Source organism: Marmota monax, unplaced genomic scaffold (genome assembly GCF_021218885.2).
Source record: "Marmota monax isolate L192 unplaced genomic scaffold, Marmota_monax_Labrador192_F-V1.1 WCK01_AAM20220418_F8-fsc00196, whole genome shotgun sequence".
In the NCBI taxonomy this organism is placed as follows: Eukaryota; Metazoa; Chordata; class Mammalia; order Rodentia; family Sciuridae; genus Marmota; species Marmota monax.
The window spans coordinates 2,147,971-2,436,328 of record NW_026694390.1 but is presented as its reverse complement, the minus strand read 5'-3'; the positions used below and the strand labels follow the sequence as shown (position 1 = coordinate 2,436,328).

The window sequence follows — 288,358 nt, the reverse complement described above, 5'->3', positions numbered from 1 at the left end:
AAAAAGGCAAGGTCATAAAAACATAAGCCATGACATTTTTTGATCCAGAAGAGTGCAAGTTTATAGTGACCGCCTAGGATGCAGGAGACACAAATCAAAGCCTAGGTCTCACTCATGTAAGATGAGCCCATGAAGGGCTTTGCCCTCAGACTGAAATAAACTAGTCCTGTTGTGGACCTGCAGCTGATCTTCAAGCAACCTGGGAGTTTAAGTAATCTCAAGTTTGAATTAACTGGTAGTACCTTCAAAGCTCAGCAAAAGCAAATGAAAATCCTCTCTCAAAGAACTATTCTTGAAATAACTGTTTAACATTAATGACTAGCCCACAGTCAAAAATAACCAGGCACAGAGCTAAATAAGACATCACGAACCAAGCAAGTGAAACAGATTCACAACACTGCAGATAAGAGAATTCTTTTACAGTCTATAAAACAATTATGTATATAATATGTAAACAAATAACTAAAATGGAAAGTACCCATAGGAACAAGTGCTATAAGAAGTAAAGGATTAATAGGAGTTACAAAGGAAAAGGAAATAGACAGGAGATGTAGTGTAATAGAGCAAAATGGGAATTTTAGCCGTTTAAGACCTCCATGTGGTAGCTCTGCTTACTGACATTTATCCATAGAGGCTTGCAGTAGTAACAGCTACCTTACAGATAACCACAGTGGCATAAGCAGGAAACAAAGCAACAGGGACAAACAATCCCCCTTTAGGCTTAGTGCAGTAAGAGTCCCTAAGCCTTATGAGCTAAGAGTCCCTAGATTGTTGACAAGCTTATACCCATATAAGGAACGAAGAGTACAACCTCCAGTAGAATTGCACCAACTCCCTTGCCTTGATGTACCTAAAACTTATGTGTAAAATGAGCCCTGCTGTGTTCAGGGCTCAGAGTGTGGGAGCTGTCCCTCTGGGCTGTGGCACCACTAATCAAGTTTTACTTCCAGATCTTGATGTTCTGACCCTCATTTCCCTTTAGAGTGGAAGAGGCAAAGGATTCAATAAACTCCATATTCTTTATCACCACAAGACCTCTATATGTCAGCTATTTTGCAAAAGGTCACCACAGAGCAAGTGCTTATCTTGCAGTGTTGTGAATCTGCTTCACTTGTTTGGTTCGCGATGTCTTATTTACCTGTGTGCCTGGTTATTTTTGAAAACAAATAGGTTGGAGTCTCGTGGCATGGTGTGGCAATAAAGAACCAAAACGAATAGAGGCTGAACTCCATTACATATTCTGGTGTCTACCCTAAGAAACTGAAAGTTACCACTGAAAAAGACCTGAAAGATTTTAAACCAGAGTTGAGCTACACAAATTTGACTTTTAGATCATTTTAGTCTTCTGCTCAGCTCTGAAAGAACCTTTTCTCCCTTGTCCTCGCACAATAATCCAAGGTGCACAATGAGCTGACGCGATTGCCCCTGCTGAGTAGATGGTAACACTGAGACCCTGAGAGGGCAGCAGCCTGTCCTAAGGGCTCTGTTGAGTAACTTAAGTCTGTTTGGGCTCATTTAATCTGGGGATGCAGCACAGAAATAAAAGTAGGCGAGGAAGTCTCTGTTGTCACTGTTACCTAGAGGGTTCCATCACCTGAGGCCTGTTAGGCTTCAACATTCCCCTCCTGGAGACAGAGACTCCCAGCACCACAACCTTGGGCAATCTGAGCTCCCAACTGACATGAGTCATGAGGCCTCAGTGGGCAAGGCAGCCTGTGTGTGCCAGCACATATATGTAGAAAGAGGGGTGGGGCAGGGCCCAAGAAAGAGGCCAAGGTTTTCATCCCAGCGTGTACCTGAGCTTGGCAGTACAGTGTGGCTATGGTTTCAGGTGAACCCTTGCAACCCCCACAGAGTGGGCCACGTCTCATGGGAGGGCAAGCATATCTCCCAGCAGCTCATGAAGTTCCTCCCACCTTATGCTGGGTGGGACAGACTCCGGACACATCACCCAGTAGGGCCCAGCCACTCACACCTGCATGGCATTCATCACCCTGGGGCTGCCAGGCCTTTGTCCCTGCATGCCATGGAGCTGCCAGCCTGGCCCTCACCCTACAGCAGCCTCCCAGAGGATCATGGTCAGGCCGTGACCCCATCAAGAGCCAATATCCACCCCAACCCTTGCTCTGAGCCCTCAGGGGAGCCCCAGGGGGGCAGCAGGCAGACCACCATCAGCCTGCCTCCCCTGGCAATGGTGAGGCCTTTAAGGGGAAAGTTCGTTTTGTCAATCAGCCTATTGTTGGCCTGCCAAGCGCAGGTTCGTCCTCCCCCGGTGTGTCACTGGGTGCTGTTGACACAGATGTCAACTGTCAAGGGTGCCCTCCGCCCTCCCCCTCCCTCCTGGGGCATCCTGCAGGCCCAGCACAAGGGCCTCTGTCGCAATGCTCCCCACTGGCCCCTTGCGAGAACCAAGATTGCCACACCTTCGGAATTGCCAAAACTTGACTGGATACTTCATCATGTGGATTGGCCGTGAAGGCTGCAGCTGACACGGACAGGTATGGCAGATACTTGACTGTTTGCCAGATGACAAATCCCAACTGAGTGAAACCTGCAGACTTCACAGTATCTGCAGCACAAGCCTCCTCCCGCCCTCCCAACAGAAGTGGCAGGTGCCTGCTTCCTGGGGCCCATTTCCAGGATGGGAAGAAAGAGGCCCCATCTCCACAATTTGTGCATATGTAGACCAAGTCAGCAGGCTAAAAATAGCATCAGCTGAGCTACCCATGTCCCCTTTAAGTCCACCCCAAATCTGCCCAAGGAGCAGCAGACACAATGGGAATCTATGCAATGGGTCCCCATTGATACCTGTCCTTTACTAGTCTCAGTGTACCTCAGGGTAGATGATGGCTACACCATAGCAACCCATAAGAAAAAAGATCACACGTATCAGAGCAGGAGAAAAATTTCCAAGTTCACTTAATTCTGGGTCCCAATTCTTGAGTCTGTTAGGATTCAAGGAAAAAAAATCCATGGAATACCTTACTCCGTAAACCACCATGATTCTGTTGAGTTGTCTGTCATATTTTGATCTCCTAAAATGTCCACAGACCATGGCCAGAGTTTCAGGAGAGTTAGGAAGAAAACAGTTGGACTCTCAGTCTAGGTGGGAAAAATACACGCACGCACGCATACACCATGGATTGTGGCACAAGGTAGGATGTATGCCCATTCAACAGGTCAGTGGAAATCCTAAGGCAGGCAAAGCTCTGAATGCCAGAGTACACAAGGCAGGCAGGCTTCCCAGTGAAGTGGGATTTGTTCCAGTTTTGCCAGGTGCAATCTAGGAAGAGCAGTGACTTACAAAATTGGGGAGAAAGTGAGAAGAAACATAGGAAATTGAGCTGGAACCACAGACTGGCTGCATGAGGAAATTGAGCCGGAACCACAGACTGGCTGAGGCTTCTTGCCCGTAGCCCACCATCACCACTATTGTTCAGGTAGCAAACCAAGGTCTGCAGGGAAAGGGACTTTTCCAAGATCAGCCAAGTAAGGACAGTGCTCCAGGATTGGTTCTGAGGCTCGTGCCCCTGCCGCCATATGAGATGCTGTACAGGGCAGAGGATGATGTCCTGGGCCCCATGCTGTCATTGACAGCGAACAATTCCTTCCCCAAACCAGAGGCAAGATTCTGTACCTGGAGGCCAATCCCACAGAGTTATAGCAAGAGGTAAGGGCCAGAGGACAGGGGTAAGGACCCAGGCCAGGATAGGTTGACAGGATAGGGTTTTGGGTCTTTCAGTTTTGAAATATCTGTGAAATAACTATTTTGAAATCTTGCTCAAGTTTGAAATTCTTCAAGATAAAACCAAATCTGGTTTTGATGGGTTGATACCTTGAGCATTGGCCTAGTATGTGGCAAACAATCTCCCCTGTCCTCATGACCCTGGGGGCCAGTTCCACTACCCCTATTCTGTAGCCTGTCAGCAGGACAGGAATTGGCACAGCAAGGGCTTTACCCTGGGAAAATACTGCTGGCAAGAGGCAGCGCGTGTGGCGTAAGAGCCAAGGCACATCAGCTTCCTCTTCAGAGCTCCAGCCTTCGGTCCCTGTGTCCAATGAGGCATCTGGCACATCAGAGAATCCAGTGAAGATGTGTTGCCCTTGGAGTCCCGACTCTATAGTTCTAAGAAATCATCAAGTGCCTAGTGCCACAGTTTACCTATCAAAGGAAGTCTGCCCATGATTTCCTCCTGAAAATCTCCACCAGATGAACAAAGACATTCCTAGGCAAGACCTCTCAGCTCCTCAGACCACAGCCTTGACCTACAACCCAGGTCTACATGTGTAAAACAAGTCTGTGAGGGGACCTGGGCCCAAAGAAGCTAAGGGGATTTTTGTTCACTGTAGGGAGCACACAGTCTCTCAGTTCCACCAGCAAAACACAGTCAGAGGGAGTATAAAGAAAGCTATAGAGCTCAGGCCACTGATTCTTTCATCTAGAAGGTTCTTCAGAGAGCACATCTCCCCACCCCACCCCCTATCATACCTTGACTATCAAGCTGACACCAAGAACAGTTCCCAGGGTAGGGCAGCAATTGCAGTGAAGAACATTCTAGAAGGCCAACTTATCTTCTAAGTCAGAATTTGTTCTTTAGGACAGAGGGATCAAGAAAGGCAAGATGCTAGTGCAGATGGGCGAAGTGGGCCAGATCGTTTAGGGACAGTACAGTTTACTTGAATTAGCAGTGGTAAGTCCCACCATAAGATGCCTCATTGAAAGTTCTTCGTCTGTATTTTCTAACTTGATGGAAACATTATCACTTTACACTGCAGCAGAATATACCACTCTACATTCTCTACAGTGTAAGTCAGGATTCAAGTTCTATGTACACTGGGCAGTTTGATCATGTTTGAGAAATATCTCCAAACACTGTTCACTTGTTCAGTAAACTCCTGAGCATCAGTCACAGAACTAGGGAAGCCCCAGGCCAGTGGGGACAGGTGGTCACCTTTCCACTGGGGAAGAGTCAATGTGTATGTCTCCCTCCAGTCCTACAGTGCCACTCTCCATTATGGCCACAACCTTCTCTGAGGCCAACCTGAAGAAGACCTTGACTCAGCTATTCCATCTCTATGATGGAGATTGGTGGGGATAAAAGGAGTTGTCCTGGGATAATAGGAGGGGAGCCTAAATACCAGTGTCATGAACATTATTTTTCAGTTGCTCTTGCAGAGGGTCAGGGGACAGAAATAAGAGGATCTTTTCCTTAGAAAAAGTTCTTAAATCTGTCCTTATGTCCTGACCACAGCCATCTAAACAGGTCTCCTGGCTGGCCACTACCCTCCCCTCACCAGAGCTGTGCCACAGCCCAAACCAAAAGCCAATCACCCCTTCTGCCCCAGGCAGAGTCAGGAGGATGACACAACTCAACACCCTCATTAATCCCGCTCAACTTCAGAGCTCTCTCAGAGCTGGGGAAGCAAGTAGGTCTTCACTGTGACTCACCTACAAACAAGGTCACTGCCCACAAGACCAGGGCAGATCTGACCTGGCGGTAACCCCGAGAGTTTGAAGGATGCAACTCTCCTCTCTCCACCTTAAAAATTCTCTCCAATACCTGCCATGGCTTCAATTCTCATCATCAGAGTGAATTTCTGTGGATGCTAGAGACTTTCAGAATCTCAATTCTTAAAAAGAGACCATCCAATTTCTAACTAGATTTTTAACATCAATCCAATTATAAAAATGGATCCTACCACCAGAATCAGTTCTGAAATTCTCTTCTTTAAGCAATTCCCAGCTCACACTTGAGCTAATTTAATTCCTAAGGAGTCTTCTAATTTGGAGGATGAGACATAAGGGAGGTTGCCAAGAAGAACTTGGAAGACTTCAGTATCCATTGAACTCAGGACCTTGGAAACCAAGGGTCTCCTTCTTCCCTAACACCACCCCGCCCCCGCCCCACAATAAAAAGAACATGATCATAAGGTCCAGGGATGTAACTGGTAAATTGAGGAGCCAACTCCTCCTGCCCATCCCACCAACACACACTCTCCATGCTAGCTCAGCCTCCGTAGTGGACTCAGATGCATAACCTGGGAGTGGTCTTTGGACCCTGGTCCAGCACACACACCCTTATACCACAGCATCCTGAAACATCCACCTGGGAGCCATGAGCCCAGGATCATTGCCAGACTGTCTCAGCAGCTGAGTCCTGTGGCACTTTGCCTCTCTTCTCTGTGCTACAAGCACCTCATCTGTAAAGGAAGCAAGCATTTGGGGGGTCTGCAGCCATTTCACTCTGTCCTATACTGTCCCCACTGACCACAAGCTCCTAGAGAGCAGAGTCTTACTCATCTCTGACTCCCTGGAGAGGAACATCTGCTGGGCAAACATGTATGGCTAGGCTGCACACAGTCACCTCTAGAAACTGGCCCTGAGTGAAGGAGACACAGAGGGACTGGAGCCAGGGGTACTTGGAGCCAAGTGCTCAAGATCCACTTTGAAGGGCAGCAGATTGGCAATGTCCTCAGACTCATATTTCATGTCCATCACTGTCAACAACTGCCTCTGTCCCCAAGAGGATCCTCATCTGAGTCTGGGTGCACTCTGTGGTCATGGCTGTGGTGTACCCTGATCTGTTTTTCCCTTTCCTGGGACAGGATAACTGCATAGGACAGGAGCAAGATCAGACCAAGGAAATGCAGTCAAGATATCCTCTGGTGTCCCAGTCTGCTGGGGGCACAGAGAATCCTGGAGCCTCGTGGGCAGCTTCTAGGAAAGTTCACACACAGCTAGGTAGGTAACTGAGCCTCCTCTCCTCATTCCCTTGCCGGACCCTCCTTCTACCCAGGAAGCTGCCACAAACCTCTCGGCCAGGAACCGCTGAGGAATGGTCAAGTTCCTTCATGCTTTCCTATCTCAGACTGCCCACTCCAGGAAGGAGGCACCAAAACCTGAGGAGACACGTGACACAGGTGGCTGACTGGTAACTACAAAGGAAACAGACATAGATGTTTTGATGGCTTGATGGCCACAATATGGCCTAACCAGAGCAGGCTATTCCAAAACCAACATCACTTCCACATGCCTCAGTCACTTCCTCCACCACGGGCCCCATCAGCAGGCCCATCTCTAACCCCAAGGGGCATCGACACAATCCTGACAAGGCTGCTGCATTGCACAAGATCCGGAGCTCGGGTTTGGTTTGAAATCAAGAAATGCCATGTCGGAAGAACAACATCCCTTTAGGAAGGTGAGCCCTCCCACCCCACCTCTGCTCCAGTGCCCCCAGGAAATCACCTGGACCTTACCTGACTGAAGCTATGAAAGGGGTCGGTTCAGTGACTGAGGGTCTTGGGTCAGACCCAACAGGTACCTGCACCATTCCTGTCCTCAAAGTGAAGCGGCAGCAGCCAAGTAGCAAAACAGGCCTAGCTGCCCCCAGAGAAGCCACTTGGTCCCCATCTCCCCACCACACACACACACCTGCCACATCTCCAGGCAACCCATGTTGCCCTCAGATGACACCCAGGAAGAGATGCTCAAGGCCAGGTGAGGCAGGGAGCACACCTCAGCACTGCACTCAGCTGGCCGAGTGCTCAGCTCCACCTGCCCTCCCCAGGTAACCAGGGCTCCAAGGAGGCTTCACCACCCCCCACCACCCCACTGGGCACCTTGCTCAAACCCTGCACTGGCAATTACTCCTAATTACACGATGTGACAAGGAGCTGGGGCCGGAGCACTTAACTAGGGGCCTGCATTATGCAACGTTTTTAATCCTCTTACTTAAGGTGGAAAACTGATATGGTGCTCTGAGTTCACGTGAATGACTAGAAAAATAATTCTAAGAAATAAAAACATCACCATCAATATCACCTTACAGACTCCCTGAAAGGATTAAAAGGATGCATACCTTGAATTGTCAAATGCCCTCTGCTGAACTCTCCTTGCGCCTTGTTGATATGAAGGCTTCTCAGAGGGAGAGGGACCAAGTGGGGACTCCCTGGAGAAGAGGACTCTCCTCGGTGGATCAGGGGTGAGCTCCATCAGCTGCAATCCTGGGGCCCTCCAACCTTCGCCTGTGCTCCCTTAAAGGACCAGGGCACCCAGGTCGGTGCTCCCTATCTTCACAGAGCCCATGCCATCTTCATTCCTGAGGTGGGTCCTACCTCACAAGGCCAAGAATGATATTCCACAGCCCTGACCCCAGCACACCCAGCCTTCAGGACACAATCACGGGTCCCACAGCTCCCAGAGATAAACCCACAACAAGGACTGAGATGTGGTGAGCAGCTCAGCCCCTGAGAAAGTGAGGAGACTCCTCTGCCCCATTAGCAGGTCCTCAACACACAACCATCTCCCCATTTTCTCCATGATGATCCCTGCCATCAGCCCTTGCCAGGCTGCCTGGCCACAGTGCACTCACCTAAGGCCCTGGACACTCCAGTTGCCACCCAGCATAGGTAGGCAGGTGGGCAGGTGGGGAGCAAGAGGACCTGTGCTCCCACACCCCAGCCCAGGCCCAGCCTTTGGGTGGGAGGGAGCAGCCTGACACCAGCAGGTACAATTACAGTGGCTGGGCCCATTAAACCTTGGGAATAAAGAGCTGGCCTGGTAATTGCCCCTAATCCCCTTCAGCCTTTGTCTGTTAGCAGCACTGCCATAAGCCTAATGGTGTGAGGTAAGTAGCCAGACTCCCCAGCCCTCCCCAGAGCCGCCTCAGGCAGTCTAGGGTGGGGGCACTCAGTCAGCACAAGCCCACCAGGATGCCATTGCTAAAAGGATCCTTTGACAGGACCCTCCACGAAGAGACAGTCCCCCCACCACCCACCACCACCACAATGAGGTCCCTAGGGCTATAAGATGGTGACAACACTAGAGGTAGAGGAGGTGGAAGATTCCAGACCCCAGAGGGACCTGGGCAAGCAAGGCTCATACCACCTGGACCCAATAGCCATTCCCATAACCAGGTCTGGTCACATTCAAGCATAATTCCTAAACTCAAGGGGCAGTGCACTGGCGGGTCACAGTGGTACACACCTGTCATTACAGCTATTCAGGAGACTAAGGCAGGAGGATCACAAATTTGAGGACAGCCTGGGCAACTTAGGGAGAGCCAGTCTCAAAATAAAATTTAAAAGGGGGCTGGGGGCAAGATGAGCTGGGGTTGTGGCTCAGAGGCAGAATGCTTGCCTCACATATATGAGGCACTGGGTTCCATCCTCATCACCACATAAAAATAAACAAACAAAATAAAAATACTGTGCGGGGTGGGGGGGCAAGAATGGGAACTTATACTCTGTGTATGTATAATATGTCAAAATACACTCTAGGTCACATATATCTAAAAAGAACAAATAAAAAATTTTTTTTAAAAGGCTCGGGGTGTAGCTCAGTGGTAGAGCACTTGCCTCGCATGCGTGAGGCCCTGGATTCTATCCCTGGCGCCACAAAAAAAGAAAGGAAAATAGGAACTGGGCACTGGATGAGACTTGTGGTATAGAACGATTCATCAGTACACTGCCTGGCCCTCAAAGCTTTGAGGACTGAACGGCCTATCTGTTGCCAGTTTCCATAGAAGGTAGGTGGCCCCTCATTTTTGGGGTGAGTGTGTGTGTGTGTGTGTGTGTGTATACACCAAAGATTGAACCCAGAGCACTTAACCACTGAGCCACATCACCAACCCTTTTTTATTTTGTTTTTATTTTGAGACAGGGTCTCACAAAGTTGCTTAGGGCCTTACTAAGTTGCTGAGGCTAGCTTTGAACTTGTGATCCTCCTGTCTCAGCCTCCTGAACCACTGGGATTACAGATGTGCACCACAACACCTTGCCCCTCTGTTCTCTATAACAACCCCAAGACATATGAAATGCCCCTTGTCTTCTGGACCCCATGATCCACAATTCAGCACTTGGATCTGGAAAGACAGGGGTCTCAACCCAGAACTCCTGGACCCAATGGCAACATCCAGAAACAAAACCAGCCCAAGTGTACTTCCCCTCCCAACAGGAAAAGACAGTCCTGTATGTATAGTGGCCCATTTCCTTTAAAACAGACAGGTCTCCACCGTATTCTCTTTCAATAGAGATACAGTCCACTCCCACTTAAACAGGGTAGCTCCTGGTGATCTGCTGACAAACCTATGTCTCTAGAGAAGTCAGAAATCCAAATTTTTAGGTAAAATCTTCCAACATTTAAACAAGCTATTAATTCTAATAATTTAAAATACTGAATGGGTCTAACAGATGTGTGCACAGGTCCTCGGTTTACAAACTCTGCTGATCTGAATTTGTGGCCCTCCTCCCCTCACCTCAGACCAAGTCCTTCAAAAGCAAAAACCACATCGTGTTCACCTCTGCAGTCCTGGCACCTACCATGGGGTCTGGCACACAGCGGGGACTCATGACCCACTGAGTAAGTGAGTAATAGTGAGTGAGTGGATGATAGCAAAAGGAGAGCAGAAAGGTTGGACCACCTGTGCCAGGTGACCCAGCTGGTGGGTACAGAGCAGAAAGGAGCAGCCCATCCTGGATTCTGGCCCAGTACACCTGCCACAGTACCATGTCACCTCCCTCCACCCCAGTCCACAATATTCCTGGAAAGAACTCTCCTTTCATTCTATAATTCTTTCTTAGCCACTATCTGAGTTTAAATTCTAATGTTTCAAGTTAAGTTTTGCAAAGCATCCCCCAATTCACCCTGCAAATGATAGCCGGGCTACTGACCCTTGCAAATGTGACAACTGGGGATGCATAATCCATGAGTGGAACACAAAAGTTTAAAGACCTCAGTGACCCCTCAGTGAAGATGACTCCCTTTTTATCCAGTCTTCCAAATTCTGTAACCAAAAGAAGAAATGTAAAGGGAAGCTTTACACAACAGAATCCCGACCCGGAGCTCCTGTGGCATAGTCCACCGGGGTGGATACACCACTTTACATGGCTTCCAGCCTAAGAGGCCAAAGCACAGGGGCTAAACTTTAAGTCAGTCATCCTTTGATGCCTAATAATATCAACCACAATCTTGGCAGCTTCAAATAATATACACTTATTATCTCACAGTTTTTAAGGATCAGGAGTCTGGGTTTTACTGAGTCCTCTGCTTCCGGGTCTCATGTGAAAGCTACACAAAAGCTGTCAGCCAGGCTGTGACCTCATCTGAAGTCTCAAAATGGGGAAAGACTGAACTCTTCCAGTCTCCTGTGGTTGTTGGCATAATTAGGCTCCTTGTAGCCAGTTGGACTGGGGGTTTCTTGTTGACTTCCTCTAGAGGCCACCCTCTGATCCTAGCTGGTGGCTGGCTGGAGACTGCCCTCAGCTCTTTGACACGTGGCCTCTCCTATCGCTCACTGCCTGATTCATTCAAGCCAGCAAGAGAGTCCCCCAGTAAGGACGGTATCGTAGTCCTGTGTAATGTTATCACAGAAACAACATTCTGTTGCCATTGTCAATTTCTATTGGCTAGAAAGAAATCACAGGTCCTGCCCCCACACGAGGGCATAAGCACCCAGAGGTGTTCATGGGGGTCATCTTAGGGTGTCCACTGCACTGTCAAAGGCAAAGAATCTGTTCACTGCGCAAATCCAAAAGCACCAAGAGAAAGGAAAAGCAGACAACAGTAGGTTAAAGATGTCAATGTTATTTTGGAAGTAAAATTAAGTAAATGGATGAGAGATACTGACTTATCTTCCAGCACTCAGCAGCCTGTGAAGCCTGCACTGGGCCAAACCTTCAAGAAGCAAGCTGCTCTGTGCGGAGAACCTTGGGAGGCGACAGGATGACAGGTAACAGTCCCTCTATAGGCAGATGTGCAACTGGAGCATAAAACAGACTGGTTAAGAGTAGTTAGATCCCCAGAGAGGGTTCCCTGATTCCCAGCAGCCAGGTAACCATTTCTCTCTCAAACTTGCAGGAGACAGCAGGTTTCTCCTTCAGACCCAGGGATTCAAAGCCAAACTGAGGAATGTGGTGAGAGGCCATTCTTAAAACAGGATTCCATGAAAATTAGCATCCAGTACACTGTCTGGACCTCAAAGCTTTGAGGACTGAACAGCCTATCTGTTGCCAGTTTCCATAGAGGGTAGGTGGCCCTTCTGTTCCTTTTTTTTTTTTTTTTTTTTTTTTTTGTACCAAAGAAAACCCAGTGAGAGCACTTAACCACTGAACAGCAAAATCCTGCAACTACCATTTTTCTCATTTTGGCTCTAAGAGTTATACATGTCAGGCAGAAGAATGGATGACTTCTCTTTGAAACTAACCAGTCCATAAAAAACTCCTAAAAGGTACTATTATTTGTGTGTTTTCCCTATCTGATCGTATTATATAGTAAAGCCCACAGGCCTTCCAACAGGCATTTTGGTGACTTTTCTCAAACATGAACAAAGAATCACCAGACATGAGAAGAGTCCAACACCAAAACACAGAACTAAAACCAAGAGGAAATAAAAAGAATCCAAAGAAAAGATATCTATACAGGAGGAGCAGCGGCACACGCCTGTAATCCCAGTGACTCAGGAGGCTAAGGCAAGAAGGTCGCAAGTTCAAGATCAGCCTTAGCAACTTAGCGAGGCCCCAAGCAACTTAGTGAGACCCTGTCTCAAACTAAATAAAAGGGGCTGGGGATGTGGCTCAGTGGTGAAGCACCCCTGGGTTCAATGCCCAGTACAGAAAGAAAGAGAGAGAGAGAGAGAGAGAGAGAGAGAGAGAGAGAGAGAGAAAGAAAGAAAGAAAATATACACATAGGGAACAAAGGAAGCAAAGGAAGACTGGACAAAATGATCATTAATATCTTTAGAAAAGTAAGAAAACAAACATAAAGCAATTATAAAATGAGTATTGAAAGTTACAAAGAACAAAAAAGAAAGAACTCTAAAAATTAAAAAAATATGAGAACAGACATGAAAGAAATGTAAAAGAAGTTTGCACAAATGGAAAACAGTATAGAACAAATTCCAAGAGGGGGTCTCCTCAGACCCCTAAAGAGCCCCAAAACCCTTTCAGAAGGTCCATTTATTCAAAATTAAGTCCATATCAACAGTGGGGGGCAACTGCCTCTCACTGCACTGGCGTTTGCAGGGTGGTGCAGAGTTATTGGGTTAAAACTACTGGATCCTTAACAGAAATCAAGGCAATGGCAGCAAACCGTACGGCAGTCACATGTCCTCACTACCACACTCAGTAAAGCTGAGTCACGTTGAATGATGTACTTGATGAACCAGTCGAAGTCATCAATTCTACTAAATCTCCAACTTTGAGTACATGTCTTTTTGCCACTTTATGTGACAAAATAGGAAGTATATATACAGCTGATGTATGTACAAGGCAGATCAAAATACAATCAGTGACTGCCTCAACCGAAAACATAGGTGTGACTGGCTAAGTTGCAAGATAACCAGCGATTTTGGTCACAGAATGCCATTTTCTACCAGAGAAAACAACCCATAGTCGAATTATGGTTACTTAGACTTGGTAATTTGGCAAATAATTTTCTCAAAGATGAACAGTATAAGCTGGTCAATTCAAGGAACATAACTGATAGTATTTGTTACTAAAGATAAAATTCAAGATCCCAAGTAAAATTAGTGTTTTGGGAAACTTATCTACCACTATAAGCTTGAAAGCTTTCAAATGTGTACTCTTCTGTTGAGATCAGTGGCAGTATTTACAAATCTGATTGTTTGATACCATATAGAGTGATGTGTCAACATTTGAAAGACCTGTGTAAGTCAATGAACCAATATTTTCCAAATGGTGAATGGTATTAACATAGTCACAGGCAAAATTCAACATGACAACTAACCTTTGAAAAAACGTGCCATTGTAGAATTCTGAAGGACATCCACAATTACCTGAAAAGCTGTTCCCTTTCCAACCACGCATGTGAATGAAACCAGACTTCAAATACTTCAGGTCAAAATGACATATCATAACAGACCGTACTCAGAGAGAACTGAGAACACATCTCTTTAGAAAGAACTGTAAAATTATAAAATTTCTTTTCATAAAATGTTTTTATTTGGGAAAGTACATTTATATTTTCATAAAACTGTATTATGCTAACATGTACTTAGCTTATTTTAAATTAATAGATATTTTAAATATTCTCAGTATTAATTTCTGATATGGCAAATCTCAATGGACAGACTCCACATAAACATAAATTCATTGGGATTTTTGATGGTTTGTATGAGTATAAAGAAGTCTCAAGACAAAGGGGGACCTGAAACCAAAAGATTTGAGAACTGCTAGCATGGAAAGTAAAATGACAAAAACATGAAATTAAGAGAAAAGTCTAATTGTCTCCCACGTACCTTTTTGTGTATTTTGGAAGACACCTAAGGCTGTGCTCCTTGAAGTAAGGGAGCACAAGGAGAAAGAGGGCAGCACTGAACTCAGGAAGTGATGACCAGCAGGGTGGTAAAGCAAGGGCTCAGGAGATCAGCTACTTCCCAGAGAGCAATCTCTCCATAGAAGGGAAAGGGGAACAATTATCAGATGCCATTGAACACATTTGGGAAAATCTTCTGGTCTAGTCAGCATTGGAGAATAAAAAGGTTAAAAACAAACAAACAAGCAAATAAGATGCCAAAGACATGCATGAGAGAAAGGACAGTCTCTTCAACAAATGGTGCTGGGAAAACTGGATACCCACATGCAGAAGAATGAACCTCTACCTCTCACTTTATACAAAAATCAGCTTGCAATCTACATAACTCAGGGGGCTGACGCATGAGGATTGCAAGTTCAAGGCCAGCCTCTGCAACTTTTGAGAGCCCCTGATCAAAATGTTAAAATAAAGAGGTAGCTTAGTGGTACAGTTTCACTGGGTTCAAGCACCAGTACTACAGAAAAAGAAATCAGCTGAAAATCAATCAAGTATCAAACTGTAAGAATAAAAACAATGAGACTACTAGAAGAAAACACAGGGGAAACCCTTCAAGACATTGGGATAGGCAGACTTTTTGGATAAGCCCTAAAAGCACAGGCAACAAAAGCAAAACTAGACCAATGGGATGCAACCAAACTAAGAAGCCTCTGCTTAGCAAGGGAAGCAATCAACAGAGTGGAGACCCAACCACAGAATGGGAGAAACTTTTTGCAAACTATTCATCTGACAGAGGGGCTACTCTCCAGAATATATAAGGAACTAAAACAATCCAACAATAAGTAAATAAATAACCCAATTTTTAAATGGGCGAATAATCTGAACAGACATTTCTCAAAAGAAAATACACAAGTGGCCAATAAGTATGAAGAAAAAATATGTCCAACAGCACTGATCATCAGGGAAATGGGAATCAAAACCACAGTGAAGTATCATTTCACCCCAGTTAGAAGGGCTACTATCAAAAAGATAATTATAAATTCTGATGAGGATGCATAAAAAGGGGAACATGTATACACTGTCAGAGGGACTGTAAATTAACACATCCATTATGGAAAACAGTATGGAGGCTTCTCAAAAAACTGAAAACAGAATCACCATATGATCCAACAACTCCACTGTGGGGTATATATCCAAGGGAAATGAGACCATCATATCAAAGACATGCCTGCATACCCATGTTTATTGCAGCAGTATCCATGACAGCTAAAACATGGAATCAACCAAGATGCTTCTCAGTAGATGAGTAGATTTTTTAAAATGTGATAGATACACACACAGGACTATTATTCAGCCATAAAAATTGAGATCCTGAGATCCTTCCATTTGTAACAACATGGATGGGACTGGAGGGGACTGTGTTAAGCCAGGTACAGACAGACAAATATTGCATGTTCTCACTCAATTGTGGAAGCTGAAAAAATAAATCACATAGAAATACAAAGTAGAATAGAGGCCACTGGAAGTTAGGAAGGGGAGAAGGAAGGGATGGTGAAAGTGTGGATAATGAGCACCAAAACATAGAGGAGACAAGTTTTAATGCTTTATGGCACAGTAGGGCAACTGTAGTCTATAACAATTAATTATAGATTTCAAATTAACTACAAAAGAGTTTAATAATTCCCATCACATAGAAACAATAATATTTGAGGAGACAGAAATGCTAATTACCTGATTTGATCATTGCACAATTGTATTCATGTATTAAATTATATTACTAGGTCCCATAAATATGTACCAATATTATGTCAATTTCTAAAAAAATATTTAAACCAATTCAAGAATATAGACACACACAAAGTGAAAAGGCAAGTCAGGTGCTATATGTGTAATTCAAAAAAAAAAGTCTATAAGGAAAAAATAAATAAAACTCATGATTCTAGTACACTACATGGCTCTCCTGTGGATATCTGCAAAGCAATACAGTGGATAGTCCTTCCTTGCTTTGGAAGGACTGGGAAAGGGCAAATGTACGGCCATCTCACTGATCAGAAGAAAACTGGTATAGGAAAACTCACTCCCTATTTCCACAAGTAAAAGTCAATAGATAATAATTAAAATGAAAAATCAAGAAAAAAGACATATGCCAATTAAGAATGAGGTAAATACCAAAAGAAACCACTGAAAGAAATAAAAACAATCACCTCTAGAAAGCAGAAGCCCGGGAGAGGCACAGGGAGATGATTAAGCTTGTTGCTATAAGCTGAATGCTGCTTGGCTATGAATATGTATTCCTTTGATAAAAATATAAACTAAGTTAAAAACCACCAAGGCACAAGGAAAGCTAAACTCCCCTCCTCACAACCCAGCCCTGATTCATTCTCTAGATTTTTACCCACCTCCACCCCATAACCATAGGGCCAGCAGTTCTGAGTAGGAAGCATGGCATGATTGGAAGTTCAGGAAGTCCAGGTCCCTCATCTACATGTGCTGCCACCTGTGACAGACATTTGAAGCTCCTTGAATAAGCACTGTCGTCAGCAGCACCATTTACTAACTGTTAAGAGGGTGCGCGTTAAGTACCTGTGAGCATTGTCACCCAGTGAGCTAAGCACCATGTTTGTCTTCCTTTTCCAGGTGAGACCCATGCTCAGGGAGGTGAACAGCATGGCCTACTCCCAGGTTGGTGAGTTTGCAGAGTGGGTATCTGAATGTGTGCTCAGTCTGTCTCTCAAATCCCAAGCTCCACTGTAGAGCTAAACTCGCCCCTCCCCTATGAGGCTCTCACCTCCTTCCTCCAAGGCCACCTCAGCACAGTTCCCAGGTGCTGCTCCTCTTCCAAATACCCTCAATAATTTATATGTGGTTAGGGAGAAATTTGAGGACAAGGTCCCACTGGAGCCTCTGCAATGTAGGGAAAGGGGGGGGGAGCATGACAGGCATCATCATACGTCATTTGACAGAGGAAGAAGATGAGATCAGAGAGAAGAAGGAACTTGTCTGAAACCACACAGCAGGAACCTAGGTGGCCTGACTCACCCCAGGTAGGCCCCCTCCCAGCCCTCACATAAGCTGTGGGGTTAGTCTACTTCTACAGAAGAGGAACCACCAGCAGGTTCTCAAAGTCCAGCTTTGAGTTGCTCTTCGGTGAAAATGATGGCAATGAGATATGCGCAGGGGTAGGCTCCTTTAGGACTTGTCCCCAGTGGATAGGGCTAAAGTCCAGTGGCCAAGACATCCAGCCTAGGGATTCTGCTGTGATTCACAACCTTCAAGGAAAGCACCTGGCGTCCCGGAGGGGTTTGGAGCTGTTCCTGGGAACTGAAGTGGGGCCAGGGGCCTGGCACAGGCAGAGATGACCAGTATCCCCATAGCAAGTATGACATCATTTCTCCTTTCCCAAGCCCCCATTCTGCTGCCACCAGTAAGCGTCCCCATCATTTGTTAGATTAAGTGGTACTGGAACCATTGTGCCTGAGAGTCTTTCCTGATGCTGAGAAATGTCATGCCCAGGGCAGGGCACAGAGTAGACCCTGGAATGCCTGATAAATGAATCTGTGAACCACAAAGCCAGTCATCATTCTGTGTGGCAGAAAGCTGGCTCTGCCCATATCATAGGAGGCTCTGTAGTCTTTCTCAAAACAAGGAAGTGATTCCATGGACACCCAGGAATCTTCCTTCATTCCACCAAAGGCATGAATGGTAAGTTTTCAGACCAAGAAAGTTCTGGATCACTCATCAAGCTCCCACACTTCTCTCTCTAGATCAGTAAGTGGTCTTCAAAGGGTGGTCCTTGGACCAACAGCAGCAGTGTCAACTGAGAATTTGTGAGAAATGCAAACCTAATGAATCAGAAACTCCAAAGGTGGGTGGGGACCAGCAATCTGTTTTAACATGCCCTGCAGATGAGTCTAATGCAAATTCTAGCTTGAAAACCACTGCTCTGAATAAAATTCCCCAAAATAACACCCCTGGTACAAAGCAGGTTTCTTCCTCCAAACCAGAAAAAAAAAAAAAATAGCTAATGTCACAAATTACTCATCATTAACATCCAACCAAATTCCCCTATCAGGCATCCTGTTCCACATAAATCTACATCTACCTACACAAGTGAATGTAGATGAAATACAATAAAGGGAGGGAAAGTAAGTTAGTCCACAAATTATTACAATCACATGTGCATGCCTGTGTTTGTGTTTTGCCCCACCAACTCCCTAGACCTCATACACTCCCTAAGCAGGAGACTCAGTCAGCCTCCCACCCACCTCCAGGGACCCTGCATGGAGGGTATTTCTGCCCACTCGAGGGAGCTAAGCCGGTCCGCATCCCAGCTGCATTCACAACCAGCCCCTATCCTGGGGTACACTCCAAGCCTCCTCTGAAAACGCCCCCAGAGAACAGAAGGATACACAATTCTTCTCTCCTTCTCTCCTGGACACCTCTGGCTGCAATGTTTTTCCCTTCTCCTGCTCAATAAGAGTCATATCTTGCACCTGTGAAATTCCAGCTCGTCCTTCTCTTCCGACTTTCATGCATCCGCAGCTTCTGATTGGGCCTCCGGGTCTGGCTCCTCCCCCTTATTTCCCTGACCAACCCTCTGCCATCAGCGTCAAGATGCTGGTCGTCCAGGGTGCTTCTCTACTCCAGGGTGCCACGTTGTGTTTCTTTGTCCCCCGGGTGTTACACCAACCCCTGCGGGTACGTGGGAACACGAGGAAGCCACCCTGCCCATGTCTTCCACGGGGGCCCCTCGGGAGCCCGCCACAGGCTACCCCAGCTGGAGACCTGGGCCTGCACCACGGACCCCTCTGAAAGCCTCATGAAAGCATTCCAGGATGTAATAAACCCGTCAGGCCCTGGCTAATTTATATCTAAGCGGATGATTTCCCATTTTTTAGAATGTAAATGTTTAGATTGCAGCATTCCCCTGCCCCGGCATCCGGGGTCCTGGCACGTCAGTGATGGAATCGGCCGCTTTTCCTCAAGGATCCTTAGATGGAAGAGCCCCAGTGCCAGCATCCACTGCCGGGAAGAGTCCTGCTCTCAGCCGGCACGTGTACAAACCCCCGCACTGAAGGCAGGACACCAGCATTTGCTTAATGTCAAGAAGCCTCATCTGGCTTTACAGAGAATGAGAGGAGAAGTGGAGCTTCCAAAGGCAGGGCCTCAGAGTAGAAAGAGCAACTCAGATTAGCTAGGTATTCCAAGATCTCTTCCCTTTTATACTTCTTTCCAAAAACGTTCCTCATTTGTTCTGGCCTCCAATGCGTTTTATTAGATCTTTGCATTGTATAAACAGGCAAAAGGAGTAGATTAGTGGAAATAAATATCACACAACAATCCAAGAAAATAGTCCAATTTGGTTAACTAAGCCCTAAGCACCCTACTACCCAATGTGTCCAGAGCTGCGTGAGAATGGCGACTCTGCCATCCACCCTGGGTGGTCCATCAGGGAGAGCAATTCCCCAGAAAAGAGAGTTTCCACTGTGGGAGCCATGAGTCTAAGGAACCATTAAGGTCTCCTTGGGTTTCAGACACTGGACAACCAGCTTCTGCAGAGCAGGGGTAGAGCCCCTGTGATAAACCACTGGCAACTAAAATGCACTCGTCATTCTGGCGCCATTTTCTATAGACAATTACCCATTAGGGCACAGTGTGAGTCCTATAAGCCACTTGGCCTTTTCATATTCTTACTGGTCATGTGAAGCTAAGAATGTCTGATCTTCTCCTTCTCCAAAGAATGATGTGAGAAGTTGAGAAATGCTGCAGAGAGAGGTTTAGAAGGGAGGCTGCTTCTTCACCCATCTAAGAAGGCAGCAGGATGTAGCACCTTGGAAATCTGGTTCTGAAGTGAGTTACTGCCCAGGGTCCAGTCTACCACCTCCAGGCTCGGTGTCCTTGAGCAAGTCACCTTACCTCTCTGAGCCTCTGTTCCTTTATTGAGAAGATGAAGGTGATATGGCATCAGTCTTCTAGGTTGTTAACAGTAATTAACATCTACTGAATATTTATCATTCTAATCTGAGGGGTAGCCAAGTAGGATCACCAGAGACTGGATTGCCTACCCTGCCAAATGATCCTCTCCCATGGATGCACACTGACTAGATGGTGGCACTCAGTGCTTAGGTAGCATTGAAGCACCTGAGTTCCAACATGAGAGGCTGCTGTGCACAACTGGGCTGGGAGGAGGGCAGAAGTGAGCCAGAGCCATTCCCATGCTCAAGTAAAGGGCTCTGACCCACTGGCAGGCCAGGCCACTCAGACTGTGTGGCTGTCAGCTCCAGGGCTTCACCACTCCTTCTGCCAGGAGTATGAGCAAGGGATGGTTGTACTGACCAAGGTACCCCATGCCTGTCCTCGGGACTCATGATGGAAACAGGAGCCAGGCCCGTTCACAGTCATGGCTCCTGAGCTTCACCAAGTCATCTGAGGATAAGGCTTTCAGGCAAATGCTCAGAAGTGAGTCCTTCAAGTTCCATCTCAGCTTTTCCCCAGGTCTAATGCTCACTTGCAGCCCAAAGCTCCATATTTACTCCTGCAGAAGGTCAAAGCCAACATTCCCGTCAGTCCTGGAAGCTGACCAGGGCACCAGAGGGGCCTCTTTCTGTCTCAAGTCTCTGCAGACTAGGCCTTGTAGCTTCTGGCTCAACACATTTCCCTTTCTTTTCTGGGCCAAGGGAGGTAAGCAGTGGAATTAGCAAGGACCCCCTCCCCCAGTCCTGGCCCATTCATCTGCAGACTGACTGCCCCAAACACTTCCTGGCCAATCCTGACCATGAGGAAAAGCCCACTCTGCCCCACCAATGGGCAGCAAAGCTAGAAGTTTTATTCTATTAATTTTCATCCTGATAATTGGAAGCAGCTCTCCTCCTGGCTTCTGTGGGGTTTAATGAGCTACATAACGTCACATTTCCCACTGAGGCTGCTAAAACCTGCATTTCACCCCAGGGATGCTGCCACCCCATCCTGCCCTATCCCAAGCTGCTCTAGGTCTTGCCTACAGCCAATACTTCCTCCTCCCTGGGGTCTTACCTCCTCAGAACCAGGCTTAGAGCTCCAACCTCCATGGGGGCCTCCAACAAACCTCTTGGTAGAAAGAAGAATTGAATCCTCTTTGGACCCATGTCCACATTATGGGTAATAAAGGCCTTTATGTGCCTATAAAGCAAAATTCCTGCAAAGCCTTTCCATCTCAACATGCCACATGCAATAAAATGACTACAGCTCACATATGGCTCTTGCACGTGCCAAGGTCTCCCCACACGCACTGCAACCAGGTGACACTGTACCCACCTGACATATGTAGACCTGGTGATTTCATTCCCAGCCCTGGCATCTACCAGCCTTCTCATCTTGTTGAGCCCTATTTTCCTTCTCTGGATCACAAGATAACACCACTACCTAATTTACCAGACCATAGGGAGACTCCACTTTGCATTTTTGTCATTCATTCAATTGTTGAACAAACAAATGAGATATAACCTTGACAAGACCCATTCCCTCTCTGTGCTTCCATTCTAGCAGGGAGAAAGCAGACAAGAAACAGGTAATAAATGAGAAAACTTACATTTCATATAAACATGAGCACAGTGAAGACAGGAGCCATGGTAATGCCGGGAGGGCTGCATCCAACTGAGGGTGGGACAAGTCCCCGTAAGTGAGCACAACAGAACTAGAAAAGAGAACTGCTGTGATAGGATATTCACATGTGTATGAAGAGAGATTAGCCTGCATCCCTGCAGAGCTGGGCTTCAATAGGACCCCAAAGCTGGGGCAGTTTCATGGGAGCTATTGGAATCTAGGGCTTTGTTGCTGCCACTTTATAACCTGAGGTGATTTCTGGGGGGCTCAGTTATTCCCACCCCATTTCTACTGCTGCTACCCAAGTCCTTCTGCCCCTCCTCAGGGTGAGTCTGCATGACCCCCATGTGTCTAGCCCATCCCAAACCCAGGTGATCCAAGAAGGCCAGGCCCATGTCTGTCTTGCACCACTGTGGGCCATTCAGCACACAGTAGGTGTTCTGAATGAGTGAGAGAACTAGCAGGACTCAGGAGATGCTGCAAGTGTATCCCAGACCTGTTCCCTAAAGACAGCCACCCAAATACAGGAGCAAAAGGAAAGAAGTGCCATTTTGTCCAGATTAACACCAAAGCCCAGACTGGACAAGAGACTCCTGCCTTGTCCCTTCAGCCTCCCCCTTCAATAAACCACGTTGCTTCTGACAAGTGCCACCTCCCCTCACCCCACCAACGACCATGCCTCCCTATTTTCTGCTCTGTTAGAACTGTGTCACCCACCTCAACACAGCTCACTACACACCACGCCCAGCAACCAGGTCAGTGGGCCAGACCCACTGACCCTAATCAAGCAGCTGATGCAACGGAGGGAGAGCCATGTCACTGAGGGGTCACAGCCATGTACAGTGTGTCCCAAGGGAGAAGGCTTGGCCCATTGTATTTCACTTCCTGCATGGCCAGGCTGGTCCCTCTAGGACCAAGGGTACTGACTGGCCTTCCACTGCACTTTTTTCCCTAGGCTGAGTAGCAAAACTGGTGTGGGGACAAAGCAGCACTGCCTCTGCCACTGGAGGGTTGGGGAGAGATGGTAACTTGTGCCTTCATTCTGCAAATGTCTGTAGCACAAATCCCAGATCAAGATCACACAGTCCCCCTCTGCAAGGAGTCAAGCAAGGCAAGGGTTTGCAGCAAGCAGGCTTCAAGAAAGCAAGACCCTGCAGGTGGATAAAAGGCTGGGGGAGAAGTAGCCAGGGTTAAAGCAGGTGATAGACCACTAACACTCATGGGGACTGAGCTGGGTACAGAGGGCCAAGATGCAGCATTTGACAGCTAACTAGAGGGAACCCAGTGAGAGGTCTGGGCCTTTCCTGAAGCCATCGGCAGATGAGTTGTGTCCCAAGAATCAAGAATAGCAGCCTTCTCATGGACCCTGGGGCATGTGGCTTGTGGAGACATTGAACCAAAAGAATGCCATTATGTACCCAAAAACTGCCATTTTGGGGTGCCTTTTCCTCCTTCTGTCTAGGAACCACTCAGAAGCCCAGAGCCAGGTATATGACTAAAGAAGGGGTCATCTATTTCCCTGGGGAACCTGGAGTTTTGGGAGAACAGGGTGGCCCTTTCCACAGGAAGCCCCACCAGGGCACAGGATAGTGGAGAGTCCCAAAGACACAGGGCCAGGGCATGGCATGGCCCTGCCTATTGCCCTACCTGCTGTAGAGGACAGGGAAAAAATGTTATTGCTCAGCAGGTGTTGGGTACCCTTCTCCAATCTCCAGGGCTCTAGGCAGTTTGACAAAATTGCACTATCCCAACTTTCAATGTGGGCTGGGTCAGGGCATGGGCACCCCTGAAGGCTGGGACCCTTGGACCACACCTTGTCTTCTGCAAACACCTGAAGCCTACCATTTACACCCTTGGAAGCTAGTTTTTGTGAGTTTCTCCAGGCCCCAGTCTCCAAAACCCTTTCACAGGGAGCTGGAAAATCTAAGGCTTCAACTCCATTCTGGAATGGAAGGGGTGTGGGGACCGTGCTACCTCTGCTCACACCCCTCAGAGATGGAAGGTAGTCTCAAGGGACAGCCCTAGCAGTCTTCCTATTCCAGCTGAGAGCCCTTTAGCTCCTTGGAGAAGATGCCATAGCCCTGTCCCACTCCAAAATCACTGATAGAGGCCACAGGCTGGGCGGTGAGTAAGGAAAAAAGAAGAAGGTAGATAAGGGGCCTGTCTGACAGGCTGGTAGGACTGTGCAAGGACATAACTTGGGTCAGCCAGATAAGCACTCCCACAGACAGTGACCAAGGACTGCAGGACCAGAGGAGGGTGCTCCTGACTTTCAGGGATCAAAGGTGGGGTCAGGGGAGGTCATGCTCAGATGGGCCTGAAGTAAGAGGAGCAAGTCACCATGTGGCAGAGGGAAGAGCAGGTGTCCTGCAGGGACAGGGATGGTGAGTTCTGAGAAGGACAGACCAGGGCCAGACAAGAGGCCTGGGAGCCTCTTCCTCCCTCCTGACACCATCGCCTCCACACCACAAGACACCTGCTCTGGTCCTCTGGCCTTTCTCCAGGGCTTCTGGCTTCCACAGTCTCCTGGTCAGCAAAGGACCCTCCTGGGCTGGAGAGCTCATCCTGGTCCTGCCCAGCATTCATCCCTCACTCACTCGTCCACTTTCTCGCTCATCCACTCATACACAGGCAAACCCCACGCGAGGTGGGTCTGTCTCACCTGATGGAGCTCTCTCGCAGGCCTCGTGCCTGGCCACCAGGGAGGTCTGCCCAGCCTGGCATGCTCTCCCAGCTCTCTGCACCCTGGGGCCAGGTGACTTGGGATAGGGTAGCAGGGGATGGCCCAAGCCACCAAGCTGGCACCTCTCTTGAATATACAAAGTTGATTGGCAGCAGAGAGAAGTCAGAGGTACCATGGTGCCCACCTTGGGGAGCTCCTGGTCTCCTCCCAGATACTGAAATGGTACCACCACCCCTCCCTGCCAGAGCTTGTTCACTCAAACATTTATTAAATTCCTACTCCGTTGTCAGCACCGAACAAGCATATTTAGGTTTCCATCATGCCATACAGTCTCCCTGTGCCAATCCATGTACTCAGTGAATATTTATGGGCCTCCCATCACCGGCCAGCACTACTGGACACACTGGTTATGCTGATTGGCCATCACAGAGCTAACTTTCTAAAGGAGAGAGGGACAATAAATAAGTACACAAACATAAATATAAGTAAAATATGGTAATGCAATAGAGAAATAGTGGGGCAGGGTACACTTTAGATTGGGTATTTAGGATCAGGTTCTCTGAAAAGTGACATTTTAGCTGACACCTGAATGACAGGAAGGAGTTTGTCACACAAATATCTGAGGGAAGAGTGCTACAGTTAGAGGAAGTACAAAGGACCTGAGACAGGAGCAAGTATATTTTCTTCAAGAAACAGAAAGACCAGCACAGTTGGTGCTCTGTAAATGAGAAGGCTCTATGGAAAAGCCACTAGCCGCCTCTATAAGTTCTCAGGCTTTGGCTCGAGGCCAGGCATGGGGATGATCCCATATGTTCCTCTTCTAGCACCATCAGGATGGGCTAGGTTTTGCTGCAATAGCAATCAACCCCAAAACCTCATTGGCCTATATGCCCTACTTTGTCCTCACTCTGATAAGGATCACAGCCACAATCTAGAACATTATGTCAAGCAAAAAGAAAGAAGGAAACTAATCATACACTGGATTTTAAACTTCTACCTGGAAACCCCACATATTATGTCTGCTCACATTTTGTTGGCCTAAATTTGTTGGCTTAAACATACTTAAGTTCAAGGGGACAGAAAAGTGAATCCCTACCTCATGGCCAGGAGGAAACCAGTCACATTTGGTAGCCAGGACACCACAGAAATGCATGTTTGCTGGTGGCCTCATGGGGTGAGGAATGGTGAGGTGGGCTGTGACTTGTAGATGTGTCCTCAGCCTCTGATGAAAGCAAAGACTTCCCCCAGCCATGGCAGTTGTAGGTGGATTCTACACCACGCAGCTCTGCTCTCTTCCCACTGCAAGCACATCCCTTACACAGTCCTTTACTATGCTATGCACCCAGTCATGAACACCCCACCAACAGGGCCCCACGCGCATCTAACTTGGGTTCTCCAGCCTCTCTCCCTTGCCTGGACTGGCCTCCAAATGACTATCTAAATTCTCTCTTGCATGGGATCAGAACAGTGTCCCATTTTTCTCCATCCTTCCTCAAACACAGGATTTGCTCCCTCAGCTCTTCTCTCCCTCCACATGGGCCACCAAGGAGAGGACCTCAAACTCTGATGCAACCATAGCTCCTCTGGGCGAGGCCAAGAAACTTCCCAAACCATAAAGATGTCCAAACATTGGCCCAGCTTCCTCCAAACAGACATAAACCGCCTCACTCACATCCGGGCCCACCACACCCCTCCCCTGGGCTTCAGGCACCATCTGGCACCTCCACCCTGGGGCAGCCCACAGCCACATGGTGGTGGGAAGCAGGCCCTGGAGAGAGGGCTGCTGCCTCGCCTTGCCCAGCCTGCCTCGGCCCAGGGGCAGGGCCTTTGATGGTGCCTACCCTCACCCATGGGCTGAGCAGTGACAGCCTGCTCACGGGACTTAGTGCCAAGCCGCCCTAAATCCAGTTATTTTTAGTCTGTTTGTGTATCCCATTTCAAGCTAACTCTGTGTCACCACTTGCTATCATAACAGAGAGCACCTGGAAGCGTCTCAGAAAAGCAACAAATAAGCCTTGGAGAGCGCCGGGGGTTGCCGGCAGCACCAACTGTGTTTCCAGCCTGGCGCCCAGGCGCAACAAAGCAGATTCCTTCCTTCCCTTCACACGAAAAGCTTAATCCAGATAAGCCAGCCAACAATGGCTGCCTGGCCTCCCAAGACCTTCCTTTCCCTGGTGACAGGACTCACACCCCGTGACATCAGCTTGGCATGGTCCTTAGTACAGGGCCTGGCCAAACACCAGGTTCTAAGACGGCCTTCACACTCGACCTGCCAGCTTTGCCCTCCTCCCCCTCGCGCCAACAGCCAGGGCGGCTGGCCATCGGGACAGGCTTGAGGGGCAGGTAAGTCAGTGGCACAGTCACATATTTGGACAGGCTGGGAGGGCACAGAATAATCATCCTGACCATGTCCCGCCAACCCCTTCCACTCATAGGCTAAAGTAACAGCAGCAGAGCTGGCCTTCTGCTGACATGCAGAGGTGTGCTCTGCGGGACTAGAAGAGGTGTCCTCAGAGGTGACCTGTCTGGAGCATCATCAGCTCTCTGATCTGACACCTGCTGGGTTCTGAGTCATAAGTCTTCTCTCAGCATGACTCCTACCATCCTCATCACAAGGGTCAATCTGTTTACAGGTGACCCTCATGGTAACCCTCATCTTCATCATATGAACAGGCTGAACAACTTGCCGTGGGTACCATCTGGAGCACCCAGGCTGCTCCGCCTCCATATCTTGCTCTGCCTGCGTCTCGTCTGTGGTTGGAAAGAGGGAAGAGGGGCAAAGAACCCATTGGGCATGGCTTTCCACCCAGTTTACAATAGGATTCCAGAGCCCAAATCCCATTCTGAGCCAGCCCCTCTCCCATGAACACCTACTGTGTGCTGGCCTGGGCAAGGTGTTTAGAGGAGATGTACTAGCAGGAATCCACAGTCTCTGCTCTCAAAAGAGCCCAGACAGTGGGCAGATGTGTGTGTACCTGCAACAGAGACAGAGAGCCCCAGGAAGCATCAGAGTGGTCCCCTCCTCCAGCAAGGTCATGTCCCCTCCTCATGCCCAGTCCCTCCTGACTCATGGCAGGTGACTCCTTAAAGGTGTCACCCTCTTGCTCCAAAGCCCTCATCATTATCCCCTCCTCCACAGACTCAGTAGTCACTGAGTGCCCACAAGATGCTGCTGCCCTGGCAGCCTCACAGACAAAGCTCATGAGCTGGGTGGAGAGGCAAGTTTTGCACTCCTCTGGAAGCTTAGATCTTCTACTGCTAGTCACTGGAACCTGGACCTTCACCCCAGGGTGACCCTTGGGCAAAGAGAGTAAATCCATATGATGAGAACAGCTCCTTGGCTGTGCCTTGACCTCAATCTTAAATGACATGATTGCTGAAAAAAAGGAAGAAGGAGAGTGGGTTGAACCAAGGCCAAAGGCAGAGTCAACCTGGGGGAGGGGGAGCAGGCCGACTTGGATGGAGACTGAATTTGGAGACCAGAGCAGGAGTCAGGGGCCAGTCACAAAAGTGACTCTCACTGGCTTTTGGTCTTCATTCATGGAGGCTTCCAGGCAGGAGGCACAATACCCAGAGCTGTGATAGAGGAGCACAGAATGAGCAAAGGCAGCCACAGTGATCAAGATAGATGATCTGGGAGACTCAGTCAGGGAGGTCAGAAGGGAGGCTTGGGTGATGTGCTGGGAGGCTGCCCTGGCATTGGGGGTGGGGGAAGGAAGGGAGCTAGAACATGAAGACAGGCCTTAATGCTCACAAGGCATCAAGACTGACCCTGAGAGGCCCACTGCCTTGGAGGGCCCCAGCACTGAAAGCTCTGGGCTGCAAGGATATCCGGCCTGTGAGGCCATCCTCACAGCCACGGCCTCCCCAGCACTTCAGTCAGCACCACCCCTCTCCTGGCACTTGGCCTCCTCTGTCCCTTCTTGCTCATCTGGGATGTATAACCTGGGGTGCACCAGAGTGAGTCCCCCAAGAGGGCTCACCTGTCTTGAAGGGAAGGCCAGGCCTGCCACTCAACACCATGCTCCTTCTGAATGCTCCTCAGGAAGCCATATGGCTCTGCCAGACAGAGAAGCACTTCACCACGCACAACAGAATCAAAGCAAAACAAAACCACAATGAGATGCCATTTTTCACCTATCAGATTGGCGAAGATCAACAAGTTTGATAGTGTTTTGTGTAGGTAGTTTATATGGGGAATTGAGTCATCTTGTTGGGGAGAAAGGAAATTGGTCCAACAACCCCAACAAGACAATAAAACAGAATCAATCAAATTTAAAAACATATATACACTGTGATCTGCATTTCTACTTCTAGAGATTTCTCCTAGGTTCACTACAACATTCACTGCAACAGCATTGCCTATTATAGAAAAAGATAGAAAGCAACTGCAAAGCCCATCAATAGGGCACTGGTCAAAAGATGTAACGGGAGAAGAGGCAGCTACTAAAAAGAATGAGATGCCTCTGTAGGAGCCGATGTAGCACGAGTGCCAAGACATGCCAAGGGTTACCAAGGAAAAGCAGTGAGACCGCTCAGCAGGTAGAATTCACTGCCATTCATTCATGCAAACAAAGTCTAGGCGTAGCAGGTACACACACAAGCACTCACCGCTATGCACTTGAACAGCACCTCTCTGGGAGGATGCACTGGTAACAAGTGAAAGGACTCCATTGTCCTGGTCCACCTTCTGTACTAGTCTTCCTGTGACAGTTCCACCATATGTCTGTATTTCCTAGAGGAGATCAAGTGAACCCCCTCATGGCAGGCTCTTTCCACCCCTCAGATCCCTGACAACTCTGCCCTTGTGCCATTTTCCCTGAATCCTCACATGGTGCTAGCACCTCAGGTAAAGGGGCTGGTAGGGAGGGGCCGACACTTCAGTCCAAGGGTCTCCATTCTCCCCAGCAAGCTGGGCAGAGGCCAGAGCTTGCTGCCCCACCCCCAGAGTCCATGAGCAAAGACCACAGGGCAGTGGACCAACTATATTCTCTACCATGAGCAGCAAATGTCCCTGAAAGCCAGGGCTCTATGTCTAGAAAGATGCTCAGAGCAGGTGTGGTGCCGATGCAGTGCCCACGGTGGCTGCCTATGGTCCTAGGAATGGCCTCTGTTAACTAAATTCTGTACATAATTACATCCAGGATAGGTCCACAGTCAAGGCGGATAGGACTTCTCACAGGCTGGACCCAAAAAGCTATTGAAAGGGCTGAGAAGGCAGAGCACAGAGTGCCGTAGCTACTGAGGGCCCTGGGTGGGCGCCCTTGGATCAGGCCACCTCCTACTGCACAGGCTTCTGTGAGAATCCCCAAGCCTTTCGGTCAGCCACGTGGGGTGTGGAAGGGGCCCTGCTCTCAGCAGCACTGCTGGGTAGCCCCTCGATCCCTCAAGGGCCTCTGCTCCATCAGCTGGACTGGGTCGGTCCACTCCCTGAATCTTCCTAACCACCCTCCTAGGGCAGCCACTGATTACACAATGCCGCCATTTATAAACCCCATGTCCCACTCAGTGGCAGTGGATGCAGGGGCTGACCCTTCCCACTCTGCCAGGCATCTGCCTGAGCACGCAGGCTTTCTCAGCCGCTCAGCTCCCACCCCACACATACTGTCTGGGTGACCTGACGCCAGTACTGGCATTTCTGCTACCTCAGCTTCCTTTTCTGTAAAGTAGGCCCCTGACTCCTCTTCCTCAGGGTTGCTGTGAGGATGGGTGGGATCATGAACTTGGAATACTCTAAGGGTCCAATAGCTGCCATCTGAATCATCATCATCAAAGGCCACCCATTCTGCCTCCCAGGGTCAGGAGGGGTAAGTAAGGTCCAAGGAAAGGCTGCTCCTGCCTGGCCTTGGTGCTCTGCAAAGACCAGTAGCAGCACCTCCATCCGCACCTTTGTTTGCTCTCCATCTCCTCTCCCGGGCGTGGGCCTTCCTATCCCCTGCCCCTGCCCCTGCTCCTGCCCCTGCTCCTGCAGCGGCAGCAAATCCTTGTCAGCAAACAGCGCATTAATTGCTTCTTGGCCACATTTCAAATGATATCACAGAATTGGGCTGCTCAATTTGAGCGAATGGAAAGGAGGAAAGGGGGGGCACCTGGCAATTCGTGCAAGAGCCAGGGATGATGGGTAGCTCCAGTTACTAATTAATTGACTGCTCAGATGGAACAAATCTGAAACCCTAACAGGTCGGGTGAGCGAGCCCTGGGCTCCCTGCCAGCCCTTTTCATCAGAGGATAGCAGAGCTCTGGTCCTGACCACCTTTGGGAAGGGGGAGCCCTGGAGTTCTGCTGCCCACTCCCGAGAGGAGCCAACAAAGGCTGAGGGCCAGGGGCATGTCCTGACCCTGAGGCCTCCTGGCCCATGCATGGAATCACCATCACTCATTCCATCAGATTGTGTGGAGCTCCCCAGATATGCCCTAGAGTCAGTTCCAGGAGAACAGGGATACAGCTGTAGGGCTCCTGCTATATCCAGGCCCAGCACAGGGCCCACGGAAGACAAAAACAGAAGGTTCTCGATAAACATGCACCAAGGAAAGTATGAACAAAACAATGAGTACCGAGCATAGCTGTAGGCCTGAGGATACTGTACCAAACCAACCCAACACCAGCTCTGGCCTCAGGGTGCCTACACACTAGAGCAGGGATTGGTGTTAGCCAAATGACCAAACTTTGAAAGCAATACCACACCATGATCAATACCATAAAGAGGGGGCCCACGAGGCAAGAGTGACCGCAGTGGGCACCTCCCTGATGGGGGAGGCCAGGGACCCAGAAACTGAGTGGAGATTGCCCCCACCCCAGCTGGTCCAATTCCATGTCCCTGGACTCCCACACCCTCACCACAGAAGACCACCTTGTGGTCTTGTTGGCCTCACAGCCCACCAGGTGGGGAAGGGTGTGGCCTGGGGAATGTAAGCATAGGGTTGTCTGGAGAATATTTCCTGGAGATATTGGGCCTCTGGGGCCCTGCCCTGCTGCAGTGGGGCCACAGGCATGAGAGACACACAGGGCCCAGCAACAACCAAACCATACAGGACCTCAGATCATCAGGTGCTTTCCTTATAGCCAGGTCCGGGTAACATTCTGAGAACACCAGGGTCACCATTCCCAGCTGAGGTCTCTGGAGCTATAGATGGGACACCCAGCCACTTGCCAGGCACTCCCAGAAATAGGAGTGTTTCCAAAAGAATGAATTTGGAGAGGGTGGAACACAGGTCTGGATTTATCTCAGCTCCATTCCTTCCCAGAGTGAGACCTGGAAGAAATTATTTAGCTGTCCCTTTTTGTAATATGGCAGTAAAATGGTCATCTGTGGAGCAGTGACCATGTTACATATACAAAAAAATCAAGGCACACACAAAACTTTAAGACTCTCCACTGATGGCTTCCATTCCCTTGGCTTCCTTTGTAATTATTATTGGGCTAGGTTTGGGTCCCATTCTGGGTCCCAATTTCTGCCACTTCCTATAGATCTTCCCACCAGGGCCACCTTTTACAGCCCGGGTGTGTGTGAGATTAGATCCTACCTGTCTCCTCCCTGAACCCAGAATAACAGATCCTGCATTCAGGGTCATTCCCACTCAGAGCTGCCTAACATTTGGAAAGTGGTAAATTATTTTGAAATGTTATTATCTCTACCAATATTAATGAATGATGGCTGCATAATTTCTACAAACACGCTTGAAGGTAGCCATCTGCTTAAAATGGGACTAAGAAAACATGGAATGAACCAAGGTGTCCATCAATGGATGGATGGGTAAAGAAAAGGGCATTTATATACGAAATATCATTAAGCCAAAACAATGAGTGAAACCCTGTCATCTGTGGCAACATGGGTGGAACCAGAAGGCATTACGTTAAGCGAAATACACCAGACACAGAAAGATGTTCTCACTCATTTGTGGTCATTTAAAAAGTTGATCTCATGGAAGAGAGTGGAACACTGGTTCCTAGAGGCTGGGAAGGGCATGGGAGGACAGAGAGGAGGAGTTATTGGGTACCAAAACACAGATAGGAGAAATAAGGCCTAGTTCTATGGCACAATAGGGTGACGACAGTCTACAGTCTGTGATTTATGATATATTTCAAAATAACTGGAAAAGTCTGAAGGTTCTCAACACATAGAAATGATAAATGTTGAAGGAGATGAAAATGCCAGTGACCATGATTTTGATCATTACATATTGTTTCTACATCATTGAATTATTATGTTGTACCCTCTAAATATAGACAAATATTACGTGTCAATTAAAAATCAAAAAATAAAAAGATGCCAAGGAAATAAAGGAGACTAGGAGCCTGTATGGAAGCTGCATTTGCATAGAGAACACATTGTTTTGGCAAGGATACATTTATTTGGGATATCTTTAGGATAATAATCAGAGCAACAACCACCTCTGCTAATTGTACCAAGCACCTTGCCAAGGACTTTACATGCATAGTCTCATAATTCTTATTAACCAATGATTATTCTCTCCATTTTACAGATAAGCAAACTGAGGTTCAGAGAGGCTAAGTAACTTGCCCAAGATTCTGTAGCTGGCTTCAGACAACCAAAACTAGCACCCAGGTCCATCAGATGCCACCTCCATTGCTGTTATTAAATACAACAGCTGCCCCCCCTCCCTGCTGCCCCATGCTCCACTCTCCTTCCATCCAGGGACACCCGCCCCACCCGCCCGACCACCCAGGCCGCCAGCCTGCAGCTGGAGGGCTTCAAACTTCAAACTTCCCACAAATGGATTTCTGCGTAAGATCTTTTTTTTCCCCCTGGCGGGAGGCTGAAAGACTGCTCCTCTTGGTAACTGCTGTCTCAGGCTTTTGAAAACATTAGGGAGGCTTAGACCAACTTAGGAGGCCCATGGTGCCCACTAAGGTTGGAGCCCCTCACTTAGGGACCTCCCCCAATTGGAGAAAGCACATGGGCCTCTCTAAATTCCCCTGTGGGGAGTATGCTGGATGCTCCCCTCCCTGCCACACCTGACATGTTCTCCACAGGGACCAGCCCAGCCCCAGGCTGTGCTGCACAATGAGCCCCCACCTGCAAAGAATGTCTGTAAATCCTGGGGCTCTGCGCAGGGCAGCAGGATTGCAGGGAACGACAGCAAATCCCAGGATAAAAGCAGAAGCCATCCTGTTGACAATTCATTCGTGTTTCTCCCCCAAATCCATCCACAACAGAACTGTTAAGCTCATGTTTCCTCTCCTGTTGCAAACAATTGTAAAAATGATTGGTATCTGCCCTCAGTGTAGAGCCCGTCTGCTTCATCCCCAGGCTCAATCTTTCTGGAAGGGCTGCATGTGTGAAAAAAATGTGCATTCCCAAGAAGTGCAGATAATGGTTTCTCTTAGAGACCCTAATCACTCAGCTCAGGGAAGAGAAATGCCCAGGCTGGTCAACATAACCACAGACTTTCTGAGAGGCCTGCCTCAGACTGTGGGCGGGGCACCAGGGCAGGATGGCTCAGGGTTGCATCTGCAGACTAGATTGTCCCACGTGATGTCATTCTGCTGGCTAGAGCTCCCATGAGTCCTCTAGCCTCCTGCATGGGTCTCTCTGTCTTTGTTTATGGCTCTAAGTCTCTTCTCAAAGAAGAAATGGCACCAGGGAATGGGGAAAATGTAAGAACGAGAGCTCAGGCAGCAGCCAGGACATGTTTCTGGTTCCAGCTCTGACACCTACTGTCTGTACCTTCAGGGAGCTGCTTTATGTCCCTGGGCTTTGGTTTCCTCCTCTAGACATTTGGAATGAATGACCTCTTAGCATGAATGACCTCCAGTCAGTTGACATCCCATGAGTGCCACATGGAGATACAGAGATGTTTAAGCCAGAGAGTAACGCACAGCCCAGTGACAACAGGTGCCAGCTGGCTTGACTGGGCTGCAGCTAGCTACATACTGTGTGAGGCTGCACAGGTGGACTGCAGGAGCCCTGCAGACAACTGAAGAAGGGAAAAAAAAAGTCTTTCCAGTCTGAAGAACCCAGAACCACTACTGATGCACAGACATTTTAAAACATAAGTTGCTAAGTATGACTAATATATCTTATATTTTTCCCATATACATCTCTACTTCTTCCAGCAATAGCTCTTAATTTTGCTGGAGAATCCATCCATTCCTCCCATACTCTCCATCCATGTAGGATGGACACAAGACCCACATCTAAGCAATCAGCACATGGCATTCCCCTAGCCAAGCAATTAGTTCAGAAGAGGGCATGTGATGAAAATCAGGCCAGTCAGAATGGGCCACAGGATCTTTGCTAGGAATATGGGAATGGAGAGTCTCAATCTACCCCCACTGGACCAAGTAAGATAAGATGTAGGGATGAATCTGCTACAGCCATCTTTCAACCATGCAGAAAGGTTGTAAGGAAGGGAGTAAGAATAGAACTGTGCTTAAAAGGAACCAAGGGCCAAGCATGGTGGCGCACGCCTGTAATCCCAGCAGTTCAAGAGGCTGAGGTTCAAAACCAGCCTCAGCAACTTAGTGAGGCCCTAAGCAACTTAGCAAGACCCTATCTCAAAATAAAAAAATAAAAACGGCTGGGGATGTGGCTCACCCCATTCCTGGGTTCAAGCCCAGGTACCAAAGCAGGGAGACCAAGGGATAAGGAAAAAGCTTGGGTGCTGGATCTTGCCACACCTGATCCCATGCACTATTCAAATAAAGAACATTAAAGAAACATCACATCTGATCCTCACTTTAAAGGAGACCTTCATTCACTGATGGTCAGAACAGACCCACTAGCACATCCAGCTAATTCTCTGGGCTGGAGATGGATTCTTCCAACCATCTATCAATTCAACAAGTATTTACATGAGTATCTAGCTCATGCTGTCAGGGCTGATCAAGGCTCTCAGAGTAGGGAGACAAACTCATATATTGGCAGTTTTGTGGCAGTGTAATGACAACTGTAACAGTATGGGGGGTGCCAAGGACACACAGCTTCAACCCAGTAAGGAAGGGGATCAAGAAGGTCTTGAAAGGCAAGAACGATGCCTCCTAGATTTAGCTCTGACAAACCTTTCACCTACTCATCTCAGCAGGCCGCAAAGTAACCCTGTAGGAGAGGCCCCACACTGATTGCCATCCCTGCTCTACGGACAAAGGCAGAGACCCAAGAGTCCAAGCTCACATAGCAAAATGGGGCTAAGGTGCAGCTTAATGGGACAGTGCTTGCCTAGCCTATTCAAGGCCTTGGGTTCTATCTCTGGCACAACCAAAAAAAAAGGGGGTGGGGCTAAGCAGGAAAGGAGGGGAAGCAATTCCCACAAATGTCACCCTATCCCATCTCATCACAACCCCCTTTCAGACCTGATGACTATCCAGGACCCAAAGGTGGCATCAAAAAGACCAAGACCAGCTACCTGTCCCCAGATGTCTGGATTGCTCAGGGAGGTACGACAGGGAGTCAGAGGCAGTCCACACTCCCACTGGCCTGAGACAGGAGCCCCTGTGCCCACCACCACCACAGCAGCCCTTTAGGACGCATCACAGGCCCAGGCCAGGCTCCCAGGTGGGGCTTCATCTCTGCTTTTCCCTGCATCACTGGGAAAAGGGGAAGAGGGTGGGGGAGGAACACCCAAGCATAATCCTCACTCTGAGGGAAAGAGGACCAGGAGATGGCTGGGTGAGACCCCATCAGACATTTTTGTACCATGGTACGATGAAAAAGCAGAGAAAATAAAAGCACTTTAAAATGATTAAGAACATGGACTCAGACAGGACTGGTCTCAATGCATTCACTAAGCATATAACACACACCTTTAAATAATAGTAACAATGACAAATGAGAATAGCCACTCAGGGCTTCCAAAACTCATTTTCACATCCGTAAAATAGACATAATACCCACCTCCTAGGGCTTGCAGGGAGCTCAGAGAGGCACGGAGTGAATGTTGAGTTAGTAATAGAGGGGGTAAATAAATAGCAATATCTTTTGATTATTGCTACTATTCTGACATAGAGATGGCCACTCCCCGCCTATTCCTAGCCACAGTCACAGAATAAACTGAGGACCCACTAAAGATGAGAGCAAGAGCCTGGGGTCTAGAACGATGCTCTCCCACAAAAGCAAAATATGAAGGCAAAAAGTGTAACTGTACAAAAGCAGCCTCAGCCTGCCCCACCCTTCTAGAGCCCCTAACTGACCATACACAGCCAAGTGAGGACCACTCTTGCCAAGAGCCACACAGCAAGAGCTCAAAACCCCTAATCTTTTCTGCTTGTGAGCAGGCTCCAGACCCCCTTTGGGGGGCCTCATAACACTCTCAGAACATCAGAGCCTCATGCCCCACAGCCACAGGATACCATGATAAAGCTCAAATGTCCCTCAAATGTTTCCAAACCTGCAACCCACCCTCCACCATGTCACAGACTCCGTGGGTTTCCCACATAAACCTTCAGAAAGCACTTCTTTCTTTGGTCTTCTCAAAAGCAGGCCTGGCTGCCATGGTGCCAGCCTCACAGGGCCCTCCTCTGGAGGGCTGTCACAGCCAGGTGACTCCACTGGCTGGAGGAGGGAAGGCTCAGGTCAGCCTGGTTCCCTCTGGGAACAAAGAGCTCAGCTGTGGGAAGAGAGCAGGCTCTGCAGTCATTAACCTCAACTTAAGGCACCTGTCACTGGACCCTGAGGGCAGGTCAGAGAGTTGGTGGCCCAGTAAGGCCTCAGATACCCACACTGCCTCCTATTTTCTCACACTTTCTCAGAACAGTTGCTCTTCCCACCCTTCTCCTGGGCCTACCTCAGGGGTCTCTCCTAAGGCAACCTAAGCTCCTTGGGCAGGAGCCCTCAACTCCCTTTTACCTCACCGAAAGGTCTCTGTTCCTTGCAGGGATGGGTTCCAGCTCAGAACAGGTCTCTGTTGAGTCTGTTTAGCATCTCCATGCTGAGCACAGCCAGCACCATAGGATGACCTGTGGCCCAGGCCCTTCTTGCAGCTTATAGCAGCACTAACAATGCCAATAGCATCACATAGCTGCCACCAAGGCCTCCTATGTGCCAGTCACTGTGCTGGTGGGGTCTCATTTTTTAACCTTGCAACTGCACAAGGTAAGCCTTACACTCCTCATGAAATAGATGAATAAACAGAGGAGTCAGCTAAGATATCGTCCCCAAGAATAGATAGACGGCAAGTGGCAGAGCTGATATATGAATCCGGGATTGTTTATGCAGGAAGAACAGTGGCTTTGGGATTAGCCGTTTGCACTATTGTTTGTTCAACATTTTTTCTTTAAATACTTTTAACGACTGTAATAATAACAGCTAATACCAATGGAGCATTACTACATGCCAAGTACTTTCTAAATGCTTCCCGTGCATTAACTCACTTAATTCTTAAAAGAACCCTAGGAGGTAGGCTCTATTATCCTCAAATTAGACAGGAAGAATAAGCAACAAGACCAAGGTCTCACAATTCAGGGTGGCAGAGCCAACATTTGAACCAGCAGTCTGGCACCAGAACCCTGCTCTTGGTGGCAGGCTCTGCTGCCACACAGCACAGGGTCTCATGTTCACACGGGTCTCTCATGTTCATTCATATCTTCTAACGCACATAAAATATGCCATGACTATTAACTTCAAAAAAGGTTGCCCGGTTTCAGGCATTCACTGGGGGTTAAAAAAATAACTCCCCAAGGGGGCCTCCCAGGGCCCCTGTGGGAGCCTACTCCAGGAAGTCCTGTGTTGGGAAGAAAGGCCCAGTAAGAAAAGGAGGCTCTGAGGAGCCATTACAGCCCTCGTCACCCTGGCACCGGGTGGCCGACAGCCTGAGGCTTGGGTATCCAGGGCAGCTTGGAAGAGGGCAAAGAAGTGAGGAGCAGAGACAATGAAGGCTTGGCCCAGCAGCTCAGCAGAGCAAGAACTGTGGGCTCCAGCTCCACATGCAGCCAGGTTTGACCTATGCTGGGCCCTGGGGGAGGTTAGCCATGCAGAAGCCCAGTCCAGGAAAGAGAGAGAGGAGACAGAGGCTACAGGACCACCCCTGCCCTACCTCCCTTGGAGGAGGTCTTTCCACCACACGCCTCCCCTCCTGCCACTTCCCCCTCCCTCTGGCTGTCTCCATGGCAACAACAGGAAAGGATTCTACCGGTAAATCAAAAACTGTTTTTCTTTCTCTCAAAGGTCACCTAAAATGAGCCACCCCTGCCTGTCTTTTTGTCCTGGTAGTTTTCAAACCTTGAAGGCCAGTCACCCAGTTACCCAAGAAGATGTGTCCACCTCCACAGCTGAGAGAAGTGAGCATCGCCTCACACACCAGAGGCCCCCCGCTGGGTCCAGCACCAACAGGGCAACACCCGTGGCTCCGTTTCATGGAAGCAAGAAATGAGACTTCACCAAATGCCCTGCTTTTTTTTTTTCCCTCCTCCACTGTTTTCTGGCTCTGAAGTCATACCAAGAGGCCCCTCGAGACATTCCTTGTGTGGCAGATTACTCTCAGGCACATGACACATAGCTAGGCTGTCCCTGGAGAAGACCAAAACCCTGCTACAAAGTGGAAGATACACTTAAGTTGGGATTTAGAAGGAGGAGGAGGAGGAGGAGGAGGAGGAGGAGGAGGAACTGCTGCTTGTAGAGGCAGAGATATCACATACACATAAAGCTCTACGTGTCTTGTCATTCCCAGACATACCAATGTCCCTGTGTGTTGCTTTATTCTTGAGATTCAACAACTGCTTTGTCTCCCTGTGCTGTTATTATTACAGGGATAGGGGCTCTCCATGCCACAGTTCTCTGGAAGACTCTGTCTGTACCCCAACAACTCTTCCAGCAGCTTCAGACTCCAGATTGAATGTTATCCAACTACTTATCTAGGGGAAGAATCTATCTGCTTTGGTCAAATATACCCAAACCAACTCTTTCTAAAGATCTGGAGATTTTCTGGGTGATGTCTCAAGTTAGAAAATGCTCAAAAATGGTGTCTTATCCCAATCTCCCCCATACCACAACTTTCTCCTCATGCCGCTCTGCAGCCTGCTATTCCTCACTGGTAATGCACCACACATTGGGTCACAACCCTAGCATGGCCGAAAGACTTCCAACCAGCTGCATCGCAGGCACAAGTCAGCCAAAGTGGTGTCTGCTTACGAGACAAGAATATACGATACCAGTCAGGCATGGGGTGCAAGTTAAGAACCTGGCATGGTTTGAATGCCTACCTCGGGGAAGCAGATTCAGCAGGCTGAGGAGAATATGCTGTCTACTTCCTGGTGAGGGACCCTAGAAGAGCCAGGAGGACTGGCTTAGAGTGACGATTCAGCTGCTTCTCTCTTGCTCTGGCTTTACCTGCCATCTAGGGATAGGGCTCCTAGCTTTGTCAGGGAGAAGTCAACATTACATTTTTCTCAGATGTTCTGTACCCCAGCTTTGGCCTGAGAGGAAGGTCTGCTCAGCCCTGGATTTGGACAGTGGGAAGTCATGTTCTGATTTGGTCTCCTCTCACCACCAAAACCCAGAAGGAAAATGTCCATGGTAGATTCTTCAGCAAATCCCTAATCTCTGGGGAAAAGACTACAAAAGAAATAGGTCCAACATCGGTGCCCACTTCTTTACACTGATGTAGACCCATGCCCTGAAGCTGGATTGCCTGGGGTCCCAACCAACCCCACCACCCTGCCTGGACAAGATGCAATTACCTGTACCTCATGCTTTAACCCTTGTGAGGGTTGAACGAGTTAATATTGTAAAGTACCCGAAACAGTTTGTCCTATTTATACACACTATGTTAACTTTAGAGTTTAATTTTCATGTGAATTATTATTGCCACTAGTCCCTAAAGAAGAGCTTATAACACAACAGTCTCTTAATTTCCTAACTTCCATCCTCTTAGGAACCACAGCTGACCTGACTTCCCCTCTCTCTGCCCTGCCCATCCTATCGCCTTCCTCTTGCCTCCATGACAGCCCTTCAACACAGCTCTGTGCACTCAACTGATGCCAGTCAGTGTTTGCTGAATTAAACCAATGAGAGTCCTGCCCTGCCCCATCCCCAAACCCAAGAACTTCCTGGGTAGGTGTTGCTTTATCTCTGTCCCCTAGAAAATGGAGCACCAGGTTTATATGGTTCCCCTATTTCAGAACACCTCAGAAATACTAAACAGAGTCAATGAGGAAATAAAATTTTGAGAAATAGGATGGTGGTCATGGAAAGAGCCATGGGGACAAATCTAAAGTATCTTTTCTTCACTTAGAAAAGTCACGAGGGCTGTCTCCTTGAACGAGAGACATATTTAGGAAGTAAAACCAAAGCACCAGCCTGCAGCATCATTCAACCCCTCCCCCTCTACAGACCTATCACCTGACAAATCATGCCAGGGGCATGGAGCTATGGGCTATGCAGGGGCCTTCCCAAGAATGGCTGCCCCAATCAGAGACACACAGGCTGGAGAATGCCAGGAGGAACTGCGAGTGCCCACATGTCCACACCCTGCAGTAGTAACAGCCTGTCAGTGTCGAGGCCCCACATTTGTACAGGCAGGCACCTGAGTGTTTACACAAGGCCTGCGAGCTTCTTACGTGATGCAAGATGCAATACCAGCCCAGGTTTCCATTGCATAGGAATTTCTAGGACTAGACCACAGGGGCCCATGTCTCTCCTCTCTAACGGGTGCTCCAGGGAGTGACACAGTCTTTGAGCTGGATACTGCCCTTAACAAGGGGCCTCTTTCTCCTTCCCATGTGCCTTCATAAGGGCTTCTGCCACTCGTAAGTATTCAAATGGCAGCAAATATGGAGAAAGAGAGAAAGGAACTACATCAAACTCCCCAGAGCCACAGACAGCTTCTAGATCAGTGACAGCCGAGCATACCAGGAAAGTAAAAGCATGGTTCAGACTCTAAGAGGCATCCTCGAACTTGACCTTACCCTTGCGGAACTCTCTGACCACATGATACTGCTCTGCTTATACCCAGCTAAATAAGTGCCAGTTAAATATGTTAAACTGAGAAACTACAACTAGTAGAACCCAAGTCTTTGCCATTTTATTCAAAAATGTTTACTTCATGTTTCCCTATTAAATATAAGCAACTTCCCCCTTGTATATATTTGCACCATATTCACACAATGTGTTCCCCATCAACATTTGAATTATGGGCACAAGCCCTGAAATGTTAGTTTTGTGCTAAAATAAATATTGGAATAATATTCACTCCGCTTTTTTGAAGTAGTCAACATCACAATTTGTGATTGAAGAGCTAAGGCACCATTTGCTTTGTTAAATAACAAAAGGATAACCAAGCAACCCCTTTGGGGGAAACAGATCGAAATGGCCTCCCAGAACACTTTCACTACTTTGTCATTGCTTTATCTGCAAACAAAAGTCTAGACACAGCTTCTGGCCCTGTGAAGATGGCAGTGACCCCTGAGTGCCCAGCACCTGGCACCACTAACCCCAACGAGGTACAATTGAAGCCCCAGCAGCATCACCAAACCCAGTGTGGGTTTCCTGGTGACTTTTCAGGGAGCTCTAGAAAGAGAAAGGAAGAAAGAGAGGAAGGGTTTATCAAAGATCCGGGGGATAAATCCCCTCTCCCATCCCTATTTGTGGCACATTGGCTAGAAAAGTGTTGGTTTTCTTCTTTACACTCCTATGCGTCCCTCTCACAGGTGGCTCACCCAAAGCACACCTCGCAGGGCAGCCTCACAAATGCAGGAACTGCCAGGGAGCAGCTCAGAGACACAACACATTCTGATCTGCCACACACGATCCATGTGATGGCCATGTATCTGGGGAAAGCCCCAGGGCTCAACCCAGGCCACCCCAGTCAGCAGTCCACCCCGTTCTGGAAATTCTGATCAGCCTGGTCATTTTGAGGAGTTCAAAATGCTGCCAGAGTTGAGCCAAGTGGCTTCCCTCACAGGTGAGAAACTCTGGGGTGACAATTCAGACAACAAGTAGCACTCTACTTATCCAGGGGTAAGGACTCTATGGGGGTGTCACCAACTGAGTCTGTACGGGAGACAGGGCAGGTATAAGGATCCCCATTTCACAGAAGTGAAAACTAAGGCTTAGAGAGGCTTCCCCAGGATCAGGTGCCTGGTGACCTGAAAGGTCTCCTCATGGCCCCCTGCAAATCTGGGTCTATGAACTGCATCACCAGAACCTTCTCTGTGCTCTGGGAAGTCTGAAAAACTGAATCCAGGGTCTGTCATGAGCAGCATATCACATGGCTTCTTAGGAGCTCAGTCCCCTCAACTGTAAACAAAGAGGGCTGCCCTAATTATCACCACTGTCACTATTATCAAAGTATTGGCACTTCTTGATCCCTTCCAGCTTAGCTTTTGCTCCTACTCTGATCATTCTTTTAAAATACAAAGCACCATACCCAGGTGAAAGCTAGGGCACCAGCTGCCCTGGCCCCCTTCTTCTCAGAGCCCCTTAGTGCCCGAGCCTCGTGGCCTGCACCACCGAAAGTCAACCAACAAGAGTGTGCAAGGCCGGCGACTTCTCTCCACCCTGAGAGCACACTCACTTTCCCGTAGGAAAAAATGTGACGCAGTTGGATCTGACTTAGGGAGCAATAGGTTATGATAATTTGAGCTCTGTTCAATTATTCCTATTAAACGCATGAGCAGAATCCTGTAGCTGGTGGGCCGGATTCTTGTTAAGGAAAATAAGTGGGTTTCTATTTCAAACTGGAAGACATCTCTAACCAAAGGAACCAAATGAATGAAGTAACTTTAGACCTTTTCCTCTTGGGCCGAGCTTTGCTCAGAGGACAAATATGCCTGGTTCACCAGAATTTCTGGTGATCTGCTCTGCTTATACCCAGCTAATTAAATTAAGTCACCACCACCTCACTCCTAACTGAGTGAGAGGGAGCCCATAAATTACACTGCCCTGAGCTCCCCACAAATTGCCTCTCCCCAAAGAGGGCTTCACCATTTCAGAAAATGCATCCAAACGCAATGTGAGGCGGGGAGGCCTGGTAATTGGCCCTCCCACTTGTCTGCCAGTGGAGAAATAATGAGCGGCCAGAGCTTGAGGAGGTTCCGCAAACAGGCAGAGGAGAGGGCTTGGGCTTCAGAACTCAGGCCAGCAGGCTGGTCAGGCCTGCCCCTGCAAGCCCGAAGTGCCATGGAGCCCCAGGAGCCTGGGAGGAGAGCCTTCTGGGTGTGGCCTCACCGCTTCATTTGGGACCTACTCCTCATGACCCACAAGCCACACTAGCAGGTGGCAACTTGGACAGGGGACAGTCAGCATGTCTTATAGATACTTCCCCAAAGCCCAGCCTGCTCCACAGGACTGCACACATACCCACCCAGGGGTGCCACCTGTGAACGGTGGCCCCAGAGTCGTCTGGTAGGAAAACCCTGCCCTCTGAGCCCCAGAGTGGTGATTCCAACTCTCCTCATCAACTCACACATGGCCACAAAGCAAACCAGGTAGGACTTCCTGGAGGGAAAAAAAGGAACAGGAGTGGCCCTTGGGAATCCCACCCAGTTACCTAGAAGGACGCCGCCCACCCAGACGCCTTCACACAGCAATCCACAGTCCTTCCCAAAGCACCCAGGGAGAAAGAGCAGGGTGTGGGGGTGGCGGGGTTGTTCCGTATAATATCTCTGACTCTCTGTGTTCCCAGCAGAAGTTACTATTTTCCTGCCAAAGCAAAGAAAAAACCTCTCCATCATTTTAGCAATGGGAGTGGCCCCCATTATGTGCAGGGAAATCCCCGGGGTGTGTCGGGGGAGAAGATCAGCAAGAACTGTGCAGCCAGGAAAGTAAAAATGCAGGCAGGCCTGGGATGGGAAGTTTGCAGAGCGCTAATCCCCCCGCACCAAGGGACTGATTTTAACAAGGCTGGCTGTTTGCGAGGCGATGCGGGTTGACTCACATGTGCTGTTGTGGCAGGCTCTTCTGCTTTGTTCTGTGTTCAGAATTTTCTCGTTTCAGGCTTTCTTATCCAAATATGACTGTGCTGCAAAAACCAGCTCTACTGTGGACAGCCCTCGACTTAAGGGACACTTTTCAAATGTCAGTTCTCTGCAGCACACTGCCACTCAAAAAGGCAGGGTGGAGAGGGTGGTTTGGGGCTAACTCCCCATCCTCGTGTGCCTCTGCGTCCAGCTGAGCTGGGAGAGCACCCTGGGGAAGAGCTGAGCTCCTCCGCTGAGGAGCAGCCAGGTAATTGGGCTCTGCAGCTATAAAAACCTGAAGGCCACAGGGGAGTCCGGGAAGGTCCCTCCCCACACTGCTTTCTAGAAGTGGTCTCCCAGGATTTGGACAATAGCTATAATAGCAGACATTATCGAGCACCATGCGCCAGGCGCCGTGCCAGGCACTTTACATGCACCATTTCATTTAATCCTCACAGCAACTCTGAGGTGGGCACCATTATCCCCTCTTACAGACAAAGAAACTGAGGCTTAGAGGAGCTCAGGAAGTTGGCCACGGTCCCATAGCTGACCGCTGTTGGAGCTGAGTTTCAGCAGAAGGTTGACTCCCAAATGCCTATCCCTCAGGTTGCCTGCTTCTGCCCCACTCAGTGGCTGGGCTTGGGGAAGGGGCAAGTACAGGATGCTGGGCTGGATAGAACCAGTGAGCACAGAGAAAGAAGCTAAGGCTAGCCTCCCTGCTTCCTGATAAGCCAGTCCCAGCATGTTGCTGGGAGAGCCAATTCCCAGGATTCCTACATATGCCTTGGACAGAACGGCCATGGTGCATCAGAAGTCCCCAAGTTGGAGACTTGTGCACTCAAGGCCCTCCATGGAGCCCGAGGGGGCAGCATCTGGCTCAGAGCCAGAAGCAGCGGGGACATCAGAAAGCTGCTCCCTCTGTACCACTTCACCAGGTCTACCAGAGTGCCAGAGGCAGCCGGCTAGGCCACTTTCTGAGTCACAGAGGGGTGTGGGTGACGCCAGGAAGCTGAGCTGAAAATTGACCTTCTCCCTGAGGTCACTGCCAATACAGCTCTGGACACGTGACAGGCATTCACCAATGGTTTAGCCCACTGCTGAGCGGGTCAGGGCAACTGGGCCAGCATGTGATATGATCAGCACTAGAAAATCCACCAGTGCCTTCTCCCTGCAAAGGGGGACTACCACACAATGTTCTGGCAAAGCCAATGCCACACAAAAGAGGCCAAACCCAAGTGTGGGCACCCAGTCCAATCAGTCACCAGCATACCAGGGGTGCTGTGGCCACACCTTCCCCCAGTGGACATTACCTCTCTCAACCCCCCTCAACACACTAACTGGCACTCACTTTGAAATCTGAATCTCAGACATGGAAACCCAGGGTTGTAAGCAATCAGACCTGGTTAATTTTGTCAGGCATCACCCACAGGACCAAGCAGGGCTCTCAGGGTGTGGCCACCATCAGCCAAGCAACCACATCTGCTTGCATTTCATCACCAACGTGGTAAAGTTTGACTTTCATCTGACCTTGAAATTCACAAACTCCAGCAGGGGAGGGGGTGGAAGTGGGGGATAGGAGCCAAGTGAAAGCCGCTAAAAGGAAGCAGAAATAAAACAAGCTGGGGCTGCCCTGTGCCCCCCAAAATTAAAACCAAATGAACATATCAAAGGGCACTTTTCCCAGCTATTTAGGTTCCAACACTCCTCAGCTTTAATCAAGTCCATGGGAGAGCAAAGTCTCAAGTGCCTGTAATTCCCTACCTGCCTTCACCTGCAAAGCTCAGGCCTAAATCTGGGAGTCATTTGGTCTGGCTTTCCCCAAGTGCACAAGCCCTTCCGTGATGTTCTCTCCCCAAGCCAAGCCTGGCTCCCGGGGCCCTGACAGCGCATCTGGCACCTGAGCTGTCTGGCCCTGAAGATAGCAGCCAGCATTCACATTTCCCTCCAGGGAGGCTAGAAGATTCCAAAGAGGACCTCCATACAGGCCCCAGCTCAGTCAAACCAGGTCCTTCAGGTAGGACATAGTCACCATTGGCAAGGGACATTGAAACTTGGGGTGCCGGTTAACAGCTGTGGGTCCACCTTTGCATTCTACGTCATGGTGCTTCCAGGGCAGAGGCAGAGAGAATGCTAGGGTAAAGTCCCCAGAAGCCTGCCTCTCAACCCACGCCCTGTCTCTCTCCTGCCCTTGCTGTGGGACAACAGGCCAGCCCCATCCCTTTCTGCTGAGGAGGCTCCCTCAGAACAAGACTAGAAAGATAATAATTGGTGCAGCATTTCCTCACACAGTGGTACCTATTAATAGATAAATAGGCGCAGTTTTTCACTTTACAAAGACTCTTCATTTCAACCTTACAAGAGGAAGAAACTGTTGAGGGCTCAGTCAGAGAGGGGAGGTGGGCTTCCCAAAGCCACGCAGCTGGCAGGCAGCAGAGCTGGGACTCAGGCCTGTCCGGCTCACAGGTCTATGCCTATCCCATGGTGCCACACTGTCTCTGGGGCCTTCAGCTCTGGCATTCGCACATCAGTTATAAAATTTCCATGGTGTTTGCTCCTGGGGATTGTTCCCCAGAGAAATTACAGAGCCTTTGTTCTAGACTCAGCCCCAGAGCAGAGGGAAGGCAGGTGAGAGAGAGAGGAAGCCAGGGCAAGCAAGAGGCATCATGAGAGGGCAAGGCTCCCGCTCCTCCAACCTCATGTTCAGAAAGGACTGCCAGCGCTTCCCGAGTGCTCACTGCACACCGGGTACTTGCCACCTTCATCCCAGGCAATGCCCCGCAGGCCTCTAGGATAGGAACTACACGTGGAGCATCCCTAATCTAAAAATCTGAAATTCAAAATGCTTCAAAATTCAGAACTTCTTGAGTGCTGCCATAATATCAGAAATGGAAAATTTCACACCTGACCTTGTGTCACAGTCAAAACGCAGGTGCATTAAAAACGTTGTAGAAAATTACCTTCGGGCTATGTGTATAAAGTATATATAAAATTTAAATGAACTTCATGTATAAACCTTGGCTTCCTTCTGCAATATATCTTTATTATGTATATGTGAGTATTCAAAAAAAAATTCTGAAATACAAAGCACGTCTAATCCCAGGCATTTTGGATAAGGGATGATCTATATTATAATTCTCATTTTACAGATTGCTTCTTTATTCATTTAATGAATGTTGTTTAAATGTATTAACCATGGAGGAGAAAACTGGGGCTCAGAGAGAATCAGAGACTTACCCACAGCCGCACTTCAAGTCAAGGTACAACCCTAAGCATGCCAATGTCATTTTGGGGTGAGGCTGCACAAATATTTTATTGGCCGTTTCTGGGCTTGTCATTGCTCACCCTAAGTGCTGTCTTTGATGCTGTGCTCCATGGAGAATGGACTGTCTCTGCAAGGAACTCAGGGTAGATGCTTGTGGGCTCTCTCTCCCACCTCCCATTTGGTTGCTTCTGGGCTGGCAGTGGAGATGGCAACCCACCACGGAGTGCAGAGGGGCCTGTCAGGTTTGCCTCTGAAAGATCCTGATGCAGAATCCCTGCAGGGCATCTCACAGCAGTGGCTGGTGGCTCCATGGGTCAGCTCATGGCCACAGCCTGGGGCCCTATAAGTGGGTGAGCTTGGCATAGCACAGAACAGCACAGCCTTCCTACAGGTCCAGGCCAAAGGGGTAAGCCCAGCACCATCACTATGGGGCTTCTACATCTGCTCTGTGAATTTTATCCCGCCTCCACCCGCTGCCACAAAGCCTTGATCTGTGCATCACATGGGGCATTGGATGCTCCTCACAAAGGAGTCAACACCCAGAATAACCAAGTGATGAGGACTCCTAAGGTTAATCACACCCTTCCAGTTTATAGATTCCTCGCCTCTAATCCTCAACATACAGCCCTGCCAGGGGAAGAACCCAGAGTTTGAGATCAGACTGCCTGGGTTCAAATCCTGCTCTGACCTTAGCCTCTCTGCAGCCAGAGACCTCATCTGTAAAGTGGAGATATGAACAAGGGACAGGTGGGCAACCAGGCAGCCTCAGGAAGAGTAAGTGGGAAATAACGTCTGCTCAGCCCTGACCCCCAGGCTGCAGCACAAGGTCCTGAGGAAGAAAACCAGGACATCTGAGAAGGAAACAGGCCAGGCGTGTGCAGAGCTGGAACTGCCCAATAAGGCCCAGCGTCTGGACATACTCAGCACCCCAACCATGTTGGTAGGTGTCGAAGAGGCACCCCAAGGGGTGAAAATGAATGACCCCAGGGAAGAGAAAGGCACAGGGCAGTCTAGCAAGCATTAATTGAGCACCTACCAAAACCATGGTTCAGTAAAAAGACTGGGCAGAAACCAAATTTCCCAAGAACAACAGGCAGCCCTGGGATCCTCCCAGCTCAGTGGGGCCAAAGACAGATGCCAGCCTACCCTAAGGGGCCTTTAACCCACTCCGGGGTCATTTCTTTGCCTCCAAGGCATTGTCCGGATACGAGTTAAGGAAGGCCCTGAACTAGGCTCGTTCCTCACATGGCTCTGCCATGTTGGGCTCAGCCCTGACCCCCCAGGCTGCAGCACAAGGTCCAACAGGTTCTAGGATCACTTTTGCCTAGTTTCATGTCAAACCCCTGCCACACTCCCAGAATACTTCTGTACACTGCAGATCCTGGCCAGGGATCTCCATCTCAAGGAAGCAAGTGGAGGGGGCTCTAGGTAGAGGTGCAGACACGGTGGGGAACAGGGAACTTATCAGTCATGAGAACTTAGGGACTACAGAAGCCCCACATGCATGCCCAACCAAGACTACCTTCCTACAGCCAGGACTCACCACCTCCAGAGTGGTTGGACAGGCCTTGAGCCCAAATGGATGTGGCATTGTGACTGCCCCAGAGTAGGTAAAAGCTAGATCTCCCTCCCCTGTGAACCCTCTGCAAAGTGGGACCACACAGAAAACAGGAAAAACCTGTCTTAGATTTGAGTTCAAAGTAAGTCAGACACTTAGGCAGCTTCCCTGGACCTTGACATCCTCAATGGAAGTTGGAGGCCTCAGGTTTCTGCAAAGCACAGAGAAAATCAAGAGATTGTTCAGTGGGTGCATTAAGACTCTTCTCCTTGTGCTGCAGATCTTCCAATTCCCGAGCCTTCCTGGCAGCAGCAGGTCATTGCACCCAGAATACCAGAAAGAATGGCCCCAGATCCCCAGGGGTAAGAAAGGTGTAAGAGTTGAACCAAAGTCCCTCCAGCAGGGTCCCTAATGGTAGTAGACACCAAGTGTGGGAGATTCCTGGGCAGGAAGCAGGCCTCTGCAGCTGTCTAGGACTAGGGCCCCCAGGACAGGGTTCTTGCTTGGATTCAATTCCCTCCACAGAAAGAGGAAACAACCCCTCTGCCCTGAGCCCACAGCAAGCAAGACTGCATCCGCAGGACCAACTTCCACACGCTGCAAACCAGGGCGCTCTGGTGCGGGCCCAAGTGGCCTCTGCAGCCGGACGGCTTCTTGACAGTTATTGGCAGGGCCTCACTACCAGCAATGAGAGGGGGAAGGGGAGAAGGAAGAAAAAGCCAATTTTGTTTCCCAGGGAGAAACGATTGCTGACAGCTGTCCATAGGAAAGCGGAGGCGCGTGCCCACGTAATCTAAACTCGAGCAGCCCAGGTCTCCCCTCAACCCAGAAATGAGCTTGTTAGAAGAGCCTGGATCCCAGCCGTTTCCCTTGACAGCTTCCTTCCCCTAATACAAGCAGCAAATTGGCAACCTGTCCTCGGGCATTTGCATCCGGCGTCCCTGGAGGGAGATATCTCTATTATTCTGTTTTGGATAAAGGAGGCTGTTTGAGATGACAGGTAGCAAACCCCTCTTTAATAAACCACACAAGCAGCAGGAGAGAGCAAGGCTGTGGAGAGGGACTTGACAAATAGGTAGATTTGCAACCCGGGAGCATTAGCAGGGCCGGCTAGAGCAGTGAGCAAGGGAATGTTGGGGCTGCGAGATAAATCACCCCCTTGTTATTCTGGTTTAACCATCTCCCTGCTGGAGTTGCTATCAGCCTACCACCACCAACCCCCACCATGAGGCAGACTCAGGAAATGGACTCACATGGCTTTCTGGCCTAGGACTTGCAAGCTGCAACTTGATTCTCTGAGCTCATTGCCTGCCATTGTGCAGCAAAACTTCCACGTCAGTTTGCAGATCTTTGAAGACTGGTCCCTGCGCTTCCCAGTGTCTGCTGCTGCTAAATCTGCTGCTGTTCTCTCAATAATCCCAATTTTAAGACAAATAAACATTTACTCAGCACTAACCATGTTCCTCCCCTGTATCGCCCCAAGTCACAGCAGCTCATTCCCTGCTCTTGTTTCATTTCCCTTGATGCGAATATTTACTTCATTGTACAAACAGCTTCTCATTCAGTTTTCTCTCCCTGGGCTCCATCTTCTCCCCCTCTCCTTAATCCAAAGGAGCTGGGCCTAGTGTGTTGGGTTCTGTCCAGGGGAGCACGCTCAATGTTTAACAGCCAGATTTCAGAGAACATAAATAAAAACCTGACTTGTAATGTCTGCCAATTTCTATGGTGTAAATACTCCCACGATGGCTCCTTTCAAGCTTCCAAGGAGTTGTCATTGAACTCCAGAACTGGGAGCAAATGTGCACAACCTGCTCAGGGGTTAAATGGAATCCAACACAACCACCTCTTTGGTCCCATCTCTTTCCCCTCCAAGCCCAAGGAAAAGCGCTTTCCACCCTAGAATGCAGTGTGTGCACACACAAAAAACCTCTACCCACACACTTCTCCTGCCCTTGAGAATGGCACAACTCTTCACCTCGGACAACCTGGATTCAAATCATGCCCCATAACTTAAGAACCCCGTATGACTTTGGGTACACTCTGCTACCGCTCTGCCTTAGTTTCCATATCTATAAATGGTAATCCTATCATGGGGGAAGGTGAGAATTAACTGAGGCAATGAATGTGTTATGCAACACCTGGTACACAGTAGGTGTTTAATAATGTGGGCAAACCCCCCCCATCACTCATATGACCGTGCATTTCTCACTAAACACAGCAGCATGCTGCCACTTCCTTGCCCAGTGGTCTTGCTACGCTGCTGGCTGCACTGATATTCCTGCCCCACCCCCACTTCCTCCAGCACCAGAACTCCTGGCGCTGCACAGTAACAGCTGCTCTCCACCATGTTATGCTTAGAATCACCCAGAGATGATAGGTTCCCCATCTCCCCATCCTGACTGAGTAGGTCTGGGTTGCTGTCTGAGCATTAGTAGTTTTCTAATCTCTCCAGGTGAATCTACTATTCAGTAGAGGCTGAGAACCATGTGAAGTCTGATAAATAGAACTACTCAAAGTAGCAGGTGCACATTAGTGTCAGAGGATAGCTTTTGTTGCCAGAAGATTCTGGCCTGAGGCCAGTACTGAATGCATCCTTCCTGATACCCCAAGCCTCGGGCCAGCAAATCCCCAGAGCTGGAGTAACTCACAGAGGCCATGTTACAGAGGGAATTCCAACAACCAGTGTGTCCCAGGACTGGCATTCTAGAAGGGCTCCTGACCAGGAATGCTGAGGCACCAGACAACCCTCCAGGTGTCTACCTAGAGTACCTGGACGCTTTTCTGCTCTAAGAACCAAGGCAGGGCTGGAGACATATGAGAAACACTCCTGGAGGTTGTGTACACACAGCCCATGTCCCTCTACACAGAGGCCCCAACCAGGGACAGCAAAAAAAACACAGGGACCCAGGAGCTCATTTTCTAACCTCAATTGGGAGCAGTCTTCTAGAATCCTCTTGCTAGTTGTATGTATGTTCATCAGGAATAGGGGAAGGGCAGGCTTAGATTCAAACACACTTGAAGGAAGTTACATTAGGTGAAGCTGAATAGGTTTCTTTACTGCAGGACTTCTCAGAGCCTTTGGTATTATAGCATGCATGAGGAACCTTCGAGAGAGGAGAGAAGACACAGTATTTCCCAAATTTATTAGACCCACATAGTATCTCCAGGGCCAACCATCCACAAAGTGTGTCAGCAAAGCCTCAGGAAGATCACATGGCTAAACAGGTGTTGCAGCTGCCTGTCCTCATCCCCACCAAAGGATGGTCACCAAGAGGAGAAGCAGCTCTGGAAGCATAGACGAAGACTCTAAGCCCCGGATCTACTCCAGATTCCACAAATGGGCTTCAACAGGCTTGGGCTAAACATGGATTATGTAAATACGTATTTAGGGACTTTTTAAACACAGATTATTCACCCAATTAACTCTAATGGCCCCTCGGAGCTGAGAGAGACCATTGTGTAAACATGTGGGGCCGAATGTGGCCTCAGCCCCAAGATTTCCTCAAAAGACGGGGTTTACGAGTCCCCCATAAGGGTTCCCTCTGGGCCCCAACTTGGCAGATAAGTTCATTGCCCGGAAGCGAATTCTTGCCTAAATTCTGGAAAGGGTAAGAAGAAAAAGAAGGATCCAGTCCCTTTTAAGCAAGCAGGGAGCTCTCTGGGTACAGATTTTATATATTTTTTCATTTGCCATAAAACATACATTATATGACACAGAACACCTGGTAGCCTCTGGTAGCCTAGTTCTTTCCCGATAATGGAAGAAATTGTAGAGGTCTCTCCAGCAGCCACTTGCATGCACATATTCCAAATGTTTCCCACTGGATACAACACAGCCGGGAGGGAGGCCCGCCCCTCTCCCACATCTCCTTGGCCTGCCTCAGTGAAGTGGTGGGAGCCCCACACCCAGCCTCCAGCACACCAGCCCCTGCATGGGGTTCCGAGGAGAAGAGAGGCCCCACAGTTGATAGAGTGAGGCCCATGCCCCAAATGAAGAGCCTTGGAATCCAAAGATACTAGTCTCCCAGCATCCTCTCTGGCCCTGCTCTGCCCACTGTTCACTTTTCTAAAGGCAAATGTGATCTTGTCCACGTTGACCCAGAACCCTTCCTATGGATCACAGGGAGAGACCTCAACCCAGCTCATGGCAGATTGAGTGCCTCACCCACACTGCCACTGGCTCTGCCTAGAACTCTCTTCTCTCCTATTTTTTCAAGTGACTGCCCACTCATCCTCCAGAGCTTGGCTCAAACGTTGCTCCTTCCAGAATCCTTCCCTGACCCTCAGCTACCGAGCTGTTTCGTCATCACGGCTCTGGCAAGCACCCTGCTCCTCCACAGTTCCTCAGTGGCAGACTCCAAATACAATGACTCCCAGGGCCCAGCACCTGGCACGCAGGAAGTGTTCAACAAATGCTTGTTGGATGAAAGGGTTCCACCAAGAAAAAGGGACAAGGCATCCATGGGCCCGGAACAAAGAATGATGGTAAGAGCTAAAAAGGGAGAAAAGTCACAGCACATATGTCCTGGGCATTTGGTGCACGTGAGCCCCTCGATTTAGCCCAACAGTATCATGAGATCCTCGCTGTTAAAGGTCTTATAACCCAGTGGTGAAGCAGGATTTGAACCTCTATCTAGCTGACCCTAAAGCCCATGCTCTTCCTCCTACAGGAGGCTACAGGAGTCTGAGGACAAATAGGACCAAGTCATGCTGACAGATGGAGGAGACATGAAAGGTCCAAGCAGAGGACTCGGCATGAGCAAAAGGATGGCTAGTCGGGGACAGCCAGTGTGGGGGGGAAATGCAGGCTCAGTAGGGCTGGAGAAGCTCCAGAGAACACAGAGCCAAGAGTTCAGAGAGCCTGCAGAGCCTGGGGATGCGGGGTCACTACACCCTAGCCTTAGGATTCGGAGCATTGTCCTGATTACAGAGAGCCACGAACTTAAACCTGTCTGTGCTTGGTGACAGTCTCCTTTGCTTCAGCATTGTAAGTAGCTGAACCCCACTTAGACCTTTTAGCAGATCAGCATCATATCACCAGGCCCAGCAAAGAATGGCCAAACAAGCAAATGCATGATGTGCACAAGACACTTCTCAAAAACAGACACTGGATTAGCAATGAGCATCCTTTTAGGATCTAAGGAAGACATACATCCTGCTCCCAATGGCTCTCAGAATTGGAAAGGAAGAAGATTCGGGTCCTTAAGAATGAACTGCATTTCATTGGCTAACCCAAATTCCTCAGCCCTCCTCCAGGAACCTCTAGGGGAAGAGAGCAGTCCAGTTCTCTGCCACACCTGCAGGTGCCCCCCACAGCCCTCTCCTCTCACTTACTTCCTGTGTTTCCTCACAGCAGAAGTAAGTGCTGCCAGACTCTTAACACCAGTTCCCTGTTGCCCTGGAAATTCCCAGTGCTCAGAGTTTCTCCCTGGCCCAACATCACCGTGGCTTCTCCTGGATGATAACCTCCTACAGGGCTGAGACAGGCCCACAGTACTCTGGGAGTGACAGCCAGCAGGTGCAGGCCATCACCTAAGGCCCCTTTGACCTGAAAGCATTTCAGATTGTGTGTGTATATATATATATATATTGGCTAACTCCAAACCTAGTGGGCAAACAGTTCCCGGAGGGCCTACTATGCACCAGACAGTGATAATAACATAAAATGGTGGTGAATCTGAGTTCACCGCCTCATTGGATCCATAAGATCTCATCTCCTGAAACATCATAACAATACACTCTGTAAGGAAGGTTCCAGAGAAGGGGTGTGGGAAGGCAGTGTGAGCTTTGGTACCGTGTGAATGGCACAAAAGGAAGCTGTCGGTCTTCAGAAGAGGGAGAGCGCCAGAGCTTCCCACTGGGCTGGAGGAGGAGACCTCACACAGGAGCCAGAGGAGGACTTGAGCTGAGCCTTAAAGACCAGCCAGGATATTGATATGTGGAGTAAAAAGGGAGATCTCAATACACCTGGCCAGGAGAGCCCAGGCAAGAGCACTGAAGGGAGGACCATGATGAAGGGTGACTAGGAAGGAAAATTTTGCCCACAGACTCCAGCCAAGGGAATCTGTGATTGGCCCAAACAGCGCCATGGTTCCCAATGGCTCCCAGCTCTGTACCCATGAGTGTGCACCCACGTGTACATGTGCACGTACACACACGCACACACACTGCATCACTGACCAAGGTGATTATGCAGATTTGAGGCTGGGCCACTTGGCTCATGGGAATCAGCCAGCCAGCAACACTTGGGGCTCAGGAAGTGCAACCAGAAGGTGCCAATCTCAACAGCGATGCTTATCTTGTTCTTGGAAAACATCCATGGTGTCAACCATTAAGACCATTGGAAGAGGGAAGGCCCAGATAAGGAGCCACAGAACACCACCCTAGCAACACCTTCCTATAGGTGTTTAGCAAGGCCTGTCCTCAGGGTTGTCCCAGCGTTCCAGGAGATTAGGCTGTGGTTCTACCTAACACCTCTGTACCACTGTCCCTGGCAGCCAGGAGCTGTTCCAGCTGCGGTACTTACACAAGAGGCCTTATTACAGGGTGTGGATTTTACAGTGTGCCCAAGCTCACCACAGCATCTAGGAAAGTTGACATTGCTGTCCACATGGCAGAGGACTTGGGGAAAATTCTGTCCCCTCTCTAGGCTTCTTCATCCAAATATGAGAGAGTTGGGCTCCATGATCTTTAAGAACCAAGGCATTCTATACGTCTAAGACTCAAAGGAATCACACAATTCCCATCTGCTCAGCACTGGGGCCAGAGTTCACCTGGGCACCAGCCTGACTTGCTTATTTCTACAGGGAGACCGCCAGCCAGCCATGTCCATAGTGGTAACTGTAATTGTGTAATAGCTCTGAGGCTGGGCACACATAATCCCACATCATGCCAACAGGTCAGCTCTGTTTTGACACTGGTTTCAGGAGGCAAGGTCCGTGAGTTGAATCCCAGACTTGATCCTTGTTATGGTTTGGACCTTAAATACCTCCAAAGGCTCATGTGTTTAAGACTTGGTCCCCAGTGCTCCAGGGTTCAGAGGGTGGGGTCTTTGGGATAGCGACTGGGCCATGAGAGCTCTGACTTCATGAATGGATTAATCTATTTATGGATTCATAGCTTAATGAGTTTGGAGGGAGGGGCTTTGTTGCAAAAGCGAGCTCCCTCGCTGCTTCCTTGCCACCCAAGGTAAATAGCTTTGCTCCACTGCACACTCCTACCATGATGTTCTGCCTCTCAACAGGGCCAGAAAAATGCAGCCAAGTGACCATGAACTAAAATTTCTGAAACCATGAGCCACAATAATTTTTTTTTCTTCCTTTAAGTTGATTTTCTCCAGTATTTTGTCACAATGATAGAAAGCAGACTGACACAGGGATCCTCTAACCATGCCGTGGTTCAGGTCAAGGTTCGACTCCTCATGGTCTCAATTTTCAACAGTGTGAAGTGAAGGCTGGTTACCATCCATCTGGTATTCTGCAAACTCCCTCTCCCTCATGCCCCAGGAAGTAGGGAGAGGAGTCACTCCAGATCAGTACAGAGCTCACAGCCTGGAAAAGGACATGAACATGTCTTTCCCAAAGTAAGAAATTCAAAATAGCTACCAAAAATCAAATAAATATAAACAAACCCAATAGTATGATCTTCTACTACAATAGACCCTCTGTTAGCTTGTTTCACTTTCCACAGTTTCACTTATTTATAGTCAGCTGAAGTCTGAAAATATTAAGTAGAAATTTTCAGAAATAAACAATTTGCAAGTTTTAAATGTGTGCCATTCTGGGTAACATGATGAAACCTCATGTTATCCTGCTCCATTGCACCTGGGACATGAATCATCCCTTTGTCCAGAGTATCCACTCTGTACACACTGCCCACCTGTTAGTCACTTAGTGGCTATTTCTTAGTATCAGATCAACTTTCCCATTATCATGGTGCTTGTATTTTACTTAATAATTTCCCCCAAAGCACTGGAGTAGTGATGCTGGAAAATCTGATATGCTAAAGAGAAGCCATTGAAGTGTTCCCATTAAGTGAAAAGGTGAATGTCCAAAAATATATTTGGAAAGCAAGAGAAATCACATTCCCATAATTTTTTGTCAGCGGGGGCGGGGGGTATCAGGGATTGAACTCAGGGGCACTCAACCACTGAGCCACATCCCCAGCCCTATTTTGTATTTTATTTAGAGACAGGGTCTCACTGAGTTGCTCAGGGCCTCACTTTTTCCTGAGACTGGCTTTGAATTGAGATCCTCCTGCCTCAGCCTCCTGAGCTGCTGGGATTACAGGTATGTGCCACTGTGCTTGGCGATGGCTAAACCTTTTATAGGGAGTGTGCCCTACCTCTGTAAGCAGAAAAAAGATGTTCCCAGTATAAAATATCTATTAAAACATGATCTTAATGAATATAGAAAATTCTCACATACAGAGTATAAGGAAGAAAAGCAAATTATAAACAGCATGTTACACTCACCTAAAAGTTCATGTTCATATGGTGTTCATCAAAACGTCAACATTTAGGTAGTAGGATTTTCATTTTGTTTAACTCTCTTGGGTTTTCTTCTTCTTCTTCTTTTTATTTCCTTTGTACTTTTATATATATATTTCTAGGAAATTTTAAGTGAGCATGTGTCATATTAAAAAACCTCTTTCTAGCTACTCCAACACCTGGAGACTAAATAATATGCTACTGAATGAACAATGGGTTGCAGAAGACATCAAGGAGGAGATTAAAAAATTCTTAGAGGTGAATGAGAACAAAGATACAACATATCGAAATCTCTGGAACACTATGAAGGCAGTTCTAAGAGGAAAGTTCATTGAAGGAGTTCATTCCTTAAAAGAAGAAAAAAATCAATAAATGACTTAACATTACATATCAAAGCCCTAGAAAAAGAACAAATCAACACCAAAAGCAGCAGAAAACAGGAAATAATTAAAATCAGAGCTGAAATCAATGAAATTGAAACAAAAGGAACAATTTTTAAAAATTGACAAAACAAAAAGTTGGTTCTTTGAAAAATTAAATAAAATTGACAGAACCATAGCCATGCTAATAAAGAGAAGGAGAGAGAAAACTCAAATTACTAACATACGTGATGAAAATGGAAATACCACAACAGACACAACAGAAATACAGAAGATAATTAGAAATTATTTTGAAAACTTGTATTCCAATAAAATGGAAAATATCAAAGGCATTGACAAACTGATTTGATTTGCCCAAATTGAATCAGGATGATATAAACAATTTAAACACATCAATTTCAAGCGATGAAATAGAAGACCCCATCAGAAGCCTACCAACCAAGAAAAGTCCAGGACCAGATGGATACACAGCCTAGTTCTACAAGACCTTTAAAGAAGAACTATACCAATACTTTTCCATTTATTTCAGGAAATAGAAAAGGAAGAAGCACTTCCAAACTCATTCTATGAGGCCAATATTACCCTGATTCCAAAACCAGGCAAAGACACATCAAAGAAATAAAACTTCACACCAATATCTCTAATGGACATAGATGCAAAAATTCTCAATAAAATTCTGGCAAATCAAATACAGAAACATATCAAAAAATAGTGCCCCATGATCAAGTGGGATTCATCCCAGGGATGCAAGATTGGTTCAACATACGGAAATCAATAAATGTAATTCATCACATCAATAGACTCAAAGATAAGAATCATATGATCATCTCAATGGATGCAGAAAAAGTATTTGACAAAATATAGCACCACTTTCTGTTCAAAACACTAGAAAAACTAGGGATAACAGGAACATACCTCAACATCATAAAAGCTATCTATGCTAAGCCCCAGGCCAACATCATGCTAAATTGAGAAAAACTGAAAGCATTCCCTCTAAAAACTGGAATAAGACAGGATGCCCTCTTTCACCACTTCTATTTAATATAGTTTTTGAAACACTGGCCAAAGCAATTAGACAGATGAAAGAAATTAAAGAGATACAGATAGGTAAAGAAGAACTCAAATTAGCACTATTTGCCATCAATATGATTCTATACCTAAAAGACCCCAAAAATTCCACCAGAAAACTTCTAGAATTAATAAACGAATTCAGCAAAGTAGCAGGTTACAAAATCAACACTCATAAATCAAAGGCATTTCTGTATATCAGTGATAAATCCTCTGAGAAGGAAACAGGAAAACTACCCCATTTACAATAGCCTCAAAAAAATAAAATAAAATACTTGGGAATCAACGAAAGAGGTGAAAGACCTCTACAACAAAAACTACAGAACTCTAAAGAAAGAAATTAAAGAAGACCTTAGAAGATGGAAAGTTCTACCTTGTTCTTGGATAAGCAGAATTAATATTGTCAAAATGACCATACTGTCAAAAGCACTATACAGAGTTAATGCAATTCCAATCAAAATCCCAACAACATTTCTCATAGAAATAGAAAAAGCAGTCATGAAACTCATCTGGAAAAATAAGAGACCCAGAATAGCTAAAGCAATCCTCAGCAAGAAGAGTGAAGCAGGTGGCATCACTATACCAGAGCTTTAATTTTTAATTACTATAGAGCAATAGTAACAAAAACAGCATGGTATTGGCATTGTAGACCAATGGTACAGAATAGAAGACACAGAGACTAACCCACATAATTACAGTTATCTTATATTAAACAAAGGTGCCAAAAATGTACATTGGAGAAAAATGATAGCCTCTCCAACAAATGGTGCTGGGAAAACTGGAAATCCAAATGCAACAAAATGAAATTAAACCCCTATCTCTCACTATGCACAAAACCCAACTCAAAGTGTATCCAGAACCTAGGAATTAAACCAGAGACACTGTGTCTATTAGAAGAAAAAATAGGCTCAAATCTTCATCATGTCAAATTAGGCCCCAACTTCCTTAATATGACTCCTTATAGCACAAGAATTAATATCAAGAATCAATAAATAGGATGGATTCAAACTAAAAAGCTTCTTCTCAGCAAAAGAAACTATCAGTGAGGTGAATAAAGAGCTTACAATTTGGGAACAAATTTTTACCACACTCACATCAGATAGAGCACTAATCTCTAGGATATAAAGAACTCAAAAATCTTAACACCAAAAAAAATGAATAATCCAATGGGCCAAGGAATTGAATAGATGCTTCTCAGAAGATATACAGTCAATCAATAGATATATGAAAAAAAAATGTTCAGCATCTCTAGCAATTAGAGAAATGCAATGATTTTGCAATGATTTGCACTACTCTAAGATTTCCTCTCACTCCAGTCAGAATGGCAGCTATTAAGAATACAAACAACAATAAGTGTTGGCGAGGATGTGGGCAAAAAGACACACTCATATATTGCTGGTGGGACTGCAAATTGGTGCAGCTAGTATGGAAAGCAGTATGGAGAATCCTTGGAAAACTGGGAATAGAACTGCCATTTGACCCAGCTATCCCTCTCCTAAGTCTATACCCCAAAGGACTTAAAAACAGCACACTACAGGGACACAGCCACATCAATGTTTATAGCAGCACAATTCACAATAGCTAAACTGTGGAACCAACCTAGACGCCCTTCAGTAGATGAATAGATAAAGAAAATGTGGTGTATATACACAATGGAATATTATTCAGCATTAAAAGAGAATAAATCCATGGCATTTGCAGGTAAATGGATGCAGTTGGAGAATATAATGCTAAGTGAAGTTAGCCAATCCAAAAAAAACAAATGTCAGATGTTTTTTCTGATTTAAGGATGCTGATTCATAATGTGGTAGGAGGGGTGTATGAGAGGATTAGGTGAACTCTAGATAGGGCAAAGGGGAGGGAGGGGAGGGAGGGGGCATGGGGGTAGGAAAGATGGTGGAATGAGATAGACATCATTACCCTAAGTACATGTATAAAGGCAGAAATGGTGTGACTCAACTTTATGTACAACCAGAGATATGAAATTTGTGCCCTACATGTGTAATATGAATTGTAATGCATTCTGCTATCATATATAACAAATTAAAATTAAAAAATGAAAAAGAAGCTTTCTTTGAAGAAATAATTTCAAGACTGAGATGAAAAAAAAACAATAAAACAACTCTCACTTTACTGCCCCGACTCAAGAAAGACCTATAACAAGCCATGAGCACCCATTGGTTGTATCTTTTTGTTGACCATTTCACCATCAGAGCTGGCACAGTGACTGGTATACAGTAGGTTCAAAACATGGTATTATTTGATGGCTCAAGAATACAGGGCAGCTCTGGTTCTCACATTTCTGGGGAGACTCCCCCCTCTCAGTTGTTCTGCCAGCTGATGTGGCAAAAGCCTGCACTGTCCAGGTGTGTCCAAACACCAGGATCTCTGTCACCCAGGCCCCTCCTATCGGGCCTCTCTGATCACTCCTGAAACCCACCACCACCTTGCACCACTAGGACATTCTGATCCTGGCTCCCAGAAGGAAACTGCTCCCTCTTACCAGCTCGGAACACAGAAGAGGCAGCCCAGGTGGCAGGCACACAGGGGAGGTAAGCTGGTACCAGGGAACCACCATCTCTGTCATCACTCCAGTTGCCTATTATGTCCACTTGGTGCCAGGCACACAGTACTTTCCATGCACATTTGCCAGTCAAAGAAAGATAAGGAAACAAACTGTAAGAAGATAGACTTTCTGCCCAGGTTCACACAACTGGGGGAATTGGGATTTAAATTCAGATTCTACAACTCCAAAACTCATGCTTCTCAGCCACTGCTGTCTAAGAGGGCAGAGAACTAGGAACTGGATGCCGGGGACCAATCCAGAGAACAGGCTGCCCTGTCCCAGAAGGGTCCAACTTCCAGGCTTTGGAATGGAAGGGGGAGTTGTGATTCACACCCCGGTTACCTGCCTTCCCAGGGCAGGAAGGAAAGGGGGGGGGGGTCTTACTGTGATTTTGCCTCCAAATTTCAGTTCAGAAGACCCTCCTCCAACGCATGCCAGGTTAACAGATAGGCACTGAGGGAGGGCTCAGCATTCGGGTGGAGATACAGCCCCTGGGTGGGACCTACACTTAGACACTGACGCAAGCAAGGTCCTCCTGCCGGACTGACCACACCTGAGATCTCTAGACTCTGACTTGGGACCCACCACTGACAGCAGAAGACGTGGATCACCAGGCCCACCGGAGGCTATAGTGCAGGGCAGGAGGAAGGCCAGAAGGAGCCCAGCACAAAGGATCATGGAGATTAGAGACCAGACTGACTAGCCAGGGGTCCTCAGTTTGCTAAGAAGGTCTTAGCAACAGATACCCCTGTTCAAACAGAAGTTCAAATGAAGCCCCAGGAGCCAGTCACATGGGCAGGGCACCTGGAAGGCTGAGGGCCTGCTTTGTACTGGCTCTGAGCGGGCTCTCCTGAGAAGAGACTGAGGAGGCAGAGACCTGCCTGCAGAAGCCTGGCAGTGGGGAAAGACCCCTGATGAGCCGGGGAGAGCAGCCAGTCCTCACTTTGGCCTTCAGATGACTGGAATTGGGTGGCCCTCCCAGCCGGGGGTTGAAGATAGATTCATCTGGGAAGCAGGCACAGTCAACTTGGGCATGCAGGAAGAAACCACCATAGGAAAAGTCCAAGAAGAATCTCTGCCAGGGAGTGGTGGAGCCCATTGTGGCTAAAGCAGAAACCATGACAATACAGGATGTCAGAGGCAGTGGGGACCAGTCCTTAAAAACCCAAAGAAGTCAGGAGATCATCACTTACTGACCTGGTTGGACCAGGGAAACCCAGAGGTGGATGGTGCTGGATTCAGGGGCTGAGAGCCCTCAGCCCTACTCTCCCGCAGTGGCCTATGCACTGGCAGCCACCATCCAGCTGAGCAGCGCTGGGTTGCTCTAGGACACCACAGAGCTGGTCTTGCAGCAAATATGAGAGAAGCAAAATCAACACTCACCGAGCTGGTGTTTTGGACCACAGTGACATAGGACAGCCAGAGGACAGACTCCACAGTGGTTCTCAGTGACTCCCATCCCAGGAGACTGAGGCTATTTGCAAACTGCAGAGGAAGACCAGGATGCAGGACCCATCACAGAAAACCCTGGAGGCAGCATTAGAAACCTCTGTGGAGCTTTACAGAGGCTCAGCCTGGCTGTGGCAGGTAAGGGCACAGAATGGGGGACACCATTGTGGCAGGGTGCACTCAGACCTTTATCTCTCTCCCATGACTTTGAGCTAAATGACCCCCAAGAGGAAGCTTCCCCTGGGAGCCCAGCAGACCTGGAGCACATGGGGCAGAACAGGCACACGGTACTTGTACACATGTGTTCACACATCTCACAACCTGGACTGTGTCTCCCCAGTGCCATGTCCCGAGCTGAGTGCTAATTCCATGACAGCACATGGCAGGCACTTGCCTGAACGGACCAAATGAATAAAGGTTGCCCGGGGTCAACTGGAAGTCTTGTCTGTGGTTTTCTGAGCGCTGACCTGCTGCTGGGCATTGTTCTAAATGAACTCAATCCATCCCCATCACCACCTGGCAGGTAAGCACTGTTAATCATCCCCGATTTACATAAAAGGAAACTGACTCACTGAGGTTAGCCCACTTACTTAAGGTCTCATAGCTAGGACATGGTAGGGCCAGGACTGGACCCAGGCAGAACGGCCATTCTTAGTTACTATGCAATGGAAATTGAGACCAAAAATGCAGAGAGATCAAAAAAAAAAAAAAGGACCAAGGACAGAGCCCAGAACAAAAGCCAGGAGCAAGGAGCAGCCCAAAGAGGAGGGAGGCAGGCAGAGGAGCCAGAGGGATCAGAAGGCGGCCTCACACAGTGAACGCTCAGCATGTGTTTGAATTAGTCAATGAACAAATGAGCAAGTGAATGAGAGCGATCCAGACATCACCAAGCAGATGGCTGCAGGAGGAAGGGTGTGTGGTCAGCGGTGCCTCACTGTGCAGAGACAAGAGGGCACCATGTTAGTTGCCAGCTCAGCCTGTCCCAGCCTGCTGGGCCTGGTGCTCAGCCTGGGACCGGCGCCTGGGTGAACAGGGCCTCCATCCACCCCACACAACTGCAAAGCAGTCGCTGTCTCTCCATCCACCAGACCCTTCCTCTATGCCAAATTCTTTCAAGCACTGAAAGGATTTGCTCCCCAAACAGTTCACAGCTATTTCAAAAGCTCACACTGTAAGATGTTGCCTGTTTATAACCAGAAACTCCCCCAGAACCAAACTGGACAAGGAACAGTGGCAACTCCATGTTGTCTTTGATTTTGTTTTGAATAAGAAGAGCTCAGAATCGCGTCCTTGACTGATCCAAGTAACTCCTTTTCCCCATATATGGCCAGATCCACTGCTGGCCAGGACAGGCTGTGTTTTCCTTATTAAGCAATACACAAAGTTAGCAAACAGAGATCGCTCACTGTCCCACATCCCAAGCCCAGCGGTTATAGCTGGAGCAAGGGCCTGACCAGGCCACAGTGTACTGGAGAGCCCAGGGGCAGTGGGGCACAGATCAAGCCCTGAACTGGAAGTCAGGAGCCTGTCCCAAGCTGGCCCACACTGATGCAAGGACAGCCCTGGGCATGAGCAGCAGCAGCACCTGCAGGGTGCCAGGTTCTGAGAAAAGTCAGGTGAAATCCTCAAAAGTGCCCAAAGGTGTGAGAAATATTTCACAGATGAGCAGAGAAGCCACGTAATCTTTTCAGGGTCATCTGGCTGGGAGGGCAGAGGTGGAGAGGGACCACTTCTGTGTGACCATTCAACACATCTTCTCACTTCTCCATGGGGCTTTTTTTTTTTTTTTCTTGCTGGGCTTTGGTTTAATCATCTGTAAACTGAGGGGGGTTGGGAAACTTCCTCAAGCCCCTCCGACTCTCACATCAGCACTTGATCTGTTACAGGGTATCAGACCCACTGGGCCCGTTGGTTGAGGTCTGGGGTGGGTGAAGGGTCACAGGTGTGTGGAGACAGACCCTCTCCACTCCGAAGCAGGTTCCCAAAGCAGCTGCGTGGAGCAGCACAGCACCGTCTGGCTCCTTCCTGCTCAGTGCCCCTTGGCTCACTGGCCTTTCCCAAACCTCCATGGCCTTCCCTTTACGAGGCCTTTAACCCTATACATCCTATACCACATCCGCGGTCTGCATAACGAGGCTGCCTTGGATTCCTGGGCCTCTGGTGTTTGACACGGAGGACATATATGGTGCTCCCACATGTCTTCCCGAGTGCTTGGATCTAGTGTGGCCCTGAAACAGACAGGACCTATGCCCCACTGAGAGGATCTGGAAAACGCAAGAGAAGCCTGACTTCTCCTCAAGACCACCCCAGGCTGGATCAACCTGTGGGCTATGGGCTTCCGGCCTGGGCTTCGGGATGGGAACCTCTGGAGTGGATCCTAAACCTGCCCACTGAAGCAACACCCGGGATTTTACAGTGATTTTATAGAGGCCCGACAGCACGTAGGACAATGCATGCTGGCTTCTCCCCCATCCCTCCCACCTTACATCTTTATTCTCACCTCCTACCTCCTCCTCTCCTATATACGTGAACCCCAACATTCAGCTGTAGGAGCCCCACAAAATGCCACATGCCCATGACTTGCCTTTATAAGTTGCATTTTAAGTGTTTTTCACATTAATCTGACAATAATAAACACAGTGAATCTGTACTTCAAGCTGCTTTTTTATATCCCCCAAGAACTATAGCATCTTAATCCACATGGGGTGAAAACCATACTCTTTCTAATTCCCATCCTCTCAGCAACCCACCTCCTGTGCATCGTCTTTGTCTGAGTGTTCTGCAGAGGAGCATAGCAACAGATATTAGTGTGATGAATACGTGAATGAATAAATAACCTTTAAGCAAGCCAGTCTCAAGCAGTTGATTTATTTCACATTGGTAAAATTTTAAAAGATTAGCAAATGTTCCAAGACATGACTTCTCCCCTTGGATCACAGAAGAGTTTTAATCCGCGATGACAGTTTGTCTTGTATCATAACTTCACGTACCTTTTCCAACCAGGCGTTGACTGGGTGCCTCTGTTTTTGTGTCATGCTGCAACCAGATCCTGCAACCCCCACAATTCAGAACCATTCCTTGGAGCTCAGCCCCAGGCCGCCAATCACCCTCTAGGTTACATCTGACACCCTGTGTTTACTGATTCGTTTGTTTAGAATTAGGACAAAATGTTTATCATTTTAATGAGTAGCATATTCTTTGTAAAAATTCCAAATAATAGAAAAGTGTATAAAGTAAATGGTGAAATCTCTGCACCAGTGTAAGCACAGAGCGCAGAGGAGGTGGCAACCTCTGATCTTCTCAGAAGACCCTCATGTCCCCAAAACTCTCATTGGAAGTCACTGAGGACTTAGCAGCTGAAATACTAGTTCAGTTTCAATTATGATACCCAAGTGTCACCAGGTGCTGGGTGGCCCTCAGTAACACTCTCCTAGATACCAGGACATCTCTGCCTGGCTCCCCATGGCCAGCTCTCTGCACCCTAAACTACCGTACTTATGGTGCCTGATGACACTTCTTGGTTTTGTTGTTGGTGGGGTTTGTTGTTGGGGTGTGTGTATATGTGTGTGTGTGTGGTACTGGGGATTGAACCCAGAGGCTCTCAATCACTGAGCTACATCCCTAGTCCTTTTCATTTTTTTAGTTTGAGACAGGGTCTTTTGAAGTTGCACAGGCTGGCCTCAAACTTGCCATCCTCCTGCCTCAGCCTCCCACATACCTGGGAATATAGGTGTGCAGCACTGCACCTGGCCTGATGACCCTTCTTTGATTTTTATGTTGTTTATCAAAACTAGCACCAAGCCTCACTGTGCCATAGCAGGTAAGAATTCTCCAGCACAGAGCGGATCCTTTAAGACCTAGCACCTAATTACTTTTCCAGACTCAGTTTTTTACCTTCCCTCATCATCAGAACCTCCCACTGTCCTTACTGAAAACCCCGCTTTCCTTCCTCTTAAAGAGGCTCAAAACATACCACCGGAAGTCTTCTCTACCCAACATCCCTTCCTCACATGCCAAGACTCAGCCCATAGGCTGTCTCCTCCATGAAGCCTTGCCCGATGCTCCCAGCTAGAAACAGTGAAAACAACAGTCCCTCTTCTGACCTGTAAAATACCACGCAGTCATTTCTGTCATGCCTGACCCTCAGGTAGACCCCAATTTCCATGGGGACAGAGAACACATCTCAGGCACCTGATGCCTCCTTAGACCCTGGCAGCAAAAATCTTACAGCTGACATAAAAATAAACAATTCAGCATACTGTAGTGATGCAGCCACATCAATGTTTATAGCAGCTCAATTCACAATAGCCAAGCTATGGAACCAACCTAGGTGCCTTTCAACAGATGAATAGATAAAGAAAATATGGTACATAATCGCAATGGAATATTACTCAGCCATAAAGAAGAATGAAATTATGGCATTTGCTTGTAAATGGATGGAACTACAGAATATCATGCTAAGTGAAATAAGCCAATCCCAAAAAACAAAGGCTGAATGTTCTCTCTGAATGAAGATGCTAACACAATAAGGGAAGGGGGGGCGGAATAGAAGTTCACTGGATTAGACAAAGGGGAATGAGGGGAAGGGAGGGGAGGTGGGAACAGCAAAAACAGTAGAATGAATCAGATATAACTTTCCTATGCTCGCACATGAATACTCCACATCATGCTCAACCACAAGAACAGGAAGTAATACTCCATGTATGTATGATATGTCAAAGTACATTCTGCTGCCACGTATATCTAAAAGGAACAAATAAAAATAATAAAAGAAACAATTCAAGGACATGTGTGACTAGATAGAGCATGAAGTCACTTGAACTATGAAGAGACAGCAGGTTGCTGAAAATTCTCACTTTTGCTAAAAGGTAAAAAAGCTCAGGCTTGCAAAAAGCATGTCCCAAGAACCCCAGCCAAGTCTTGGAAATACAAAATAATAGAACATGGAACAAGAACAAGGCAAGAACATGTTCAGAGGAGCCTAAGCCCAGGAAAGAAGTTCAAAATCAGACTACAGATAACACAGAGTTACGGATCTGATTTCTCCATCTCTGAGTGAAGAAAAATAGATCTCACCTCATCTCCCATCAGCCCAAGACTTTCTCTCTGCCTAAAGTGACTTTTCTTACTCATCCGTTCAGGACACATCCTTCCTTGGCTCCAGGGTTCATGCAAAAACCACCTGCTCCATGAAATCAGGAACTGACTACTAAGACACTTTTAAAATCTGAGAAAAATAAAAATACCTCCCTCAAAAAGTGAAGAGAAGATTAAGAAAGTTTCACCCATTTTCCTAAGTATGGAAAGCTCCTGCTACTCAATTCAAAATCGACAATATTTGCTGACATAGCAGGTGACAGATGCTGGTCCCCAACGACGGAGGATGCACAATTGTGATGAACATGTAAGAGAACAGGTAAATTAAGAAGAGGAGCAAGAGGCAGCTTATTTATGAAATGACAATGAGCTGAGATCCAAAGGATACATTTAACGTTTATTTACATTTATTCATTTGAGAAACATGAATACCTACTGTGTGCTGAGCAATGGAGGCTTAGAAATTGGCCTCGTAAAGGGGAGTAAGGAGGAGGAGTGGGAACATTCTAGGCAAACAAAACAGAATCTGCAAAGAGGTCAAAGATAAGAGCCTCGGAATCAGGAGGCTGCCCTGGCTGCCCAGGTGGGTCAGATCATCCGAAAAGACAGGAGTGAGGTACTGGGTGGTGAACTAGAGGGAAGCCGTGGCTCATGTTTAGAGAAGTGGACGCCTTTGAGGATGAGTCTACAGAGCTGGTATGGAAGCAGAGAGGGAAGCCTAGACCCTCAGCAAACCTGGCCTTGCAGCGAGACTCCTGAGATATGCTCTACTGCCTGGCCTCCCACTCTACCCCGTTTGAAGCCAAGGTCAAGCTGGTACTCCAGCATAAGCCTCCTGTCCAAGACCACTGATCCCTCTCTGGATTCCTCTACAGGTGGATTCTCACTGTCAGAGTAGACTCTCCCAGCCAGGCACTGCTGGGAGAAAACGTGAAATGTGTGTTAAATCTTGGTCCAGAGCCCATCTCAGGGGCTTTCCAGGCATCTCGGTAGAGCTAAGTCCAGATGGTCCACAACAGTAAAGGAGCAGGGGCTAGAGGGGAGACAGCTAAACTGGCACACATCCCACGGGGGTCTAGAACACCATCCACACCTAAACAGCTTACATTGGATTTGGCATGGACTGAACTGCAGCTTGTATTCCACAGTTCTAGTCCCTAGAGGAACACTGGTGTAATTAAGCAAACCATGGGATTATGCTCAGAATATAACCCCTGAGAATAACATGACTGTCACACAAACAAACCAGGATTCAGAGTTTAGGGGCTGGGACGACTCCTTTCCCATTAGCCAATGCCAGGTCAGCAAGGTGAGCCTAACTTTACACAGCAAAATTCATCTTTCTGGGGCAGGTCCCACCTTGTGCCCTTGCTGGTTCCTCCCTCCTCTCATCTCCATCTCCCTCCTATCGAACTTTGGGTCAGAAGAATGCCAAAGCCCCCATAATATATATGTACACACAGCCGTGTGCACACAACCCGCACATGGACACAGACGGGTTGTGCCTGTCTCCTGGTCAGGACCACCTTCTGCCCAGGCCAGGTTGGTCCAGAGTAAGTGCAGAGCAATCATTTCAGGGAAAGAGCCAGAACTAAGCAGGTACACAAGGGGCTGGTGATTCCCAGTGTCCCCTAAGCTCCATCCAAAGGCCCACTCCACACCTTCTACTGGATGACCTGCAGGAACCTCCATCACAGCTCACCCAAACAGAGCTCACCTGTTTCCCACCCACACCTGCTCCTCCCCCACCCTCCCTCAGCTCCAGGATGGGTCCCCATCACCTATGCCCTCTTTGGCCCATTCCTCAGCATCCAGTCCTTGGCAATCCCACCCCGTCCTACCCCCAGTTCTTCCCATCCCACTGCCAGTCCTCCCAGGATAACTGCAAGAGCATCCAAACAGGCCCCACCTTCCAGCCCTTCCCCTCCACACAGCAGCCGTGGGAACCTTCTGAAGATGCGCGTCTGACACACTGCACATCTCTCAGGTGTCCCACCTGCTCTCACTCTCCTCCTCGCACTCTCCCCCTCACATTCTCCTCCAGCCATGATGCCTGTCTGGGCCCCTCCTCAGAGTAAAGAGCACACAGTTCTTGTCTCCCCTCAGCTGTTCATGTCCATGTCCAATCCACAAGCAAAATCCACCAAACCCGGTGGTCCTCCTCCAAACCTTCCTGGGGAGAAGGAGGCTGTGCCCCCAATCAGGCTGGGGCAGGGGGACCAAGCTCTGCCATGGGGGTGAATGCCTTGCAGTCAGCCCCAAATCCCAAGCCAACCTGACCTGGCCTCTATATCTGCTCCAGAATGTCACACCGTGGATTTCTAGGCATCCCCTAGTTTCCTTGGGTCCCATCCAAATTCTTTCCATCTGAATGTTCCCTGGTCTGCTGGGACACAGTCAGGGAAGTGGGTCTGAGAGGTCAATCTCAAGCCACAGACTCAAAGCCCCACTCCTGTACTGGACTCCAGCACCCACCCAAGAACAGACACACCTGAGTGCTGCTCCCACAGCTGAGGGACACCCCTCTCCAGCCCAGAGACCCGGGTGGGCTCGAGGAAAACATTCAGCCCTACAGTCCAGGGGCAGAGTGCCAGCACCACTTGCCACATTATTATTAAAAGTCAAGAGTTGCCCAGGGTAGTAGTTATGTGGTATTTGCCTTCAATAATTTGCTAAACTGAACATTTTCTATGTGTATATTTCATGATTTTAAGAAAGCTTTAAAAAAAAGGCAACTATATTCGTGGAATGTAAATCCCTGTGAATGCCAAAACCCATTTGGGTGCCAGAATCACCAGCCAGGACCCAGACTCTGACGGGCCATGCGCCAGGCCACCCTGAGGGCCCCTCTGGCCCTGGGGACCTATCAGCTGCAAGCCTGTGCTGATAGGGGAGAAGGTTGTGCTTGCCCCAGTTAAGTGACTTTGTGCAGGAACAGCAGAGAAATCCAGAAGGGTGCACACTGCTCTCTGTGCTAGCCCCTCCTCATGCCACATCTCTCTCGATGGTCCAGGCAGCCTGCCTGGCCCCTGGGAAAGGCTCAACCTTACTATTAGAAGAAATGCATATCAAAGCAGATAACTGTGTTTGCCCAACCAATTGGCAACAGCTAAGAAGAATAATTAGAACAAGAGCCAGGTGAAGAGAAAAGCCCTCTCCTATACCAATGAGTAGAGCAAGAGTTGGTACTTCTCTTTGGAAGGCAATCTGACTGTCCACCAGTGTCTTAACCACGAGTGCCCATCCCGCAGTCCCACTGCAGTGAAACAGCTAAGAAAACGACAGGTCTGAAAACATGTAGGTACTGTGATATTCAGAGTGGTGATCTTTACAGTAACAAAAATTGGAAACACCCTAAATGTCATTAATAAGAGATGGGGCAATAAGTTATGGTATAATGGAACACGACCCAGCTTATTAGAAAGCATAGCTCAGTAGTAGAGCCCTTGCCTAGCATTTGCAAGGCCTTGGATTTGATCCCCAGCACCAGAAAAAAAGAAAAAGAAAAATCAAGTTCAGCTCTATTAGCCAGGTCTATCCCAACAGCTTGGGAGGCTGAGGCAAGGCAGGAGGATCTCAAGTTCAAAGTCAGCCTCAGGCCCTAAGTAACTCAGCGGGACTCTGTCTCTAAATAAAATACAAAAAAGGGCAGGGGATGTAGCTCAGTGGTTGAGCACCCCTGGATTCACTCCCCAGTACAAAAGAGAAAAAAAAAGCAAGCAGTAGCTCACTGTGTATGATTAAAAGAGTAAAATTTAGTGTTGGGGGAATAGAGTGGTTCCAGAGTAGGATCACACAGTACGATGATCTCACTCATATTTGCAGAGTTTGTGTGTTTATATATGTTCGTATTTGCTTCAGTGCCCACGTGCATATAATTCACAAAAGCAAAACTATCGGGGAGGAAGGCTACTGAAGAGGAGATATGGAGGAGGTGCGTTATGAAAGAGGTTCCCTTGCTGTGGGTTGTTTTAATATTTCATAATGATCATGTGCCATTAAAGAAGTGAAAAAGACATCCCGTGAAAATACTATGTAAGAAAAAAATTGCCCATAAATCCCTGAGGATAGGAAGAACAAGAGAGGAAACAATAGCAACAAAATTTTGGAACTGGAAAGTAGGTGGCTGAGAGGAACTGACTTAGCAAACCTAAGTAAACTAAATCCTAAGTCAGCACTGAAGAAAGCCAAAAAGCCACCTGATGTTCACCATAGAATTATACAAAGCCCTGAGAATTAGAGGAACCAGGGACCTGTGGAAAAGGTGGGGCTGTGGGCAGGAGGGCAGCTGGAAGCCCTTGTGCTCAGCCTTTAGGGTTCACATGCCCCTCAAACTCTCTGCAGCCAAGCAACAGCCCCTCAGCCCACTAAGGAGGATGCAAGATTATTTTCTGGGAAGCATTAAATAGAGGAACTCTGGCTTAGGGGACACTAGACACATCTCAGAGCATAGGCACCACACGGAGGAAGAAGGCAATCAGGGGCAAGTTTACACTCTGAATGTCAAGACCCCTCTGCTGCTTCCCCCAGCAGATTCTCAGAAAGCTGGAAGCCAGGAGAACATCCTCAAATCTCTGCATCATCTGGCCATCCCTAGAGAAAAGTCTGAAGTCCTCTCCACTGAAGATTGCTGTTCTGTGGAACACACGCATGTACATGTTCACACACACACACACACACACACACACACACCCCTCCCAAGCAGATTTTCAGTGAATGTAAATGGACAGACAAGGAATATCAGGAATTAGAGGAAATTTCCTAATATAAAAGATAGAGGACCAAAGTAACCAAATAAAAATACCACTTGGAGTAAAGAGACAATGCAAGGAAAGGAAAAACTTAGGAGAGAAAAATAATAGTTAATGCAATAAGAAATTATATTGGTGGCGAAGAGTGGGATAGGACTGTAGCTCAGTGGTAGAGCATGAGGTTAGCATGCATAAGACCCTGGGCCAATCCCCAGCACAAGAATGAAGAAGAGAGAGATAGGAGAAGGGAAGGAAGGGAGGGAGGGAGGAAAGAAGGGAGGAAGGAAGGGGGGAAGGATAGATGGAGGGAGGGAAGGAAGAAAGAGAGGGAGGAAGGAAGAGAGAGGCAAGCAGGCAGGCTATTGCTTCCATGAAAAAAAAAAAGAATAGAATGCTATAAAGCAACAATGACATGTACAGAATCAAAACTGGTTTTTGGAAATTAAAAACAGAATAGCAGAAGTGAAAAACTCAGCAGAAGGGATAAAAGATAGTATTGAAAGACTTTTCCAGAAAAAAACAGTAAGAAGAAAATTCAAGAACTATGCTAAGAGGTCCAACAACCAAATAATCAGATATATCATCTATTGATACAACATTTCTGAACAAATCTCAGTGCCATACAACAGCAATTATTTATTATTCATGAATCTGGGTTTGGCCTAGGGTTAGCTCTGCTCCACCTGTCTCTCCTCTACTTTAGAACTAGTGGACCAACCTGGACCTGGTCTCACGGCAGTGGTGGCAGGCAAGGGTAAGAAAGGTCAATCACACAAATGGTCTTTAGTCCTCTACTTGTGTCATGATTCCCAACATCCTATTGGCTCAAGGCAAGACATATTGCTAAACCTGGAATCAGCATAGAAGGGGACTTAAAGTTACATGGCCAAGGACATGGAAACAAGGATCAGACTGATTTTGTAATCTACCACATAAGAATTCAAAAAGGGATAAAAGAAATAGAAAGGATAGGAGGTCAAATGGTTGTAGTAGATTTCCTAAAAATAAAGGACATGAGTTTACATGTTAAGTAACCCACTCAGTGCCTAGCAAATAAAATTAAATCAAATAATACCAAGTAACAATTTCAGAACACTGAGAACAAAAAGTTGCTGGAAGCCTCTACAGAGAAAATAAAAGATTTCACACACACACACACACACACACATAAAGAATTAAAAGTAGCATCAGAATTTTCAATAAGCACATTAAAAGATAGAAGGCAATGAACAAAGCCTTCATAATGCATAAGGAAAATTATTTCCAAATTAGAATTCAATACCCAGCCAAACTATCAAAGTAAGTATGGTGGGGAAATAAAAAGTATATAAGAGGAACAAATTTTTTTTAATTACCTCCAAAGTACCCTTTTTCTGGTATCCCCAGAGAATGTGCTCCAACAAATGAGAGAGTAAACCAAGGAGAAGGAAGACATAGAATTCAGGAAAACAGGAACTACTACTTGGGAGAGAAGTGAAACTAATTCCCAGGATAACTGTGAAGGAAAATCTCAGGAATACACCAGGCATAAAAAGCAACCAGTTCAGACCAGAACAAGTCAGAATGTTCCAGAAGACTTTCTCAGGAACATGAACCTGATAAACATTTGATATATTTGAATATATGAAGAGATTTACACAACTGGGTGATAGTGTGGAAACAAAATAGTAATAGAAACAATTTTTAATTTGGGAGTTAACAAAAAGTTGTATAACCAAAAGAAAGTGTTCATAGTTGAATATGACATAGCCCAAGAACTGTGAACACTGAATATTGATTTATTAAAATATATGCTGTACTATAACTCCTCTGAGAGTATGGGGGACTATTATGAGAACATATACAAGGAGGAAATGGGTGAGAAATGTAAAACAAAGTGGATGCTTCTCCACATGGAGAAGTGAATAGGGAATGCCAAAAAAATGATAAAATTTGTAAATCTGAAAAGTTGCGATATGAACACGTTTGCTAGAATTATGGAAGTAAATACTTTTAAAAGCAGATAAAAGGGGTTGGATTTGCTTGTCTTTGAAAAGTATAAAATGGGGATATATGAGTGTATAGGGGGAAGGGGACTTTCTTGTTCATAAGTGTTATATGAATACTTTATTCTTTACATTTGTAAAAAAATTTGGTAACAAAAACTAAACATAAAAAGCAAAATCAAAAGCCCTCTGGAAAGAAACAAGAAATGATCAAGGAAACAGTCTGCTAGCCCACATTAAGAGCTCAGAAACTAGCAGATAAGAAATTCATTCATACCAGGGACAAGCAGAGGGTAAAGGAACAGGTGGCAGGCAGTGGGACCCAGGAGAAAGGGATTTAACTCTGAGTGTCTAGATCAGCAAGGCTTCCCCAAAGCAGGTGATCCATCATTTCCAGCAGGGAGTTAATGTGCTCCAGAATTTTCCTGTCCATCTCACATAGGCCTTTCAAACTATTCTGCTATTTGTAATATTGTTTGAAAAATTGGAAACATCCAATGTTCATCAATAAAAACCTCGTTAAATAAATTGTAGAACATCCATACAATGGAACCTAAAGCAGATGTTTGAAAGGAAGTGGAGCTCTGTGTGCCCAAGACACATTGTTAAGTAAATTCAGAGCAATGCGTGTCCTGAGTGCATTTTTGTGGGGGAAAAAATACACAACACACACACACACACACACATACACACGTCTAGAAAAAAAGTGGTGAAAGTTTACTCAGCCAACTATTGACAGAGGTTGTTTCTGGGAGGCAGACCAAAGGAACTTACACTTTATATATTATACTCATTTGTTCTTCAAATATTTATGGAGCACTTCAATGTATTATGCACTGTATTATTCAGAGTTTTCACAGCAAGTGTCAGCAGAAAAGAAATAAATATTTACAAATAAGAAAAATTAGTGCTAAAATAACCAATCCAAATATGTTTTCATTTAGAAAAATAAAATGTCATCTAGAGGATACATAAGGATGTATGTGGCCCCATCCGCCCAAAAAGGGGCTAGAAGACTGTGAGTGGGTCCCTCAGCCTGCTCCCTGACCTAGGAAACTTGGCCACACTTGTGACCCTGAAGGGTCCCTCCGCCTATAGGAAGCAGAATACGATATGAATGTTCCCCAGCGGCTCATTGTGATCACTTATCTAGGGACCTAGCTGGCTTGGACCTAGTAAGACTGGGATGATGTCACCATGGTTGTTAAATGGGGATGCTCTGCACCTGGAAGGTCTCTTGCAACCTACATGAATCCCCAGCGCCCTTCCAATCTCGAGTTACAGAGCTTCTCTGGGGGTGGGTTTCCAGATTCCTGCCAGTTATAACCTGAGGACCTGTCTATTTCAGCAATATGAAACAGTGGAAAGAGCACAGGCCTTAGTGTCGGTCATCTCTGGACTCTGCCAGCCACTGGCCTTGTGGATCTGGGAAAGCCCCTCAACCACTCTGAACCTCTCTGAGCTGGGATCTTACTGCCCTCATTCCAGACCCATGGGGGGATCGATCAGTGTCCTATCTCAAGTAGCCATTAAGATACCTGGTACATGGGAAGGTGCTCTACGAATCCCTATCCACGTCTGACAGGAAGGTCCTAGGACACCTTCTGGCAGGGTGGCTCACGTTTCTCATCTCCTTCAAAACCATTCAGAGCTCAGGTTATCTTGTGACCCCAAGCACTGGAGGATGGAGAATTCAGGAAGGTGCGGGCTGAGTGAAGGAGCAGACAGAGCCAAGTAAAAATATGACACCAGAAGGTCCCTTATCAGAAAGTCAGAGGGCTTGTCCCCGACTGGCATTCCAAAACCCAGGCAGACCACAGATGTACAATCAGAAGTAGGGACACTTCCTTGGACTTCACATGGCAACCTCCCAATGGAGACAAGGCTGGTCAGAAAGCTGGGGACAGAGCATGCCACATCTGTTTGCCGGATGCACCATCTCAATGGTGGGGAGGGCCTCCTGCTAACAGCAGGCCATACAGATGGATGTACAAACACCAAACAATTTTTTAACATAATGAATAAACACACACACAACAGACACACACACACACACATACATATATATTTTTTCTTTTGAGGAATATGAACTAAAAATTTGTTTGCTCATTTCTTGCATTTGAAATTCTCTTCGATGATACCCTTGGCCTGAGATTCTTTGCCATAGTCCTTACCACTACACAACTGCAACCAAGCACTTTTTGGGGTTTGCCCTCTCAGTCACGTTTGCAGAGGCCTACCCATTCTCCTACTTTCTTATTGTCGTTGACCTTAATTTGGTTGATTTGGTGCTCGGCACAAAGGGCTTCCACCACTTTGACATACAGTTGGATGCAAGCGCACAAAGCTGGACCTGGTGCTTGTCTGAGGTGTCGGCAGCTTCACGAATTCCGCGTGCAAGGCCACCATGGATGAGGGCAGTCTTCATGACTTCTTGTAAAGCAGCGTTGATGTCCTTGACACCTCCAGCAGCCATGCTGTGCACTGGGTGACCAGTGAGGCCGAATCTTAAGCAAACGCAACTTCTGCCTCCGAGCAACTCAGCAGTGGCAGGGAAAGAGCATGAATTTCTAAATTCATGATCCATGATGTTAGTGAATAAAACTAGGAAATGGACACTCTCCCATCCTGCTACTCTGTTGGTAAAGGTGTAAACAGACCCAGCCCTTCTGTAAAATAATTAGCCAATAAATACATGTGACAATTTAAAACATGCACACTGATTTAGCAATAGCTGTAAAAATGGCAAAGGGACCTAACACTTCAGCTCAACAATTTCACTTCCAGCATTTTTTCAGTTATGTTTGTACAGCTTCACCAAGACATAAAGATGCTCATTTTAGAATTTATTCGTAATTTTTTTTTTGGTACCAGAGATTGAACTCAGGGGCATTCAACCCCTAAATCACATCCCCAGCCCTATTTTGTATTTTATTTAGAGACAGGGTCTCACTGAGTTGTTTAGCACCTCGTCTTTGCTGAGGCTGGCTTTGAACTATCAATCCTCCTGTCTCAGCCTCCCTAGCTGCTGGGATTATAGGCATGCACCACCACACCCAGCTTGATTTGTAATTTTTTACAAGAAGAGTTGATCAGAGACTGATACAGGTATGACACGAAGCCATCATGCTGATGTGGGAAGTTGCCTAGGATACATTAAGTAGGAAAATCACTGTTTATATTGTTATGAAGGCTATGAATCGATTTATATTAGAAAGGTACACATACACACAACTTCTGGAAGGATAGTCCAGAAACTGATTGCTTTAGAGAGCAGAGGTTGGGAGAGTCTGAGTTTTCACTCTGTTACTTCCTGTGCGATTGGAACTTTTTACCCTGAATGTGGTCATTTTAAAAACAAGCCCAGTTCAGTGGCATACACCTATAACCGCAGCAAGTGGGGAGTCTGAGGCAGGAGGATCACAAGTTCAAGGCCAACCTTGGCAACTTAGCAAGACTCTCAAAAAAAAAAAAAAGCAAGACAATTTATAGGCTGTATCTCAATGTTAAGAGTGTTTGCCTAGAATATGCATAGCCCTGGATTCAATCTCCAGAACTATAAGACACACACACACACACACACACAAACAAACAAACAAACAAACACACAAACACACAAAATTTAGCCCAGCAAATCCACTTGTAGCAATTTATTCCGAGGAAAATGAAGGAAAACATGCTCAATAAATACTTGTTAAATAATAAACACAAACAGAGATTTGGCTATTGGGCCATTCATGTTGAGAAAAGAAGAAAGCTAAAAGCAGCCTATATATTCATTCCCAAAGCACAAAGATTTGAGTGACAGAAAGATCCACAACCTAGGGATGATGACGGCAATGACAGTCACAGGCATCCACAGCAAAATAAAAGGGAAAATTCAAATTACAAAAATGTTACATAGCATGACCCCATTGTTTCACATACAAAGTATTTTCTTGAATAAGGAAAAAATCCTTTTTCTTATTAACAAGTGATAAATCTAGAGCAAAGCCTCAGATGAGATGCTTGCCCTCTGTGTAAAACCAACGGTCTCCATAATCTTGGGAGCGATCAAAAGGATCAATCAATCAGTCGTGGAATGTAATCAGATCTGGCTCGCTGCCAGCATGTTCCATGGCCCCAAAGGATAAGTGATGGGTGCCCTGGCTTTGACAGTGGGGTGTGGCCCACACCTGGATGTGGTCTCAAAACAGAGACTCCTCACCTCAGCAGTACCTGTGTGCCTGCCACTTGAGCCTCTGGGAGGACGGAGCTCAAGGCCAGGCGAGGGGCCGTCTTTGACTCTCTCCCATCTCACACCTGATGATAACCCCGGCCCTGCATGCCCAGAAGCAGGGATGATGGAAGGAGCCAATGAGTGGATGTGAGGTCATTCATTGTCCATTCCATGGCCAATTCTCACCGAGCCAGAACGGACACCTGGAGATGGCCCAGGAATGTGCTGAGGGGCGTTTCCAGCCACCCCCCTTTCCTGGCCCTGCACCATCCCCACCTCCCCCACCTCCCCTCCAGCTCTTAGAGGACCCAACCACACACACCTGCCGCTCCCTCCCTGCCACATCTTTCAAGGAAGTCAGAGTCCCAAAGAAAAGCAAACCCCTTGGGCGGCTGCTGGAAGCAACAGTAGCCCTACTGTCCCAGTTGTGAGGATCCCTCTGCAAAGAAAGTCTTCACAAAGAGAAAGGCCAAGAGTAAGGGGGGTTGTGACAACAGAAGGGCAGAGCAAACCATTTCAAGTCCTGACACAGGCAAACTGGTTCTGAAAGTCACCTGTTCCTGAGCAGGAACGCAAAGCTCTGTCCTGTCATGCCGCACAGCTGGGCCACTGTGCACTGCCAACTGACTTATGTAAGCTTGTGAAAAAACCCCATTCGTTTGAGTTCCCTGTTTGTGCAAATAGTGTCAGGGGCACATCCGAGCGCCCTGGGCATCCATCAGCACCAGTGCATTTCCCAGGCTGGTGATGACTCACCTCAGGCCGAACCCGCATGGTGTCTTCGACAGGCAGCTTCTGTCACCACCAGGCCTCGCGGCCTCTGGATGCTTCTTTCCCACTTATCAGTCCCACAATAGCTGTATTAGTGACGATGAAACCCTGGGCGCTCAGGGGGAGGGGAAGAGGGCCAGGTGACTAAGGGAGGGTGGGTGTGTTTATTTTCATCTTTAGCCCAGGCAGAGAGAGGAGGTTCAGAAACAACCCCTCTGGTCGCACATCTGCCTGAAAGAGAAGCCAGCCGTGGGTCTTGGGATACTCTCACAGGGAGCGCTCATACTGGCCCAGAGAAAGACTGGTGAAGAGACCAGGGAATCCTAACATTGGCTCCTGCTTTCTGACCCTGAGTTGTCCCAGACAGGTCAGATGGCAGCCAATGACTTATCTGAATGTCTTGCCATCAAGCTGCAGGAAACTCTGAACATCAGGTCACCTACCCTGAATCCAGGGAGACCTTGATCTAGAGAGTTCTGAGTTCCTATGGATGCCCTCGAGAAAGTCATACCAGCATTAAAACTGTTTTTTAGAAAAACAGATCACCAGATAAAGAGAACTCATTCTGTGGGATCTACTTGAGGAATCCACAGTATGTTCCCACAAGGGAACAAGGAAGAAGTGCCAGGCTTTCCTGGGGACAGACTACAGGGGTGGATCTGGTCTGGCAGAAGCCAAGGGAGACTCTAAAAAGGGACAGCTCTGCAGAGCCCAAGGACAGAACTCAGCCATTTCTACAAAGATGGGGGAAGAGACCCCCTTCTGACAGGTGCAGACCGAGGACAGAAAAGAAGAGGGCAGAGTTGCAACTGTCCCTTGCTAACTCTGACTGAAATCTAGCCTGAGCTCCTCACCTGCCTGCCTTCTGAGGGAACATTGCTGCTCACTGAGAGAAGGGAGCCTCCTGCTCCTCCAGCACCCTGGGCTCATCAGGTGGAGGTGGAGCTTCCCCAGTCTCCCTCCTCCACCCCCTCCCGCCCTCCCCCCTCCACTGGAGATTGAAGAAGGGCCTCATACATGCTAAGCAAGTTCTCTGCCCTTTCATCTTTTAATCATTCTCTGGTTCAGTTTCCAAGAACCCAGGAACAGGAGGTCTAGCTGAGCATGCTCAGAACAGGGGATAATGTGTTTTCTAACCAGAAAACATATCTCAGCTAGTTACCACCTCATTCATCTGTCCAGAGTGGTTATAATTATAGTATTCGTTTCATAATTGCTGCCTATTTGCAAATACAAAATCCCTGAATCTTAAAATAAATTACAGTTCCCTTCTCCACTTAATAGCCATTGTGCTGCTAGTTTACAAAGAGTCGATACCTCTGATTATTATTTTAATAACAAGCCTAAGGTGAGCAAGATTTGAGTTTTCAGAAGGTGCCGTCAGTTATTAGCATGAAAGAGAATTATTGAGAATACTTCTATTGACCAGCTTCTTTGTGGATTTCTCAATCCTGGGCTCAAGGATGAATGAGAGCAAGCTTCAATCTGCTCTTTCTCCTTCTGTGCGAATGAAAAGAAAATCCAAACTCGCTGTGGCCAATGTCCCTTACGGAGCATTTGGTATCACTGACTTAACCCGGTAACTCTAAGTATTCAAATCCTATTTTAAAAGGGCTCTGGGACCTTTCTGGAGATGAGTGTGCAACACAAGGTGTTATTCTGCTGTCAAGAAACCTATGACGAGCTGGACCTTGGATGTTGGCATTAAGGCTAGCAGAGGACAGCCGTGCAGCTGGGCCAAGGCAGCGGGACCCTGCCAGGCAGGAAGGCAGCAGGCAACAGGTTTGAACCTTATTTTCAACTTGCCTTTTGCTTCTGAGACCAGCAGCTGACACAGCTGTCAGAGCCCAAAGGAGAATGTTCAGAAGACTCCGTGCTGCTATGCAGAGAGGAGGGACTGACAGTCACTCCCAGCCCGGGAGATGTTTGAGGCAGGTGTGCCCAACAAAAGGCCACACCACTGCGCTCTACCACCTACAGAGCTCATGTTTGCTCACCATGGGCAGATGGGAGGGGCCTCCAGGCCTAGAAGAGCTCACTCTCTGCTGCTGCAGAGAAAACAAAGCCTTAACTTCTGTGACACTCACCTCCTTTCCCTCTGGGGGCTGCACAGAAGTGTCAGCCCTGGAACCTCGCAGGTGTTCCCAGACTGCACTGCTCTCAGACCCGGGTGAGCTCAGGGCCCCTGTGAGAGAGGTGAAATCAGCACCTCCCTGCAGCCCCCACGGAGCTGCGGCAGAAGCCCAGAGCATGGAGTTGGGGTCTTCCCTCTGCCTCACACTGCTACCCTTGACCACCTTCTTCAGGAACCTCCACAGCCACCAACCCAACACCTCTTTGCAGGAACTCCTGTTGTGCGAGGCCACATCCCAGTGCTGGGTTTGGGTGTGGGTGTCACAGGGGGTAGAAAACTCACAGAATGTCATTCATGGAGATAAGCGCCTTCTGTGCCCCAGCCTCCAAGCTGAAGGCAAGGAGCTATGTGGCTGTGTCCCCTCGATGTTCATGCCAGTCATCACCTTCTCCAAGCCCCTCACCCTTTAGCCTTAGCCATTGTCTAAAGAGGGAGACAAAAATATTTTGTCAAATGACTAGATACTAATCAAGCACTTCCAGATGCCACCCATTAAGAGCAGCCCCGACAGCAGGCTGCCTGGGTTGAGCTCCCAGCTCCACCGGTTGCTAGCTGCGTCAGCAGGGCAAGCCAGACCCTTTAAGCCTGTTGCTATGTGCAAATGGCCAAAAGAAGAGTAACTGGGGCTGGGGACGTAGCTCAGTGGTAGCGTGCTTGCCCAGCACACACAAAGCCCTCGGTTCAGCTCACAGCACTTTACAGAAAGAATAGCTGCCCCACAGGGCTGGGGTGAGAGGGGAATAAATGAGCAACTACAAAATGCTGAGAGCAGCCCCTGATATAAGCCTGTGTTTACTGAGTGCTTGTTATCCATATTGTCATTCATTATCATCATCACAGAACAAGCTGGGGTATGACAGTGACGACAAGACAACCCCTGTCACCGAGGGCCGTGAGACTAACTGCTTGCTTGTTTTAAATGGCGTGATTATAACTGATGTGATTCTGCAATCTGTGTATGGGGGGAAGGTGGGAGTTCATAACCCACTTGAATCAAAGTGTGGAATATGATATGTCAAGAAATTTGTAATGTTTTGAACAACCAACAATAAAAAATTTTTTAAAAAAATAAATAAATAAATGGCGTGATTATGGGTTCCTTGGGAGCCAGTGGAGGCGCCCCTCACCAGACTTGGTGGGTGGATCAGAGACAACCCCCAAAGCGGGGACAGCCCAGTTGAGAGCTGAAGACAGGGTGGGGGTAAGGCAAGCAGGGCCCAGGGGTAGGGGTGGGGAAGCAGTCCCTGCAGAGGCAAGTGCAGAGGCTCAGAGAACAGGGAGGGGTGGTGAGGGCAGTGGGAGGTGGAGCTCTCACAGGCTGGCGAGGGGATGACAGGTCTGTCCACCAGCAGGAGCCTACCACTGAAAGCTCAGTCACTAGGCAAATGCAGGGATTGGCTACAGGTTGTTTTCCATGAAGCTCCAAAAGAAGCATCCAGAGGCCCCAAGGCAGCCCTGGGCTGGGCCCTGAGGGGCAGATGACCTGAATAAAACCCTATGCGTAGCTCAGGGATCCCAGGGTCCTCACCCAGACCCCAGAGCTCAGGCAGAGCCTACCCACTTCAGCCAAGATGCTCACAGATGTGAGACCCAGTGCCCACGGGGTGCCCTCTGTCTGGGGCTCCTTTCTGAGGCACATACAATAGCTCACTGTGCAGCTGACGGTTCCCATAACCCCATGACACCTGACATCAGTGTCATCTGGCATGCACTCCATGAACAGGATACCTGCTGCACACCATCGGGGCCTAACTGCTTTTGGTTGGCTTGAGGTTTGGGGTTCATGTTTTTAATACAGAGTTAGTTTATATACTAAAGGCTTTCTCACACCTGATTTTGCAAGGGGCAGGTAGCCAGGGGACAGGGAAGGAAGCCTGGACCTGGTGGGATCGCAAGGTAGAAGTAGAGGTAGGCATCTGCTTAGGCCTTCTTCACTGGCCACCAACACTCATCCTGGTAAACATGACCAGAATGTGACCCTGAGCCACTCCCTGTGTGGCTCTGGGTAACCAAGATAAACCAGGTGAGAATCTGTGGAGACAGAGGAGGATCTGGTAGCTGACAGCTCATTTCCCCATCCTGGAAGTCTCAGATCATCATGTCTGAGATCATCACTCCTTGCTGTGTGATCTGAGACATGTCACTTACCTTCTCTGTACCTCAGTCACCTCACCTACAAGTAGGTCTCCTAATAGTCCCTACCTCGAGAAGTTTTCTGAGGATTGGAATAATGTGCATCAAAGGCCCAGGAGGGCCTGGCAGAGTCTGGCTTTTAGTATTCTTGGCTATTATTTACTCTAGTTCTTTTCTGGAGGAGAAATCCCAACAGAGAAGCTGTCATTGGGCATCTCCAGGCAGCATCTGCTATCCCCCTCTCCTCGAGGCACACTCAGGGAAACAGAAAGGACCCTGAAGACTTCCTGTTTACTGGGGGCAACTCTGAGAAAAAAAAATATTTTTTTTATTAAATTTTTTATGGAAACTTTTTTTTCCTTTTTCCACATTTTTTATTGGTGCCACATTATAGTTGTACATATTGATGGGTTTGTTGTTCTGTATTTGCACACGCACACAACATGACAATAGAATTTGGCCAGTGTCACTCCCCAGCATTTATCCCTTTCCTTTCTTCCCTCTGGTCGCTTTCCTCTACTGATCTCTTTTTTATTTTTAAGAGACCCACCCCACCTTTATTTACCTTCTTCCTCTCTAGCTTTCATATATGGGAGAAAACATATGACCTTAACCTTCTGAGTTTGACTTATTTCATTTAACATGATAGTTTCTAGTTCCATCCATTTTTTAACATGATAACTTATAACATTTTAACATGATAGTTTCTAGTTCCATCCATTTTTTCCTGCAAATGTCATAATTTCATGTTTCTTCATGGCTGAATAAAACTCCACTGTGTATAGACCACATTGAGTAGAAGCTGAGAATTTTTGAACTAAAAAAAAAAAAAATTGAGCAAAATAATCTACTCCCTCAAATCTATTCTAAAATCTAAGGCCAGATAAATAGTAGGCAATGTAGTTCAATTCTTATGATGATTTTCTTTTTTTTGTTTTGTTTTGTTTTGTTTTGTTTTGTTTCATTTTGTTTGTCTAGTACCAGAGATTGAATCCAAGGGCACTTAAACCACTGAGCCACATCCCCAGTCCTTTTTGTGTTTTATTTTGAGACAGGGTCTCACTAAGTTGCATAGGGCATCACTAAGTTGCTGAGGCTGGCCTTAAACTTTCAATCCTCCTGCCTTAGCCTCCCAAACTGCTAGAATTACAGGCATGCACCACCACACCCAGTGCTTATGATGATTAACACCAATTTGGAACAAAATCTGGGGCCCAACAGAACTGTTCTTGGTGCAGTGTGGACACTCACATTACTGGGCCCCTGTGTCTGATGCAGACAGAGCATGCACCCATCTATGGACCTGGGGCTCCCCACTTTACTACTGGAGCTCACTCTGATAGGAGCTTGGGCTTGGTGGGCTCCTCATCCATGACCTGGGAGTTGTCAATCACAGGGACAATATTCTGCCTCCTTCACATCTGCCTCTAGGGAACAGCTGAGTCTCCTCAAGGGGAGGGGACCAGAACCACAAAGTTCCAACAGAGAGGCTCAGCCGGATGTGTCAGGAAGGGCTCGGCAACATGACCAGGAACCATGATCCATGCCTGCAGGTGCTGGATGGCCTTGTGGGAGCCCTGTCCTTGACCCCTCTCTTCCCTCTTCACCAGTTGCTACAGGCCAGCCCAAGCTGATATCACATGGGAGAATTCAGACATCCCATATGCTCGCATGTCCCTCTCCCAGGGCAATGCCCAAAGGGGCCCTCTGAGCTCCCAGGTTACAATGAGGCTGCCCCCAGGATCCCCTCCAGCACGGCCAGCACAGAGCTCAGCAACAGGTACCACTCAGCTAGACAAGCTGGGGCCCCTGAGCCACCGCAGAACCCTGTGCCTTGTAATTAGCCCATGGGCCCAGGCAGAGGACAATGGCCTGGAAAAGCCAACAAATGGGATCCGTGCATTATAACCGGTCTCCGTGCCAAGCATGCGACTTAATTACATAGCCAGGTACTCTCTTCCCCCGTGAACTCTAACCCCAGCCAGTGATGACACAAAGGAGAGATTAGAGACTGCCTGCCAGGCCAGTGAGGCAGGCCTGCCCCCTCCAAATCCATCAGCTGCTGCAAGCAACTCCCAGAGCCCAGAGGAGCAGCCCTCAGAGGCCCCCACAAGAGAAGAAACAGGTGGGCAGGGAGCAGCAGCCCTGACCCGCACCAAATCCTGGGTCGACTTTTGCAACACTTTGCAATGACAACCTCTGGTATAGAGATGTGGGCTGGCACCTGTCTCCTTCTTGCCAAGAGCAGGCCTTCTCTGCATGGTGGCCATGGCCCCATGATGGTAGAGCCACCCACTCTACCATCATCTCTGCAGGCAAGGCCATATCACTGGGGCAGAGGAAGCCACCATCTTTGACCTGGAAACCTCCATGTTGCAGGGTCACAGTCGGATCCAGCATCCTCTATGACGCAGGTATAATATTTTTTCCTGAGGGTCACTGTTTCAGAAGAAAATAGTCACGATCTCCATGGGGCAGGGAATACAGTCAGAAAGTCCCCTGCCGAGAGCTGAGGTCCCTTCCAGCCTGCCAAGGTCCACGAATGGCTGTGAGATAATACTTCCCTCCCCTGGCAGCCTGAGCAGAGGGAGGCAGAGAGAGCCACCCAAAGAGGCTAGCTGTCACCCTAAGCCCATCCCCTGCACTCCTCAACCCTCTATCTCAGGAGGGTCATCGGCCTCCGGAAACACATCTAAAGATGTTTGACAGCAAGCTGCAGAGAGACTCAGCTAGTCAACATGGTCAGTACACCCATGGCCGTGGGTAAAGCTGGCGTTTACACTGTAACTCACTGTGAAAGGGTACCTGTCCCAGGGTCCCTCTGCTGAGATATGCTGACCCTGGAGTGGAAAAGGCCCTGTTACTGTGTTCCATTTGAGCCACTCAGTGCATCATGTACCCCAATCCTACCCCACGTGTCCCAGGGAAAGTCAGGGATCCCAACCTTCAAGGACACGGCCTGGTTTGCTCACAGAAGTAGAAGCACAATTTTTCATACCAAGGCAGATTGTTCCAAAGCCATGTGGTGGCAGAAGGCAGAGAGTGAATCAAGCTGGGTGAGTCAGAGGAGGGTCTACAGAGGGCAGGGTCTTCTTTTCCAGCCCTGCCACGAAGCAGCAGCTGGCTGGGAGGTCAGGAAGGTGTGGGGTCAGCCAGGCATCCTACTCCTCCCTGCAGTCCACGAACCTGGCAGGCTGCCCCCCTGCCCACTTCAGGGAGGAGCAGAAAGAGAAGATGGAGAGCAGGTGTGGGGGAGAAGGAAGAACCCCATATTAAGGGAACTTGGACACCTCAGCCCCTAAGCCTTACTGGATGCCCTCACCCAGTCTGCCAACCTGGCAGCCTTGAGCCCCTGCATAGCCCCAGGTCTTCCGAGGTCCAGCAGTGTCCCCATGCTGTCTCTCACAGTGGCCACGGCCTGGTGGGCATCCCCAGTCCAATCCTTCCTGGGCTACAGTGGACACACCAAACCATGAGACAGGGACTTGCTGGGGATACACAGCCAGCACTTCTCACCACCTCAAACTCCAACATCCATGCCACCAGCCATGCTAGAAGACACCACCCTGCCCCTGACAGGGAGGGGAGCCATCTGGGAACCACTCTGAGAGCCAAGGCAGCTCCAGCGCCACCAAGTGAACTCCAGTCACAGGTGATCATAGCATTCCCTCTTTGTGACCTTAGCAATAAAAGAACCTCCCCACTGCCTGTCCTGTTCCTGTGGGAACCCTACCTCCCAGTGAAGAGAAGTGGCCCTGCCGTAGAGCACCCTGCTCAAAACATGCCTTTTAACTTTCTCTCTGGGTTCACTTTTCCTTAATAGGCTCTGATTCTAGTATATGTGTCTCTAGTCTATGACTAAACTTAAGTACCCAAATTTGGAATAATTTACCACTTCTGTGGATTTCCCCATATTCCTTCCACGTCTGACTTTCCAATTTGCATCCCTTGGTGGCAAGAATGAAGTAGGGCATCCAGGAAGGAGGGATGGTGGGAGGTCTGGTCACACCCAGGGAAGATGGAGCATGTGGGGGCTGCCAGGGACAGAGCAGCCTCCACCTCACAGGAGGCCAGCAGGGTGGCCAGTCGTAAGGAGTCCAGTCTGCGCTCGGACCACCCCAGTCTGCATTTCCAGTCCCACCCCCCTTCTCTGCCATGTCACACTGGAAAGTTGCTAGGCCACCCTGACCTCAGTGTTCTCGTCTCAAAATGGGAATCACAACAGCACCTGCCTCCTGGGGCTGTGTGTGGAGAGGCCGGAGCACAGGGCCTCGTTCATAGGCAGGTGAACACTGGCTGGGACTTGGGCCTCCTCACCACCACAAGGGCCTGCGCTGGGGCAGCTGTCTCCTCCACATGACTATAGAAGGCTGGCATTCTGCAGGACACCCCCACCCACCCCAGGCCACAGCCACATCCCCCACCCACCGCAGCCTTGTTCTCATCCTTACCAGGCCTACGTGGGATCTTTAAAGGTCAAGATGGAAGAGACAGGGAAGCCAGAGAGCAGGGATGAAATCAACCAGGTGTGAGATCCCTAGAATTGTCCCCCTCCAAATGGTGGCAGGCTCGGGGACCTGAGGGACTCCAACAGAAGAAGCCAATGCCTGTGAGAGAAGGGTCTAGAGTCCCAAAAGGTATCAGTGGGGGCAAAGTAGGCATCCTAAGTGAGAGCAGCCTCAAAACAATTGTGTGAGATAGGATTTTACAAAGGAGGAGTCTGAGGCACAGAAAGGGCAAGTCATCTACCCAAGGTCACACAGAAAAGTGACAGAGGTGCCACTAGAACCTAGGCAGCCTGACCCCAGAGCCCTTGCTCCAAATCACTGTACTGCAATATCTTTTCAACATCACGCTTCCTTCCTGCCCCCTTGGCCACACCTCAAACTGCCCAGCTAGGGCAGAAAGTGCCAGAACAGCTCCCACCTGCTCCCTTCCTCCCTCCCCGGGTCCCCAGACCTCCACAGCTCCGCCTGAGACCCGGCCCCGACTCGGGCCCATTCTTACCCCTGCCACCTGGGCCAGCTGGCAAGCTCAGCCTGGGAGGAGCGGCTCCCATCACAGGCTGGAAAAGGAGCTGCTGAAGCCCAGGCCGGTGCCCCCGGCCACAAGTGGGGAGCCAGCCACCTCCTGGTCCTGCTGCCAGCCAACAGGCTTAGAGCAATGCCACACAGAATTCGGCAGCGGGCAGGGCAGGGTGAAATCCCTCTTTATAGAGTTATTTTTGCTGTGGAATTTTCACTGGCCTGTAAAATATTTTTATATTTATTACACATTTAACGGGAGCTCCTAGAACCAACAGGGTGTAAATAATGAAAACTAGGGCAGTAAAGGCCCCAATAAACCTCGCACCAGCCCTTTGATGCTCCCCGTGAGCTCCAGTTTCTCCTTCCTCCCGAGACCTTGTCCCTTTGCCCTGGAGCAAGCCCACAAGGCCAGGGGACCTTCCGGAAGTCCACCTTGGGCTCCCAGAAATTAGGATCCGCTGTGGCAACCTGGGCTGTACCATCAGCAGAGACTACTGAATGAACTGACCAAGAAACAGCCTACTGTGTGCTCAGCCAATGCCAGAGTTCATGGGAGCTGGACCGAGGGAAGACCTCCATGAGGGCCTCCACCTCCGCTAGCTCTGCAACCTCAGGAGGCTCCCATGCTCCCGGGCCCCAGCACCACCCCCAACAGTACTGACATGCACACCCCTGAGGTCTCACTGGGGAACCAGAAGTCTTAGGGGGAAATGCTCCATCCATAAACACTGACTCCACAGGCTCTGCAGCACCCTGACGCAGTGTGCCTGTGTCCTATACTGCATCCTATACCCTCAGGCGTCACCCAGAGCCCCCCTCTGCACCCCACTCCACATGCCTCCTGGATGCCATCCACAGGACAAACCACAGGGGAAGCAAGACCTAAGATCCTATCCCAGACAGGAACACACAGGTACAGAGAGGGGAAGAGACCTACCCAGAGGGCAGGTGCCAGCTGATAAGAGAGCCAGGACTCGCCTCCGAGGTGGAGACCTTTATACCCAGGGAAATAGGTCCAGCCTGAGCCCCTACTCAGGCAGGAATTTTCTCTCCACATATCTTCAACAACTACTCTTCCTCTGCCTGCCAGGGACTCAGATGACTATGGATTCAGTGCCTGAAAAACCAACCCTCTCCATTCAGGTCATCTGATGGTCAGCAGCTGAACCCAAACCTTCCTCCCCAGAGCCGAGCCCAGCCCTCTGTTGCCTCCTCTTCACCTGTGCCCCCAGGTGGGTGTCCCTTCCCAGAACACCACCAGATCCCACACGACGAAGTACCAGCTCCCCACAGCTCCAGACTGTCTGTGCCTCACAATGAGGACCCACTTCCAGGAAAGAGAGCACCCTGCCCCCTCACCCCACAAGACACTTAAAATCAGTCATGCATTTGGAGATGGCCTCCCTAGAAACTCGTTAAGCATCTAAAGATGTACCACGTGACCACTGACTCCCAACTTTGTAGCCAAAATTCTTACTGTTGAATCTGGTCTGTTCCAACATGGACTCAATCAAGAAGATGAATTTCCTGAACCTGCGTGCAAGACCCTGCATTTGTCCTGAGCAAAGACCCCTGGCTGGCTGTGGCCACCCCTGCAACCCCACCTTGGCACCCACACAGGACAGGCGGAGCCGAGCGGCAGCCTCAGCACGTAAGCGAGACCACACAGGCTGCCTGCCCTTCCTCTCTGGCCCTGGCGAGCAGCACCACTCCATACCAATAGCATCCACATCTCTGCCCCACCAAGAAGGCCACTCAGCCCCAGCCGAGGCAAATGTCAGGGTGAAGGGCCTGAACCCCCGGCGGCTCTTCAGACACGAGGCAGACTGGAGCAGCTCCTCTCTGGGGACAGATCAGGCGGCAGCTCCTGCCTGCAGCTGCTACAGCACCAGGAGATTCTTGTCTCTCAACTCCCGATAATTATAGTCCCTGGTGCTCGGTTAACACCCGTGTCATTGCAGGGTGTTGGAACAAGGCGAAGCCTGAGAGAAGAAAACCAAACAGTGGCATTTGACAAGTGGCCCATCCTCTGTGGCACCAGGCTGAGCCAGGCCAAAGGGGACAGTGGCTACATCTCCTGGCCCACCCCAGAGCAGCCGACACCTCAGGGGAAGCAAGAGGTTCCTAATAAGTAGAGACAGAAAAGGGGTGGGGACAAGCCTCCCAGAGAGGCTGAACAGGCCCAAGGCTTCAAGAGGAGCCACCTGGACATTTCTCCCTGGAGACTTGCTTAACCAGAAAGGGACAGCCACCAAGGCAGATCCAGGAAGGGCAGGAAGGCCCCTGAGGGCAGGCAGGAAGGTCCCCATCAAAGGTGTCTTGCCTCCCTCAGAGGCCTATTCAGGGCCTGAGCAGGGGGAAACCCAGCCTGGTGAGACAGCAAACATCTTCCAGCTCCCTCACCCTTCTGTGCACCCTCTTAAGGCAGCAGGCCAGGGAGAGATGGGGCTTGGGGGAACGGTGCCAGGCCCTCCCTCCTCAGCCCCACGGTTTCAACCTGACTCTGCTTTCCCATCTGGGCCCACAACTTTAGGAGCTGCACCTCAAGATGTCAGGGCTAAGCCCCCACATGCAACCACCAGTTCTTTACCCATGCCACCAAGTCCCCAGAGGGCTTCAACACCAAGCACTCAACCTCCATTCCCTGCCCCATGAAATCTCCTGGGTCCGGCAGTCAAACAACAAAGAGTGATGGGTGCCAGTCTCACTAGGGAAACCAGTAGCAGATCAAAAGTCTGTGGAATCCTTCCCCAGACCCTGCGCTAGTGCTGGCCACCCACAGAGGTCTGCTCCTCGCGGTCTTTTTCCACAGTACCAAATCCAGAGACAGGGCCAGCTGAGCCCGAATGCCAGCAGGGCTAACCATTTGCACCCACTCCAATAGTAGCTGCAACCTCCCACTTTATAAGTGACAAAACAGGTGGCTCAGGGGCTCAGTGGCTTGTCCAAAGTGACAGACCTAGGACTGAAACCCAAATCTGACCATCGCTGAATCCCAGAGGACATCTGAGGACAGCCCAAGCTTTTTACAAAGGGTCGTTCAGGGAGCCCCTCCAGACAAGTCCCCTGTGCCCCTGTTTCCAGAACAGACCCCACTCCTTGTGCACCCTCCTCCTGCCCCTGCAGCTGCAGGGGGAGTCTGGATCCCCCAAATCCCGCCCAAATAGAGGCGCTGAGCAGACTTCAGCTTCCCGGCACCCGCAGTGAGGCAAAACACATGTTTTTCGTGTTCCCTTCCCCCTCAGGCTCCCCAAACACACTGGAGATATTATTATTATTTATTATTTGCTGAGTGCTGACAGCATGCTGAGCATCAGGCCCAGGAGCCCAGGAGCTGCCAACACTGCTTACAGTCAGCCAGCCAGCACGACACGCTCCCCGGCAACCCAGATGCACACCCAGCTGTTGGGGCTGGCTGCTGGGGACCCCGGCCTCCAAGAGCCTCTTCTCCTGTCCTCAGCCCCAGCGGCCCATGGCCCTTAGGCTGCCCCCCCACCAACACTGGCGTCTCCTGCCTGGGAAGCTCAAGGGCAGAACCTCTGACTCCAGGAGGAAAGGAAGACACGAAGAGCTAAACCGAGCAGGCAAAGGGAAAGACTCAGCCGTCAGGGTCTCCTCAGCTCAGCGCACACTCATGCCTATAGACAGCTGAGGCAAGTCCTCAGAAAAATCCAAGATGGCCACGTTACCAGCCCTTCCTGCCCTGCACAGCCAACTCATTCTGGCCTTCCTCCTCTAGAGAAAGGACTAGAAGCTAGAAGTAGCTCCTGGGCAGGGAGAATCCTCTGGTCTATCCTGGGAAGCAGGGGCAGGCCTAGGGTGAGCAAGTGAAGCACAAAAGTTAAGCAGTTAAAAAAAAAAAAACTTCAGGAATCAAGAGAAACAATATTTTCATGCAATAGTTTTAAACATCAGGATGAATACAAAAATCTATGTGTGTTAGTCAGCTTTCCATCACTATGACAAAACACCTGACAGATACAATTTTTTAAAAGGTTTATTTTGGCCCACAGCTACAGAGGTTTCAGCCTGTAGTCACTTGTCTCTTGTTCTGGGGTCCATGGTAAGGCAGAGCATTATGGCAGAGAGGGTGTGGCAAGAGCAAAGCTGCTTACCTCATGGCAGCCAAGAAGCAAGGGAGAGAAGAAGGGGCCAGAGACAAAACATAACCTTCCAGAGCATATCCCACAGGCTTGCTTCCTCTGAGTAGGCCCCACCTCCTAAGTTTCCACCACCTCCCAACAACCCATTAAATTGTCAATAAATCAATGGATTAGTCAGGGCCTTCATGCTCCAATCACCCTTCAAAAACCCCTCCTCTGAACACTGATGCCTTTGGGGATCAAACCTTCAACACAAGAGACTTGGGGAGGGGGCACCAGGGATTGAACCCAGGGGCACTCGACCACTGAACCATATCCCCAGCCCTATTTTGTATTTTATTTAGAGACAGGGTCTCAGTTCCTTAGCACCTCCTCATTGCTGAGGCTGGCTTTGAACTCGCAATCCTCCTGCCTCAGCCTCCCTAGCTGCTGGGATTACAGGCGTGCACCACCGTGCCCAGCAACACAGAGATTTTTGTGGGGCATTTTACATCCAAACCATAACACCGTAATTTAATGCCAAAAGTTTAAATAAAGACAGAATCGGTCTTACTTAGCTTTCCTTTGCCTCAAGCCGCAATGTGGCTCAACAGGGCATTGCAGGGAAGGCCGCCTGGACCGGCGTACTCCCTCAGGGCCTGTCCTCTGGACTGGAAGAGCGTCCACAGCTGCATAGCAATGTCATGGATCAATACCCCCAACTCCCGGAGTGAGGACTCCTGGCTGAGGTCACTGCCTACCCTGGGGAGCCCTCCTGAGAAGGGAGCACAGGGAGGTCAATGGGAGCCTGCCTGCCAACATGTAGGGGTGGGGCAGGAACAGGGTGTACCTTGGGGTGCTCAGGCAGCCCAGATGCTCAGGCTCCACCCCTCTCTCAGAAATGGGTCTCTACCTGGGCGACCAGAAGCCACTGTTCCCTGCTGAGGATGCTCTGTGTGTCCCTATATCATCTCCGCTCCCTCACCTACGATTGTTCCCCAGAACCTTGGGGCCACTGGGGACTTGGGAGTTAGTCTAAAGAGCATGTGAAAGGGGACCCAGAATGTCCCAGCTGTCCTGCTGTCCTACAAGCCACCCCTCACACCTCTTTCCCCAGCAGCATCAGGACCCTTGTGTCTGTGGTGTGTTGTTGGCTCCCTGTGTCAGTTTTGGAACCCCAGAGACAAACATGTTGAAAGGCACTTTATCTTTTTTTTTAAGAGAGAGAGAGAGAGAGAATTTTTTAATATTCATTTTTTTCAGTTTTCAGTGGACACAACATCTTTATTTTATTTTTATGTGGTGCTGAGGATCAAACCCAGCACCCCACATATGCCAGGCGAGTGCGTTACCACTTGAGCCACTTCCCCAGCCAGGCACTTTATTATTTCATTGTTTATTTTGTATCAGAAATTGAACCCAGGGGCGCTTAACCACTGAGCCACATCCTCAGCCCTTTTTTTATCTTATTTAGAGACAGGGTCTCACTGAGTTGCTTTCAGCTTTACTAAGTTGCTGAGGCTGGCTTTGAACTCAAGATCCTCCTGCCTCAGCCTCCTGAGCTGCTGGGATTACAGGCGTGTGCCACCGTGCCCCACTATGACTGGCACTTTTGAATGAATAAATGAATGAATCTATGAGTGAACAAATTAGAAAATACCCCTTCTACCTGCCCACACCACACACACACACACACACACACACACACACACAGTCCCAAAACACCTCCCCAGCCCCTTGGCACAGTGCCTATAGGAAACGCTGTACCTTCTGGGGCCCCTCAACACTGTAAGAGTTCCAGGGAAAAGTGGAGTACAGAGAGTGCTCAGGAGCCTCCATTCTCAGGTCAGCCCAGCTCAGGGCTGGACCTGTCCGAGGTGCTAGCAACACCCCCCAGGCCTGGCTATCAGGGCTCTAGAGTAGGTGAGCCCACCTTGACTTCCTCTGCTCATCGATGCCCGTGTCCTCACGCAGCCCACAGGTCTAGCAGAGGTAGGTGATCCACATGTACTTGCACAAGTGTGAGCCCTGTGTGTTTATATCAGAAAGGTCAAGTCTAGCTGGGCGTGCAGCTCCGTGATGGAGCACTCATCTTATACATACATGAGGGCTGGGTTCTACCCCAACACCAAAAATATAAATAAAAACGCCTTTCCAGAAAGATCAAGTCTCCCTAGAGAGCCCACATACACCAACCACACCCCAGCAGAGGACCTCCATGAGCTGGGAGCTGTCAGAGCCCTCCAAGCATGCTAAGGAATGAAGGAGCATGAGGAACACTGTGGGGGGCAGGCTGGGGGTGCTCCTGCGTGGCTGGGTCTAAGCACCCAAGGCTCCTCCCCCAGCTTTTCAGGCTTCCACTCCATAGACATTTACCAAACACCTATTAGGTCCCAGGTACTGTCAGCCAGCTCCTGGCGGGGTGTCTGCACACAGCAGGCACTCAACTCTGCTGCCTTTTGCAGCAGCCGCTCCCTAGGAAACTTCCCTGGGCCAGGAAGCTGCATCCACCATCCTCACAACCTGCTCAACTCAAACCCTCACACACGTGTGCATCTTCATGTGCCAGCAACAGGCTCCGAGGGCCTGGGAGATACCATCAGGGAGACACTGGGATCTGTGTAGCGCACAGTGATTCACAGCCCAAGACATCCCTCCCGAGGCTACTGCCGATTTATCAGCCCCACCATCTTCAATTACGAGACTTGTCACTCATCTCCAGCCATCAGAAGGAAGTGAGTGAGGAGATTAATGTCTTTTTAAAAACTGCTTTCATCCCTTAAAAGGATTCCTTTGCAGATGCTATTTGCATTTCTAAAAAGAAAGGCAAAGGAGAGGCAGCGCTGCTGCCCCAGGCCCTCGGCCATCTCACTCATCCCAAGCCCATGATGGGAAATGCCACCAACCCGGGCTGGGGAAGGCTCAGGACCAAAGCCTCCTTGTGCCTACCCTATTTGGAATTAGGGTCACTGCAGATATAACTCATTAAGATGAGATCATACTGGAGTAGTGGGTGTATGGCTGGTGTCCTTATGAGAAAAGGGAAGTCTGGACACAGACATATGGAAAATGTCACATGAAGATGAAAACAGCCTAGCAAGATGTGTCTGCAAGCCATGAGTTGCCAGTCACTGCCAGAGATAGGAAAGAAACATGGAACATTCTCACCCAGAGTCACCAGAAAGGAGCTAACCCTGCTGACACCACCCTGATTCGGGACTTCTGGTATCCAGAACTATGAGCAAGCCAATTTCTACTGTTGTAAGCGCCCCCCCCCCCAGTTAATAGTCCTTTGCCATGGCAGACCCAGCAAACTAGTACCCAGCCCTGGCTCACCCAAACTCCTTCAACAAGGTATCTCTCCTCTGGCCCAAGGAGGAAGGGGATACTGCAAACTGAGCACAGAGGAGCTCAGTGGGGGTCTCAAAAACCAGGCTGTTCCCACCCCTCACTGATAACTCACTATGAGAATCACTGCTTCCAGTTTGAACCTCCACCATGGCATTCAAATATGTTCTCCCAAGAGTGAATGTTGAGTGTGCCACCAAGCCAAAAGTCTGACCTCCTGGTCCATCTGTCTAGACCCCAAACAACAGAGCCCTGGACAGAAGGAAGGGAAGGAAAGAATGGGGTCCCCAGATATGCCCCAGTTCACACCAGGGCCCAAGATAAGTACAAGCAGGGGCAGCGATGGGCATCACCTGGGATCTAGGCCAGGCCTTGACATGAGAACCACATTGGTCCTCCAAACCATGCTCCACTGGAGCAGGGACTTCTACATTCCCCATGCCTAGCACAGGACTGGCAGGAAGATAATAGCACTTCATCAGTGTATGTAAATAAATATGTGGCTCTGGAAGAGAAGCAAAGAACATACTCCCCACCACTGTATGGCACACAGTGGGGGCGGGGCAAAGAGACACAGAAATATGCCCAACTGCATCTCTAGGATAGGTCCAGGGAAGCCCTCTACCCTCTGAGGAGTTCCTACCACCTCCACCAGCCAGGCATCCATACCAGTTTGCCCCGCCATTATCTCCAGGATCCAACAGGAACAGGGACAAACATCATGGTGCCTGGTAGGAAAGGAATCAGAGTGTAAGCTAGAGTGCCTGGCCATGTAGATTCAAATCCCAGCTCAACTGCCTTCTGGATGTATGAGCCTGATCAAGGGATGTACCATTCCTGTGCCTCAGTTTCTTCACCTATAAAAGGAAGGGGAACTGTACATGCATCTTGGGTTATGAAGGACTCATGGGTTAATACATGGAAAGCACTCAAGACAGTGCCTGGCTCACGGGAAGTGCTTCGTAAGTGTAAGCTGACACTATTTGCTATCATTATCCCATGTCCTTACAACTCCAGAGACTAGATCCTCCCACTTGTTTTGTCGGCATTCATTAATGGCTCTTCTCCGTATGACGGCACCCAACAGCTATTTACAGAGAACTGTGTCTTATGCCAGGGACACAGAGGAAAGTTACCAAGGCCCAGTGGGAAAAGCAGACATGACACTCTGAGAATGAGGCACAAGACATCATCAATGGAGAAAGAGTACCTGGAAGGTCATGCTGGTGAAAGCATGTCAGATCCAAAGGCACTCAGGTTTTGAGGGTTGAATAGGAGTTTACCGGGCAAGTCTTGCCCAGTTCATTGCGGGTGTTCCATAAATAGTGACTAAAGGAGGCTTTAGAAGAGGAACATTCCAGTCTAAAGGAGCTGAGCACTTGTGGTATGTTCAAGGACAAAGAAGAGAAAGGATGTGGTTGAGGCTGAGCAAGAAGCACATGAGTGGAAAGTAAGTTGAGACCACAGTGGGAATGGTCTTGAATGCTCTCCTCAGGGCGGGTGGCTTTATTCACAGAGCCAAGTGAGATGGAAAGTGACAAAAAAGATCTGGATTGAGAAAGAGCCTGACTTGTAAAGCAGATGATAGGAGGCTGAAGGAGACCAGGAAGGAGGCCTATCCTCCCTTGTCACCTGAGCCCTGCTCTCTATTTGCCCTTGAATTTTCTTCCCAGTAGAGATGTTCTCAAGTTCACACCCCTGGAGACCCCACGCCTCCAGCTATTCTGATTTAGGACGTGGTGCCCACTAATGCCTGCTATCAGAAGAGGCCATCAGCCAAGACCTTTTTGGGGAAATGTTCATGTTTCCATCCAAGTCCCCAACTGACAGATGGGTTCAGCCCGAGAGACAAGTTCAAGCTATAAATTGGAAACCCCTGAGGGCAGGCTGGCTTCAGGAATTCCAGCGTGCTGAAATTTCAGCACTTCCAGTCCATGGCCCTTTCTTCTCCCTCATTCCCCAAGGGTCCCCCCTTCACCTCCACTCCGTCCTGGATCCTGACTAGTAAATTTCTTGCCAAACACAGGGTGTGATGTTCTGTATCACAGACACTTGAGAATCCCCCTGTGGCTCTGTGACTTAGCCAGCCAGGTCCCAAGCTGTTCTCTGACTTCAGCAACCTGGCAGAGACGCTGCCAGCACCACCCTGACTGTCTGCCCAGCAGCTGGGCCAGCAGGCACTAAAATTAGGTGACCTATCAGACCCAGGACACAGTGATCATGGGCAGGTTGCCATCACTGCCCCAAGGGTCATTCTTGCTAGCCTAGAACTTGAGCCCAGGCAAAATAAGAGCAGCCCAGCATCCCCTCTTATGCCCAGAGATACTGAGACCTGGAGAAGTTGGATTTCTGTTTGTTTATTTATTTAATAATTATTCCTGGAGGATGAAAAGTAGTACATACCTCTAGTAGAAATTTAAAATATATTCCATGAAGAGAATTTTAAAACATTCAAAAATATAATTTATATAAAAAATACAAATACGTGTATATAAAATGCATACCACAAAAAAGTAAGAGAATTAAAATATCCCAACCCCACCACCTGAGCTAGTGTCCACTTATATTGTGGTCTTTCCCTCCTTCATAGATTGTTTTACACAACAGAAAACACACTTTACAGTTTATAAAATGTTCTTCCCCCCTACTCGGAATCATTTTGACAAATCACTAAAGAGTCTTCATATACATTGATTTGAATCAATATGCAATATTCTGTTTAATTAACATGTCATAATTAATAGAATAAAAATTCCCCCATTGTTGAGCATTAAGTTGCTTTCTTTTTTGTGTGTGTGTGCTATTATAAATAATGCTACAGTGAACATCTAGGTGCATGAATCTCTGTCCACATCTATAATGATTTCCTTAGGGTGGACTCCAGGCAGTGCAATTGAATGGGTCATGACAGAAACACATTGCAAAGCCCCTGATATGCACGGTGTGCCTGCTCCTCTCCAGGTCCAGACCAGAGGCCAGGCTTTGGTAGTCACCCCAACTACCTCTGTCACTGCTGATCATGGCCCCTTACCACCACAGCTCATTTCTGGGACAATTTCTCTCCAAGGGAGTTTAGTATCTTTAAAACCTGCCTGTCCAGCACTGCAGCCACATGCCTCTCTTCAGGGCATGGAACCCACGGTTCCTTTTCCCTAAACTAGCCACAGAATCCAGGAGACACAGGCAATAAGCAAGTCCCAGGACCCAATGGCTCAGAGTTGCCTCCACTCCAGAGTATGTGAGTCTTAAGTTAGGGTCAAAGTGAAACACATTGATCAGGTCCTGCAAACATCCCCAAGGACCCCTCCTTGCTCTCCCCAGCCCACTTTGCTACACCCCCAGGAAACGACCGCTTTCAATGGTGCTATCCATCCCTAGCAAGGTTAACCGATGACCCAAATTATGACACCAGACCTAAGCCAGCATCCCATAAACCAACTTGGCCAAGAATTGAATTGCCTTTGCATTTCCCAGCAGAGAAACTAAACTCCTGGCTCAGTGTAAATAGGCTGTCTCTGGTCCTACGTCAGCCTTGCTCACTGGCTAGTTATGGATGGCACTGCCGTATCACCCATCATAAATACAGCCCCTCTGCTAAACAAAGCGACAGCTTTGTGCCAATAACCTTTGAACCACTCAAGCCCGGTGTCAATTGTATTTGTCTTCAAGCTGAGGTTTACTCTAGACTGTTTGCTAAATCAGGGCTCATCTGTGGAGATAATTCAAATAAATTACAGGCACCAGGCAGGCAGGAGGGCCTCCCCCGCACGGCCTCTGGAGGGTCTCAGCCACAGCAGCCGGCACATCCCCTAACCGCTCAGCAAGTTAAACCTAGAGAGAACAAGAAATAAGGGGCAAAAAAGAGACACTGTGGCCAGGATGCTAACCACGGCTCAGCCACCAGCTCTCTATGCCGGCCAGCTAAGTCTGAAGACCATGCAGTACCTCTTTTCTCTTGAGTAAAGATAGAACTCATGATCCTGAAACATGGAGAAACTATTTGTGGAGAGTTGTTCACATATCAAATCAGGCTACATGAAGGAATCACCTTTGGAAAGTGTTAACTCAGGAAATACAGAAATGCAGACTGAGCTTGCACCCTGTGCAAGACCAAGAGGTGCATAGCGAGACCAGCAGAGTGCCACCATGCATGCCTGTCTTCCCAGCCACTCAGGAGGCTAAAGCAGGAGGATCACAATTTTAAAGGCAGCCTAGGCAATTCAGCAAGACTCTATCTAAAAATAAAATAAAATAAAATTTTCAAAGGTGGATGAACAAGAGAAAAACCTCCAAGCCTCCAAGACCTGCTGGGGGGAGGGGCAACCAAGGTGGAAACACTTCTGCATGACTGGGGGGAGGGGTCATTTCCAAATCAATATGATAAAATACTTAGATACCTTTTAACAAAAGGAGATATAACAAAGAGGAAGTCACTCTGTGGTCAAGGCAGGTGCATTTGCCTCTCTACTACAGGGGAGTGGACTAAATTGTGCCATTTGCATTTCCTGAGTGTACAGTTAGTGCCAAACACTGGGCTGCTGCCAGGGAGCCATGGAACTCAGGCAAATTTCTGCTCCTGCAGCCAGCGCTCCTCCCACACGTACTCTGACTACCCCGCCACTCACTTTCCAAATCTGGGACCCTCTCAGCCATGGCCCAGAGTCCCCAGTGCCTCTCACCACTTAGGGGTTTGTCCTATGCAGCCACAAGCCTCCCACCTGGCAGGAACCCAAACAACCCCCACCCCAGGAAGTGGGACAGAGGCCAGAGGAAGTACCTCACTCTGCTTTATCTCATGATTATGAAGCTTGGGCTTGACAGGTGGGGAGGTTCAGGCGGGTGGACTAGGGTATTGAGGGCTGTGTTTAGATTATGTCCCACGACCCTCTTTGAAAATGAATGAGATGAAACTCATAAGGAAAATCCTGTGAAGAATGGAAGGGGCAAGGAGTGAACACAGCTGTTTTGTGGTCAGCAGAAGCCCCTGACAAGCTGCATGACCCCAAGCATCCAGCACCTATGAGTACTGTTCTCTTTATCTGTAAAATGGGAATAATTCACTTTGCACAAAGAGCCGCTGCAAAGATCAGATACAATGGGAACCATTACAGCCTTTTGAATCCTGAAACATGCTCCACAAACAGAAGGGATTATTGTTGTTATGTTTATAAGGGTGCGCTTCTTCCACCCAGTAGGGAAGCAAGAAGTCCCAATTTCTGCTCCTGGTTCCACTTCTACTTCACTCTGAGACCTCTCAGAAGTGCTCCCTGCCACCCCTGGGGCATCACTGGAATAATGCAAGACTTGAACAAAGCAATCTCTCTGAAGTCCCTTCAGTTATGATGCCCTGAGATGGATTCTGTGGCATAGGTTGACTACCAAGGACAGGCCACAGGGAAGCATGCTCTCCCCAGAGTCAGCTCAACCTCCTTCCCCTACCCCGACAAACCACGGGAGTTGGGAGGATGCAGGCAGGACCAGGGTCAAAGAGATCAACGTCACTCACCTTTGAGAGCCTCATCCCTACCTGGGGATACAGGACACCCCCCTTGCTTCCACTTCTCCTCCCTGCTGGCACCCAGGAGAAGGGAGACAAAGGTCACCCTGCTGAATGTCTGGACCATCTCTTTACCATCCCTGTACCTGGAGGAAGCGAAAGAGCAAAGCAGCAGCGCCTGTGCTGGAAGGAGAGGCAGAAGACATTTATAAATGACCCTCTTAGCTGTTTACGAGACACCTTCTGAGAGAAAGCAGAGGAGGAGAAATAAACTTGAAGTAGGGAGCCCTGGCGGGCATCCGCGATGCACTTTGATAAGCCAGCTGCACCAGCATTTCTTCTCCAGTTTTTATGGCCAACTTTACGGCCCTATGTTTGGGGCTCTTTATCAGAGGCCGGAAGGAGAGAGTGAGCAAGATCCAAGGCAAAGAGCCTTCCCCAGCAACTGTGTGAGCAGATACCACCTCATCTGGAGATCAAGATAACCTGAGTCCCTCCCAGTGCAGGCAGCCATTTCCCAGACACCCAGATCTGGAGCGGACAAGACATTCCTGAGCTCGGCAGTAAATGTGCAGTTCCAGGCCCTTTGGAGACCCTAACCCAGCTGCAGCCACGTGAAAATAAAAGCAGGGCTGGGGCTGGGACTGAGGCGCTCCTGAGACCAGTCAGCAGCCCCCATCAGGACACTCTGGATCCCTTGTCCCAAAACCCACTGAAAGGCTCCCCCAGCAGAGCCACGTTCTCCTTCTTGGGCCTGGGATGGCATCCAGGTTGCAGCTGCGGCTCTGCCATCCTGGATTGGCCAGTATGGTGTCGTGGTTAAAAAACACGATGAGGAGGTCTCATCAAGCAACCTAGGTGTGAATCCCAGCTCGTCCCCTTGCTGCCTGATGCAGTAACTCCCTGAATCCTCCCTTTTCTGTAAAATGACTCAGGAAGAATGGGGCACACAGAAGGAGTTCAACAAACAGGAGCAAGCTTCTTACTGGGTGACTGGGCAAAAATAGCTAAGATGCCAGAATTCACTGCTTGTTTTTCCAGACTGGCTGTGTCCTTTCAGATCAGTCTTACCTGAATGATGGTGGCCCTAACCCCTGCCCTATATGTGTGACAAACCTTATTGGGCTTCTTACATTGGCTACCATGCTGGGAGGGAGGAGTCACATTGAAGAAGGGCATAGTCCTGACCCCCAAAGAGCCCAGTGTGTGGCCAAAAATGATGCAGGAATCCACTCAGTGCAAAACTCTGGATTGGACCAACAGAGCATAAGAGTAGATAGGATTGTGGTTAGGGGAGGGATGCTAGAGAAGGTTTCCCAGAAGAGGTTTCCCAAGCTGAGCTTGGAAAAGGAGTAAAAGCATGCACAAAGGAGCAAAAAGAAGTTATGCCCTGCAGAGTCTGATGCAGAGTCCGTGAGTGAGCCCAGTGGTGGGAGGCACAGATGGCTGGGCAGGGCAGCAGAGGGCAAGCATGGATGCTTCTCCCTGGCAACCAAGAGGCCAGAGCCAGGCACCCTGGTGGCTCCACAGGTCTCCAGTAGCACAGCTGGAGGAACAGGGTGCAGGTGCCTACCACCGGGCAACCCAAAGGGAGAGGCTGAAGGAAACAGCAGCACACCAGTGCTGTGCCGCCCTCAGCGCCTCTGACACCCTGGTCGTCCTCATGTGGCTCAGAAGACCTAGAGACAAATGCTACATTCTTCTCCCTCCCTCCCAGGCACAGCGGCCCTGCTACCCCATTCTTCCTTGGGATGAGCCTGTGTCAGCCAGCCGTTGGTCTGTGTGTCCCACAGGAGGCAGCCCCAGACTGGCTCAGGGCAACTCGCATCTGCTGCATGGGCACAGCAGCCCTTCATCTCTGCCTCCCACAAGGAGGCTCGCACCCTGCTTCCTTCCCAGGGGTTCCCACAGCAGCTTCTGTTGTGCTATGCAGACATGCCCTTTACCTCCTAAGCAGAACCCAAAACTGTTGGGGGGTTTTTGTTTATTTATTTTAGGGGTTTTTTTTTAATCTTTTTACTTTCAAATAATATAAGTTCACAGAAGCTTCCAAGAGAGCAGACATGGGTTCACCCACCCTACCCGCTGTATCCTTCACCCAATTTCCCCCAGTGGTTACATGGGTTATTAGCACACTATCAAAACTAGCAAGTTGACATTGGCTTCAAGTGTGCCTACAGTTCTGTGTCGTCACATGTGTGAGCTCATGAAATGGAGAATGAACTGGTCCATTGACACAAAAATCTCCTTCCCATGACCCTTAAAGTCACACCAACCACCTTTCCTCCCTACCATACCTAACTCTTGGCAACCACTAACCAGCTTCCCACATATAAATTTTTGTCATTTTGCTAAGGGTGTAGTTTGATGGCAGAACATGTGCTTAGCACATTCAAGACCCTGAATTGGATCCCAGAGCAAAGGAAAATCTTTTTTGTGTGTGTGTCATTTTGAGGATGTTATATAAATAGATTCATTCAGTATGTGATCTTTTGAGATTGACTTTTTTCATTCAACATAATGCCCTCAAGATTCAGCCAGAAAGAATCAAAAGGGCCATTCCTTTTTATTGCTGAATAGTGTCCCATGAACCTGTGGATGAACCAGTTTTTCACTATTCACCTGTTATAACAGGATACTTTAGTAGTTTCCAGACTTTTGCTATTCCAAGAAAAGCTGCTACAAAAATTCATGTACATATTGAGAATCCAAGAACTTGCCCCTTTTTAAATTGAACGTTCAACACAGCTCTTCAAAATGCCCTTTTTAAAGTTGTTCGTGTTTAGGATATAATCATATTTACTTGTGCATACCCACTTCCTCCCAAAGGGTCTTGAAACAGGCTTTGTTGTTGTTGTTGCTGCTGCTGTTGTTTTTAAGTCCACACAATAAATTTTTTTTAAAATCATATCAGGATTGACCATCAGGCAGGTGTGGCATGGCACTCAAGAGGCTAAGGCAGGAGGATTACAAGTTTGAGGCCAGTCTTAGCAACTTACTGAGACCCTGTCTCAAATAAAAAGAAAAAAAATGGCTCAGTAGTCAAGCATCCCTGAGTTCAGTCCCTAGTATGGGGGGGGGGGGCGGGGTTTAGGATCAGACCTGCTAGTCAACCAGCCACATCTGTGCAAAGAAGTGGGCAGGAGTAATGGGAATTTCACTTCCCTCTTTTTATCCCCCTGTCAGAAGACCCCATCCCAGGCCCCCCAGGGAGTAAAGACAGAACAGAAATGTGAGTAGGAAGCAGAGAACCCAGAAATGCAGACCCACAACCCAGCAGGAAGCTCCCCAAAGGCCAAGGCGTGGATTCCTCTAGCCCCCAGGACAGAGGAGAAGTCACTAATTTTCCCATGAAACAGTTCCCCACACACTTGTGGCCCAGCTACCCCCAAATCCCTTCTTCCCCTCCTACAGGATGGGGTGTGGATAGCTGAAGGGGACTCCCCTATGCCACACCAGAGACCAAGATGGAACTCTGGCCGGGTGGGGGCCCTCTGAGGTTGCTGAATGAAAGAAAGTGTATGACCTTGGCTTAGTCCTTGCCCTCTTAAGGCACTGAGATCCTCAGCCCACCTCTGAAGTGAGTCACACAGCCAGAGCATCTGGTGACTGTCCCACATAACACCAGGTGGGCCTGCGACAGAGCTCAGGATGGGAGAGAGCACTGCGACTTCCTCTACCAGGTCTCCTGGCCTCCTCTCCCCTTCCTGAGGGCCTGTGGAGTGGACTCCTTGAAGCAGATTAGGCACCGGGGATACAGTATCTCTGAGCAAGGCCCTGGCAGCACAGACATCCTCCCTGATGTAGATCCCAGGATCCAGAGTTTGGGCTCTAGGTGACTCTACTCGGGGCAGGGTGAGACCCCAACCCTGCTAAGTAGGCCAGGAGTAAAGACAGAGATTGGGCCTTCCCTATTCCCTGCCAGGGGACCTCCTTTTCCAGTCCAGAGGAGAAAGCCAGGGGCCCTCCCTAGAACTCCACCAGCCCTCACCTGATCTGCTCAGCTCCCTCTTGCCCTGTCCCCCTTCAGAAGGGAGCATCCTCAATGGCTCCCTGTTGCCTGGAAGATTCTTGTCCTGGCATTCTGAGCTCACTGATCTTTCAGTCTAACTCCCATTACACTCCCATGAGCACTCTAGGCTCTGTCCACTGAACTAGGTCTCCAACCCTCCCACGTCCTCACCTCTATGAGTTGCCTCTCTTACGCTCTCTGCTAAACACCATTCCTGTCTGCTCTAAGCAAAGCTCCTCTCAGACACCCTCTCTGATCCCCAGGTCCACCATGCCTCCCTGAGGCTCACAATAATCCCTTCTTTGGGGTGGGGGGTTCTGGCCAAGTCTGAGAAGCCCATATTATGGTGGAAAAAACCGAGGCCCAAGTGGGAAGTAGCTTGCCTTGCCACCCTCCAACTATTCTGTCCTGCCCTCCTTTGAAGAAGTGGGTGGCCATATTTGTCTGCACTATAGGCAGAGAAAAAGAGAAGTCATCCCTGCCCAGTTTGGATGGGGAGGTATTGGGGCTCCTCTCAGCCTGGGCATATCCAGGTATCACAAGCTCCTGAGCCTCAGTGCCAGATCAGCTCTGCCTCTTGGAAGCTTTGCCAGTGTTGGCTTTAATCGAACTTCCTGGTTCCTAAAGGAAGAGAGATCTTGGGATGGACAGGTCACCCTGACATTCCAAGTTATCCACACCCACTCAGATTGACCCAGGGGCTCCCAGGGAGATACAACTCAGAGGACAGAAAAGTTGCCACCAGCATGGTCCAGGTTCTGGCCAGCTGGCCCAGAGCACACAGGACAGAATAGTGGCAGGCTTCAACAGAGGCTAGCCTGGGGACAAGGTCCCATGGAGCCTTCAGGCCCAGGCCACTCCTCCTTCCTCTCTATTTATGGCCCCTTGGAGGCTGCTTTCCCCTTTGTTCTGCCAAACAAGCTCACTCCTGACTCCAAAGTCAGCCAGAGACTTGGCAAACATTTGTCAAGACTCGTCCCCTTACCTTGTGTTTGTCTACTCAGCAGAGATCTGGGCTCTGTGCACAGACAAGCTTCACCCCTACGGCTCAACAGAAGCCCCCATCCTCAGTGGCCCCAGGCCCCAGGTATAACAGGTGGAAGCCTCTTTACCCACCAGAAGTCCAGCTTCCCTCCACCCTGCCCAAACACCACCATTGTCCCTCGGGATCAGGCACCTCCCCCAGGACAAGAATTACGTCCATGCTGTCTTACATCCATTCAGTCACTCCTATGTGGCACTGAGTTTAAGCATATTTTGGAGGGGGGAAGAGGGCCTGTAAAGACTCCAGGCCTGTGGGGGCTGAGTAGGAGCTAGACCCCCAACAGGACAGGAAAGGGAGGCAAGAGCACCCCACTACTGAATTACTCCCCAGCTCCACCATCCAGTGGAGGGGCTGACCCTACCCTGTGGTCTGGGCTCTCTGGGATGGTCCCACCCAGCCAGTCAGGTCAATGTGCCCTGGTCTTTGCTGCTAGGCAGGCATCCAGCCCCCAGAAAGGCAGGTACTCTGAGAAGATGACAGACCCTGATTTCATAATCAGCACCAGGGAGGAGACAGACAGAGAAGCCTATGCATATGGAGGCCCCAGAGGGTAGAGAAGTTCTGAGGGGGGCTGGTCTGGATCTCAGTTCCCTGAGTCAGTAGGGGGAACACAGTGGGGAGCCTGCTCACCTGCAGGCCATCCTGTGGCTAGCTCCAAATTCACAGCCCAAGGCAGGAAGGAGGGGACAGCTGGGACACAGAGCCCAGGGGTCCAGGGCTTCTCAACTGCTTGATCCTTAAAATCAAAACACCCCTGGTTCAATACATTTGCTTTGAGAACTTAAGGAGCAGACACACAGGAAGATGTCAGCCAAGGCCTGACACTCGGGTGCTCAATCTATGGGAGCTGGTATTATTATTACTATCATTTGAGATCTTGGTCCAGTTACTGGGCCTCTCAAAGTTTGAGTTTCTTATCTGGAAAATGGGCTCACCATTGGTTCTGATGAGGAAGTGGCCTGATATAAAGAGCCCAGCATAGATTACCATACAGCTGGCATTCAAAAATATCAGCCCCTCTGCATACCTCCAGTAGGTATTCAACAGATGCTGACCAACCTGAATCACAAATGACTAACGGAGTTTAAAGAGGCAAGGACCACCAGACCCATGCTCTCTGAGCAGGTTGTGAGATCAGGCAGTCATGCAGGTGCTAGCCACCAGTTTCCTCTGCCATGGTAGAGTCCCACCCCTAGGAGTATCTGGAGTGGGTATCTGGAGTCCCTTACCAAGAACCCCAGGGCACCTCACCCATCAGAGGTGCCTGCCAGGCCAGCACACACCCTCCCAGCATGAATATTTATTTAGGATTTGCAGAGAAGGGAAAAACACAGAGTACTTCAAAATACTCTGCAGAGGAAAAGGATGCACAAAACCCTAGCCTTGGCACACCACATAATCTACAAAGCGCTGCTCCTGAGGAGCATGTGAGCCTATGGCTGAGGGTCAGTCCTCCACATCTGGTCATCCCCATATCTCACAGCCCTGCAAGGCAAGAACTCAGCATCCCACATTGACCGGCTGAGAAAACAAGGCTCACAATGCTAAGGGGGCAGATCCGGAATTCACACCTAGTCTGATTGACAGTGAGCCTTCAGTACCAGGAAGAATCTGGACCAGACATGAACATATAGAGCACCACCAGTCCCCAAGTTCTGTCCCATGCAGAACTGGACTCCACGTTCTGCACCTTCAAGCACCTTCCGTACCAGCCTAGGGCTGCCCAGCCTGCATTCAGGACCTTTGCTAATTGGATTCCAGTCCATGTTCCTGCTCGCCCTCTGCTGCCCTGCCCAGCCATCTGTGCCTCTCACCACTGGGCTCACTAACGGACTCTGGACCAGACTCTGCAGGGCATAACTTCATTTTGCTCCTTTGTGCACACTTTTACTCCTTTTCCAAGCTCAGCCTGGGAAACCTCTTCTGGGAAACCTTCTCTAGTAAAGCCGCTGTGCTGATGTGCAGAGTCAGGGCAGGTCCCCAAACCAATCTCACAGCTCTGCACAAAAACACATCCCATCTGTCCACAGGGGCATCAGCCCATGGACCCCCAGGAACAACAACAGTCACTTGGAAGCCACCAGCCCTATGCCTCCAGGATTTTCAAGCTGAAGGGGAACAGCCCCATAACACTGAGGAAACATAAATATTTCATGGGTAGCTCCCTCCCAGTAGGTCTCCAATCATGTTTTCAATTGTCATGAAACAATTCAGAATTTCCAACTCAGGGCTAATAGGCTGCCGTCAGCCAGTCAGCCAGTGTAGGGAGGACTAATTATTTTAAAAGCTTCCGAAAGGACTGTTCACCCTTACGAGCTCCCCAAATTGTCTGCCTGCAGTAGTGGCTGTGCCCCTTCAAGTCCCAAGCACCCATGCAGTACACAGACACCTGGAAAGCTACCGAGGCACTGGCCACAGAGCCAGATGGGTAAAACAAGGTCCTCCAAGAGGCAGCCCCAGAAACGTGGAGCCCTCTTAACTTCTCACCTTCATAATTCCATGTCAAGCTCTGGCCTCCTGTACTCATGGTGGATGAATGGACAGGCAGATGGACCAGTGGAGAAACGGAAGGACAGATGGAGCGGCAAAGTGAATGACATTGCAATAATCTGCTCCCATTTCACATCTTCAAGTCCATCCTGTATTCTCGAGGCAGTATAATCTTTCTAAAATATAAATCTGACCAGATCTCTCGCTGTTTCAATCCTCCCTCTATTCTTCTTTGCCTTCGGGATAACACCCCCCACCCCCGCACCAAGGATTATGAAGCTCTGTGGCATCTGTTTTCCACTTAATTCTCCAACTTCCTCTTCCCCCTTGCTCTGCTTTGCCACCTGTCCCCAGTAGTCAAGTGGCTATTACGTAGCCATGTTGACTATCTTTTAGATTGTCACGTGAACCACAGTGTCTCTCACCTCAGAGAAGTGCATAATCACTGAGTTACATCTCTAGCCCTTCTTTCTTATTTATTTATTTGTTTGTTTATTTATTTATTTATTTATTCATTCATTCATTCATTCATACCAGGGATTGAACTCAGGGGCACTTGACCTCTGAGCCCTATCCCCAGCTCCATTTTGTATTGTATTTAGAGACAAGGTCTCACTGAGTTGCTTAGCACCACACTTTTGTTCAGGCTTTCTTTGAACTCCCGATCCTCCTGTCTCAGCCTCCCCAGCCACTAGGATTACAGGCATGCATCACTCTATCTGACTTTATTTTTTATTTTGAGACAGGGTCTCACTAAGTTATGTAGGACCTTGCTAAATTGCTGAGGCTGACTTTGAACTCACCAGGATCCTCCTGCCTCAGCCTCCCAAGCTGTAGGGACTATAGGCATGCAACACCACCCCCAGTGCACATGCTATTTTTTAGGGAGGGGAGCCCAGGGGGGTGGACAAACTTTCCATGAAACTCCTTAGAATATCACTCAGCACCCTGCAATACCAGGCTGCAGATTTGTTCTCCAGCACTGTACTCCAAAAACAGTTGGTTTGTGGGTCAGCTTCCTCTGCTCAACGTAAATGAGCAGGAACCATCCACCTCTGCAATCTCAGGCATAAAATATATTCTTTCTAAATTTTTGCTGACCTGAGAGAGGCCAGTCTAGGAGAGTTCAAGACCAGGGCTCCTTCCTCCATTTTATGCAAAATACTCACAGGACTGCAATTTTTTAAAATGCCTAAATGAACCTCTTTTTGCTTTGGCTGCCAGAAATCTCAGAGTGCAATAGATTAATGATCAAACACATTAATATCTTACCTTATCCTAAAGATTCTCCTCCAATCTTAGAGCTTCCAACTCACTCCTTCTCATGGATGAAAAAGGGAGTACAAATAGGTTTCCCATCCTTGCTCTGTGGACCCAACCCTATAGGTAGTCACCAGACTCTGATCCTTCTGAGACTATCTGGTAACCTTCCATCTCTTCCCACAGATGAGTGCAGGAATAATTCTGATGGGCTTCCCATACCTACCCAGACCATCAGCAGTCTTCTGAGTACCTCCACAGAGCAGGAGCTTCTTTGAAAACCATCTCCTTCCCTGCCACCAGCTCAGAGAACTTGTTCCAAGTAGCCACTAGGATTCTTGGAGGAAGGTGGCAAGTATTCATTCCAATAGGGAACTCCCCACACCTTTGTCATGGGAGGAGTCTGTGACCTTGGCCAACCACATCACTGAGCCACTCTTCCCCCATAAAGTGATTGGTTCAAGAGTGGGCATGTAACCTGCACCCAGCCAAGCAACTTCACCAAATCCTCTTGCCTGTTGTAAGGAGGGTCTTATAGTTGGCAAGAAAGGATAGACCATGCTCTCAAGGCAGTCACAGCTGGTAGAAGCAACAGATTTTAATCAATCATTACACAAATATTAATTTCAATACTATTATAATAAGAGCTATGAAGGAAAAAGACACTCCCTACTTTTATCAAGTATTGAGATAAATATTGCTTGAAGAATTGGTATAGCTTTCTACATAACTGTGGCTGAAGACATTTTGCCTGTTATATTTAATGGTTGAAGCAATATTTATTTAGTGTGAACCATGTAACAAATTCATCTCAGAATTGTATACTAGGAGAAAAACTTCTTTCAGAGGTATCGTGCCAATTTGGAAGAAGAGACAAAGTAAATGTGTCAGCTAATTCTATTGACCCTTTCTTAGGCACCTGCAAGTTCAAAGCTAAATTGATACTCAGGAAGGGGGACTGTTACTGCTGTTAACTGTCTCTAAATAAAATCTGCTCCCAATTCACATCTTCAAATCCATCCTGATAGATACAGCCCAACCTTCCTCTCTCTGTTCCCCATCCTTCTGCCTTCATAGGAGAAATGTATGTACCCCAAAATGTCAAAACCTAAAGGGCAATTATAAACCCTTCCTTTTTGAAGAAAGAAAAATACAATCATAAAAGGTATGTTTGGGCCCAACCCAGTTCACCAAGAACTTCCGGGCTTCTAGGCTCTGGTCAAGCCCCACCCCTCCAGCCTGCTCAGTCCAACACTTCTTAGTGGCTAAACACAGGGTAGGGGCAGGTCTACTAAATCAGAAAAGGGTCTGCTTTTGCCTGACTCAACCTGCTTGACTATGCTGGGAAAGGAGAAACAAAAATAAGAGCACAGCAACCTGGCAAATGTCATTGTTAGCATTCAGTCCAGCTGCACAGGGACTCAGGGCCAAGCCTCTCGCCTTCATCATCTCATTTATCTCTCAGGAAGTGGGAGCTATTATTCTCCCATTTCACAGGTGGGGAAGCTGAGGCTGAGAGAGGTTCCATGGCTTAACCAAAGCCACATAACTAAGGGGAAAAAAAAAAAAAAACAAGATTCCAACTCTGGCCACCCAGTGACAGAGGCAGCATTTTGGGGACCATAGGCACTGCCTGGGAACAAGGGTATACAGAGAATCTCACACACTGCCCAGTTACCCCCTGAAAACAAAACCTGGAAATTGGCTAGTAGGCAGGAGTAGGAAGGTACAACTTCCTGCCACAGACACCAAAGTGAATGCCACCCCAGTTAGATGTCTGTGACTCCATAGTAAGGCTGCATTTATGGCTGAAGATGTTGGGCACTTGTGGTGGGGGGAGACGGCAGAAGACAGGATCAGAAGCCTCTGAGCTTAGCAACTCTGGAGGGTAAACCTGCCAACAGGCCATTTTCACACATAAAACAGCCAAAGGAGATGTGGGGGAGGGGAGGGCTAGAATCCTTACAGCGCAGGCTCCAAGTCAAAAGATGGCTTTTCATCCAGGCGACTGGTCTGCAATAGATCCAGTCCAGGTCTGCAAGCAGCGGCTTTGGAGACTATTCTCTTAGCCCTCAAGAACCCGTAAGCACGTAGCTCCACACACCCACCAGAGAGGGGATCCTGCTGCTGAGGGTCGAGGAGATGATTGTGGAGAACCCCCTTCCCCACCAACAGCACGACAGGGCGCAGGAGCCGCTCCGCAGGGCCTGAACATTAAGACCCCAACGAGCTTAGGTCGGCCTAGCCAGGCTTTGGAGGTTGGGGCAGGAGTCCCAGGTCTCTGCGTTCCGAGCCAGACGGCCCTGGAGACGCCATTCAGCAGGGCGCCTGGGCGGGCGCAGGGCTTCGGCCTAGCCCGCAGCAGCTGTGGGTGAGAACCAGGCAGGTAGGCGCCGCCTGGAACTACACCTCATGAAACATTAATGCCGGTTCGCCGCGCTGCCATCTCCCGGCACCTTATACCTAAGCGGCTGCCCTGGAGCCCACGGCCGTCGGCGGGCAGGCCACAGCCCGATGTGCGTTCCCAACCCACTGTCCCCAACAGCTGCAGTCTCATTCTGGGCACTTGGGGAAGCAGGAATAGGTTCAGCCAATTGGTTTCCCCTACTAGGCTTCAAGCGCAAGGTTATCCGGCCATGGAGCACTGCCGGGGCACACTGTGGGATGCGGCTGTGTGAAGGGCAAACTCCCAGTTCCCCTCAATTCTGTCCACCTCCCTATAGCCGCCATCCAGGAACAGGCTTGCGGGGCCGCGGGGCCACATGGGTCAAGGCCTCCCACTTTTTCAGCCTGGAGCAGGATGACTATTGGAGCGTGTTAAGGCGTTGAGGCTGGACAAGGGGGTACGCAAAAGTGTCTATGTGGTGGGGTCGGTCTCCCCTTCCCTCCTCAGTCCAGCGTTTGAGGAGAGAGAAGGAAGGAATCCCCCAAGCAGGGAAAGTCGGGCGGTTGCTCCTCCCTAGCACACCCCACCCCTACACAGAGAAACCCTGGGGCCGATCCTCTGTCCTCCGTGGCTGCCAGGTTCTGCGCAGCGGACTCTGCCTACCAACAAGCAAGACCAGCTCCCACCCGCCGACTGAGCAGAAAGGAAGAAAGGTAGACTCTCAAAACCCCGGCTGATGGTCACCTGGCAAGAACCGGGGAAACGCCGGCCAGATCCCGACTAAACGGAAATCAGGCTCGGCCCCTCATGTGCAAGGTGGGAAACTGAGCCCAGAGAGAGAAAGCGTGCTGGGCCAGGCTGGGACCCGCAGCGGCTTCGTCTGCCTACGGCGTGGGCCCTGCACACGCAGTCCCGGGAGCGCTCCCGGGACTTGGGCTGGCCTCCAGTTGCGCGGACCTTAGCCTGCGCCCGGAGGGAGGCCAGGGCCCCTAGCCCGTGGGACTGCACGCCGCCCCCTCCCAGCCGGTTCAGGCGAGCGCCTCGCTTCCCCTCCCCCCTTTCCCGCCTCCCCGGCCCGTGTCCCCGCCTTCCCCGCGGGCGACGGGCGGCGGCAGCGGGAGGAGCGGATCGAACCGAGGCAACCTCGACCTTGCGCGCTGGGATGTAGCGAACCAGCGGGGATCGAAGCAGCTCACTGAGCAAGAGTCAGGGGCCCCGGCCGGAGCCGAAACCTGAGCCAGAGTCCGCGGCGGGCGAGCCCGGAGCCGACGAGCAGCAGACGCTGTGCTGCCCGGTGGGGTAAGAGACTCTGGGTTCGGGGCGTGGGGTCTCCGCGGTGGAGGGGCGCCGGGAGTAGCAGCCAAGTCCTGAGCTGTTTGCTCCCGGCGTGTGTGGGGTCCAGCCTGCGGCGCCGGACAGCGCAACGCGTGTAAGGTCAGGCGCCATCGAGGCAGAGCGAGGACTCGTTCCTGCGCCCAGGGCATGCCGTCACTGGGTGCTATCTCATCTATCTTGTGGGCCTACCCTGTGCCTTGACCCCAGGCACCCCAGGCACCCCAGGAAGGCAGCAGCCTCGGGGGCGCGGGTTCTGGCCCCGTGAAGGTACAGCCCTGGAAGTTCTTCGCAGCCCCTCGCGGCAGCGCGGGACGCTGGGGGCTTCCGGAAGAAAGCGGCAGGCGAGAGGGCCGCCCGCGGCTACCGGTCGCGCCCAGAGATGGGGGCCCCACCACCAGTGGAAACGTTGGCCCCTCTGGACGGCCCGGGACTTTGGCCGTAGCTTCGCGTCAAGAGGGTATTTTTTCTAAACGAAACCGCTTCATTCGTTCGTTCGTTCGTTTGGCCAGCAATGCCGCAAAAAAGCAGCAGACATCGGCCAGAGCCCCAGCTCTCTTCGCCCGGGACCTCAATGTCCGGCCGCCTCATTCCGAGGTGCCCCCAACCTATTGCGGCTTGCCCTCGCTGGCACAAGCTAAGCTTTTTCCTTCCGCTGAGAGAAAACCCAAGCGCTCTTCGCAAAGTCCAATAAAGATGTTTCCGTGGCTATCTCCCGGGTTTGGTTGGTGTAAGGGTACCTGAGCACCCAGTCGCTTCTCTAGAACCGGGTCTCCAATTTTTGAAATTAGCTAGTCTCAAATTTGGAGATGATTATGTTGTGGCAAGGCCAGGACCCCAAGGCCCAGATTGCAGAAATGGGCTGAAATTCGGGTTCCAAGATTTTCCTACCTCAGGAATTCCCTGAATCTAAAAGATACTTGAGCCCACTTTTCAGAGAAAGTAAGAATTGGATATTCTCTTGGCATCTCAGTGACCTCAGAGTCACCAGGGCCAGAGGGAGGAAACTCCAGGTTGCTGTCCACTTCGTGGAGGATGCAGGTCTAGAGTTACTCCCAGGTCTAGGGTAAGGGCCAAAGCTACAAGCAGCCGGGAGAGCATGGGAGAGGACTAGGTTGCCCCTGCCCTTTCTCCAGGTTGCTTTCCTGCCAAGGAAAAAGTGAAGGGGCTCACTCAGGCTTAGAGACCAGGCTGCCCAGACTCTAGGATACGGAGGGGAGAGCTCCAGGAGAGGCTCAGAGTGCCCTTTTCCCAGGAAGCAGCTGCTGGGAAGAGAAGGCTGTGAGACAGCAAAATCTGGCTCTTTGCTCCCCGGTTATGTGACTAGCCACTGCCACTTTCAAAGCCTTCCCTTCCCCTCAGCTCAGCCATTCTCTACAACTAGACAACATTCCGTGGACAGGAGAGCCATGGGCACTACCAACAGGGAAAGTTCCTCTATTTCCTTCATTTCGTTGTGCCCTTCTGGCAGCCATCCTACCAAATACATCCCAGCTCTCACCCAGAACAGCTGGGGAACCCCATTTGACAGGAAGCTTCAGAACTGGTCCTAAGAAGCCTAAAGAATCCCAAGGAAGTGTTCTGGACTCTACCAGAGTACTCCCCATTCCTCTTACCCAGAAATTGCTTGTGTTTAAAAAAAAAAAAAGCTTTTATTGGGACGGTGGTATTAGATCAGGCCAAAGGAGGTAGGTGGTCCCCACTGCACTCCAAAACTGGGTTTTCTAGTTTGAACTTCTCCTCGGAAGCCTAAGAGGCTTAGGACTGGAATGTCCCAGAGAGTCAGGGATGGCCCTGGGGGCAAGCCATGGCACATTCTTTCCTTTTTCCTAAAATCTCTTGATTCTGTGAGCAAGGATTACAGCAAGGTACCCCTGTGAGCGGGTGGGAGGATATCCCCCATGAGGGTCCTCCAACCAACCTTCCCAAATTAAGTTGTTAAACAATTCTAGTGCCCAGAATCTGTTTTGAGTCAGTCTAGCTTTAGAAAGGGTCCCCATGGTGACTACTTCAAATTCCTACAACAGCCCAGACTCCTTTGCTCAACCCATCCAGGACCCTAATCCCCACATTTTTTTTAAAATCACAGAATCACTGAGTTTTATGTAGCTAAAGAGAAATGGGGAATAGGGCACATGGTCCCAGCTCCTCTCCTCATGTCCATCCCATGATCAAGTGAGCTGGAGGCTGAAGAAGTGAGCAGAGTCTCATAAGGCACGGTGCAGCAAGCCATGCCTAAAGTCAGAGCAAAGGGGTGGGTGGGAGGGGAGGCATGGATCCTCATTTCCAAAAGATTGTTGCCTCCTTGGGTGGGGGGGCGGGGAGGTGGTCTGTGAATGTGCCAGAAGCCCCTACACAGAGTAGGACAGTGAGTAGTGGGAGACTGTAGCTGGGGGAAAAACGAAAGCTTGTCTCAGTCCCTTCTTTAGCTAATGCCCAGACAGGCCACAGCTTTCTCTCAACCAGTCCCTTCCCCTCCTTGAATGCTGCACACCCTGGCAGATCCTCAGCTTCTCTTTGGGGCTAAGGGTCAGCTATGCATTTAGATTTAGGCATCACCCAAAAGGGTCTGAGAGCATTTCCATCCACACAGGGGGCATCAAAATCTTCAAATAAAGGGATTTTAGTGCCTGCCTGGAGCACTTCCAAGGGCCTGGGTCCGGAAGGGCATGCCGCTGGTGCTCAATAACTTCATTAAAGGCATCAGTAGTGAAGGTTGCACATCCTCAGACTGAACAGTTGTAGTTGCAGAGTCACAAAATAGTCCACACCCATAGAGGGCCTCATAGTCCCCATAGACAGACCATTCATTTCTATGTCCCTACCCAGAGATTCACTGTGCTTCCTACCTAGGCCCATTCTGTGGGCTTAGAATATACCTATCGGAGAGCAGCCAGCCATGCCAAAGAGCACATAGTGTGTGCATCCATGTGTACACAGCATACCCTACGTGGAAGTGAAGTAGGGACGTACATGTGCATGCTCCCATGCCTGTGTTCATCCAGGTTGCCCTACAGGGTAAGGCAGACACATGGAGGAGTGTGTGTAAAGGGGCACTCTCTAGCATGCTGCAGCACCTATATGTCTCCTGCACAGTTGCAGGAGACTCAAACAAGAAATGTCTTATAAGACAGAGCTGAGGACGACTGCTCTGCAGTTATCCTTCTCATGTCCTTCTCCCTCTGACCAAGTCTAATTTCATCCTGGGGGTCTTATAAGAAGAAGGCCAGAGCCAATAGGTCTCCCCCTCCTCCTGGAAAGTATCCTCCCTCTCTACCCAGCCTCAGACTCTGCTCCCTGTGTCAGACACCCAATGAGAATGGGCCAGGCCCTAAGGAAGGGATCTTGGGCTGAGGTTAAGGGAGTGGGAGGCAGGCCTGACTCTACCCTGAGAACCTGTCCTTGCCCCCACAATCTTCACCAAGGAACTCAGTCTGGGTGCCTCCCTCTGATGGGGGAAGGGTGAAGGCTCAAAGGTAGAGCCTGTGGAGAACCCTGATGCTGACATCTGGACAGTCAGTCCAATAAGAAACCCAAGGAGGTCAGGATGTTCTGGGTTCTGGGATGAGGGTGCTGGGCCTGGAGAGTAGAGAATTGCTTCTCTCCCAGGTGGCTCTCCTCTCTAGCACACTGTCCTCTCCAGTTGCTGAGTCTAATGGAACCGGTGGGCAGGTGAGGGGCAGAAGTATCCTGGGGTCTGGCTGTGGCCAGAGAAGCAGGTCAGGGCCATGCCCTGCTGTCCCAGCTGCAGCCTGTTTGCTCAAGATGCTGAGGTCTCAGGGCCAGTTAACAATTGTTGAGCAAAATCCTTCAACAAACTTCATTTAAGTGGGAGGACTAAAGGAGGGGGTCACCCTTGGGAGCTGTGAGGGGAGTGTCTTTGCCTGTGTCAGCAAGGGCCCCCTGGAGCCACAGTTTGGCTACCACTGTGTGGGAGAGAATCTAGAAGACAGAAGTCCTGCGTGCCCTCCCAGCTTTGGAAGACAGCAGTCACCTGGTCTACCAGGCCTGTGCCTGAAGTCCTGGGAAGCCAAAGCACAGGCCCCAAGCGCCAGGGCAAAGCTACCCTGAAGGATGGCAGAGGCTGCCAAGGCCAACCCCCTGGCTGCCAAGGCCAGGGCTTGGCCGTTGAAGGTGCAAAATAAGGGGAGAGGTAGAAAAGGCAATGGAGCCTGGCTGGGCTCTTGGGGTCTCCCGCTGCACTCGCCAGCGGCCTAGAGCCAACAGAAACGTTTCGTCTGATTAGAAGCCATCATTTCTATCCCAATCCCGGAAAATTGACTGCGGTGCAGAGAGGGAGGCCTGAGAAGCAGCCTTAGGGGAGAGGGTCCAAGCTAATTAGGAGGCAGCATCCGGGGGCCCATTAGAGCGCAAGCGGCTGTCACTCAGCCGGGCAGAGTTCCCTGGAGTAGAGGCCGGGGAAGGAGGGGCCGGCGGCCCCTCGACGAGGACACCGCAGGGAGCTGCCGGAACGGGCCCCGGGCTCTGCCCCCGCCCTGGCGCTGGCTCCAAGGCGCCCGCTCTGCGCGATCCTGCTCCTCGAACATTCACTCATCCTGGGCAGTTCCCGCCAGCGGTCGGGGACTTCGAGGCGGCCCAGACAGGAGTTGGCTCTGAGCAAAACAAGTCATTTGGGGCCTGAGGTGGGCACGAGCCGCGCGGGACTTGCAGACCAGATGCGTTTCTTTTGTAAGGCCGAGGGAGAACTCGGTGTGTCACCGGGGAAGGAGGGAGAGGCGCGGCGAGGCCGCGGGGGGCGGGGAGGCGGCGGGAAGGTGGCTGCGGAGGGGGAGGGCGCGGGCGAGGCAGGGAGGGAGGGAGGGCGGCAGAGAGGGCGCGGCGGCGCGGGCGGCTCAGGGCTGGATTCCGCCCGCGCTCCCTCGCTAGCTTGTTCGCCTGCTCCCTCCCTCCCCAGCCCCCTCCCACCCAGGCCCACCCCACCCACCACCCCTGGCGCAGGGACTGCTGGAACCTGGCGGTGCGCACTGTCGCTTTAAGACTGACTCTGCCGGCGAGGTCCCGAGCCTTAGAAACCGGCCCCGGATCGGGAGCCGGAGCCGGGGCCGGGCGGGCGGCTGAGGCCCGAGCGGCCGGAGCAGAGTGCGGAGCGCAGAGTTAGGCGCTCGGTCGCGAAAATCCGCCGCTGCCCGCCCGGCCCCGCAGTCCCGGGCAGTCCATGGAGCGGGCGCGGCGTCGCTGCCTGCGCGGGCAGCCCTGGGGGGCAACCGCTTAGGCGCCGCGCTCTTATCCTCGCAGGTCGCAGCCAGGGCAGCCGGGCGCGCCCAGCCCCGGCTCCTGGAGCGCCCGCCGCGGTCCCCACCTCCATGGACGCCTTCAAGGGGGGCATGAGCCTGGAACGGCTGCCGGAGGGGCTCCGGCCGCCGCCGCCGCCGCCGCATGACATGGGGCCCGCCTTCCACCTGGCCCGCGCCGCCGACCCCCGCGAGCCGCTCGAGAACTCAGCCAGCGAGTCGTCTGACACAGAGCTGCCAGGTAAGCGCGGTTCCCCGCGCCGCGCGCACGGAACCTACCCCTGCGCGGGGAGCAAGGCCTGGCTCCCGCGCGGCGCAGCCAGATTCCCTCTCCGCCCCAGGAGGGTCAGGAGCTTTCTTTTTCCTAGTCTTGACCTGACGGTGAAGGTGTAAATTTACACACACACACACACACACACACACACGAAGGCATTTCCACGCGGTTCCCACGCGCCAAGAGATGGGCAGATGCACGAGCCTATAACTAGGAGGTTGGAGTGACAACCCCTGTTGATCATAGGCAAATAGAACAGGGAGAGAAAAAGTTGGGTTTGCGCAAGTGGGCGCTGAAATGTCGCTGGGACGAAGGAAGAGAAGCAGATCGAAGGGAATGGGACTGACGGGCGAGAGAAATTGCCCATAGAGACCGAGAGAGGGGCAGACACCCTGACAGGCAGGGTGATGCAGATGAGTGGGACAACCCAAGAGAAGGGGCGGGCGAACCGAACAAACTGAGAGGAGGAGGCAACATCAAGTAAAAGGAAGAGACAGAGGACTGAGAAGACCAGCCGGCCAAGGGGCGCGGCCAGACCCCCGGCAGGGTCGACCAGACCCGAATAGAGGGATCCTGGCCCACATGCGCGGCCAGAGCTCGGAGCCACCAGGCAGTCCAGCCAGGCTCCCTTCTCAGCTCGGGCATTTATCCCACTGGGCTGTCCATTTGTCCGAGAGCTTGAGCTTTTCCCCCAGACGCGATCTGACCGCGAGTGGGTGGCACGCAGCAAATCCCCGGGCCAGTCCCGGCCGCCGGGCTCTCGGAGCTACTCCCGCGCTCGTGAATCTAACTCCGCGTCGCCGCTGTGCTCCCGGCTCCCCACTCCCCAGGCTGTGGGTGACTCTTCTGCCTTCATTTCTTAATCCACCGCTAAGTGTTTCTCTTCGCGTTTTAAATCTCTATTTGTTTCTGTTTTGCATCTCTAAGTAACTTTCCCTGAGCGGTTCTGTTTGGTTGGTTAAAAAACAACGCTGTACTGTACTTTTGTTTTCGAAAGTTTAAAGCGCGGTGTTTGGTTGCTTTTTATTTTAAAATTCATAGAACTATAGATTGATATTTAAAAAGCAAATCTATGAAGATGAATTAACAATTTCAACAATTTTTATTTTGAAAATTTTAATATACTCGTTGTCTCTCTGGAATTTAAAATATCTACATGCAACATTATTCTTGGAGAGGTTTTAAAAAGCCAAACCAAAATGGCGCATTTCTCCGAGATTTTCTCTAAATGCATATGCAGTATGTTATTTGGGGAATTTAAATTATCTAACTATAATGTGTTTCTCTGGGATTTAAAATTTATGTCTACGAGGATGTTTATGAGAAGGGGTTCAAAATTTAACTACAATAATGCATGGATTTTTTAAATGCCAGAGAAATAAATGTATGAATCTATACACATACAGCTTTGTATTTAGTTAGAGGTGTGTTTGGACAATGCTTTCTGATTCTTAATTTACCCTTGCTGTGTGTTTCTACCTGCCTATTTTTGAGATTTTTTGATGACCCTTTCTGTGGTTTTAGGCAGAGAGCTATAAGCTTTTCTGAACTTCTGTGTTTTGTTTTTAAATTCTTTTTCTTTACGTTTCAACTTTTCTGTGATTGCATGTGTTTTATGTAGATCTAAAGAAAGAGACTAAAGCCTGAGGTCACCTAGATACAGGGGTTTTTCAGGCCTTGGGACCGCAGGCCTACAAGTAAGGCCGAGTGTATTGGAACTCCACTCAGCCTTGGGGAGGAAAAAAATGGAGGGGTTTTAGGCCACCACCTGGTTCATGCCCCACCAATACGCTAGTTTCAGTCTGGAAGATTTGGTCCTAGTTCAGAAAAGCAGAGACTCCCTCAGATTTAGACCCCCAAGCACCCGGCAAAAACAGCGTGTATTTGCCGGTGACAGCTGCAGCAGGGCCCAGCCTGAGCCGAGCTGCAGGAGCAGGCCCTGCCAGCCAGGAACCCAGGCCCACAGCTCTGGCTCCTGGGTAGTTCTCGGCACGCCAGACCAGAGGTGCAGACCAGCTCCCGGAAGGCTCTTGCCAACGGGGACAATTCCCCGGGCCCCTGGCGGGAGGGAGGTCTGACAGCCGGCTCTTCGGTGGAACCGGGACAGGGCGCAACAGGCTTAAGCCCGAGGTGACCCGCGCCCGTTCCTGCCTGCTGCAGAGAAGGAGCGCGGCGGGGAACCTAAGGGGCCGGAGGACAGTGGCGCAGGCGGCACGGGCTGCGGCGGCGCGGAGGACCCAGCCAAAAAGAAGAAGCAGAGGCGGCAACGTACGCACTTCACAAGTCAGCAGTTGCAAGAGCTGGAGGCCACGTTCCAGAGAAACCGCTACCCCGACATGAGCATGAGGGAGGAGATCGCCGTGTGGACCAACCTCACCGAGCCGCGCGTGCGGGTGAGCGCAGCGCCCATGTTTAAGGGTACTGGTTCAGAGGGCTCCTGCCTGCCTCAGCCAGAGCCTTAGACCTGCACTCACACTTTCACTCAGTCCTGCTCCCTGCTCTTCCACCTATGACCTCCCCCCCAACCTCGGGCCCTAGTTACTGGCAACTGCTAGGCTCCTAGGCCACTAGCTGCTCTGACTGCTGCCGCTGCTTTCCAACTCTTTATCTGACCCTCCGGCTCTAGGAAGCCCCAGCCCAAAGACCTGTGGCCCCAAGAGGAGAGACTATTCCACACTGAGGGCCTAGGATTCAGTTCAGTGTTAAGGGATATCCAGGGCCAGAGATTAAGCAGAGGATTCCCTAAGGCTGGGATATCAGGAGCTGCAGGGGCCTTCCTCTGAAACCGAAAGGGAAAGGCAAGTCCTGCCTGGCTGCCTCCAAGAGGCCTGAAAGGTGCCTGAGTTTGGGATTCAAAACTTCTTGGAATAGTAGTCTCATCCCACACTTAGTTTCTCCAAAATCTCAGGATAGTCTCCACCTTCCCTGGCCATTTACCAGGCCCGTAGCTGGACCCTTGACTTAATGCCCATTCCTATTGTGGGTCTGGGGTCAGATGCGGATGGCATGGCCCTCCCAGTCCTTTTAGGGATGTAAGGTCTTGGACCCAAACCTGACTCGATGCTTCCATGTCTCACTGTTTGGTTCCCAGTAAACTCAAGGTTTTCTGGCCAGAGCAGCAAGAGTATCATTTCTTACCCCAGTGGGCAAATATTTAAAGATATTGGGAACACCTACCTCCCAAGCCAGGCCAAAGTCCCACCCAACACACTGAGTCCCTGCTATAAACCCCAATCCTCACCCCTCCCCAGTCAGGCTGGCTAGGCCAGCGGGACTCTGGGTGAAGACACAGCACCCAGTAATCCTGAATTTACTAATCCTGCCCAAGTTTCTGGTGGTGAGGACTGGAATAGAATCAGGTAGTGTTGATTCTGGAACCTGGGGAAAGCTGAGATGCAGGGTCCCCCAGCCAGGGATCTCTAGAAACTCAGCCCAGGGACTGAAAAAGAGTCAAGAAGGACAGGGTATATTCATTGGGCAGTCGAATAAGTGAAGCTCCTGAAGGACCTGAGAGTTGGGAAATAAGGTCCTTACCAAATTTTGCAGGATAAAGTGGAGGGGGAGATTAGAGAGAAACTAGTAAGCTAAAGGAAATTAAATATTTGTGGAGAAACATATTTGGCATATATTTAGGCAGCAGGAAAGGAATTAAATATTTAAGGGAGAAGCAAAAGGATCAAGTATTTAGGAAAAGAAAGAATCATCTATTTAGAAGAAATAGTGAAGGTCAGATATTTGGAAAGAGGAAAAAAACTAAATATTTGGAGAAGAATCAAAAGTAAAAAAAAAAAAATGGGTGATGAAGAAGAAAACAGACTGAGGGAGAGGAAAGAGGTTCAGATAATGGGGTGACCTGAACAAAAATAAAATTGGGGACAGAAATGAAAATTCAAATATTGCAAATAAAGATGAAAACAGACTATTTGAGTGACGAAAACAGACCAAAAAATTGAAGATGGCGAGTCATGTCTCAGGGAAGAAAAATACCTTTTGTATTTGAGGGAGAAGGAAAAGATGGAAATATTTAGATAGGGACCCGTTTGGGGAAGAATGCAAAAGGTGGACCGGTTGAAAGGATGGAAACGAATGTTTGTTCACAGAGTGTATTTGAAGAGTTTCAATTGGGGAAGAGGATTAAGATCAGAAAAGGTAAAAAAAAAAAAAAAAATAGTATTTTCTGGGGACAGGAAAGGAGCCATTACGGAGAGGGCGAAAAGAAACGATATTCCATATTCGGAAAGAAACGGGCGGACAGCTTCGGGTGGCAGGGGTAGGGGTATGGGGCTTTCCTGCCCTCGACAGCCCTGACCCTTCTCCGGCCCCCTTCTCCAGGTCTGGTTCAAGAACCGGCGGGCCAAGTGGCGGAAGCGCGAGCGTAACCAGCAGCTGGACCTGTGCAAGGGCGGCTACGTGCCGCAATTCAGCGGCTTAGTGCAGCCCTACGAGGACGTGTACGCCGCCGGCTACTCCTACAACAACTGGGCCGCCAAGAGCCTAGCGCCAGCGCCGCTGTCCACCAAGAGCTTCACCTTCTTCAACTCCATGAGCCCGCTGTCGTCTCAGTCCATGTTCTCGGCACCCAGCTCCATCTCCTCCATGACCATGCCGTCCAGCATGGGCCCGGGCGCCGTGCCCGGCATGCCCAATTCGGGTCTCAACAACATCAACAACCTCACCGGCTCCTCGCTTAACTCGGCCATGTCACCGGGCGCCTGCCCGTACGGCACACCCGCCTCGCCCTACAGCGTCTATCGGGACACGTGCAACTCGAGCTTAGCCAGCCTGAGGCTCAAGTCTAAGCAGCACTCATCTTTCGGCTACGGCGGCCTGCAGGGCCCGGCCTCGGGCCTCAATGCGTGCCAGTACAACAGCTGACCGCCCAGCCTGGCCACGCGGGCCGGCGGCCGACAGGCGAGGCGCGGGGGCAGGCACGGAGGGCGCACGCGGGCCCACAACTCGCCGCGCCGCAGACCTCGCGCCTGCGCAGCCCCCTTGTCCCCATCTCCCCACCTCCAGGTTTGGTTTTGTGTTTGCTTTTCCGGACCCCACTCCGCCCTCTACAAAACAAAACAAAAACAAAAGACATCGGAGAAAAGTGCCGCGGAAAAAAAAAAAAAAAAAAAGAAAAATGGATGAGTTGCAATTTCCCTCGGGATGGCGCCGGTGGTGTGTGTTGGTTCCCACGGGCCCCAGCGGCCCACTCCGCGGAGGGGACGCGGCGCCAGTGAGATCCGAGGGCCGGCCGCAGCAGAGGACGCCCTCATAGCCCGCATCCCCGCCTGAGCAGCTGCGCCTGCAAACTGATTGTGCGGAGCCCGGACAGGCCGGGGATCCTCAGGCCCGGTGCGAACCAAAATGCCCACTCCTAGCTGGGTCCGGCCGAGCGTAATTTAACTCAAGCCGAATCCGAGTTGGAGGGAGCGTTGGGTTGGGAACGGTACCCAGCCCGGGATCCGGCACTCACCGTGGATTCGCACTAGCCCGGTTGCGCCCCCCAAGCCCTCGCCTGCCCGCGCTCCGGAGCCCTTTATTAAGGCCAAGGAGCCACAGCTGGCCGTGCGGACAAGACAGGGGTTGGGGTGGCTCGTCTCAGAGCACCCCTGCCCCAGCTTAGTCGCAGGATCAGGCCCTCTGCTCCGTTCCCGGTCCAGGAGGTGGCCCCCTGTCCCGGAGAACAACCCCCCTCCTTACCGCCCGCCGTGCAAGAGTCGAGCCGGAAGAGCGCGGGGCGCGGCCCCAGGGCCCTGCGCCCACTTTGCACACCCGCTCTCCGGCCCGCGCCCCTGTTTACAGCGTCCCTGTGTATGTCGGACTGACTGTATAGAATTATAAATCTGTCTATATCGACTTGTCCATGTACGTCTATTAAAACCATAGTCCGAGCGTGCTAAGCACTGCCGAGCCCTGACTGCTTCATTCGGCCGAAGAGGGAGGCAAACAGAAAGGGAACCGCACCACCCCGGGACCCAGGGGTGGGAGGGAAAAAACCGAGGCAACCCTCACCGGGAGTAGGGGAGGTATGGGAGTGGGACACTACCCCCATTTCCCCACCACCGTTCCTGACTGCTCTGCCAGGTGTTCTGGGTCCCCTCTACTCGCTGCCCTGAGCACAGCTTAGTCTCTAGGCACAGCGCAGCCAGGCAGCCCCTCCCTCCCTGGGCGCGAAATTGGGCAAGCTCTTCTCAAAATGTCTTTGGTTGCCCTCCAGGCCCCTAGAGTGTTATGGGGCCCTTGCCTACCCACCACGTCCTGGTAGGGGTCTCGGAGAGCCTCTTTAGGGCTAGGGTTGCCTTTTCTCCTTTGGGCCATTCCTGGCTTCTCATACTTGGAGCTGGACCCTAGGTGTTCAGGGAGGCTGAGGAGACTGGATTGGCCAGAGTCTAGCCAGGGCCTCCTCTCCCTTTCCCCCTAGCTCCCTAATACACCTAGATCCCACCCAGGGGTGCTCAGTTGAGCAGGAAAGGGTTGGGCACTCAGGACTCACTTCTCACTTCCCTTCCATCCCAACTTAGGGGGGCTGCTGCCTGCCTCAACCCTCCTCTGGCTTGTGGAAACTACTGAACAAGTCCAGCCTGTAAACTGCCTGTAAAATTCTGCTTCCCTTAAGTAAGTCACTTCTAATGGCAAAACAAAATGTTTGCAGCTGCAGTGGGGGAAGAAGGAGGGGTTGATAGTCTGCTTCAGAATCACCTTGCGATGGGGATTGGCACTGCCCCAGAGCTGGACTGAGGCAAGCCCTAGCTGGGATGGGGCACACCACAGGCTTAGTCATGAGCTAAGAGCAAGAGAGCCCTATGCACACATTCTCAAACCAGGTCAACACTGACCTGAGGTCAAGAGTGTTATCCCTCTTACACATGGAACTGGGGTTCCATGAGGCTTTATAACCCAGCCAAGGTCACACGGAGCCAACAGGCCTTGAGAGTCCAAAACCAGATGTCTTTCCACTGCTCTTCTCACCTTCAGATGAGCGATGGAGAGAGGATCTTCCTGGAGGATGGCCCAACCTGATGCTGAGGGACTTAGAGTATGGGTTCTGTGATGGACAGACAGGGCCAGAGACACAGGCTGGAGGAGGAAGGTGGGGGAGGGAAGGCTGAGGCAGGGGGCTGCAGCCTGACCCTCCCCCAACAGCTCCAGTCCAGAACTCCGACCCTCACTCTCTGCAAACATAAACACAGTCACATCTGGACTTGCAGTGCCTCCCCCAGCCCCACACATCTGCCAAGTCCTGGGGGCCCTGGTTTTAGATGAGGGCAGGAGGCAGGGGAGACCTAGAAGGAGGTAGAACTGGAAGAAAGTAGAAGGTGGAAAGGAAACCTCTTCTGAAAGCCAGGCCCAGCTCCAGGTGAGAGGAAGCCATGCAGGGCTCTGGTGGAGTGGTATGGCTGTGGAGGCGCTGGCCAGGGAGCTATGGACAGTGGAGGGCAGAAGTAGCCCTTAGAATGACCCCATCATCCCTCATGGACCATGGCTATTCAGGTGAGTGTAAGTAAGGCCCTGCCTTGGCCCCAGCCAGTTGTTCTCTCAGGCTGCTCTATGGCTGGCACAGACAGAGCATCCAGCCCTTCCAGGCTGCAGTGGCTCTGGAGGGAGTAGAGGAGACGGGGCTCTGTAGGCCATGTCTTCTAGGAAAATAAAGGCTGCTCTGCCTGAAGGAGACTGGGGAGGGGCTGTCTGTCATTCACTCACTCAACATTGACTGTTCTGCTCTTGATACCAATGATCAGGCAGTGGAAAACAGACATGGTCCCTGGACTAGTAAACAAACACAGTATACTGTAATTACAAACTGGGCTGAAGAAATAACAGTGCAGTGAGCAAGAATAAATGGGAATCCTGCCTTCAACAGGGTGGTCAGGCAAAGCTGGGCCAGGCCCCTGTGCTAAGTGCACACACCTCACCAATGAGTCTCTTTGCCTGCAAAAAAAAAAAAAAAAAAAAAAAAAAAACCCTGTGAGGAAGGGTCCTCATTATCCCCTTTCCCTGATGTGACCGAGGCTTGAAGCTGTCAGGTTATTTGCCCAAGGTCACATAGCTGGAATCCAATAACAAGTAATTCAAACCCAGCCAGTGCCCACCCTCTGCCCTCTGCACTGGGATGCTCCATGCCAACCACCATGGGCAACAGGGGCTGGTTTCTAACCTTGAAAAAAAAAATCCTTACAGGATCTCTTGGTGTGGGGCAAGAAGCAGTCAAGCAGATTTTTTCTATCTGGTCCTGACACAGAGAGCCCTGAAAAGGTAGCTACAGATTTAGAGAGGCCATAAACTGGCCCCAGGCACTGTGGGCACCAAAGGAAAACAAGATCAGCCACTAAGCACAACCCCGGGAGCACTGCATCACTGAGGAAAAAGAATCAAGTGGCCTCCCCTGGATTTATGCCCCAGTCAGGCCGCAGATCTCCTGGAGCCCAGTTGCCAGGGTTGTCCAGGGGAAGATCTGTTCTGGAGAGGGTATCACCCAGAAGGACCAGGCCCTAGCGCTAGCTCTGTGTTGCCCTTCAGTGTCGTGGCTGAGCCTGCTGCCCACCCCCCTCCCCATCCCAGAGACCGAAGCCCAGGGGACTGAATCACCAAGGGGGCCAGTTTGGGAAATGAGGTTGGAGTATTTTGACACCACTAGCCCTCCCTGTTTTCTGAACCAATCACTGGACCCTGGCATCCACAGGAACTTTGGTTATTGTCTTCGAATGCAAGAGTTTGAGATTGCCCCAGCTCTGAGTTGCCTCATTAATATCTCTGAGCCTCTCTTTTCCTTTTCCACAAAAGCAAATAGCAATCACCTCACTGTTGTTTAAAGAATGAATTGAAATGACAGGTTTTAGTGGTAGTGCTGGCATGTAGAAAGCACTAATAAATTGTTATTTTAAAAAATTATTTTTAGTTGTAGATGGACACAATATCTTTGTTTTATTTATTTATTTATTTATTTATTTATTTATTTATTTATTTATGTGGTGCTGCAGATTGAACCCAGTGTCCCACAATGCGAGGCAAGTGTTCAACCACTGAGCTACAACCCCAGCCCCCAAATTGTTATTTTTGATAGTATTATTATTCTTGTTATTATTAAAGTGAAATGTCCTAGTACTTCTCTGGAGGACCCCCTTTCTACATTAATAGAGATTCTCTGTGAAAGTTTCTCAAACAGGGTCATTTCTAAAAATATCATTTCAGGCTCAACTGGATTTTTCTTCCTCCAGCTTCACTGGGTGGCATGTGAGTTATGACTGACAGTCCTGCTGACCAACCCCACCCTACCTTCTCCCACCCAACCCCAGGAGCCATCCTAGTCTTGGGCTCTCAGAAACCTAGCCAGTTGTCCTGGGATCCTGTTTCCCGCCATCCTCCATGGGCCAGCCCCTGGGAGAGTCAGAGGAACCAGGCCCAATTCCCGCAGTCCTCTGGGCCTCCAGGAACAGGCTGATCAGCCCAGTCAGTATTCAGAGATGAGTTACTGAAGTACTGGTGCTCACTCGTCCCAGAATGCTCCTCTAAGGGCTCCTGGTCACTGGGCTGAAGACACCTGAACACTTCTTTCTGTTTGCGTATCATGTTATCAATTGCTAACATCAAGCCCTTACAGAGCACCCGGCTCCAAGCAAGCACTTTACAAGAATTATAGCACCCATTCCCCACAGCAACCTCACAAGGGAGGGGCTCACCATCCTTATTTTTCACAGGAAGAAACTGAAGCTCACAGAGAATCAATAACTTGCCCATGATGGCCCAGCTAATGAGGGGTAGAGTCAGAACTTGAACTGAGGCCCCGGATGAGGGCCTGAGCTCCTACCCGCTGCACTATACACTAACTACCCTGATGGGAGTCGCATTTCTATTCAGGCAGGAAAGGAAATTAAAAATTTTAATTCACTACAAGAGGGTGCGCTCAACTGTGCTCCAAGAGAGAGAAAGAAGAGGCCCAGGCCCCGGGATTTGCCCTCCCAAGCTTAGGGCTGTGTGAGACAGCAGAGAGCATGAGGAAGTTCTGGTGAATGAAGGGCCCTGGAATATCACCCAGAGTTCCCAACCCAGCTCAGTCAGTGTTACAGCTTCTCATTTCCTAGATGGATATTTGTATTTGCTGCCTCCTGGGAAAGGAAGCCCTCCCAGGCCTCCTCCCTGCGCCTGTGGGCCCGCCCCCTTGCCCCTCCCATCATGGGAGCCGGGCTCCTCACAGCCCTGCACTGCCTTGCAGGCTCCTGACGGCTGGCATGGCCCAGCGGTGACTGCAGAGCACCCAGGAGACATGGCTTCCCAAACCTAGTCAGTTGAAGAGTCTATGAATCAGACTGCTACAGGGGAGCAGGTCAGGGTGCAGGAAGCTGCATTTGGAGCAAGGTGGAGGGAGAGGGCAGGACAGTCTTCATGGAGGCACAGGTCCCTATGCTGTCCCCTGATCTGGACTTTACACATTTTATTTTTCTTACCAGCCTCATTTTACAGATGGGGAAGGTGAGGCTCAGGGAGGTCCTGTAAACGGTCCAAAAATGACATGTGAGCACACATGTCATTTTTAAAGGACTCAAACTCTAGCCCCTCTGACCACAGAAGCTGTAGAATGAAGTACCCCCCAGCACTGCCTCCTGGAGGTTGGCACTGGCAGCTGGGCAGGGTCGCTGCTGTCATGGAGAGCCAGCAAGGAGAACTGAGTCAAACAGGTGAGGACTGGAGCACCGGAGAAATGTCGGCACACAGTAGGTGCTCAATAAATATTAGCTCAATAGAAGAACTGAGGGCTGCCTTCCCTCTCCTCTGTGCTCCACAAAACATCTCTCAGCCCTTTCTCCCTCACCCTGCTCCATTTGCTCTTCCCCTCTGCTTCTCTCTTCTTCCATTCACTTTCCCCTCTCCTCCCTCAGCAGAGGCAGCCCTTGGCGTTGCTTTTCAAAGTGTATCTGAACAATGAAAAATTACTACCCAATTGAAAAATGGGTAAAGGACTTGTACAGACATTTCTCCAAAGAAGATAAACAAGTGGCTTATAAACACATGAAAAGATGCTCAGCGTCACTCATTATCAGAGAAGTGCCAATCAAGACCACCATGAGATAGCACCTCACACTCAGCCGTCCTCCACAAGGATGGCTATTATCAAAAGGGGAAAACAGTGGAAAGTAATAAATATTGATGAAAATGTGGAGAAAGTGGAATCCTGGTGCATTGTGGATGGAAATGCAGGCTGCCAGGGAAAACAGAATAATGATTCCTCAAAAATTGAACACAGGATTGTCATACGACCCAGCAATCTGACTTCTAGGTGTATAGTTACATGAAAGCAGGGATTTGAAGAGAGAATTGTGCACCCATGCTCACAGCAGGACCTAAAACATGTTCTTCACAATAGAAAAAGTAGAAGCAACCCAAGTGTCCATTAACAGGTGAATGGATAAACAAAATGTGGTAGATGCACACAATGGAATATTATTCAGCCTGGAAAAGGAAGGAAATTCTGACACATGGTAAGGTTACATTAGCCAGACATAAAAGAATAAATACTATGGTACCACTTATATGAGATATCTAGAATAAGCAAATTCATGCAGCAGATTGGTGGCTGCCAGGGACTGAGGAAAGGGGAATAGGGGATGACAGTTTCATAGGTACAGAGTTTCAGCTGGGAAAAATGAAAAAGTTCTGGAGATGGATAGTGGCGAATGTGGCACAAAATGTGAATATACTTAATGCCACTAAACTGTGCACATTGAAAAGGTTCAAATGGTAAGTTTTATGTTTTGTATATAATACTACAATTTTTTTTTTCAAAAAGCATCTCTCTGTTTATACACCTATCTCATTCAGAGAGGCATCTGAGACTGGTACCCAGGACTCCCAGGGTTGGGTCCACTGCCAGAGCTGGCCCCCTGCTTGTTGGCAAACCTTTCCCAAAAGCTGTCCTACTGACAGCCCTTTAAAAGCCCCAGCAAAGCTGACATCTGCAGGGCCCTCCCTCTACTTCTCCATCCCCCACCCTCACTCCAGTGCTGGGGATGGAATCCAGGGGCACTCTATCACCAAGCCACATCTCCAACCCTTTTTATCTTTTGAGACAGGGTCTCACTAAGTTTCTTAGGGCCTCACTGAGTTGCTGAGTGTGACCTTGAACTTTCAATCCTCTTGCCTCAGCCTCCCGAGTTGCTGGAATTACAGACGTGCGTGCGCCATCCGGAGGCTTCAGTCTCCATCTGTTTAAGGTAGAGTAGTAGCACTGGGAAGCCATTAAAAACACTTCTTATACTGAGTTTCGATTCAGGATGTATGACTTTTCTCTGAGTTTAGCATATAAGTAAGAGCTTTGCTATTGCATTTTTAAATGAGCTGCTCTGTGAGCTACAAAATAGTCTAGAAGCACAGAATCATTTAAATATACACATCATGTATATATACACAGAAATTTCTGAGTGTGTACAAAACATTAATACCAGCTACCTTTGGGAGGAGAGAAATGAGGCTGTTTTTTTCACTTTCCCAAGTTTATGCACTGAGCATGCATTACATTGCAATGAAATATAATTTTCATTAAAACCATAATTTTATTCAAAATATAATAACCTGTGATCCATAGGACAGGAAGGGATCTTCTGCCCAGAGTGTCCCTGTCTTCATCCCAAGGTGTCAGTTATTACCCACTCTGGATGCATCTACTCTCCCAGGAAAGGCTGACACAATGTGACAGATGTCAAGTAAACCTACATAGGTTTTTGCAGAAATGAAATTTTTGTTTGCAAATACATTCTTCTCTAAGTAGATGTCAAACTAGGAGGTGCCAAGAAGAACATTCAGAGAGAAGCATAATTTATAATAATCTGATTACTAAGCAAAGGGAGCTCAGCCTTTGAAAAGGGTTCTCTCTTAAGAGGGAGTCCATCCCTCTCCCCTTTGTCCCTTAGCACACGCCCCCATCCCCACCATCCCCCCTCCAAGTCAGCAACTCCTACCTGGCCTTCACACACACACACACACACACACACACACAATGTGCCTGCCAGCCAGCATGATCATGGAATCTTTATTAAAGAGGTCCAAATTACCAAGGTTTTACTACACTACTAAAAATAGTCATGCTTACTTAGCCTGTTTAATAAGCACACCATTTCTAATTTTTCTGCCTGAGTAAACTGAAACATCATTCCAGAAATACATTTTTACTGAAACTAGAAGGCTTGCTTTTTTCCTCTTACCCCCCTCCCACCTCGCTTCCTCTATCCGTCTGTCCCCTGTGTCCCCCTCCACTCCCTACCCCTACCTTTTTTTCTGTTTCAAACATAAAGGGGAAAGTAATAGGAATTTCAACTTGGCTTTCACGCAAAATGGCCCAATTTTTTTAAGTGTTGGTAATTTGTCCTGAAAATGGATATAGGGGGTTGGACTGGAACAGCTTTGAAGAATGGGGTTTTATGAGTGGAAAATGGGGCCTGAGTGTGGGGCATGTGTGCGGCACCTCCCCTCCGTGCCCGGGACGGTGCGGCACGCATGATAATCACAGCTAATGGCACCATTATTGCCATTATCACATTATATTATTATTAGTCATCAAAATCAGACAAAGCTTATTAACCCATTTAATTAAACCAAGAGTTTAATGTCCCAGTGACTTCACGGAAAGTGCCTGGCAAACTCTCCAAGACACCACAGCCACAGCGCGGCTGGCCACTTCACCGCCTGGGACCAGCAAGGCTTTCCCCAGACTGTTCCCGCCTGTGGCCTATGGGGGAACATTCCAGGACACCCTGGGATGGATACTCATCCCCACCTGAACTCCAGCCTTCTCATGCACACCCATGCTCGCATGGACACGCACACACACGGTTTAATACAGGCTATTTTACACAAAAGACCCCACACCGTATGGCCAAGGATCCCTCCTCCCTCCCCCAGGATGGCATTTCCATTGAGTCATCAGGGCTGCTGTGAATGCAGACAGACACAATTCACCATGAACCCCAGACTGCTCCTGAGCTTGGTGTCACCAAAGCTTCTCCACTCTCCCACATCTGGAGCCCAGAGTCCGCTGATAAAGCCCACCAGGCCCCCTCAGCTCCACCTCCAGATCCAGCAGCCCCTCGGGGCAGGAATGCCCACTGAGCCAAGGCTGGTGGAGGGGCCTGGAAGAGGGCCAGGCCTCTGGGGGGTCATGAGACCCAGATTCCAGTCCCGAAGGTGGGCTCTGCCCCATGGCGAGACTTTCCCTCACAGAGCCTGAGACTCCGTTGTTAAATGGGCACTGGACTCTCCTCCCCCCGCCTGTTTCTTGGGGTTTGCCTCAGGGTTTGAAGGTACCCTGGGTGTGATCAGTACGTGTGGCTTTCAAGGGGCTGTTGATTCAGATGTACAAAATTTTCTCCCTCGTCTCCCTGACCTTCTGCTTCTGGAAAATTTCTGAGGACGCTCTTTCTTGGTCAACATGTCCAGCCTCCCTCCCCTGCAGATGTATCATGGTGCCACTCCTCCTAGGGAAGTATCTCATTCTATTTCCTTGGGGACAGTGGCACTCCTAAGGCCTCAGCAGGGACATTGCATTATCCCAGGACCTTCCATGGAGTCAAGAGCTACCATTTGGGTGAGATGGAATCACCTCCCCTCCCTCAAGTCACCTGAGTCCTGCACTTCCACTAGCCGCTGCATTGCCACTTGGCCCTGGACAGCAAGGCACAGGAAGGTCCTGCCTTGGCCCCACCCAGCCATCCCCGGTGGGCAAGGGCCAGAGACAGCGAGATCGCAGGTGTTAAGAGCTTGAACTTTGCAGGCAATCGGAGCCTGGGTTCAACTCACAGCACCACCACTTATTCACTGCCGTATAACCTCTCTGTAAAATAGGAATAAATGTGGAAAAGTATGCTGGTGTTTGGCACCCTGCCTGTGACACAGAAGCTCCAAATAAGCTCTGGAGATCTTTGCTGCCCATGTTCTCCCTCCCTACATTGGGACTCGAAAGCTGGCATGTCCCAGGCAGGCTGGTCACTGGCATCCAGCTACTAGGGTATGACCTCTCAGTCCACAGCTTTCTCCAACTGATGCAGGAAGAAGAAATATCTATGGATAGAGGAATTAAAGTCTGCTTTAAGGTAAGGTGGGAAAGGTGAAATGAGAGAGGCAAATGGGAGCAATCTGGGACTAAAGACTTGACAGACAAGCAGGATTGGGATGGGTGCAAAAGCATAGAGGTGAGACTGAGCCAGACAAGGGGGAGCCCTGGGAGATATGGGAGCACAGGAGAGCCTTAAATGCGACGTGAGACCCGGGTGCAGTGGCACATGCCCATAATCCCAGTGGCTTGGGAGGCTGAGGCAGAAGGATCGTGAGTTCCAAGCCAGCCTCAGCAACTTAGTGAGACCCTGTCTCTAAATAAAAAATTAAAAAGGACTGGGGATGTGGTCCAGTGGTTAAGTGCCCCTGGGTTCAATTCTCAGTACAAAAAAAAAAATTAAAAACTAAGTGCTATGTGAGGGGGAATCAAACCTGGCCAGGTCACCACCCTGCTGACAGCCCTTCCCATTCCTTAAAATTCAAACCCCCCAGCTGAGCACTCAAGGTCCTGCTCCAATCTCCCCCTCCCTGCAACCTCACTGCAAGCTGCGGCCTCACCAACCTCCCAGCACTCCCTAAACCCTCTGCAGGGCCCTGACGTCCTTCCATTGTGCAAATGGTTTCTTCCACCTGAATGCCCTTCCACCTGCCACGGGTCCATAGGTACATGCACGTGCATGCACACACGCATTGCTTCACATTTTTTAGATGCATTGTTTTTCCTGATCATAAGAGACATATTTATTGTTAAAATTCAAAAGTTTCAGTGAAATGTGAGGTCAAAAGTTAAGATCACTCAAATCACAATTAATATTTCCATAATTAACCTTCCGGGCGTCCCTCTGTATAGACACACGCGCGAGCACATCCTGTATGCTTGTTCACGGTATCAGAGATGTCATGTCATAGGTTGCTCTAGAAGCCTTTTTTTTTCAGCCAATAAAATATCAATACTATTTCTTCTTATCAACAAACCATTGCTTCTGATGGCCACATGTGTGGATTTGTAATAATTCAACCTATTTTCTCACCAATGAGCATTTAGGTAATTTCCTGTTTTCTTTTGTCTTGTTTCTGGTATAACCAGCCACAGTAAACACCGGGTACTTCCGTGCATTTCTCATTTGGGCTCCTTAGGATAATTTCAAGAATTAGAACTGCTGAGCCCTTGAAGTGCATATGTAAAATCTAACCCATGTGGCTTTATGACAAGGCCACACCTATCCGCATTGCCAAATGTGGACAAGCGTGCCCATTCTCCAGGCCTGGGCAGCACTGGGATTTATCTATTATGATTAGAGTCAGATGCATTTGTCATCTGAAAGGAGGAAAAAAAAAAAAAACTCACTGCTACTTTGTGTGTGTAGTTTATTTATTTCTCCCTTTTGTTTTCTTTTTAATACAGATGGTGTCATATATGTACAGCTCTGCAACTGGCTATCCCCACCTGACAATTCTTTGCGTTCTTTTCAACTTGCTCTTTCAAGGGTCAGGTTAAAAAAAAACAACAACAACAACTACCTGGCCAACAGCCTCAGATACTCCCTCCAAGTGCCCCATCATTCACCCTGCCAAGGACTTATCAGTGGGTGCTGAGCTGGCTCTCCAGGAGGCTGAGCTGCCCACGCCTGCTCAGCATGTCCCTCCATGTGGGCCTGCAGTGAGGCCCAGAGAAAGGCCAGTCTCAGCCAAACCCTCTCTCTGCCCAGGCTGTAATTTCCTGATTAGGTGCCGCAGTCACCACCCTCTCTGCACACACTGATTGCTTCCTGCCATCCTCTCGATCTCTAAGGCTCCCAGGACTTCCAGGCCCAGCAGACTTCAGAGCCTTGACCAGGCAGCAACAAGGTGCCAAGGAGCGGGCCAAACCAAGGCCCTCTGAGCAGCTGCCTCCCTCCTCCCACAGACAGACTCTGCTCAGAGAGAATCATGGCTTGATTCTTTAAAGTTCAAGAAATAGCTTTAGGAGCCGGGGCTGGGGCTCAGTGGTGGAGTGCTCGCCCAGCATACACGAGGCACTGGGTTCGATCCTCAGCACCACATAAATCTAAAATAAAGATATTGTGTCCTCCTAAAGCTTAAGAATAAATATTTTTAAAAAAAAAAAGAAAGAAAGAAAGAAATAGCTTTAAGAAGAAAGAAAAAGGTTGCTATGAGCCAGGAGAGCAGAAAGGTATGTGTGTGGCCTGCATTCAAATACTGTCTCTGCCCTTTCATGCTGATCTTGGCCTCGTGAGTTTCTCTGAGGGCCAGCTTGCCCACTATAAAACAGGAATAAGGATTCCTCAGGAGATAGTCGCACAGCCTTATAGAAGAGTGATTAGAGTCAGATGCATTTCGTTGGGAATCCTGGTTCTTACCCCTTAGTTGTGCAGCCTTGGGTACATTACATCACCTCTTTTGCCACCTCTTTACTGAGAATAAGGGTAATAAATACCTAAGTGTTGTTATGCGATTGAAATCCCATGTGTGAATTTATCTGATAAACAGAAATGCTGGCAAATCAAAAGGTAGTATTTCCACAGTCAATGCAGAGAACAGAACCAGGCATGGTGGTGCACACCTGTAATCCCAACTACTTGGAGGCTGAAGCAGGAGGACCGAAAGTTCAAAGCCAACCTGGGCAACTTAGTGAGACCCTTTCTCAAAATAAAAATTTAAAAAGGGGTTGGGGGTGTAGATGGGCTGTAGAACACCTACCTAGCATATGCAAGCCCCGAGTTTAATCCCTAGCACTACACCAAAAAAAAAAAATTAAGAGGCTGTACCTTTGTAGTGCTAGCCTGACCTCTGTTTGGGTTCTGCCTTCTCTAGCCCAGCATCAAGTTTTGAGAGATCTTTTATCTTTTGCCCCAATCCCAGGCATCGAAGTTTCCCTGGGGAGGGAGGGATCCAGGAGCAGTGGCCTTCCCTGGGGAGGGAGGGATCCAGGAGCAGTGGCCTTCTCAGGATGACAGCCTGGCGGGCACCTCTGCTGTGAGAACCCCACCATCCTGTCAGAAGTCTATCCAGGCTGCAGTCAATCCCAAATTTCTCAGAGTTTTATCACTTTTAGCTCTCTCGTCCCCCTCTGGCCTCTTCCACACTCTCCTTTTGAGACTTCAATTTCACTTTGCAAGAAGCCAGTTCCACTCTCTTCTAGATACTTCACTTTAGAGGACACTGGTACAGGGGCTCAGTGCATGGTTTGTAAAACCCTCTTTTTTTTTAATATTTATTTTTTAGTTTTCGGCGGACACAACATCTTTGTTTGTATGTGGTGCTGAGGATCGAACCCGGGCCGCATGCATGGCAGGCGAGCGCGCTACCGCTTGAGCCACATCCCCAGCCCTGTAAAACCCTCTTAACATTTCCCGGTGTTAGCCTCAGAGAGCTCTGTTATAAAAGGGCTCCCCCCCACCCAACCCCCGACCCTAGAGCTGGGGATGAAACCCAGGGCCTCACGCATGCTCAACAAGTGCTCTACCACTGAGCTCTTGCTCCAGCCCTCAAGGTGATTTTGTATATAAACCAAATATAATCCAGACTCCATATGATCTACTCTGTTATTCGTGGGATTCCATTTTTTTAAATGTATGACAACTAAAAGTTAATTTTTAATTCCAATCATTACTTGCCTCTCGCAGAGAATATCAACAGGGGTCCAATTCTTAGCCTAAAAGGACACTGAAGGACCCTCTTTCTCCTCTGGGTCTCTCATGCCAGTTGTGTCAAAGTTCCCAGACTCTGAGCCCTCAGCTTTTGCCTCCTTTTCCCCTCCACTATCCCAGCTTCTCAACGGGCACATTCATCAGGCCTGGTGGTCCATCAGATTCCTTTCTACTGGGCTGGCTATCCTGATTCTCCACCATGGAGGAGAACCCAGGAGCTAGCCAAGGAAGCAAGAACAACCCATTTTCCTTCCACCCCAGTCTTGTGAAACAGAGTTTGCAGAAGGGTGGCCCAAGCCCGAGCAGGCAAAGAGAAAATTCTCTGCAGGAAAGAGTAATGACATTCGTGGGTTTTTTTGTTTGTTTGTTTGTTTGTTTGGTTTGTTTGTTTGTTTTGCTTTTTTATTTATTTATTTATTTTAAATCTTTTATTGTTGGTTGTTCAAAACATTACATAGTTCTTGACATATCATATTTCACACTTTGATTCAAGTGGGTGACATTCATGTATTGATGAATCCTGCTTCATCATATTTATCACCTTACCCTGGCCTGTTTTCTGACCTCGTGACTAAAATCAGCCACCACAACCTCTCCTTTTTGAGAATCCTGATTAGGAATTCAAAATCATCTCTTTCAAAACCCTGCAGGAGCCCTGCGCCGTGGGGCACACCTGTAATCCCAGCAGCTTGGGAGGCCAAGGCAGGAGGATCACAAGTTTAAAACCAGCCCCAGCAACTTGGGAAGGCCCTAAACAACTTAGTGAGATCCTGCCTCTAAACAACAACCAAAGAAAAAGGACTAGTGATGTGGCACAGTGGTTAAGCACCCCTGGATTTAATCCCCAGTACAAAAGAAAGAAGGATAGAAAGAAGAGAGGGAGGGAGGGAGAAAGAAAAAGAAAGAATAAGGGAGCAAGCCCATTTGGGGCCAGGACAGAGCCTAAAACAGGTGGAGACCCCATTGAGAGCAAGACCTGACTTGTTGAAGGCCAGTTTGGCCTAGCAGGCATCCTGTCTCACCCACATTTGAAGACAACATCAAGGTGTGAAGTTTCCAGTGTCTCTTTAACAGATTTCTAGGGACTGTTGGAATAAACAGGAGAATTTATATTCTCAGTCACTCCCTGGATTGCCACACTATAGAGACTGTTCTCTGCTGATGGGATCAACAAGCAGCTAAAAAAAAAAAAAAAAAAAGCCACACACACACAACCTGCCCACTCTCCAAACACCTCCAGTCTTGGATTCCAGATCATTCCCTCAAGAGCTGAGAAAAGGCCTGGGCAACATCAAGAGCTTAAACCCAGACCTTTGCACCTCTCCAAACCCCAACTGGCAGTCTGGAGATGAGCTGGGGACAGCTTGCTGGATTCCAGGGCTGGGAGCTAAAGAAGAGGGCCCTGCTTCCCATAGCCAGGCCAGGGCGAGCACAGCACTTCTGCCCAAAGCAAATCAATCAAAGGCCTTGGCCAAGCTTGTTTGAGTTGGTGAGAGCCCAAGTGGGAATTCCAATCTGCCAGTGTTTGCTCTGCAGGCCAATAGAGCCAAACAGAAATGCAGCTTTGGGACTTTGTGCCAAATATCCATCAGTTTGTTCTGCCAGCCCTGTGCACGTCATCCACTCCCGGCTCTCTGCTCTCTGAAAGTCTTCTTTTTGTGCCCTTACAGGTGGCTTGCCCTTTTCTGACCCACAAGCCAGTGGCCCATTCCCAGGGCCACCTTTCTAGACCAGGTCTCCCGATCGGACATGAAGCCTGCCCATTCTGAACCAGCTCCATCTGGAAATCCACTCACACCCCCTCTGTGGGTCTCTGACCTCCACTCTGCTTTCTGCTCCATCTTTTCCTCTCTGACACTTTACTGTTGTTCCCTCAGCCAACAGCTGCTGTCCCCAGCAGAGTTGGAGGGAGCAGAAGCAGAGGGTTGATGCCAGGAAGCCCCAGTCATGAGTGGGCAACACCACCTTAGCTCACATTTTCACGTCTGTTTTATTATTTGATCCCTGTAGCTGGTCAGTTTTATCTTCCCGTTTCTCAGAGGAAATATCTGAGGCTTCGAAAGACCAGACATCTTGCCCAAGTCAGCTGATTAAAGAAGCCAGGTCTCCTGACTCTAAAACCATGGTACTTTCTACCTTACCCCTCTGAGGCAATTTTTTAAATCTCTTATTCACTCCCAGATGCCTAGGGCAATTCCCAAGGATCCTGATGAGAGTGAGTGCTGCATATATTTTATTGTTCCCTGAGCAGTGCTGCCAAACCCAATGTGAGCAAATGACAATATCTGCCTGCCTACCTTCTGATGGTGCTCTTTCCAGAGCACCCTTGGAAGTTCTTAACCTTGGAGTCATCCCCAAATGGTGGAATCCCAAGCCTCTCCCCCACCTACCTCAGGCCCACCTCTCAGGTATTATCACAAAGTCATCCCACCAAGGCAGCATCCCCTGCCTGAGACGCAACGTGGCCACCCCCAACAGCAATTCCTCTTGGCAATTTTCACTGTGACCCTGGGAGTGTGAACATTTGCAAATGGAAATGATCTGGGTATTTTAGAAGGCAGGTGCTCTCTGCATTGGAACAATTCTTGTCACCTCCTCAGGAAAATCAGCATGCAACCAAGAGCGTCAAAGAGGGCCAGGGCTGGCTGGGGGTGGTGGTGCATCTCTCTAATTGAAGCAGCTTAGGAGAGTCATAAGTTCAAGGCCATCATTGGCACCTTAACAAGACCCTGTCTCAAAATTAAAAATATAAAAAGGGCTGGGGATGTGGATTAATAGTAAAGAATCTTAGGTTCAATCCCAAAACCAAAAAAAAAAAGGGGGGGGGGCAGGGTGGGACTACAGATTCCTTGTCACTGAATCTCAGTACCCAGCACAGCTCAGCAAACAGTAGTTGATCAGCCACAAGGACAAGATCCTTCTACCTGCCTTTGTCCTGTGGACTCAGGGTGCCATCCCCCAGGCCAGGAACCCACAGGCCCCACCGTAGGACCCTATTGTCCAGCCACACTCTTTCCACCCCAGGAATTTTCTAGTGACCTGACTTCCCAGTGTGTGTCTGGGACCTTTTTGTACCTAACTGTAGGTGCCAATCTCTCACCCCCAACTCTACCCCAAGCCTGCCTCCCCACTCTGTCCCAGGTGACATGGCCAAGGTGACAGGCTTCAGGAAAACTCTCTCACAATGGAAGCAGAGTAGGCACCACCGGGGCTCTGTGATGGCCCATTTGGAGCAGGGGGTGCCAACTTTTCTGTCCCTCTAGGGCCCACAGATGGCTCTGTCACATCTGGGCCAGAGTGGTACAAAGACCTTGGCAGTTCTGGCATTCATATGGCCAGGAATGATGCAGTAAAGAGTCCTAACTAACCACAGCAGGAAAGTAGTCCAAAGTACTGCTACTGCCATTGCTCTGGGCCATGGTATGTGGTGCTCTGTCCTTGCCAGTGGGCTGTTCCCCATGCTGAGCTCCCTGGCTGCTTCCCATGCCCACACAGCAGAACCGAGCCACTGACTGTGGTGCCCCTTGCAAGGAGCCAAAGAGCAAATCAGAGCAGACTTCCAAAGGCAGGTCTCCACAATAGTGGGTCCACAGAGTGGCAGCCATGCCAGGCAAGGGGTCCCACATAGATCAGCCCTCAGAGGATCCAACATCAGCAGGGCCACATGCTTTATGGGGCTGCTGGGGACCCTCCTTAGTCTTCTCCCTCCAGGAGCCCAGGGGATCCTTGCTGCTGGGTCTAGGGAGACTAGAGCCACTGTGGGCCTAGATGTGGCCTCTAGCCGGGGTGAGTCTTCCTCTCCGTAGATACGCTGTGTCATGGAGGCCTGGGGAATCAGACTTCAGGAGCACCTCTCCAGCCCAACCCACAAAGGCAGGGAAACATCAGAGCAGTTGGAGTCCAGCTCCGAAAGCCATGTTTAATGAGGTCTCTCCCGGTTGGCAAGACCCCCAGAGCACCAGCTACTTCTCCTCCAGCCGTTGCAAGGACTGGGACTTCTCCTTGGGCAAGTCCTCGAGCATCAGGCACAGCACGTTGACGATCTCGTAGTACAGCTCCTGAAGTCTAAAAGATACCACGGGAGGGGAGGGAACCTGAGGACAGGGTGGGCTCCCTGCCGCCCAGACCCCACCCACCAATGCTGGCTCGGGTGCATTCACCACTTCTGGCAGATCAGTGGGGTCAGTGAAGAGCAAGGACTTCAGAGAGCCACATCAGGTGGTTGGCATCCTAGGTCCACTACTCTGCCTCTGGCCCCCTGGAGTGATTGATTTCACTCACACGTCGAGCGTGAAGAGCAGGAACTGTACTGTGGTGTCCAGACGGTGCCTGAACCACTTTTGAGCCCCAAGTGAACATTCCCTGGTCCCTCCTTTTAAGTTTGTCCAGTCTCAGAAGCCCTCTAGAGGATTTTCAATGAGAAACCAAGCTAATTATGTCTATCCTTACTCAAGATCCCACTGTGGCTCCCCAGTGCCCAAAGCCAGGATTTTATATCCTTCCTGCTCAGCTATGGCCAGTCAGTATGGCCAGCTAGCTTACAAGCCCTGGGCCAGGCCTAGCTCAGAGCTTCACATACATTTTTTTAAATATTATTTTAGTGGTAGATGGACACAATACCTTTATTTATTTTTATGTGGTGCTGAGGATTGAACCCAGTGCCTCACGTGTGCAAGATGCACACTCTACCACTGAGCCACAACCCCAGACCTCACACATACATTTTTATTATCTAATCAGACTAGTGGCTCCTTGTGGGACAGGTGGGAAAGGGACAGAGACCTGCCCAAGGTCACACAGGCAGGTAGTGGCAGAACCAGGCCAAAAGCCTCCTCACTTCCTGACTTGCCACCCAGTATGCTTTCTCTACCCCCTGAAAAGGGGTTCACAAGGAGGCCCTGGAGAGATGAAGGAGCCAGAATCTCTATATAAGTCAAAAAGGATTAAGGAGGCTGGGCGCGGTGGTGCACGCCTATAATCCCAGTAGCTCGGGAGGCTGAGGCAGGAGGATCACGAGTTCAAAGCCAGCCTCAGCAAAGTCGAGGTGCTGAGCAACTAACTCAGTGAGACCCTGACTCTAAATAAAATACAAAATAGGGCTGGGATGTGGCTCAGTGGTCTAGTGCCCCTGAGTTCAATCCCCCAGTACCAAAAAAAAAAAAAAAAAAAGAGAGGATTGGGGAGGGACAGCAGAGTTCCCCAGCCACAGGCCTGTCTACTTGCAGTCCAGACTACATATTCATGGACCCTTGCACTCTCCTGAAGGCTCTAACCCACCGGCTTGCCCTACACATGGGTCATGGATGCTCCACCCTCCCATGGCCCTCGACACAGCCCCCACTCTGAGGAAGCCCTGGGCACCAGGAAAGGCTGGGGCTGGGACTGACTTGTTGACAGTATTGTCCTGGTTGTCCAGAGTGGATAAGTAGACATCGATGAAGGGTAGGCTAGTGCCAAAATCATCCAAGACCATGGGGTCAGTGTGCCTCAGAGTCTTCTTGAAGTCCTCCACCAACTCACTGAAACTCTTGCCAACATTGCTCTAGAGAAGGAAGCAAAATGAGTGAGTAATGACAGAAAAGTGGCAGTCACGCTGCAAGGAGATCTGGGAACCCTCCATGATGGGCCCCTGGCAGAGGCCTGTTCCCAGCCCCAGGATGAGACTGAACCTTCATGGGTGAGGTAACCTCATGAGCCACCATCACCAATGTGGGGCAGGTGGCACACAAAGGAACCCGTGAGAGTCTCAGAGTGGCTAAGTGTGGCCTCCAGTCCTGGACAAACCCCAGACACAGCCTAGACAGGCAGATGTCATCTCCACCTCAGAGAAGAGGCTGAGGAGGGTCATACCAAAGATGAAGGGACCCAGCAGGGCTCCCAAAGCTTAGGCAGAAAAAATAAGCAGCACCAGGCCTCACAGGTTTATCGTGCTTGACCCACAACCTCCAGCCTGCTGTGTTAATTCCTCCTCTGGCTTTCAAAGTGTGGGGAAACCAAGATGGAGTGACACCCTGTCAGAGCCTCTTCATCCCCATCCATTCTGTGACCTGGGACTGGGCTGCCTAGCACCCAGTAAGCACAGGCTGAATGACCCAAAAGGCCCCACAGGGCAGTTCTGCCACAAAGGAGACGCCAACATTACAGCCCTGGACTCTCCAAGGGGGTCAGAGAAACAAAGAAACCAAGGAAGGAAAGCTTGGCGATGGGAGATACGGTTCTCCTGCCTCACCTAAGGCCACAAAGCCTGAGGCCACCTGCCCTCTCCACATCAGGGCCCTCTTCCCAGCCAGTACTTCAGCCCTGACTGTCCCTCTCTCTGTCTGTTGCCCCGCCTGGGGCGCTGCCTACCTGTGTCTTCATCAGCCTGTCCACTTCCTCCTGCTGCCGTTTCAGAATCACCTGCTTCTCCTCCATCAGGGTGACTTGCCTCTCCAGCATCAGTTCCCGCTCAAACTTTTTGATGGAGTCCTAGTGAGTCAAAGGGTAGAGGTAAGGAGCACCCTCTCGCTCCACACTGCCCGCGACCTGGTCTCGCCCCTTGCCTCTCCTCGCCTGTGGCTCAGGCCCTCAGCACAAAGATCCACCCCAACAGAGCCAGCCCCCAACACAAGCTGCCAACCCTCCTGTTGGCCAGGCAAATGCACAAGCTCAGGGCCAAGAGTTGGTGAGGCCCAGGAAAGGCCCACCAGGCCACCTTCACTCTGTTTCAGAGGGAGACACCGTTCTGCATTCTCCCCAGAGGCCCGGCCCACACCGCTGCCTGTCGCACCTGGCATTCCCATCCCCCACCCCCAAGCACAGCCTCACCTCCGTGTGCATGATCATCACCCCCACGAACATGTTGAGAAAGATGAAGGAGGCGAGCAAAATGAAGGCAATGGTGAACACCCGGCTCAGAGTAAAATTCCGCATGTCCAACTGTTCCTGTAGGTTTGTCCAGCCATCCACCTGTCCAGCAGGACAGGGATTGCTGAGTACCGGAGCCCAGCAGAGCAGGCTCCCATCTTACCTGTGACAGGGAAGCCCCTGACTCACTGAGGAGGAAACTGCCTCTGCCCCACATCAGCCTTTTAGCCCCTCTACATGGTGGCCTGGAAACGCAGGGCACCTCTGGATGGAGACCAGCATGCCCTGGGGTCTGTCCCCTCAAAGTCCTTGGGAGGACATTGCCGCTTGCTAGTCCCACCTTTGAAAAGACTCCACTCTTTGAAAGAGTTCAACAGAGTCTGGAATTCTGGACTTGGGCCTTGCATCCTGATTCTTGGGTGGGTTTGTAACAGCCTGTTTCCAAAAAGGCTATGTAACATGGGTTTCATTTATAACTTAAACTTAATCCAAATGAAGTATCATTTGAGAACTCTGACAAGTTTTACGGCCTTGTGGGACATATGGGAATGCTACACGGAGTCACAAGATCAGAGACGGAGATTAATCTCTATCCAGGGCCTCTGACTCGTGCAGGAAGGCCAGCCTCCACCTTCCCCAGGCTCAACTAAGTACCCGAATATGGGGAAAGCCCACTTTAGACCCTCACAGCCACCTGCTCACGCCACCTGGCAGTCCCATAAGGCCCCTACCCTCACCACTGTTCCCAAACACAGTACCGTGGCCAAGCTGAAGAGGGTGAAGAAAGACACCTCCAGGCTCCCCCAGTTATTCAGGTCACCGTTCTCTACAATTCCAAACAAGCAGAAGCCCAAGATAGCAAAGATGTACATCAGGACAAAGAGGAGGGTGAGCACAGAGGCCACGGTGTAGACGGTCTGCCCCATGGCAATGATGAGCTTCTGCAAGGCAGGGACATGCAGCTAGGACAGGGAGCCAGGCGAGGCATCTCAGAGGACAGAGATCCAGTCTGCCCCAGGTCACAACTGTCCCAGCATCTGGTGCCATGCCTGGCACACAGCATGATGAACAATTAGTGGTCGAATGAATGAAGTGAATCAGAAATGTGCTCAGATCGAGGGTTGCATCAATCTAACTGATTTGCCAGAATCGAACATCCCTTATCAGTCACCTAGGGGCAGAGGGTACACAGGATCCCAGGTCATGGATTTCAGGTCACCACGAACCACTTCCCATCTGGCTCTGAGGACATCCTAGGGTATCCTGCTCCTGATTCTCAGCTGAGGGCCAGCCCTGGGTGCTCTTGCCCCAGGCCCAGGAGGAGGGGAACCACCTGCAGGTTAGAATAGAGAGGGCCCAGAGGAATGTGGCTCCCATTCTTTCTGGACCCTGCCTTTGAAGGCAGGTCCCCAGGCTTCCCCTGTGAAGTGGGATCTGGCTTCCCCAGCACATCGTGTGACTCCCCATCATTCATTCTCCATTCTCTGGAGTTTTGCATGCAATAAGTGCTCCATATGTGTTCACCTACCTCAAATGGTTTCACAGACATAATTTCAAGGTAGATAGATATTATCAGTTTTCCAGGATGAGGGGTCAGAGACTGAGAGGAGCAAACTGTCTTGGCCAGGGTCACACTCCAGTATAACAGCAGGGCTGGGACCAATTTCAAAACCCTTTGCCTCAGGCCACGACCTCCACCCGCCAGCAACCCTGAACACAGAGGCCGATTAGCACTAGGAAAGGGGGTATTTGTAGCTGGACACAGGACAGTGAACTCTGGACAGTTGGGGTACTCCAGGAGGCAGAGACACCCCCAGAGCCCCAGGCTGCCCCCCATGCAGGATGGTTCGGCAGGAGTGAACACATGCCCGTTCATTCATCGTCCCCCTGGGGGAAGAAAATTGGTGTTTTCAGATTCATTCCAAAAGAGCTGACTATTAAAAAAAAAAAAAAAAAAAAAAAAAAACCACTATCTCTCTCCTTGCTACACAGAGGCAGAACTTCTTCCCAAGGACTGGAAAAGTAAACCAGTAAGTGCTAACAGGAAACAGGAAACCCAGTAATGGCCTGCAAATTCGGTCTGCACAGGTGGGCAGGGGGCGCAGAGGGCTGGGGAGAGGTCTGGCTGGCTGTCCCACCTCCAGGCCAGTCCACCTGAGGACACAGCCAAGCAGCCTTGAGAACAGTAGTTGTAATAAGGTCACACTCTCCAGTGGGACCCCCACTACCTGGTTGAGGCACAATCCAGGCAGCCTCTTTAATGAACAGATCCAGAAAGGGACAGAAATTGCCGCGTGCAGTGACACACCTCTGTAATCACAGCGACATGGTAGGCTGGAGCAGGAGGATCATGAGTTCAAAGCCAGCCAGGTCCCCACAGGTCAGGAGATCCTTCGCTGAGGAAGTGCTGGGCTTTCGAGGTCTGTAGCCCGGCCTCGAGTAGATGTCTGGTTTTAAATTTCCACATTCTTTGGAGAAGCAATACTCAGCATCCAGTTCCGTTCTCCTGGGTCCTGGGTCAGCCACAGCTATTCTCTTATGCCTGGGACTTTTGGGGGTGATGGCCAGGGCAGGTGGCCAGGTCAGGGTTCTGAGAGAGTCTTCCTGGGCAGCCCCTGGGATAAGGGGGAAATGGTGGGACCCTAGAGAGGTGAGGAGGAGGAAGATGAAGCTGGGCTTCAGCCAGCAGGGAAAGTTGTCCGAATAAAATGCAGATGACCAGGAGCAACGTGGTACCCAGCTAACAGAATTCTCTATGTACAAAACAACAAGGAACGATTTCCTCGAGGAGCAAGTTTATTGCCATTAGGTGGAGGGCAGAGTGCCATTTTAATGAATCAGGGGTAGAGAGCCGAGGATGTACCAGAGTGTCAGCTCTGTTCGGGGCTCCTTTAGACTTTCATTCACACAAATTAGCATGGAAGTGCAAGTCCCCACCTCCAGCAGCTCCAGCTCCCTTGGCCAGCAGGCCAGACCAGCACACAAAGCCGTGCAATCCAGGGTCACCTCTGTGCCCCTGCGAACCCAGGTCCCAAGACATTTCAGAGGCTACAGTAGAGCCACAGCCAGGGCATCAGTCTCCAAGGAACCACTCTTGGGATGCATGCCTCTGGTGAAAACTCCAAGGCCAAACCTGGGATAGACATTTGTGTACACGTGGTGTGTGCCCATGGGTCTATGAGGACCAAAGGCTGAGCAGGGGCCTGGATTCACAAGGAAAGCCTGGCTTGCTCCAGGATATGGCCCTGGGCCACTAGGGAGTCTCCCTGGGCTGGAAGGAGGCGCTGCCCCTGGCAGGCCCTCAACCTCGGGCACCTTCAGTTCTTTGCCTTCTGACCTGCTGCCCCCACACAGCCAAGACCAGTGTAGCTAGAGCCCCCGGCCTTACAAGGTGCCCAGCTGGGTCACAACAACTTCCTTCCAAGATGAAGCCCCTTCTGCCATCAGTCCTTCTCCCTGCGTGGTCCCTCAGCCCACCACGTACCACTCCCTTCCTCCCGTGACTCCCTCAGGGGTTTGGCATCCATGTCCTATGGTGCCCTCTCTCCCGGCTTCATCTAAGGATCTCCTCTTACCTGAGATTACCCTAACAGTCCTCTCCAGGAGCTGCCTATCCCTCACTGACCTGGGATTCAGGGGACCATCCTCTGCCTCGTCCCTGGAGCCCCTGACTCCATGGGCAAAGTCCCTATTTCTGGGCATGACCAAACTTCTGGCTTCCCACTCCTCCTTGTGACTTGAAATCTCTCTTCCAGGCTCACCACCTCCTTCCCCATCCCATCTTGAGGCTAGCCCGGGGGATCTTTGCAAATGACACATGATCTAGACCACTTCCTCCCTGAACATCCTCATCGTTAGTGATTCTTGAAGCTTTTCCAGGCCCCAGGAAAAGCTGAGCTACTCCCCCCTCTGATCTCTCTCACTCTGAGGCGCCCCCACCTGTCTGACCCCCTGGACCTCCAGTCTCCTTTTCTGTCCGCCTGCCTTACCCTCAGCCCTACTTGACCTCGACTCCAATACCCAGCACCTCAGACACTTCCCTCCCCTCCTCCTAGGTCACATCCCAAGGGCTGTCCGTAACCCATGAAGATGGAATTTGAAGTCATGATTTGAGGTGCCTTTAGAAGATCCGCCCCTGTTGCTGAGGCACTTTTGCCGGAGACACCAGGGAATCCAGGTGAAGGCTGACAGTGGCAGGGATGAAAAGACGTGGACAAGTCAGCAACTATTTAGGGGCCCGCGTGACAAGACTTTGAGAGAGAAGAGCCAAGTTGACACTCAGATTTATGACTTGCCTACTGAATAGGAGTGGGGGACACTCTCCACCAAAAGATGAAATCGTGGAGGAGGAGCCAGGGTTTGGGGACCTGCGGGCAGGGGTGGGGGCAGGTGATGAACCTGCAGTTAGGCATGCGCTTGAGGAGCACATGAGCTGTTCAGGAGGTGACTGGGTCTGAAGGTCACAGACAGAGGCACGGGCAGGTGGAGAGTCCTAGAAAGCAGAAAAGATCCTCCAGAGAGAATATGCAGAGGGCGGAGGGAAAGAGAACGCAGGGCACGGTCCTGAGGAAAGAACGCCACGAGAGGTCAGGATGGAGAAAGAGAAACAGTGACCAAGGACGCCCAGGGAAATGGCCACCGCATCTGGCAACCTCAAGAGGCCCGGCGCTCTGGAGGGAGGGGAAGAAGTCAGGGCTTAGTGAGGGAAGTAAGACTGGGGAGGAAAAGGGGCGGAGAGAGGGCTGGACACACAGGCATGTGACCACATGAGGGCAAGAGATGAGGGACTTGGGGGGGCTTGCTCCCAGGCCCTGTCCCTTCTCCCCCCGAGGACCAGGGCTGGTGGCTATCAGAGCAGGATACGTGACACACCCTGACTGGACAAATAGGCCCAGGCCAGCCCCTTCCTGGAGAACAGCTGCCAGGACAAACACGGTGTGTCCAGGACGCATGCCTGCCAGCCCGGGAGAGGACAAGGGGTCAGCTCCCAGGCTTGTTCTGAAAGCTTCGGAGCTCAGGCAAGGCCGGGCACCCCACAACAGGGGCAACCCAGGAAGACTTCTCGGGGGAAGCAGCACTTGCTGGGCTGCTCAACAAAGTGGGGAGACTTCCCACTGAGAGGAGCAGTAGACCTTTGGCTGTCCCGGTAAAGCGGCCACCGGCCCGGGTCACCAGAAAAGCTGGAGATTCCTAGTCGTGTAGTTCAAAGCATCTGTCCCATAAGAAAGTCAGTTACTGGCTGGGGATGGAGCTCATCGGTAGAGTGCAAGACCCTGGGTTCCATCCCCAGCACCACAAAACAGGAAAAAAGAACAAAAGCTAGTCACTTTGCAGCATGGGACAGAAGGCCTCTGTAGTCAGACACTCCTTTCAAACCTCAGCCCTGACATTTAGCTGATGAGTGGCCCTAGGTCTCAATTTATTCATCTGTAAAATGGAGCTAATAAAATCTTTCCTGCCATTGTTCATCTTAAGATTGCGACAAAGTATTCCTCCTAACCCTCCCGCTGGGATTGAACCCAGGAGCGATTACCACTGAGCCACATCCTCAGCCCTTTTTATTTTTTTATTTTGAGACAGAGTCTTGCTAAGTTGCTGAGGTTGTTGGCCTAGAACTTGCCATCCTCCTGCCTCAGTCTTCTGGGTCTCTGGGATTTTAGGCATGTGCCACCACGTCCAGCTAATCTTAAGATCAAGATAATAATGCCAGTACAGGTCACCCCACCACACAGAAGGGCACATGAACTGGAAGACAGCAGTCAAATTACCTCTTCTTATGGGGCTGGTGGCAGTGTGGCCTGCAGCCTGACCTCCCAGCACCCTGGCACTCCCAGGGCACTCACCCTGATGCCTTGGCTATAGGGGATGAGCTTGAGGATGTGCAGGGACTGTATGCCCTCGGCGATGTTGTGGTAGGGGTAGTGTATGCCCTTGATCTTGAGGAGCAGATAGGGAATGAAGAGGATGATGAGGATGAACACATCCAGAATGTTGTAGCCATCCTTCCAGTAGTCGATGGGGTCCACGTAGACCTTCATGGCGAACTCGGAGGTGCAGATGGACACAAAGATGATCTCTGAGATCTGCAGGGGTGGCAAGGGTTGAAAGGATCCAACCAAAAAGCAGAGCCCCATAGTCCCGGCCCACTCCCTGCCTGGGCGACCCAATCCGGGTCACCCCCATGCTCGAGAAACCCAGGCAGAGTCCCTGGCACACAGAGCACTCCGCGTGTGTCCAACTCCCTCCCCTTCGGTGTCTTCCCTCCTGTGCTCTAAGCCCCAGGTTTGAAATGAGGTGCTTGGGAATAATGACTGACTGGCAGAAAGAATGACTGTACGGGCCTCAGTCAGTGAGAGAGGAGAACAGGCCAGGGAAGCAGTTGGAGGCCAGACCACTGGGCCCTGGAGCCCAGGCGAGGACCAACCCCACTGTCATCTCAGCCTTGAAGGATTTTGAGCAAGGGAGTGATTAGAACTGATATACATTTCTTTCTTTCTTTTTTCTTGGTAGTGCTGAGGGTTGAACCCAGGGCCTTGCACCTGCTAGTCAGGCACTCTACCCCTGAGCTACATCTCTAGCCCCACTGAGGCTCTTTTATTTTTTTTTAAGATTTATTTTTTTATATAGCTTGTGTGTGTGTGTGTGGTGCTGGGGATTGAACCCAGGGCCTCATGCATGCAAGGCAAGCACTCTACCAACTGAGCTATATCCCCAGGCCCTAAGATTTATTTTTTTATTTGCTCTTTTTAGATGTACATGATGGTAGAGTGTATTTTGACATATTACATATACATGGAGTATGACTTATTCTGATTGGGATAACTTATTCCATTCTTGTGGTTGTACATGACGTGGAGTTTCACTGGTGGTGTATTCGTAGATGAACACAGGAAAGTTATGTTTGATTAATTCTACTATCTTTCCTATTCCCATCTCCCCTCCCTTCCCTTCATTCCCTTTTGTCTAATCCAATGAATTTCTACTCTTCGCCTCCCCTGCTTGTTGTGTGTTAGCATCAGCATATCAGAGAGAACATTCGGCCTTTGATTTTGGGGGATTGGCTTATTTCAGTTAATATGATCATCTCCAGATCCATCCATTTGCCAGCAAAATTCATAAAGCCATTCTTTTTTATGGCTGAGTAATATTCTATTGTGTACACATACCACATTTTCTTTAACTGATGCTCATTTTTAAGAAATCTGGGCTGCTGCTCAGTACAAGAGAAACAGCAACTAGGAGGTGGGGCAGGGAGGCAATGGTGAGTAGCCTCGTTAGTCATCAGAGCAGTCATCCAGGGTGAACCCGATCTGTTGAGGGGACAGTGGTGGTATGGGAGAGAAGAGGACATGTTCCAGATAGCCTGTGTGGACAGTGAGGATAGGACTTGATCCTGAACTCCAGGATGCACGTAAAAGACAGGCAGCCAGCAAGACTCCTAGGTTTCAGAGGGAGTGACTGGTAAGCAGCCGGGTGAAGGGGACAGAGTGAACTTCTGGAGGGAAAGATTTTTGAGATATGTGATCTTTTAAGGATAAGTCATAGGTGGTCACACCTCTTCATTTGAATAATATTAGAGAAGCCAGTGTTTCTATTTGTCCTCAAATGTCTTCACGTGACAACCATTTACATATACTTTTTAGTTTTTGAAATTAATATGTAACATTTAAGATACACAAAAAGATATAGTATAGACTAATATAACAACAACCATACGCTTACCTCTCAGCTTAAAAAATAAACTATTACAGGAAGGCTCTTGTGGGTCTTTCATTAATCAAATTTCTTCCACAAAGGTAACCCAGTTGTAAATGTGAAGCCTGTCATGCTCATGTATTTTATATTTTTGCCACATAGGTATCCCTAAAAAGACCTGTTATTGTCTTGCATTTTTTAGGCATTGCATAAATTGCCTGTATACTAGCATATTCTTTGACAATTTGCTCTTTTCATTTAAATTCTGTTTATCTATTAGAAGGAAACAGGGAAAATGCTTTATGTCATTGGTGTAGGCAAGGATATTTTGAACAAAAATGTAAAAGCATAGGCAACAAGAGAAAAAGTAGTCAAGTGGGGTCACATCAAACTAAAAGCTTCTGCTTAGCAAAGGCGACAATCAACAGTGACAGGACAACCCACAGAATGGGGGGAAATACGTAAAAGTATTCATCTGACAAAGAATTAATATCCAGAATATATAATGAACTCAAAAACTCAACAGAAAAAAACAAATAATCTAATTTGAAAGTTGGCCAATGATCTGAATAGACATTTCCCAAAAGAAGATAAAAATGACCAACAAGTATATGAAAAAAATGCTCAATATCACTAATCATCAAGAAAACACAAATCCAAACACTTTGAGCTGGTCACAGTGATGTATGCCTGCCATCCCAGTGACTAGGGACCTGAGGTAAGAGGATCGAAAGTTTGAGGCCAGTCTCAGCAACTTAATAAGGTCCTAAGCAACTTAGAGAGATCTTGTCTCTAAATAAAATATTTAAAAAAGGGTTGGGGATGTGGCTCAGTGGTTAAGCACCCCTGAGTTCAATTCCTAATACATACACAAAAAAGGCTGGGGTGTAGATGAGTTGCAAAGCAATTCTGGGTATAGAAAAAAAAAAGCACACTAACAAAAATGCCACACTGAAATATCATCTCACCTCAGTTACAATGACTGAAATCAAAAAGACAAAAAAAAAAAAAAATGACAAATGCTGACGAGGATGTGGAGAAAATAGAACTCTTACATACTGTTGGGGGGTGTAAATCAGTACAGCCAATACAAAAAACAGAGTGGAGTTTCCTCGAAAACTTAAAAATAGAATTACCATTCAGGAGTGGCTGAGGCAGGAAGATGGAAAGTTCAAGACCAGCCTCAGCAATTTAGTGAGACCCTGATTCAAAATAAAAAGAACCAGGGGTGTAGCTCAGTGGTAGAACACTCCTAGGTTTAATCTTCATTTGAGAGAGAGAGAGAGAAAGAGAGAGAGAGAGAGAGAGAGAGAGAGAGAGAGAGAGAGAGAACTACCATACAACCCAGCAATACTGCTATGGGTCTATATATAAAGGAAACAAAACCAATATATCAAAGCGACACCTGCACTTCTATGTTTATCGCAGCGCTATTCACAATAGACTAGAAATGAAATCAACCAAGGTTTCAGATGATAGGCAAGTGGATAAAGAAAATGTATCTATACAAAATGTAATACTATTCAGCCATTTAAAAGGACTCAATCCCTGAGACAGGAAGATCACAAGTTGAGGCCAGCCTGGGCAACTTAGTGAGACACTGTCTCCAAATACATTTTTCAAAAGGGCTGGGGATGCAATGGTAGAGCATTTGTCTAGCATGAGCAAGGCCCTGGGTTCAATCTCCAATATCATAAACACAAAGGATTAAATTCTGTGTCACATGTGGCAACATGGACAAACCTGGGGTTCCAAATGTTAACTGAAATAAGCCAGATGCAGAAATACAAATACTGCATGATTTCTCACATGCATGGAATCTAAAAAGCTGAGCTCATGGAAGTTGAGAGCAGAATAGGGGTTCTGAGAGGCCAGGGAGGGTAGAAGGAGCACGGGGAGCTTGGTTACCAGGTCACAACCAGAGAGGGGGAATACCTTATGGTGTTCTATGACACTGAAGAGTGATCAGCACTCACAAAACAGCTGAAGGAGAGGATCTGGAATATTCTCATCACAAAGAAATGATAAAATGTTTGAGATGATGAATAACTTCAGTATCCTGAGTTGATCAACACACAATGTTTAAGTGTCCCAAAAAATCACACTGTATCCCCTGAAAAGGTGCAATCATTATCTGTCAATAAATAATATGTAAAATCATGTTTGTGAGATTCATCCATGTTTATGTATGCAAACCGAGTTTACTATTTCACCCTTATTTAGCGATTCCACTTGTGAGAATACTACACTTAATTTATCCAGATACTTGCTGAGTGATATTTAGCCTATATATATATATATATATATATATATATATATATATATATATATTTTTTTTTTTTTTTTACTATTGCAAATAGTGCAATAGTACAAAAAATTTGAACAATTCTTTTTTGGGGGGCATGGGTACCAGGGATTGAACACAAGGCCATTCAACCACTAAGCCACATCCCCAGTCCTATTTTGTATTTTATTTAGAGACAGGGTCTCACTCAGTTGCTTAGCACCTCGTCATTGCTGAGGTTGGCTTTGAAATCTCGATCCTCCTGCCTCCAGAGATGCTGGGATTACAGGCATGTGCCACTGTGCCCAGCTTGAACAATTCTTCATACATTTATTATACACATGTGTAAAGTCTCTCTGTAATATAGCTAAGAGTAAAATTACTAAGTTGTAAGATGTGAGCATCTTCAACCACACTAGGTATTAACAAATTGATTTTCTGAAGTTACTGATCCAATTTGTTTTGACATCAGCCATGTGCCTATTGTTGTACATTCTTGCCAATACTTCCCACTATCACACTTGATTTTTGTCAGTCTGATAAATATGAAATATTATCTCATTTTTAATTTTCTTTTTCACTTCTGTATTAATAAGGTTGGGCATTTTTGCATATGTTTAAATTGTGAACTGTCTATTTTTAATCTTTGATAAATTTTCTACTGGATTGTTTTGTTACCTTCAGACTGATTTGAAGGACATCTCACAGATTTTGAATCCTTTGACTGTTATCCGTGCAAGCATCTTCTCCCACACTGACTTAACACACTCTTTCACCTTTTTATTGGTTATTCCTCACTCCTCCTCTCTCTTTTTCCAGAGTCTTGCAAAATTGCCCAGGCTGCCTTTGAACACACAATCCTCCCACCTCAGGTTCCAGAGTAGCTGGGATGACAAGCCTTTGTCACCGCACCCAACTCTTAATGGTCTTTCAATAACTAGATGCATAAAGAGAGAGATCACATCTTTAAGAAACTGAAACTTTCTGCACATAACAGAGTATATTTTTTCTCTTTATGTCTTCCTTAATGACCTTACACATTTTTATATTTTTCTTTTGTAGGGGGCAGTGGCAGGGATAGAACCCAGGCTCGCTTAACCACTGAGCCACATTCCCAGCCTTTTTTTTTTTTTTTTGTATTTTATTTAGAGACAGGGTCTCACTGAGTTGCTTAGCACCTCGCCTTTGTTGAGGCTAGCTTTGAACTTGAAATCCTCCTGTCTCAGCCTCTTGAGCCTCTGGGATTACAGGTGTGTCCCACCACACCCAGCTACATATTTATATTTTTATCTATTTAAAAGTCACATAAATTAAGGTTTGCATCTAAGTACTTTTTATATTTTATAGTTACTATAAGTTTTATCTTTTTGTTGCTGATACAGCAAATAAAATAATGATTTATTAGTAAAATGCTCAGAGAATGCTGAATTTATTATTCATTAACTTTATAGTAGTATTAATTTAATTAATAATGTTCCTAATTATTTTGGGATTTCTATGCAGAAGTCATATATCATTTTTTTTTAAACACAGTATCTTTATTTTATTTTTATGTGGGCTGAGAATCAAACCCAGTGCCTCACACATGCTAGGCAAGCACACTACCACTTGAGCCACATCCCCAGCCTGGTCATATATCATTTATGAGTAGTGACAGTTTTAAAAATCTTTCTATTTCTTAATGCTTTTTTTTGTATGATACATTGGCTAGGACTTTAATTATATTAATAAATATATTATTAATAACATATAGTATACCACTTCAAAGGGAACACAGCCAAAGTTCCGCCACTAAATGTGAATTTTTATATAGGTTTTTCATAGGTACCCTTAATTGCATAAAAATAAATCCTTTCTATTCTTAGTTTGCTAAGTATTTTTCATGAAGTACATTTATGATAAACTTTTTTTTTTACATTTCTTGAATTGATCTTATGGAAACATGTAAAATCATCTAGTGCAGGTTAGTTTTTATTTTTTTATTCTTTTATTTTATTTTATTTTATTTTTGAAGGTGGGGTGGAAATTTTGAGCTACTAGATCAATGCTTTATAGTCAGTAAAGGAAATATATGGACATACAAAGTTTACTTCAGGTTTTCACTTTCTTACTGAATGTCAGTTTCATAATTTTTTTTCTATAAAATTATCTATTTCAGGTAATTTAAAAAATATATTGGCTTTAATACCATATCTGTCTTTTACTTTTTTTTTCTTTGGTACTTTGGATTGAACCCAGGGGTATTCTACCACAGAGTTACAACCCCAGTCCCTTTTATTTTTTTAGTTTAAGACAGGGTTTCACTAAGCCAGGGAGGCTAGCCTTGAACTTACACTCATCCTACCTCAGCCTTTTGAGTCCCTGGGATTACAATTTTTCTCTAAACAGAAAAACTGAAAGTGTTCCCTCTAAAAACTGGAACTAGCGCTGGGGATATAGCTCAGTTGGTAGAGTGCTTGCCTCATATGCATAACACCCTGGGTTCAAACCCCAGCACCCCCCCAAAAAAAATTGAACTAGACAGGGATGCCCTCTTTCACCACTTCTATTCAACATAGTCCTTGAAACTCTAGTCAGAGCAACTAGGCAAAAGAAAGAAATTAACGGGATACAAATAGGAAAGAAGAGTTCAAGCTACCTCTGTTTACCAGAGGTATTTAGAAGACCCCAAAAATCCCACCAGAAAACTTCTAGAACTCATCTAGATTAATTAATTTGCTACTGCTGTTTGTTATAGTCTCCTGTAACCTAATTCATTTCTATAAGGTCAGTATTAACGTCCCAATTTTCATTTCTGACACTTAATTTGAATTTTCTTATTTTGCTTGGTTGATCTAGCTGAAGTCTTGTCAATTTTGTTGATCTTTTCAAAGCACCAATATTTGATTTGGTTGATTTTCTCTATTGTTTCTATATTCTCTATTTTGTTTATCTCTAATCTTTTTTTTCTTTTTTTCCTTCTGCTACTTTTGGGTTTAGTCTAATCTTTTTTTTTTTTCCTAGTGCTTTAAAGTGTAATGTTAGGTTATTGATTTGAGATCTTTCTTCTTTTCTAATGTGCACATTCATAGGTATGAATTTCCCTCTGAGCACTTTTTACTTTATTATGTAAGTTTTGTTATACTGTTTTAATTTTCATTCATCTTAAGGATTTTTTTTCCAGTACTAGGGATTGAATGCAAGGATATTTTACCACTGAGCCACATCCCCAGCCCTTTCAAAAAAATTTTGAGACCAGATGTGGTGGCACATGCCTGTAATCCAGTGTCTCGGGAGGCTGAGGCAGGAGGATTTTGAGTTGAAAGCCAGCCTCAGCAAAAGCAAGGCACTAAGCCACTCAGTGAGTCCCCGAAAAGATTAACATTAAACAGATACATGAGGTGGGATGGAAAGGGAGAGAAAAGGGAAATTGCATGGTAATGGAGGGAGACCCTCATTGTTATACAAAATTACATATAAGAGGTTGTGAGGGGAATGGGAAAATAAACAAGGAGAGATATGAATTACAGTGGATGGGGTAGAGAGAGAAGATGGGAGGGGAGGGAGGGGGGATGGTAGAGGATAGGAAAGGTAGCAGAATACAACAGTTACTAATAGGGCATTATGTAAAAATGTGGATGTGTAACCGATGTGATTCTGCAATCTGTATTTGGGGTAAAATTGGGAGTTCATAACCAACTTGAATCTAATGTATGAAATATGATATGTCAAGAGCTTTATAATGTTTTGAACAACCAATAAAAAAAATTAAAAAAAAAAATAGAGCTGGGGATGTGGTTCAGTGGTCAAGTGCCCCTGGATTCAATTCCTAGTACCCTCCCCCAAAATTTTGAGACAGCGTTGCCCTAAGTTTTAGATGCTGGCCTTGAACTTGAGATCCTCCTGCTTCAGCCTTTCATGTTGTTAGGCATGTACTACCACCCCTGGATAATCTTAGAATAATTTCCTTGTGCTTTCTACTTTGACCTACTATTTTTTATGATTGTGTTAATTTATAAATATTTTCAAATGTTCCAATTATCCATTATTGATTTCTAGTTTTATTTCACTATTGTCAGAGAAGAGACTTTCTATGATTTTAATATTGTAAAACAATTATTGGGATTTATTTTATGGCCTAACCTCCAGTCTATTCTGCAGACTCCATATGTTCTAGAGATAACTCGTTTTATCTTCTTGACGAATTAACCAGTATAAAATTCCCCTCTTCATGTCTTGGAACTATTTACCTTAACTTCTATTTTGTCTGATATTAGTTTAGCCACCCCAGCTCTCTTGGTTTCTGGTTGCATGAATCTCTTTTTCCATTCTTTCACTTTGACCTATTTGTATCTTTGGATCTAAAATGAGTCTCTTGTAGATATCATGTCGTTGGATTTTTAAAAATCTATTGTTATGCTTTGTCATGATATTCTGTCTCACCTTGGGCCCAGAACTATGAAGTCAGCCAACCATGCCCTGAAACCTGAAACCATGAGCCAAAATAAACTTTTCTTCCACTCTGTTGTTCTTATCAGGTATTTTGGTCACAGCAATGGAAAAGGTGGCTAAAAAAAAAAAAATTGGTACTAAATCGCTATGACTACCAAGACCATGTGGTTCAGAAGGTTTCGGAGCTGGTTTGTGGAGGGAGGAATTTTGGAGTTTAGAGATACAAGAATGTTGTAAGTGGAGCTTAATGGGGGATTCCAGTGGGAGCTCAGAAGACAAGAATGACAATAAGACTGTGAACAGTGAAGTCTGGGTTCATGAGGTCTCAGAGAAGGAAGACTCTTGGAAATTAGACTAGAGGCCATTCATGCTAAATTCTGGCAAAGTTGTCAACATGTTCCCATGTCCTGAGACTTTCTGTGAGGCTGAATTTGAAAGGTGATGTACTAATTGATGTGGCTGAGGAAATTTCAAGGCAGCACCATATTCAGGCAGTGGCATGGACATTGTTGGCATCTTTTATCCAAGTTTACTCTGGTAATCAGGAACAGAAAGATTTTAATAACTTGTGGTTTTGCAGAAAGTGTGAGTCAAACTGGGGCTAAAGAAGTCATGGTTGTTAAAGATATTATAACCACTAATGAGATGCTAAGTACTTTGCACAGACACAATAGGAGAGATGGCTTGAGGGCATCTCAGGAACTGACAAGTCCATAACCCATCTCAGGCTCAACATTTTAAAAGTAAAACTTCCTTTGAAAAGAAACCAAAAGGACATCTGGCTTTCACAAGAGGGCCTAGAAGTTGTTTCATTGTGCTCAGCTACCGAGACACTCAAAGGTTGTTGCAGCCATGGTCCCAAGAGGCTTCGCTACTGCTTGAGATACTGAAAGACCTTGGCATAAACCATGTGGAGCCAGTTATGCAAGAATGCAGAATGGTGGAGTTAGGAAGTCATTCCACCAACATTTCAAAGGATGGCCAGGGAGGACAGGCAAAGTGTATTAGGATTGTAATCACTGCAGGCAACCCCTGAGATGGCAATGCATGATGATGTGAGTAGGAAGCTGAAGCTGCAGTGGAGACACCAAGATTAAGAGATGAGAGTGCCATGGAGCATCTGCTGAGGAAAGCTATAGGAATTGAGCAGAAACAAGGCAAGAGGCCATGCAGGCTGCAACCAGCAAGGTCATAGGGTGAAGGTACAGAAATCTTTTGGAGAGAACATCACAATGTCATGTGCTCCACACGCTGGATGTTTGCACAGCTGGATTTCAATCTTGCTTTCGTCTCATCCGTTCTTTCTATGCCCCTATTTCTCCCTTGTGGAATGAAAATGTTTATGCTATTATATATTGGGATATATATGACTTACTTTTGATCTTTTTAGTGGAAAACATTCATGAGTTTGCCTTCAGTCTTACATAAAATTTTGGACTTGGACTTTTGGGTAGTTCTGTCACTATTAGGACTATGGGAGGGTATGGGGTTATAGCTCAGTGGTTGAGCACTTGCCTCGCATTCATGAGACACTGTGTTCGATCCTTAGCACCAGATAAATAAATAAATAGATAGATAGATAAATAAATATATTGTGTCCATCTACAGCTAAAAAAAATTTTGCTTTCACAAACTATATCTTTATACATCTTGTGTTTATTAACTAAAATTACTGCTTTATGCATTGGTATTTTAAATCATAAAAAGTAAAAGTATAATAATGCTGGTCTTTGAATTTACCTACAAGCTGCCTGTACCAGTATTCTTTATTTCTTATTATGGCTTCAAGTTACTGACTTATTTCACTTATTTCACCTAAGAGCATCATTAGCATTTCTTTTAGTTCAGATATACTAGTACCAAACTCTCATTTTATTTATCCAGAATGTCTTAATTTCACCTTCATTTTTGAAAGGTAGTTTTTCCAGACATAGAATTCCTGGATGAAAGTATTTTTGTCAGTATTTTTAACATGTCATTTTGCTGCCTCCTGATCTCTATCGCTGCTGATAAGAAATCAGCTGTTAACCTTATGGAGGCTCCCTTGTTGGTGACAATTTGCTTATCTCCTGCTCTGTTTGTTTGGCTTTGACAGTTTGACTATAATGTGTTGCAGTGTGAATCTCTTTGTTTTCCTCCTTGGTGTTCACTGGGATTCTTGAATGTATTTCATAAAATTGGGGGAGTTTTGGCCACCCCATACCTCTGGAGCTCCCATTATGTGTATGTTGGTATGCTTGATGGTGTCCATGTCTCTTAGACTCTTGATTTTTTTATGCTCTTCAGAATGCAGGATCTCAACTCACCTATCTTCCTGTCATTGGTTCTTCTACCAGCTCAAATCTGAAAGTACATTTTTTTGTTTCAGTTATTGTACTTTCCAACTACATAATTTCTATTTGGTTCTTTTTCTTCTTCTTTGTCCAGGGGCACTTTACAACTGAGCTTCCACTTTTTTTTTTTTTTTTTTTTAATTTGAGACAGGATCTAAGTTGCCAAGGCTGGCCTTGAACTGTGATCCTCCTGACTCAGCCTTTTGAGTCACAAGGCTATGCACCAGGTCATCCTGTTTGTATTTGGCTCTTTGTAACCATTTCTCTCTCTCCATAATCTCTGTTTGGTGAGACATTGTTTTAATATTTTCCTTTAGTTCTATAGATATGTTTTTCTTTAGTTCTTTGAAAATATTTATAATAGCTGCTTTTTAAAAGTATTTGTTTAAATGTCTGGGGAAGTAGCTCTGTGTGGAGTGCTTGCCTAACATTAGCAAGACCCTGAGTTCAATTCCCCAGCACCACAAAATAAACAAATAAATAATAAAGTATTTGCTTAGTATGTCCAACAAATGGGCTTCCTCAAGGAGAGTTTCCACTGATTGCTTCTCTTCTTATGTATGGGACATACATTCTTTTTCATGCATTGTTTTTTGTTTTATTTTTCTTTCATTTTCTTTATTATTTTTTCACAAGTAGCAAAAGAATCCAGGGCCTCAAGAATGCTAAGCAAGCACTCTACCACTGAGCTACATACCCAGTCTGATTTTTTTTTCTTTTTAATTGACACATAATAATGGTACATACTGGTGGGCTCCGGAATGACAATATTCAATGCATGTATATAATGTATGATAATCAAATTAGAATAATTAGCATTGCCATCTTCTTATCTTTGTGTTTGGAGCCTTTAAACTCCTATCTTCTAATCCTTCATAAAATATATAATAAGTTGTTATAAACTAGTCACCTACTATGCTATGGAACTATAAAAACGTATCCCTCCTATTTAACTGTACTTTAGCACCTGTTTTCTGAACTTCTTTCATCTTCTTTGCCCCTATTTTTCCCAACTTCTAGAAATCACAGTTCCAGTCTCTTCCTTAAGATCAACATTTTTGGTTTGAACACTCTTTGTTTCTTTGCATGTCTCATAATTTTTTTGTTGTTAAAAATTGTCTTTTTAAATAACATGTCACAACTAGAAATCAGCTTCTCCCCTCTCTCCAGGGTTTGTTTCAGTATGGTTAATTGTTACAGTTTCTTTCTTTTTCAAGTGCCTTTCCTGAATTCTGTCAAGTCTGTAGTCTGTTGTGTGTGGTCATCAAAGCCTCTGTTGAGTCAGCTCATTTGTCTGTTTACTACAATACTGAGGACTGTACCCAGGGCCTTGTGCATGCAAGACAGGCAGGCACTGTACCACTGAGCTACATCCCCAGCCCTTCAGTTAGCTCACTGGCCTCCTAATGTCTGGATGGAGATTCTCCTAAATGCCTGGAACCAATCAGTCTCCCAGTCTTTGCCAAGGCTCTTTGCTCTGTGTATTGGGGCCTGCATTCAGTGCTCCAGCAATTTGCCAATAGTAGCAATTTACCTTCATTTCCTGCTTACTCAGAGCCTCAAGATCATCCAGAGGTGAAAGATCAGCCCTTCTCAGGTCTCTCCTAGAACCTTCAGGGGGATCTCAAGAGTGTTAATGATTTCTCATTACAGTTCATAGTTAACCAGGGGCTTTCACACATTATGCTCAATGGCCTCACAGCCTCCTGGAAGGTGTATCATTTTACACATGCTGTACCTGAACCACAAAAAGATTACATAAGTTGCCTAAATTCTCCCAACTAGTAGAAAGGTAGGAGAGCTGGGACTTGAACCCACAACTGTACAGTCCCAAAGTCCACATCCTTCCCACAACACAGAACTAGGCTTGCAAACCAGGGTCCCCAAAGGACACATACTTGGTACCTTATAGCGTCTGGAGGACAATCAGGATTTAGATTCCTCAACAGATCTCTTTCCCTACCAGTCTTGTACCTAACATGACCTCCCACAGTCCATGATCACACTCTGTGGAATGGTGGTGTGGAATTTGCTACCAAACCAGCACATTCACAAGAGTGTCCCCAAGTGGATCCTGTGAATTTCAAGTAGGCCATTCACCTCCACCACCTCTGATAGTACATTATGTTGATGCTAACCATTTTTACCAGTAAGAAATAAATGTGAGTTTTACCCTGAATAAAGTATATTTTAACATTTTACTATAAAATAAAATACACATAGAACCACATGAATTAGCCTAACAAATTATGACAAGGCCAACACTCCTATCACTACCACCAGGTCAAGAAGTAGAGCTTAGACAGCTATCCCAGGCCTCTCCATTGCCCCTCTCAATCACAACTCCTTCCCTACCTACAAAATTAACCATTATCTGGATTTTTTAATTATAATTATTTCCTTGCATTCCTTTATAGATAGAAACCCATATATGCCTCCCAAGAACCTATAATTTAGTCTTGCCTTTTATAATTTTTTAAACTTTGGTTTATCTTTTTTTAAATCTCCCATTCCTTTTTTTCTTCTTACAATTTATCTGTTAAAGTATCCAACTAGCTTAACTCTTAGAACATTTCAGTCTGGAATTTGCTAACTGCACACTTATGGTGCCACTCTGCATGTTCCTCTATTTTCCAAATTTCCTAAAAATAAGAAGATATTTTCCTAATTGATCAGCTTGATCAGATTCAGGTTGGATCTCTGGCAAAGTTATAGGTGCTATTCCTTCACGGAAGGCATATAACATCTAGCTATCTCTTTTTTTATTATGGCAGCAACCATTAATGCTGAATGCCTAGATCCATTACTATAATGAAAAAATTGTTATTTTTTTCTATCATTTCTTTTTCATTTATTAACTGGTACACTTTATAAAGATATTAACTATAAGAGTGAATAGTCACATAGTAGGTGACCCCCTCAGGGTCACAGTTCATCTAAGAGAGGTTAGTAAATCTTGATACTTTCCCTTAATTTGCTAGGTTTCAAGATAAAGAATTGGCCAGATGTGGAGGTGCACACCCGTAATCCCAGTAACTCAGGAGGCTGACACAGAAGGATCACAATTTGGGGCCAGCCTCAGCAATTTAGCAAGACCCTGTCTCAAAAATAAAAAATAAAAAGGGCTGGGGATGTAGCTCAGTGGTAAAGTGCCCCTGAGTTCAATCCCCAGTACTAAAGGGAAAGAAAAAGATCAAGGATTAGCTCTTTTTAAATACCCAAAATGGCCAGTTATGTTGTGTATCATTATAACCTCATAGATTGTTTGATGCATTTCTTCTTTCTCTAAGAAACTCTGGTTTCTTTTAGTGATAAATGATGTTTCAATATCACATTATGGGCACAAAAAATGCATAATTGCTAAGTTGATCAATGTTTGAAGTCATTCAGAGGATAAAATAAATACCTCAGTAGTTTAGGATGATACTTCCAATCCAAATGTACAAGTTTATTTAACGTTCATCTACACATCTTTATCTCCTTTCTTCCATTAACATCCTGGTTCTCAAGAACATAGACAATGAAAGATACCATCCCATAATTACCCCTGTGCTCATCAGTCTCAGATTACTACTACTCATAGTATCACCAAGTTGATTACTAGAAATGGTTTAAAATTTTTTTGCACTTGCTCTCCCCAATGGCTCCCATTTTTATGGTCATACTATATATTTGTTGTCAGGTAATATATTCATTATATGCAATATTCCTTCCCTGTTAAACCACAATTAATTGGTTTTACAAATAACTATATATTTAATGCTATCATCAGAAGTATAAAGTTGTTTTGGTTGGCTCAACTTATTCTGTAGTAGACGCCTAAGAAAGGGCTCCTGGAAAGAACATTCTCCAAGTTTTTGAATGTGACAGTTTGTGCCCTTGGTACTTGAAAGTCAGTTTTGCTGATCTAAAAAACTTGGTTCACATTTTCTTTGCTGAAGAATCTTAAATTATCTCCATTATCTTCTGGCCTGAAGTATTACCACAGTGAAGTCTGATGATAATTAATTTTCTTCTCCTTAGAAGCCACATTTCCTAGCTGGTTACAGTTTCCTCTACTCTTTTTATCTGTATAGTTCCAAAATTCTATTAGATGTATTTTGGTGCTTGTTCTAAATCCATATTCTCAGGTATGTGACGTGTGCTCTTTCAACATATAAATTGAGGTCTTTTATTAAGGTAATTGGGGGGGCATGATAGATTTTAGCATTTATTCTGAAATTCAGGGGCTCCTACTATCTTTTTTTCTTTAGTTTCCAATGGACCTTTATTTTATTTATATGCAGTGCCGAGAATCAAACCCAGTGCCTCACACATGCTAGGAAAGCGCTCTGAGCTATGACCCCAGCCTTCCTATTATCTTTATATTGAATTTTTTCCCATTGTCATTGTTCATTGTTTTCTCCTGAATTTTTTCCATCTGTTCATTTCTTGTTTTTTGTTTTTTTAAAAAAAACTTCCTCTACTTAATCATGTATTTCTCTTAAGCAATTGTCTATTGTATGTAATTGCCCTTAATTAGTCTTCATTTTTTATTTTTCTTGGCTTTCTAATTCTTTCTTGAGTTTTGTCACTTCACTTCTGTTCTTTTCCTAACTTGATCAGTTTCTTAAACATTTACCCTGTTTTAAAATCATACGCTATAATTTTTATCCGTTTGTGGGCATACCTTTGCAGTAGACTTGCTTTAATCATAGAAATGTGATTCTCCACTTTTTTTTCTTATAAAAATTTTGTAGGCTGTTTTCCTTCAATCCTTTTATAGTGTGCTTTTTTTTTTTATGTCCAATTAGTTTTCCTGCACTTTTAGAAGAAAGTGTGGTTCTAACTTCACTGAGCTCTCTTCTGCTTTTAGGTCATGTTTTAAAATGTGGTAGTTGGATTTTTGAGGTTTCCTAATTCTGTTCACATCTCTTTCTTCAGCTGTCTCTAATTTGCTCATTTTTATTCCACTTCCAGTATTTCTCCTAAATGTGCAGCCCTACCTTTGAAGGGAGACTTGCAGGGTAGGTTCATTGGGTCTGGACTGCCCCAGCTCCTTCAGAAATTATCTGGATCCTTCTGCACTCCCCCAGTATTGGATTAGGCAACACTATTCCCAAAAGCTGTTCTCACATCAGCCCACCACACATTCCAGGGAATACCTACCAGTTCCCCTCTGCCTCTTCCCCCACAGAAGCTAATGACATGTTCTTAGTGGCTCCTAGGTTTTTTTTTTTTTTTGAGGGGGTGCACCAGGGATTAAACTCAGGGGCACTCGGCCACTGAGCCACATTCCCAGCCCTATTTTGTATTTTGTTTAGAGACAAGGTCTCACTGAGTTGCTCAGCACCTCACTGTTGCTGAGGTTGGCTTTGAACTCATGATCCTCCTGCCTCAGCCTCCAGAACCACTGGGATTAGGCTTTGCCACCGCGCCTGGCTGCTCTCAGTAACTAGCTTTGCTGTAAATTTTTCCCATGGGTTTTTAGTTTTGCTCTCTAGTGGCTATTTTAAAAAGAATTTAGGAAACTTTAAAATCCATGTCTCACTGCCACTCCTGTTACCATCTGCCTAGGTTTTAGGGTATATTCTAAAGATCCTTAGAATTTTTCTGTGGAAAATTTTTTGAAATAAAATAGCTTCAGGATTTTAGAACATTTCCAGAAATAAAACAGGTAAAATAGAAGAAAATGGACCCCTTTTTTCAGCTTACCTCAAAAACTCTGTACAAGCGGTATCTTATTTTATAACTGGTCCACAAGACTGTAAGAAAGGCATTCAAAGAGATGGTGCTAATCATAATTATCCGAAAGAGATGACTCGTTATGACTCTCCTCACAAATGCCTGACATTGACGGTCTTTCCTCCTATCAAAAAGGTGAATAAGAGGTATGGTTACACAACAGAGTTACAATGCACACCTTTTTGTAGGGATCAGGGTCTGCTTTTCCCCTTTTGGGAAAATAAATCCACATACACTTTCAAATAGCAATTAATACTGAATGAATGACAATTGAAATATGTGTGATCATCATCAATGGTCTGTCCGCCTCTTAGCAAACCTCTAAAAAAGAAGTCACTCCTTCGCAAGCAATAGCCTTCATTTATTCATTCGACAAATTTTTATTGATTATTACATGCCAAGCAACACAGAAAGTACTAGAAATACAATGTAAAAAATTTAAATACTATCAGTCTGATAGAAAAAACTGATAACAATCAAATCATCATCTTTTGCTTACAAATCAATTGCTTACAAATCAATGATAAAAAAAATTGAACACCCTAAGAGAAAAATGGGCACACAACTTATGAAAGAAAAACAAGTGGCCGAAATAAGCCCCAAATGTCAGGGAGTCTTTTAAAAAACCACTTTTGCTTATAAAATTAGCAAAGACTTGAACATGATAGTGGGCTGGGGTTGTGGCTCAGTGGCAGAGCCCTTGCCTAGCACATGTGAGGCACTGGGTTTGATCCTCAGCACCACATAAAAATAAAATAAATAAAAAATAAGCATAATAGTATTTAATGCTGTCAAAAGTGGAGTATGATGGGGTAGTCTCATAAGCCTCCAGGGAAATCGAAGTTGACCGGCTTTTCTTTTCTTTTTTTTTTTTTTTCCTTTTGAGACAGGGAGAGTCTTCCTAAATTGCCCAGATTGACCTTGAACCTGTGATCTTCCTGACTTAATCTCCCAGAGTTGCTAGGATTACAAGCATGCACCACCATGCCCAGCTAAGTTGACAGCTTTTCTAAAGAGCCCAGAACTGTTCCTATCCTCTCACCTGTGGAATCTATTCCAAAAGAACAATGTAAAATGCAGGAAGTGACTTTAGCCAAAGATGTTTACTCCTGTATTATTTATAGTAGTGAGAAACTGAAAACAATTTTAAAATCTAACAAAAAGGAGTGGTTAAGTAAACTCTGGCATCTCCATTTCATGAAACATAGACCTTAAAATTTGGCTATGTATTTTTTAAAATACTTTTTTAAAATTGTTGATGGACCTTTATTTTATTTATTGATATGTGGTGCTGAGATTCTAACTCAGTGCCTCACACATGCTAAGCAAGTGTTCTACCACTGAGCCACGACCACAGCCCTTGCTATGCTTTTTTTCATGATTTAGCAAAATGTTTATTCTCTGGTAAACCTTGAAACAATAATAAAAATTTTTAAAAAGCAGGATATAAAATGGGTAGAAAACACTCAGCAGGAAATATGCCAAAGTGTGAATAGTGGTGAAGTTATAAGTCATTCTTGTTGTTATTCATTTACATTTATCTGTGCCTTGCAAATTTTCTCAAAGATTACTTTTTTTTCTCATTTTCATTAAGGTGAAAAAAATACAGAATGTAACCAAGCAAAATGGCTGTTATCTATAGTTCCATCTACTTGGGAGGCTGAGGCAGGAGGATCACTTGAGTTCACAAGTTGAAGACCACCCCTGGGCAACATAGCAAGATCATGTCTTTAAAAAAAAAAAAGTGTGCTGTGTGTATGAATATCATATATACCTCTGTGATTTATAAAAACAAGATGTGTAATTTTCATTTTCTGGCTTGAAATAGTCTATTACAAAATTTTAAAAGACTTCAAATTATTTAACAGGAAAAGATAACACTGAGTGTAGTCTGCAGGTCAGTAACAGTGTGCCAGCCTCACCAACTAGGGAAACCAACGGTCAGAGGTGCCCTCCACCTGGGAAGCCCACAAGTGTGTGGAAGAGGCTAGAAAGCTGACACCCGCCTGCACCCTGCCCTTTACACGCTTCTTAACAACGGAAATAGAAATATTTACTTAAATTTCCCGCATCTCCCACAGAACGCCTGTGATGCAGCACCAAACAGCGAACTGGAAGTAGACTTTGGTGGCACATCTTCGTACATGGCCTGAGACATTTTTTAAATTTTCAATTTTTTATTCCTTGCTTTTATAGCTAATCAAAAAAAAATTCTCTACTTAGAGATCCCCTTGGTGTCTGGATTCCAAGAGGCAGCAGAAAAGGGTCCATGAGGGAATCTTGGCTTTATGAGATCACTCTCAGGCATTCCAGCGCATCACTAGCCTACAGACCACTGGGTGGGGCGCTCCCAGCAAGCCTGTCCCAGGATCCTTCTTCTCAAGGAAACAGTGCTTCAGTTGAGCAAGGGGCTTCACATGCACCCAGCAAAGGTAAAGCTCGGGCGAATGCTGGGCAACACTAGAGATAGGGCAAAGGTTCCCACTTCAAGAAGTGTCCCATCTGTTAGACCCTTAATGATGTGTTAGAAAAAGTTGAGGGTCATGTAAGAAAGAAAGAAAAAAAAAAAGCAAAGTTCTCTATGATCTCTATGATTCTGTGAGAGAACACATCAGGGCCAGCAATGGAAACATCTGGAAGGAAAGATTGTGATCCATTTGGGACTAGGACAAAAGAATTAGTAGGGGCAGAGAAGGTAACATAGGCCCTATGTTGGCTCATTTGGGGCACGGGATATATGTGTGTATGAAACACCTAAACAGGGTGTAAGGGATGGTCTACTATATCAGGATTTTTGTTCTGTTCAACTCTCAGGATTAATATATCCTCCCCCAGCCCCTTTAGCCTTCAAAGCAAATCAAGACAGATCTGCTTAGCTGTATGTTGTATTAAATGTTTAGGGGCTAAATTGGTCGGTTTCCTCGAAACCTAAATTCTTGGACCATTAAAAAATGAGGTAACCACCCCACCATCTCTGCTGTCCTTGGTATTTTAAAATAAGTGCGTATTTCCATTCCTGGTAGGAAAATATACTGAACTGGGTGACAACATCTTATTTACTCCTAGCCAGACAGGATGAAAAAGTTCCGGTGAATTATTACACAGAGGGTGATTACAGTTAACAGTACTGTATCATAAAATCCAAAACAAAAGATTTTTAACATTCTCAACATAAAATAATGATAGATGTTTGAGATGATGGGGAACCTAAGCATCCTGAGTTGATCAATATAAAATGTATAAAGGTACCAAAACATCACACTGTACCCCATAAAGATATACAGTTATTATCTGTTAATTAAAAACAAATCATCACAGCAAATTTTAATCAGCTTGATTACCAAGATTACCTAAGATTCAAACTTTAGCTGCACCCTGAGTCTACCCCTTCTCCCTCAGAGAGAAAGAGACCAGTTCTTCCTATGACTCCTATTGCTTTCTTTGGTCATGTGTCCCCCTAATGCCACAGTGGCCTTCTGCAGCAGTTGCTCAGAAGGGCTGAGTCAGCTCTGCATCTCCATCTGCCCCAAGATGTTAACCCGCCCTCATCCCCTGCAGCACACAAGCTAGATGAACAGGGTACTGAACTGAGTAGCATCACTCAGTTTGTGTGGCACAGTGGAAGTGCATCTGCAAGGACCCCAGAGGGACACTTCTGGGACTTCCTCTGGGAAAAAACAGAAAGGAGATTAAAAATGTAATGCTGGGTGCGGTGGTGAGGAGAGACAGCCAGCTGCAGGCAGGAGAAAGAGCCCAGTTGTTCCTAGTGAACCCCATCAGCGCGGTCCATCTCAGCTGAATGCGGTTTCGGAAGCCACTGATGAAGACAGTCTGGGAACGGAACTCCAGCTGGGAGAGGGGAGTGCAACAGGAACTCGGAGGTGGTGAGCTCATCCAGGGCCTCCTGAAATCCAGATCTTCCCACACGCAGGTGGACAGGACAGGCATTCTCGGATGAGAAGCCCAAGTGCCACCTCTCCCACCCTATCAGCAGCAGCTCACTCTGCGGGGCCTGGGCAGCCCTACCTGGGCTGCCTCAGCAGGCACAGCAGCCTGGGGACCCTTCAATCGTGGTCCCAAGAAATTGGCGCTGAAATACAAAGTTCACATATGATAACAGCCAAACCTATTACTGAGATGGAAAGTTTACAGGAAAGTTTCACAGGAAAGTTTACAAAACTGAAAGTTCAACTATTACATTTTTGAGTGTGAATTAGAAAGTATTCAGACTGTTCCATACTAATACTGTAGACAATTATTCAATACATTGATAGAAGTCGGGCTTATTTCAAATATAATATACAGGCTGCTGCTTTCTGCCTATAGTGAAAATACAAAGAACCATGCTTATTTTATTTATTTCCAGATTTCTTAAATCATATCAATGACAGAAAGTAACCATTATTTCCCAAACTTTCATTAACTTTATTTTAGAAAAGGACAAAGTCAAACATGCTGGCCCTGGTTTGTTACATGGAAGTCACTCAAGGAGTAGACTGTGTCTGTTTAACTCCTCTCTCCTCTGGTGATCACTTAGAGAGAAAACAGAGGGAAACCAAAGCTTACCACATCAGAGAAACCACTGTCAGCACACAAGGATTTGGGGGCCTTCAACTTTGACAAAGTCTCTTTCAAGTTGCAAAGTCAGTTACTTGAAGTAAGTCTGGGGATTCATCTGCTGGAATTTGGTACCCTGAGTATCTCTACTGACTTCTGATACAGGATCTTTGATTCTGAACTGTTTTTGAGTTCCAGCAGATGCAATCCCCTTAACATGGACCTTATGTCAAACCCTCACGTGGATGCTGACCAGTAACTCTGCTCCAGGTCTTTGTAATTAGGAGCTATAGCCTGCTTTCCCCACTGTGCTCTATGTGGCATATGTTAACGCAGCCATCCATCTAGCCTCAGATACATTCAAAATAGGAGGAGAGGCTTACATTGGTGGTGCAGTGGAACAAGTTAAATGACACCAAAGTCAAAGGCAAATATTCTACCAGACAATTGACCCAGTTTTGATAAATCAAATACATGGAGAAAGGGTTGGGGAGAGAAGAGGGGTGGTTGCTCTAGGCTCAGAGAGAATAAAGACACAGCCACCAGATGTGATGGGTAGACTTCATGTGGATCCTAACTAGAACCAAAATACTGTCCAAACACTTTATTGACCTCAGAGCAATTTGGTTTGGCCTGGGTATTTGGTGGTACCAGGGAATCATGGCTTATATAGTTATATGTGACAATGGCATTGTTGTTTTATGTAAGATGATAATATTTTCCTAGAAATGCTTACTGAAGGACACAGAAGAGTAATGACATGCTATCTGGTATTTGTTTTTAAATAGTTTATCAACAGAAATGGGATTATATGAAGGAACTGGGCATAATCTTGGTAACTGCTACATCTGGGTGATCAATACATAAGGGTTCAATGTACTATTCACTCTACTTTTGCATATGTTTAAAATTTTTCATGTTTAAAAATCTCATGTGAAAGATGGTGGAATGAGACGGATGTCATCACCCTAAGTACATATATGAAAACACAAATGGTGTGACTCTACTTTGTGTTCAACCAGAGACATAAAAAATTGTGCTCTATTTGTGTAATATGAATTGAACTGCATTCTGCTGTCATATATAACTAATAAGAGTAAACAAAATTTAAAAATTGTTTTTAAAAAGGCTCACATAAAAATTGAAGCAATGAACTAAAAATCTTTGGTAATAAAATGTATAAAAGTTCCAAATCTATAATGTAGGGAAGAGATTATAAAAAACACATAGCTTTGCCTTTTCCTTTGAAAAATTCTAGGAAACAGAAGTCGTAGTATGAAGGCTTTTGCTCCCCTGGGGGCCATAGAGCCTGTGGCTCTCCACTCCCTTCCCCTCCCTGCACATTCCATGCCCACGGGGCCAACTGACCAAAGCTGTCTTTCCTTGGCTAACAGAACCAGCCAAGCATGGACTTCAAGGAGAACGCAGCCTCCCGGTCCTGCTGGAGCAGGGGCTGGGCTGAGGAGGGGAAGGTTTGCCTGTTATAACGGAATGCTGTTTCTGGCCTCTGAAGTGAGGTGTCTTACAAAGATGATCCTTGTTAAATCTCAAGATCCCAAGGCTGCAGACCCTCAGTTCAGGGGTCACAACATACAAATGAAGCAAAGAAATGACCCTCAGTTCCTCCTTAACCCTGTAAGTCCAATAATGGCCTGGTAAGCGATCACTGTGACAGAGAGTCCTTGTGTTGCCACATCTTGCAGGAAGCCACGAATGAGACCCTCATACTCTAACTCCCTGTCTGAAAGGTAAGACACACCAAGACAGCTCATTTTTGTGACTTTCATGATCTAATCAATTACTTAAGTAGTAGCAGCACCAAAATCCAAATCGACTTTAGCTTCCTACAATTTGTTACGTAAGATTAAAACCCATTCCCTGCAAAGTGCCTAATTCCTGTACCTTACAACTATTCTTCAACACAATGCTTTTATAAAGTCATGATTTTGAATTTCTGGGTTATGAAATACGTGATTATTCCCTTTCCTAAGTTCTGGTTTTTAAGAATCCATTTCTCTCTTTAAATATTATTAATGTAATTGCTAGGTTGAGTTATCTTATGCCTGTGAATACATGTAATAAAAAACACCTTAGGCTCAGGTTTAGGTCATCTTGTATTTACACACTGATTATACAAAATGTAGAAGGATGAACTCCTTTAAAACTTGATTTTTGTTCATGTAAATTGCCTTCAAGATATACTGCAGCAGTACATAAGATTATGCATGCATTTTGAAGAAATCACACAGAAGCAGCCACTTTCTCAATAAACTTGGCCAGTCTCACATCTCTTTTGGTCAGTCCGCCAGAGTCATGAGAGGTGAGGGTTATCTGGACCTAAGAAAGAAGAAAGCAGCTTTTAAAACCCTGAGCTACAATTCATGGAATTCTCCTTGGGTGGTTCAGAAATCAATCTATTATCCAACATTCATATTTGAGAATCAGGGGGATCAAATGCTTTAGAAAATACATTATGAACAATAAACACAGCAAAACCCAGCAAACTCCAGGACCACAGTCTTCATCAGAGGGGGCCCGGCAGCCACCCAGGATAAAAAGGTTGTCTCATACGAGGAGGAAATTTAGCTGCCAGGATCTCAAATCTCGTTTCTTGAGAAAAAAAAGAGAGACTGGGGTTCCATTTTAACTCCCATTACTTTAATTACACCAACTATTTGGGGGCCACTGAGAAAAGCCAAGCTATCAAATGTAATATCTTAGCAGTGATGTTAAAAAAAAGCACATTTCCAAATTAGGGAAGGAGTGTGTGTTGGGAACGCTACCTCTTGACAAATTGGTTAAAAAGCAAAAATAAAATTATGGGCAAAGAAAGGCAACTAGGAAAGAAAAGCTGATGCTAGTATGGGGGTGCTTTGAATTATTCAAAATATATATATATATATATATATATATATATAATCAAGAATGGTGATGTTTCTTTTTTCAAAGAGGACTTCCAGAGAGAAAATAAACCCTCACAAAACCTGGATGGTAAGATATTTCAAATGGTGTGACCATAAAGACAAGGACACTTTTGGGGGGGGACATGATTCTTCTCACTGTAGTCTCTAAAACTTTGTAAATTTTGAGGATCCAGAATTCAATAAATAGTTATTTTTATAAAATATAATTCCTGAGAAAATCTATTTCAATAAGATAATTAGGACATATCTATCTTATTTGCAACCCTTTCTTTCAATAAATTATTTTCAATTTAAAAGTTTACCTGCGCGGCTGATATTCAAGTTTAATTCAGGAACCTAATTAGGCCCAACTTTCTTTTTATTAAAAGTTTCAGTAGAAGACAAACATGAAAATAAAGAGCTTATTCACTGTTCTCATGAGCAGATCTGAAATTTGTCACTAATTTGCAATAATACACAGGGATTCTAAGAGAAAGAATCAGAAAATACTTTCTTAAGCACAAGCACATTTAGTTGCACAAGATGACAAGGAAGAAAAGAAGAAAGAAGTTTCTCGAACTCCATAATTAAAATTGATCCCAAAATAAGGTGATCCGTTTACCTTGTTGTACACATTGAGCCACTCAGGGTGATGATTCATCTTCTCTGCTTGTAGGGCGACTCGGGACATAAAGCCAAATGCCTGTATAAGATGAAATCAAGAGCAATCACTGATATTGGCCTCCACCCTGTCTGTGCCTGAGAGACTCCAGAGCAACCCCACCAGATAAAGACACGCTAGAATCCGTAGGAAGCCTGGAGAAATCAAAAATGAAAGGATCGCTCTCTGCAGGCCTGGGGTAACGGTGTGGCAGATTGTGTCCGGCTGCTCAGTGGTGAAAACAATCAGGCTCAAATAAACAAACCAGGAAATTGGTCTCACCCAGTGACCTGTCTGGACTGTTTAATTGTCCTCAGGACAAGACTCTCCAAAATAGCACAGGAATAATTTCCCCAACTCAGTGCGCTGGGTTTCACTACCTGGCCCCAACTCTAAGGAGTCACTTCGTTTGCAGCTCTGGGCCGTTTGTTTTAGTGACAAACGGGTTGCTAAGTCATCAACCACGAGATGACGGAAGAAGGTCTTCTGAGTGTGACTTGAACAAAAGCACTGGCAGACCTGAACTACTTCCTCACCCATCTCTCAGGTGGGAGGAATGAAGAAGGGCTATTTTTCACTGCATTCTAGAGCAAAAGAGAAAAGAACAGCTTGCCTGCTCTGGGTCTTCTTGCTACTGCCCGGCCCTGTTGCTCTGAGGTATCAGTGCATCTGCCTCAGGACACAAGACAAGCTGGAAATGAGCAGAGGACTAAAAACCAGCCACAGGCCAAAGTCTGAACCTATGGGGTTCTGTCGTCTTACCACAGAAACATGGAAACATGAAGCAGAAGACAAACTTCTCGCTTTCAAATTTTTATGAGAGTAATTGCAAACAATAGCAGAAGTCTGTCTCTTGTGTGCAGAAAGCAGAAATACTTGGTCAGGTTAAGGCAATGGCACATTAATTACAAAGAGTGGAATTCACAGGGCAGTGCCCATTACACCCACATAAATAAATATTTAACTTCATTACCCCATCCAGAAAAACCAATATGTTGTTGGTTGGGCAATGTTTTTTGGATCACCAAATGACATAAGAGCACATTTCCTAATTAACAGTGGAAAAGTATGTTTGATACCATTTTAAACAATTCTTTTTTTTAATTGATTTTTTTAAAAAAATAAATGACAGTGGAATGTATTACAATTCTTATTACACATATACAGCCCAATTTTTTATATCTCTGGTTATATATAAAGTATGTTGACACCAATTCATGTCTTCATACATGTACTTTGGATAGTGATGTCTGTCACATTCCACCATCCTTGCTAACCCCCTGCCTCCTCCCTTTCCCTCCCACCTCTCTGCTCTATCTAGAGTTCGTCTATTCCTCCCATGCTCCTCCTCCCTACCCCACTATGAGTCAACCTCCTTATGTCAACCTCCGAAAACATTCAGCATTTATTTTTGGGGGGATTGGCTAACTTCACTTAGCATTATCTTCTCCAATGTCATCCATTTATTTACCTGCAAATGCCATGATTTTATTCTCTTTTATTGATGAGTAATATTCCATTGTGTATATATGCCACATTTTTTTTATCCATTCATCTACTGAGGGGCATCTAGGTTGGCTCCACAGTTTAGCTATTGTGAATTATGCTGCTATAAACATTGATGTGGCTGTGTCCCTGTAGTGTGCTGATTTTAAGTCCTTTGGGTATAGACTGAGGAGAGGGATAGTTGGGTCAAATGGTGGTTCCATTCCCAGATTTCCAATGAATCTCCCTACTACTTTCCATATTGGCTGTACCAATTTGCAGTTCCACCAGCAATGTATGAGTGTGCCTTTTTCCCCACATCCTTGCCAACACCAAGGACCTGAACAGACACTTCTCAGAAGATGATATACAATCAATCAACAAATATATGAAAAAATGTTCATCACCTCTAACAATTAGAGAAATGCAAATCAAAACTACTCTAAGATATCATTTCACTCCAGTCAGAATAGCAGCTATTATGAAGACAAACTACCATTTTAAACAATTCTATACTGTTCATTACAGTTCCCATCTCTTTATTTGGGTTAAAGATTCCCATTTTGACATTTAAGAATTGAATGTTTTCCCCATTAGGAAAAGGAAGCTCAAGCAAAACCCACTTAACCATATGTGGAATTATTCATGGAAAAACGGCATTTACTCTCCCAGCCCTTCTCAATCCACAATCTAATTCTCCAGATTCTATGGAGGGTACAAGCAGGATGGGAAAGTCTGTTTTAATTATTCAAACACAGCTAACCTGTATTAAATGGTGTTAATGAAAATTTCTCCTTTGCAGTGGAGGTGTCTTATTTAGTATTAGCAGAGATACAATGTGTACTTCTTTAGATGAGTTATTTTTTTAATAAATTGTATTTACATGATAGAAGCTTTTTCTTTTATCAGTCTGCAGTATGCCCCTTTGGTATATAGAGACAATACAGCTGTTCAGGGCCTGTCCTTTGGGGCCTGGGAATCCTGGATTGAAACTGACTCTACCATTTAACTGTCATGTAACCTAACTTCAAGTCTGTTTTCTTATTATTAAAATGGAAATAATAATAACTCATGTAACCATTTTAATAAAAAATTATATGGGTACATACAGGCACTTAGCAAGCATTTGGCATAGAATAAGATATCAACAACGGCACACACTGATACCTCTACTGCTTCTGGTCAAGCTGAATAAGATAAACTTGACAAAACACAATGAGGGGGTAAAAAGTTTTCCACAGGCCTGAGAATCTAAGATTCAGTTGTTTCTGAGAAGAATGGCCCTTCTTTTCCCATTTGTCACGAACAGAGACCCCCATACGTATACGGATCGCACAATGTCTGGGGAAAGAAGCTTAATGGCAAGAAATTATGTGGACACAGTCTGTCACTGCTCAACTTCTTAAGCCCTGTGGTCATAATTTCTTTGAGCCATGTCACCCTAAAACATCCAAAGTGATGCCTTGTTATGATTTGGATGTGAGGTGTCCCTCAAAAGCTCCTGTGTCAATGAAGGAATGTTCAGAGGTGAAGTGACTGGATTAGAAGTGTGACCTTTCCTTTAGTCCATTCCTCATTTGAATGGACTGACAGGGTGGTAACTGTAGGCAGGAGGGGTGTGGCTGGAGGAGGTCGGTCACCGAGGGCACACCCCAGAGGGTGCATCTTCCCTGGGCCCCCTTCACTGGGTTCCCTCTCCCACCCCTCTTCCTGGCCCAGCCAGGAACTGAGCAGCTTTCCTCCACTGGGCACTCCCCCATGACGTGCTGCTTCAACTGGAGCCCCAAGGAAGGGATTCCGCTGTCTATGGACCGAGACCTCTGAATCAGTGAGCCCCAAATAAACGTGTCCTCCTGTAAGTTGCTCTTGTCAGTATTTTGGTCACAGCAACAAAAACCTAACTAAAAACATGCCTAGAATCCCTAACCACTTCCTAAGAGCCAAATGGATACAGTGAGACCTGGACATGGTCAGAAGTGCTCTTCAAATCTTTGACTCTATATAAACATTTTAAAAGCACACATCTAAAGACCATTCAAGAACAGAAGTTTTGTTAGGGCTGGTCCAAGTTCCAGAACATGGGTTCTTCATTGTCCCAGCTTCTGCAGCCTAGGAAGGTCACCTCCCCAGCCAACTCCACATCCCCAGGTACATCCAGAGAGCCCAACTTCCCATCAGAAGCTCCCTTGTTTAATAACTGCTGGAGTTGCCTGGTTCTCTCGGGGCCACAGGCCTTTCCGTGTACTTGGTGGCGTGGACACCCTGAAGCTGGGCTACACCCAGCACATGGTCATCGGCATCAGCATTGCTTGTTGGGGTGCAGCTATCCTGACAAACCCTAAAGGAAAGGCCTACCAGGCTGTTGAATGTACCAACCGTGAATCTGTCACCTCCTACCCCTGGACCCATGACACAGGAAGCATGGGGTTTACGGTTATTCTGCACAGACATGGGTTGTCTTCACTCCTGTGAAGACAAGACTGCAAAGACAATAAAAACCCTGGGTGTCATACTTTGGCTGTGAGCATGGCTTTCTCTTCAGGTTATAGAGGGACCAGTAAAACCCTCAGAAGAAAAAAAAATAATAAAGACTATTCAAACTTGTATTTTCCTCAGTTTTGCATATTTCCCTTCAACTGATAAAAAAGTATCACAAGCCTGATAAGCCATTGTATAGGACATAGTCATAATTCTTCCTTCTGGGAGAATACTCAATCTGCTTTGTGGGCAAAGAGAAAATTCCATAATCTTCCTTCTACATAAAAGAACCAAAAATTTCCAAAATATTTATTTTTAAAACTACAAATCTAAAACATCCATAAGAATACATGTTCGGGCTGGGACTGTGGCTCAGCGGTAGAGTGCTCGCCTAGCAAATGCAGGGCCCTGGGTTCGATCCTCAGCATCACATAAAAATAAATAAATAAAGGTATTGTATCCAACTACAACTAAAAAAATAAATATTTTTTTAAAAAAATACACATTCAAATTATAAGAATGACTACATAAGGAACTTAGATGAGTAGATAAGAGAGGAAAAAAGAAAAAATTCAAAGGGGAATTTTGATTATCTGAAATACAATGAAGAAACATGACCAAACACTCAACGAATGATGAAAGGCATCTGTCCCTTTAGAAGATTTCTTTTTACAGCATAGCTATTTACTGGCAAGGACTCCAGTTGGAAGCAAAAGGTCTTGAGCTAAAAGTGTAGGCCTCTAAAACCATTGCATCAAAGAAAGCTGTAAATAGCTCAAGGCAGAAGAGATACCAACAACAACTCAGTAAGAGACTTACACGACAAGACCAAGAAAGTGGGCAAAAATGAAATAGAAATCAACAAGAGTTTAGAAGATTACACAAAAATAAATATATGAGGAAAATAAAGGAGAACTAACATAAGAGTTAATTATCACAATAAAACAAAAAAAGATGGAGCAGCCAGGTGCAGCACACTCACCTGTAATCCCAGCAACTCAGGAGGCTGAGGCAGGATGATTGCGAGTTCAAAGCCAGCCTCAGCAACTTAGTGAGGCTCTAGGCAACTTAGCAAGACCCTGTCTCAAAATAACTAAAAATAAAAAGGGCTGGGGATGTGGCTCTGTGATTAAGTGCACCTGGGGTCAGCCCCCAGTATAAAAAAAAGAAAAGAAACAGAAAAAACATGGAGATAGAATTTTAAATTTTTCCAGAAATAAGAGATTTAAATCTATAAATTGTAAAAATTTAACCAGGTCTACCCATCCTAGTAAAGTTAGTGAACTTAAAAATTTTTTAAACATCTTTTTGGCATCTAGTCAAAAAGATTAATTCATGTGTAAGGATGAAAAGGATCTGCTGACCTCAACTTCTGTATACCAACATTCAACATTAGAAGTCAGAGAAATAATAATCACAAAGACATTTTAGAAAATGAAAGTGCAAACAAAATTTTATACCCAGCTAAACTGTTCTTCAGAAACTAAATACAATAGACATTTTAGAAATGAACTTGAGGGAATTTCCCATTCACCCATCTTGAGAAAACTATTAAATGATGAACTATAAGAGATGAATGGGAAAACTGTACCAAAGGCATTGGCAGTAAATAATATATTCATTCAGCTTCAGGAATCCATTTAACAGAATTGTGGGGATTAAAGTTACAGAATAAAACATAAATGTTATAAACAATTTAAGGGGTTCAAAGAAAAGGGGAAAGCAATGAGAAAGACAAATGAGAGTAAAACAAAATTTTTGAGTAACACAAGATTCAGTGTTAGAGAAATAAGTATATTGAAGGTTATAAAACATAAGCACTAGAACTAAAAAATAATACAGACTAAAATTAAATAGTAAAGTAGGATAGAGTAGAAACATAATTCTGAAATTGCTTAATGGGAATGCTATCTAAAGAAACAGAGGACTAAAAATTTTATGAAAAATTATAACAGTACCCACAATAATAAAATAAAAATAAACATTCCCAACAAAGTAAAGGAAAATAAATAAGAAAATTTTAAAACATACCAAAAATCATATATAGATGATATGATTTAAAATAAGGAAGAAAAAGTATGTTGGTTCTGTTATGTTTTTTAGACCAAACGTCTGTCTAATCAACAATGTAAAGAGACTAAATCCAGAAAATTAAAATAAGAAAAAACTTTCATACTGGATCACAAAGCAAAGTTCAATCACTGAAAATAAAAGCATATGAACAAGTACAAAAACAAAATTTTAAAAAATATGGTATTTAGGGCTGGGGGTTGGCTCAAGCGGTAGCGTGCTCGCCTGACATGCTCGAGGCGCTGGGTTCGATCCTCAGCACCACATACAAATAAAATAAAGATGTTGTGTCCACCGAAAACTAAAAAATAAATATTTTAAAAAATATATGGTATTTACACACAGTTAAAGGAGTTACACTTAGCCATAAAGAAAAAGGAGATAATGGTATTTGCTGGTAAACGAAGGGAGAAGGAGAAAATTATGCTAAGTGAAATATGCCAGACTCAGAAAATCAAGAGCTGTTTTCTCTCATATGTGGAAGCTAGAGCAAAATAAGGGAAAGAAGGTGGCAAGGGAGGAGACTGGATATCATGAAAATATAAGGTATATCAGTAGAGTAGAAGACAAAGACAGAAAGGAAGGGAAAAAAGGGAAAGGGGTAGAAATATGGAATGCATTTAACAATAGCATGTTACATAAATATATAAATGTACCAAAAGAACTTCTCCTTGTATGTATATATAGAAAATACCAATCAAAAATAAATAAAGAGGGCTGGGGTTGTGGCTCAGCAGTAGAGCACTCGCCTACCACGTGCAAGGCCCTGAGTTCGATCCTCAACACCACATTAAAATAAATAAATAAAATAAAGGTATTGTGCCCAACTACAACTAAAATAAATAAATAAATAAATATTTAGTAAATAAATAAATAAAGAGCTGTGGGCAGTGGCACATGCCTATAATCCCAGCAACTCAGGAGGCTGAGACAGGAGAGATAGCAAGTTCGAGATCAGCCTCAGTAACTTACCAAGGCTATAAGCAACTTAGGGAGATCCTGTCTCAAAAAAAATAAAAAGGGCTGGAAATGTATCTCAGTAGTAAAGTGCCATCTGGGTTTAATCCCCAGTACCAAAATAAATAAATAAAGGAGTGAAAGGAAGATAAGAGAGAAGAGGAGGAAAGAATGGGGGGAGGAAGGAGGGAAGGAAAGTGAGGTAATAGGAAATTAAGTCAAATTCCTTGCATGTGTTATTTTGTTAAAATGAACCAAAAATTATAATTATAATGCTCTAATTTTAAAAAGTCATGGAAAAAAATAATATTGGATAGGCTGATTTAGGATAAAACACTAAAAATTACAAAAGAAGGGCAATTAATATTTATAATGTATATCCAAAATGAAGATTGAATAATTATGAATTTTTACACCTCAAATAACACAGGATCAAAATAATGAGACAGAAACTATACAAAATATAGGACAAATATAAACACTTATAGTTGGTGACTTTAATTTCTGTCTTTAACCTATTACAGATTAAGAAACAAAAAGGTAAGGATATGAACTACTTGAATAATAAATAATAAAAGATAGAACTATTGGTATATTTTAAACTCTAAAAACTGAGAACACAGCTTAGCTTTTAAAGTACCCACTGAAAATTCACAGAAATCAAACATACTTAGCCCACAAAGAAAATAACTTAATCAATTGTAAAAGTAGAAAGAATACTGACAACATTCTGCAATAAATTAAAAAGAAAATTCAGATATAAAGCAATAAAAAAAAAAAAAAAAACACTGCCTGGAAATTTTTTCAAATCCTTCTGTTAAAACTCTTGGGTCAAGCCAGGCACAGTGGCTCAGGCCTGTAATCCTGGCAACTCTGGAAGTTGAGGCAGGAGGATCACAAGTTCAAAGCCAGCCTCACCAATTTATTAAGGCCCTAAATAACTTAAAGAGACCCTGTCTCAAAAACTAAATCAATAAAAAGGGCTGGGGATGTGGCTCTGGGGTAAAGTGCATCCCTTGATTCAATCTCTGGTACAAAAAAAAGAAAAAAATTCCCAGATTAGAAAAAAAATCTAAACAATAAAAAGAAATATGTCTAAGAGTGACACCAAAAAATAAATAAATAAAATAAGAACAGATCCAGATCATTTCAGAAATCCAGATTCTTTGAATCAAAAAGAATTCTAACCTTCAAGGAATATTTCATTCGAACATCAATTAAACTATCCAGAGCATAGTAAAAGAAATAATCCCAAATTATTTTTATAGTCCAACCTAATACTGTCTCCATGATCCCATAAAGATAGCTTATATAATGAAACTGCAGAGTTTTAATATATTAGTAAAAATCCTAACAAATAAAACCTAATAACATAATAAGAGAACAAAAGAACATGATCAAGTAAGATTTATTCTAAGAATGCAAGGATGGCTCAATATTAGAAAATACATTAACATAATTTACCACAGTGAAGTCAAGGCAAAAATCATATGATTTTCATAAATTCTGAAAAAAAATGATTGATAAATTTAATAATATCTGTTATTTTTTAAAATTCTCAAAAGTTGAGTGTGGTGGCATGAGCTTATAGTCTCAGGGAGCTGAGAAGGATGAGGCAGGAAGACCACTAGAACCCAGGAGTTTGTGGCCAGCCTGGGCAACAAAGATTTTTCCATCTCAAAAATAAATACATAAATAAAAAAACTTTTAATGATAGGGATAAGTGGACCCTTCCTTAATGTGACAGAACACATTCTCAGTCCAAGGTAGCATCATTCTTGATAGAAAAACATTAAAAGAAATCTCAATGAAGAGTACGACCAGCCGGGCACAGTGGTTGCACGCCCGTAATCCCAGTGACTCAGGAGGCTGAGGCAGGAAGATCAAGAGTTAAAAGCCAGCTTAGCTGCCGCAGTCTGGCTGGGCACAAATCACGAGCCACTGAAGCAGGAACAAACTTTATTTTTAAACTGCAGGAAAACACTTCACACAGCTCCCGGGGAATCCTCCCGAACGCGCCAGGAGGCTTGTCCAGGAACCCCCAGCCGGAAATATCTCTCCCGGAAATCCCTCCTCCTGCACTTCCCCAACCAATGGGAACTCTCGGGGAATCCCCGGAAATCCCCATGAGAACTCCAAAATAGTGCGAGAACTCAAAAGTTGCGGCAGAGGCGGATAGTAATGCCTCGCCTGTCAATCAATACTGTTGGCAAAATGCCAGGGGCCATACAGACTCGGCCGTGGCTCTCAGCATCTCCCCCTTTTTGTTTAATTAAACAACAAGCAATGTGGCTTAGGGACCGTGCCTGTTAGGCAGTCCAATTCAACATATGGTCCTTACCCGTCATCGGATGAACTGACCTCTAGGCGTCAGCCTCCTGTCTTAGGTTGGTACCACTGCAATTGGATCATACCCGTCACTGACTACCGGTCCAGCATACAGCCATACTTGTGGATAGGCCTTTGCACCAGTGGGGGGTGAGGTTCTTTGCCTCACCTCTGTTGGCCCCCAAATTTTAGACCAGCACTAGTAGAAGGGAGGAGGATGCAAAATGCCATGACACTAAGCCAATTGAGGGCTCCTTTGAAAAATTGTACCACCGGTGACACCATCAGCAAAAATACTCCAGCACTACCACAATTCGCTGTACCAACAGATAGTTCACAATACATACAAATGATACATAGTCCAGGCAAGGTCTGCAAGCAATTCAAAGCAGAGGAATCTGTCAATATGTCCATTTCCTCCCAAAGTAAATCAACTCCTTAACTGAGCATTACTTGTTGAGTTATTATTCATTGATGCATCAGTTTTTACAGTTTGTTGTGATAACTATCGAAGAAGCTGTAGTTTGGTTTTATCTTTGTCTTCACCGGCACTGGGATGAAGATAGGAATTCTGGCAATGATGCTAAGAAAAAAATTATGTAACATTCCAACAGGCACTAAGAAAACAATTTTTTGAACAATTTACATTATCCTGAACAGAATTATTAAATATAATGAGAAGGAAAGGTGAAAGTAAACAAACAGATCTGTTAACCTCCTTATTTGTTCACATATTAAAACAATTTTCAACAGCTGTTTACCCAATCTAAATTAAACCATTAAAATCACATGAATAAAAAAAATTTGGATCCATTTATTCATGAGCGCTCCTCATATATGATATATGGACATACACACATACAGACATACAACACAAAACAGAAGTGTGCACACATAACATACAACACATAAGACAATAGTAAAGGCCTTGTAGCTTTACCTAGGTGAAATCTCCATTGCAATGCTTAAAAACTCCACAGTCAAAAAATAAAACTGATCAGAAAAACATTATCCTAGGTCTGTATGAGCTCAAAAATAAAATAGAACTTTATGATGTGGGAAAAGGCAAATAATAAAATAAATATTGAAAAAAACATCCTGGTTAATCACCGTCGCAGATGTAAGAATAGCCAAACTGGAGTTCTGGATATCAGCTGTTATGGATTTGAGTCAAATCATCTTCCTTTTGGCCTGTAGAAATTGTTTTAGTTAATCTCTCTGGAATCCAAATCGGCTGCTGTTCTCCCTGTGGAAAAACACAAACAGAACCCCGACTCCAGACAATCACTGGGTCAGGACCTTTCCATTGTCCTGTTAGAATATCCTTCCAAAGTACCTTAGGCTTATGTACATTTTTTGGACACATATGCCTTTCCGCAGCACTAAGCCCTGAGGAATCCAAATTTAAAAAGTTTAGAGTAAAAAGGGTTATTTTAAGTTTATCTTTGGGTGACATATACCCCTTTCCAATTCCCTCTTTTTGCTTTAGTAAGTACATTTTAATAGTTTGATGAGCTCTTTCAACTATGCCTTGTCCCTGTGGATTGTATGGAATTCCTGTTATATGAGTAATGCCAAATGATGAGCAAAATTGTTTAAAAGAGGTAGAAATATAACCAGGACCATTATCTGTTTTTAACTGTTTTGGAACGCCCACAGTGGCAAAATTTTGTAAGCAATGAGCTATAACATCTTTAGTTTTTTCTCCGGAATGAAGGGAGCCCATCAAAAATCCGGAAGAAGTATCAACTGTAACATGCAAATATTTTAATTTTCCAAATTGTGGCAAGTGTGTGACGTCCATCTGCCAAATATGGTTAGGTATCAGTCCTCTAGGATTGACTCCAAGATTAACTTGTGGTAAAAAGGTCACACAATTTTGACATTGTTTTATTATTTGTCTAGCTTGTTCCTTAGTTATTTTAAAACGCTTTTGTAAAGTATTAGCATTGACATGGAACCTTTTATGAAAATGTGTAGCTTCTTCTAGTGTAGAGAAAATATGTATGTCATGTGTAGTTTTATCTGCTAAATCGTTGCCCAAACTAAGGGCTCCAGGCAATCCTGTATGTGCTCTGATATGTCCTATAAAGAATGGATCTTTTCTGTCCCAGATTACACTTTGTATAGCAGAAAACAAAGAGAAAACAGTAGAGGAAGGGGAAATCCTGCCAGCATCTTCAAGGGATACTATAGCATTAACTACATACTGACTATCAGAGAATAAATTAAATACAGAATCTTTAAACATCACAAAAGCTTGTAAAACTGCATTAAGCTCTACCTTTTGAGCTGATTGTTTGGGTACTAAAAATGTAAAAGTTTGATCAGGGGTAACTACTGCTGCTGTACCATTATTTGACCCATCAGTGAATACATTTGGAGCATTCATGATAGGGGTTTTTCTTGTCATTTTTGGAAAAACTACAGGATGCGAAGACCAAAAAGACAACAAAGGATTAGATGGTAAGTGATTATCAAATGAAACATTAGATTTACACATGATTATTGCCCAAGTATTTAACTCATTAGCTAACTCATCAATTTGATCCATAGTATATGGAGTAATAATTTTATTGGGAGAAATTCCAAACACTCCCTTTGCTGCTTTTATTCCTTTGAGTATTAATTGTCCTACAGCCTCAGGATACCTAGTAAGAATAGTGTTAGGAGAATAAGATAAATGTATCCACAATAATGGACCTTCTTGCCAAAATACTCCTGTAGGAATATTTTTTGTTGGTATTACAATAAATAATAAAGGCAAAGTTATATCAATTCTATCCAAATGCATATTTTCCATATATGTTTCAATAATTTTTAATGCCTTTCTTGCTTCAGGCGTTAACATGCGGGGTGAATTTGGATCTGATGGACCTTTTAGGATATCAAATAAAGGTCCCAACTCTCCTGTTGGTATGCCTAGATAAGGCCTTATCCAATTTATGTCTCCTAATAACTTTTGAAAGTCGTTAAGTGATTTGAGTTGATCTACTCGTATTTGAATTTTTGGTGGACGGACCATGGTTGAGGATAATAGAACTCCTAAATAATTAATTGGAAAATTTAATTGTACTTTATCTATTGCTATCTCTAGATTATAATTTTTTAATAAATTTGTAAGTGTGGCATAACATTCTAGCAATGTGTTTTTATCTTTGTGTGCTAACAATACATCATCCATATAGTGAAATATTTGTAGTTTAGGATTTTGATTTCTAAGTGGCTGGATTGCTTTGTTAACATAAATTTGACACATAGTTGGGCTGTTAGCCATCCCTTGAGGGAGTACTTTCCATTCATATCTCTGATCAGGACCTTCATGATTCAGTGCAGGGATAGTAAATGCAAAATGTGGACTATCCTCAGGATGAATTGGAATTGAAAAAAAACAATCTTTAATATCTATAGCTAAAACGTACCAGGTTTTTGGCAAAGCAGACAATTGAGGAATCCCTGATTGAGCAGGTCCCATAATAACCATCTCATTATTAATGGCTCTTAAATCTTGCAATAATCTCCATTTACCAGATTTCTTTTTAATGACAAAAATGGGAGTATTGTAAGGAGATACGGAAGGTTGTATATGTCCCTCCGCTAATTGTTGTTTGACCAGGTCATGGGCTGCTTGTATCTTTTCTTTAGTCAGGGGCCACTGAGGAACCCATACTGGTCTATCTGATTTCCAAGTAATTTTTATTGCCTCAGTGACCCCTTCTGAAAACCCAGTCCATGTCTATTTATTCCCTGATCTATCTGAATTGGTGCTGCTATGCCTTGTTCTCCTAATCTTTTTTCTGTCCTGAAACCTTGTCTAGCCCTAATAGTGGGCGCATTTGGATTGATGTTATTTGTTAATGTCAAACCTAATTGATCTAGGACATCTCGTCCCCATAAATTTATAGGAAGATGATCCAATACATATGGCTGTATAGTTCCTTCACATCCTTCAGGATCCTTCCAATCTAATACCATTGCACTTCTATGGGGATTAGTCGCCACTCCTAGGCCTCGAAGCGTTTGAGTGGCTTGTTGTAACGGCCAATGTTTTGGCCATTCTTGACGAGATATGATGCTAAGGTCTGCACCTGTATCCAGTAGTCCATTAAATTCATGTCCTTGAATATTTAGTTTTAGCATGGGACGAGAATCTAAATTTAAAGACAGCATAGCCCAATCTACACCTGTGGAGCCTAATCCCCTGGAACCTCTTTCTATAGTACTACTGGAAAATTTATCATGTAGGCTGGGTATTATTAATAACTGTGCTATTCTATCTCCTGGTGAAATTACTGATATACCCTTTGGAGAGCTAGCTATAATTTTTATTTCACCTTCATAATCGGGATCAATTACCCCGGGACATATCATAAGTCCTTTTAGCGTAGAAGAACTGCGTCCTAACAATAAGCCTACTGTTCCTTGGGGAAGAGGTCCTTTTACTCCTGTGGGAATGATTTGAACTCCCATCTCTGGAGTTAGTACTGCTCTGGCGGAGGCGCAGATGTCCAACCCTGCGCTCCCTCTGGTTCGTCTGATGAGAGATCTGATGGATAATGTGTCCTGGGCACTACCCTGATGGTGTTGCTGGGTTCCTCCATGGTGTTTCTGGGTTCCTCCAGTGCCCCGTACATTTGTGGTCGTGGGCCCCGGAGCATTGGGCCCCCCTGTCCGTTTTTTGGCAATGGAGCTCGATGCCTTTCTCCACGATATCGTGGGTAAACACTTGGTCCTTGTCTGTTTTTTGATAACGGAATACCCTCTATGGTGGTTTGAGAACGGCATTCATTAGCCCAATGTTTCCCTCTACGGCATCGTGGGCAAATACCCGGTATTCTATTCGTTTGATATCTAGCTTTGTTAAACCCTCCTCCTATGGGGCAACTCCTTTTAAAATGTCCTGTTTGATCACAATTATAGCATGTTTTTGGCCTGGCATCTAAAGCCTGTTGTACTGCTGCTAAGACTTGCCCTTGTTCATTAATGTCTCTACATAATTTAATATATGTGTTTAAATCTTCATGTCTCCATGGTCTAATGACCTCTCTGCAACAACGATTTGCTTGGTCATAAGCCAGTTGTTTTATAAATGGCATTGCCTGTTCTGTATCCCCAAAAATTCTGGAAGCTGCTTGAATAAGCCTATCTACAAATTCAGCGTAAGGTTCATTAGTTCCTTGTATTACCTTAGATAATTGACCTTGTAAACCTCCATGCCCCTGTAAAGTTTTCCATGCCCTAACCGCATCTACAGCAATTTGTGCGTATACGCCAGGATCATATTCAATTTGTTGCCGTTGACCCTCATAAGGCCCTTTTCCTAACAACATATCTAGATTTCTTTGAGGGTAACCGGCTGCTGCATTTCGTCTAGCTGTCTCCCTGCAAAATTCCTCATTGGCAACCTTCCATAACAAATATTGTCCTCCATTTAGCACAGATTTACACATACTAGCCCAATCTGCTGGCGTCATGTCCAAGTTGGTAATGGATTCGACCATGCTTACAGTGAACGGTGCTTGAGGACCATAGGTTGTTACAGCCTCCTTTAACTGCTTCACTGTTTTGAAATCTAAAGCACGGTGAATTCGCTGCCCTCCTGCCTGCTCAAGTACAGGGCATGCTAATCTTTGAGGTCCTGTCTCAGGATCCCATCTATCAACTACGGGGTTTGAGGGCCACTCAGCTATCTCCATAGGGGGAGCTGTTGGTTGAATTACGCCCTCTGGTGATAGAACGGTGTTAGTAGCAGCCTCCTGTTGTAGCTTTTTCCCTAATAGCTGTTTCTCCTCTAAGCTTTCTTCCTTTAAATTTTCTTCCTCTGTCTGACTAGCTTGAGAGACCTTCTCTTTTGCTTGATCTAAAATGTCTTTCTCCATGGTCTGAACCTCTAACAATTTACTTAACACTCTTTCAGTTTGTTTTTTACTAATTTCTAATCTGTTATAAAGATAACGCAACCCAGTAAGATAACACAAAACAAAACCGAAACAGGATGAAACAAAAACGGAACAAAAAATCGTTGTATCAATTTTCCTATTTTCTTGACATGTGCATTTGTGGTCTATTTCTATCTCTTCCTCAGGGGTGAACAACTTCAAACCTTGAGCCAACCATTTTTCCCAATCGGCCTGAGAAAATTCTAGGGATAGGCAGCTTGAAACAAACACAAAACAAATCAAAACAAGAACACATTGTTTTTTAAAATGGTCGCCCATTCTCTCGCCTTCCCTTAGGGGCAAGCAATTTCACTTACCCCGAAGCTTCAGACGTTCCCCGAACGGGCCGCCAAATGCCGCAGTCTGGCTGGGCACAAATCACGAGCCACTGAAGCAGGAACAAACTTTATTTTTAAACTGCAGGAAAACACTTCACACAGCTCCCGGGGAATCCTCCCGAACGCGCCAGGAGGCTTGTCCAGGAACCCCCAGCCGGAAATATCTCTCCCGGAAATCCCTCCTCCTGCACTTCCCCAACCAATGGGAACTCTCGGGGAATCCCCGGAAATCCCCATGAGAACTCCAAAATAGTGCGAGAACTCAAAAGTTGCGGCAGAGGCGGATAGTAATGCCTCGCCTGTCAATCAATACTGTTGGCAAAATGCCAGGGGCCATACAGACTCGGCCGTGGCTCTCAGCACTTAGCAACTTAGCAAGACCCTAAACAACTCAGTAAGACCCTCTCTCTAAACAAAATACAAAATGAGGCTGGGGATGTGGCTCAGAGGTCGAGTGCCCCTGAGTTCAATCCCCAGTACCAAAAATAAATAAATAAATAGAACCAAAAATGTCAACAGTATTCTTGAACAAACAACAACTGATTAGAAAATATATTGGGAAAGGCAGCAGAATACAACAGACACTAGTATGGCAATATGTAAATCAATGGATGTGTAACTGATGTGATTCTGCAATCTGTATACGGGGTAAAAATGAGTTCATAACCCACTTGAATCAAAGTGTGAAATATGATATATCAAGAACTATGTAATGTTTTGAACAACCAACAATAAAAATTAAAAAAAAAAAAGAAAACATATTGGAAGAAAAGATTCCATTCAAAATGATACCAAAAAATTACTTAGAAATAAACAAGAAATGTACAAATCCTGTAAGCAGAAAATTTTAACCACTACTAAAAACTAGATAAATGTTACTACATTAAGAATATTTCTCTACACAGCAATAACAACCAGGCAACAAAACCAAAAGACAAACAGTGCACTTGCAGGTCATATTTTCTTAGGATAAAAGAACTCCTGCCCATGCATAAGAGACAAACCACCCATTATTTTTTAATTTGCAAAGGGCATAGATAACAATAAAGAAATATGAATGGTTCTGAACCATAGAAACTGCTCAAATCTCGTTCATAAGACACAAATCAAAATTATATTAAATCTATTAGTTTGTCAAAGATAAAAAAAGTTTGATAATACTTTGTTGGTGAAGATATAAAAGAAAAGGCACTCTCAGAGATGGCTGGTGAATATAAAATGATATGCCATGGAAGTCAACCTGAAAATATCTATAACAATTTAAAATTTCCACACCCATCAGGCCTGGTGGCACAGACTTAAAATCCTAGCAACTCCAGGCTGATGAAAAGTTCAAGAGGAATTACAAGTTTGAGGTCAACCCCAGCAATTTAGCAAGACCCTGTGTCAAAAATAAAAATTAAAAAGGGACTGGAGATGCAGCACAGTGGTAGAGCACTCCTGAGTTCAATTCCCAATGCCAAAAAGCAGGGGGCGGAGAGGGGGTCCATACCCTTAGGGAAAAAAATAACCAAGCTTTTGGACCAAACAGGCCTGTAAACTCTGTCCTGCAGACACACTCATACACAATGAGTCACTGCAGTACTGCTTGTTATAGCTATAGACTTAAAACAGCCAAATGTCCATCAACAGGGAAATAATTAAACAGATTATTACAGATTACACTGGAATACTATGCAGCCATTAAGCAAAATGAGGATATTATCATCTGACATGGAAACACCTCCAAGATAAGTTCCTAAAAGAAAAAAAAAAAAAAGGTGCATAACAACAGTCTATGAATTGCCTACAAAAGAAAAGAAAATCTCTGGAACAACATGCAAGAATGATGGAGGTAGCAGTGAATGGTGGGGGGGAGTAGAGAGTGGGAACTGGGTGATAATCAGGAACAAGAACTGACCTACTATACACTTGGTGCCTTTGGAATTTGTATGTAGATGACCTATTTTTAAAAATTAGTTTGGGGAGAAAATGAACAAGCCATGCAAATGAAGTTCCTGCTGCAAAGAGAATCAAGATCCTACAATGTATGTAATATGGTTCATATTAAAATATTTTGGCTCATGTTAACTTCTTAACATATGCCTACCTGTTTAGGTGGGTTTTTAGTGCCAATTTACAGCATAGTTTGTCTATGAGCCATGTTCTGTTGAGCCACGGCCATTTCAAACAAACATATGGCCAACAAATAACATATAATGGCTGATAATAGTTTCAGTCTTTCCTCTATTGCAAATTACAAACATTTTATGAACAAGTCAATGAATGCATGATGAAGTATGACTTTTTAAGTCACTCTGCCATTTTCAGGAATGTAAGCATTACAATCACAGTAAATTGGGCCAATGAAGTTTGTCATTTGGAAATCTCCAAACCATCAGCAATTAAAGATTTTTCCATGAACCCCAAATCAAGTATTCTTTGGGAACTTTAATTTTTCTTAAAGTTCCTTTTGTTTCATTTTATTCCATGGAACTATGAAAGACTATCAGATGCACAAAACCAAAACAAAAATCCTGTATCAGTCTGTGAAATGTTTAACAGCACCCTAAATTTAAAATGCAGCTTGAGTCCAAATAACATGTATGATTTATTAAAGTTCTAAGACTTAACGTCTAGCACATATTTACAATACGAATCTTTCATTACTCAGAGCAATTCTCTTTGATATATGTTCTTTAAATCAGCTGCCTTTTATATTTTGATTATAGACTATTTTAATTATGTACTAAAAAAGAACATATCTCCCACTAAGAAAATGAGCACCAGCTACTCCAAAGTAATTTCCCCAGTACAATCTCCATTAAGCCTCTAAATACTTCCTTTACTAATTCAATGAATTAGAACTCTATTGTTTATGAATCACCTCTATGTTTGTAGGCCTATAACCCTTCTTTTAAAAAACACAATTGCTATGGAAGGAAATGATATTTATGTCTGATTAGAAATGAAAACACTATTACATAAATCAGTTTGGGCATTTCTTCACGTCTTGAAACATGATCGGCAATTTACTCTAATTGGTGATCAAGGAAACTATCTTGTGATCAATTAAAGTAATTACCAGATTCCGGCAACACAACCTACCTTAATTTCAGCTAGAGTCTGCACTTCTTCAACTTTAATTAAAAATAATGAAAATTATTAAGCAAAATGCAAGGCAAGATCATTGCCAAGCACGCACATGTCACAGGACAGGACCTTCCCTTGGTGTTGGTGACTTATCGATCACATAAACATTGCTTGGTGTACTGAGGAAAAGCAATCTTTGCCCCAAAAACATGGCTCACCATGACTTTCACATGAAAAACACTATTCACTGTTTTAGCCACTACAAAGGAAACATCAGATCTTAATTTGCAGGCAACACGAGAATATTCTCAACTAGAATTGTCAGGAACAGATCCAGCCAAAGATGTATTTCATCCATGTTTTTGTTTCCCCCCTTCGACACTGAGCCATATTTTGAGCCCAGAGGTCAACTGCAAAGACTTCAGAATCAGAGACCTGGGTTTAACTCCTAGCTCCACTATCACTAGCTATGTGATCTCAGAAGTTACTCGACCTTTTAAACAAGCTTCAGTTGCCTCATATGTAATTCATGTAACACCCCTTACAGTACTCCTGGCACTCTGATGATATTCAGTTAATGTTAGTGTCATCATCAACAACACTTCAACATAATAATGTCTGTGGCCAGAAAAGAAGAATTCCATTCAAACCTAGAAGACCAAACTGAAGGCAAAAATATAATAATAATAATTCACCTTTGCAAGGCTGAGGAAACCAAAAGCATCTCTAGAATTGTTTCTCTGAGTGGGTGTCAGCAGGTGGCCCTATCTCCCTGAGGAAGCAGGACTAAAGGCCTGTCCTGAGGACTACTGCCTGGGCCGTCTATTGTGTGTGTCTGGGAGCAGACACAACCCACCAATGCTGGGCTACTAGTTTACCAGACCTCAACTGGATCCACTGCAGAGCTCACCATTCCAGTAATTCAGGCCAAGAACATCCAACTCTAAAACTGACCTGACTTTCCCAGGGACCAGAGAAAATGTCCACAAGCCACTGTAAGACAAGCATGCTCTACCATGCCTCGGGTTGAATTAGTTCCCCCTCAGCTAGTGGAATCAAGTACACCACCTGCGAGACAGTATGCACACTTCTAAACTTTTCCTTCAAACACCGTGTTCACAGACCATAACATCTCAGAACCTTTTTAAAAATTCTTAAGTCACCATTTCTCGTAATTGCCATAATGTCCTAAACAGCCAATTAGCAAAATAAGGCAGCTCTTGACATGATACATCTTCAATATATACCATTACATGAAAAAGCAAGGCACAAAACAGTTTTCCTTTGCAGAATTAGGATGTGTCATTACATTAGTAAATTCTTCTTGAGTTCCCAGCTAGGAAAGCTCCTCTTTGACAGGGTTCTACTAATTTAAGTCCACCTTGTGCAGGCAACAGAGTTTAACCGACATAAAGCATCTCTACACACAATGTTACCTAAGGGCCCTTTCTTTTCCATTTTTAGTGAAAATTCTCCAACTACATAGATTTCAACACAGCTAATGTGTGCCAAAAACATTCTGGCCAAGATGATTTTTTCCCTGAAAGACACTACTCATTTCCGAATTCCTCTGAACATAAGTTTAAATTACATTTGCCTGTATCTTCATCGGCTACTACTGGGCAGATCAACTGCCCAGTCCGATTATCTGCTTCTTGGATTTCTCACAATCCTTCAATTTTCCTCCCTTTGAATCAGCACATTTCACCAGTTTTCTGTCCACTCTTTCCCTCTAATACAAACCAAAACACTGGTTTCAAAACCGCCCCCAAGAGGAATCCACCAGAGAAGCCACTTACTGGAGTTACCTGACACCAAAATAGCCTCTGAAACCTCACTGGTCACACTGGGCACGGGGACTGCTCTTTATCACCAACCCTCGGCCTGATCAAGGCTTTCTTCCCTAACCTGCTGATAATCCCATTCGTTAGCTTTCAGGGTCTCATGAGGTGAGAAGTCATTCAAATACTACCGAAGTTTTTTTTGTTTTGGTTTAGCAATCCTTTTTTAAGTTCCTTGGTATTTTCATCACTATAAAGTTTATAAAAATTCAACTTCATACAGAAAAATATCCCTAGGTTTCTACTCCAAGTATCTAAGCCAAGAGGATACTGAGTATCTGACCAAACACATCTTTAAAAATTGAGTGATATGCAAAATGGCAGTCTGCTTACTAGCTTTTCTTCTTTATAATCAACTGGCTCCTTTCACGAGACACAACTACTACTAACATCATGTAATTCCAGTTTATATCTGACATGAAACTGTCTTTCCCTGTTATCATACTGAAAAGAATCTTAGTGCATCCACTTTTAAAAAGAGAGAGAGAAAGGGCAAAAAGGCTTCCATTTCATTGGGACAGGTTAAACTGAAAGTCAAGATCCTGTAATGATAATCAAGAGGGTAGAGGAAAAAAAACAAGGTCTCAGGGCAGTCAGAACACCTACTCCCCATCATGTGGGAAAGGGTGAGGGGCTCAAAAATATTTTAAAGAACCAAAGGAACATCTATTTTGGCTTAATTGTACAGTAAATACATTTTCTACAAATAGAACACATTTTGTAAAATAGAGTATCATCCCACTTCAAATCACAGAAGAGCTGACGGTACAAAGAAGTCTGCGAAACATCAACGAATCTGTATTTATCCTCTCTTTTACTGAATCATAAGCTTGGAATCAATTCCCCTTTTAAGAGTTTTTAAGCATGGTTGCTGCAACATTTGCCAATATTCTCTGTAAGAAAATACATCACCCCAATGTTGGAGCCCAGTTGGACACCATGATAACTCCACAGAGAACCTCCAGTGACAGACGGTGGCAAAGCATCCTGGAAGAGAAAAGCCTGCCAGAGACACATTTCAGAAAACTGTGCCCAGCAAAAAGCAGCCCAGGAAAGAGACCATCTCGTAAGTTATCTGTTTTGGTTTCAAAGTGCACTCACAGGTTGTGAACTTGGAAAGGTCCCTGAACCTGTCTTTAGACACTGAGCTAAAGCAAACCACAAATATATTCAGAATTTATCACAACCTGTTACGAGGAGGAGACTTAAGGAGAGTTAAATTTTTACCCTTAAAGACTAAAAGAAGGGACTTTTTTGTTTTTATGTTTTAAATGGTATTACTAAATAATTAAAGAAAGATTTCAGGACTTAAGGCCACATAGAGAGTCAAGTAAGCTTAGCACTCAACTCTATTTTTGGTATCAAAGACTTGCAAGTCTGGTGGGTGGTATCATTGTATCCTGAAAATTTCTAACTTCAGCCACGTCCAGATCCATGGCATTCAGCAAATCCCAGACCTCTCTCACCTCTACTAGTCTCTGTAAATCTGAGACTACTTCTGAACTTCACTGTGGGGTGTAAGGAGGCCTCATAAAAATGCAGAGTACTGTGCACAGAAAATGTGCCACGAAGAGATTCTAAACAGGTTCCCATTTGCTTGAATCAGACACGAAGCAATTTCGTGCCATTTTTTTAATCTAGAAAATTTGTTCTGTGTGGCCGAATGAATTTAGCTGCATCCTAAATACAAATGAGAAATTATAAGTCTGCCAAAAATTCACAAATAATGCTAATTATTCAGAAAATGACAAATAATGGAGAAAACATAGGAAAAGTTGGTTAAGTCCATTCTTTTTCAATGTTCCCATAAATTAGCTTAATTTTGGCTATTGATCTGTGGGGGTTGTTTTTTGTTTTTATTTTTATTTATTTATGTTTTAAGTTTTGGTTTTGTTTTGTTTTATAATTACTATCCTGAAAGAAAAAAACTGATTTTCTGATTGTATGTAAAGAAGAACGTGTGCTCTCCTCCTCAGAGCAGACTCCCACTCGGGTCCCCACACAGCAGTCCCTTTCTCCAGGCAGGTGAGGCGGGCGGCAGGCTCCATCTCAGCACCACGACGGCAGAGCTCCTTCACATCTCGCCACAGCCAACGGTTGTAATGCAACCAGCTCAGAAACACTGGGGCAAAAACCATATGATGGAGTGGGAGTGCTCTGCCATGTCATGCAGTTGCTACAGAGAAATTCTTCCCTTTTGTTTTTTAAAAGTTTATTATTTCATACCTTATGCAAATCATACTTTATATATTAGGCAATAATATTTGAGAAATACTCAAGTCAAATTAAAGGCTTCAATAGCCTTGCCAAAAGCACTGTGATTTTCCTATAAAAAAATTATTCCAATTTGTTGATCTTACATAGGATGAAACATACTGTAACAATCTTCATAATTTATGTCCTGTTGGGACACAATGATTTAAAGTAACATAATACAGAGCCGCATCACAGCTAATCTAAACCACCTGACCAGATAAACACCAGCTTCCCTTCTCTCTTCAGCAAGGGCATTTCTGTTTATTGTCATATCATTTCCTCATTCTAGGAACATGCAGAATAAATGCAGCCAACCTGCATTTCAGTGGGAGGCTGAGCCGTCCTTTCCCATGTCAGGGAGTCTGTGAGCACACAGGTACCAGTACAATGTCAAGGGCTTACAAGACAGAAAACAATCCAAGAATTCCACCCTCAAAATCATTTACAGTGAAGCAACTATGGACTCATCCAGTACAATCTGGGCCAGGTGCAGTGTTATAAACCACAGTCTTTTGGGTTGTTTTTTGCTTTTTAATGTCACTGAAAAGGTAATTCTTTAAAACAAATTATGAGGCTTACCATGAGCCAAGTTTTTGTAAGTGCATCAATCCTATCTCTTAGCGTGCTCACAGAGAGGATTCATGATTTGATTCACCAAACTGAGATGCCCAAATTAACCAGTGTCTTTTAGGGCGAGGAATCCTGGTGGAAGAAAAGGACAAAGAGCCCAATATGGCACCGGCTATGTTCATTTCTGGCATATGACCATACAGGCAGATTTCAAATTGCAAGTTTTCTCCAAGGTCTGAATCCCCTCACTGGCTTCACATATGCAAAACCTTACTAGGTACAGGGAACTTTTCAGAGGAACTTGAGGGAAAGGTTTAAAGTTTCAATCGTGAAAGAAAAAGTGCAGGAACACATGTGCATTCGGCAGATAACAATTCACTGAAAATATTTTAAATCAAAACAAAACGCCTGTCTGACCAAATTTTTATAAACTTGGTTGGGGAAGAGGAAAACAAACAATTGTTTAAGGGTGGTTTCAAATATTGCTTTCTGCTGTTACTGAGAATTTTCAAAGCTTTTCATGCTCCATTGGAAATGGCTCTGCTTCACAAGCTGTTCTGGTCGGTCCTGCCAAAGAAATGGTCTGATACACTTTATTACAAGTTTATCAATTTGCTTACCCAGGCAAATATATATAATTATCTTTGCCCAAAAAGATCAGTATAAAGTATGACTCCTCACTGAACAACGAGATTACTAAGACATGAGGGGATGAGACAGGACCAGCGTGTGCAGGCATCTGCTCTTTAATCCCAGCTCTGCTGTGGTCCACCTAACACAACTCTGCCATCCCCAAGGGCACACAACCCAGGAAACCTGACCATCCCCATTTTCCAGTCTCTCACAAGTATTTGTACAGGAATGGATGTGATCCTCCTGCCTCAGCCTCCCAAGTACCTGGTGCAGGCATGCACCACCACACTCAACTTCAGGCAATAGACATTCATTAACTTGGGTTTAAACTTGATGTCATGCACATTTGTAAAAATTTCAGGCAGGAGAATACAAATCTGCAGTATTGATGATATTCTAAGTTTAGTGCTATCAACAGTGAATTTTTGTTAATAATGGGTATTTTGGAGGCCTAAAGTATTCATAAGCTGGACTGAGGCCCTACTTGCTAATTGCTTCCATGATCTTTGTATCTTATGTATACCTTCCCAGTTGTTCAGAATCACTTCAAATCTAGCTCATATTGTTCTGAAATGTCAAGGGCTCAGGTTACCATGGGTTAACTGGCCTTGTACATAAGCACAGGTTCTCTGATAATATAAAGCCTAGCCCTGAGCTACAATGTGACTGTCAACAAGTCCTGTAAACTTTCATTTTTATTAATCTGTATACCAGAGGGTTGTCCCAGCAATTCCATTTCTAGATTTATGCCCTATGGAAACTCTCATATACATGCACAAGGAGACAAACTTGTACACAAGTTGCAGTCAAATTATTACTGGAACTGACCATAATAGCAAACACTGGAAAGAATCTAAGTGTTCAATAGGGAAATGGATAGACTACAGTTATTTAAATATCTGATTTGCAAAGAATAGGCCATTTTAAAAAATACCTCAAATATATTAGAAGCAGTGCAATATAATGGAAGATTATTAGATCTGAAATCCAAAACCTGAGCTCCACACTTGAGCAAGATACATACTCAGTTGGGTTAGAGGAGGTGATGTGTACCAATTACACTGCACAGAGCCCTTACGCACACAGTAATTAATGTTTAATTACAAAACAAAATTTTTAGGGCCGGGGATATAGCTCAATTGGTAGAGTGCTTGCCTGGCATGAACAAGGCTCTGGATTCAATCCCCAGCACCAAAATAAAAAAAAAAAAAATTAAACTGGGTAATGATATCATCATCCAGTATACACAAAGAACAGCATGTTCTGGTTATTTCCGTGTATGTTACTTTTTTTATTTTCATCATTCATATGGAAACACCTGAGTAGACTCTCCTGATGAAGAAGCTCCTCTTCTGAACATAACTGATTCTCGCTGACTGCAGATCTACTGGATCTCAGGGCTATTGGTCTGACCACTGATTCTCACTGTTAGGTCTGAGGACAAAGGGAAGGGAGAGATACAGTGACTATTTATTTAAAAATCTCCTCTACACCAGGTCATATGCACAACCCTGTGAACAGGTTTACCATTCCTACTTTACCAGAGGAAAGAACTGCCTCTGAGAAGGTGAACCACTTGCCTGGTCACACACTGCATAAAAGTGAGGCTGGGATTCAAATTTAAGTATGTCCAACTCCAAAGCCTATGTGTGTGCTTGTAGGTACAACCCCCCAATGTCAGATTGTACTTTATTTTTTCCTGTCTCTAAAAGTAAATTGCAGCAAAAATAGGCTTGCAGTGAATTTTATTTTAAAATTTTAATTACAAGAGAAAAGTATTATAGAAGGTTTAGAAAAAGGAAAAAAGCTATTATATATTTTGTTTTTATTTCCTCCCTGTGCCTTTTTCCCCACAATTGTTATAACATTCATTTATCTGTGTATCCTGAACCAAACCACTTTATAACAAAACATCCTACTCATTTTCCATGTGGCTCCATGATTTTCCTAATTTTTAGATGCTGCGTAATCTCAGAGTGGGTAACTCTGTTTTAGAAAGTATTTTATGTAAATGGTTCAATCAAGTAGAAGAGAGACATGTATAAACCAAATATATCTTTTAAACCAGACTTTCTGAACATAAAGATTCTTTGAACTCTCCCCCAATATATGTTGCAGAGTTTCAGAGACAAAATTAAAAGCGTAATTGCATAATTGGGGTTTTATGGGATGAATGAGAAGTCTTAGTGAAAACATTAGATAATATGATAAAGTCCCTTACCAGGGCACCTTTTAAAACAACCAATTATTTCAGGTATTAACAATTTGTTGTGCCAAACAATGACAATTAAACCTCTGGAACAAATAATCTATCCACCAGACTTGAGCCAGCAGGGACACTGCTGTCACATCCTCCAAGGTGCAGGCAGAGTATGTTGTGGAGAGATCCCTGGAGCAGACTTCTCTGGGGACCGAATGAATTCTTTTTTTTTTTTTAATTTTTAAATTTTTTTTTTTTTTTAGAGAATTTTAGTATCTATTTTTTTTAGTTTTCGGCAGACATAACATCTTTGTTTGTATGTGGTGCTGAGGATCAAACCCGGGCCGCCATGCAGGCGAGCGCGCTACCGCTTGAGCCATATTCCCAGCTCCCAAATGAATTCTTGTGCTCAAAATACATCCAGCCATGCGTATGACTGCCGACCAGCCACCCAACCTCCACACTCAGGGCCTGCACAAGAGGCACTTACAGTGGGGCTGTGAGAAGGTGGAGGAGTTGGGGGCAAGCAAGCTTTCTATATTTCTATATTCTTTAGTGCTCAGAGAACAGAGTTCTTCTCTGAAATGACCCACATCTCAAAGTTTTCAAAATTGAGACACTGGAAGAGTTTCATGATGAGGTCAAAGTCTCACTGCCCTTCTTGGTCGCCTAATCTCACCACAAGCACCCAGTACTAACTTGAGAGCCACTCTTACTTTGGAGTGCTGAGATGCATTCTTTCTTGAAAGCTTGGGAACTATGACCAGTTGCAAATCCAGGTTCATAATAAAAATACACTGTGCTGTGACTGTGAGGTGTGGGCATGAGCTCAAACTGGGGTGGCTCTGAGAGGAGTGCAGAATCCGAGGAGCAATGCCTCGGGAGACCAGGAGGGTTGGAGCTGGCAGGGACTACATGAGTTACCTGCCCCGAATTCCTGAGGCTCAGAAAAGCATGCCTGACAATTTTTAGAATTTGAATTCATTTTATTTACAAACATGGTGTTCTGCTTTAAGTCTCTCTGGGTCCGTGCAGAATGTAATGGAAAAGTACCTAGAGTCCTGTGACATAGGGAATCCCACAGACTGAAAAGGGAAAGGCCAAGCTCTCTCACCTTGGATAGTTACTGCTCCCTCTCAGCCTCAGCTTCCTCAAGATAGGAGGAAGGGTTGGGCCAATGACAAGTGGAGTTCCTCTCACTATGTGACCACCAGAAGGAGAAATGTGTTATGTTCCCTGGTGACTTAAAAATGATTCTTCTCTTCTCAGCACAGTGTGGGATCTCCCAAAAGCCAACAATCATATTATTTAGGAAGCGAGGGTTTTTTCCAGGGTACTTGGAACAGAATTCAGAGTTCTCTGTCTGGCCTAAAGAACCTATGTGGGGCCTGAGAAATGTTTTTTTACAAGCTTCAGCAAAACTTTAAGGTAATCAAACATCCAACTTATCTTTCAGATTCATATACTGGTAGACAGGCCCAAGTCACAGATGTCTGTCTCAGTCTTTCCAGAAAGAGGATTTTTGAATTTTTTTGTATATTTCATGTGAAGCTTCTGCTCACAGTAGGCAGAAGGCTGTGCCTTCCTTATATGGATTTAAGGTTTTTAGACCTGCAGAGTTGTCTACACATGATGGGTGCTGTGTAGAATTCTAGTGGTCTCTGTCTTTTTTGTAGAGACTAGGACACTCTGTTCCTGTCATTCTCCTGACTGCTCCAGATTTCCCTAAAGACATCCCCCAAAGAAGATGAAGCCTCCTTCTACGACCCAGCAGATGCCCCATATACATTAATATGGGCTTCTCAGGTTATGAATACAAACTTCTAAAATTTTCAGAATGTCAAAACAAATCAACAAAACCTGAAACTAAGAAAATGGCTATATTAGAATAAGCTTTTTAATAACTTTGGTTATTTATTTATTTTTCTTTATGTGGTGCTGTGGATCAAACCCAGTATCTCACATGTGCTAGGCAAGTGCTCTACCGCTGAGCCACAACCCCAGCCTTAGCGTAAGCTTTTAATAAAGTTACAAATTCTGACTGGCGAAAAAGAACAATGACAGATAAAAGAAACTTAAGTATACCTGCTGCATACCTAAGGCTGAATGCAAGTTAGAGTTTTCTCTCAAAATTTAATGCTATTCATTGTTTTCCTTAAGCATATTTCCTTTAAACATAAGTATGAAGCTGGGCGTGATGAGGTGCACCTGTAGGCCCAGCCACTTCAGAAGCTGAGGCAAGAGAATCACTTAAGTCCAGGAGTTTGAGGCAAGCCTGGGCAACAGAGTGAGACCCACTCCCAGCAACAAAAAAGCAAAAACAACAAAAATCGTATTATGTGGCCAGGTATATCCCAAGTATGATATTTTTGAAAGAATAAAAACAATTATAACAATGGACTTAAGAAAAATCTGCTCACAAATATGACAAGAAGGAAAATGAAGGTTACAATAATATAACCAGTACTTACCTCATTCCATTTATTTAGATGTGCAGCTAGGACTACTTTATTAAAATGCTTAAAATATCATAGCTAAATAAAGAGAGTTTTTTTGTTTTGCCAGTTGTAGTTTTATGCACTAGTAAATGAGTTTGGTTATGCCAAAACAAATGAGAAATGGATTAGGTTTTAATGCAATATTTTAAAAATCTGATAATAAATTCTTTCAATGGCATCCTAAATATATACAAAGTATAATTTCTTTTTAAAATGTTCTAATTTATTAAACATTTACACAATGATTGGCATCATGCCATAAAATTCCTATGCGTGATCTCAAGTTGGTGACCTTATGAAGTAGACTTTATTTACTTATTTATTTATTTAAAATTTTTAAGTTGTTGATGGACCTTTATTTTATTTATTCACTTATATGTGGTGCTGAGAATTGAACCCAGTGCCTCACATGTGTTAGGCAGACGCTCTACTACTGAGCTACGGCCCAATATGTATACTTTTAATACATATGTATATTTTTAAGTAATTAAACTTTCGAAACCTCTCAGACATCACTTCCCAGCCTCCCAACTCCAGCCCTCCCTACTGCTGCCACTACCTCAGGACCAACTTCCCAGCCTCTGCTCACATTAAACCGAGTCAAAGGTTAACTTCCATTCTGAGACACACTCTAAACTCTAATCTTGTGCTGCAAAGGACCCCACCCAATATACAAACTACCAAGCAAAAAGACTCCTCCAAAATTAGTAGGGTCACAGAAGGGTGAGATGACACCCTCGTCAGAGAGTGGAAATCAGCTGTAAAACTCAGAAGTTACGTAGATACACCATTTTATAGACAGAAATTGGTCAGTTGGTGCAAAGGCTCCTTTAGTACTACCTCTGCTGCCATTTCTTAGTGAGAAAATGACTTTTAAAAGCAAGGCAAAGAGCCTCAGGAGACGAGTGTAAGGGAACCAGAGCTGGCTCCACTCCTGGCTCCAAAGCCCATGGCAATGGTGACAGACCTGGAGATATGCATGATGACAAATGCTGAAAGGCAGAGGCATCGTGGCACAGAGACGGCAAGAACTGTGGACCCAGAATCAAGCCCTCAAACCCCCACACTCACAAGCCAAAACATTTCCTCATGTGTGAAACAGAACTACCACCAACAATTTTTGGAAATAATATTTGAGTCTTGGCTCCCAACTGAATAATTTTGTTCTGCACCAAAAACAATTCCATTCAAATTCCCAAAGTCTTTGCATAGCTTTGTGCTAATTTCAGAACGGAGTTTCCTTCCAGAAACCCAAATGAAATGAAAGGCAGAAACCAGGAAAAGAAAAAAAGAATTAAATAACGTACATAAGATAGCTTGCCGTTTTATGAAAAACAAATGAAGAATTACACTCACATCACACTGATAAACTGAGAGGCTGCCAGTGGTTCTCAGGGCAGATGTAACATTTTAACAAATGTGATTGTTTGTGAACGAAATAATTCTGATCAAAAACTTAATTGCAGCCAAAGTGAGCCCTGGGCTATGTCACCATAATCCATTCTGACAGGAAGCAGTGAGTGGAGATTCCTACTGTGAACGGAGCACATGTGAAAGGTCAGCTTTGGCCTGGAACTTCAAAACCGTTAACGTGTAAAACAGTGTGCATTAGAGCCCGGAATGGCTAACCACTGGATTAGCGGATGTCCGCTGTGTGGGTCTGATGTGCTTTTGGCAGGTAATGGCTAATTGGTAAATAGGCAATGTATTGTAACTTCCTTCTTTGCCTTGTCCCAACATTTACCAGCAGAATCTATTCTTAATTATAGTCCTAGAATATTGCAATATTAGATTTATTACATGGTCTTGGTACAACAAAATAATTTATTTCTCAAATAAAACACATTTTTAATAATTTAGTGAAGGAAAAGTTGCATGTATTTAAGAAATAAATGTTTGTGCACAGGAATGGAAATTTTTTTCATATAAAATGGATATATATATTTGCTCATCAAATAGCAACTATAACAGCCAAATTTTGCCTAATAAGGATTTCATTAGAAGAAATATGTACTTTACTCTCATACAATAATCTGAAAACCCAATTATACAAGAGAATTTTACGTGGCTTAAAACAAAATTCTAAATAAAAATGCAGCTAATACCACAGTTTTCATTTTTCAACATGGAATGTTATTTATGAAAGAACCAAGTTAAATATTGCCTTATAAGTCAATGCATGCAACAGTATTTTATACCTATTTATTGCTATAACATTGGTCTGTTTGGTTTTAAATTACAGCCATTTCTCCTCTATATAAGCCACTTAAGGTAATATGGCATTAATGAGTGATAAAAACTGGCCCTGACACTTCAATGATTGCTTTAGGATCTTAACTCATTTCTGAGTTGTGGGGAAATAATACTTCCCTTTAAAAATATGCAGGTCTTCTTCAATAAGTTTAAATTCTGTTCTCAAAACTATTCTCTAAGGTCATGTTTGGTCATTGGACAAAGAGAACTCCTGTGCCCACTGTGGGTCAAAATGAAGAAGGCTACTTGGTGAGGGAGCCTCATCCCCAGCAACTTCATGATTCCTGTTCCTTTCAGAACATCAATTGATACCTTTGGAAACAAAACCACACATTTGCTTCTAACTGGAATGGATAGCTGAGGAGAAAAAAAAAAAATCCTGGACAGCAATCAATTTCTTAAGTTTCTGCTTTTTGTACAGGATCTGGAAACTTCAATGTATTTGGAAATTCCAGAACCTTCCCAACAGTCTGCTCCTGAAAGTATGTGCTATCCACAGTTACCAATCCACCGCTGTGCACAAGCACCTTCTCAGAGTCTAGGCCCTCATCACAGGGGCTGTCCCTCAAGGAGCTTTCAGTGTGGTGGGGGAGCCCAGACAGGTCAAACATGAAGAGCTGTAAAGAGGTAAAGGAGAGGCCGGGCATGATGGCGCATGCCTGTAATCCCAGTGGCTGGGGAGGCTGAGACGGGAGGATTGCGAGTTCAAAGTCAGCTTCAGCAACTTAGTGAGGCGCTAAGCAACTCAGAGAAACCCTGACTCTAAATAAAATTCAAAATGGGGCTAGGAATGTGGCTCAGTGGTTGAGTGCCCCTAAGTTCAATCCCTGGTGCTCCCCAACCCACAAAAAAGAGGTAAAGGATGGGGAGAGGAAAGCAATCAAGAAGCGCTGGACACATCCACTTGATGTTTTCACTCCTCCTTTCAGTAATGTCCAAGTAGACACCACAACAGCCATCTAGATTCACAAGTCGGGCACCTAAGTTGTCCAAGGAAATCAATTTATCCTAGAGACACAAAAACAAGATGTCACAATTCCCCCGAAAAGAATTTTACAAGGTTCCAAGCTGGTCATTAAGAGCATTTTCTGTTAAGTGACTAATTATACCTGGTAACACACTAAGTCATCCTTTTAGTCTCTTTCCTCATCATTTCTTCCATCATCACAGCTTTCCAGTATAATTCTTGGCTGCTGTTCCACTTTCTTGGTGACACTTGGGCTCAAAAAGAGCTTACAAACTTCCCTCTAGAAAAGTGACCAGCAGCAGAAAGTCGTTCTATACTAATTTCAATTTAAAGCAAACACGTCGACTCAGGGTGACAGACATGGTGCGGAGAAGCATGCACCCTGGTCTAACCTCAGTGCCAACACTCAACATCACCACTGTCTCGCTCAGGAGCAAGATTACTGCCAGCCAACTGCAACTTTAATTAAGAAACACATTTTGCTTACTTCTTAATTGGTTCATATTTGTTTACATGTTTTAACTACAAAATATCCCGAAGGTTGAATTTAATCTTTAATTCAGTTCTGGTCTATGAATCAATTTTTCTGCAAATACAAAGAAATATGTTACCAATTTCTTTTCAAGAAACCATCTGAAATGGGAGGACACCACAGAAATTGATCATTCAATGCTTATTTGTAGGAGCACATTCTCTGTTACTTGTAAATTATTTTGATTTACAGTGAATCGTTATTGTAGTCATAAATGCTGGAAAGTTGGTGAACAACATGATATAATGACACTCCAAAATAATTTTATAACTGCAGGTGTGCAAATCATAACACGTGGGAGATGACTCAAAGGATAATGGGGACTACGGCAGTTTAGGAAGGGTCACATAAAGGAGGGAAAGGGATAAGCACATGGGCCCCCAATTTTCTGAGATGTCTTTAAAACACACCACTGCAGGATAGGAAGATGCAGTGGAGCATGGGCTGCAGAGTCAACAGTCACACTTAAACAACCCAAGGCAAAATGCTTCATAATTTACAACAATCCAATCACACCGCTCATTCTTTTGAGGTTAAATGCTACTGACATAAGCTACACCTGAATCCAATCAGCACAGAGACGTTGAGAAGATTCACACGAAAGGACTAAATTTGTCACAAATGGGTTGGTTTCCGATCTTAATGTAGCCAAGTTGCTTTACTCTGACCTCCATTGAACAAATCAACTTAATGGGCACTAGGAGTGCTATAAAACTTAACAATGGAGTGATTTTTAACTTTTAAAATATAGTTATGAAGCAAAATGTTGGATAGCTTCTACAATACTGGAAATCAAATTAAATCTAGATGTTTTTTAACAGTCTTGACAGATATAATCCTAGTTACCATGTAAATTTATGGTAAGCTGCTGTGATATTAGCCACAGGTGCTACTTTTAATATATGAGCCGCATCTGGCTGGGAATAGAATTTCTCAGAGGACTGAAAATGACCTCACTATCAGACAATGGAAGGGGGGGGGGGGGTGAAGCAAGACCACTGTGGCATATAAAAAGCTGAAGATGTGGCCCACAACTAAATATTTCACATAAAATTCATTTTAACTCTGCGGTTGTAGGTTAAAGGATATTATGCTTTCAATATTTAAGAGGCGTAGATATATTTCAACCAAATAGCCAAAAGATTAAGAATGTAAGACGGTTATGAATACCCTAGCTACGTATATAATACTAGTTTGCCAACCTTTGATCAATGTTGGAAAAAATGATGTGCTAAGACTTGAAAAGAAAATTCTTTCACGGTTCCCAAGCACACGACATGAGTGGACACCACTGAGCACAGTAACCCAAGATGTTATAATTACAGATCTCTAGGCAGAAGCAACTCTCCAGCGCCTAGCCAACAGCACTGGCTGTGTTTTTAGTTCTTCAGAGTCATTCATCACAACCAAGAAAATATTTTCACCAAGTAAATCTGATTTTTAAAAAAATCACTACAAGTAATTACCATTCTGGGTTTAGGAACTAGTAATATCACCCAGAGACAAATACAAAAGGAAAGTACAAGTTTACTACCTACAATTAAAATTTTTTAAATAAAGATAAATATGTATAAAACACAAAATTGTTTGCTTTTAAGAAACCCTGAACCATTTGAAAGCCATCATTTGCCAGATAACAGGCAAGTGTGGAAATGTGATAGAGGATTTACAAAGACTTGATTTCCTATGAAATAACTCTTCCTGAATTAAACAAGCCTTCTTTATCTGAAAAAACTCTCAAAAAGTGAAACCTTTCTATGAAAATATTTCCTACACCCTTGCACTAAGCTGTGAGAATAGTAGCTACAAAGCCCTATAACATAATATTTTCCTTCTGGGCTTCTCAAGTAACTTGAAGGGCTTGATTTTTTTAGCTTTAACAGATTAATTCTATCTAGGTGATGATTTTGGTTTACTTTTTTAACAAGTGACTAGATCTATACCTGATCTCAATGGGCATCAACATCCTGAGGACCTTTAGCAAGAAGGACATGGCAGCTCCCTGACATCTGTGTGCTCAACCAACAGCATCAATGTGGAGCAGTTAGAAAAGGGAGGCTCACAAAGTCTCTCCACTGTGACAGCACTTACTTTATAAAAGTACTGGCTAAAATGACACATGACCTTTCTGTCCAATGTGATACAATGTACCTCCCACCACTAAAAATCATGAGGCAAAATATTTAACTAATTCAGAGAAATGTTTACCACACATGAAGTGAAAAAAGAAACTGACTAAAAAAATTATCTACAATATAACCCCAATGTATATTCACACACACAATCACATTATTTTTAAATGTATCTTTCTGTGTTTTCGAAATTATAAGACATATTATGCAACCAGGAAAAAAAAAAAAAAAAAACATTTATTAGCCAGCTGAAGGTACCACACAAATGTAGCATGGTGGTATCCTTCCTGTAAGAGAGAGAAGCCTGGCTGATCTCCATGGGGAATGAGTAACCCACAAAAATTAAAGACTCTTGTTTATGGCTTGCAGTTTTAAACAAATAGAAGATGTAAGGAACATATCTTCAGATGTACACTAGAGAATCATGCTGTGAGACTGAATTGCGATGGCCCTCTCTTGTACACATCTGTATCCACGGCTGTATAGTCAGTGGCTTAGAAAGATGGATCCTCAATGCACAACATGTGGGTCTCTCTGTGCAGAGTTCCATTACTCCAGTTGCCTTTTGCAGACCTTCTATCTGGAAGTGACTTTCCCCTCCCGATAGAAGCTGACCTCCAAATTGTAACAGATTTAAGACTGATAACTGGTCAATTGAGTATTATAAACTAATGTTTTCCAGGCCCAGCACAGGGAACCATGTAGTAAGTTTCAGGTCAAATTCCTATCAGTAGCTGGCTACCTTTTTGTTCAAAATATGCCAAGAACGCACAGCCTCCCATGTGTAGAAAAACACTCAATTTGGAATAGCAGAGCTGTTCATGCAAAGGTCTAAGACGTTCACCAACAAAACTGAAATCTACATTCTGAGTTGTTCTACAATTCTTCAAAAGATAGATTTGTGTTAAGAAAAGCCCTCACCTTGGGGTAGGAAGGCTTGAAAATATGTCCCCCCTGCCTGCTTCCTTGGTAAGTCTGAGCTCATTCCTCAACTTCTCTGAATTTTCTACTGTTCGCAGAATGAGGATACCAACACCCATCCAGAGAAGGCTGCTGGGATGTTATTGCACAGGGCAGCTAACAGCAAGCTACTGACACCCTGTAGACCTCCCTCACTCACTAGTCCATAAAGTACTTTGTGATTCTCCAGACTGTCATAAAGAAAAGTGATCTGGCTATGTTTCAGGTAAATAATGCAACGTTCATTGTCACCTGGTAGCTGGGCATGGTGTTGCACACCTGCAGTCAACTACTTGGGAGACTGAGGCAGGAAGCTCACTTGAGCCCAGGAGTTCAAGACCAGCCTAGGCAACAGAGAGAGACCCCATTTCAAAACAAACAAAATGAGTCACATATATAGAATAATCTAAAGCAACATTTTTACATTAAAATTTCTATAAATAATTCTCCCCAAATAGGTTCAATATATTTTTAACTTTTCTATACAGAACCCCATCAAGTTATGATGAAGGAAAAAAAAGAAAGAAAGAAAAATCAGCCAAGAGTGCTTCACCAGTAGTCACAGAAAAGAAAATAAAGAATATGAGACTAAAAAAACTGTCAGGAAACAGAAATGAGTGCCTAACAGATATGCCTGTGGCAGCCTCCTAGTGTGGGTCCTTCGTGGAGTCTTGGAAGGACCTGCTCTGAGCCCCAAGACACCAACATTCACAACAGACTGTGGCTGTGGCTGTGGGTGGCTGAGGCTATGGTATGAAAATACTGAGTGAATGCAAGTGTGAGTACTTTTTCTTAGAGGCAACTGACTAGAGGTGCCAGGAGTAGCCCGAGTCCTTTTCTGCTGCTTCAAAGTTACACACAGAACTTTGAAAAGCCATTCTTCTGGGAAGTGCCCAGTGGCATAGAGACCACCTTCTCATCCCTGTCAATCACTTAGTGGCCAACTCAGGAATCATCTGTGACTAGGAGTAAGGAGATGGGAGGTGAGGAAATGTCCCTAGTGAGAATAGGTTTTAGATAATAACCCGTAGGAAGCAAAAAGAAGAAAAATGCTTTATTCCTTCGAGTCTAAGTATACTGACCCACAGTGAACCAAATCAAGGGACCCCGTGTATTCATATACACATAGATAATGCTGAGCTGCATACTATGGGAGAGGTACACAAGCACAACCAACCCAAGTCTCTGCCATCGAGGTGCTTATACCTGAGCGGGAGAGACTCAGGTGAGTAGCTGTGTTGCCCTGCTGCATGATGTAAAGTGCACTAACTCTCAACCGAATTCTGCCATTGATTCACTGTCACCCTGGCAAATCACTGCATCCCTGGGTCTTCTGGTCACCTTCTTCTCTTCTTCTTTCCAGCTCTGATAGTCATAGGATCAATTCAACTTTAAGATTCACAAGTTTAATATCAAAACGTGGATGAAAGAACTTCACACAAAAAAACAACCTAAAGTCTGAGTCCTAAAAGGAAAGAAGACAACAAACCAGCATCCGAGTCATGGGAGGATCTGTGTAAGCCAAAGAGCTCCTCTTCCCCTTCAGGCTGGCCTGCACCTGCCCCACCAAAACCATCCTCGCCATGGGCACCGAAGACCTCCATGCGGTTTGACCTAATGGTCATCCTTTGGTACTCACCTTGCCTGGCATCTCAGCAGAACTGACCCTTCCCTTCTTTTAAAATGCCACCTTCTTTTGGATTCTGTTGTACAACACTTACCTCATTTTCTTATTCCTCTAACAGCTCTGAGTCTTTTGCTAGCCCCTCCTCTTCTCTCCAGTCTCTAAACAGCCCGAGTCCTGAGCCTGCTTCTCATGCTATAATTTCTTCCTGAGTGACGTCATCTATTATCTCAGCCTTTTTCCATACATACCTATGACCCTCCCATTATCTGTGACCCAGACCTCACCTCTGAGTTCCTGATTCAGACATCAAACTACCTCCTTGAAGTTGACATTTGGATGTCTCACAGCAACTCACACTTAACAATGTCCCACACAGAAATCCCTGCGCCCCAGTCCTGTCCTCTCCCACATTTCCACTCGGTAACTAGCATCTCCAGTTACCCAGCTCCTTCAGACCTGAAATCTGAGAGCCATTCTCAGGACCCTCTGCTCTTCTTCCCTACCACCCACCAATCTCTCCTCCCTAGTCAGGAGAAACTTGAGTATTCTCTTTGTATGTGCATTTTCCATAAGAGTTAAGTGTGCTGCTACCTCTGGTTTCTCCTCATGTGAACTCCTAAATATAGTTCCAGCCCCCGTACTTCTGTGCTTCTCCTGTCCCTGCCCCAGTCCACCCCAGCAGTGATATCTCATCTGGAAGAATGCAACGGCCTCCTCAGCATTCTCCCAGTTTGACTTTGGCGTCTTCCACTCTATCTTCTACATCCTCTGATTGGTCTTTTCTAATGTTGTCTTTTCTAATGATGTCTCAGCTCATCACTTCCTTGCTGATCCCTTCCCTGACTGCTCTCTTCAAACAGAACTGGGTCTCCCCAATATCTCCTCAATAATATCAGGCCTCCCCACTACCCTCTCTCACAGTGCCCCTTGCTCTTGTGGTGGTGGTCATCTGTGCTTGTCCAGGGTACGCATTAGCTGGAGTCCAATCCTGGCTCCACGCTTACCAGCTGTGAAACTGTGGCCAAGTGCCTTAGACTAAGCATCAGTTTCCTCATCTGTAAAGTGAGGGAAACATCTACTTCACAAAGTTTTGTGAGGATTAAATGAATAAATGCATGTAAAGTCCTTAAGTGTTCATTAAGCATTAGCTATTAGGATTTTCCTTCACGGCTCTCACCGTAACTTGTGATTATACTTTCCTTTTTTCTTTGTTTATGCTGTCTCCCCCACTAGGCTGTAAGCTCCATGGAGATGGGGACAGTATCTGCCTTGTAAACTGCTCCACCCCAGCATCCATCACAGTGCCTCACCTAAAGTGAGTGCCCAGTCGTTGTGTATTAGCAGGGAATAGATAAAAACACAGAAGTGGGTGAAATGTGGACAGACAGGAGCAGGATGGGCTAGGATCTGGGGTGGCAGGGAGAAGATCAGCTTGAATAAAAGAAGACAAGAATGGAACTGAGATGGCAGGGGTCTTGGCCCAGTCCCAGCATGGCCACTAATTTTCCATGGCCTCAAGCAAGGTACTCTCCTGCCTTCGGCCCCTCACTTTTTAGTCAGTGACCTCTGGGTGACCTCTCAGGTATCTTATAGTTCTAACCTGTAAATAAAGAGACTTCTTGCAGGGCTGGGGTTGTGGCTCGATGGTAGAGCGCTTGCCTAGCGTGTATGAGGCACTGGGCTCGGTCTTCAGCACCACATGAAAATAAATAAATAGGGGCTGGAGTTGTGGCTCAGTGGTGGAGCACTTGCCTGGCACGTGACCTGAGTTTGATCCCCAGCACCATATATAAATAAATAAATAAAATAAAAAAGTTCATAACCCACTTGAATCAAAGTGTGAAATATGATTTGTCAAGAACTATGTAATGTTTTGAACAACCAACAATAAAAATTTAAAAAAAAAAAGATCCATTGACAATTTTAAAATATTTTTTAAAAAAAGAAAACAAATAAATAAAATAAAGGCCTATCAACAACTAAAAAAATTTAAAAAGAGAGACAGACTTCCTGCAGGAGTAACGAGAGACAGGGTTAGGGCAGGACTGCAGGCAACTTTGAAAGCTTCTGAGAAGATGAAATATATTCCGAAAAACACAACAGAAATGTGTTGGGATTTCTGAGCAGAGACGGAGTCACAAGAGAGTGGTATGCAGGCCAGTGGGAGCAGGGAGCAGGGAGCATCTAAAGGTGACAGACGGTGAGAAAGCTCCTGACAGAACTCTAAGGGGAAGGCAGGGGCACCCAGACCAGAGCAGAGTCCTAGGAAGACACTGAAGAACAATGGAGCAGTTCTTGGTGACTGGTCTCCGAGACAATTCAGCTTCAGGTCTGAGTGCTTGAAAGGATGATGGCAAAGCCGAAGTAAAGAAAGGCCAGTGTTGGCTTTCAGACACCCCAAGCCTGAGGCAATGCTGAAGGTGGAGGAGACTGCCCCGCAAGGGACCCAGCTCACAGAACTAACAGAGGGCCCTCCTTTCCCCAACACACTCCCTCACAGAACTTATCAGATCTCCAAGGACCAACTAAAAACTCCCCTTCTCCAGGCAGCGACCCTGGAGTACATCTCCTTCAGCTTACCCATACTTCACATTTTAGTGCTGATTAATAGAGCAACTTGAAAAACTAAACCGCCTTGCAAAATTTAGATGCACCACCTCCCCAGCAAAACTGGGAGCTCTTGCAGGCAGAGACAGAACCACATAGTTCTGTCACATCTTCTTCCTTCCACACCTTGGGCTGGACGGTGCCGATCTCTTGGCAGCTGCCAATTCAAGTGCCTTGCAGTGCTCACTAAGCCGGACAAAGCCAGACCATGTGGTTCCCGGCCTGCCCAGCTGGGGCGGCTCCAGGCACCTGGTATGTGTCCACAGCCAGGGCTGCAATGGCAAGGGCAGAGCATTTGAAGCTGGTTTGATGGATGGTATGGCAGAAGACCACAATCCTGCCCTGCTGGCTAAGAGCACACTGGCAAACAGATTCGTTAGATACATTGCTGTTTTCATAGGACTGATTTTAATGATATAATTAAATGACCTCTGGTTGCTCAACAGTGATACCTAGGTTACTCCCAAACAAGCCCAGCTTTGTTTGTGTCAGCTGGTGAGTATCCCCATTCTCAGAGAAGTAAGGTGAAACTCATTTAAGGAAGGAAAGTAATCCAACAGGAAATCCTTGGAAAACAACATATCTCCTAAAAAATAAAAACAACAACAACAACAAAAAAAGCTTTCTATATCAAAGTAAGATAAAAGTGTTGTTACCAGAACCAGAAACATGAGTCTGGCACCTGCTAACTGTGACAGGAGCCAATGTGACCACAAGCAATCCTATGGTCTCGGTCTGGTTCAGTGCTATCCTGTAAAATTCTGTGAATGAGTTAGAATGCCCATGAGTGTGCCTAGATCACAAGGGCAATATAATATGATTGTGAATTAACAGCCACACAGAGGAGAGGATGTTATGCTGTTTTACTTAAAAGGACACACAAAAAAAGAGCAGAACACAGAAAGCTCAGAGCCAGGGAAAAAGGACCTCACCCACCTGTCCACACTGTTGGACCCAATCCCTCCTGAGAACAGTCAGCAACTGGCTACTATCCAGCCACCAGAATGTGAATGCAACCGAGAACCCTGAGTAGCTAACACAGCCTCCGAATAAGCACCCAACATCCATATTCTGAAGCATCTGAATGCATATTTCTTTGACACAGTTTGAATGCACCAAAACTTGCAGTGCAAACCTAAATGCCATTGATGATGGCTATGCTGAAGCATCGAGCAGGCACACCAAAGAAAAACAGAAACAGAATGAAAAAGAGCAAGACCGCAATACTTTTATTATTTAAGGTCTCCTTCCAATTATTTTCGGCAATTATTGAACTGGCAGTCCGTTGTTATTAATTCATATTCAACCTATTTAAGCGGTACCAGCAATGTGGGCTGGAAACAAATGCCTCAGTAATTTCCTAACTCTTGAGCGTTATTTTCTTGTCAGTTAAATTTAAAGCAACCCATTTATGACCACTTTATACCAAGTTAATCTCATCTAAAGTGCTTCACAAACCCTAACAGCTACGCTAAGGTTTTATACTAATGAAAGCAATTTACATAAATGAAATTTATGTCAATGCATTTCATGACAAACTTTTTATTTTATAATAATTATGGTACTTATATGATAACATCTGTTGATATTCACAGTCTAAACCTGGCAAAGATTTAAAATCACAACACTTTCCATGCATTATGTACATTATCTGTGAAAAGCAATAAAAAAGCAATGAATGCATTAATCATACCAATATCATCTGCAAAGCATAAATCTGAAATACCTTTCACGTCAGCTCAAACTGCTTTTTTATTTTTTACACACCTGATTTTACGCCATCTGTAAAAGGGCAAGACAAAGACTGTTGAGGAAATTATATGTCTTGGCTGTTTGACTTTTACAAAATACTCAGGCTAAGTTCTGTAAACAGAAGATTTACTACACGACTAAAGAAAGACCGATGCAGTTAAAAGTCCATTTTTATTAAAGGGGGGTGTAATGACCACAGTGTTTTCGCACTGCAGTGTGGCATCATATTTGCATTGTTGACACCTGTTTTACATTTCTCCTGCCTATCACTGCGTGTGCTTTTACAAATGCACATCAGGTTTAAGCCAATTGTATGGCACATCCAGCAGAAGCAAAACTTCTAGGCTCTAGTTTCCCCACCTGGGTGGACACCGACACTGATGTTTCGGCCACCATGTGATATCATCAACACAGTCCCACCTAGGGTTCCCCAGGACTTCAGGAAGAACTCCAGAGTGAATGCCAAGATGAATACCACACAGATATTTTGGTTATCTTTTCCAAGTCTAGGTAATGTGTGTTAAAACACACTCATCTCTCCTCTCCATTCCAAGGAAAACCATGGACACTTTCTCAGGTTTCCTGTCTGCTATGGTTACAAAGCCCATCAGTAAGCACATATTAAATGTAGGCTACTGTATGTGATAGCCACATGAGTTTTCACTTTACCTGCTCCCAGACACACAAACATCAGCCCATGCCTTAAGCAAATGGCACTTTCTAATCTACACCATGCCCAAGTCTTGGGCACCTCCTCTCCGGAATTGCTTCCCTACCCTCCACAGGCAAAATACCTCTTCCAAGACTGTTCAGATGCACTGCTGACTCATAACTATGATGTGCACAACAAACAATATAAAACCCAAACTAATTCATTCACAATGAGAGTTGGCTGAGACCTCCTCCAAAAGCCTGTGGAGGGTTGTTAAGACTCATTAACGGTTGTCTTTCTTCTGGTATCATCTGTCTTTCTTCTTGTATCTGACTTCACTAAACATTTCAAAATGTTAACCATAAGCCTATTATCAAGTCCCTCAATAAAACATTTTTATAAAGTCAGCAACAGTAACTTTCAACTGCTCTAAGGCAAGAGTCTCTCTGGGCACAGGAAGAGAAACATTTTACAAACCCCAAAGCCACGTGTGGTGCTACCACTGAGAGGTGCACAGACCACTACCACGCAGCCACAGCCATGCTAACAAGACATTCAGGAGGCTCCTCCTCACTCCCACACCAGCTCCAGAAGTCTTTCAATGGCAGCAGTTACAAATGTGAATGTGATGAACAAGCTGAAGAACAAATAAAGCTTGGGCCTTGCCTTGCAAAAGGTACTACACTTGGACAAGCTGTTAAACTGAACCTTGTGCCCCCTTCGGAGGCGAAACCTGGCAGAGTACTAGCCAGTTCATAGGAGTCAATGTCAGACACCCAGAAGCCCCTTGGGAAGGAAAGACAAGGCTCCAGGAGTACAGGGAACTGGAGCCCCTCCTCACAGAGCATGGGCCCTCTCCATTACCAGCAGGAAACTCCTTGTAGCCTCCACCCAGAGTCCTTCCCAAAAGGTATCAAACCAAATCCAGTGCCCAGTCATGGCTGCTTACCTCCTCCTGATACTGAGCTAGTTTCCCTGCCCAACAAGGGTGGTCCCAGGTACCCAGTAGTGTGGAAATGAGACAACTTGCCCAGGGGGTGCGTATGGCAGCTGGCCAGGCTAGGCTCCTGCCCTGGAGGGCTCCACCTGCTGGTATCTGGAGTTGCTGTTTCCTGAGTTCCAGAGCCTCACCTTCTGCACCTACTTGTAAAGCTGAAACCGTCCTGATTTTGTAAGCTTCCCGTTTATCCCTGTACATGACAATACACAACAAAATTCATCTTTATGGGACACTCACACCCACATTTCTAACATTTTGTTCTTTCAGTGCAGACACCCTGCAGTTGCCAAACACCCAAGAATAAGTTTATATGTCAGTTACAGACCTCTCCCTCCTTATGTCTACACGAATAGAAAAGGAAAGTCAAGCTCCTTTACAAATGCCAACCCCACCCTGTCTGAGACCAAGCACTCGAGTATGGAAATTCTGTGCCTCAAGTCCCAACACTGTCATGTTGTCTTACTCTCAAAGTGTCACCATATGTCACCATCTCACTGCCCATCAACCCACAAAGCACTGCAGACCCTGTGCACACTGCCAAGGGCAGAGGTCAACAGCAACCAACACCCATGGCTACTTCATCTACCTATGCTGAGAGAATCCCTTGGGGATTTTCACATTTATCATCTCAGATTTGTCCCCATTTGAGCTACCAAATAAACTTGGGTTATGTGAAATCAACCATATCTTGGTAAAACCTCTGAGAAAAAAGAAGGCCAAACATATTTTGCTGGCTCTATCACTATAATAAAGTGTGAAAAAGGCCAAAGCTCTGAGAAATAGGTTTCTATCCAGGGCCCCTGAAAATGTTCCGAAAATGTACAGTTCATTTTCCAAAGTAATAAAAGAAATAAAGACAGACGCAAACTTGTGATACCAATTTACAAATACTACATAAGCAAATCATTTAAAAATTATAATGTCCAACCAAGTGTAATCTTACTCCTGAATTTTTTTTTTAATTTTTGTTATTTTCAATGGACAGTGTGCCTTTATTTTTTTTTTAATGTGGTACTAAGGATTGAACCCAGTGCCTCAAACATGCTCTGCCACTGAGCTACAGCCCCAGCCCCTACTCCTAAAGATTTTAGTGAAAGCAAAATGAAGACTGCAAAGAACTGAAATTTTTCATAACCTACTGTGTAAAAGAATATATTTTATCCATATGTTCAGCAAAGATGGGGTACCACTGTTAGGGGCACATGGAGCAGACCTCCCCAATTCCTGCTGAGGGCAGCGCTGTAGTGAGGAAGATGCAGTCTTACCACAGTGCACATGTGAACACACAAATGCCTGCTCTCACACACATACAGAAATAGGCCCGGGATTTCAATGGTCACCCTCACATATCGAATTTGCATACACACAGGGACTGTACCTAGAAGACATATTCCTAGGTTAGGACCACAGGTGCGTAGATTTTAAAAGTTGACAGGCATGGGGGCTGGTAGTGTGGCTCAGTGGTAGAATCCTTGCCTAGCATGTGTGAGGCCCTGAGTCTGATCCCCAGCACCACTAAAAACAAAAAGAACAAACAAAAAAGGTTGGCAGCCATTGCCCACTTGCCCTCCAAAAAGATTATATCAAATGACACTCCCAGCTCCTCACCAGCCAGCTCCCTGTCATAGTTGCACTTCCTCACCAGCCCGAACTCCAAGGACCAATGTTTTAATCCCTCCCTTGCACACACCCTCCCCAACCTCCCTTACTTTGCTCCTGTTTCCTTCAATACTTATTTGACAAATGTTCAGCTTTCCTTTAGCCTAACTCCACACCTACTCCAAGCCTGTGTCTACGCAGCTAAATGTGCCTAGAAAAACGAACAAAATCTTCACTTTAAATATGTGACCAAACTCTGAAGAGACACTAAGAACTTCACAGCAACTGGCTACACCTCCCCAGAGAATTCACCATCTTAGTCTCCAAGATGACCATTCCTCCCACTCTCTCCCCAGACCTCCAACACGCCTCCCTTCCGCATTCACTGGCTACCCATCTACCTCCCTCAGTACCTGTCACTCTTCCTGCTTTCCCATGACAATGCACACACCACCCCCAGGCCTGCACTGCCATTCTAGTCCTGTGCTCTCACAGTTACCCCTCTGGAAATTCTCACACTGGGCTCTCCAGCCTGACCCTTGTTGTCATATATCCACCTGATAACCTGATTTCTCTACTTGGATGACCTGTAAGTATCTCAAACCTGAAGTGCCCCAAGCAAGGTTCATTCCCTACTACCCTCCCCCATGCCCTGTCTTCACAGCTCAGTAAGTGGCACTAATGCCACCATCCTTCACCCTACAGCTTGAACCCACACCCTGAGGTTATCCTTGAAACATTTCCAGTCTATCAGCAATATTTTTTTTTTCTTTTTTGGTGGTGGTGGCCTTGCACATTCTAGGCAAGTGCTCTACCACTGAGTGACACCCACAGTTCTATCAGCAAGTCTTGATTACTCCACCTTCAAAGGATGTGAGGAATCCACATCTCTTTCCACCTCCACTGCTTCCTCCAGTCTCTAGTTGTCTCTTGTATGTAGTTTGCTTGCTTCCACTCCTGCCCTCCTACCACCTTTTCTCAGAACAGCCAAATATGATTTGTTTAGAACATAAGCCAAATGATGACATTTCTCTGCTTGAAATAGTCTAGCAGCTTTCTTCTACAGAACAAAATTCAAACTCTTCACCAGGCCACAAGGCCCCAGAGCTCTTTCTTCTCCTCTCTCTGTCTACTCCAGAACACTAGCTTTCTGGCTCCTGCTTAAGCCAAGATCATCCTGCTTCAGGAACTTTGTACTTGCTGTCCTCTCCATCTGGAATGATCTTCCCTTGGATCCTCATACACTAAGCTCCTTTGCATTACTCAGGCATCACACATCTCCACCTGGAGAGACAACTTCAGACTATTCTATCTCAAAAAGGGTCTCCCCCTTCACCTTCTATTCCAATCTCCCACATAATTCTTCTTATGTCACTTATGAGGTGATATTGCATTATCTACTTATTATCTATCTTCCCCACTGAAATATAAGCCACATGAGCTTAGAAGAATGCCCAGCACAGAGAAAAAGATGCTTAACAAATATTTGGTAAATCAATGAGTATTATTTTTTTAAATTAATTTTTTTAAAAATTTACCTGCATATACAACTGTCACATTGTGAGTAAATTATACCTACAGAGAAGACTAAAAGAAAATGGAAAAAATAAAAGTAGTTACGATGGGAAATCTTTTTTTTTTAAATTTATACAATTCTATTTTAACATTATGTTGTTGCTAGAAATAAAAAGACAGTGGCTTTTCCAAATGATGAATGAGGATCTGTCAGTGCCAGGAAGTTACTACCCTACTCATGGGTTGTAAGCAGGAGCCAAGCAGCTCCTGGTGTGGGGAGCTGGCCTGGGAATATGAAGGGGCCTTGGTGCTCTCCTGTTGAACACAACATCAATAGCAGACAGAGCCACTCTGCAACCATGATGGATCAAAAATAGACCATTCTGGGGGCCGGGGTCATGGTTCAATGGTAGAGCGCTTGCCTAGCATGTGTGAGGCACTGGGTTCGATCCCTGGCATCACATAAAAATAAACAAAATAAAGGTATTGTGTCCATCTACAACTAAAAATAAAAAATAAATAGTCCATTCTGTAATGACATCTGAACACAGACAAAACAGGAATGCTATCCAAGCCACAAAACATGAAACACCCCCCTTTCCCAGCTAATGAGGAACTACTGCTTCTTTTCCAGTTTTAGCTTTGGCCCCACCTTAGTCTGTTGTCCCATAGGTAAGGTTAAAATACTGAATCATAGAATTGTCTCTTTCCAGGCAGCATCCAATGCAGAGCAAAGTCCTGATTCCTTCAGCACTCTCCAAAAATCACTTAGCACAAGCCCAAATCCCGTCACAAGTCTGCAACACACTGTCTTCCTGAGATGCCCACAGTTCCCTATAGAGTGTGCTCTCCCTTGCTGCAATGAGCAATAAAGCCAACTTGTTCAACTAGACATGTGCTCCTGGTTGTCTTTGGCTGGACTGCCGTGACAGTTGTCATGACATCAGTGCCATTACAGGAAAAGTCACAGCAGACTGCTGGAAAATTGACCCAGGATATAATGTCAGAGCTGGTTCTCTGAATACATTCTCTGACACCAGCTGATTTTCTTAGTATCTAGGTCTTCTGTTTCCTAAAAGCTGAGTGAAGGTGGGGGCGCCTAGTTAATGAAATGTCCCAGTGAATAATATTAGTTAATCGGGATGCCCTGCAAGCTTCCCTTCCCCCATTTCTGACAGTGGTCCAGAGTGCAAGGTTGGAGTGGTGCTGGAGGACTGACTCATGGGCAGGGCCTGAGGCAACACCACTCAAGTACTTTAAGCCACATGTTCAAGCCCAATAAATTAGCCCGGGCTTAAAGAAGTCAAGCTGTACACATGTAAGAATTTTAATAAGCTTGGAAAATGCTACCTAGAGCTTATACACAAGCTTACTGTACCAATGGGATTCCTTGCCACCAGCCACAGAGTGCTAAGCCCCTGACAAGAGCTGTCGAGCACGTGGGGCAGCAGGGACAGGGAGCCTGCTTGGTCCAGGTTTCCTCAGGAGTTGAGGACTCAGAGCAGATGGCTGGCAGCCAGATGGATGGAGAACAGAATAGGGCAGGCAGCTCGGTGGAGCCAACGGCATTTACTAGGAAAACATGCCAAGGGTTTCTTTGGTGGAAATCTGGTCCTCACACACCCTTCTAGAAACTAGCAAACACTACAATCAATGTCTGCATTTATCAAATGCCTGTTTGTACCAAGAACTGTGCTAGGTACAATAGAGAGTTATTTAAACAAACACGGTCTCTGACTTCTAGTTGCTGACACCTAATATAAATAAAAACAATAAATCTGTCCAAAGGATTACCAAACTAACTGAACAAACACAAAATAGTCAAAAGCATTTACCTTATATAAATGCAGCAGAGTAATAATTGAAGGGTAAGTCATGGGAGATGACTCTCTAAACAGGGTGGGGCCTAAATGGAACAGTTACCTTGTTGAGTCTCCAAGAGGGAGGTCAGGTTTTAAGAAAAGCTTCAAGGATTGGCTACTGGGCTTGAGGAAAATGGGCCAATTAGGGAAGAGGGTACAGCTTAGGAGATGACTTAGAGGCAGAAACACAACTACAGGAAGAACCAAAACTGCCCAGGAAAAGGAAAGGTAATCAGTCCAACAAGTGTATGTTTCTCTTTTTGTTTTTTTTTTTTTTAAGAGAGAGAGAGAGAGAATTTTTTATATTTATTTTTCAGTTTTGGGTAGACACAACATCTTTATTTTATTTTTATGTGATGCTGAGGATCAAACCCAGTGCCCCGCGCATGCCAGGGGAGCACATTACCGCTTGAGCCACATCCCCAGCCCAGGTGTATGTTTCTCAATTGGTCTTATTCATGCCCCCTTCTGATAAATATAAAAATTTCACACCCTCTTTTAAGGTTATTTAAAATTCCAAAACTAAATATACTATCCAACACCAAATCACATCAACAGTGGTTTCAGAATTTGATTTTCCAAATAATAGAAATTACCTCTTCCCCCAGAAGAGGTAATTTTTACTTGGCTGGACAGCAACAAATATCAGCAAGGATTCCCTCTAACACTGAATTCTTTTTTTTTTTTTTGGAGGGCAGATACCAGGGATTGAACCCAGGAACACTTACCTACAGAGCCACATTCCCCAGCTCTTAAGAGAGGATGTGCATCCTGGGTCCACATGGTACCAGACAATTAGTAGTAAGCAAAAGAGTCACAGCCTGTGGTGACGCTAACCAGAATTTATAATTACCTGATTAAAATTTTTGAAGGAAAACTCCTTGTAGATGGCATCCCGCTCACTTAATTCCGACCATCCTGCTGCTTTGAGGTCAAGCATAACTTGGTTCCTCTCCTCTGCTGCCAACAAATGGGCATCTGAAGACTACAAAGAGAACACATTTCATATCTGAAAATGTAGAGGTTTATTAAACTCTTTAAATAAACTCATAGCTCTCTACCTTGAGAACAGATGTAGAAAAGTCTCAAGGGCAACAAATTCTAACCAGCTTTCACTTCTTTATTCTCAAAAAACCCAGACAAAAGCAAGGCCAGCTCTATACAAAATAAGTTGCCTCCATAGTATGGCTCTCCCGCCCCTTACTCGTGCCTCAAACTTCACGTTTTGGCAACTCTGGTTTCTTACAGACGCCCCTGAGACTGACCACTGCCACTGGCCTCCAGAGACCGTTTCAGAATTTCAGGAGTTGGGAAACTGAGGTAAGAACACCCACTGAAGGAAATTTTGCAAATCCATTGGCAAGACCAGGTAGAACTCAAAGCTTTGAACTCCTGTCTTAGTGCTCTTCAGGAGGGTCCCCTGTCACCTGGTAGCCTTCACCAACTAGTCATATGGGTTTCATCTATTTTTGATTAATAATCCCTTTCACCTCTGATAAAAACCAATCCCCAGAGGGAAAAACCAATGTACATTTACACAGAATTTGATATAATAACTTATGGGGTCCACAGACCCTCTACTATAAATAAAAAAGACCTTGTCTTAATAGAGTACATTTATGAAATCCTTTTCTCAGAGCACCAGTACGAAAATCTTCCAGGAATGATACTGGCCAAATCATACTGTTATACTGCACTGTGTGCATGCATGAGTATGGAACAATAAATCCCGTAAGTATGTTCAACTCTAATGCACCAATTTAAGAAAACATGGTAAAGGGGCTGGGATTGTGGCTCAGTGGGAGAGTGGTCACCTAGCATGCATGAGGCACTGGGTTCTATCCTCAACACCACATAAATGTAAAATAAAGATATTGTGTCCACCTAAAAATAAAAATAAAAAATAAAAAGACATGTTAAAAAAAAAAAGAAAGAAAAAGAAAAGAAAAGAAAAACTCCCTCCAGAGTTTGTCCAGAGTACTATCCAGTCCAAAGCACAGGGGTGTACAACCTACCTTGCGCCTTCTCCCCCTAGTGATAACATTCACAAATCCAGGTTCTTTGGTAAATGTGCCCACATTTCCTTATGACATTTGCTTTTTAACTTTAGAAACTCTAACCCTTGGGCTGGGGCTGTAGCTCAGTGGCAGAGCACTTGCCTAGCATGTGTGATGCACCGGGTTCGATCCTCAGCACCACATAAAAATAAACAAATAAAAAAGGGCATTCTGTCCATCTATAACTACAAAAAAAAAATTTAAAAAAAAAAAACAATCTCTAAACCTTGCCAGGCACAGTGGCACATGCACATAATCCCAGCCACTCAGGAGGTTGAGGCACCCTCAGCAACTTAGTGAGGCCCTAAGCAACTTGGTGAGACCCTGTCTCTAAATAAAATACAAAAAGGTCTGGGGATGTGGCTCAGTAGTTAAGTGTCCTTAGGTTCAATCCATAGTACAAAAAAAAAACAAAAAACTCTAAACCTCATGGCCAGAGAGAAAGTTAGGTTCTCACTCCAGTATAAGTGCCAACCAATATCTTATGCCTCACCTACTTGCAGGGCTACTGTAGGTTCAGGTGAGAGACTGGCACTCAGAAAGTCTGAACACTCATCATCAAAGGACAACTGGGAATTCTCCAGATTCTCTGCCATGAAGCTGCAACTCATGCCCACTTCTAAAATCCTAAAATCCTAAAATCTTTTATCACTGATATTAGTATAGTTAAAACTGTTTTGCCAGGTATGGTGATGCATACCCATAACCCCTGCGACTTGGGAGGCTGAGGCAAGAGTATCAAAAATTTGAGGCCAGCCTCAGCAATTAAGGGAAGCTCTGAATAACTTAGTGAGACTCTGTCTCAAAATAAAAAATAACAATGATTGGGGGGGCTGTGGTTGTGGCTCAGTGGTAGAGCGCTTGCCTAGCACATACGAGGCACTGAGTTCAGTCCTCAGCACCACATAAAAATAAATAAACAAATAAAGGTATTGTTTCCAACTACACTGTGTGCATGCATGAATATGGAACAACAAATATCTAAAATACCTAAAAAAGGCGGGGGGGGGGGGATATAGCTCAGTGGTAAAGCATCCCTGAAGAAGAGGAAAAAAGGAGGTAATGAACAAACTTCCTAGTTTTTCTTCCTTGCTAGATCAGCTACACTTCCCCACAACTAACAAAAGGGGAAAATTAGAATACCTCTTCAACAAAAACATTTGAAGGCCTGTTGCTGAAAAAGCATTTACTATTAAGAGCCAAAAGAGCTATCCATTAGTCTTACACCGAGTTCTGAAATTTTTCACACTAAGGTCTACCACAGGAATTAATCTAAAATTTCTATTGAAGACAGCTATTTTAAGTCAACTCAGAATTTCAAAAAAGAATCAGAATCTGTGTCCACACTGCATAGTAGGTGAAGAAAATTAAATATGCCTTTGTTGCGCAGTAGTCACTTGAAGGCTGTGGAATGCGCACTCTTGCAATGCTTCTCTCTGGTGCCATCCACAACCCCACTGAGATCAGCGGTATGCACTCTGGCTCATCATAGATGTCTGCCCAGCCCAGGAATCATGTCCAGAACTGTGAAATGGAGCCATTTCATCTACATAACACCTATGGCCCTCTTGAGGACATGAGGACACACCCTCAGCAGAACCCTTCCTTGGAGGCCTCGAAATTTTTTAATGGGAGTGTGGGGAGAGAAAAGCACAGGATTTGAAAGAGTAAACTTGACTCAAGGGCTAACTTTGTTACTTTTTACTGTGGGATGCTGAACTTGGCCTCTCTTAATGGGGATATTATAGTATCTACTTGCCAAGATTTTTTCAAAGGTTTAAAGAGAACTTAAATGTGAAGGTACCCAGGAAAGAGCCTGGCATGTGACAGTCACTCCAATCAAATACTTCCTTCCCAGACACCATGATTTTCCGTGGTCATCCTCACCAAGAGCAAAGATATGCCTTAAGACATGTCTAGCTAACAGTAAGCACTCAAGTTGTTCTCGCTTTCGTGGCTATGAAAGCAGAGTGCTTATCTTCCTCCGCCATCCAGCGATTTTAAACTTCTTCTATTAAAGAAATTTGAAACGTGCTCTAACTTGCAACTTGAGGAAATGAAACGGTGTGTTTAATGCAGAACTTTTCCACTAGGTGGTGCTGCATGTTAAAATTTTCCCTCATGTTAATTGACTCCAAAGTATTAATTTCCACAGCAGGAAAACTGAACACCCCGTCGGAAGTAAGAAAAATCAATGTGTCGCAAAAAAAAAAAAAAAAAAAAAAAAAAAAAAAGGCAATTTATTTATTCATAGTTCCTCCAACAACTCAGCGCTAAGACAAACCAGCTCACTACCGAGGGAAACAGGCGACTGCCAGCCGCCCCGGAAGGCCCTGCTCGCCCGGAGCGTACCGTTTGCAGGACCCACCTGCGCCTCTGGTCATTACCACACCGAGTGGCCGTAAGCATTAGTTTTGCAACTAATTTTCATGTTTACTTAAAAAAAAAAAAAAAAAAAAAAAAAACTCGTCCTCTTTGTTTCCGGCTAGGAAGTTCGTAGGCTACGGAGGAATTTTTTAAACCAAAGGCGAAGTGCCACTGCTGGGGACATACTTACTCCGACCCGCGCCGCAGGCAGTTACCAGTTTGCGCCGCGGCGCAGCGTCCGAGTCCGCAGGCCCGAGCCCTCCCGCCCCTCACCCGGCGCCGCGGGACCGCCACGAGCGCTTGGCACTCACCAGGGCCGCCAGACCCGGGCTCCGGCGCCGCAGCGCCGCCAGCAAGGGCCGCGTCGCCCCCAGCGCCCCGAGAACCGCCGCCATGGCGTCCGCCGCAAGCTTCCCGGCGCGCTACTTGCCCGCCGCCCCGGCCGCCTCTCCCCGGAGTCGGCTCCAAGTGGCAGGCAGCGCCGAGCCGCGAGCCCAGCCGCCACGCAGGCCCCGGCGCGCCCCAGAGGCCTGCAGGAGCTGCAACGGCTGCTGACCGGGCTGGGTGCCGGGCGGGCGGACGCGCGCTCTGTCCGCGTGGTCCCCGCCGAGTGCCGGCTGGCCGCGGCAGGGAGCAGCAGGGCGCTAGGTTTGCCGTGCAGCCCCCGACCTCGCCTCGGACCTCGGCCTGCCTGGGACTCGCGCACCGTCCGACCTCGCGGGGCTCCCTTCTGGGGACGCCAGCGATAGAAGGCAAGGGCAAGGGGGCACGAGGGAGCTGCCCCCTAGGTAGTTAGTTCAGTTCTGGGGACAGCGGACCTTAGTGATTCACCTCGAAAGCATGCAAATCAGGCAGCTGTGGGTTCGAATCTATCTGTGGTCAACCGTATCTGTCTTGATAAAGTAGTAAAAGCTGCATCTTTAGCCTCCCCGCGGGCTCAACACCGGAGCCTCTCCAGAGACAGGTGAGGACAGGAAAACTGTCTCGTGTATTGGGAGGTATTCTTTCTTTTATGTATTCCATGTGTGTATTTATTAATATTTTTCTTTTTGAGATGTAATTGACAAACCATCAGGTTCACCCTCTAAAACGTAGTGTTTTTAGCATTAACTTGTATTCGAAATAAGCAAATGAATGACATAAATGGGTTTGGAGAGTTTACAGCAAAAGAATAGATATATACAAAAGATCGATTTAACCGTTGTGAGCCGTCAGTTTTATATCCCACATGGATTTGAAAAAAGTATAAAGCCTTTTGCCTCAAAATGGCCTAAAATTCATGGGCTTCTGGCTTGGCCTGCTTTCTTCCCTTTTGCCCACTTGACAAGACATGGCTATCTGAAAAGCAAAACCCAGGGGAAGACTCAAGCTGGGGGTGCGGGATGGGGGAGGCCTGAACATGTCACTGGCAACAGGCATGTAAGACACTGGCTTCTTTCCAGGGTTCCTGAGACAGACAGACTACAAGTGTAATTAAAGTTTGTATTTCCAATATTTACACTGGGTGTTTACGATCATGAAAAATATTCTTGAAATTTGCTTATTAAAGTGAGAACTGAAAAATGAACTGCTATGTGTGATTTAACAAATTAGTGACTCTTCGTCACTTTCCTTCCTTAACACTTTGTGAAACTGTAGCATCTCAACTCTAGTCAGGCAAACAGCCAAAGAAAGATGGTAAGGGTCAGGGGAGTGATGTCATCTGGTAGGGGCTTTGAATGCTCTGCCTTCACACATAGCTCCCAGATTAATAGGATTTAAGCCCCTTAGCAAAGACAACTGGGTACATCCTTTGCAGTGGTCAACCATGTTTGGCTTGCGAATGTTAGGCTTATCCTGGACTGCTTCCTTTCCTCCTGCTACTTCCCTTTCCTTCCCTCAAAACCAGTGTTTCCTGACAAATCTCTGCAGCTCCTCTGTAGGGAATAGCCTTGCTCCTTATTTCCCTCCAGGGGAACTCCACATAGCTGGTCTTAACTGAGTGTTAGAAGCAAGCCATGGATATGCTGGTCATCCTGGGAGCCCTCCCTCCCCTTCCAGACTAGAATAGCAACCCAGTATATATCACAAGGCATGAAAACGCTTAAATCTTTTATATATAATTACAACACTGGGAATTTGCCCCCAACAAAATTTGTAATTCTTTTATATTCCAAAATGAGACTATATGCAATTATATCCAGCCAAAGAAGACAGGTAAGTATGCTGAATCTATTCAAAGGTCTGTTAAGATTAAGAAAACTACTAGCAACAGTGAGATGTAAGTCATTTGTTAAGCAAAAAAAAAAAAAAAATCCAGTTGCTAAATTTTAACAATAGTATGACTACAACACACCAGAGAAAGCCTAGAGGGAAAGGCAATCAGTGGTTACCTGGGACATGGTATGGAGCTGGGGAGGGTCCCATCTCTCAGAGGTTCTAGAGTAAGAATGCTTATGTTTGAAGCTTGGTCCCACCACTGGAAGAGCAAGTTCTGGGGGCCTCCTTTTACTCTTTGAAATGAGGCTATTTAAGAGTATCCATCTCAGGGTTATTTTATGGATAAATGAAACAATATGAGTAAAGCATTTAAAATAGCACCTAGTATTCACAGTAACAGCTCAAATGTTAGTTACTATCACAGATGGAATCATTAAAGGTTTTTTTACAAGTATATTTGTGAAGTTCAAATCCCAGCTTCATTAATTTACTATCTATGTAGCTTCAGGAAATTACTTAACCTCTTTAAGCCTCAGTTTGCTTATTTGTAAAATGGACACCATAATGCTACTGTCCTGAGCTATGGTCCCCTTCTGCCAGTGGACATCCCAACCATGGCTGTTCACAATATGACACATAAAGCTGTCAATTCTCATTCAGTGTAACACTCAGGAAACCAAATTCTATAGAATTTAGGGTATAATGATATACACATTAAACTATCTAAAATACTGGAAATAATTAGTACTGTGATTACAATATGCTTTAGCATGGAACTAATAAATTACCTTGAGTTATAAAAATATTTACTTTGCAAGGCATGGTGGTGCACGCCTGTAATCCCAGCTATTCAGAAGGCTAAGACAAAAGGAAAAGATGATCACTAGTTCAAGGCCAGCCTGGGTAACTAAGAGCCTATCTCAACATAATTTTTTTTTAAACTGGGTGCAGTGGCGCACACCTGTAATCCCAGCAGCTCCAGAGGCTGAGACAGGAGGATCAGAAATTCAAAGCCAGCCTCAGCAACAGCAAGGTGCTAAGCAACTCAGTGAGACCCTGTCTCTAGATAAAATACAAAATAGGGCTGGGGATGTGGCTCAGTGGTCAAGTTTCCCAGAATTCAATCCCCGGTACCAAAAAAAAAGATCAGGGATGCAGTTTAGTGGCAGATTACTTGCCTAGTGTATGCAAGGTCTTGTGTTCAATCCCTAATACAAAAAAAAATTTTTTTTTAATTACTTTTTCCTAACATCTGTCTTACCTAGAAACAAGTGAAATCACTTTAAATTCTTTCAGTGAAAGCAGAGATCACAAACACCAAGATATTTCACTTTTTTATTTTCCATCAGTTGCAATTTTAGGGATACACTGTCAGTTCTAATTATTCTTCCCATAACAAAACATGTTCCTGCTTAACCAACTCTGGAAGAGAAACTGCAAACAGAAAACAAACTTTCCTAGACATACACAAGGAACCAAGAATTTTCTATTTCTGCCTTGTACACAGTAATCATAATGGCACTATACTTATTATTCTACCATAATATGTCTTCACATTTCAAACTGGATTATTCCTAAAATATTGGGTTATATTCAAGCAATAAAAACAAGAATAGTAAGTTCTAATGAATATTTTTGCATCTGCTTATTCCAAAACTAGTTAAAACACCAGTTTGTAATTCTTTTACCCATTCAACAAAGGCATGATTCTTTTAACTTGACTGAAGTTGCAAGTCAACACTTCACTGGAGAAAATGTATGAGATTACAGCAATAATTTCTGAAATGAAAAACTGCAAGTTCTCCTCTCTTCAACTTCTTTCAGTCCATCACTACTCGGCATGTTCCTGCTCTTGTCCTGGAATTAGCCACCGAATACTCTCAGTTCGAATGGTAGCATACATAATAAAACTAATTAAAAAGAATAAGGAAAATACGAGCAACCAGTCCACGCTTTTTATCAAAGTGCTGGGAAGAGGGCCTATTTGGTCAGCTTGAGTTACCACCACATTTTTCTTGGCTTCTATACCTGAAAGAAAAATCAATTGTTTCAAACCAGAGAGAAAACACATCCGCCACAGATTTTTTTGAAGTACGATGCATGGTATGCAAAATGACATGCAATCCTAAAATAAACACCACCACTATTATATCTGGGATGAATTTCACCTGCTTGTCAGTATAATTTGTAGCTTGCCTTTCTCCCCACCACATCAAAGGAACAGGAATCCATTCAACTATTCCAAGCTAAAATTCCAGAATTTCTGTGGACTCATCAGAGATTTCTTAGTCAATGCCTTGTAAGAGCTGCCTTTTGTTCTCCTGAGACCAAAGTTTAACAAGCTACTTATTTGCAGGAGTTCACAGAATGTTTTTTTCACGTGTTTAAGTAATGCTGAATTCAAAATGTTTTTAAATAAGTTACTGAAAAAATTGGTAGAACTAGCAACTATTAGGATTGGTAATCACCAAAGACACTAGGACTCCTAGATTTTGTGTGTTCTACATTTTCCTAGAGCAGTGAAGAAAATGGCTTCCTCTCCACACACCAGTCTGGGATCCAGTACTAGACCTGGATTCCTAACCACTTTGTGGCCCACTTGCACCCCTCCAATTAACTTAGCACTTTGCTCTTTAGTGTTAAGAGAAAAGTGATTGCATGCAACTCACTATATATGGGAAGTGTATTCTAATTTGAACTTATTTCCACTGAGTACACTTCAGAAAGAAGGGATACTCTTAGTTAAGACAGTAAGGCTTTTAAGTAGTTAGTTAAGTTTTACAATGGAGGAAATTTTCTTCAATTTAAATGCTCAAACTCTTACAAAGAGTAAAAAGTGAAGTTGTGTTTGTTTGGTTTGGTTTGATTGTTTGCAGTGCTGAGAATCAAACCCACGGTCCTGCACATGTTAGGAAAGTGCTCTTACACTGACCTGCACCCCCAGCCCTGGCCATATGTTTAAACATTAAGGAATTAAATTAAAGAATTAAAATAACATCTGCAAATGGATTAATAAATGAATGCCAACAAAACAAAAACAATGCAAACATATCTCATAAGCATAGTAGTTGGATGAAATAAGTCAGACATCCAAGAATATACAAAATACATCTCCACTAATACAAAACAGGTAACACTAGACTCTGGTATGGAGTCAAGACTGGCTATCTTTGCAGAGGGGCTACTTTGCTCATGTGTTTCTTATACTGAGTACGGGTTACCCAGGGTATAGATATCTTTTTACATACATTTTCAGTTGTATGTAATGTTGAAATTTCACTTTATAAAAATTCATCACTAATGATTTAGGTAATTCTGTGTAAATATTAAATAACTAAAAATGAATATAAAAAGGTGTCTATAGGTAAAGTGTATGATATGTGAATTATATTTTAATAAATCTTTTTTTTAAATGGTATCTATAATCATTAAATTACCTATTCATGTTAAGCTTGCACTGATGGAGAGGTATTTAACAAGATCACGAGTTCCTTAGAAAAGAACTTTAATTAATTAATTAATTAATTTTTAAATAAAATAATTTTGACACTTTAAAGTCAATCTAAGGATGGATTTAAGCAGATCAAAAGGTATACACTGCCAGGCACAGTGACGCATGCCTGTAATCCCAGTGGCTGGCAAGACTGAAACAGGAGGATTGTGAGTTCAAAGCCAGCCGCAGCAACTTGAAGACTAATAAGCAACTCAGTGAGACCCTGTGGGATGTGGTTCAGTGGCCCTGAGTTCAATCCCCAGTAACTCCCCAAAAAGAAAGGCATACACCCCCAGAAGTAAGATATCTTCTTCCCCAGCATATTATTTCTACATACCTGTCTGGTTAAAAATGAAGATTTTCAGTGTTTCCAGTGTTCGATCTGTATGATTGAATCTAGCCATTGGTTTAGCTCCTTGAAATAACAAAATGTTAGGAACAGCTACAGTGCCAAACCTGGTAGAAAGGCTGAGAGAAAGAAGTCAATTAGAAAACCTGAGTTAATTAACAGCAAGCTTTCTCATATCAGAATGGTTGAAATAAATGAGAAAGGATCAGTTTTGTGTGACCTGAGGAGATTTCCGATATTCAAATTTGAAGCTTTCAGTTTTTTCTTGACCTCTTTCCTTATGGGTCAGGATTGGGGGTATTCCTGAATTGCTTTCTATGACCATGTGGATCTACCCATGACCCAATTATTCCACTATTTAAGTTCCTAACTGTTAAACATCAGAACAGAAAATTCTAATTCACGGACAAAGCACACTGTATCAATTTATTTGACAGAAGAAATTTCAATTTCTTCAGAATGCCCATCTCCATCCCTAAAAAAAACAAAAACATCAACTTACAGAAAGCAATTGGTTTGGTAAATTGGTGCAAAGGAATATATAACGTAATGCACCGGGAAGTTCACAATTAGGGGAAGAGGGCTTGGAAGTAATCTGACCTGGGTAGGATTATTTCACCTCTACAAAATACAGACCAGTCTGGGTTCTAGTCTCAGGCCACTGAACCAGGTGTGACCTATGGGCAGATATATTTAACCTCCCTAAACCTCAGCTTCCCCCATTAGTGAAACAATAATATTAGATAATCAAAATATTCTTCTCATCAAGTAACATGCTATTTGCATATTAATATATGAGATTCCTATGTTATGATTTAGATCTTTTTTTTTTTTAATGGTATTGGGGATTGAACTCAGGGGCACTTGACCACCGAGTCACAACCCAGCCCTATTTTGTATTTTATTTAGAGACAGGGTCTCACTGAGTTGCTGAGGGCCTTGCTTTTGCTAAAAGGCTGGTTTTGAACTCATGATCCTCCTGCTTCAGCCTCCTGAGCCACTGGGATTATAGGCATGCGCCACCTCACCTGCCGCCTATGATTTAGATCTTAAACGTCCCCAAAAACTCATGTGTTGAAGGCTTTGTACCCAGTGCAGTAGTGTTCAGAGGTGGGGGCTTTGGGAAGTAACTGGATCATAAGGTCTGACTTCATTAAATAATTGATCCATTTATGGGTTCACAGCTTAATGTGTTTGGGGTGAGGCTTGTGACTACAAGCAAGCTCCATCTACTTCCTGGCCACCAAGAGCTGAGCAGCTTTCCTCCACCAGGTGCTTCTGCTATGATGCCTTAGCACACCGGCAGGGCCTGAACTGACCAGGGGCTGAAGCCTTGGGAACCATGAAACAAAATAAATTTCTATTTCTTTTATTCCTTTATTCTTTTTCCATAAAAGTTTCATGTAAACATTAGCAGTTATAGACCAACACTGAAAAATATCAGTAGAGTACAAATTAATAAAGCCTTTACCATCACCTTGACCAGGTTCCCAACATTCTAGACTGATTCACACACATTGTCTTGTGACCTAGTAAGGAACATCTGATTTAGAAGAAGTGGGAACACAGTTTATAAACTGGCCATGATCACAGCACTTAGGGTAAATGCAAAATATCTGAATAAATTCTCTAACTTGTTTTATTAGACATTTTAAAAAGATGAGCCAAGGGTGGTGGCACATGCCTATAATCCCAGCTACTTGGGAAGCTGAAGCAGGAGGATCAAGGTCAGCCTGGGCAATGTAGCAAGACCCAATTTACCCTCCCTCCCAAAAAAGATAAAAACTGAGTGGGCAATATAACAGAAACATAAAACAAAGGTAAATGTTACTTTGATGGATTAAATTAATTCATTACTTTATTGAATATTTACTGTGAAACTTGCATGCAAAGAGTAGATGTAAGAGCTGGGTGCGGTGGTGCACACCTGTAATCCCAGCAGCTCAGGAGGCTGAGGCAGGAGGATCACAAGTTCAAAGCCAGCCTCAGCAATGGCGAGGCACTAAGCCACTAGTGAGACCCTGTCTCTAAATAAAATACAAAATAGTGCTGCGGATGTGGCTCAGTAGTTGAGTGACCCTGAGTTCAATCCCTGGTACTCAGAAAAAAAGAGTATATGTAAGAAGGAGGAAGGAAAGACAAGAGAAAATACAAGGGAAGGAAGAATGTCAAAGTAAACATAGAACAAGGGTCCTAAGAGTTAGGCTGCCAGGGATGGGGACTTAATCTGCAGGTTAAAGTCACAAGAGACTTCATACTATGACACCAGTTGCACTAACTGGACTCTGGCCAGGACCCTCCAAAGTCCTTTGGACTTTATTCTGCCAAAATGGGACACCTTTAAATCCACCACACAGAGACCAAGCCTCTTTTGTTAAGGGTCTTCCAAAAAATGATGCCACTGGCTTTCTCAGAAGTTTGACACTCTTGCACTAATTCACTTTTTTTTTGGACACAGGATCTCCCTGTGCTGCTCATGCTACTCTCAAATTCCTGGGCTCAAGTGATTCTCCCACCTTAGCCTCCTGAGTAGCTGCGACTACAGGCATGTGCCATGGCACCTGGCTCACACACCTCAGTCTTGCCTTTCCCTTCCTTCCATCATCGCATAGTTCTACCTCCTCCTCCTCCACTTCTAACTTATCTAACTGCAGCCTCCACAAAACCGCACCATCAGCCAAAAGGATGAGCCATAAACCCCGCCATGGGAAGATACCTGCTGTGCTGAGATGCATCCAGTGCCAAAAAGTGAAGAGCTGGAAACGCCCGGGGCAGAGAATTAAAATGAGGGGCCAAGCTGGCAGAAAACCGGCACCATGGAGTGTAGAACAGTACCAGGGTACAGTCACTACCATTCGGGTTTAGAAAATCCATAAGGTCCTGTGGTGAAAGAAACAGCACTGACGTCAGCAATAAAGTACATACACGTGCTTCTGGCCGGACACCCAAGAAAGAGAAACGCCTGCTGCCTCCAGAGAGAGGAACTGCAGCTGGAGGCAGGGAGAGCTGGGCAACTTCCTCAGGAACCTTTGGGATTCAAACCACATGGATCCAGGAATTAGTAGAAAAGCAGTACCAAATGACTGGTATGTATTTTCCTCTAAGGTTTTCGAATATGACTAGAGAGCTGTTTAGTATTTTTCATAATTCATTACTTCAAATGCAAATACTCACAGGGTACTGGTCACTGCCCATGCCTTTGAATTGTGCATCTCAAATACTATGATTTAAATCCCAAAGGCCCATGGTGCCACTGAGAGGTGGTGAAGCCTGAACAGGATAGACCTACTGGAAGGTCTGAGGCATTTCGGGTGTGTACTTGAAAAGGATTTGGGGACCTTGGTTTCTTCACACTCTCTCTTCCTTTCTAGCCTCCATGAGAAGAGGGCTTCTTCTGCCACACACTCCCAACATGGTGTACTGCTTCACCACAGGCCCAACAGTGACAGGGTCAACTGACCATGATCTGAAACCTACAAAACTGTGAGCTCAAACAAACCTTTCCTCTTTTTAAGTTGATTATCTAAGGTATTTTGTTAGAGTAACAGAAAACTGACTAACACATCCATCAAACAATCTCAAATGATATTTGGGTCTGATACTATGATATCAGACCCAAACTATCACTTTAGTAGAGCTAAGTCTATACCAAGCAACTGGATCAATGCATGAGGCTAAAGGTTACCTAAAGTCAAGGGTGCACTGTCCTTACCACCAGCTATTTAAACTATAACTCAGACTATCCTGGTTATGTATGTGACTCAGTAAAACAATACTGCAGGACTAAGGCAAAATGTTTACCACATTCAGGAGGGGATGTGAGACCCCAGGCTGACCCTTGTTCCTAGAGAAGCTACATGCACTAACTGTATCATGCCCTCCCTGACAAGAAACAATCACAGCTTTCAGAGCTGGGATTTATTTTTCTCATACAAGCAGCCTGACTTCATCCTGCTCTTCTGGCTTCTCAACTATAGAAATTGTCAGTCATTGTCCCAGAATTCCCTTTGGAATCATCATTTATCCAACTAGCTGGAAAAGTACAGCTGGGTTTAGGACAACAGTCTCAGCTCTCGCTCCAGAACAAACTGGTCCACATTCTTTAGAGGAAAGAAAATGACAATCAATGTGACATAACTTCAAGGAATTATAAATACTTCTCATCTAAATACTGCTAAATTCTAATTTAGTTCAATTTTGTTTTGTTTTGTTTTTTGAGACAGTGTTTCACTACTTTGCCCAGGTCAGTCTTGAACTGTGGGCTCAAGCCAGCCTCAGGAGTAGCTGGGACTGCAGGCACAAGCCACTGACCAGTTGTAACTCAGGTATTTTATGTTGCCTCTGTAATAAATACTTCGTTTGAAAGCAGGGCAAGTGTTCTACCACTGAGCTATATCCCCAGCCCTGGAAGTCAAATGCTATGATTCTGATGCTAACCACTATCTATCCACTATCTATCTACTAACTATCTATCCATAGGGTTTTTATCATAGGGCACGATGGTGAGATTACCCAAGAATGACTAGATTTTGGCCACCTAAAAAGCATAATTGAGCCAAAGTGGTGCACACCTGTAATCCCAACAATTTGAGAGGCTGAAGCAAGAGGATAGAAAGTTCAAAGCCAACCTCAGCAACTTAGTGAGACCCTGTCTCAAAAGAAAAAAATTTTTAAAAAGGGCTAGGGATCTGGCTCAGTGGTAAAGCACCCCTGGGTTCAATACCCAGTACCAAAATAAAACATAATTAAATTGTGAGCTCAAAACTGTGAGCTCATTAATTCTTTTTTTTTTTTTTTTTTTGAGAGAGAGAGAGAGAGAATTTCAATATTTATTTTTCAGTTTTCGGTGGACACAACATCTTTATTTGTATGTGGTGCTTAGGATCAAACCCAGGCCGCACGCATGCCAGGCGAGCATGCTACTGCTTGAGCCACATCCCCAGCCCAAGGTCATTAATTCTATTTCCTCCTTTTCCTATAAACTTCACCAGAAGCAAAGTCAACTTCCACTAACAGGGCCACTCAGTGTTACCCCCCACTTCGAACATGATAAAGATGGTGGCCCTCCCTGTGAGAGCTGGTAGAGTATTCATCATGTGCTGAAAGGAGAAAAGTGCTAAATGGTTTTTTCTTACCTGGGACATATTTAAAATTTTCAGAGTGAAATTCTCCAACCCTGTCACATTCCTCTCCTCACAGTTCACCTTTGGGGATTTGAGGCTCTCGGTGTTATTGGCATCCTCTGCAGGGGCAGGATCAGGTTCCACCACCTCGGGCTCCGCATAGTACTCCTCTTCTCTTTCAGGGAAGCTTGTCCCACCTCTGTCCAGAGAGAAGAGGCTGTCTTGGGCACTGCACCTTGAGTCTTCCTCTCCATCAGCACCACAGGTGCCACCACTGGGCTCCGAGCTCCGTCTGTCCTCAGCTTCCCCAGGAATCACAGACAGCACCACCATGGGATCTCGGTTAGCGTCCAGCCCCAGCCCAGCACCGGCCTCCTCCGCAGCCCTGTCCCGGCCTATGCGGTCATGTGGGGGCTCCTCCTCGCTCAGGTACACAGCCCCTGCCTGGAGATGGGAAGCCGGCTGCCCCTCTGACCATATGTGATCATTTTTCTCTGCAACTAAAACATGCCAGCATGTTCAGTGATACTCAACTCAAAAGTAAATGAACTCTTCAAAAAATGAAATTTTCGCCTGTGGAGAAAAAGTTATGCTTCCCATCAGACTATCAGAGGGCTATCACCATTCTCCTTTTCAGGAAGATTGTCACCAATCTAGATTAATGGATACCAAATAAGTAGACAAATACATAGGTTCACCTGGAACCCACTGCCTGCCATGTGGGTTATAACCAAAACATTCTGGTGCAGACATCCGATCAGGAAAATATGATATAAACACTTCAACATTTTCGTTTGCTTGATGAGAATACTTAATAAAATAATTGTTGTTGCTGTTGTTTGGGTTTTTTTTTTTTTTTTTTTGCGGGGAGCGGGGGGTGCTGTAAACAGGGATTGAACCCAGGGGTGCTTAACCACTGAGCCACATTCCCAGCCCTTTTTTATACTTTTATTCAAAGACAGGGTCTCACTAAGTTGCGTAGGGCCTCAATAAATTGCCGAGGCTGACTTTGAATTTACAATCCCCCTGCCTCATCCCAAGTGGCTGAGATTACAAGTGTGCACCACCCAGCAGAAAATAATAGTTTTACACAAGACCCTACTAGGTCAAAGCATCTATGCACACTTGGAACAGCGCTATGAGATGTGCCAGATGGGGTGATCAAGCCCACATAATAGATGACCAAGATAAGGCACAGAGAAACTCAGTGCAATGCCTGATGGCACACAGCTAGTGAGTGACAGAGCCAGTTCTAAGGACAAAGGCTTCTGGTTGCTACTCCAGAATGGGCCTAACTCGCCCCACAATGAATCCTCGGAGGATGCCAGGCCATTCTGCCTAAGGAACACTACTCAAGCCACAAAGCATCTCCTTCCTAGAATGACCTTGACAGCTGGACTCTGCTGTCCTACCCGCCAACCTTGAGCTGCTGTTCTTGGAATGCTAAGAGATGGGCCCAGCAGTGCAACCACTGCAGCAGGAAGGAGAGGAGGACTTTCCTCCCATTTTGGAGCCAGAAGGTGGGTCCTGGGCTAAATATTCAGAAAAGGGAAGAGTCCCGGGCAATCCTGGTGCCCATTTAGCCATAGACCTCTGTAGATGACTCCAACTCAATTCAATGCCAGACACCAGACACTGACCAGTGGAAACAAATGACGCTGGCTGCCCTCAGAAAAGCTCACCATGTGGCTTGGGAACTACCAGTGAATTGTGTCACTGGAGTGAGAATGAGGGGAAAAATCGTTTGTGTGTGTAGGTGTGTGTGTGTGTGTATAAAAATCATATGATAACATAATATATAGTATATATAAAATGAATGAGTCGGGAGTGGTGGCACATACCTGTAATCCCAGCAGCTTGGGAGGCTGAGGCAGGACGACTGCAAATTCAAAGCCAACTTCAGCAATTTAGAGAAGCCCTGAACAACTTAGTGAAACCCTGTCTCAAAATTAAAAATTAAACAGCTGGGGATGTGGCTCAGTGGTTAAGCAACTCTGGGTTCAATCCTTGGTACCAAAAATCAAACAAACAAAAAAAATGAATGAATGAAAAATATTTTTTAAAAGTGGGGCTGAGGATGTAGCTCAGTGGTAGAGTACTGTCTAGCATGCATTGGACCCTGGGTTCAATGCTCAGCAAAAAAAGAAAGACCTCAAAACTCTTCTACTTGATAAAAACTATAAATCCTTACATCCAAGAATCTCAACAAACTACACTAAGGCACATCAAAATCAAATTGTTCAAAATCAGTAACAAAAAGAAAATCTTAAAAGTGGCCAGAAAAAAAAAAAAAAAGATATATGAAGGAGAAAGGAACAAAGACACAGATGACAGTGGATTTCTCATTGGAAATAATGTAAGCAAGAGCAGAATTTTAAAGTACTGAAGGAAAAAAAAAACACACACACACACACACACAAATCTTGAATACCCATCAAAAATATCTTACAAAAAACAAAGTTTTTTTTTTTTTTTTTTTTTAAAGCCCTGCAGGGACTGGGGTTGTGGCTCAGCAGTACAGGGCTCGCCTAGCACATTTGGGGCACTGGGTTTGACCCTCAGCAGCACATAAAAATAAAATAAAGATATTGTATCCAACTACAACTAAAACAAAATATTTTATAAATAAATAAATAAACCCTGCAGCGGTGCACAACTGTAATCCCAGCTACTCAGGATGCTGAGGCAGAATTACCTGAGTCCAAAGTTCAGGACTAGTCTAGGCAACAAAAGAAGACCCCCTCCCTAAAAAAAAAAAAAAAAAAAAAATCCAAAAGCTGAGATAGGGACTCAGTGGTAGTATGCCTAGCATGTATAAGGCCCTGGGTTCAACCCCCAGCACTGAAGAGAAGGAGAAAATAATAATAATCATTATTATTATTATTATTATTATTATTCACTGCCATAGACTCACACACAAAAATCTTAAAGGGACTACTTCAGGCAGAAGAAAATGAATACCAAATGTAAATAAAGATCCACACATAAAAGAATAAAGAATGGCAGAGTGGGAACTACATGGATAAATGCCCACAATTCTTTCTAAAATTCTTGTTATGAAGGGGACAAGGAAGACGAGGTAGTTTTTATATATATATAAAACCAAAGAACTAAGAGAGGTTTTTATTTGTGTTTTTAGGACATAGGAACAATTTGAGGATATATAACACCAATGGAAAAAGAGGCAGGGAGGGACAGGCGACAATGTTAGGCAGCAAGTGAGTCTGGTCAAGCACTTCTGTGACTACAACAGAGAGAAGGGCCAGGGTGCCCAGGCAAGGAGCTTTGGCAGTTTGGTGGGGAACAGGATCACACTGGTGCTCCATCTATAGCCTTTGGTTGATGAGCATAAACAAGTTTGCTGAGCAGGAAAAGAAACCAGAGAGTTAGAGAAGAAAGAAAGTGCCAGGTTTGGGGGTCAACCCTATACCAAAACACCCCAGCTCCATGGAGATCTGCCCTTACTAACCTAGTCAACATTCTAGATCCCAAAAGGAAATAGAGAATGATAAAACATTGAATCTCCAGAAGAAAAATCTCAGGGTACATTTTTTTCTTTTGTTTTTGGTACTGGGGATTGAACCTAGGGGCACAACCCCAGCCCTTTTTTTTAATTATTATTATTTTTATTTTGAGACAAGGTCTTGCTAAATTTCTATGCCTTGTTAAATTGCTGAGGCTGGCCTTGAACTTGCAATCCTCCTGCCTCAGCCTCCCCAAACACTGGGATTACAGACAGGTGTGTGCCACCACACCTGACTCAGGAGACAATTTAGCCTCCAGGTAAAATTCCAACATGCCTATAATCCCAATATCCTGGGAAACTGAGGTAGAAGGATGGTAAGTTTAAGGCCAGCCTGGGCAACTTAGCAAGACTCTACTTCAAGATAAAAGAAAAAATTTTTTAAATTTCTTTTTAAAAGGGCTGGGGATGTTTTTAGTACCACAAAAAACAACAACAATAAAAAACTTGTACACTGTGCCAACAGGGACAATTTAGAATCCAGATCTTTCTGATCATCCTCAGATAGATGTTCCCAGCAGAAAACCAACAGAGAATCTCGGTGATGCCCAGAGTTGGTATTTTGAGTTCAGGAATACAACCCCTTTCCCCCATGAAGATATATGTGTACATAGTACAAATTAGGAACAACAGCAATCTTACATTGTCATTTAGCTATTAGGAAGAAAAGAAACAATGACGGATGAGTGCAGCAGCCCACATCTATAATCCCAACTACTTCAGAAGCTGAAGCACGAGGATCCAAAGTTCAAGGCCAAGACCAACCTGGGCAACTTAACAAGACCCTGTCTCAAAATTTTAAAAACAGGCCCCACATGACATGGCTCTGTCTGTACTCCCAGTCCCTGTTTTGTCTGGTTCATCACTGAACCCTCAGGGCCCAACTATGTCTGGCAGTAAGAATCTGCTGGCTGACTGCCTAGTGACAACTGGTGGCAGGGGTCTTGAGATCCTTAGGCACCTTGGCAGCACTGCCGCTCCAGATGCTAATCTGCCAGTGGTGCTCTCTACAAAGAAAGGCCTTAGATTTTCAGCCACTCTGGGAAGGAACCAGCTGGTGAAGTTTCCTTGTTCTCACTCTACTCATGAGCAGTCCACGATGACCAGTGGTCCACCCCATGGCTGGTATCATCCTCAGGATCTGCATGAATGTGACCCCGACTACAAGATGGGCTCACATTGACTCCAACAACAAGTCAGTCCCCTGAGTTAGCCGAGGATTCTGCCAGGAAACAACACATTTAACTTGGGCAATTGAAGAACTGAATAAGGGGGCTGGGGTTGTGGCTCAGTGGTAGAGCGCTGCCTAGCACATATGAGGCACTGGGTTCGATTCTCAGCACCACATAAAATAAACAAATAAATAAATAAAATAAAGATATTCTGTCCAATTACAACTAAAAAAAAATATATCAAAAAAAAAAAAAAAACCAAAGAAAAATGAACTGAATAAGGGACCACCAATATGTGGGCTCAGTAGAGAGACTAAAGAACTCCAAGGCCAGGAACAGCGGAGGGGAAGGCAATCACTGACTTTACCGGTCCAGAGGCAAAAGCAGTTACAGAACCTGGAAGAACACATGCAGCTCAGAGAAGGCAGCTTTCTAACACGGTGGCCTTTCAGTCAGGGGACACAGCCGGCCTGGGCTAACCCCTGAGGGAGACAGCTAAGAAAATCAACATACTGACCTCACTTTCCCCCACCCCCTCCAACCCAAAGGCAAGAGACCAGCTGTTTTTCTACACATGCCTTCATACCTCTGAGGCTAGTGGCTAAGTGTACTGGGAATACAGAGATTTGGCTGTGAGGTCAGGCAGACATGGGCTTGCCTCATGTGACTCCTTAATTTTTGACTATATGACCTTAGCAAAGGACTTACAGGCTCTTGAGTCTCCGTTTACTCATCTATAAAATGGGAACAATAACATCTACTGAATAATATTTAAAGATTAAATAACTCTTTGCACTAAGCACAGTACCTGACACACAATGAGTGCTTTCATTAATGGTAACGGTGTGACTGTACCTCTCCCTTCCCCTAGCTCAGCAACAGTCAGCTGCCCTGCCTCTGTTTTTATTAAGGTGTGAATGAAAAGCAAGGCCAAAGGTTCTGGACTGTGAGGAGGCGGGCAGAAGAGCAATAAGACAAAAGCCTCCATTACCCACTCTAGCTATCGTCCAGGGTGACTGCCTTCCCCCACTTAAAGGAGTCCCTGCAAGCCTGGCTTTGGTGGTCTCCAGTAGTTTTTCTAGTCTGTCCTTTATGGAGGCACCTGAGGCTTCCCTAGAAAGTGGTCCAGCAGAATGAACTCCAGCGTGGGCTTTGAAGTTGGAGACAGGTTCTGTCTGCAGAGATGCAAACTTGGGCAGATTGCTTGGCCTCTTTCATCTCAACTGTAAAATGGAGATGTTAATGAAACCATGTCGTAAGGTTGGTGGGAGGACTAAATGGGATAAAGGTGCACAGCACTAGGCACGGTTCCTGGCTTCTAAGAAAGGCCTTAATAAACGTCGGCTATTGGTTATGATGATGGTTATGAATAATAAAGAGCTCATAGCAAGAGGGTACACCTCGATAAGCGTTTAATACACAATTCCTCCTGACGGGGTCACTGCCCCTGCCCCGGACCACTGACCGGCAGGGAGCCGGGGGAACCAGGTCCGGAGCAGCGCACAGCAGGGCGGGCATCGCGGGCCTTGGCGCAGGTAAAGAGCGCCTCCCGGGCACACCTCCTTCTCGCCCCGCTTTTACACACCACCGCCTGCCGCCCTGGTCACTGTCCCGGCCCGAACTCACCCTCCAGGCCGCGGGCCGGAAGCCCCAACAGCCACAGCAATACCTGCCACCAGCCGAGGAGCCGCATAGTGCGGGGCGGTGGGCGGCCGTGACCACCCCTGCCGAAGGGCAACCGGCGCACCGCGACGCGAGTCACGCTAGCGCGGGAGGAAGCCTGGGGGAGAAGAGCCGGGATCGCGGGCGCGGCCCCGCGCCGCCATCTTGGCGTCTGGCGGCTGCCGCGGGCGCCATCTTGGAGTCGGGCGGACAGCTTCTGGCCGCTGATCTATGACTGGCATTTCAGGCCCAGCCCCAGATGTCGCAGGTCTTTTTCAACTCTCCTGACCCCCAAGTCCAGAGGAGGGCTCCAGCAGAGGTCCGTGGCTCCCATTCGTTGCGTGCAAGTCAGCACCTGTGTGGGCAGCAGGCACTTCTCCTGCCCGAGGAGACTCCACCCTGCGTTTCCAAAGACAGGCCCAGAAGTCGCCTTCAGGCACCTGGTGGAGAGGCAGAACCTTTGGAAGGTGCAGATCTTCAGATCTCTTACTTTACACGCTACTCTAGCAAGGGTTGCCAAGTAGAATCAGGATAAACCCAGTGAAATTAGAATTTCACATTAACTTAGAAATGTCTAAAGGACAATTCTTATAACTGAATATGCTACATTTGTGGTCTTAGCCGTACCTGTCTACTCAAGGTAGGAGTCTTTTGTTGGTTCGTTTTAACTAAGGTAGGGTCTCAGAAAACAATCCCCCAAAGTATGGCACTGTGGCATGCTGAGTCTTTTGAACTAAGAGACATTGGAAGGCCTCTTCAGAAGCAGCCTCAGAACCAAGGTCTCTCCCTTACCCCCAAGCAAGCCATAGAAATGTTGACTAACAGCCCAGGGGGCTTTTACTCCAAGAGAGAAGTTACAAAGAGGCAAATCATTCCAAAACAATGAGGCTTTATTAGGGCTTGCGGATAGGGTTCCTGGACCCGCTTTTAAAAGAGATATCAGGCAAAGTTTTTATGGGTTGGTGGTTGTGTGTGCAGGCCACACTACTGTTGTTGCCTACAGTTCAGGATTTCAACACACATTTCATCAGATCTTTGCTCTAGGCACCTTGGACCGGGTCTATACTCTGCATGGTGATTGGTTATTGGCTCATGCATGTTGGGTCTGCTCATCTGGAAGATAGCAAAGGCTCATTACTGCCATCCCAGGAAGGTCATACAACAGATGATATAGCTGTCCAGAGGCTGCTGGAAAACCCCTTTACAAGCTTTAAAGAAGGCAGGTAGTGTAAACTCAGCCAAATTAGCTTCTGGAAAACAGAAAACATGGTTGGGAACTCGACAGTTTCTTATTCTCATTCCCCCTGAGAAATTTTATTCTCCTTAATCTTAAGGAGTCATGAACAAAAGTCTTTCTTGCTGACTGAGGACATCCAACCTCTGTTAACTGGAGGTGTAAAAATCTCTTGCTGACTATACTAATGACAAATAAAGTCCCAATTCCTCTTTTGAAGGTATTTGTTGAAAACCTTACATAACCTTCAGTTTGACCTGAAGCTGCTGTAACCTCAAGGAAATAAATTTAACCACGAGGTTTATAACGTAAGGACCAAACAAAGAACATTAACAGTAAGATAATTAACAGAGGTCCAAGAAAGGGTAGAGACCATGTTATTATGCCAGGTAAAGCATCCCTTACAGCTTTCCTGTAAACCCACTGGGTCTGATCACATATCCTTTTAATGTTTACCTCAACTTGTCCTAAGTACAAGTACTTATCAAAATGCAGCAGAAAGTACTAGTGACAGGACATGCCACCCTGTTCTACCAGGAGATAATCTAGTGCTAGACTGTTGTCAAGAGCCAAATTTGCTAAGAAATTAAGGAAACTTTAAGTCCTGTAATAGTCTCATGGGTATTTGGGTGATTATTTCAATTGTGGTTAGATTGTGCAGGGTAGTTTCACGATTGGCCAACCCTCCCCATGGTGCATCCATACCTACTGTGGCCCTTTTGCCTGCAAAGATAAGGCTTATAGCCTTCTTATTACAGTATAAAAGAAGTGGGGTTTGGGTAAAATATGGAGATTTCTGAGGGAGCAAGAAATCCCAGAGTGTAATCACTTTTGAGCCACAGGTCATCAGTATAATCATAGGCTAGAGTCTCATCAAGGAAGGAGGTGGTAGAGTTTGTGGCCAGGTGGGTATTTGCAGGGAGGCTGCATAGCCAGACTTTGCCATGGGGTGCACGACTAGAAAGAACAGTTGAATTATTCCTGGCCTCTAGGTCTCTGTGTACCCATGATACTGAGGGAAGAGAGCATGGCCTTGTTAATGGGCCATGAACTTCCACAAGGATATTCTTGTTCAGCCAAAGAGCTTTGGAAATGATTCAGTAAGTAAATGTCTCCAAGCAATGTGTGTCACTGTATAGTTCTGAATTTTGCTCCTTGTCAGGGAGTCTTAATGCAGGGGCTTGGACAAGCTTTCTTTTGAGGACTTCGATGCCTGCTAGTAATCTTCATCTCAGCATAGGGTCTGCCACGTGACCAGCGCGAGCTTCATAAAAGAAGGTTCGATGCATAAAAATTGCTAGTGAGTTTTAAATTAAAGAGACAGACTCTCATTTACCTTTATTCCCAGCTCCGAGACGGCTTCTTCTAGCTCCCGCCTCCAGCCACCTAATGCGGTGGTGAGGTTTACAGAAGAGACTGGCAAGAGAGAGAGCGCACGCCAGGGAGTGAGCTTTTATTGGGGAACAAAAAATTCAAGGGAAAGTCCCATCCAATGAAGGTTAAGGGAGGCAGCATCCCAAGGTCAGGGCCAGCGATTGGGTCTTCAGGTCAGTGGCCAGGCACGCCTCTGCACGGACAAGCCCTCGTACCTGGGACAGGGTGTGGGATGGCTTTAACACCGCTGTATCCAAGCACCTCTCACCCAGCCAGGGAGGTAACTGAAATCACGTGCGAGGATGGCCTCCCACAAGAGGGGTTCCCTATTATCACTCCACCCCACCAGCCTTTTCTCTTTTTCTTTTTCTTTTTTTTTCCCACAAGACTAGGGATTGAACCAGAGGTACTTTACCACTAAGCTACATCCCCAGCCCACTTTACTTTTTATTTTGTGCCCACTAAGCTGCCCAGGCTGGCATCAAATTTGTAATCCTCCTGCCTCAGTCCCCCAATTAGCTGGGATTACAGGCTTGTGCCACTGTACCTGATACTGTGAGATATAAATAGATAGATAGATTAGATAGATAGATTTATTTTAGTTATAGATGGACACAATTTTATTTATTTTTTAATGTGGTGCCGAGAATGGAACCCAGTTCCTCTCACATGCTTAGCAAGTGCTCTACCACTGAGCTACTACCCCAGCCCTGTTACTGTGATTCTTAATGGAGGAGAATATAAATGAAAGCATCTTTTAGATCTAGGACTATCAAGTATTGGGCATTCTAAAAGGCCTAGGTGAGCTGGGTATAAATTTTTTTTTTTAAGGTGTGCACTTTTATTGAACTGGTCTCAAGTCAGTGTACAGGTAAGCCCTGGCTGCCTCCACACTTTAGCCCACTCCCAGGGAGACCAAAAGCCTTCATACATCTCATGTTGGGGGACAAAAAGGGGGGCCACGATGGCTGACCATTCAAAATAAAACAAAATAAAAAAGTATTAAGGCGAAGATTAAAAAATTTGCATTACATAATTTACACAAAAACAATGCTGTCACCTCCCCTGTATGGACTCGTGTGAGGGTATAAAATGTAAGGACTATATGGTGATGTCTGCTTCTTTAATCATAGAGGTGAGAAACAAATCAATATTTCCCTACAAGCTTTTTTTTTTTTTTTTTTTTTAACAAAATAGAGTATTGCCAGAAGATCAGAAGGCCTGATGAGCCCGTGTTTAAGAACCTCTGCAACAGTTGTTGGATTCTTTTAGAACTTCAGGTTCGAGAGGGTATGGCCTTTTCCAAGAATGGTCTGTTCCAGGTTTCAGTTGTATCTAAACCGAGTCTTTATTTACAGCATATCTGTAAAGTCAGTGTTCCAAACTGAGGCCTGCATTGAGTCTTTATGTTGTCAGGAAGGTGCTGGAGTTTAGAACTGGGGCTGTCAAGGAGGACTGGTAGATGAATTCCTTATCCTGGTTCTGCAGCAACCTGTTATCTATTCTTCCTTTAGGAAAATAGAAGCACCCAGTTTACTAAGAAGATCCTTCCCTAACAGGGGTATAGGGCATTCTGAAACATACAGGAAGGACTGGGCAATGGCTGCAGACCCAACTTCACAACTGAGGGGAAAAGTAAAACTTCTCATCTTAAGCTGCCCCTCTATAGTCATCATCATGCAAGCCGACATTGGAAGAGGGCCAACAGCTTGCATCAGGACATTGGTAGTTCTTGTGTCCAATAAAAAATTATTACCCTCCAATCATGTCAGGGATTACCCAAAGCTCTACTGATGTGGTGGTGCTGTTTCTTGGGCACAGTGGAACATGAAGGATCCTCAGGTGTGGGGGAGCCGCCCATGAGCTATATTAGCATCCTCTCTCAGCCTTGAGCCAAGGGGGCGTTGGTCTGGCATTGCATGCTGTCTGGCTGCCTGAAGCAGGTGGCCTTCACCTTCACTCTGCTAGCAAAGAAGTCTGCTCTCTCATAGCTCTGCACCTGGGTGTTTCCCACTGGGGCTAGGTCAGCCTTGTTTGGTGAAGAATATTCTATCGAAACTCCTTTTTAATTTCCCTGTAAATAAAGATATTCCAGGTGCACCCTCTGTCTTTCCAGCGTGGTAGCTGACCCTTAATGTCACAGAGCCATCCTGCCCTGGATTTAAAAACTACTCTCTATATTGTGTGATTTTTCACCACTTTCTTAGCTTAACGTTGCAGCCAGCTCTTTTAAACCCAGTTCGTTTCGTCTGTGCAGTTTACTAAGAAGATCCTTCCCTAACAGGGGTATAGGACATTCTGAAACGTACAGGAAGGACTGGGCAATGGCTGCAGACCCAACTTCACAACTGAGGGGAAAAGTAAAACTTCTCATCTTAAGCTGCCCATCTATAACCATCATCATGCAAGCCAACATTGGAAGAGGGCAGGACTCAGGCCTCTTCAATCCAAGTGCCAATTTTCCCACTTGGGGGACCATGCTTGGACATGGGCTGCTGCCCAGCTGGCCTTCTCGGGGATGTTGAGGACAAATCCTCTTCAAGTGCCCTTCCTTTTGTCAGTATGCACACTGATTTTGACCTTGGCATCACAGCTTGCACTGGAGGCTGACTGTAGATCTTGGGAGCCTTGTATGTTAACCTCAGTTTGTGGCCAAATCAGGGTAGTCAAGAGTGTATCTTTTTTCCTAGTTTTCTACCCTTCTTGGCCTCCTCTGCCCTGTCTTTATTGTTATATACCCTGAAGGCCTCTATCATGAGGCTGCCAGTGCCTTGCAGGGGTTCCTTCTTCCTTCCCAGGAGGGTATAAGCCACCAGAGAAAATTAAAGTCTAAAATATTTAGTGAAGAAATAAGACACAGAGTCAGAAAAATAGTTTTAAGGAGCTTGGAGCACCTGATAGGTCCAGCCCACACAGAAGCTGGAGCTGAATAATTAGAAAATGTCTCCCATTGTTTTTTTAAGGGGTACATCAAAGGCAGGGATAAGGTTTCAGGGGTGAGGTCTTGCTTCCTGATGTCTTGCTGTCAACAGGTTGATTGGCATCTTGGCAGGTCACACCCATCTCTGAGAGATTGTGTGGCTGTGGCAGGTCATCCCATTTCTGGTGCTATGTGGGACCAGGCAAAGCTGACTAGAAATTCACATGTATTTGGGCAGTCTTGCCCTCTGGGATTGCCATGGGAAGTTCCCAAACACCAGATTTTCCTATTCACTGGCTACGATGCTGATTTTAGTTCACACCTAGTCCACAGGTGGCTCTCGACAGGCATCCCTCACCAAGGCCAGCAGCAGGGCCTGGGGTCCCACCTAAGGTTTTACACTTTCCTTCAGATATCTGGGGCAGCTTTTCTCATAAAATGTATAATCATCCAAGCTTCCCCTCCCACCAACTCCAGGTCAGTATTGGTGTATTTTCAGGAGGCCTCTCATAGGGTGTCTTAAGCACACCACAGGATTTTTTCCTTTTCCTGGGTGACCTCAACTTTGTCATAATTATCAGGTTTGACTAGGCATCTCTTCATTCCCTTAGAAACACAGGTTAGAGCCAGTCATGTAGCACATGCCTGTAATGCCAGCGACAAGGAAGCTAAGAGGATTGCAAGTTCAAGGCCAGCCTCTGCAACTTAAGAAGTCCCTGTCTCAAAGTTTACAATATAGTAATAATAAAAAGGGCTGGGGATGTGGCTCAGTGGTAAACCACCCCTGGGTTCAACCGCCAGTACCAGAAAGAAAAGAAACAAAGGTTGTAAGACATTCTATTCTAGCTCTGTTGATGTGCTCCTGGGAGTCCCATTTAGGGTCTACACTTGGAACCACACATTCCTCAGGTTATTGGACATTATATTCCATGGTGTTATCTGCTTAATCTGTAAGCTACTTCAACAACCTTTTATTTTATTTTATTTACTTATATTCTTTTTACTTCTTGCACTTTAGGAATCTTGTTGAGGAATTTGGATCCTAAGCCAACATAATGGAAGATTGGGCCTACATTTTCTTTTAGTAGGCACAGGGTCTCTGGTCTAATGCTTAGGTTCTTGATCCACTTTGAGTTGAGTTTTGTGCAGGGTGAGAGATAGAGGTTCAATTTAATTCTGCTACTTATGGATTTCTAGTTTTCCCAGCACCATTTGCTTCAACAACCTTTTTAAGAATCCATTCCTTTTCATTAAGAGTACAATTATAACTGCAATCATATCCCTCAAGCAAAGACAAAGGTCAACCTCAATTTAAGGAACTCATCCCTGAATCTATTAGGGTTGTCTGAAAAGTTCCTAAACTTTTCCTTATTTTGGGCCATGTCCATTACTAAGAATGGGGCATGCACCCTAATAATTTCTCTACCTCCATCTGACACTTCCCATAGGAGGAACAGATTCCCTTGAGTAGGATGGGTGTCCACTTGTTTCCTGACCTCAGTTCCATTAGAGATGGAATGGGTGGATTAGGTGGTCTGAGAGACAGAGAGGAAGAGGCTTCCACTTTGGATGAAGGGGGAATGGAGCCAGGAAAGAGCTGTCAGTTGGTTCAGGAGATAGAAAGGGCAGTGCTGAAAGGAGTGGAGTAGATCTTTGTGCTGGATGTGAAGGGGGTGCAGGATTCTGAGGAGAGGGACTAGGCTGCTGGCAGGGCACTGGGTGGAGGTGAGAGTCAATCAGAATGTCTGGGTGGTGAGTCTGTAGACTTAGCAGACTTAGAGATTACAACCACAGAGACCCTACAGGAGTCCCTCAGTCCAGGTCCTAATGTAGCTTCATAAAGATTTGGACATAGAGAATTTCTGTCTACTTTTTCTCCTTCTTACAGAATGGTTAGGGTGGAAGATGGTGGTATAGTTTAGGGACCTATTTTTATTAGCCAATGCTCATGGTCCCCTAGCTTGTATTGAGGCTAGACAATTTGGGTGGGGGGGAAATCATTTATTTTTCTTGAGATCATCAAGTTCAAATTGGTCCCAATTAGCTATCAGACAGCCAAGGGGTGAGTCTTTCAGAATGCTCAGAAAATGTCTGATATCTTTATAGTCAGTGACCAACAATCAGAGGTCGAGGTGTAGATGTAAAACCTCAAGAATGGACTCAAGGTGGGTATGTGACTTTTCTGATCCCATGAGGCCTGTGAACAGAGATGTTGGCAAAAAAGATAAAATAAATAGGTTAGAGAGGAAAGAGAAAAGGGGGGAATAAGCTTCCCATTGGGCTATTGATGGTGTCCAGAAACTTTTAAGAAATCCTCAAGAAGCTCTTATACTAAGTCCAAGATCTGCTGAGTTCAAGTTCATGCTTTCTTTCAACTGAAAAGCAGGAAAGGAGGTGTTTTATAAGACAAGCAAAGAGGAAAGACAGGGTCTCAGGATCTCCAAGGGCCATCTCCCAGAGAGTACAGACATTATCCACACAGAAACAGCACTGGGGTGCCTAGAGACAGGCTGTGATCGGCCAAATGGCACAAGATCTGACAAGTTTCAGGTCCCCACAAATAAAGACATGGAGAAGAAAATAACAGGAAGAATCAAAGGCACTCGTAAAACAGGCGTGTGTCGGGTTCAGGGCAGAACTACAACTGAATCCAAAACAGTGCCTGCAGAGACTACCAAAGAGGTGAAACCTTCCTGCAGCCTAAAATACCAGGACAGTCAAGACTGGGGCCATTGCAGCCCAAATCCACCCTCCCTGAAGGTGTCCACTGTAGGATGCAAGGCTCAAACTTTAAACCAGAACAGAAACAAACAGAACTTAAAAGGTAAGTATAAGAGAAGCCAAACAAAGGATGGAAGCAGTCAAACAGAAAGCAGCAGTGTCATTCAAGCTGAGGACGGCCAGGGCAGAAACCACTGGTTGTGGTGACATGAAACAAAGCTGCAGGCGCCACTTTGTCAGCCACGAGGCAGCTCCACACAGGCTGCTGCTGTTGTCAGTTCTCTTCTTTGGGACCCTTTAAAGTGAGAGATCCAGCTGGGCCACCAAGAATGTTGCCAATCAGCCCCGGGTTCTTTTGCTCACTTCAAGACAGAAATCATTAAGAAGCAAACAATATCAAAGGAATGAGGGTTTACTATGCCTATGCTTGAGCCTAAGAGAAACAGCACACTGGATAGGGTTCCTGGACAAGCTTTTGAGGAGATATCAGGCAGTTTGATGGTTTTGCTATTGTGTGCACATGGGCACTGGCGATTATGGCTCATGGTTCAGACACATGGGTCTCATCTGATCTCGCACATTGGGTCCGTCTATGCTCCACAGAAAGATGGAGGAGGGTGGAGGTCATAGAGTGGTTAGAGCTTGAGGTTCTGCCCATATGAAGGCAGGAAAGGCCCTTTGTAAGTTTTATTTTTATTTTTTGGTATTAATTTTTTTATTGGTTGTTCAAAACATTACAAAGCTCTTGACATATTTCATACATTTGATTCAAGTGGGTTATGAACTCCCATTTTTACGCCGTATACAGATTGCAGAATCACATCGGTTACACATCCACGTTTTTACATATTGCCATACTAGTGTCTGTTGTATTCTGCTGCCTTTCCTATCCTCTACTATCCCCCCTCCCCTCCCCTCCCATCTTCTCTCTCTACCCCATCTACTGTAATTCATTTCTCTCCCTTGTTTTTTTATTTTTATTTTTCCCTTTCCCCTCACATCCTCTTATATGTAATTTTGTATAACAATGAGGGTCTCCTTCCATTTCCATGCAATTTCCCTTCTCTCTCCCTTTCCCTCCCACCTCTTGTCCCTGTTTAATGTTAATCTTTTTCTCATGCTCTTCCTCCCTGCTCTGTTCTTAGTTGCTCTCCTTATATCAAAGAAGACATTTGGCATTTGTTTTTTAGGGATTGGCTAGCTTCACTTAGCATAATCTGCTCTAATGCCATCCATTTCCCTGTAAATTCCATGATTTTGTCATTTTTTAGTGCCGAGTAATACTCCATTGTGTATAAATGCCACATTTTTTTTTATCCATTCATCTATTAAAGGGCATCTAGGTTGGTTCCACAGTCTAGCTATTGTGAATTGTGCTGCTATGAACATCGATGTAGCAGTATCCCTATAGTACGCTCTTTTAAGGTCTTCAGGGAATAGTCCGAGAAGGGCAATAGCTGGGTCAAATGGTGGTTCCATTCCCAGCTTTCCAAGGAATCTCCATACTGCTTTCCAAATTGGCCACACCAATTTGCAGTCCCACCAGCAATGTACAAGTGTACCCTTTTCCCCACATCCTCGCCAGCACTTGTTGTTTGACTTCATAATGGCTGCCAATCTTACTGGAGTGAGATGGTATCTTAGGGTGGTTTTGATTTGCATTTCTCTGACAGCTAGAGATGGTGAGCATTTTTTCATGTACTTGTTGATTGATTGTATGTCCTCCTCTGAGAAGTGTCTGTTCAGGTCCTTGGCCCATTTGTTGATTGGGTTATTTGTTTTCTTATTGTTTAATTTTTTGAGTTCTTTGTATACTCTGGATATTAGGGCTCTATCTGAAGTATGAGGAGTAAAGATTTGTTCCCAGGATGTAGGCTCCCTATTTACCTCTCTTATTGTTTCTCTTGCTGAGAAAAAACTTTTTAGTTTGAGTAAGTCCCATTTGTTGATTCTTGTTTTTAACTCTTGTGCTCTGGGTGTCCTATTAAGGAATTTGGAGCCCGACCCCCCTTTGTAAGTTTTAAAAGGAAGCAGTTGGTATAAATAGACTGGCTTCTTGTACAAGATGGAAAATATGGTTTGGAAATTGGATATTTCTTATTCTCAGAAACTAAAATTCCTCTTCCACAAAATGAGTCATAGAAACTAGATTCCTTTTCCCCAAAATCAGCCCTAAAACCAAGAAATATCTCTGAAACCTTTACCAGCTTTTCTATCTGAGCTGGCCATAAATATATTCCCTGAGCTGGCAAAAGAGAAGAGAGAGAATGACCCCCACTTTGTCAGAAAGTAGGCATTTTGGCAGGAAGGGCCTCCTAAAATTGAATAAAGCAAATTTAAAGGAGCCACCAGTGCTAAATCAATAGAGTGTGGCTTTCAAAGTTATTATAAGAAAGTGAAAATAGGAATCTATTTCAAAGGTCTTTACAGCAGTCTGTTGGATAGTATGCCAGGGTTAAGGGGAACCTGGGCTGTTTGAGCAAGTGGTGAATCCCAGCTCCAGCACTTATATATTATAACCTTGGGTCAGCAGTTTTTAAAGTTTGTTGTCTTCATCTGTAAAATGGCAACGAAATATATAAAGCCATGTAGATTAAATGAGTGTAAAAGTGATGAGCTTATTAAACACTTCAAAGTCATAATGAATTTGATCCCATAATTCTACTAGGATAACCATGGTCTCCTTGTGCCCATCAGAGAGAGACTGTTAGACCAGAAAGATACATCATTAATCTGACTCTGGATGATCTTTGTATTCTAAACAGGCTGCCGTGGTTTTGATACAGTAAGCCCTCACATGGGTTCATGAGGATCTGAGAGAATGAACAACATGGATGAAACAGCCCACGGTTCTAGAGTTTATCATTCCAGTCATGTTGGTCAAGTTTTCATCATTGTGGCCCAAATACCTAACAAGAACAGCTTAGATGGTGCTGTGGTTGTGGCTCAGTGGTAGAGCACTTGCCTAACACATGTGATGCACTGGGTTTGATCCTCAGAACCACATAAAAACAAATACATAAAATAAATGTATTGTGTCCATCTACAACCAAAAATAGAAAGAAAAAAAAAAAAAACCCTAGCATTTCTAGTTAAGTTTACCTTAAAAAAAAAATCCTTGTACAGTGGCACTCACCTATAATTCCAGCAGACAGGATGCTTATGAATTCAAAGCCAGCCTCAGCAAAAGCAAGGTGCTAAGCAACTCAGTGAGACCCTGTCTCTAAATAAAATACAAAAAAACAGGGCTGGGGTTGTGCTCAGTGGTTGAGTACCCCAGAGTTCAATCCCCAGTACCCTCCAGAAAAACAACAGCTTAGAGGAGGATAGATTTGATTTGGCTCACAGTTTCAGCCAGACCCATTGCTTTGGGCCTGAGGTGAAGCAGAACACCATGATGGGACAGCATGGAGAGGAAAGCTGCTCAGCCCATGGCAGCTGAGAAGGAGGAAGGAATGGGGTGGAGAGAGAAATAGAGAAGGAACATGCAAGAGGCTGGGGAGAAGAAAAATCCTTCCAGGGCTGCTTCCTAGTGACCTATTTCCTCCAACTAGGTCCTACCCCTTAATAGTCCATTCAGCCATCAAATGGATTAATCCACTGGTGAGGTTAGAGCCCTCATGATTCAATCATTACCTAAAAGCCTAACATCTGAATATACATTGGGCAGGGGGGCCATGCTTTCACCATGAGACGTTGGGGGACACAGCAGATCCAAACCATAACAGTCATCATTCGGCTTACTACCCCCCTCATCCCCAACAGTACATAACAGCTCATCTTTCCTTCTTTAACCTATTGTCTGTCACTCTCCATACCTGATTTGAGAGTGCACGTAAAGCCAGTAGGACAGAGCACTAAATGAGTTTATGATTCATGGAAATGAGCCAATCTGACTCATCTGGATGTTCCAACATGGATCCTTATTTCTATTATGTCCTTCTCCTCCCTACATTTGTGTTTTAAATGTATTTGGACAGGTATTCTTGTTTGTTTTTTGTATGGGGGATTAAACCCAGAGGTGCTTAACCATTGAACTACATCCTCAGCCCTTTTTCTTTCTTTTATTTTTTTGAGACAGAGTCTTGCTAAGTTGCTTAAGGCCTTGCTAAGTTGCTGAGGCTGATCCCAAACTTGTGACCCTCCTGCCTCAGCCTCCCATGCCACCGGGATTATAGGCGTGTGCCACCGCGCCTGGCAAACTTGCTATTTTTAATTTTTTAATTGATTTTTTAAAAATAAATGACAGCAGAATGCATTACAATTCTTTTTTAATATTTATTTTTAGTTATAGGTGTACACAATGTCTTTATTTTACTTTATGTGGTGCTGAGGATCGAACCCAGTGCCTCACACATGCTAGGCATCCGCTCTACCTCTGAGCCACAAAGCCAGCCCCTACAATTCTTATGACACATATACAGCACAATTTTTCATTTCTCTGGTTGTATGTAAAGTAAGTTCACACCAATTCGTGTCTTCATACATGTACTTTGGATAATGATATCCATCACATTCCACCATCCTTGCTAACCCCCTGCCCCCTCCCTTCCCCTCCCACAATTCTGCCCTACCTAGAGTTGTCTATTCCTCCCATGCTCCCCCTCCCTACCCCACTATGAGTCAGCCTCCTTATATCAGAGAAAACATTTGGCATTTGTTTTTTTGGGATTGGCTAACTTCACTTAGCATTATCGGAACTTGCTATTTTCTTGATACTGAACATTTCTTAGTTATAAATAATAAAAGGGGATTAAACTGACCTCCTTTAATAATCTATAATATTCCCAAGATACAATGTAGTTTTAAAAAAAACTTTTAAAAACCACAGGCTTTTCACCTTTTTTCAGAACATACACCCTAAACTTTGATTCCCACTCAAAATTAGACTTTACTCTTATACATGAGATGATACCTGGTATGATCACAAGTATAAACTTCAGCAGTTAAAATATTAATTCTGGAGCTGGGGTTATAGCTCAGTGGTAGAGTGCTTGCCTAGGACAGGTGAGACCCTGTGTTCCATCCTCAGCACCACATTAAAAACTATAAACAACAAATAAATAAAGGTTAAATTCTTTTTTTAAATATTTATGTTTTTAAAAATATTTTTTTAGCTGTCAATGGACATTTATTTATTGATTTATTTATTTATATGTGGTGCTGAGGATGGAACCCAGTGCCTCACACATTCCAAGCAAGCGCGCTACCGCTGAGCCACAGACTCAGCCCCAATATTTACTTTTTAGGTGTAGTTGGACACAATACCTTTATTATTTATTTTCATGTGGTACTGAGGATCCAACCCAAGCCCTCGCATACATGTGCTAGGCGAGCGCTCTACTGCTGAGCTACAACCCCAGCCCATAAAGGTTAAATTCTTAAAAACAAAAAAAAAATATTTTTTTTAAAGAGAAATAATTTTTTTAATTTTTTTTTTTTTTTTTTTTTAGTTTTTGGCAGACACAACATCTTTGTTTGTATGTGGTGCTGAGGATCGAACCCGGGCCGCACTCATGCCAGGCAAGCGCGCTACTGCTTGAGTCACATTCCCAGCCAAAAAAAAAAAAAAAAAAAATTTAATTCTGTATTTCAGATCTGGGCACTAAGTCCTAAAGCCATCTCTCAGATGGCTTTCTCCCATACATGTCAGTTCCATTTGACTCAGTAGGAAACAGAAAAATTCTTGATCTGTGGCACCTGGGGGATTGACAGAGCTAAGGTTGGAACACCACCTGAACTCAAGACTTCATACCATGTTATATGATCACTAATTTATTTCAGATGCTTTGCTATAGTTTGGGTCTGAAATATCCCCCAAAGACCCATGTAGTAAAGGTTTGGTTCCTAGCTTGGCATTACAGGGAGGGGATAGAACATTTAAGAGGTACCTTATAGGAAGTCTTCAGGTCAGTGGAGCTGTGGCCTCAAGAAATTCTAAGACCTTGGTCTCTTTTTTCACCTTCTAGCCATGAGATGAGGCTGTATCCTACCATGTGCTTGCTCCCTGCCAAGATGTGCTGCCTCATTATAGGCCCAAAAGCAATGGACTGATTGATCACAGACTGAAACCTCCAAAACTTTAAAACTATAAGCCAAAATAAAATAAGCCTTTCTACTCAGGTTGATTATCAAAGGTATATCAGTGACAGAAAGCTAACACATGCCGTCATACAATCAATACTTTTATAATAGCTTGTGTAAGTATTTAAGTTAGCTGATTTTAAAATTGGCACAGTGCCACACGCTTATAGTCCCAGTTACTGAGGTGAAACTGTTTGAGCCCAGAAGTGTGGTGCCAACCTGGGCAACACAGTAAGGCTCCATCTCAAATAAATTAGGTTGGTTTCACCTAAACACTAATGAAAAGGATCTTATAGGGAGAGGTTTAATGTGGGAGGCCAACCTTATGGGTGACTGAGTTACACTCCCCAGCTGGGTGCTGAGGCGCTCAGTCACAGAAATGGGTTTGTCTTGCTACAGCCACATGTTCAGTATCAAGAAAATAGCAAGCCCTATGCTTGCCTGTTCCTTTGTAATATAACCCCTTGCCCTGTTTAGGATAGAATCTTCCATGGAAGTGCCTTGTGTGTGTCCCCTTTTCTTACTGTGCCCTTGGGTGTGGCCTACCCAGGTGTCAGTCAACCTGCTGACAGTGGACATCATGAAGATAGACTCAGCCCCCTGAAACCTGACCCCTTGCCTCATTTGAATAGCTTCTCCTCAATAAAAGGGATCAGCGCATGCTCTCTCTCTTCCTGCGGACCCTTAAGGTCAGAGGAGCCGTCACAGCAACCCCAAAGAAAAAGGTATTTGTGTCTCTTTTGTGGTTATTTCGTGCAGCCCAGTTAGCCCAGTTTAACTAGAGTGACCCCTGAGCCTTTTAGTCGCGAGAACAGAAACCCGGCAGTTTAAGATTACAGAGAAGAGGATAATCCCTAAGAAGAAAGATACACTTCCAGGGAATGATAAACTTAAGACAGTAAGAGGATGACCTTCTCTATTGAAACAGGAGAAAAAGATGCATGCAGATAAGCTAGCTGTTTTCTCTGTCAAGAAGAAGAGCAAGGGCTGGGATTGTGGCTTAGCAGTAGAGTGCTCGCTTGGCACCGGCGGCACCCAGGTTTGATTCTCAGCACCACATAAAAAAATAAAGGCATTGTGTTGTGTCCATCTACAAAAAAGATATTCCCTCTCTCTCCCTCTCTCTCTCTCTCTCAAATAAATAAATAAATAAAGTACTCTATCCATCTACAAGTACATATATATTTTTTTTAAAAAAGAAGAAAAGCAATAGTCGATGATAATGGTGGTTAAATTAACAAATTAATATTAGCATGATTTAGTTTTAACCTTTTGCTTATTTGAAGTACTAGGAATTACACCCAAGCCTTTGCTCATGCTAACCATGGATTCTACCACCAAGTCACACCTCCAAGACCCTTAACCTTGTTTTGAGAGGGACATTTCAGGAATTAGAGACTCCTTAGATGAGTGATTCATGTTATCAGTTATCTAGTGCTACATAACAAATTACTTCAAAACTAGGTATCTTAAAACAATAATAATTTATTATCTCACACCATTTGCATGGATCAGGAATTCAGAATTCATTATATCAAAAAATCTTCATGTAAATTAATTGAAGACATTTAAATTTAATTATTTTTAAATTAACAAACAAAATTTAAATCATCATAACAAAATGTTAGGTATTTTAGTTTCCAAACTCTCAGTCAGTATGGAAAGTGCCCATATACATTATTTCTCATTTCTTTTTCTTTTTTAAAGAGAGAGAGAGAATTTTAATATTTATTTTTTTAGTTTTCGGCGGACACAACATCTTTGTTTGTATGTGGTGCTCAGGATCAAACTCGGGCCACACACATGCCAGGCAAGCACGCTACCACTTGAGCCACATCCCCAGCCCTATTTCTCATTTCTTTCTCTCCACTCTCTTTCCTTAAAAAGAAAAAAGCTACTTGACAAAGTTAATATGCTAGTAATTGTGCAGGGACTCAAATCCAGATTCAATGTGTTTTGCTACGAATAGAAACAAAATTAAAAAGATTTCAAATATCAAATTAGAAAGATGAAATCAAATAGGTTACTGAAATAGACCAGAGTGCCCTAGAAGAATGCTTTACCAGTACTCAGTATCTATCAAAAATCAGGGTTCGGGCTGGGGTTGTGGCTCAGTGGTAGAGCGCTTGCCTAGCAAACATAAGGAACTGGGTTCAACTCTCAGCACCACGTAAAAAATAAAATATTGTGTCCATCTACAACTAAAAATTAAATATTAAAAAAAAATCAGGGTTCAAACATTTCACAAAGGCTTAGGTCAACAAAATCTAGCTTCATATAAACCAACTTTAAGAAAAACAGTACTTTACTAGATGCCATGAAAAGAACAAGTTTACTCAAATACTTCTCTTCTCATTGGTAGGCTGCTATGGCAGGGGCAAAGCAGAGAGAGAAAAAAAAGTTTAGAGGGTAATTTATCAAAGCAGGAAATGCCTCAGCAATTTAGCAAGACCCTCAGCAGCTTGGCAAGACCCTTTGTGAAAGCCAGGCATGGCAGCGCACATCTGTAATTCCAGTGGCTTGCGAGGCTGAGGCCCTAAACAACTCAGCATCCCTGGGTTCAATCCCTGGTACAAAAAAAAAAAAAAATCCTGTATTTACAAGAAAATTTTAAAACATAATAGTGTTATTGTTAAGGTTTCCTTCAGTTTATAAATATTTTGTAAAATAGCAATTCTACAAAATTATTCTAAAAAATCACATATCCTAAAGTTCAAAAAAATTGTTCAAGATTGCCTTGCTATCTAAAAGGCCATTTTGTTAGTTGGGACATCTTGTCAAACCAAAATGCAAGGATGCTATCAAAGAATAGGAGGGTCATGTCAGTCTGACCAAGGAACCAAACCAGCTCATACTAACCAAAGATGGGACAATTTGAACATCAAAATGGATAAATCTCAGTATTAACTGAAATGCACTGCATATTACAATTGTGAGTCCATACTAAAATTAAAAACTTTTAATAATTTTGGAAGATACTGAAGAACCAATTCATTATTCTGAAAACTAGTAGGTAAAGAGAATCAGGCATTTATCTGTCTTTCCTGCACAAAGTGTACTTCAGGATACCAAATATTTGATCAAGGGGAAACTTTTTATATAGAAGTATTTGAGCTATTAAAGAAACAATAGAATTTAAAGTTATTTTCTGTCATGTATAACTAATTAAAATAAAAAATTTTCTTTAAATCAATACATTGCTAAAGTTTGCAGATAATTCTAAAACTAATAATAATTTTTTAAAAAGTTATTTTCTAACCTCTAATGAAAGAATGGAGCTAAGCCAAGATCACCAATGGCTACTAAAATTATTAAGGAAAAAGATGAAGAATTTTTAAATGCATGGACAAGGCTAAGAATACCTGGACTCACGGATCAATTTTAATATCACAATAAGAGACAACCAGTGATTATGGGCAACCTAACATGATGCAACAGAAGTATATAATATCACCTAAGAAAAACCCTTGCTCAATAAATCAAATTGAAGCTGGGCACGATGGAGCACACCTGTAATCCCAGCAATGTGGAAGCTGTGTCAGGAGGATTGCAAGTTTGAGGCCAGCCTCAGCAACTTAGCTAAGACTCTATCTCAAACCATAAACTGGGCTGGGGATATAGCTCAGTGGTAGAGCATCCCTGGATTCAATCCCCAGTACCAAAAAACAAAAACAACGACGACAAAAAATAAAATTGGAATCTCATCACATCTCTAGATCTCTCTACAGGTTTTCAGAACTATAGAAGTTAGAGAAATAAATACTGCAGTCAGCAAAATCCAGAATTTGGGAGACAATTACCCAATTTCATCAACAATAAATAAGAGGAGGGGGAAAAAAAGAGATGGAATCCATAAAAGAGACTTAAGAGACATATCAACTAAATATAATTTGGGACCAATGTTTGGATCCTGATTCAAATATTTATGTGACAAAATACCCTAAGAAAGTATTATCAAATCAGATTGGAGTGTAACTCAATGGTAGAGTGCTTGCCCAGCATACATGAGGCCCTGGGTGTTCCATTCCCAGCACTTCAAAACAAAAACAAAAAAAAAACAACAACAAAACAAAGAAGGAAAAATAAAGAAAACAACCAACCAAATTCAGCAACATATATAAAAATAATTTTATGCCACATATATATTAGAAATATAAGACTGGGTTAATATCCAAACATCAACTAATATAATACACCATAGCTGTAGAATACACATTTGTAGAACACCACAAAATGAATGACATAATGCACAGATGCAGAAAAAGCATTTTACAAAATCCAACATGCATTCATGATAAAGAACTCTAAAAACTTAAAAGGGGCCAGGCATGGTGGGGTATGCCTGTAATCCCAGTGGCTCAGGATGCTGAGGCAGGAGGATCAAGAGTTCAAAGACAGCCTCAGCAACTTAGCAAGACCCAGTCTCTAAATAGAATATAAAAAGGGCATGGCTCAGTTAAGGCCCCTGGGTTCAACAACCTCCCCCATACCAAAAATAGATAAATAAAACTTCCTCAATCTGTTAGAAGACATCTACCATATACGTACAGCTAACACAATAATGCTTAATAATGTTAAGAGTGAACATTTTCCCTCTCACATCAGGAAAATGGCAGTGGTATCCACTTTCACCATTTCTATTCAACATTGTATTGATGATTATAGCAAGTGCAAGAGGGAATAAAAGGCAATTAAAATTGCAAAGTTTAGAAAGAAGTAAAACTGTCATCATTCACAGATGCCATTGTCTTGTATACAGTCACCATCTATGATGGGTCAACTTAAATGCACTGAATAGAAACTATACTTTGAATTTTTATCTTTTCCCAGACTAGTGATAGGGTATGATACTCTCTTGTGATGCTGGGCAGTGGCAGCCAGCCAGATGCAGCTCCCAGTCACCATGCTTGATCATGACAGTAAATAACCAGCATTCTACAGTGTACTGTGTTGCTAAGATATGTTTGAAAGATTATGTATGATCCTTCAGTCTTAGCCTTTGGGGTAGCTTGAATTACAGGCATGCACCATCAATTCTTTTGTAGGTTTTTGAAATTCAACTTCAAATTTTATTTGCTCTTTTCTATTCCAACTTATCTTTCTACGTAAGGGATTTTTTTCTTGAAGAAAAGGAGCAGATAGTAAATATTTTAAGCTTTGCAGGTTTTATGTCACAACTTAACTCCATTACTGTAATGCAAAAGTAGCCCAGATGATCAGTAAACACATAACATCAGGGCTGGGGCTGGGGCTGAGAGCTAAAGCACTTGCCTCACACATGTGAGGCACTGAGTTTGATCCTCAGCACCACATAAAAACAAAACGAAAAAAAAAATGAAAAGTAATAATTAAAAAGTAACAAATATTCAGTAAAAGTTTATTTACAAAAACAGACAGTGGGATGTAGTTTGCCAACTTTTGTTCTAGATAATCTGCGGGCTTCAGAGAAAATGGGAAAAACAAAAATATACGTTCATATAATTAGGGGAAAGCATATTTTTAATATCTCAGATATTTGACAATTATGAAAGATGCCCATGCTGGTCTCTTTAAAGTTAACATAAAAAATTAGAATACAATGAGCCATGTTTAAAATCTGGTGGGGGGGGGGGGGAATTAAACCCACAGGGGCTTAACCATTGAGCCACATCCCCAGCCCATTTTTAAAAATATTTTATTTACAGACAAGGTATCGCCAAATTGCTTAGGGAGGTCCTCACTAAGTTGCAGAGGCTGGTTTTGAACTTGCAATCACCTTGCCTCAGACTCCCAAGTCAATGGGATTATAGGCATGCGCCACCTGAATTTTTTTAAACCAAAGGGATCAATAATGTTTAGATTTAAATATAAGCCTTAGAATATTAGCCTGATGTAGCTTAATAATTGGAAGAAAATGGAAAGACAAGTAAACATACTTTCAAGGATTTAAAATTACAAATATATAACCATTTTAAGAAAAACAAAATGTTTAGAGGGGTAGATTTCAGAATGTGAAATTAAAAAAAAATACACTATCCACAATCATGAAAAAGGTATACTATTTATTATTACTCTACATGAAAAGGTACTATGCTAAAAATAATAAAAGTAGTCAACACATAGTTGGTTTTAAAGTAATGACTTTATTAATAAATATACATCCATATGATGATGTAGATACAAATCATGAACACTACTCCATTCCCATACACATAATTGCACACGAGTAGCTCAAGTTCATGGACATAAAAACATACACAGTATCTATTCAGACTTTTTACAGCAGAGGACAGCGTGCTTATTATCAGGTAATTGGTAATTATTTTCTCCATAATTATGTGGGAAAGGAAATTGTAAAAACTTAAAGAATCAAAGTGGTCTGATTACTTTAAATCACACACTGGATTTACTATAGCATTAAATTTCCCAAAAATCAAATACATTATATGTGAGGGCACAGATTTATCTACTTGAAAGAAGAGGGAAAAACCAAAGAAAAGATTTAGATATATTCTAGAGTTTAAGAGTAAATACTTAAGCTATACTAAAACAAAAACATAATAGCATGGAATTATTTTGTCCAAGGAAAAAAATATTTTGAACTATTGTGAACACTTTTATAAACACATTTATAAAGGATCATAAAATTTTACTGCATATGGGAACAATGACTAACAGAGTAGCAGTTATAATCAGTATCCCCTGAATTATTCTTTTAAAGCTTCACAGAATATAAAGAAGTTTATTATTTATTAATTTTTTTTTTTTTAGCTCATACACTGTGGTTACTCTTACACTGGATGAATTACCCTTAACCTAACGGATCCAGACTTCTTTTCCCTTGTTAACTCAAAGAAACTTTATTCTTATTTCATGAAAATATATGTAAATTTACACAGTTTGATAGATGTTTCTTTTAAAATGTATATAGAATTTTTATAGTTTAATTGAAACACTGATTTTAAAAATGTCCCCAAATATTGAAAATCAAACAAGATACTAATTTTCTTCCAATACATTGTGCCAATATTTTTAATATCCAGTGCAAAACCCCCACATAGTATCAAAATCATCCCATACTAAAGATTAGTTATGCAAGGTTTCATCTGTGAAAAAATGAAAATTTTATCTGTGTTAGCTTATTAATAACAATAGTAAACAAGACGTGTTAAAATATTTTTTAAAGAAAAGAGTAAAGCAAACTTACTTGAAAAGCAGATCATTTTCTGACCAACAGTTTAACATAGAATAGTGAAACCTATTTTGTGAAGAATAGAATTACACAGTATAAAATCAGCAATTTACCTTTGAAGGAACAATCATACAGTGGGGGGAAAGGCCAGTTTTCCCCAACTGATTATATTAAAAGTATAGGCAACTGTTTAACATGCTATTTCAGTGTTTATCATGACAAGAGACAGTGTTACAAAAGATGCACGATGTAGTCTTTAGATTATATAGAAGTAAAAATATTTTATATTTTAAGACTTCATTCATGTTATCACTTATATGTCTTTCTCTTCAGCATGGCACCAGTGAACTGTTCACAAGGAGAAAAGTTAAGTGGAATCAGGAGATGTTCTCCAGCATATAGATCTAATAGTCCAGGTAACTGTTCACATGAACAGTAAACTTGGCTTTCTAAAAGATGTTATCCATTCACAACTATAGCCATTTGTCCCCCTTTTTTCCTGGGACATAGCTCCTGATAATAAACACTATTATAAACATACCTCCTTTAGCTGATTTCACCATTTCAGAAACATGTATACAAAATTCATTATACAATAATACACCTGCTTTTATCTTCTGACACACAGCACAGCACCACTGAGTAGATGTGCTGGGGTGAGAGGGAATGAATGCAGGAAAAGGCAGGGGATATAAGGAAGAGCATGTTTAACAAAATCAGAGATGAAAAGAAACTGAAAGGGCAATGTCTAATGGACTTAACATGCAACCAAATCCTTAACAATGGTGTACATTAAAAAAACTGTCTTCAAGAACTAGCTTGAAAGTATTTCTAAGCAGCCACTGCTGAACATCATCTTGAGAAACAGCTAAGTGAAGAGAATTGGATAGATGAACACATGAATAAAGATGCAAGCATTTGTGTGTGTCAGAAGTTATACTGTTCTGAGTAAATTATTCAAAGTTTTATATTCTAAGCTTCTGCAAGAAGAAACTTTTGTAGCAATTTAGCTGCCAGAATGTTACAATTAATTATGTAGTCATCCAACATTGTTTGCTATGGTTTGTGCAAAGCTAATATTGTTGAGGTCACTGTCTTAGTCGCCAGTGCACAAAGTCCCCACAAAAAATGCAACACCTCTTACTGTAAAGAGCAGCATAAAGTCCAGCTCATTGTGTCAGGCATCACTGGAACACCTGAAGGCTTGCTGCTTTTTTCCTGATAAAAAAGGTATGAAACATGACATCCATTTGCAATCAGTTTTCATTAACTGAGAGCAAGCCCAACCAACACATTATGTGCCCTTTTAAGTTTTTAATTATTTTAAGTTTCTGGGTCCTGCAAATCTACATTTTAATCTCAAAGGCATTTAAAATTGGAAGTACAAACATTGTATCTTTAAAGTTCAGTGGAATTTTTTTCAAATCTGAAGTTTGTAAATTTTTTTAGAACAAACTCATGATGAATAAAATGCATATTCATAAGGAACATCACTTTCAGAAAGAAGGGAGGAGAGATTTCCCTCTACCTCAATGGTACATTTTGCCCAACACTTTCTTCCTTTTTTCTATTTTGCTTTAAGCAAACATTATTTGGGTCGGGGGCGGGGAATCCTTTTGGAGAAAGTGGTCTCACTAGAGCCATAATAATATTTTTAATTAGACTAAGCAACAATTTTCTTTTACATGTTTCATGCATAGATGGATTTCTATATTTCTTAATATTTGGGTTCTGACAGTCAGGAAACTTCATTCTGTTAATACCATTTTACAGTCTACCACTCAAATTGTGCCCTTTGGTAAATATAAACCTGAAAACATAGTAAGTGCTATGCAATGGGACAACTTCTCAGAAAAACTAAGAAAATTCCGAAGAAATGAGCACTACTAATATGTTTTTAAACATAATACTTTAAAATCCACCAAGTATATGAAAATCAAAATATAGTGACTATAACTACATGCAGACCTTAAGAAAGTTTTTTTTCTATTATATTAAAAATGCTATTCTCAGAATGCATTGTATTTCACCAAAAATGTAATGTGTAGTTTTTATAAAATAGTTTAAATTTTTTGTAAATATGAATTGTTTGTAGTGTTTGGTATATATGCTCTTAGGCAATTAAAAATACATAACCTAACACTGCTAAGAGGCAAACACTAAAGAATTCTTTTATGAATAATGGTTAAATCAATTAATGCCATGTAGATCAATAAATAAGAAGCTGCTTAAACTCAGAACATTAAAAATAAGTTTTTAACATCTGAAATCTATGTAAATTCCAAAGCATACAAACAGCTGTGTACTCTCATGAAAATGTTACAAAAACTCACACAGCCATTACCTCAAGTAATCCTGAATTATTAGTTTGCTTTTTTTGCTCCACCAGTTAAAATACCTTATATACTATCTTTATTATATTGTAGGCTTACTTCACAAACTAATATAGGTATATAATGGTTTCAGTTGTTTAGCATATAAAGCATCTATTAGAATGGCCCAAAAGTAGTAATAAAACAGAAGACATAATCATAACCCTAAAAGAAAGACAAAAAATGATAGGTGTTATGCTTAAACCTATGTACAAATACAGTGCCACTGCTATGCCCTGAATGGATCTGTCAGCCAGCATATGGCAGCTTCTGAGCAAAAGCAGGGGGAAAAAATCCAACAGAAAAAGAAATTTAGAAAGTCCAGAATATAAAATTATATGACAAAATAAAACCATGAAGCTTTGGGATTATTCACAATCTCCTAAATGTGGCCCTCCTCTCCTGCCTCATTCATTCATTGGGTGGCTTGACTTCGCTGCTGGTTTCCTCTACCCCATGAACTGCTCTGCCATGCATCATTGGATAAGGAAAAGCAGCAGTGCCACAGCCATAACCAAGATCGGCAAGACGGGATAGAGCTTTAATGCTACCTGGAGGTCTCCCTGGGCTGACTTTGTATCCCGCAGCTTTAGTTGTACCCAAGGGTCTGCCTGGACTTGTCTTAAATCCAGCCGCTTTGGTAGTTCCCAGGGGTCTGCCTGTGCTGGTCCGGTATCCTGCTGATTTGGTGGTTCCTGAAGGCCGGCCACGCTTACCAGATCGGTTAAGATTTTTCTTTTTCTTTAGTTCATCTTTTATCTCTATGCTTCTGCCACTTGTAGGCTGCAAGTGTGTTTCATTTAATGGGTCTTGCCTCTGACAAACCATTGGTTTGTGGCTGACAGTGTGGCTGTATTTGCTTTGCTGGGAGGAATATATGTCAAACTGATCAGCAGCTCTCATGGCATCTTCATTGAGGCAGGAAGGCTTGCCAGGCCCACAGAACGCTGGATTACTGCTGGCAACTGGATGCATCATTTTCTACCAAAAATAAGAGACAAATATGCATAAATACACATACACAAATACATATCTGACAGACAGCATTCAGTGGGAAAATAGTCTGTCTTCCAACAACTATGTAGACTACCTAAAATTAGGCAGACAGGCAGGACTCTAGACCACTTATAAACAAACACATAAGATTCAAAGATCCTTGTTTTTCTCAACTTAATCACGGGTAGGACAAATGTCATATAAGATAACTCAATCATAATACTAATTTAGTAATCATAATATTCACTGATTAGGAGCTGGTATAAGCAGAAAACAAATGTTACATTTTGTAGGCTTTTTTCTTTTAGATTATTAAACCCCAAAAGGATAATAATAATGCCAAGAACTCTTCATTAATCTGATTCTTTTTTTTCACTTTGCCTAACTTTCTTAGAATGGCTCCCTTTGGCCTTTTATTATATTCCTAACATGTATACTTCTAACCTGACCACAGTTTCCACAAGAGAGACTCCATCATTATTGTAATTTATTATTTATACAGAACCCTGAGTGTATGTTACACTTTACAAAGGACAGAATGTGCCAAGCAAAGAACATAATCTCTCTCGACCCATGGTACATACTCCCTTCAAACATCCTCTAGCCAAACAGAAGGCAGTACCAACACAAAAGGGAAAATAAGGTTCCCATTAGTTAAAATGAGTGAACATTTTATATGTTTATAATACACACACACACACACACACAGACTTATACTACAAAAACATGGTTAACAACCATTAAAAAAAAAAAAAAAACTATTTTGAAGACAAAATCTTCAATGTGCAACACTGCTTTCTTCCTTGATGATAAGTGTTGTGAGGATCTTCTTTCCTTACAGGAGCCCTGAACAGTTTAAAGTCTCTGACTATGAGGATATCCATGTGATTTCTTTCTCTATACTAAACATGTATTGGGCCTGGAGTTGTGGCTCAGTGGTAAAGCGCTTGCCTGGTATGTTTGAGACCCTGGGTTCAATCCTCAGCACTGCATATCTATCTATCAATCAATCAATCAATCAATCCATGGACAACTTTTTTTTTTTTTTTTAAGGAATGTATTAAGTCACATACAACTCATGCCTGTAATTCTAGTGACTCTGGAGGCTGAGGCAGAAGGATCACAAATTCAAAGCCAGCCCCAGCAACTTTTTTTTCATACACGACAACAGTGGAATGCATTACAATCCTTATTACACATATAGATCACAATTTTTCGTATCTCTGTATATAAAGTATGTTCACGCCAATTTATGCCATTATACATGTACTTTTTTGTTTGCATTATAATTCTTAATACACATATGTATCACAATTTTTCATATCTCTGTTGGGTTGGGGATGTGGCTCAAGTGGTAGCACGTTGGCCTGGCATATGTGAGGTCCTGGGTTTGATCCTCAGCACCACATAAAAATAAAATAAAGATATTGTGTCTAGCCCCAGCAACTTTTCAAGGCCCTAAGCAACTTGGTGAGACCCTGTCTCAAAATAAAAAATATAAAGGACTGGGGATATGGCTCAGTAGTTAAGCACCCCTGGGTTCAATCCCAGGTACTATTAAAAAAAAAAAAAAGTATTAATACCACCCCATGACAAGCCAGCCATAAATAGCCATAGCCTTACAGACTATGGTACTACATTGCAACAGGTAAGAAAGATAAGGATATGGATTCTAATTTGGATTTAGGAAAAAAGTCAAAATGTACATTAAGGTCCAGTTTCAATTTGTTAAATGTTTGCCTGCACCCTTCATATGGGTATAACTGCATCAACATCTCAGTTATGAAAATAGTTACTACCAGAGGTCATAAATAGTGAACCAAAACCACTGTAAACTCATTTTTAAAATTTTATTGTAATGACAATGATGATTTGTAGAGTACTAAATCCAGGGGTGCTCTACCATTGAGCTACATCCTCAGCCCTTTTAATTTTTATTTACCTATTTATTTTATATTAGAGAATGAACCCAAGGGAACTTTATCACTGAGCTACATCTCCAGTCCTTTTTATATTATGAGACAAGGTCTCACTACGTTGTACAGACTGGCTCTGAACTTGTGATCCTCCTACCTCAACCTCCTGAGTCACTGCCACTGATTTCACTGTAAACTTAGTGTAGTTTATAAAGGCAAAAGGAATTGAGAATCAAATCAGAATCGAACTGTTGGATTACTAAATGCTTGCTGAGAATCAATAGATATAGAACTGCTGGACAACTGACTTAACGTCTTAAGTATGAAGGAAAAATATTTAAAATGAGAAGCTACTTGTTTATGGCAAGAGCTTTATAAGCCTGGGAATATAAAACAAGACTGGGCCAAACACAATCACTAAAAAAGAATATTTTTTTTCACTCACTTCCCAAAGATATAAGGAGAATTACTTATTAAATATCACATTACCAGCTCCAATTCTAATATTAGGTAAGAAATGATAGATCTTAAAAATAAGTTCCAAACATACATTTACCTAAAGTTAGTTTTTGAGCATTTGATATGTGCCAAGCAGTAAACTTGGCACTTTGCACATTATGTGATTTAATTCTCAGGACATGCCTATGAGAAACTTACATTATTTTCCCTATTTTTACAGAAACAGGCAAAGACTTTAAGTAACCGCCAGGGTCACACATAGGGAAATGGTTTAGTCAAATATGAATTTAGATGATCCGAATTCTGAACAAACAATTTACAGTACAGAAATCATATATATTTGTATGCAGGTTTTTCAATAGCAACACTCATTTGGGTAAGAAAATTGTTGTGGGGTCTGTCCTGTGCACTATAAGATGTTAAAAAGCATCCCTGGTCTACACCCACTAGATGTCAGTAGCAACACCTTCCTTTCTCCCCACTCCCCAAATTTGTGACAACCGAAAATTTCTCCAGATATTGTCAAATGTTCCCTGGAGGGCAAAATCATTCCCCACCACGGGAATCACTCAGCTATATTACAATGAAATCATAAGACTCAACTTAAAATATTCCTATTTTTTATACATCTCTTTAGCCACTTCCAGGACAAATATCCACAAACCTTTCTGTTGGTAACATATAAAAACAGATAGATTTCCCTTCCAAATGGGAAAAAAAAGACTACACACATTCCTCAACATACACTAATTGAGAAATAGATACAAGAATTAAATAGGAATCAAAATAACCGTTTTTTTGCCCATAAAGTTAGACTAGAGATCATATGCAAATACAAGGAGAAACCCAGAGACCTGTGAAAGGACTATCAGAGGAAAAGTAAACCCCTTTTCAACTTTATTATTTGAAAATTGGGCTTAGGGTATAGTTCAATGGTAGAGTGCTTGCACAGCATGGGTGAGGCCCTGGGTTTGATCTCCAGCTCTGTAAAAAAATAAATAAAGGAAATGAAAACAATTACCATTCCCCCCAAAACCAGAAATCATCCTGTTAGAACATTCTCATAAAAAGAGGAAGAAAAGTGTACAAGTTCTTTCTCCCACAGGTGAGACTGCCACTTAAGGAAGAAAATAATCTGTCTATAATCTGTTTCAATGTTTTATAGTCTTTCCTTTTTAATTTGTATCACTAACCTTACCAAAACTTTCCCTCTGGACCTTACTTCCTTTACCTCATTTTATCTTAATATATGACAACATTCACAATCTGCCAGCACTCAGGATATATAGTCTCAGCTTATATTATGTTAGGCTTTTAGAAGAAAAAATGATGCCACATATCCTTTACTCAGATACCAAACTACACTGAGAAAAAAATAAAAACTCAAATGTACAATTAAAAAACAAAAAAAGCACACATTTCTGATTCCTTTAATCTTCTCCAGGAATTTATGCCTTCAGTTTGTATTGTGTTATTTTGCTTTTGACATAGATCACATTTATAGAGGGCCAACTCCATGCAAGACAGTATTCTAAGTACTAGGACACAAAATGGACAGGAGTACAGCTGTATATTCCAACGGGTAACAATGACACACTGAATAAAGAATACTTCTGAAGTGTGAATTTTCTGTTTTTCCTTCCCTACCACTGGTCAAAAAATAAGTATTATTTATCCAATAACTAAGGAACTAAACAAGAAACTTAATGACAATTATTCCTGTAAATAGTTAACTAAAAAAGGAATTAGCTAAAAACAATCCAATTTTCAGACTTCAACCTTATTAAGATATGAATCAGCACTATCAGATCCTTGTGTGCAGAACCATCATATGTATTTATATGCAGGTATATATGCCTGTATGCAGCATCTGCATAATACATAAGCATTAACCTTGCATTTCATATTGCTCTCCCTTCTTCCGCTCCAGGGAGTGCCAGCTAACTATTCTTGATTCTTTCTTTGAATGTATGCATGCACAATTCTTAAGAAAGTTGAGATTGACTACTACATTTTTAAAAAGTGTGGAGTGAATGGAAGCCACTGTGTTGACCACTAAAGGTTAAAGAATATCTTTTAAAATGATTCACTGAAGGTAGGGGGGTCAACTAAGAGCTTCAATATATTTTGACCATGATTAAATTCGAATTTTTAAAGGATAACCTAAAACTTGATGTTCCTGACGATTTTTACTGTGTATTTTTAACTCTCCAACTCTTTTCAGTGAGCTGTTTTTTTGGTAAAAGAATTCTTTTCCCTTATCTTGAACGTGGCAGTCATTACTGCCAACATAAAGAACTGTAACTATTTTTAGTAATTTCAAAGGCATTCATGGGCTTTCTAAAGATGAAGAAACCTTTCCTTTCAAAAAACCCAAGTTCTGCTCTACTCCAAAGATAACATCACAATTCTCAGACATATACACTTAAGAACATTTGGCTAATAATTACATATCACCACGTACGATTTTATAAATCTAAATAAAGTGTTCGTTTGTACCCCATCTCAATCACGCTGAAAGTCCATCCAACAAAAGCCAGTTGCTACATACCCTGCTCTACCATGGAAAGTTTTGATACCAGGACAGAACATAAATAACGGCCTCCTTTGTCTTCTTTCCACTCCCTTTGCCCTACGGCGCAGTTTCCTCAGTGCCAGAATCCATAAGGCGTTCGAAAATGTATCACCAGTTGTGTGTCCAAAAGCGATTATTAATGTATTTGCAATAACAAGTTTGCAGAAGATAGGCGCCCACAGTAAAGAGAAGGCTGTGTACCCTCCCAACATCAAAATTCGTAACCTGCTGTCTGTCCACTCTTGAGTTCTGCAAGCGTCGAAGTACCCAGGCCACTTCGTCTAGACGCCAATCAGCCTCTTATTTAAAAGGCGGAGGGAGGACTGCTGGTTTTGACCTCTCAAAGAAAAGAAAGGGTGAGCCCTCCCCCGCCCCGCCGCAGGAATTTCTCCCGTGATGGCTCCACACCGGGAAGGCAGGCTACGTCCGCGTCCTGCGCTCTCTCTGGGTCAGGCCAGAGCCCCTGGCAGGGGCGGGTCGGAGCGCTCTCCTCACTAACTACCAGGCGCGGTCCTCGCGTTCCCCGCGGGCGCCGCAGCCCCGCCGCCGCTCCCCCAGCTGGAAAAGCCGCGCACCCACCTACCTCGGCCACTCGAAGCCCGGCCCCTCAGCGAGTCCAGGGGCTGCCCATCGGCTGGGAACCTCACACTGGCGTCGCTTTCTCCCCAGCCGCCGACTCTGCACGGGGCAGGGAAGGATTCAGAGAGACAGGCACTGATGTTGGTGACGGCGGCGGCGAGGCAAAAGCGGCGTCCAGCTCCCGCCGCAGGCACCGCGCACCGAGCAGCCCCGGACCCAGGAGGAAGAGGCCGCCACAGCCCCGTATTGCGAGAAGCGGCGTGCGCGAGCTCGCGAGGACCGCGCACGCACACGCACGCACACACGCATCGCGAGACCCAGTCTCCCGCCGACGACTAGCACACGCGAGCTTAGGGAGGGATCCCAAGAGGCCAGGCTGCGCTTGCGCGATGTGGACCAGGCCGTGCCAGCGGTCTGAGCTGGGGTTTTCCTGTGAGCGGACGCTGGATAGGAGGGTCCTAAAAGGGATTGATTCTTTTGGATTGATTCTCACCCCAGTTCTGTGATGTCGGAACATCCACCCACCTCATTTCTACAATTTAGGATTAATAAATGATTATCAGGATTTGAACCCAACAGTTTCGTTCCAGAGACAGCTTTTTAAAAAGCTGTTTGTGAAAAGGGTTTGTTAATGCCTCGTTGTGCTGTAGGCTTCCCACACCATGTTAAGGGACTTGGTCTGTACTGGTTTCTTAACGGATGGGTAAGGAGAAATCTCCATCTGCAAACAAAATGGGAATATTCATATACTAGGTGTTGGGATCCTCAGACCTAGGGTCATGTGATAAAGTCTCATCATATTTTAAGTTTTTACATCTATGCCTCTTTAGAATTGCCATATTCTTCATTCCACCATCAAGCAAGAAGTGATGGGACAAGCAGTAATTGATTACAAACTCCTTTGATGCAGTAAGCCGTGTGGCCAGGCACACTAGTAATCTCAGCTACTAAGGAGGCTGAGGCACGAGGATGGCGAGTTGGAAGCCAAATTGGGCAACCTAGCAATAGACCCTTGTCTCAAAATAAATAAACCTGCGGGGGAGTGGGTACATGTCTTGTAATATCAGTGGATCAGGAGGTTGAGCATGAAGATTGCCAGTTCAAAGCCAGCTTCAGCAAAGGTGAAGCACTAAGCAACTCAGTGAGACCGGTCTCTAAATAAATACAAAATAGGGCTGGGGATGTGACTGAGTGGTTGAGTGCTCCTGAGTGCAATCCCGGGTACCAAAAATAAATAAATAGACCGGACCTCAATGGTAGCACACTTACCTAGCATGTGTGAAACCCTGTGATCAATTGCCAGTACCCCACCACCACCACCAAAAAAAAAGATGTCTGGTGTATCAGTTACTGAAGGATATGGAAAATACGTCTAACTCCTTTGATGTATAAGCCGTGTGGCCAGGCACACTAGTAATTTTCCCTAAGCTTCTGTCATTTAAAATACCAGGCCGAAGCCAAAGCTGAGGAACACAAAAGGAACTTGCACTTGATTGGCACCTGACCCCAATACAATGAACCCCAGGAATTGCCTTCCTGGCCCACCCTAAATGAAACCTGTATAACCCAGACCCTTGCTTCAGCCCTGCCCCATTTTCTGCCCCAGAGTGCGCAGTGCTAGTTTCCACCAACTGACTCTTTATTCAACTGACTCTGTATAAAGAAAAGCTTGCTGATCCGAGGTTTGCTTGCCGTCTCCATCAAGTGTGTGCATCATTTGTCCTAACAGTCACCACATATAAAACCCACTTAGCAGAGTGATTAACTTCCTCAGTTTCCTCCTATAAATTTATAGATGTCAGAAAGGAGAGGGTCTAGAATTAGTGGAGATAATGAGGGAAAAGCCACTTTATTAAGCAGTAGGGATTGATTGGGTAAGGAGATGGCTTGTCTTCCCTGGCAGTGAAGGCTATCTGAGGAGTCAAGGGAGCATTGAGCTCTGCCACAAGCGCAGAGCGCTGCCAGGTGCTGTTCTTAACCTGGGAATGAAAGGAGCAACAACTTTTCTGAGTGAAAGCACAAGAGGGAAGTCAAACACAAAACAATCAAACCATTCATTCATATGGTCTATTGCCTACATGCTGAGCGCCAATAAAAACTTTGGAAACCAAGATTCAGGTGCAAGTCCCCTGTTGGGAAAGTAGAACTTTCTGGGAAGCAGGGTTTCATAACATGATTCTAAACATTTTAATTCATTCCTATAAAATATTAGAAACCAGAACTGATTATGCTTTGTATTGTTTATATAAAAAGGAAAATATCAACACAGGAAATAGTAAAATATGTATACAAACTTGGGGGTGTATTAAGTAACCTACCAAAAAAAGTTTTCTCTAAGCAAGGCTTTTTACTCTTTTAGTATATTGTAAGAATACATCATAGCACCCCAAGAAATACATCATAACTATTTCAGGTTGTAACAATGGTCCACTTCATCTTTGGAATATAAACTCTGAATATATGCTCTGAGGCTTAGTTTTAAAAGACAAGTTCTTTTCCTCTCCCTCTCCCTAACCTGGGGGCGGGGAACAAGATTACCTTGAGTTACCTGTGCTCCACAGGAAGCAGATGTCTGCCAGAGGATCTGGGAAGAGAATGTCTCCCAAATTAACAAGTGAATTCTAACACGCCATTAGGGGTCCCTAGGACCCCCTACCAGAGCACACCTGGAAAGTACCCTTTGAATAGCTCCTTTAAAAGTCCTCAGTTTTCCCTGATGAGCAGAATCACAGCCTCTGGAACAGGAGTCCCCTGTGTTTCTCCTTTGCTAGCAAAGCAATAAAACTTCTTTTTCCTTTTTCTCAAAACCATGTCCTTGTTATTGAATTGGCATGGGGACAAGTGAAGCCAGATTTTAAAATAGGTAGTTAGTGTAGTTAGGTAAATTGGGTCTGACATTGAGTAAGATAAAGAAAATGGAGACCATTATCGAGAATGGAGTCCAGGAAACCAGAACAACAGCCGGGAAAATTGAAAAATTAATGTCCCCAAGGCCCAGAACCCATCCTAAAGAACTGTTAATGAAGTACCTCCCAGCAAACAGGGAGGTACTAATCAAACCATCAGTCCCCCGGCCCCATCAGTCCACTTCTCTCCCACTTTTTGGCATTCCCACGTGGGAGGACTAAAAGAAGACCTAAGATATAATACAGATTCCACTTTTGTTTTTTGTTTTTTTTTGTTTTTTTGGTGCTGGTGATTGAACCCAGGGCCTTGTACATGCATGGCAAACACTCTACGAACTGAGCTATATCCCTAGCCCTCAGATTCCACCTTTCGAGGGTCTCCTTCTTCCTCCAGGAGGAAATCTTTTCTGCTATCCTTTAATAAAGGCTTCCACTTTCCACTCTACACTTGCCTCTGCGTGCTTCTCTGGTGTTATACTTCAGCATTTGGGGAAGCAAGAACTCGTCACCAGCGCTTGTCTAGCACTCTAGCACGTTCGAGGACCTGGGTTTGATCCTCAGCACCACATATAAATAAATAAGATATTGTGTTCAACTGCTTCTAAAAAATAAATATTAAAAAAATAATTAAAATGGCATTTGTGCGTAAAAACACTTAAGAAACAGAAACTTTCATACTAACAATGTCACCAAATGTAGGGGTAGCCAGAATAACAGGAAGACAAACATTCCTGGACCTGAATTCCTTTCTGCCATTTGCTTCCTATGGTACCTGGGGCAAGTCACTGCTCTTCCACATAATGTGTGAAATAAAGACAATATCCTCATTGTAGGGCTGTAAAATTGAACAATAATTCTATTTAAAGTAATCATCAGTATTTGGAGGCCCATTATACTATTCTATTTCCAAATATTTAAAATTTTCCATAAAAGATCTTAAGCTCATACATTTTTTTGTTATATTTTTAAAAATAATCAAATATTGATGGTCCAAGAAAGTCTTGAATAAAAATAAAGTATTCATCAATCACATTTCTCATCTGCAGACTTGAGTGGAGTAGCTGAGGAAGACTTGCAGATTTGAGTTTTGAGTTGGGATTTCAAGGTTCCTGACATGGGTTGGTAGAGTAGAAAGTGAGGCATTCACAGGAGAAATAGTAAGTACATTTACACTGGACAGACATTTCTTCCTGGGTAGCTGAGCCAGGAAAAGTCATAAAACAAGGTTTTCCAGTCATTTGGTAAATCTCACCTGTGGGTAATTTATCAAGGAAGGAAAAACTCATTCCAAACCTTTTGACATACCTGCTCATTTATGCTATATATATGCTATATATATATATATATATCTATTTTACAGATTCAGTGGAGCAGATGAGTGTTAAAACTACACAAAATAGCACTTCAGCAAAATCTATGAACTATCTTCACAATAGTCATTATAATGGACAACTTCTTTTTTTTTTGGTTGGAGGAGTACTTGGATTTGAACTCAGGAGCACTCAACCACTGAAGCACATCCCCAGCCCTATTTTGTATTTTATTTAGAGACAGGGTCTCAATGAGTTATTTAGTGCCTTGCTTTTGCTGAGGCTGACTTTGAACTAGAGATCCTCCTGCCTCAGCCTCCCAAGCCTCTAGGATTACAGGTGTGAACCACTGTGCCCCACAACAACTTTAACTTTTTATGTAGGAATCTATCATCTTTGAGGCAATTGCTCACAAGTCAACTCTAATTTGTAGAAAGTTTGACTCAGATCAGAGCAGTCAGCTATTAGTGTCTAACCACGTCCTAATTTTATTCACCTGAGTTGCCCAAAATCAAATGATGCTACTTACTTGTGTGATAAAGTGCCTATTTAGGGCATCCAAGACCCTCAAATGAGAACAGACCTCTGGAATACCTTTATTGGATGCCATAATACAACTAATCTCTGCTGTTTAGCTCCATGTACTTTGTTAGCCACTCTTCTTCTCGAAATCAGATATGGCCACGTGACATGCACTGGCCAAAGAAATGACAAGTGTGAGACCCTCCAAGACTCTTCTCGGCCATTAAGACTATGATATTCCAGATGTTAAAGCAGCTGTCATCCTGGATCACGGAATTTAAAAAAAAAAAAAAAAACCCACAGTAAAGTTTTCCTTCTAACACAGAAAGAGAATTTAGTATGAATAATAACTTGTTTTTTAAAATCAGAGAACTAGGGATGTTACTATAGCATAATCTGGCATATCGTGGCAAATACAAATGCTGTTATTTCTACCCTTGGTGAAAAGTTAGGGGAGAATTGAAGAGCTAATATTTTAAAAATTGAGGAGGACAGCAGTCACTTTTACATGGTAGGAGGGCAATTATATAGGAAAGAATTTAATCTTTCCCATAGATAAGACTTGCCTTTACTCTTCTTAGAGGTGATCTCTAAGCCCTTGAAAGTCATGCTTGATAGTGTTCTGTTTTGTTGTTATTTTTGTGGTGCTGGAGATTGAATCTCTACCATCAAGCACCAGTTATTTTTACTTTTTAGAGAAAGGGTCTTACTAAGTTACCCAGGCTGGCAATCCTCCTACCTCAGTCTCCAGAGTAGATGGGATTACAGGAGCATATTTTCCTTTTCTTTCCTTTATATTTATTTATTTTTTTGCCTGGGGCTTTTAGGAATGTTTATCTATCAATGTGATTTACTGTGGCAGTATTGAGTCACAGGGTATCAGTTCCAAATCCTGAGGTCCTGGAGACTGAGGTAAGCCACATGGGTAGCTGAGCGTGTCTATGTGACGAGCTCCAATAAAAACTCTAGCTTAAATGACCTTCCTTGGTTGGGAAGGTAGAATTTTCTGGTAGGCTGGCATACTGGCACAGAGAGTTACCAAAACAGTTAACACTGACCAGGACTTGAAAGGGAGAGTATAACTAGAAGGTCTGCAGTGGGAACTTTTTGGACTCTGCCCTGTGGGCCTTTCCTCTAGCTTCTTTTAATCTGTATCATTTCACTGCAATAAAACCATGGTGGAACACCTTTCAGTGAGTTTTGTTCTACTAAACTGAACCAAAAGATATGTCTCGGGGAGCCCTGAATTGGGATTGGTGTCAGAAGGAAGAGGAGATTTAATAGGCTGCTATGCTCCCCCTAACTTCACAGAAAGTGCGAGAACCTATAAGTAGCACTGGCAGTGGATTTTAAGAGGCAGTCTAAAATGTCCAGTTTTAGGTTTTCCTTATCATACTTTTCTCCTTTGTGAGATTCTTTAGTTTCAGAAAAGGTCGCTACAGTTCAATAACACTTTGCTATTATTATATCTCACTGGGAAAAAGGAACAATGGAAGACCACATAGATATTTTGGAAGTGGAAAAAGTAGTTAGCTAGTCTTTTCTATACCTATAATTTAATATTGTTCAAACCCCCCAAAAGGTGACTGGTAAGGATACTGTTCAAAATTCACATTCTAGTTTTCAGGATCCCTGAGCAGCATCTAAAGAACACTCTAAGGTACATAGATCTAAAGCTTAGATCCCTTAGCCAGAGCAAATGTCTTCAGTGTTTTTATAGGGTTATGCCTCTTATTAAAAAAAAAAAAAATCAGTAGTGACTTATGACTCTGGAAAATTCTGGAACATCGATACAAGGATTTGGACAGCTTACTGTGTTAAAACTGTACAAGTGTATTGACAAGCTATACCATGCTTTTCAATTTATGTATGTATGTATGTATGGGTCTTGCCACATTACCCAGCCTGCCCTTGAATTCCGGGGCTTAAGTAATCCTCTCACTTCAGCTGTTCCAAGTAGCTGGGACCATGGGCAGGCTCCAGTATGCCCAGCTTCCCTGGTTAAGACATGGTGGAAGAGTTGGTAAGGGAATGCCAACTGAATGTTCCTTCAGAGTATGAAGAAGGAAGGAAAGGTAAAATTTAAGTAGAATGTTGCTAAGATAACACACTTACCTATTCTTAAGGTTAAATTACTCAAGTTTACTACCTTATGTCAACATCTTCTTAACATTATTAACAACATTATTAACAATATAATAACATTATATTAACAACATCTGCTTTCCTGTCCCTTAGGAAGCAGAATATAAGTAATAAAAACAGTATTGTCATATTTTAATGATAATTCTGCTTGATGAGTAGGCCAAACTGTAAAAAGTTAAAACACCATGCATACAGTGCATTTTACTTCCTATACAATATTCACTGAATTGGACAGGCAGGCTTTAAGTGAACATATAGATTTAAAACTGAGGTGTGGTACTTACTAGCTGAGTGACTATAGGCAAGTTACTTAGTCCATTCAACAATTATTAATTAAATGCAAGATATAAAAAGATGCAGGACACACAAGATCTTTAAACTTTTAAAGTTTATTCTATTGAGGGGGAAAACAACAACAACAGAATACAGTGTTCAATATAATGAAAACATTGGGTCCACTTTTTTTGGGGGGGGGTTGGGTGGGGGTACTGAGTTCAGTACTAGGGACTAAACTCTGGGACACTCTACCACTCAGCCACATCAGCAGCCCTATTTTGCATTTTATTTACAAACAGGGTCTCACTGAGTTGCTTAGTGCCTCACCGCTGCTGACAGGGCTGGCTTTGAATTCGCACTCCCCTTGCCTCAGCCTACCAAACCACTGGGATTACAAGCAGATTACAGGTGTGATCAGTTTTTTGATAATTATCTCAGGATGGTTCTAATGAAGTGCCAAGGTACATACAAAACAGATACAATGTATTAGTGTCTAATGTAGAGGATTTTTCAAGACCATAGCCAATTATCAGTGCTTATTTGCAACAAAAGCATACTTTTTAATGTAGCACTCTTCATTTACCTCCCAACATTTTTTTTTCCCATAACTTACACACTTTGAATTCAATCCAACATTTTTTTATTGCTTCTCCAATAGGTGACTAGCCTGACCCAAGATAGGCCAGATCACAGAGACAAATCAGTCTTTTTTTTTTTCTTTTTTCTTTGCGGGGTGTGTGTGTGTGTGTGTGTATGTCCAGTACTAGGGATCAAACTCAAGGATTTGCCCATGTTAGGCAAGGTGTCTACCACTGAGCTATATCCACAGCCCCAAACCAGGTTTTAATAAAACTTTAGAATGACAAATAGTGATTGTGTTAATGCAAAAACAAAACCATAAAAGAAATATTTGTCCAAATCTGGGAGTTGCCTGCCTCTAAACACCTTTCAATTGAGACTGAAAGTATTTTGGTAAGGGTGGGTACTAAGGATTGAACTCAAGGGCATTCAACCACTGAGCCACATCCCAGCCCTATTTTGTATTTAGAAACAGGGTCCCACTGAGTTCTTAGCACCTTGATTTTGCTGAGGCTGGCTTTGAATTTCTGATCCTCCTGCCTCAGCCTCCTGAGCCGCTGGGATTATATAGGTCAAGTGTTCTTAAATACTTCCTTGAACTGAATTATAAACATAGGAAATAATGAATCTAATTTTCTAGATTTTTATACATAGCAACTGGCTTTAGAGAGCTGTATTAGCAATAAAGGAAAAGTGTTTTAGTCTAGACAGGCTGTCGTAAAAAAAATAACACAGACTGGATGGTTTACAAAAAACAACTTTATTTCTCACAGTTCTGGAGGCTGGGAAGAGCAAGATTGGAGTGTCCAAGTACCCCCCAATATATGAACATTCATAATTTTGGATATGAAATGTTACATTCAAAGTGTAACAGTATATACAACAACTTATTAAAAACTTACAAAAAAAATAAAGGGTGAGATCTAAAGCTTCCATATTTTCTTCCTGTTTTTCAATGGGTTACTGTATATATGCCCCATGCTGGAGATTACTGCTTTAGATGACAGGCCATCAGAATCCAAGAGCAGCCAGGCACACTGGCATTTGTCTATAATCCCAGTGTTTAAGGCCAGCCTCAGCAACTTAGTGAGCTCTAAGCAATATTTAGCAAGCCCCTGTCTAAAAAAAAAAAAAAAAAAAAAAAAGCAATGGGGATGTAGCTCAGTGGTAAAGAACCTTTGGGTTTAATCCTCAGCATATGCACACAAACTCAAACCAAATCAAATCCAAGAGCAAAAGAAAGGGAAGGTTGTCATGTCAGTCATTATACTAGCAAAAGTTATAGAACCATGTATGCTCTCTTTGAAGCTCCTAGGCCATCCATCTGCAACCAAGTTTTCCAAAACAAAACCTATGACAGAGACTTGGGATCTGGTTTAGTCTGGGGGATGGGAAGACTCATGAAAAGTCCACACTTACACTCTCAAAAGATACATTTAAGACAAAAACAGAGAGAGAGAGAGAGAGAGAGAGAGAGAGAGAGAGAGAGAGAGAGAGAAAAGATGCTGCTTTCAGGGATCCTTAGGCTGGCTGAAGAGTATCTGAGCACTTCTTGGCAATTGAGGGATAAATTTCAAAGACAGTTTAATAGCTAAGGCTGTACTTTCTAGTGCCTGGAGTTGGTAGGTTGCTAAAAATCTGTTACCAAGTTCAAAGAAAGTGTTTTCTGTGGAAAAAGCATGTTTTGTACTGAACGCTCACATTTCCTTTATTATATGCAAGATTATAAAAAGAATAATTTTCAAAACAGGCTACTAGGTATTTCCTTACATACATTATTCAAAACATTTTAAATTCTAAAGTTAGTATTATTAGGATTCCTATCCTAATAATATGAGTGACTCTGAGTTCCAATACTCCAAAGGGGTGTGTACTACCACACCCAGCTAAACTTCTTTATTTTTTGGTACTGGAAATTGAACTCAGGAGTACTCAACCACTGAGCCATATCCCCAGCCCTATTTTGTGTTTTATCAGAGACAGCATCTCACTTTTGTTAAGGCTGGTTTGAATTCAAGATCCTCCTGCCTCAGCCTCCCGAGCCACTGCAATTACAGGTGTGCACCACCATGCCTGGCCCAGCTAAACTTCTTTTTACTAAATTCTTATTTTCCCTACCCAACTTGGCAGGGTTAGTGCAATTAGAATTTCTTCTTGAAGGTTTGAGTCTCAAAATCGTGAACTCCTATAAATTGATGCCAGAAACAAGAAAAATAATCAAAAGTAAATTCTTCCCTAGGCATGTGATTTGACAGTATTTAGTCACTGATACTGTGGGGATTTTATAAAGAATGTCTGTTAAAATTTTTTCTTCATAATCCTACTGGGACTCCTGCCTGAGGCAAATTATAAATAAATGGATATAGGGAATCAACACAAACAACAAAAAAACTTTCAAGTATCATAAATGCCAACATATCAGGAACTCTTTACCTAGTGAGGGAAATTTAGCCACTTTTAGCTCCACAGAGCTGCCTAGGAGTTGAACAGATATTTCATTAAGCAGGTGTTTAAGAATACAATATTATATTAAAATTAAATGTCCTACCACAGTAAGATCTTTTGTTTTTGGTGCTGGGAACTGAAACTAAGTGTGCTATACCAATGAGCTTTACCAGCCTTTTTAATTTTTTGAAACAGAGTCTTGCTAAGATGCTGAGGTTGGCCTTGAACTTGTGATCCTCTTCCCTCAGCATCCTGAGTTGCTGGGATTATAGATATGGGTCATTGTGCCTGGCAAGGTTTTCTGATGGTTATAATTATACTAAATAAAAAGTTAACACTCACCTACATTAGTCAACTTTATGTTGCTGAGACCAAAATACCTGACAGAACAACTTAGAGGAGGAAAAGATTTATCTTGGCTCACAGTTACAGAGGATTCAGTTTGCGGCTGGCTCTATTGGCTGAGGTGAGGAAGAACATCACAGTGGCAGCAGCCTAAGAATGTGGTGGTGGAAGTCATCAGCTCATGGCCAAGGGCATGCCCCCAGTGACCTACTTCCTCTAGCTACACCAGCAGTCAATCACTCAGTAGTCTGTTTGAATTATTAACACATCAAATGAGTTAATCCACTGATGAGGTTAGAATCCCCATGACTCAATCACTTCCTAAAAAGCTCCTCTCTCTGGAGGTTGCTGCATTGCTTCTAATACATGAGTTTATAGGGAACATTCCAGATTCAAATGATAACACTCCCTTAACCCTCAACACACATTCATTCATCCTCTCTCTCTTTATTATATGCACACAAGCATTCCCCCCCACCTTTTTGTAACACTGGGGATTGAACACAGGTGCACCCCACCTCCCTTTTAATTTTGTGACACTGTCTCCCTAAATTGCCTTAAACTTGCAACATGATCCTCCTGCCTCAATCTCCCAAACAGCTGGGATTGCATTCATACACCACCCTCTTTTCAAAAATAAATGTTACTTTTTCACATCAGAAGATTTCCACATTTTTTTTTTAATCTTAGTAATGGATATTGAATTCAGGGGCACTCAGCCACTTCCCAAGCCCTATTTTGTATTTTATTTACAGACAGGGTCTCACTGAGTTGCATAATGCCTCGCTAAGTTGCTGAAGCTGACTCTGAACTCGTGATCCTCCTGTCTCAGTCTCCTGAGCCGCTGGGATTACAGGCACGTGCCACAGCACTACCTGGCAGAAGATTACCATTCTTAAACAAAACAGTGTACCAAAATGTAAAGGGCTGGTGGCTCCAAAGTCAATCAATGTATCTATCTTTATACTATTTATTGAGAGGGAGGTCTCACTATGTT

General features: G+C 45.1%; 5 protein-coding genes, 2 long non-coding RNA genes and 1 pseudogene across 14 annotated transcripts; 2 read left to right on the top strand and 6 right to left on the bottom strand.

Annotated features, from left to right (window-relative positions):
- Positions 1 to 77,094: 77,094 nt before the first annotated feature.
- Positions 77,095 to 77,464, bottom strand: LOC124109463 (small ribosomal subunit protein eS12-like; annotated as a pseudogene).
- A 42,532-nt stretch (positions 77,465 to 119,996) lies between these two features.
- On the top strand, positions 119,997 to 125,347 carry Pitx1 (paired like homeodomain 1). The gene is made up of 3 exons (XM_046468077.2): positions 119,997 to 120,217; positions 122,411 to 122,643; positions 124,583 to 125,347. Exons 1-3 carry the CDS (start codon positions 120,049 to 120,051, stop codon positions 125,123 to 125,125), a joined length of 945 nt encoding a protein of 314 aa, XP_046324033.1. The 5' UTR covers positions 119,997 to 120,048; the 3' UTR covers positions 125,126 to 125,347.
- Positions 125,348 to 142,892: 17,545 nt separating this feature from the next.
- Positions 142,893 to 174,760, bottom strand: Catsper3 (cation channel sperm associated 3). Its single transcript, XM_058586643.1, has 8 exons — positions 170,301 to 174,760; positions 168,214 to 168,367; positions 151,620 to 151,859; positions 146,535 to 146,717; positions 145,738 to 145,878; positions 145,279 to 145,398; positions 144,318 to 144,472; positions 142,893 to 142,995 (listed from the first exon to the last, which is right to left on the bottom strand). Exons 1-8 carry the CDS (start codon positions 170,399 to 170,401, stop codon positions 142,893 to 142,895), a joined length of 1,197 nt encoding a protein of 398 aa, XP_058442626.1. The 5' UTR covers positions 170,402 to 174,760.
- A 136-nt stretch (positions 174,761 to 174,896) lies between these two features.
- On the bottom strand, positions 174,897 to 229,331 carry Pcbd2 (pterin-4 alpha-carbinolamine dehydratase 2). Of its 6 annotated transcripts, XM_046468007.2 has the most exons (4): positions 229,223 to 229,331; positions 225,341 to 225,472; positions 176,326 to 176,406; positions 174,897 to 175,137 (listed from the first exon to the last, which is right to left on the bottom strand). In XM_046468007.2, the coding sequence occupies exons 1-4, from the start codon at positions 229,304 to 229,306 to the stop codon at positions 175,042 to 175,044; spliced, it is 393 nt and encodes a 130-aa protein (XP_046323963.1). In that variant the 5' UTR covers positions 229,307 to 229,331; the 3' UTR covers positions 174,897 to 175,041. The 6 variants fall into 6 exon arrangements, with proteins under 6 accessions (XP_046323963.1, XP_046323964.1, XP_046323968.1 ...); XM_046468008.2 differs by lacking the exons at positions 225,341 to 225,472; positions 229,223 to 229,331 and adding an exon at positions 224,461 to 224,530; XM_046468012.2 differs by lacking the exons at positions 225,341 to 225,472; positions 229,223 to 229,331 and adding an exon at positions 177,127 to 177,168.
- On the bottom strand, positions 186,477 to 192,317 carry LOC131425079 (uncharacterized). Its single transcript, XR_009228938.1, has 2 exons — positions 191,939 to 192,317; positions 186,477 to 186,928 (listed from the first exon to the last, which is right to left on the bottom strand). It is a non-coding gene; the product is annotated as an uncharacterized LOC131425079 (long non-coding RNA).
- On the top strand, positions 228,769 to 239,687 carry LOC131425078 (uncharacterized). Of its 2 annotated transcripts, none has more exons than XR_009228937.1 (3): positions 228,769 to 228,945; positions 229,034 to 238,038; positions 238,324 to 239,687. It is a non-coding gene; the product is annotated as an uncharacterized LOC131425078 (long non-coding RNA). The 2 variants fall into 2 exon arrangements; XR_009228936.1 differs by having other exon boundaries at positions 229,034 to 238,435; positions 239,176 to 239,687.
- Txndc15 (thioredoxin domain containing 15) lies at positions 232,432 to 246,605 on the bottom strand. Its single transcript, XM_046468006.2, has 5 exons — positions 246,397 to 246,605; positions 240,088 to 240,575; positions 237,669 to 237,832; positions 234,941 to 235,071; positions 232,432 to 233,138 (listed from the first exon to the last, which is right to left on the bottom strand). The coding sequence occupies exons 1-5, from the start codon at positions 246,461 to 246,463 to the stop codon at positions 232,942 to 232,944; spliced, it is 1,047 nt and encodes a 348-aa protein (XP_046323962.1). The 5' UTR covers positions 246,464 to 246,605; the 3' UTR covers positions 232,432 to 232,941.
- A 20,262-nt stretch (positions 246,606 to 266,867) lies between these two features.
- On the bottom strand, positions 266,868 to 276,976 carry CUNH5orf24 (chromosome unknown C5orf24 homolog). 2 transcript variants are annotated; one of them, XM_046468069.2, is made up of 3 exons: positions 276,838 to 276,976; positions 270,860 to 271,289; positions 266,868 to 269,154 (listed from the first exon to the last, which is right to left on the bottom strand). In XM_046468069.2, the coding sequence occupies exons 2-3, from the start codon at positions 271,284 to 271,286 to the stop codon at positions 269,114 to 269,116; spliced, it is 468 nt and encodes a 155-aa protein (XP_046324025.1). In that variant the 5' UTR covers positions 271,287 to 271,289; positions 276,838 to 276,976; the 3' UTR covers positions 266,868 to 269,113. The 2 variants fall into 2 exon arrangements, with proteins under 2 accessions (XP_046324025.1, XP_046324024.1); XM_046468068.2 differs by having other exon boundaries at positions 266,868 to 271,289.
- Positions 276,977 to 288,358: the final 11,382 nt, after the last annotated feature.

Coding starts and splice junctions, on each gene's coding strand:
- Pitx1 (XM_046468077.2), top strand. CDS start 120,049: ATGGACGCCTTCAAGGGGGGCATGAGCCTGGAACGGCTGCCGGAGGGG. Junction 120,218..122,410: donor GTCTGACACAGAGCTGCCAG/GTAAGCGCGGTT, acceptor TGCCTGCTGCAG/AGAAGGAGCGCGGCGGGGAA. Junction 122,644..124,582: donor TCACCGAGCCGCGCGTGCGG/GTGAGCGCAGCG, acceptor CCCCTTCTCCAG/GTCTGGTTCAAGAACCGGCG.
- Catsper3 (XM_058586643.1), bottom strand. CDS start 170,401: ATGTCTCAGGCCATGTACGAAGATGTGCCACCAAAGTCTACTTCCAGT. Junction 168,368..170,300: donor GGGAGATGCGGGAAATTTAA/GTAAATATTTCT, acceptor CCTTTTTGATAG/GAGGAAAGACCGTCAATGTC. Junction 151,860..168,213: donor GCTTGTACAGAGTTTTTGAG/GTAAGCTGAAAA, acceptor CCACCCCTGCAG/ATCTCAGAGATCATCTTTGT.
- Pcbd2 (XM_046468007.2), bottom strand. CDS start 229,306: ATGGCGGCGGTTCTCGGGGCGCTGGGGGCGACGCGGCCCTTGCTGGCG. Junction 225,473..229,222: donor GCCCGGGTCTGGCGGCCCTG/GTGAGTGCCAAG, acceptor TTCTCTTTGTAG/TCTTCAGATGCCCATTTGTT. Junction 175,138..176,325: donor GGCTCAATGTGTACAACAAG/GTAAACGGATCA, acceptor CTTCTTTCTTAG/GTCCAGATAACCCTCACCTC.
- Txndc15 (XM_046468006.2), bottom strand. CDS start 246,463: ATGCGGCTCCTCGGCTGGTGGCAGGTATTGCTGTGGCTGTTGGGGCTT. Junction 240,576..246,396: donor TCCGGCCCGCGGCCTGGAGG/GTGAGTTCGGGC, acceptor GGCATGTTTTAG/TTGCAGAGAAAAATGATCAC. Junction 237,833..240,087: donor AAATTTTAAATATGTCCCAG/GTAAGAAAAAAC, acceptor CTTTCACCACAG/GACCTTATGGATTTTCTAAA.
- CUNH5orf24 (XM_046468068.2), bottom strand. CDS start 271,286: ATGATGCATCCAGTTGCCAGCAGTAATCCAGCGTTCTGTGGGCCTGGC.